The sequence below is a fragment of the Papilio machaon genome, chromosome 6 (genome assembly GCF_912999745.1).
Source record: "Papilio machaon chromosome 6, ilPapMach1.1, whole genome shotgun sequence".
Classification (NCBI taxonomy): domain Eukaryota; kingdom Metazoa; phylum Arthropoda; class Insecta; order Lepidoptera; family Papilionidae; genus Papilio; species Papilio machaon.
Window position 1 is genome coordinate 4,702,908 of NC_059991.1, and position 260,223 is coordinate 4,963,130.

At 33.8% G+C, this 260,223-nt stretch overlaps 9 protein-coding genes across 13 annotated transcripts; 3 read left to right on the forward strand and 6 right to left on the reverse strand.

Annotated features, from left to right (window-relative positions):
* Positions 1-685: 685 nt before the first annotated feature.
* Positions 686-21,298, reverse strand: LOC106714775 (transmembrane protease serine 9). The gene is made up of 13 exons (XM_045678358.1): positions 21,171-21,298; positions 9,248-9,330; positions 8,476-8,584; positions 7,738-7,834; positions 7,435-7,564; positions 6,964-7,063; positions 5,874-5,977; positions 5,498-5,619; positions 4,387-4,604; positions 3,550-3,752; positions 2,500-2,656; positions 1,659-1,817; positions 686-844 (listed from the first exon to the last, which is right to left on the reverse strand). The coding sequence occupies exons 3-13, from the start codon at positions 8,539-8,541 to the stop codon at positions 728-730; spliced, it is 1,473 nt and encodes a 490-aa protein (XP_045534314.1). The 5' UTR covers positions 8,542-8,584; positions 9,248-9,330; positions 21,171-21,298; the 3' UTR covers positions 686-727.
* A 5,240-nt stretch (positions 21,299-26,538) lies between these two features.
* LOC106714773 lies at positions 26,539-45,123 on the reverse strand. Its single transcript, XM_045678253.1, has 4 exons — positions 44,619-45,123; positions 33,004-33,501; positions 31,237-31,375; positions 26,539-27,152 (listed from the first exon to the last, which is right to left on the reverse strand). The coding sequence occupies exons 1-4, from the start codon at positions 44,820-44,822 to the stop codon at positions 26,845-26,847; spliced, it is 1,149 nt and encodes a 382-aa protein (XP_045534209.1). The 5' UTR covers positions 44,823-45,123; the 3' UTR covers positions 26,539-26,844.
* Positions 45,124-45,968: 845 nt separating this feature from the next.
* Positions 45,969-51,353, reverse strand: LOC106714851 (protein odr-4 homolog). Its single transcript, XM_014507970.2, has 7 exons — positions 51,175-51,353; positions 50,904-51,102; positions 47,886-48,235; positions 47,561-47,737; positions 47,017-47,224; positions 46,612-46,788; positions 45,969-46,231 (listed from the first exon to the last, which is right to left on the reverse strand). Exons 1-7 carry the CDS (start codon positions 51,268-51,270, stop codon positions 46,041-46,043), a joined length of 1,398 nt encoding a protein of 465 aa, XP_014363456.2. The 5' UTR covers positions 51,271-51,353; the 3' UTR covers positions 45,969-46,040.
* A 1,565-nt stretch (positions 51,354-52,918) lies between these two features.
* Positions 52,919-94,730, reverse strand: LOC106714772 (nuclear migration protein nudC). Its single transcript, XM_045678460.1, has 8 exons — positions 94,514-94,730; positions 94,049-94,126; positions 93,461-93,680; positions 92,815-92,981; positions 54,606-54,794; positions 54,040-54,112; positions 53,610-53,739; positions 52,919-53,171 (listed from the first exon to the last, which is right to left on the reverse strand). The coding sequence occupies exons 1-8, from the start codon at positions 94,586-94,588 to the stop codon at positions 53,120-53,122; spliced, it is 984 nt and encodes a 327-aa protein (XP_045534416.1). The 5' UTR covers positions 94,589-94,730; the 3' UTR covers positions 52,919-53,119.
* LOC106715040 lies at positions 76,078-91,760 on the forward strand. The gene is made up of 4 exons (XM_014508235.2): positions 76,078-76,323; positions 87,854-87,979; positions 90,414-90,810; positions 90,910-91,760. Exons 1-4 carry the CDS (start codon positions 76,306-76,308, stop codon positions 90,948-90,950), a joined length of 582 nt encoding a protein of 193 aa, XP_014363721.2. The 5' UTR covers positions 76,078-76,305; the 3' UTR covers positions 90,951-91,760.
* Positions 94,731-95,203: 473 nt separating the features above from the next.
* LOC106714809 (protein abrupt) lies at positions 95,204-98,647 on the forward strand. Of its 2 annotated transcripts, none has more exons than XM_014507923.2 (6): positions 95,204-95,268; positions 95,480-95,682; positions 95,802-95,978; positions 96,199-96,540; positions 97,092-97,242; positions 97,353-98,647. In XM_014507923.2, the coding sequence occupies exons 2-6, from the start codon at positions 95,503-95,505 to the stop codon at positions 97,895-97,897; spliced, it is 1,395 nt and encodes a 464-aa protein (XP_014363409.2). In that variant the 5' UTR covers positions 95,204-95,268; positions 95,480-95,502; the 3' UTR covers positions 97,898-98,647. The 2 variants fall into 2 exon arrangements, with proteins under 2 accessions (XP_014363409.2, XP_014363407.2); XM_014507921.2 differs by lacking the exon at positions 95,204-95,268 and adding an exon at positions 95,278-95,386.
* Positions 98,648-107,682: 9,035 nt separating this feature from the next.
* Positions 107,683-115,811, forward strand: LOC106714871. The gene is made up of 5 exons (XM_014507991.2): positions 107,683-108,259; positions 111,195-111,295; positions 114,605-114,679; positions 114,878-115,006; positions 115,190-115,811. Exons 1-5 carry the CDS (start codon positions 108,040-108,042, stop codon positions 115,625-115,627), a joined length of 963 nt encoding a protein of 320 aa, XP_014363477.2. The 5' UTR covers positions 107,683-108,039; the 3' UTR covers positions 115,628-115,811.
* A 7,384-nt stretch (positions 115,812-123,195) lies between these two features.
* On the reverse strand, positions 123,196-200,911 carry LOC106714985 (protein still life, isoforms C/SIF type 2). Of its 4 annotated transcripts, XM_045678464.1 has the most exons (42): positions 200,840-200,911; positions 198,434-198,581; positions 196,965-197,149; positions 194,755-194,873; positions 194,471-194,601; positions 194,310-194,392; positions 194,074-194,235; positions 193,410-193,540; positions 192,854-193,036; positions 192,385-192,490; positions 191,837-192,038; positions 191,174-191,381; positions 190,496-190,679; positions 189,840-189,896; positions 189,211-189,325; positions 188,046-188,123; positions 187,520-187,570; positions 181,224-181,418; positions 177,859-177,991; positions 148,703-148,851; positions 145,504-145,783; positions 145,291-145,422; positions 143,055-143,237; positions 141,040-141,240; positions 139,444-139,668; positions 137,088-137,274; positions 136,549-136,663; positions 134,727-134,881; positions 131,423-131,535; positions 130,541-130,711; positions 129,611-129,805; positions 129,420-129,528; positions 128,885-129,064; positions 128,581-128,718; positions 128,342-128,499; positions 128,069-128,256; positions 127,694-127,847; positions 127,445-127,531; positions 127,232-127,343; positions 126,981-127,149; positions 126,641-126,744; positions 123,196-124,058 (listed from the first exon to the last, which is right to left on the reverse strand). In XM_045678464.1, exons 2-42 carry the CDS (start codon positions 198,541-198,543, stop codon positions 123,901-123,903), a joined length of 6,096 nt encoding a protein of 2,031 aa, XP_045534420.1. In that variant the 5' UTR covers positions 198,544-198,581; positions 200,840-200,911; the 3' UTR covers positions 123,196-123,900. The 4 variants fall into 4 exon arrangements, with proteins under 4 accessions (XP_045534420.1, XP_014363643.2, XP_014363639.2 ...); XM_014508153.2 differs by lacking the exon at positions 123,196-124,058 and having other exon boundaries at positions 125,793-126,744; positions 127,014-127,149; XM_045678463.1 differs by lacking the exon at positions 123,196-124,058 and having other exon boundaries at positions 125,793-126,744.
* An 11,908-nt stretch (positions 200,912-212,819) lies between these two features.
* Positions 212,820-223,701, reverse strand: LOC106715055 (protein lin-28 homolog). The gene is made up of 5 exons (XM_014508260.2): positions 223,097-223,701; positions 216,412-216,530; positions 213,854-214,026; positions 213,505-213,625; positions 212,820-213,093 (listed from the first exon to the last, which is right to left on the reverse strand). The coding sequence occupies exons 1-5, from the start codon at positions 223,134-223,136 to the stop codon at positions 213,010-213,012; spliced, it is 537 nt and encodes a 178-aa protein (XP_014363746.1). The 5' UTR covers positions 223,137-223,701; the 3' UTR covers positions 212,820-213,009.
* Between the last annotated feature and the right edge of the window lie 36,522 nt (positions 223,702-260,223).

Consider the following 260,223-nt stretch of genomic DNA (forward strand, 5'->3'; position numbering starts at 1 on the left):
TGAAGAAGGAATAACTTTGAGTATGACTTAATTAAAAGTTTTTTATGAGTCAACGAATTGCGCGTTATATTTTCCTAACGATTCTATTATCGTTCTTCAAGATAAACGAACATTTTTAAAGAAAAATTATTTGAATTATTTCTCAATTGCATCTAGTTATAACTATGATAATTAATTAACGAATTATAAGGTTAAGAATCGATATATTTTCAACATATCAGATTAATAATTTAAAAATAACTAACAATGAATTACTCAAATCTTTATCGAAACAAAAATAATTAAAAAAAAATCAGAGAAGTGATTGGCTCAAATCCACTGGGAAATAAAAAAGCTGACGTAAATTCAAGGTTCGACGATGTTATTGTCAACGCTCCAAGTAAGCCCCTTGACAATTAAAAATCTTTAATTTCGACAACTTCTCGGCGTAATTATTATCAGCCAATAAGTTCTTTTCATCAATGTATTTGCTCATTGTAATTGTTAACTTGTTGAAATTTTGAAAAATATGATAAAATGGATGGTTCCATCCAACTTAACTTTTTTAGTTGGTTACTTTCCTTTGTCGAAATACATATATATACAAAAAAATATTGTAACCCTTTTTGTTAAGATATTGAAAATGATGACCGTATATTGTATTACGAGTACAATAAAATAAATAATCCAATCCAAATATCTTATATTAATTTTATTTAGTTAAACTTAAGGTGTTCCATTATAAAAATCAGTCGAAGTACTTCTCGTTCATCACACTCCTCATCCACGTAACGTAGCCGGCGGTGCGCGTGTAGATACCGTACTTGCCACGCTTGCCGCAACCGTCGCCGAAACTGGTGATACCCTGTGGAAATTAAAATCAAATAATTTATAAGATAAAACAAACTATTTTGAGGCACGGAACATCGCACGAAACACTGTGACTGCAACGAACACAATATAAGTTTTGCTTTTTTCAGCGGATGTAGTGATGCGGAGGGAGACGCACTGCCAAGTGCGAAGCTGATCATAACTCCCCAAAAAGATTGACGCAGATAATTACGTTGATATAAAAATATTACGTTACTTAAGTTACCAATTGATGACTCCTTATAATCATGCATATGGTCAAACTATAATTTAAGAACATTTACTTTGATTAATAAGATATTCGCATTTACATTATAAAAAAGGCGGTTTATGTTGAAAAATCTTAAAATCATTAAAAAGCAAAAGTTTAAGTAACTTAATCAATTTCAATTCCTTAACTTCAAAAAAAAATGATTTTTTAGAATGCTACTACAAAGCTCTTGGTAATTGGAAGGAAAGAAGAAACTTTACTTTAATTAGCTGCAAGATTTCTCGCGAGAACTTTTTACCAGCAAAAACAAACGCCATAAAACGTTCTTAAAGTCTTAAGATGCTTATTTTGTTAAATTTGTCACTTTTTAACTAATCTTGTAAAAATAGTAGCAGGGCAAAATCGCATTCCGATAGTAGTATATAAAACGCAAAATACTTGCATTTGACGTAAATATTCTAAAGTGAAAGAACAAAGAGCTCAGCTTAAACCTTCCAAAAGACGGATCTAAAAAAGGATACAGTAGCCGAGTAAATTCTAAGCTACGTTCAGTAAAACAGTTTGCTGAAAAGGAGAAGCAATAATACGGAAGTCTTACCTGTAAGTAGTACCTCATGGTCCTATCCCTACAGAGCAGCGGACCGCCGGAGTCACCGGCGCAAGAGTCCCGGCGGCCGCGGCCCGCGCAAACCATGTCGTCGGTGATTGCATACTGCCAGTACGAACGCCGGCACACTCCTTGCTGTACTGTTGATACCTAGCAATATGAAACAGAATTATACAATAGTTAGCTCTGTCAGCCCCAGGGTACTACAGCACTCAATCTTTTTCTGTCTGCTAAGGGATTTAGCGTGTAAATGTTTAAGGTAACGAACCTTTTTGTAGTCGAATAAAAATTTTAAAAACTTTTTTTCATGAAGGCAAAGTGTCAAAACACAATATTGCATCCTGAGTTTCATGGTTTAAAAATAAAAATAATATAATTATGCATAAAAACGAACGAAAAGTCAAAGATAAAAAAGAGTCATGGTAAATATTACGAACCACATCATTTAATATATATAAATAAACTCGTATGTGTAGAAATTTCTTTTCGTTATTACGCTGATAATATTAGGTACTTATATAAAAAAAAACAAATACCACAAACGGCAAACGCAATAAAATTGCTCCGCAAATGACGAGGACGCAGTTATTGAATCGCTCTAACTCTGTTCTTTTGCGACAGGAAATTGTTTCTCCTTTTATTTAGCAACTTTTCTAACATTTTTTAAATTAAATTATAATACGAAAATAACTCTGATACATAACTCCGCATGACAATTAAATAAAAAACAAAAATTATTTTTAGAACATATTGTATTTTTCCGATATAAAAAATACAATATGTTATTGTCCATTATTTTCCATTATTAAAAGTTTAAAATATGTTAACTCACTTGTGCTTCGTGCAATATTCTGGTGCCGTGTGCATCGGTGGCTCTCTTCTTACCCCATCCCAATATAGTGCAAGTTGCGTGCGGCGGCAGCACCTGACCAGGCCGCGGCAGGCAGGCGATGCCGTGGCCTAACTCTGGCCGCGCCGGAGCTGGTAACCTGAGACAAATTAAATCATCGTCAAGTGTCATAGACAGTAATTACGTCACCAACGAGGAGCTAGAGCCTAAGATTCCAATGGTTGACCTCAGAGTTTTGAATTAATACGCAACGAGAACTGAACCCAGAACGTTAATATCACAAGTCCAGTGATTTACCCACTGCACCACTAATATGTATATTCTGACAAAGACATGAAGGCATATATTTCTAGATAGTGGTAAATATAAAGAAAATAAAAAACATATTGTTTACCTATCTCCGCTTTTACGACACGAAGAATCCACTTAAATGTTACTTCGGACACAAAAAATTCAGGCTCTTTTAGCAGTTCTATAATTTTAATGTAAATCATCTGGAAAAACGGGGACTTTCAGAAAGACACAAAGACATTTAAAAATTGGTTTTATGTTATGAACAATGTAAATATATCATTGGCTACAGATAGACGCTCCAATTTTATTAATATGTATAAATTGCTTTTTGAACGTTACATTTTATAACACAAAATTTCATTCATAAAATGAATAACTAGATTCTTGATATATTTGTTTTCAATAAAACAACACAATCGACAGGTTTGAATTATTTTAATGTTTTAAATGAAATATATTCGTCTTTTTATTTCAATAAGAAAACAAAATAAAGGCTTCTTTTTAGTATTATTATTTGATTGTGAGAAATTTGATGAATCCGAAGAAAATCTGTACTACAGAAGTTTTTAACAACAGACCTCTATAGATATCTATAGAAATAAAACAGAAACAAATTATCACGGCTTGAAGCCTGACCTGGATTATAAAAGACACTGGCAATACTTAATTTTTTATTATTGTTTATTAAAACGAGCATAATAGTAGAAACAGTACTGTACTCTGTGAAAACAATCTAACCTTAACATAGCGACATCATTGACGACAGTATCGGGGTCATAGTTGGGGTGTACGACTGCGCCGACCACTCTCATCTCGAGCTCGCTGCGGCCGCGCACGAATAAGTCGTGTTCGCCCAGCCGCACTAGCAGTCGCCGTCGCACGCAATGCGCCGCTGTTACCACCCACCATAGGGACACTAGCGTACCTCCGCAGAATGCCTCCTGGAATCATGCAAAGGGATTTTGGCACGATATAGGGTTTTGCAGTTTTATGGTCATTTAAGCTTTCTCTGTTATTGAACGTTGCACTAGTAACATCCATTGTAACATTGTGGGCATAGAAATAAATGAAAAGTTTCGTTAAAAGTACTGATAAGACTCATCCAAAAAATATTATATATAATTTGTAATCTTCAACTTTTCTATGAAAATAGGTATTAATATCTTTGCAAACATAGTAAAGTGTACAATGAGTAAATACTGGCTCTCTGCCAGAAATTTCTGAGCTGAATAGCCAAGTTTTGAGAGGGTTTTGCAGAAGGTATAATACTTTAGATACAAGACGACATTTATGTTCCTACCTACATTATAAAGTTTAATTTTGCTACAATTTTGATCTTGCATATTTCAGTCTCATGTACGTGAAATTAAGACATTATTTGTTCGAACAATAACTAATGGATATCGTAAGCTATGAACTTTTTTACGACTTTACATTCACATTGAAGAGAAATGGTATAAAAAATACCTGAATTCAAAAAGCAGGAAAATGTTCAAAACATTAACTGTGTGGAAAATCAAATGCTTTAAGACACAGGCTTTAAGTAATTAAACAACTTAAAACCTTAATACTTGCCTTATATCTGTTAAGTACAGCGACCTGCCATGGCCACTTCCCCGGTGGTGCTGGCCGACCTCCGATAATGCGCAACATGTCTCGCATGCGCGTGCGTGTTCGTGCGTGGCCGCGCTGACGGCCAAGTTGCCCGCAAGGTGGCACCTGCGTAGACGCCCGCGTGTCCTCTGGGTGAATCGCCTTCGGTGGGGGCGCCATAGTTTCAGCTATAGTATATTCTAAAATAGTCCGATAATTTGTTAAAAACCTTTATCATACTTTAAAGGAAAAACTATGTAAAACCTTAATGTTATTACTAACTTCAATTGTGACGCTACGAAATAAATATAATTATTAAGCGTGGCATAAAGATATAAATATGAATAAGTTAGAAGAATAGAAATATATTTGTTGGAACATCTTTTTTATTACCCTAATTAACTTGATAACACGCTAAAACAATATACAGGCCTTAAACAAAACCACGAACATGTAGAATTTATAAATTAATCAAAAAACTTCAACAAACCACAGACATGAAAACAGCTTATTAATTTTAATTAATATTATTATTCATAGCCGTATATTCTATAATAAAGTTAAATTAACATTTACTTTGTAAATAACAAAGCTGTGGATAAATTTCGAACATCATAGACTTCAAAGAAAATTGATCCCGGAACGATTACAAATTGGGTTTAAGGAAATTTACGGTACTTTGGAAAATTTACCATTGTTCTGCAATATGACGATAATATTTATTCTATGATATAATATTTTCGAAACAATGGGAAATTATCGGCAAAAACTATTTGTAACTACTTACATTTATGTTAGTAGTATGCTAAATTTATTTTCCATGATTACCCTTTTTCTAAAACCATGTTTCTATTCTTCAAGAGTTCTTAATCTTAGTCTTATTTATTTATCTAATAAATGTTAGTTTAAAAGAAAAAGTTAATAAGGTTGTATACGTTTTGTGCCATAAATAATCCAAACTGTCACACAAAATTAACCGTAGGTTACCACTGTCGAAACTTTTATAGAAAACCGAACTTGACAATACGAAATAAATTAGCTGAGTTAAAAGTTATTATGTAGAATTAGTTAGTTAGATACCTATGCAATTCACCTGGGTCCTTTCGCCGCTGCATTCTCTTTCTGATCCATAGATGGCAGTAGCTACCCTCTAGGTAGCAGTACGCTGACTGCTTTATTATTCTATTCCCACATATCGCTCTGTTCTGACATACTCTACAAACGAAAAAGAAAATAACGCTTTTGGATAAATTTACAGAAAGTTATCAGTAACTACGTATTAAGTACATCCCGAGGCAATTGCCCGTTTGCCACCTTATAATAAAAAAACATAATAGATAAAACATTTTTTAATGCAACGTAAGTTAAAACACTAAATGTAATATTTTGATTAATTCTATTGTTAATTTACATTTAGAAAGTAAAAGCAAATCAACAGCTTAAGTAACAAAATAAAAATATTAGTTCACCTCCGTCTAACAGTGGTACATCTCTGTGAACAAACACTCCAGATGCCCCACGGGGAAAAACCTCTAAACTGTTTTTGTATGTCTTCGTTATGACGCAATTGTGCCTGTAATACAAAAATTAAATATATAAAAATAACAACATATTCTATACTAAGTCTTAATTTGATCACTAGCTGAAGCTCGTGACATCGTCCGCGTAGAAAAACTTAGAATTTATTTCCTATACCTAACGGTTATTGTGTTTATGAGTTATACATATTAATATGTCTTACGAAAACAGCACATTTTACCGAAAAGCCTATCTGATATTCTGCACTGTATTCTATGTTCCAATTTAAATTCAGATTCTTATTTGTTTTGGTATCTACAAGTTTTCAAATAAACGTGAAATGTAACAAGGTATAAAAGTAAGTTAGTGTAGTTTTCAACTGGCTTTAATTCTCAAGTCGTTTAACGGAAGGCTATTTTTAATCTAAATCAACTATATTTCTATAAGGTTCGTAGATATCTCTTGTATGTCACCTAAGAAAGATAAATAACTAGAGCTTAACGAGAAACCCTCGTAAACGAGAGACTTCGCAAGAATACATTCTCGATCGAGTTAATAACAAGAATAAGAGGTTCTAAGACTGGACTAACTTGTACAATAATAATCTTATGAATAACGGAACCAAAGCTAGTGGAATAAAGGAATATAGAACGAGTCTTTCAATAAAAAAAATATATAGAATTGTACGAAGTGTTCCCATTACTAAAATAAATATTAATAAATTCTGCCTAAGCTACGAAATAAAAATATCTCAATTTAAGCACCAAAACGACAATGGTAAAGTCATATTAAAGAAAAGGGTTGGCGGATGATTTATTATGATGTAAACAATTCAGAACAACATCATGGTTTAGTATAAAAGATCTTCAGTATGATTTATTTAGTTTGAAAAAAACATTTTCCTAGTTTGAATTCGAGATAAATTTGGATCTTGGTGTCTAGTTCATTGAAGATAACGATTGCCGTAGTATTGTAATTTCTTTTTGTTGTGCTTCCTAATAAGATACATTAATTATTATAAGCATTGAATAACCAAATTACCATAACAATTTGAACAGTTGGTTTCTTCGTAGCTGTTGTCAAATCTGTCGCATTTTTTAAAACAAAATAACGTTTCCGTACGTCTCTTGAAGCACTGCATCTGAAGATAAACACGCTGTGTTCGATGATTCAAATACATTATCAAATACATTACTCGCATAGAATTTGTTTACTAACATCTACACTGCGTCGACGTGTTATAAACCGAGCTATCTCAATTCAATTGAATATTACAAATCGTACACAAGACATTATAATTGGAAGTACGTTACTTTACTATTCTGCACAATCATCTTCACACAATTTAACGATGTAGTGTGCAATATTATAACAATCTGGTATTAGTCTACATGACATAGTAGTGTTCCTTGAGGTAAACAGGGCAGGACTATTATGATATCAAATCTGCTTTAACACAATAGCTATACAGAACTATCCTACTGATCTGCTTTACTGAGAAACTAGCAATACCTCGCTACTTCAACCCGCAGCGAATCGCTGCAAACTCCCCGTCTCAGACAGTGACGTCGCCTGGTTCTGTGACCACCTTGACATTCGCTCCAGGCCGACCATGACGTGTATGCAGGCAACTTCTTTGTACCTAAAGCAATTATGTACATTAATAACTAAAACTTACGTAGATGTTGACTTAAACTTTCTATTTTACTACTCTTACATTTGAAGAATAATTGTTCGTAAACTTTTTCAACGCAACATCCAATTGATTTGAATTATTTTTACTAATAAAGTTAAACATTGTATTACACAACTTACCTCTATTATTACCAAAGTCTTTTAATTGAAACTTTCCATTCAAATTTTCACCGATTTCATCCAAAATAACAGTTTTTGTCGATTGTTCGAAATCAATCTGAAATTGTAACAATACTTTACAGAAGTTCAAATATAGAAGTACACAATAGTTCACATAGACATTTTCCTAACTGGGTCGAACCTTTACAATGCATTTAACATACAATCGGCCAATTCGGCTTTATTGGTCAATAAAGAAATATTTTAATTTGGCTCTATGCCAAACGGCTATTATATTCTCAAAATGCAACGTTAAATGCAACTCCATACACTTGAGTATTATGAGATTCCCAATAAAGTCAAAGCTTAATAACTGTTGACTCAATGCATTCAATTAAAATGCGACTAATATACAAAGAACTTGCAAAAAATACACAATTCAGTTGAGCACGAAAATCTTTAATGGTTTTTCGTTTAGTTTTAGTTTCCGTTAATTACTATATTTATTTTTCCAAAATATAGATTAAAAATCAAGAGTAACACTGATATATTTTTATAATTTGTTTGTTAAAGATATATATTTACATCATATTATTACATTGTAATCTTATATACAAACTTCAGTATAGCTAAAAATCAATGAAAGTAATTATTATTTCAATTGATTCGATGAACTAATATCAATCAAATTGTAACGACTATAATACCAAATTTCTATAGGGGACAATGTCTGATAAAAAATGAAGCAATGAGACTAACTTTGTACGATTCATTTGTTTTTATAGCTAAGATAAGACAGAGCAGTAACTGATATTGCCACATCATATTCAACGCTCCGGTGTAACATCCAGTTGTCACATTTCGGCATCTGCAACAGAAACACACCGTTAAGGTTACCGATATCCGAACATGAAGTAATAGGTTCAAATCCCGCCATTCTATTATTACAGAGGATGAAAAGCCTAAAGTTTACTTGGAATGGTTTATGGTTTTAGGAGAGGTTTCTTGATTATAAAGTTTATGTCTTTGAAACACTCAGAACAGCCATCGTTTAAGAAACTTTTAACCTGAATTTTGAACAAGCTAAGTTATAACAATTTAATATTCAATCAGAAGCTCTATGCATCTGTTCATACGATAAACACAGTGACCTACTCTAACATGTCTATTCGTGGGTTTCTATGATCAAAATCGCCGTTTAAAACATTTTATAGGAATGACAATATGTTTTATTCAGAGATTTTGATCTCGGAAATTAACGGTAAGACAGTCAAGAACAATACAATTAGTGTTCTCTGACAGAATCTCACTTGGTTAACACCTTACACGTTTAAGGTGACTTGCGTCTTAAATTTTACGCAACTATCATACTCTATTCCGTTGTGGTAAGATTCAAATTCGAAGTTACTATGTGTAATCTAGGTGAGCACACTCCTTGTAAGCAAAGGTAGTAATTGTTGACGAATTACCTTAAGAATATGTTGTGATATAAGGATATATAGGTCAAGTATACAGCTATACTATTACTCACCATAAGAGTCCTGTAAAATATAACATAAATGCTACGATGCCATTAAAGTTACGGATGATTGCTGTGTTTTATTTAATGTTTACCTGTGAACAATGACAATCTATATACATAAAAGAAAGTCGTGTTACACTATTTATAACTCAAGATCGGTCGAACTGATTTAGCTGAAAATTGATGGGGAGGTAGCTTAGAACTAGGAGACGGACATAGGAACTTTTTTATCTTGTGTGCATTTTTATTATTCCGCGCGGACGGAGTCGCGGATAAAAGCTAGTTTTATATATAACACAGAGTTCTAACCAATCATTACCTTTCAAATTCGTTTCCCCAAAAAAGTCATAATTGAAGTTATCACACAGCTGGTGCATTTTGTTTGGTAACTATATGGTCCTTTCTGCCTCTTATTTTGTAGACTTGTTTGCATTTTAAATGGCACAGTACGTAATAAAGTAATGTAGCGAAGTTTTAAATAAGGCCCGGTATAACATGTGATCTACTATATTATACGTATCAGTATAATCATATTTTATTTTATAATATTTTTATTTAATTTTCCTTTATTTGTAATGTTTAATTAAGTACTATTGCCTATTTTATTTCTACAATTTTTTTTTAACAACGGAGTAAATATCTAAAGTTCAATATTTTGTTCAAATCAACAAATTACCAAGTGACAGTTATTTTTTCCGACGTTCTTACGGAAAACATCGTGATGCAACTTGCACATATCTGTAGGCTCCGAGCCCCTCGGTGGGGACGTATAGTGAGGTGATGATGATGATGAGTTAATTTTTTAACCACGCTTCCTTTAACTTTATCAGTAATAACTGACTTTAATCTCATTATGATTTACAAGGCAATCCTTTCACGAGAAAACGGTTCAAAAAGGATAATCTATTTAAAACGATTCAACCGCCGAGGTAATTTACTAAATCCTATTTATTCATTTATTTATATACTACGTTGGACCGAAGAAGTGAAATACGAAACGTAATTGAATTATGTAAATAATTAATTTAAAAACTTGAGTTTTGTCGAATACGGTGTTTCGAAATTAGCGTTTCCACTGTCGAAAATCTTATAAAACATTTTGTCATACTGTTTGAATAAAACGAGATAACAATCTATGGATAATAAAGATAACGCAGCACTTCGAGTCGTATTAACTAGAATGCTAGTAAAAATGCATTACCCCAGAGTTCCACTTACACATATACATGTCCTAGTATTTTGACAACAATATGTCTCGAAACATGTGTAACGTTAATAAAAACGTTTTAAACACTTTTAAATGTCAACCACAATACACAACAGTATACCCAAGAGAATATTTCAATGAAGTTCATGTGCATATCAACATATTAAAGCAAATTAACGTAGCAATAAAGTTGTCGTCAATATTTTCCATATAACATATTGAAACTTTAATATTAATTTATAAAATTATTCATGCATTCAAAATAACAAAGAAATTCTTAGTAGGTATATTATGTTGACGGTACTATGTAACAAAATTTCTTACTATACTGAAACTACGTCACAAAAGGTCACAAGGTCGAAACACACTATAGAATTACATAGTATTATGAATCCCAAAGGGTTCTGAATATCGAATCTTGTACGCAATTTTCTAATAAAACAAGCTGGGTATAAAAGTCAAAGAATGTCTAGATTCGTAGAATAATATAAGCAGATTTATTCTCTTTTTATGTTATGTTATTGGATTTGTCGACTTATTGTATTTGATAGAACTATACAATCTCAGGCACCAACTTTACTAAAGGCTTTCACTAGAAGCTTACATCTGGCAGTTTTGGTTATTTGATCAAAAACAAATCTACGTGAGTTTTATTTAAGGGTATGTTACAGTTGATTCATGAAGAACTAACTGCCGCCAGCGACTCCGTTCGCGCGGTTAAAAAAAAACTTAATTAGTAGCCTATTTCTTCTTCCAGACTATGGCCTCCAACAACCAAATTCTCATGTCAAATTGCAACTATACATACTTGGTCATTCTGGAGACACGTAATAACAAACATCCATCCATCTAAACTTTCGTATTTATAATCTCAAGTTAATGCTCAGATACGGAGAATTTTAAACATAAATGTGAATATTTAGTCGGAATGAGTTGCGAAATAAGCGACACAAAACCTATCCACATGTTATGAAAAGTGGCAAAAATAAGAAAGTAATAAAAACTGAAATTATCAACAAACCGATTTTTAAACAAAAAATTGTTTCTGTAACCGCCATACGCGGTGATAGAACAGTGAAATAAGTTTAATGTCTAAGAACATAATTTGGAACTATCATTTAACATGAAAGTATTTCAGTTGTATTGATGGCAATAGATTTTTTATTCTGTCGATCGTATAACTGATGAAATAGAGTAGACAGTAGAAAATATGTCCTAATTTTAAAGCATTATTAACCAAAGAACACGGATACAAGGACAAAACAATTTTATAATATTCCTTTTTCACTTAAATACAAGTGAAAATGGGATGAATACAAAATACTTGTTCAAAAAGAAAAAAATATAACTTTAGTATATTTTATCGTATTTCTGTTTTATTCGAAAAGAACGAAAGCATGTTAAAGATACAGGTTTTGATAATTTATAATATGTAAACTGTAAAACTAATCGTTTAAATAAAAGGAAAAGCTATAATAACTCAAAAACGGACGCATTAATTTCTCGTTCAATGTTTATATTCATCTAAACAAGGGAGCTGGTTTTTGTTAAGATTACGCCGCTTTTGAATATCTAACATGCTGATGAAAGCCACGCTTTATAGCCGCAGATATAATTTATATCGTTACTTGAAGTAATCAAAAAACTCAGTAGTAAATGTGTAACAACACATTGACTAAAGACATCTACTGTTTTAACCTTTATCATGAATTACGCAACATTAGTGTACTACTACTGTTCATTCTGTTTAGAAATAATGAAATTAATGTGATGAATAAATAGTTTATTTTCAAATATGTAAACGTGTGATCGGAAAGAGAGGTAACAAAGCTTTTTATTTCCACATAGCTATAAAATATCCGTGTTCTAGGATCGTATCGTAATATCAGAAATATAATTTACCGTTAAAATAGAAACATACAAATAAGCGATCTGCAGTTTTTACCAAATAAAAACTATAATTTTTAATTTATATCATTCGTAAAACTTGTCAAAGACTAAGAAAAATAATAATGATGTAAAAATATGTCCTGAAACATTCCCATTAACGGAAAAGTACACCGCTCTCAGTTAACAAAAAGAAAGACACCAAAGAGAAAAATTTAGATTAATCCTTCATCATTTGTAAACATAGAGCCTAATACATATCAGTAAATCACAGGACTATCGAAAATCAGTTGGACGCTTATGTAGTGTTACCATACTTTTCGTATTTCTGAAACATTCTGAACATTTTTTTCAAGACTATTAAAATTTAAAGACAGAAAATATTATTTAAGATTAAAATAAAGCGTTCCTTAAAAACATGTTATAATTATTTGGCATGTTTTCACTTTTTTAAAAGAACGTTCATTACGAAAATACATGCATGTAAGATTTTAATAAAAAGAGTTTCTCCTTATGAGTGTTCTGTTTTTTAACAAAAAAAGTTCTTCAGAGCTTACTTGTTCACAAGAGAATATATATTTGTATGTAAGATGTTCCTACTTTCTCATCTATTTACTTTTATATTTTTATTTATTAAGTTAATGATAAATGTAATCGTCGTAGTATGAGTAAACAATTACATTAAAATAATAATATGACATTTTATGCTAGTTATACTATTTTTATATTATTGACAATGTCAATAAAGACTAATAGGTTATTATCTCCATTGACACTTGTGGCTCACTCACGAGTGAAATGTTTAGCAAAATAACTATTATACATAGGTGGGCACAGTTAATCAAAAAGTTAACTTCGTTAATCGTTAATTCGTTAAATAAAAATTTAACTTCGTTAATCGTTAAAGCGTTCAATTTACGAAAATTTAACGCAAGTTAAAGTTAACAGTTAAAGTTAATTTTTGTTTATATTACGAGTATAAGGCGCAAGCGGAAAACGGCCATACGAATAATCTCCGAATCGTATGAACCGATATTGTCGAGACTTTCAATAGAACTTAGGCTATTTTTTTACTGCGCTTACGAAATCTCGGGCGATCGCTAATTCTATATATAGTTTAGTTATATAATATACTAAAATAAAATTTAGACAATAGGAGCGATGTACTAATGCCTGTACCATAATAATGACATAGCATGCACTAGTTACACACACTTATATACTACACTGACAATGATGGACAATTGACTTTTTCAGTCAATTTTTTTATCGACAATCCGACGTCACGGAATTAGAGAGCTAACTAAATTTAGACAACACAAATTTTCTATTAAACATTAAGACATGTGATAATATTCAAAAGAAAACAATCAAAACTTTTGTGCAGTATTTACATTTATCTGTTACTATTTGCACCTGGATATTCATTTGCTCATACTCCAACAACTGAACATTTAATTTTATGCATAATTTGGTAATATTTTTTATTTTATTTTAGCTAAGGACCCACGAACAGAGTTATCATTTTTTACTTACTTTTTATTTATTAATATAGATTTATTAATAAAACTTCTAACATCAGAGGAAACTTATTATAACATTGATAAATAAACTATATAACCAATCCATTGATACATCTCAACGCATCAAACTATACAACTGAGATGCCTTCGATAACTTCTATCATCTAATGATTTATCGTCCGATCTATTGTTATATGTTAAATCAAGTAAAATTACTCTCAGTGTATAGAGCATAAGTTACACGACATAACGAAAACAACCGATCGCGGGTGATGTCTTCTCTCTTTCTTATCACCTATAAAATCGTTATAGATATTTAGTAAGGATATGTTTTGAATTATTTTCAACGACATTCGATTAATTTTAAAATAAACTTTCGATATACGTAAAAAAATCGATGTCTTTTTGTAAAGGTCACTTGTGGTGACATTTCACATATTAATTTTAGTATAACACAATTTAACATTATTTCACTAACATAATTATTTTATCTTTTTCCTCATTCTTTCTCGTTTTGTCGTATACTTTTTTCTGTAAACAAACAAATTATCTTCGCTATTGTCTTTGCGCAGCGCACGTGCATCCCCGACCATTAGAAGGGTTGGGGCCATAAATCCATCGAGTTCGTTATCGCATTCTCTGTGCGGCTGTCCATTTGATCCTTTGTTCATATTTTTGTTGTTGTTAAAATTATTTTTCGTTGACTATGAAGAAGCCCCAAAAAAACAAACGACGGTAATAAACACCTAAATCCCTTTTGTTTTTGAGGAACGTTTATTGCGTGCACATTTCGTCTTTCGAATTTTTAAATTTATTTTTCATTGTTTGTTTCTTATCTACGCAATGACAAAAAAATCCTATTTGTACGCTTTTTCAAATGAACCATAAACTATATTTTTTTTATATTTTTTGTTGTCTTTAAACTCCAACCAAAATAAACATTTTTGTCTGCAAGAAAGTTTGGTTGTATTTTAGGTACGACGTTGAAGAGTAATGCACACTCGATTATTTTGATTGCAATTCAACGCAGAGTTTATCTTTTTTAATAGATTTTACGTCTCACGTGTAACAATTATTGTATTAAGAGTAAAGTGTTTTCGAACTTTATGTTGATTTTATAACAGTCTTGTTCTAAAAAAAGTAATATTAAATAAATGAAAACCAGTTTTAATGTGAATAAAATGTAATAAAGACTTTTCGAGATATTTGTGTAAATGTGAAATAATTAATAAACTTTGAAGGTGTCTAGCGCCTAAACTTCGCAATACTTGATAGAGGTAATTTTGTTTAAATCGTCATTATTTTCGAACAAGGATACTGTGGTACTCTTTTGATCACGTCTATCCCGGCCGCTCGGTGTATTGTATAACATGCATCATGCTCGCTCGTTCTCGTTCTCTCTCGTTCTCGTTCACCATTCGACTCGCCGACGATCGCCGAACATAGCCGAACTTACGAATGTAGCCTGATGCATAATTTAAATAAAATGACAACACGTCAATAAGTGTCTATTGTAACAATTAACGGACTAAATTAACGGAAGTAGAATTTAACGGAAGTTAACAAGAGCGTTAACACTTTTTGAATTTAACTTAAAAGTTAATCCGTTAAGGAAAATGTTAACTTCGTTAATTAACGATTAACGGATTAACGAGTTAATGCCCACCTTTGCTATTATAGAACTTATTTAATCAATTAACAAATTCCATTTTTAATACACTTTTGTCAAAATAGAACAGATTGATTTATACTAATGATATTTAGTAAATGTTATATAGCACTAAAATTATCTTTTTAACTTCGCACTCTGAGACATTCAATTATTAGTGCAGCATTTCCTTAAATGCAGGTTTCCCAATAAAGATTAACACTAAGAAAAATAGTTTTTAAAGGAGTTTTTTTTACTAGTGACAACTGATCCGACGCCCAAGAACTTCCACACAGTAGTTTAAATCAAGTTCCTATTTTTATCAAATGGTCCTTATTTATTACACCAAAATTATGGTAAGCCTATTTGCATGCGACATGTAATAAAACGAGTCTCGGACGGTTGGGTACAATCGTAAATTTACGCATCACCGCTCGTATACGGAATTTGTGGCCTTGTGTAGAATCGTCGTCCGCTCACTCCTGCAATCTATCACACATAAATCAATTAACAACTACGATTACTAAGTGTAAATTAAATGAAAAAGTGAAAAAATACAATTTACGACATTACAATCAACCAAGCATTTAGCAGCATATTTCTTGACATCTAAAACGAAGATGAGATCACCACAAATGATTCCAAATTAGCTAAATTATTAAATAAAAAACGCGTCAATGTTGCAAAGATGGAGTTAGATCAAATTTCCACCAAGTAATCGGACGCATCGGACCAAGTGAGCGTCGGTGGCTCAGGGGTTAAGCACTTGACTTACAATCTGCAGGTCCTGGGTTCGAATCCCGCCATGTACCAATGTGTTTTTCGATGCTCGATTTACATATGTACATTTATCCGACGTTCTTACGGTGAAGGAAAACATCGTGATGCAACCTGCACATATTTGAGAAGAAATTCAATGATATGTGTGAACTCAACCAACCCGCACTTGTCCAGCGTGGTTGACTATGGCCTAGTCACCCCTAACTTGGGGTAGGCTCCGAGCCCCTCGGTGGGGACGTACAGTGAGCTGATGATGATCGGACGCATGACTTTTTGTATGGAGTCATGTTATATCCTATTTTCACTGGCGCGACCCTTCTGTACGAGATGACAACCACGCGCGACCAGTCATGCGGCTAGCCGTAAATTGGGAAATATGCAATCAGACTGTACCAATCAAACACTCGGATTATGGAGTAAAAATAATACAGCAAAGTAGTGAACCCGATTTACATACATTTTGAAGTGTTTGAAATTAAAATTACTATAAGAAATTTTTAAACAACAAAGTATATAAGACATCTTTTTTTATTTGAAGTCTGTAGTTATTAATAACGTACGTTGTTTCTTCAGAGCCCATACTTTAGACTTTAGCATATAATAAAGCATCAAGAACGAAATTTCTGTTGTATAGCTATTTTTAAATCTGTAATGTTTAGCCATAGTAACAAGATTTATGTTTCCATTGAGATTTTTAAATTTATACTAGCGAAGTGCTAAGACTTCTCATGAGAACCACTATGAAATCATAATCGGGTTAAGATGAACTGAATTAAAAATAAGTCCGAAATGTCATCAAAATAGTTTTAGCATTTTCTGAGACTGTCCCAGAAAGTTTAGTAGATTTACTATGTTTAAAAAAAATGCATAAAATTTATATTGCAGTTGAACTGAGATAATTCTTTAATCATGAGGAATTGCAGCCAGTTCCCAACTGTCTGCTTTGTAAGGCTGTTATTTTTTTAAGCCGCTTGCTCTGCAAAAGAAACAAACAATGCGGGAATTTTATTATGAAAAACCTCTCGTTGAAAAGCACTCGCTGATTTTAATATAAGCCTTGCAAATGGCTGATATCAGTCTTTTGCACCGTCTCTATAGAATTTTTTTGTCAATATCCTTTATATTCTAAGCTAAAGCTATAAATGAAAAATGAAAGTCACTGAAGACACATTATCTCCACGATTAATATTTTTGAAGTCACAAAGGTTTACAAAACCTTTTAACCCTAAATAAAAATAAGGTTAAGAACGTAGGTACAGTACGATTCTTACATTAAAAACAAAATTTAAAATGACGTATTGGTATTGTGAGTTTTGTTAAGTATATGTTAGTTTGTATGAAGCCACTTGTAGAAGATCTAGTTTCATTTTATTTAATTAATTAACCCCGAGCAGTTTTGTTTTTAAAATCATGAAAAGACAAAAAAATAATCATATAGACTTAAAAAAGATCAATTATTATTCAATCAAGTTACGGAATCCGATAATAATTGTTGGAATCACCAACATTTAATGTTAAGCATACTACTATATTATACTCGTAGTATTAAATTATCAGCTATTATACCTATACTTGTACAATTCACTCCCATCCCTTACAGTGATATCACCTATTGGAAGGTATTACACATATAAGGTTATTTTCTATATTATAACAATCAATAATATTATAATAAAAATCAAACATAACGCTATTTTGTAAAATACCACGTGTTCAATTTGTTTTTTTTTATACTTTTACAATCCCGTCCATAAATATAGTATTTTCATATTAAAAATTTCATAATCGACGAAACTGGAATTAGGCCAAATCTTTATGAGTTCAAAGGTATTAATAAGACTATAGAATATTTGTTGACGTGCCTCCACCATTTACTATTTGAAGACTTTTTCTAAATATATATGTGTATAGCACTTGTAGTATAGTAAAGTATAGTATATTTTATTTGATTGGCACTTTTATCCAATATATAGCAAGCTAGGACCTGTAAAAGCTGTCATCAATAATATCACGCAGAGTAGCCTAGTAACTAACGTTAGTGGAATGACTGAACTCTCGATTTCTGCAATCATAAAGGATCGCATGTGTAAGCATATTAAGTTACGTCTTCGCTACAAATTATTGTTGATTGTTCTAAATATGAATTAACCTAGCATTAAGAACATCTAGACCGCACTTAAAACACCAATTCTCGTTTATTATCCAATGTTAGCATTGCACATACGTTTGGTATTTATGTTATGTCTGTGTAGTTTAATTTCTTCAAAAACTCAGAAAATGTTCGTCCTTCTTTTTCATCAAGCATGAAATATATCATCTCCTTAAAATACTGCTAGTTCACACGAGGGTAAAGAAGTGATTCGGTTAATAGACAGTGCCGTACTACAATTGCGTGAACTCTACCTATTACAACAGTACTGTTCTATTATGATTACTACAAAAACAGTACTGAACTATCTACTGCTCTGCGTCACTCTGCCCTCCTGTAAGAATAGCTTTCTTGCGCTTTCATTTTCCATGAAATATTCTACAACGTGACTTGCACAAGAGAAAAGTTTTCTTAAATTAAAAAAGTTTCACGTACCTTCAGATAAAGTGGTATTAGCCAAATACAAAGTTCGCAATCGCAAAGATTAGACGAAATTTAAATTTTATTAATTCCCAGATTACTGCTTCTTCTTAAGACGTTACAAGTTTATTACATCTTGTGCTGTTTTTGGGGTTGCATTTATATCGGCTACTCAGTTTTTTGTTCGGAAAATTTCATTTATATTCATACCCTTACATTTATCATTAAAGAATTTTAATTAAGCTAGAGTGAAATAATTTTAATACTTTACGTTTTCTATGTTATGGCGAGAATATCTAAAAATAATGCAGTATTAGTTTAGCACAGAGAATAAAATGTTTTAGGTTATAATTACAAAGAAAGATAAAGCTTTTTCTGTTTAACATTGGCATGTTTCCGATACTATTCGCTTTTCTTTTTTTTACAAAAATTAGCCACATCTGCGAGTGTAAATTAATGTAATTAGGTCTTGAGAGCAGTTAAAATTCCCGCGATTATCGTGCGGTCAACTATAAAAGAATACGAATAAAATAAAAAATGAAATTGTGATGCACTTATGAGGTATTTGTTATTATAATTTTATTGAACAAAGGATATCAAATAACTTGAGAGTATTGATAAGACATTGGTTAAGTAAGAGAAGAAATAGAGACCGTGTCACCGTGAAATCTGACTGTCAAAAGTATTAAAACATATTATTGTATCTTTATTTCCAAGACACTGAGAGGGATGCAAATATGTTTTTGTAATTGTTTCGACAGTGAAAACCGACAGTTATATATCATAGAAGGGAATTATAAAATATCTCTTACTCGAACGTAGGTCTAGGAATAGTCTCAAGTTCGTGTGAATATCTCTTTGGAGTCAGCAAAATCATGCAACAGATGTCACTGATAATTTATTTTTTATTCACCATAACGGTGCATGCAGCAAATTTTAACCAGTAATGAAACTTACGTTCCTAGATAAGTTCATTGATAGATCCTAAGAAATATTACAATTGATGATTTTTTAATCAGCTATGTGTTGTTAGTTTTGTGAGATGTTCATTTAATTTTGTCCATAAATTGTCATATTCGACTTTACTATGTCTCTATATACTATGTACATAAATCTACGTTTTAGATTTATATTTCACCTTATTTAAGTGCGTAAGCCAAGTACTGGAATATTTCAAATTAACCTTTTAAGTTACGAATAATTCGAATCCTTACAACTTAACTTTCTAAATTATTGCCGCTTGTTAATTAAATCTGTTCTCATGAACTATATACTAGACTAGCTGTCGCCCGCGACTCCGTCCGCGCGAAATTAAAGAAAAAATGTAAAAAGTAGCCTATGTGTTCTTCCAGACTATGTTTTACATCTATGCCATTTCAGTAAGATCTGTTGAGCCGTTCTGGAGATACTTTCTAACAAACATCCATCCATATAAACATTCGCATTTATTATATTAGTAACATATACTAAAAGTCTGCTTCGCTCTCCTTAACTAAATATGATTTTTATAATATTTAATTTAAATAATTTACTTATACTAGATATCAAATATTTGAACCCTTGTTGGTATGTGATGTCGAAAAAACTGTGTAAGATTGTATTATTTTATGATTTTTTTTTTCAAGAACAAAATGACAGATACGATAGAGAAAATATACATATTACAGCAAAATTCGAGCAATCGACCGAACTGGATAATTTCCGCCATTAGCCAGATGTGAATGGACTAGTGAACCTTTTTCCACCTTTCTACTTTCTATTAAGTTTTATAAATTACTGTTTTGGTACTCTGTAACAGTTGGCAACAATCCAATGTTTCGAAGAGCAACGTTCAAGTGCAAGGTGTCTAGCTGTATAATCAATGCATTGTTATTCGCGTTTTCCCTAACTAATCATTGTCTTTATACAAAATTGTCCGTTTTTGAATTCATTTTATACAAATAAATAGCTATGGTTCAAAAATAATCATAATCGTAAATACGCGGAATTTTACGAAAATAAAAAAAAATATTTTTTAAAGAAAATATACGATACGATTGTTTAATTTTTACATATAACTAATAATATCGAATATGTAATCATTACTATTTTAAAATAATAAATAACAGGAAAACCAGTATAAAAGTACATTTGGAGAACTGCATTGTTGTAATTAAATGAGTACAATTAATTAATTAAACAACTACGGCGATATAAAAAAATGCAGTGAAAGGGCGCCATAATACCTTCCGGTTTTGCATCATGAAAGTGCATCAAAATAAGAATAATTTCACTACAAAATTAAAAGCAAAGCATAAATACAAAAATAAAAAACATACCTTTCGGGAATGTCCGTGTTAGATAAATTAATTAAAAAAATACAAATCGATTGATTACTTCGTAGATTCAGTGAGGCAACATGTCTGCTAGTAGAGCGAAACCGGACTAGCTCGCAGTACCGTCGCAAGCGCACGACTAGCTTTCCGTTTATCCCAAATATTCTGTTCTACACGAGACAGCAGCGTAAGAAAAAAAACGCTAGATCATAATCATACGCACAGATATGTAGTTAAATAATAAAATTAAAAACTAGGTTAATGCTAGCGTAAGTGTAAAGATAAATTATATTTTATCTATAGACAATAAAATAGAACGAATCTGCCACTATAAGTACCCTTTCAACACGACATTAGATAAAATAGCTCATACGTGATTATGATATATAAGGCACTTAACAAAATATCTTTTAATGTTTTATTGCACATAAATTTTCATAATTTATTAAAAAAGCATTTATTTAACATTTTTTGATGCATTTTGTTTTTAATAAATGAATAGAAATTATCTATATTATCCAATTAACTTACTTAATCTGAATTAAGAAGCATTTTACACACCTATTTAAGGTTTGTTTATTTTTTATCTCTAGTTCATCCAGATTTAACCCAATGTTACCTTTAAAATTGTTTCAACACGGGAAATGATAAGGAGAAGTTCAATGACCGTTAGTAATTACATATTTACACAGCTTCGGTTCCGAGATACACACAAGGCGACTGGCGATAACTCGAAGACAGTGTGTGGCCTCAGTTCGCGCCCAAATTATTTTTTACCGTACCGTAAATCACCAGAGATTGCCAAAGTGGTCGAGATGGAACCGAAAGACCCGGCGGGGGAGCACAATGAGTCCCTCTTACTACCTCTGAGGAGGCCATAAAGATAAGGATTCAGAAGTGTAGAAAAGGCAAAAGCAGTGAAGAAATGTAGCAAAGTGCAGGGCCGGCGTTAGGGTAGGACACAGTTAGGCTATGGCCTGGGCGCTCTATAGAAAGGGGTGTCACTGGTCTGTGAATTACACAGTATCATGTAACCCTTTTAAACCCCCCCCGCCGCACCCCTAGAGGCATGGTAAAAAAAGGCGCCGTAGTAATCTCGCCCACGGCGTTTGTATAGCGAAAACCGTTATTGGTAGGAGATTCTCTGAATCCATTATAATTTTGTTAAATATCTGGGATAAAAAGAAGTTTGGGAATCTGTGCATTAAACTAACGTACGTGACGAATTGTCGACGAAGTATAGTAAATTTTAATTACGTATCTATTAGTTGGCAATAATGAAAATAAAAATATCTATTTCCCTAACAAATCGTAAGCAATCGGCAATGAACGTGAACCGAGTTCAAGGTCCCGTCTGCTCAGGCTATTACGAATTAACGTTTATATTCGTATTGAAACGGTTTAGATGTTTTACTTATTACTTCACATTGATACGAAACATTTCCCCCATATTTATTTTATCCGTCTACAAGTCAGTGTTTATTTATCTAATTTCTTTGTATATAAAACAAGACTTCTAAATTTGTTAATGATATTTGTTATTCTCAGTTATTCATTAACCGTGAGAAAATCGTAGGCGATAAAAGTATAATTAAGCAATAAACATGAAATATACAAGTTCTTTACTTTTTCTCATAAATCTCTACCAATTAAACAAAATAAAACCGGTTATCAATTATTGAGACATCAAATAAAGCATTTAATGAAACTTCAATTTATTATTGAATCTGTGTTCGTTATGAACATCTTTTAATAGTTAAGAGTTTTGGACATCATACTTATTTCTTAAATCTAAAATTTTTGCACGTTGAATAAAAAAAGGTCTAAAACCTGAGACTCATGAAAATTAAGTGAAATTCAGCAAATTTAATATAATATTGTATAATGCGGCGAAGTGTTTAAATTTCAATAATCTTTAATAAAGTGCTATCAACTGACTTCCATATGATAATAATGAAACATGTTTAACGTAGGAATAGAGGTTAACTAGACATTATTCTTAGGGACTATTTTATACTAAGATGGTTTCAACGCCTTTTAAAATGCAATAGCAATCATTCAAGAAAAAACATTTGAGACCAAAAATATATAGAATAACCAGATAATGTCCACTATCAGGATTATTATTTAATATATGACAAGGTAAATGAAAGTATTGCTTTCATCGTGTACAATTTATCATTTTAATTCCCAAAGTTTAGGCAGATTTACAGCAATGATTCGCTAGTTTTAAATAAAAATTTGTTTACAATTAGCCTTTTAAATGAAAACTCTCTCATTATTTTCTACTAGCTTTTACCCGCGACTCCGTCCGCGCGGAATAAAAAAAATAGAAAACGGGGTAAAAATTATCCTATGTCCGTTTTCTGGTTCTAAGCTATCTGCCCACCAATTTTCAGTCAAATCGATTCAGCCGTTCTTGAGTTATAAATAGTGTAACTAACACGACTTTCTTTTATATATATAGATTAGTAAAATACCAGTCGTTTTAAAATACCTGGGTTTAAAATTACTTTATCCTTCTAAGATTCTAATATTATAAATGCGAAAGTTTAGATGGATGTATATTTGTTAGAAGATATCTCCAGAACGGTTCAACGGATCTCGATGAAATTTGGCTTGGATGTTGAACACAGATTAGAAGAACTTATAAGCTACGAATTAAGTTTTTTGTTATTTCCGTGCGGACGGAGTATAGCTGGTATGGCAAAAATAATTAATAAATTTCGAGCATTTCGAGCGAAATAAACTGTAAATTACGGCATCATGTTGGTTGCCGGCAGTGTACAAGCGTGTTATCTGTGACACATGGCCATTACCCATTACCCATTACAAGACACTATCTTGTTGCACTCCCGGTACAAGTTTGTCAGAGTTCCATATTCACATTTAGAATAAATAATTTGTTTTATTTTTTATTTATTCTTTAAATTGCATGAAATATAACACTAGTAAGGCGGCGATTACACAGACAGACAATATAAGGCTCAGTCGAGGGTATCCTTAAAGTTTTATTCCACTTAAAGACACTTCGTGGGTAATCCGCTGTTGGAGGGTTAACTCTTTCACGCTCAAGGGAAATATTATTACCTTCTACAAAAATCGTTATCGTTCAATTATTATTTAATGGATATTTTTTTTTACTGAAATTCAAAATAAAACGTATGTTCAAAGCAGCAAATGTGTTTCTGAACGAATAAAAAAAGAACTGTGTTAAGCTATTGTAGCTAAAATATTGTTGTGTTGGCATATTTCGTCTTATGGTCCTGTAAGGGTTAAAACTAGTGATGCAACGGATGTCTGTTTCCGTTTCCGCAAGTGCGGAAGTTCCGCACCCTTTTCAACATCCGTTTCTGTTTCTGTTTCCGCAACTTTTATAACGGAGATAAAACGGAACTTTACGACACCCGAGAGATCCAAATGCGCGACGCGAGACGCGCAGTCCGCGCGCGGCCTTTCGGCACTTGTCGCATTTGTTTGTTTACGTACTTTTTCTTGTATGTAAGCGCGTAATATTTTCTGCTGCTGTTTGAGACAATCAGCTTCTCTTGCTGGAGTTGACTGTCTAGTTGTTGTCCATATAAAATTTGACAACTGGCAAAATGTGACTATTTCATACTTACGAGTTATTAAATGTGCTTTTGAATAAGTGATAACCATGCAATATATCATCATCATTATTATCATCAGCTCACTATACATCCCCACTGAGGGGCTCGGAGCCTACCCCAAATTAGGGGTGATTAGGCCATAGTCAACCACACAGGCCCAGAGCGGGTTGACTTCACACATATCATTGAATTTTTTCTCAGATATGTGCAGGCAGCATCACTATGTTTTCCTTCATCGTAAGAACGTCGGATAAATGTACATATCTAAATCGAAAAACACATTGGTACATGGCGGGATTCGAACCCAGGACCTGCAGATTGCAAGTCAAGTGCCACGAGCCACCGACGCCTAATAATTATATCTTTTTCTAATCTAGATTTGGTGTATTTGATACTTAGCACATTCACTGTTTACAAAATAAAAAAAGGTAACAGCTGGGAGCCAAAACTTTTTATGGTGAATTTTTATTTAGTATCTGGGAATGTTTGAACATATAGATAAATGAATAATGTTATTATAATTATTTAAAAAAAACACATTTTTTGCATTTGAACACTAGGGATGGCAATGGTTTAGTTCACTAATATGTAGATATTTGTTCCACTATTGCATTTCTATGTACTAATATGTTACAAGATTTTGACAAAGTCAAGTTTTTCATCAAATTCCAGAATATTGAGTAAAACATGTAAGGATACTAATCAAAACCAGCTTTTATCTTCTCGGTTCAAGATCTTGTAACATTTCATACACACCCACACATACACACATGTGTCATAGCATTGTCACTACATTACTCCCACAACAAGAAGAGCTGGACTACGAAATACCCGCAAACGCCGCCAAAGTCCCTGCAATCACGAACGAGGAAATCGTAGGCGCATACAACGCAATAAAGAATAAGAAGGCGCCGGGTATGGATCGCATCCCTAACGTAGCTCTGAAGGCGGCAATGAAGGGAGAGCAAAATGGGTTTCAGGAGGTATTTAATAGTGGTCAGCAGTGAATATATTAATAAAAAAATATATTTGTTGTTTTTCACGAGTGGTTTGGCGAACATTAATTTTTAAATAGTGTAATTTTGTTTCCTGAAAATAAATTAAAAAAAAACACGTATTTTAACTTATTGAAGCACAGTAAAAATACATACATTGAAGGCTAAAGGACACCGATATCCAATGCCTTATTAAATTAAAAACGAATACAAACTGATTTTCCAAAAAAATTTTTTTTTGTAAATATGTTTTTTTTTTATTATTTACACTTCTGTTTCCGCATCCGTTTCCGTTTCTGCTAAAATTTATTTTTGACATCTGTTTCCGTTTCTGGTTCCGGTAAGACACTTCCGTTGCATCACTAGTTAAAACTGAAGAATTATTACCATTGCAGCAGAAATAAAATGTTTTTCATTTTCGTATTAGATGGGATTTATTAAAAAAAAACAACAATTTTAGTAAAAAAATGTTTAATTTCAGTGCAACAATATAAAATTTGTCATATAGTTTCTTGTAACATATTTTTAATATTTACATATTGCTATTTATCTTACTGAATATACAGTTTTGTGTCGAATAAATAAATTCTAAAATTACGTAAGTCACAACATTAATCACATACATTGTAAATAAGCATTGGTAATAGTCAAAAAATATATTGTCATTTTGTAGATATGTCTAAAAATTCTAGTTTATGCGAAAAATGAATGCGTAATATTCCACCTCCTTTACACCTAAAAGAAAAAAATACTTATCTCTTTTTTTCAAAGGGTTCTTAACACGTTTTATACAATGTTTCGACAGTGAAAACTCACAAAAACACATGTCACATACGGAATTCCAATAGTTTAGTACATTTAACTCGTCGAAACCAGTGACGATTTTTTTCTATTTTCAATAATGGTGTTTAACATTCCCTAACATCCTCCATATTAACTTATAATTAACATTTTTAAAAGGCACTCGAATCAGTATTATTGTTTATTTGTATCCATCACAACTCGTGTGGTACGGAATTTGGTTCCATAAAAATGCGCCGGTGCAAGTTAAATTTAATAAAGTTTTTTAATTTATTCAAAATTAATCCAGAACGCTTTAGGGATACCAGGTTGTCGGAGACATTCTTTCCAGCTGTCAGCATATCTGGACTTTTCGTCGATCGTAGCTTTACCTAAAATTTCCTTTTTCGCCATTTTAGTCTTGCATCCGAGACTTATGTAGATGCTGACTTTGTTCAAATTCGCTTTGAACACGGTCAATTTGACAGTAGCAGATTTGGGGTCCCATCTGGCGGATATGGTGGGAACGAATCTATCGCTCTTCCAATAGCACTCCGCCTTGTTCGCTTCCAATATCGTCGCTTTCAAATACAACGGTGCTGGAAACAGAAAGTTTATATTAACTTAAGTGATTTCATGGCTAGATTTATAGAAAATCACAGCTGTCTTTCATTTAATATGTAAAGGAAAGTGTACGAATAAATTAAAAACAGATGTTTAACTAGGATTTAACACACAATAAACCCATTTATTTTACGAATTTGCACTACGTGGTTTAGAATGTGATCAGTACATATAAATATCATTCAAGGGACCTACACTACAATAAGCGTGGTTGAAAAATTACACTTGAAAAGAACTATGAGCATCAATTTTCATTATCTTCTGACAAAATATATCTTTCATCTCTAATATAACATTCCTAGAATTAGACTATGAATTACATGACTTAAAACATTTATTTAATCAGAAAAAAATATAGGTAAACATGTATTCATTTCAAAAGTCTATTCTATTTATGTCGTCGGCAGGTGGCGCGTGCGGCGGCGGACAGTTAGCTTGGTATTTGTGATTCAGGGCAGAGGGGACCCGCGAGCTCTCTCCTATTTAATAAGCGTTACGTTGCGCAATGTCGCCCACGTCTCAACGTCCCCTCCTCTGGACTATTACCATACTGGTGTTAAACGATAGCCATGGCCGAGTAATTGGGTAATTGACTTCTATATTATAATTGTTTAATAGACCTAACGCTCAATAAATTAGTGAACAAAATCAGAAGAATGCCTAGAACTAAAACAATCGATAAAGATAAATAGAGAGAGCAGTCTCCAAATCTAAATACATTAATCACAGAGATAATTCGAAACATCACAAATAATATAACAATTTAGTTTACATTGTTCTGATTAACGTTTCTGTCACGGGAATACGTATGATTTATCATGTAAACAACGTAATTAACTCCTCACAGTATCACGTTTCGAATCACCGATAATATTGATTAGATGCTAACTAGAAACTTACTGACGTTGAAAACTTTAATTTTAAATGTAAATTCCAAGAAACATATTTGCATTTTTGAGCCATCGAAATAAGCTTCTTATAAGAATACAATTTTAAAAACAAACATCGATATTGGCGACACGAAATAAGTACAGGGCATTGACACACCAATGTGTGTAGAAAGTGCTTGTAAAATATTTGCACGATAGTTTCCAGAAAATAATTTTCACGGGTCATTTTATGCTTATTATACCAACCATTTCCAATGGACCGTGAAACTATTAATTTAATTAAAAAACTAGCTAGTAAAATGTAAACGCAAAAGTTTGCACATAAACAAGCGGACAATAAAATGACAATCTAGCGTCTCGACCGCATACTGTGGAAGGCATTGGGAAAGACATATGCCCACAACGACTACAAACCAATTTCGTGTAATCATCTATATAAATAAATCTTTATTTTTAAAGGGATATTAACTGAAAAAGATCTAGTAGGTTACTACTGCAGTAACCTCAACCGTAAAACAACTATTCATAATAGCGGATAATTGGGATCCATCTTTGTTTATTGAAGTTAGCCTACGTGCATTGGTCGGTTTTAGACCATGAAACAATCATTAACATTCGTATAACATAATCAGAAATTCGCCGCGAGCAAGCGTACAGAGTGGACGTGTGCCAAGTTAATTTAAACAAAAACAAAAACTTTACTTTTAATTTTAAACCATAAGTTCTTTTACCTTAAGTAGTTATTAAGTTATTACAGTTGTGTTAATATAAGCCCTTTTGTGCATAACACGTGCAACAGTGAATTGTATCGTAGCCCCGCGCCCGCTCCTCCGCGTGCGGCCGACGCGAGCGTACTACACAGATATAAAATGAGCCTGTTAAGATCTCCAACTGGAAGTGACTTAGTAACAGTGATGAGTGGGTCACAACCAAACTTAACAAACGTTCGTGATGTACCGCATGTAACTCACAGAAATAAGCGGAAACTACGAGATGACAATGACTGGATAAAGTCCGACATAGCGGATTTAAAAAAGCAAATCGCTGGTGTCATGGAAGTTTTAGTAACATCAAGAAACGAACAGATCGCAAATATAAACAAAATATGCACAGATATGTCTGACATTAAGACCAAACTCAATGAAATGAAGAGCACATTGGACGTAGTTGTCTTGGAACAAAATAACCTCAAATGTAGATTAAATGAAGTGGAATCTACTACTTTGTGCATGGATAAAAGAGTGATAAAATTAGAGGAAGATATTTCAAGTTTAAAGAACAAAACTTTTGAAAATAATCAGTCAGAAAAAATAATTACAGAAATTCGGGAAAGAGCTATAAGAAGTAAAAATATAATAATAGAGGGAATACCAGAACTAAACTCGAAACATTACTCGGATAGATTGAAGCATGATAAAGATAAATGCTTAAATGTTCTCAAAAACTTATTGATTGACTGTCCTGAGCCTGAAAAATTAGTTCGCATTGGAAAATACAATTTCAATCAAAATCGCGCCCTCAAAGTTAGTTTTTCTTCAGAAGAAGTAGCTAAATCAATATTAAGTAAACGAAACAATAATAGCATTGAAAAGATTAAAATATATTCAGATCAAACCAAACAACAAAGGAATGTTATAAAAACACTTAAAGATGAAATAAAAAATAGAACCAAGGAAGGTGAAAAAGACTTGCGTATAAAGTATATTAGAGGTGTACCTAAAATTATATCACTTGAAAAAAACACCACTACCACGCCTCCAAGTGCGCCACCATTGCAAACAAAGGGATCCTAACCTCATCACCAGAAAAGATTGTTTATCAAATTTCGAATACCTATACAGATATTATAACTACCAAAAAAATCAATTAGGTATATGTTTCTATGCAAATGCCCGTAGTATTGTAAAACTAGGCAAACTGGATGAACTACAAACTATGGCAGTAAAACAATTGAATACGAAGGAGTCCAAATCTACAATAAATTACCCGATTACATTAAAAATGCCAAGTCCTTACATAGTTTAAAAAATAGACTAAGATACTATCAGCTAAATAAAAATTATCACTAAACAGTAAATAGTAATTAAAAAAAAAATCAAACAAAGTATATAACAATAACAAAAATAAATAATTTAGTAAACATAAATATAAATTAATGTATGGCATGGAAGCCACATCTAGTTTTCGTATCTGTATAAACTCGTTAATGCTTCAACTTGTTTAAGTTTAAACTTACCTACATTGTATAAAAATAAAAATCACTACGCTTGCAATACAAATGTAAAATAATTCTTTTAGCCTTAAGTAAGTGAATTGTAATTTCGATTCTTATTAAGGTAAATAAAGATTTCTTAAACCATAACATTCGAAGTAGGAAAACATGGGATTACAAACATTGGGATGGAAACATGGGAAACATTGGGATTTTAAAACCATTACAATAACAAAAATTAATTTACAAATGATGTCACCCGAAGGGTCGTTGATAATAAACAACTTACCAGCTACTACCCTAATATTTTACATGGGCTTTAGTTCAATCGCTTTATTAATTTTACTTTACGCATAGCCATCAACTTTATTAATATTCTGGTGTGAATTATGTGGTTTAATTTCACAGGCTAAAGAAGGCACTCTTTATTAAAAAAATACTTTAACAACTTAGTATAAATAACAGAAACAGATTACTATAACACCTAGAATTTCTTTAGTATATGTATAAAAACTTTCAGTATGAAGTAAGAAGCATTAACTATGCTATTCTGAAGGAACTGTGGCTTTACTTTTAATTGCTACATTATTTATTATCAAATAAGTCTGATAGCGTCGGCATCAAAGCACTCAAGTATATTAACACTCCCAGATTAAAAAGGTTGCATGCCTAAATAAAACGGGATTAAATTAAAAGCTATTAGAATTTGCTAGCAAAAATTTCTACAGATCGTTTAATTCGTTTTATTTTTACTTTTAACATTTCGGAGTAATATATTAATAAAAAAAATAATAAAAAAAGTTTTTTTATTTTTTTTTTATTAATATATTATGTGATGTTTCCACTGAACCAATTCGATGGATTGGACTCAAGCCTCGTGGATTTATATGTACTGATCACGACGACCGATAAAAGAATATAAGAGATATCGTGTTACATAACAGTATGTATCCTCACCTTTATACTGCTCGTGCTCCTGCATGGTCTGCACGCTGCAGCGCAGGCGGTTCACGGTGAGCTGCACGGTGTCATTGAGGCCGTCCTCGCTCGCCGCGTACAACAAGGTCACTTCCAACTGACCCTTCTTATTCTCCCTCTGGAAACCAAACTTATGTTCGCAATTTGCTATATAATATTGGTTTAGAACAGCCACTCCGCTGATGTTTTGTTAATTATTTATTAGTTTGTCAGCTTGACTAGAATACAGAACCAAAGAAATCTTAATATGTCTTTGGATCATTATGACTAAACATAATTATATTTTTAAAAGCATAGCATGATAGTTGAACAATTAACGGGTTACTATTGCTGGGCCAGAAAGTTAAATGATTCGGAAGATAGTTTACTTAATAACGTATTCAATTACAGGTCCAAAGAATGGCAATACATCCGAGATATCGTATAAACATTTACTTTGCCGAATGATTCATAACCCATCTGCAAATCTACAGATACGAAGATTATCTTTTAAAAGGTAAAAGCTAAGGTAAATAAGAATTGGTAGTGACCTTGTGACTTTACTCCAGATACCACGATATACACCTAGGTTAAGTAAGACGATAACATATGATTTTTTTCTTTCTGTAACTTAGGTATGAATCAAATATGGAAGACTATCAAATTTTGTTTGTCGGCATATAAATAATTTACGACTCGCCTTATTTATTTTTTATACTTGTTTTGACTCATTGACTTTGACCAAAATTTTAAATTACATAATAAACATATTCAAAACAAATCTTTAGAAGACGAGTCAAGGTAAAGTTGCGTCATCTTAATAATAGGCTACATACTAACCGGGAGCGGTCGAGGTCAAAGCTATTCTATTGTCGGCTCCAATCATTAATAGAATTAAAAAAATTAACCGGCCTCCTCGTGCTTTGATATAAATCATGCATATAACAAAATCTCAACATAGTCTCTGCCTTCATTCCACACTGCGTGATTCCCACAACAGGTTAATTCCAAATCTTAGTATTCAAATGAAAACCAGTGTTTGTAAGTTGTAAATAAATTGTTAGAATTTATAGATTTATTTAGTCTAGCAAAGTTCTGTTTCAAAACATTATTTCACAATTGCATCTAGGTTTCCCAAAAATTATGCAGATTTTATTTTTACCTCATTCTCGATTATACACCGTATTAGATTATCTTATCAATCACATATCAAATGTAAATGAATTCTACATTCCTAAGCTACGAATAAATATGAGTTAAACTATTTCACCTACAAAAAGATTAAGGAAAACTGTTACCCAAAATCCGCGCATATGGCTTCCCACTTGTTTCTTCTGAAGCGAAAAATCAGCAAAATTGAATTGTCGGTTAGCAGATAAACGCTCAAAAAAGGTCTTCCACAAAGGGTTAAAGGATATCCAATTACGTCATACGGATTTCAAAGGGAAAAAGCAAAGTTAACCACATTATAATCTTATACGACACAGACATAAAACGCTGTAATTACAACGTCTTAATTATCGTCGATTAACGATCGAAACGAATTAACTTCCGATTTCGAGGATCTCTCAGTTCGTAAAGTCTAGCTCCAAAAAACTTTTGCGCAACTAAATTTAAATGCCTATAATCACTGTACAATAGGATCATCTACAAAACCAAAAGTCCTGACACTGAAATACTGAAATTTTAAGCTACATATCGCTCTCTTTATAAACTCTTCCTCTTTTTTTAGTATAAAATTAATAAAGAATGTAAAAGATATTTTACCCTCGAGTCAGAAGCAACGAGTCCACTTGCAATAGCATTGATAGGTCTCCAGACATCAGGCGTACCTATCAAGCCATTTTTGAGATCGTTCTGGAATAATTTGGAATCAAAGTTCCACGTCGCCGCGCCAACAGTCCTACGTTTCTCCAATATAAACTTCTGAGCTGCCTCTGCTTTCGTCGACTTAAAACTACTGAAGGTCTTTTCTAGAAAACCAGTCTTAGGTTTATTTTCCTCTTCGTCAGTTAGTTTATTAGTTTTTTTGGTGTCTAAAGTTTTTGCGCTTCTTCTTTCGGATTCTGGTTTCGGTGCCTCTAATATGGCGTATATAGTCAACGACAAAAAATGGCCGGCGAGTTGTGTTTGAAGGTCGACTTTTTCATTCGGTTTCTTTGAAGGCGGCTGCTTTAATTGAAATTTAAAATCTTCGTTCCACACTGGCCAGGAGCTTTCTTGTAACGATGTTTCATATTTACTCTCACCTGGGAACACCTTCACCTGTAACCCAATGATACAAAACATAAAACAGGCGAAAAAACATTATAATTATTTGTATTCAGTAATTAAAACACTATAAGTAATTCTTATGTGAATAAATTTATATTTAGTCTAACTTCCTTAGTACTAGGTTTTTGTATGTCATGGAATAGAAGAAATGTCGGCTCTTTCATCACGATGAATCACCTAGACAATGATAATTTTACAGAGTTTACTAATCACCTACCTACACTTTAATTAGCTGACGTCGACGACTTACCCGATAACATTTAAACCACCTACACTTGATAGCGCTAAAGAGACTTTAATTGGCAGAACTATTTTCATGGGCTTATCAGTTGTTTCAAGTGGCGAGTATTGTGGGCAAATAGCATTTAAAGCCTACTATTTAGGATATGTTATAGACTGTAAAGATAACATGTACTAAAACCATATTTGACACAAAACTATTTCGTCCTTGAGTACAAAACTGTGTTATAATTACATTATAAATAACAAGCTTTCAGTCGCATGATGTTGCATTAAGCGGTTTCTAAGCGTGAAATTTTCATCTAAAATGTCAAATAACTTGTCATACAGTTATATTAACCTTGTTTTAGGAAGTATTTCCAATATTATCTACACATAATATGCATTTGCTAATGATAAGATGTTCTTGAAATATTCAAAATGTTTTGATAAAGAACACGGTAGTGTGATAAGAACATGGAGATAATCGCTTCTAATCTCAAACAAAATGCAGAGAATACAGCTTCTTATATATTATCAATAACGTCTTTGTTTAAGTAATGTTAAATATTGTAACTTATACAAAAATAACTTTGATAGTAGATATTCCGGATTAATTTCTATGATCAATGAGTCGGCGCATCTGATATTTATTCAATATTTTACGTATGATATCGATAATATTATCAATTTCATATTCATTTTGCTTGACGCAATTTCGCAACGTTGGTTTTTAAATTTCAATGTTCGTGGTGATCGAAAATTGCTTATTTAACTTATACCTTACGATGGATCAATCTCAACTTGCCTTTATCTTACGACTACATATAAAACTTAGTATTTGCATTTTTTGTAGAACTTTATAAAGATAACTAACAAATTTACAGTGTAACATTGTTAAGACGAACAAGTTGTATGTAATATCATATGTAATATCAACAGAAGACTTAGTCATATTCTGTATCGCGGTCAGACGATACATGAAGACTAAGATCAGATTTCACGTATCGATATGCTATCAAAGCAATACCTTCCGGTTCTAACAACAGACAACCACTTACATGTACATATACTCCATTATTATCATACATATAAGACAGCTTATAAGTGATATATCGAGTCATTTATAGACATTGACCTCTGGAAAATTTGCACAGGTCTGTACAGTCATCTACATAAATATGTACACATTAAAAAAACTTTACAAACTTCTATAAGCCTTCTTTTTTATAAAACAGGTATTCACATATTCAACAATAACATGGATTCATGGTCAGAATCATATAGACAAATAGATACATACATAATTGAAACGAAAAGCCTGTCCAAGTTTTGCAAATGTGTACATATTTATGCAGCTGACTGTACACCTTGTTAAATTTACCAACACGAAGTCTACAAGCTTTGTTCTTTTTACATTATACACTTCCTTGAGATCAAATTATATGTAGCTAAAAATTATGGCCACGCCAGTTTTTCCTGCTTTGAAATAAAAAAATAAAAAAGATGGAATTATTTACGATGTTGTGTAAAAATGAAGGCTGTTAAAACTAAAATTATTTCTAAGGTTAACTGTTTATCCTAAAACGTAACTTTACTTAAATGTAATTCTACTGCGTCGACTATTATAAGTAGAGTTTGTGATTTCAAAATGGCCAAACCAATTAATCGTCAACGATGTCACTTTTTAAAAATGCTGATAAGATGCCTTATATTATAATGATTAAAGACATTTAATTCGCTAGACATTGTTTAAGTAATCAACTAACCGAGTAAAAATACATAGGTATATATTTATATCTAACTCTTTTATTCGTGTAACAATGGTGGGAACTAATTTATAAAGCATCACATGAACAATGACGCATACATGACACACGAGCGTTATTATTTTCATCAGTTTTTTATACCTTTTGCACCTCCATTTGAGTTATTATGCTATTAAAATGTCAGTGATGCCAAAATATAAAATACTATAAAGCGTAAGCTGTAAATGTGTTGTATAACGTATATGGTATAAGTACCTAAGCTGTATTATAGAAGTGCCAACATATCTATGAAGGCATGTGGTAATACACAATACCTTATTTGTGCCCACTTTGGAAGTGAAAGCTGGTGAAATCAAATCCATTGCCATATGTATATTGTAGAAAAGTCTTAGATAAATAATATAATTCAAACAGTATTCAAAAGAGTCATAAACGAGTCATCAGGAAGATACTATAATTCGTTTCGATATGGACGAGGAAGATGTGATTCGAAATAAAATCTATAAATCTATTAATGTGAGCATAAGTGCTTTACATGCAAACAAATAGTAATACAAAGTAAACCGGCACAGTTTAGTAAGTGTCCATTTTAAAATGTAGATAACGAAATGACGTCAATCAGCAATTAAAATTAACACAAGACACGACGTGCATTATCACACATACCTTAGAACAGACCTACTGCGTAGCTTCCAGATCAATGCCAATACATTTTGCACTAAAAAAAATAATTTAAAAAGAAGAAATAGTTATACTATGTAGTGTAATAATGAATCATATGAGATACCTTCATTAAATCTGCCATCCATCCATACATCTTAACATTCGCATTTATAATATTAGTAAGATTTAAAATATAAATAGTAACAAAGATATAACATAGTATGATAGTAAAAAGTAAAACAAAAGATATTACTTAATGTTAATCTTATCTTTCTATTTTATGCATAATATAGTAACATAAATGTTTTAATAAAGCTAGACGATTATTGAACTCGACTAGGGTTTCTTGAGAAAATTTCGAAGTAACGGAAAATTACGACTTTCAGTGGCACGTGATCGTAATTTATTGCTTACCAAAGTTTGTTCGTTTATTAACAAAATAAGTACCAAGATTTTACCCCGAGTAATATTTTGACAACAACGATTATAAACCAGTAAATAAATATCCTAACACATTGAATTTTTATACTGATGTTTATTACAATAATGTAAATTAAATAACATAAAAAGTCAATTATAACTTTATTAAATGACTTATAAAAGACAATAAGGTAGCAAACAATATCCTTTATCACGAGAATGTAACAGACCAAACAAAGTGTACTTACTATACTATGTTGACACTATAATTTTACGAATACACCCTACTAATTTTGCCAAGGTTGAGCATGACACAGTAAGGTACTGACTGACTCCGTCTAATTAATTACGTAAAGTAATAAACTAATCAGTCAACACTAAACTTGTTAGTGATGCCTCTATATAATGTTAATCTACAAATATAAAGAAAACGTCTCTCTATTCGTAACTACACTATACTAGGACTTCCTCATCCATAATTTACTGTCGTTCAATATGTAGACCCTGATCAATATGGAAATTTTAAAAAATAATCACCAAAGGGTTGCTAAAACATAAAGCTATTATTTTTATCACAACAAATTTAGAAATGGAGATCACACAGTGTCAAGAATGGGTTCTTCTTCGCTGAAATAATTCAAAATGTAATGGAGATGTAGATCTAAATATAGAAAAGTTGAGTTTTAATTTTTAAAACCTTATTTAAAGACCAGACGATCTTGGAGCATGTATCATTATTCAACATTCGGAATAAACCTTTTAATGACCCGCAAACAACGAATATAATTGTAATGAAATCATCAGTTTTCCGCATATAATCTTTAATGTATTTTTCTTACAATAAAAATTGTTTCGGGTAAGAGCATTATAAAATAAATCTCTAAGACTTTAGGCAGATTTTTTTTACGAGGGAGCTATCCGGATTTTTACCAAAGCATCTTCTACATCAATTTATAGCTGTCTCCGTATAAAGCTCGGCAATGTTTCTAATTTTTTACTGCAAAGAAAAAACGTAAATACTGTATAGCTGTGGCAGAGCTATAAAAGTAAATTTATGACGTCATCGCTCGAGTTTCAGCAGCTTCGGGAGCGTGTTTATAATTTAGCACCACGTTAATTGAGCTTGACCGACATTGTTGGAATTTCACAAGTTTAAAATCTCAACTGTTGCTAATTTGAATAAAGATTCGACGCAACTTGGTACTTGTATTTCGATAACATTACTGGTACAAGTACAACATACCCATGTAAAACTGATTCTTTGACTTTCATTTACACTTAAGATAAAAATAAATTAAATTGTTAGAAGTCCACCAGCTCGAAACGCAAACGAAGCGGTAACAGGACAAAAATAATTAACAATTAACAGCGGACACTGTGTTTTTATATAGAGTGATCTACTACTTCTTTAGGTTTCTATCCGTTCGTTTCTGAGACCAAAATGTCTGTATAAAACGTCATCCCTGTCATTATCTTTCACAAAAGAGATAAAAATATGTTTTAAACGGAGATTTTGGTCTCAGAAACCCACAGTATGTAATTTAGTTATTTGGTCTACGTGTATGAAGTCAATTCTTGTTGTTTCGTCGTTCGCCAAAGAATCAAGAGTTTTCTTGTCACTTCTTTTCGCTGTTTATTGAAACTATGCACACCTAGTAGATATGCGAAGTTCAACTAACCTTCAAGGCTATCGTTATGCGAGATATTATACATAAATATATTAAGCCTATATTACATGATATTATGTTTTATTAATAATTAAAATTTAGAAACCTCGAAGAAACTTTGGTTTACAAGACATAAACTGAAATCTATATATATAAAAGAAAGTCGTGTTAGTTACACCATTTATAACTAAAGAACGGCTGAATCGATTTGACTGAAAATTGGTGGGCAGGTAGCTTAGAACCAGGAAACGCACATAGGATAATATTTACCCCGTTTTCTATTTTTTTATTCCGCGCGGACGGAGTCGCGGGTAAAAGCTAGTATTGGAATAAATTGAAGTTATATACGTATATATATTCTGAGAATATTACCACATCTTTCCATACATATGTAACAACAGCTGTTTGGTTTGCATATTTGTTAATGATAATAAAAAATAAAAATTACATTAATAATCTACCTACATTTAACCTTGTCTGTACAATCCTTACTAATATTATAAATGCGAAAGTTACTCTGTCTATCTGCCTATTTGTCCTGCTTTCGCGCTAAAACTACTGAACAAAAATAGTCTAAAGCCTGAGCAATAAACATAGGCTACTTTTTAACACGAAAAAAGAATTGTAACAGTTTGAAAGTGGGGGTGGAAATTTGTATGGAAGTATCGTAATTTTTATAGCTAGAAGCTTAAAACTTATTTTTAGGCTATTAAATTGATATAAATAAATATGACATTCAAAGTTTGTCAAAGTTTTACCCTCAAGGGTGCAAAACAATAATAATGAAATTTTACCTGTTAATAAAATTTGTATTATGTTTCCTGAGATGTCCGAAGTCCTTTATGAGAGAGTACATCGCTTCATTCCTTCCGGTGCGCCCCAACTCACGTCACGTGACAGCTCCGCCAGCGCCACTGCCGACACCAGCGCCTCTAGCGGACCTAACCTGCAACTCCAAAACCCGGGAGCACGCCACCAAGCCACCACCTTGTCATTGTTCGACTCATAACCGAATTATTTTGGTGGAATAACCACCAGAAAGCCCTTGTCTGGACTTCGGACATCTCAGGAAACATAATACAAATTTTATTAACAGGTAAAATTTCATTATTATGTGTTCCGTTCGATGTCCGAAGTCCTTTATGAGAGATCTGTTTGTTATCTTCTGGTGGCTTGTGAAATAAGAACGCAACAATGTGATAAAAACACTTAATTTTTCGTTAAAAAGATCGTTAGAGGTATTTTGATCACTAATCGCAATTTAATCGATTCGGATGATTTGTATTACTAACCCGAAAAAAAGAATATCTTGATACAAGTAATTGAAAAAGCGATTGCTCCAGTTCTGCTCGGCTATGTAGTACACATATGCTTAGCCTTTTCGTGGCATCATCGCCATTCTCGGGCTCGGAGCCCACCGTAAACTAGGGACGACTAGGCCACAGTCAACCGCCCGGCCCAGTTCGGCTTGGTTGACCTCACGCTATCTTTGAAATTCTATGCAGATTTTCGTGGCATCGAATTTCCGTTATGCAGTTGCCAGCACTATTTTCATTACATAAATAAACACAAAACGTCAAAGTACTATCAGATGAAATTTAACTTACACCAAGATAAACATGTGAAGCTGTGAAGCTCTTTCGACATATTTAGCAAGATAAGTGGTCCTGAATCAGTCTTTATAATAATATATTATCTGAGAAAACAATAACTTACTCAAACAGTGATAGAAGTAAAATCGTTATTTTCTAAGCAACACGTAGCCATGCGTAAAGCTAATTCGTGAAATTTTAGTTACGTACGACTTAACATGACAAAAAGAAAAGAGAGAACAAAATAAGATTTTGCAATGTTTAAAAGTCAAATGATTTGACTTATATACCCGTTTTGGTTATCTGTTCAAAGAGTAGAATAAAGTAACTATATTCAAACTGTTTGACGGGGAATAACAAGATTGTCGGTACTTAGCATAATTTGTATTATGAACAAAAAATTAATTTCAAGTTAAGCGATTTAGGACATTCCACTTTCAGTTAGCTTATTTTAGGTAATGAAACGGCTAAAAAGCAATGAAAACATCTTATCAATATAAGAACACCTGTAAATGTATGTTTTCTTATATGTACTGAGATCATATCACAAAATAAAGCGATGTTCAATCTATGAATCTATCAAACGTTACAGCCCTTCTAGGGCCTAGGTTGGCTCATGACAGTGTGTCGGTGAAACTGACCCAGAGGGCAAACCATCGAAAATCTTTTCTTCTTCGGATGCTTGAAAGGTTTCCATCCAGAGGAGTGCCACAACATATAAATTTTTCCGTCACTGTCAAGTGTGTGTTAACGTATGGTATAAATGGCAGCAGGGAAAGCAAAACTTTTCCTGACGACGTCGTATTCCAAAATCTATTGAAAGAGTCGCGACAACATCTATTCGAGTGTAATAAGTCGGCTGTATTAAAATTTGTTAAGTAGCGAACAGTTATTACCGCATCAGCTTTGCTGTTGTTAAGCTTAACATGCCCTGCGGAGCCTTATTGGTCTGGTGAGCGGTGAGGAGCCGTGAAGTACTGTCCAACTTTGAGGGACAAGTACGATGTCTAAAACTTTTTGCTAGAACCGGAAAATACTTTGTCAATCCTGAAGGCTATACAATTGTACTGTCCTGTTTGAGGGAGCAATACGTGCTATCAGGTCGTTCACCAGTGCAATTACACTTGTCAATCTCTGAAGGTATACATAACGTAATACTGTCCCAGTTTGGGGGAGCAGAACAATATCTAAAGCAGTTCACTCGTGCCAGAAGTACGCTTGTCAATCTAAGACACCTTACAGTCATACTGTCCTAGCTTAAGGGAGCAGTAGGAGCTTCGAGGTGCCTGAAGTAAGCTTTTCAATCGCCGAAACGTCGCGAATACTACTGTCTGGGATTGGGTACTGTCCCAGTTTGAGGAAGCAGTATGAGTTTCCATGCTTTCTTTAAGGAAAAACAAGTGTCTGTCACGCTACAGTTATTGGCAGTGCAACTTTCCCCGTGGGGTGATGAAAGTCGCAGAATTGAACATCCTAAGAGGCAGGGCCAGCTCAAGAGGTCAATTGCCAAATGCTAAGCGATCCCATCTCATCTTGTCCTGGGCAAACATTTTGGAAGTCTTGACTTGTTTTACGTGTCTACCGAAACACCGTAATCGTTTTAAATGAGATTGGCTAATGTTCTTCTATAACTGTCAAAGGCGACGAGCTTAGGCTACAGAGATATTAAAGCTACTATCGTGTAAAAGCGCTTGAGCTTGCGCTTAAGCAGCGATACGCGTACGTTACGTAAAACTCTGCGTTTATTCACAATCAAGAAGTCGTTCAGGTATTTTAGTTGACGTAAACCGTGGTTGCGAAACGGACGACCGGCAAAATTAACAGATGTACACAGCATCGGTGCAACTGCAGACACGTCATCCGCTAACATATGTGACGTAATGGATTAGCAGAAACGAAGGTCAAGCTTCAATGACAAACGTATGTCACCCATATACAACCGCAATGCACAGTACAAGTTCATTACAACGTGATCTTAAAATATTCACCTTAAAAGCCGAAGTGTGCAGTCTGCGCGACCTTAGCGCCATGAAAATATTGAGCCATCGATAGGCGATAATAAATTTGTAGATATCGAGCATATCTGTAAGGAACCCGAATACTTAGTACCACAAACTATTTCGTATCAAAATAAAACTAAAGGTTGCAACTCGATTAATTGACAACATAGTATTAAGATAATGTTCGCTTTGTCTGTTGTTCTCTGCTACTGAGTGTACGGGTAATAGCGGGTACTTATAAAATTGGAGCTACAATGGCATGACTATAGTTCCATTTTTTTTTTATTTTTTTTTTATTAAATTCTTACACAAATGTGTTCTAAAACTAGTTGATATGATTGTATCACTTCTAGTACAAAGAAAAATCTATATATATATATAAAGGAAAGTCGTGTTAGTTACACTATCTATAACTCAAGAAAGGTTGAATCGATTTGACTGAAAATTGGTGGACTTAGAACCAGGAAACGGACATAGAATAACTTTTACCCAGTTTTCTATTTTTTATTCCGCGCGGACGGAGTCGCGGGTAAATGCTAGTAAAAAATTTATTAAAGGTGATTAATAAATAAAAGGTAATTAACTATGGTTGTTATTAAAACTCTGGATTTTACATGGTGAGATTGCGCCAGACAGCCACCACAAATAACCTATAGTCACCTTGTTTTATCCTAATCCTATTTATTGCCCCTCCCCCTCTTTCTTTTTCGATAATGTCAATATTCGCGACTGTTTTGAGTTTCACACTTGGTACGATTTAGAACAATAACTTCTGAAAAGGGGGTCCAAGGACAAACATTAAAGGAATTTTCATGCAGCTATTCTTAGCAACACTAAATCGGGTGGCGACTCATTGCATGGCATAGACGTACAAATAACTTATTTACGAAGGTTAATAATTTGACCGCACTTTGCTAAAGTTATTACTATTCCTCTGTATCAGGCGTATGAATCATTAGACAGAAATCTATTTAACAATACGAACAGCACGTACGCGGTACGAGTTTAAACAGTTACAATGACAAGAATGTGTAGCGAACCTAAGAGGGCGTGTCGTGGTGAGCACTGCCAAAAAGGTATCTTGACACACTATTCTATAGCTTCGTATATCATAGCACTTAAGGTTGAGTGTAATCGACGTACTACAATTCGTCCAGTACGGTAAGGATTATCCATTTGAAATAAATGTATTTCAATAAATTAACATCTTGGAAACATATGGCACGTAGAATATATTTAAAAAACAAATGACATGTTAACGATCTTGGTTCATTGCAAATTTCGTTATAGACGATTATTACACATGTACCTTGTAATTTTCTTTTTATTTAACTAACTATTCTACAATATCGAACTATTTGCGAGGTACTTGGCTTCGAATTCGGCAATTCGTACGGAGTTTGACACGTCCCAACGATTTCCTGATTGTTACAATACGCTTCAGTAATCTCATAATGTACAAATTGACACGTATGTACGCAACATAAAAATAATGGAAGTATTATCGAAGTATTTCAAATAGGTCAATACACTAGCGTTCCGTAATGTGTAACGTCAACATAAGTATGTAAAACGACATCGATAACGATATAAAATTTCAAATTTCCTCCGTGATCTTTAGTATGGAGATAGCGAAGCTGAAGCCGCAGCTCACGCAAGGTTCGAGCATCGCTATCGTTAATGCTCGAGCTGCATTTGGGTCTTCGAACCGCACAAACGTCTCGAGGCTCCATCAGAACTTACTCGTTTCGTCCATTTGTTCTGCAGCATTCGGCAACGACGACTTTCCCCGTAGGGTGATGAAAGTCGCCAAGTTGAATACCCTAAGTGGCTGGGCCAGCTAGAGGGTTCAACAGCCGGCTGTTAACGCTGTTATACTCACGACCGTCGAAGTTTTCTTGTAGACTCTTCTAATATCACGTGACGCACTTCTTCAAAATGTTTTAACTTTTAACTTTGTAATAAAGAACTTTTTAAAGAACTATTTGTTTGAAAACCTAGGGACGACCGTTCGGTTTGAAAAACGACGCAACAATGACAAGGTGGTGGCTTGGTGGCGTGCTCCCGGGTTTTGGAGTTGCAGGTTAGGTCCGCTAGAGGCGCTGGTGTCGGCAGTGGCGCTGGCGGAGCTGTCACGTGACGTGAGTTGGGGCGCACCGGAAGGAATGAAGCGATGTACTCTCTCATAAAGGACTTCGGACATCGAACGGAACACATAATAGAGAATAGGGGATGAAAGTTTGTATGGTAACATGTTTATGTGAATGTTTTGTAAGTTTTATATTTATGTTGTAAAATTTTATATGTAATTTTAAGTAAAATAATTAACCTAAATTATTAAATATGCTACCCGAAAAAAAAAACAAATTCACGCGGACAAAGTCGCGGGCACAGCTAGTTTAATATAAAATTATTACCTACCATGTATTTGTACTGTATATGAATGTTTTCTGCGTATTTTTATTTGTCCTTGCAATAAAGTTTCGAAAGTATGGTTTTAAAAAAAGAAAATTATGTAATTTATACAAATTTTGTTTCTCTTTCAATTTAGAAAACACACGTTTTTATAGAAGTTACCTGCCTCCAAATATATTATGCAGAACTTATCTATCGACATATCAAAATTGTAATACAAGAGCAGAATTAAAACTTACTGCGTAACTATCGGCTCAAAATAAGCAGGAAACGACGTATATTAAAAGTTCTCCAAAACACTTTTAATGTAACAACATAAACCAGTACATCATTTTATTCATACAAACAAATAAAAAAACTTACTTTAACAAGGTATCCATGAGCTCTGCTTAACCCAAACAAGGAAGGAAGGTGCCGGGCGCCAATAACCGTCACATACAAATTTTTACTAACTGGATGTAACGCTAATTTGAACCCTATTTCCGGATCCAAGCTTCCACTTCCAGATAACTGATTGTCTCGATTGGAATTTAAAATATTTTTAAGTTTATTAAAAGAAAAGGCCATGATAAACAAATATCGTCTTCACTTTGATATCGTGCATATATTTATTCTTAAACCGGTTTATTGAATAAATGGAGATTCGCACATTTTATTTAAAACTCGTTTGCATTATCTTGCACTTGTTGACATTTCAATTTAGTTTACAACAACTTTACCAAAACACTACAAAAATTACGTCTAAATACACATGTTTCTAATAACACTTGATAAATAGAACTGCATTATCGTTATCCGCGTATACGATTACAAATTACAATCGTGAATTGTATGACAAGTGAATGAATGTCAATTGTGGACATGAACAATTCCCGGCATAATGTTATCATCCAGTACAAAAAATACAACTAATTTTAAGGGTATACGAACAAGGAGCGAGCGTTTATCGAATCTCTCTTTTACTCTTGTGCATACTTCATAAACTATTTGCGCTTGGAAAACTGGTAAAAGTGTACCTTTTAAATTATGGTGGCTTATTACCACTCCGCCATCTATTGAAAACAATTATAGTGCAGAACTTGGTTCATAGATGGCGCTATAAAATCAATTATTCTTTTGCTCACTTTAGATGTCAAGAGTGGAAGTAGAAATAAGTATACCACAAGAATACAAAACACTGTGTACATTTCGTAAAGTAAGATTCATTTGTAGGACTGTACAATTACTAATATTGTATGTAATGAATTAATTTATTAACAGTCATAATATTAAACACTATAATTTACGTACAAAGTCCTCTGTGAAGTGTAGTCATAGCAACGACTCATATAAAATTTTACTCAAAATAAATCAAAAACAAGTAAATTTTTAAGACAATTCATAACTTATTAAATTAAAAAGCATTTTTTTTAAATCGCTAGAAAGACGTAAAAATGTTGACTTAGGAGTTTTCAGTTTTACTCCCCATTCCGATAAACAGTAAACGCCTGTTTCTGTGTGACGATCTGTGTTTAATTTTCGGTGTTACTGTGGGCTTGATTACATACCGAGACAAACTCACAAAATATCTCAGTTTCAAAAAGAGATGATCTTTTAAAAATCGATTGATAACAATAAATAAATAAAAATACGCACAATTGCAAATTGTTTTATTTAATCTTTACTCATCACATATCTGTACAAAACAAGTTATATGTCACTTTATAATATAAAATTGAAAATAAACATTTATTGTGTTATAACATTATAATATGTAGACAGTACAAAGAGATACATGATATTATTTCACGATATAGTTAATAATTTACGCATGAATTCTGCAATACTGTCATAGTAGTGGATAAAAATTGACACAACCAACACTAAGAACGCAAAAGAAATGCCTGTTATGTACATAAACTGGCTAGCTTCTTGCGGAGTCGCTAACAACTCCTCGCTGCTTGTGTCTCTATCAAGTGCATCAAACTCTGATGTATCTGAAAAAATACGACGATAAAACAAAAAGGATAGGCATCTCATAATTTATAATGCTAAATCATTAAAATTCGTTAAATTAGATGTACAAAAATGGTTCATACAATTTCATGGAAAATTAATAGATGTTCCCTTCATTCTTTGACAAAAAGTGTAACTTAAGTAGACATCTTTTAATGTTTTACCCTATGTGTTATTTTCTATATTCTAACCAATAAAGTATATTTTTGTCAAAACTAACTAAAACACCGTCACAATCACGGGACCAGATAGGTTTGTGAGACTATAATAGAGAGGTAAATAAATGATTTACTATAACAGGAAAATTGTGAACGGTTAACTCACAATGGATGCCATTTACTACTACATAAAAAAAACATACCAGCAGGAGTCTCAATGTCACAGATAACATCTGCCTCCGTGATCTGCAAGTCAAGGAGCTCCCTTACTGACAGCAGGGCTTCAGCCGGCGCTTCCCCAGGGAACAAGTAGTCGCAGAGGTACAGAGACCCAACTGGTACTAGCACACGTCTGGGAGGCTCGTTGAAACACACTTTCTCTGTAATATAGATTGAAGTAAAATATACTTGGTTAATTAAAATCAAGACCATTTATAACATTTGCATTAACCTAAGCTTAATTGAAATTCGAAGCGCCAACAAGAAAATATGCTAAATTTGGAAAAAAAATTACATTTGATCTCGGTCTTGGTCAAGGTTATGTTTACTTTGAACCCACCCTGAGTGAAAATTAGAAGAAAGAAAAATAAATAAACATAGTAACAAACCTTCAGGTAGTAAATTATCATCAATTAATGCATCACAATGCATTGTAAAGCGTGAGGCTAGTGACCGTATAATATCTTGTTTGACGGCCGCTATGGCCTCCGCAATTGATGCTTTAGGGTACATGAACACACTGGATGCAACAATACCACTGAAGTGTATACTGCCATCACATTCTAAATACTCTACTGTCTCTGGTAAAGCATTCTCCTAAAAATTATAAAACTATTTTTTTAAACATTATGGACTCAAATTCAATCTATGTAAGCTTTGCAGTCTAGCAATAAGTGAGAAATAGCATGAAATTTACAACTTAAGTCAACTCTTACTGTGAAGGTTAATATTGTGATGTACGCTGCAATATTTAAATATAACTGTATGAAGTCAACCAATCCGCACTAAGGGTGCTTGACTAAATCCTAACTCAGTGTAGCCTCTAGCCCCTCATGGGAGACGTGGTGGTACAACTTAAGTGATTATGTAATTAGACAACTATAATAAAAGGAGAGGTCACAAATTAAGATAACAAAAGTTTTCCATACTTACAAAAGGCACAAATAATGACACATACATAGACTTGGGAACATCTTGTACTGTTTTTGAGCTGTTCTTTGTCTTTTTCTTTTTTATCAGTTGTTCAAGTTGCTCCGAGGGATCTTTCAGCTCTCCGTCAAGGAACATTACACTTGACTCAATAGTTTTATAAGATGATTCCAGTATTTGCTGAAATATTAATGGAATTATTTTGTACTATTATTTAGAAATAAATTACTTGTAGGGGTAAGGACATATATTGTGACCCATCTTTTAATAAAATTATACCTCTTTTCGTTAAATAGGTTGATTTGTTTTGTAATTTTTTTTTTCATACCTGAAATTGTTGTTTAACAGATATACCATTTTTCTTTACAATCACGGGATAAACTTCATCAAACTCATAGTAACAATCCAATCTCTGCCATTGCTGAGGTTTGGATAAAAATTTCCACTCAACGGGTTTAATGGCAACATTCTTACTGGGTCCTACTTCAATACTTTTACATGTCAACACTTTTGTGTTTGTTGACATATGCAAAATTAACCTCTCATTGGAATGTGGGCAGTTAGCGAACATTAAATGATTAGTATTCAGTACTTTATAAGTGTAGTTCAATATTGTTTTCACTTTGCTAAAATAGTTGGGATCTTCAAAAACATCTTCATCACTTGTAATAAATATACCTGAAATTTTAATTTTACAGTTAAATGCATATTTTAATCTTGGATAGATGGGTGGATGGATGGATGAATGTTTGTTTGAAGGTATCTCCGTAATAGCTCAACAGATCTTAATAAAAAATTGGTACAGCTGTAGAACATAGTCTGGAAGAATAAATCGATTACTTATTAAGATGATATCACCGCGCGGACGGAGTCGCGGGCGACAGCTTGTTAGGTATATTGAAGGAAGCAATAAAAATTTTTAAAGGGCAAAAATTTGTACACAAATTAATTTAGTTCACTATTGAACTTTAAGAATAGATTGAATTTCTGTAATTACCATTGTCATTTAATTACACTGGTCTGCAACGAAATCCTCCTTTGAATAAAAGTATGATCCGTTTAAAGAGTATACCATCCTCAATCTATATCTGCTTTTCGTTTTATGCTATCACGTCTAATTTTTTTTTAATGTTGATTTTAGATTTTAGAAATTATGGGATTTTTTGCTATACTAATATTACTATACTATGTTATTCTCGCGTTAAAGCAACTTTAATTGGTTGAGATTGTATTTGCACACAAATAAACGGTGTGCAGTGATAGAAAGAGAGAAAAAAAAATTATCTGACGCTTTTTTAAGCGAATATGAAAGAAAATTATATGGGAATATGATGTTATTACTGCAAGAAATCAAAAATTCACAATAGGCATAGAACATTTGTGTTGATCTAAAAGTTGTAGCAATTTTAACTGGCCTGCATCCTTGCAGGACATCCTCCTGGATGTCCTCATTGCAGTCCAGTTAAAATCACCAAATGGTAAATACCAAATTTTGTGGTTTTTTATGTGAGTGGGACAGTCGCGCAAAAGACAAACACAACATAGTAAAAAGCTGACCACAAAGAACGTTTTTTTTTTTTTTTCAAAATCAAAACCTCTCTGAGTTTGTCTCCTGTATCTAAAAATGTAAAGAAATATCCTTTCCTTCCTAGTGAAAAAAAAAAATTCCACCACTTCATATAAAGCTAGGTCTTATGAAAAACTTTGTGAAAGCCCAGTACTTTCAGTACTAGAAAACAAAGTTTCCCCGGATCAGGCGAAATTAGAAGAAGGAATTTTTGTAGGTCCTCAAATACTCGAGCTTATGAAGGACTCAAGTTTTAAAATAAATTTAAATCAATTCGAAAAAAGGGCGCAGACTGCTTTTGTAGAAAATTTGTGCCAAAATTTTCTTGGAAAAAAATCAGAACTATCAGGAAATCAAACAAGAACTTCTCATTTCCTACAAGGCTCAAAAAAGTAACAAGTTTCTTAAAATTCATTTTTTTGCACTCTCACTTAAAATTTTTCGCACCAAATCTCAGAACAGTATCTGATGAAGACTGTGAGAGGTTTCATCACGATATTTTGCACATAGAGAGGACACAACGGGAAATGGTCCGAAGCAATACTTGCAGATTTTTGTTGGTCGATTTATCAGGAAACTCCATTATAAAATATGAAAAGGAAAAAAAACGACTAAGTAAAATGGGATTAACAACTAGTAATGATATTGTCATATGCGTTTTAAAGGTTGTGTAATAGTGTACATCCAACATTATTTAAGTAATTAAATGAATGATAAAAATTTCATATTAAAAAATTGTTTTTCTTAAAAATTCCGTCCCAAAGAATATAGATGTGCTAGAAAACTTTGAATGATATATTTATGTTCAGTATTGTTGTATCAGACAAGATAACTGCATAACATTTGAAGGAGAGAAAAAAAAAAATTTTTTTGCAGACCAGTGTTATCAATATTAAAAGCAACAACACTAATACAAACTAGTTTAATGAATTTTCAGCAATTTAAATTCCTGACCTTTTAAAAACACACTATGGGTACATTTAAACTCAATTATTTTTGTTTATGTCAAGGAAATTATAAATACACTATTTTGAAGTAGTTTATATGCATAACATGTATGCATGCATAACAAGTTCAGCACCTTTTGTTTTGTGCATAAAATATACTTTATATTAATGGAAAATTAGTTATGACACCAAACAGTCATCATCAACCTGCCCTTATCCCTATGGAGGGTCGGCACAGTATGTACTACTCCTCCATACATCTCTATCAGCCGTCATATCTGAATTTACCCCCTTCTTACGCGTATCCTCTTTCACACAATCCATCCATACTTTCTTTGGTCTTCCTCTACCTTTATAGCCATCCACATTCAATCTCATTACTTTTTTATTTATATGACACCAAACAGTGTCGTCGTGAATGTTAAAGGAAACTAGATTTTAATCAACCATTTATATTTTTTAGCTAGCATAATACTATGTCTTTGCGTGTAGCATTGCCAGGCGTCCGGATAAAGCCAGACATAGGTAGGCTTTTTGATTGTGTGTCCGGCCAAAATAAACGGTGTCTGAGTTGTCTGGCTTTTGTTAGGCTTTTACATTTCCCAAATGAGAGTGTACCTATTAATACTGAGACAAAATCCTAAATAATATAGGCTTCCTACCCAAATGTCCGGCCAAACTAGCTGGTCGGTCCGGCTAGTAGGTTTGGCGACCTGGCAACCCTATTTGCGTGTATAAATGTGTTCAACTTGAATCTTATCTTTGCTTTTAATTTTGTTACAATGCTCTCATTTAATAAAGTTTGTAAAAAGTAATTGTTTTTCATACTAACCCAGAACAAACATTCCACCGGGTAACATTCGTGTAACATGTTTAGCATGATCAGCAACCCACGCTTCTGAAACTCCTAGTAAATTTTTAACAGGATCTAGTTTCTCTGAGGCAAAGCTACCATCGTTTGAAATCGCTTCACCGCTTTTTTCTTCTGGCGTTCGGGCTAAATGTATAACATTCTCTCGGGCATCTGTAATCTTTTCATACGGAAACAATCAATATTTATTTAAATTTCGTTTGATTCAGACCAAAAGTGTGCTTACACATACCTGACCCAGAATTAATCCTGTTACAAAAATTTCTTGAGATGCATATTGTTCTAAATACTGCAGGCAATATTCTGGTGAATATACAGTTCTAACCATTTTTCTCAATCTTATTCTGCATATAAACTGCAAAGGGATGAAATATTACGTTTACGTGTTTATTTTGATGGTTGAGGTTGACTGTTGACGTTGATAGTTAGCAGTGTTGCCGTTAAGATTGCCTTGGGTTCCCTGTTCTTAATACTTGTTTCCTAATACGATGATCTCAACAAACCTAGGAAAAACGCAGAACATTTTCTTTACCTTCTTTTTCTCTTTCCCATCAAATCTTCTGTACCTTGTCCGAGAAAAGGTGAACAGCATCGGCATTGGTACTCGAACAGCATATTCGTAACTCGAAATGCGTAACAATGCTATTTTATTGGCTTTTGTGGCGTACCTACTGTTTTAATATATTATATTATTTTATTTATATTATATTGACATGCGCAATTGCAATCCGTTGCCTATCTTTCATCGATTTAGAAGGGAACACATAGAAAGATATCTCCTTCGTATGCGTCCACTTCCCCTTCACATGTTGTACTTACAGGAAAGAGGACTAAAAGAAAGCCTCTGGCAAACACAGACTAAATGTGGAATTGCTTCCACGCCTATCTTCTGTATAATCGTGATATTTCACCAGTCGAACCGAACGCTGTTACAAAGTCAGAGTACAATAAAAGAGAATAAACGGAAGCCATTACAATCAATTTATTTAAAACATGATAATTGGATTGAGATTACTATATTTTACTATATTATTATATTTATATTATTATATTTTACTATATTATTTTACTATATTTTAAATTTCTTTTCTATGTCCTATTAATCTTATCGCTTGCGGTACTATAGTACACTATGTATTAGCCATAAAATCGCCTCCACCATCATTCATGATGTTGAATGTCTTAAAATTAGTGTAACATAAATTTTAATATTTTTTTTATTTCAAGGGTGCATGGGCACACGAAGAAATTCAAACTAAAGAAAAGAAAATTGCGCTATCCTATCCCTTGTCATGAGAGTTTCGTCGAAGATGCTGCAGTGTTGAGAGGTGGTTCAAAAACAACGGGGTACCCGTTTTTTACCAATAGTTTTTTGTGCATCAGCGGCGTCAACCGCATCAGCACCTGCAGCGGGGACTCCAGCAGTCTTCTCGCGATCGTCAACTCTCGTTAGTATACCATTTATCTCTACTATTGCGTAGGGCAAGTTCTTCAAGATTCAAACCTTACGGCGGTTCGTGGTTAACTGTGGGCATGTCTTCGCAGGTTGGTTTTTACACTGTGTGTTGATTTCCATACTGCAGTTAATTACGTCCTGTTGATACCTAAAAATATCTTACTTTCTCGTACAAAATTGCAAGCCGCTGTAAAGTTTGGATGATACTACGTTTGAGGATGTTGTGTTGCAGATCGGTGTGACTTCATTCGGCTCGAGTCGCGGCTGCCAGCAGAACATGCCCGCCGGCTTCGCCAGGGTCACCTCCTTCAACGCCTGGATCAGATCCCTGATGTAACCTTTCCGTTACTATTGACCAGACCTGTGCTGGTGACTGATACTCCATTCGATTTTAAATAAATGATAATCTACGCGATGTTTTGCTCTCATTTCAGCCCTTATTTTTTTTTCTAAAGTTTCGCATCAATTCAAATAATCAACTTCGTCAAAGTTGTTTAAGGATAAGGAATAAAACGCACAATAATTTTAAATTAACGTTTATTTTATACAGGCACACACGCCTTCAAGGCAGGTACATAATAGTGCTAATAGAAGCATACAGGAAATGCAGTAATCCTACATTATATGCCACATTTAAAATCAAGTGTAAGTAAAAAATATCTGGTCTTCATACGACAATCATTTGAATGAGAATGTTGTCCGCCATACGACATACGCGTAATTAGTTAAATTTACATTTAGAGAAGTCCATTTCAGGATGTTGCTCCATGAATCTGAAACAAATACGTATTTACAATATACGAATTATTTAAAGTTTAAAAAAAACTTAATAGCCTACATCTATGCTAAATTTCATCGAGATCCATGAATCCTTTCTGTAGATACCTTCCAACAAAAATCCAACCATCCATTCATACATTCAAACATTCGCATCTATATATATAAAAGAAAGTCGTGTTAGTTACACTATTTATAACTCAAGATCGGTCGAACTGATTTAGCTGAAAATTGATGGGGAGATAGCCTAGAACTAGGAGACGACATAGGAACTTTTTTTTATCTTGTGTGCATTTTTTTTATTCCGCGCGGACGGAGTCGCGGGTAAAAGTTAGTTTATAATATTAGTAAGTAACATATGAAACATCTTAAGACATGGACGATGTTAGTTATTGTGTACAGATGCTATTCAGAAGCCGTGTTTCTATACTTACTTCTTAAGTACATCTTGCTTCTTCTGTTCGTCGCTGGTGGGCAGGCCCATTTCCTTCTGTCTCTGGTCGTACATCATCTTCTCGACCAATCCGCGAGTCTCACCATCGAGGTCCGATAGCTTTGATGGTTCTGCAGTAAAACAAAGAACTTATCAATTAAATCTTCCTCATTTTCATGTTCTTCAGCCCTTAGGACTTAAATAATGCATCGAGAGAAGAATTTAGTCTGTGTTATTGCGCCATTTTCACTTATGCTACTCCACCTTTAATGTTTTGTTTTCACAAATCCAGTCTAGCGATCGAATCTAGCGCTGCATAACAATCAGATAACACCATACACAGCAATTCAGTGTGAATTATCCAGGTGTAATAGAACGCTAGATTTGACCGCTGGACTGGAATAATATAAACTGGGCATAACTGTACGTACCTGGGTTAATTTTCCGCGTAGATATTTCCGGGTCCGTTGTTACAAGGCGGCCCCACCAGTTCATTTTGTTAACCTAGAATTAATAACAATAATTTATAAATTTCTCTCTAAATATGTAAGGTCAAAAAATAAAACTGAAAAACAAGCAATATAAAATTAAAGCAGATAATTTTACATTCATGAATAAACCTATAGAACATTATAAAACAAGTTCAATTAAAATTCTCAGATAAATGTTAATGCCATAATTTTTATTATTTTGAATAAAATAATTACAAAACAATTTTAATTTAGCAAAATCTGTGTATTATAGACGCATCCTTTGTTGGAAAGAAAAATTTAATTATTTTTTATTACTTAACTTCGCTCAACTTTTTATTGCTATGGTATCGACAATCGAATGCTAAAGCTTTTTTGCTCCGAAAACATGAAACCACGAATAAAAGATACAAGAAAATAAATAACGTAAGTAAAACATATGTGTAGTATTTCATAATGTGGGTTTCCAATGTCTAAAAACCTTTAAAAACATATATTGACTTCAAAACAGAACTGCATGAGAATACCTTCTCCAGGTTGACGAGTAGATTACGTCCGTCTTGCAGCACCCACGTCGACTCCTCCACCTTGACGTCTGCGTCGAGGTCTCCGTCGATGATGGGGGGTTGACCCTTCACACCCACCGTCAGGTGTCGCTTGCTGATTGTCACGTTGAGGTCTCGCGGCCTCAGCACCTGGCGCAACGGCACTCGCAACTGGAACGCAAATAATACGTTAATACTACATTAAAGATAAACTTCTTCAGACCAGTAAGTTGACAAAGGAAAGGGGGTGATCAGAATATGCGTAACCGGTGAACATGTAATTAAGGGAGAGAGATTGGCTTGCGTCAAATATTTTCATCTTCTTTTTATCCGCTTGGCATCGCCTCCTATACAAATATCACAAAACCCTTAATAGTAGTACATATTTCAATGGCGCAGAATTTTTTAAAACTTTGTAAAAACTAATTAACAACCTGAAGATATTACCGACGATGCATAAAATTAACCTTGGTCTGAAACTGTATTGAACATTTTTTTTCGACAATGATTAAGATGTTAAGTAATGCAGCATGATTTTTTTAATTGTACAATTTTTATTAATGCGTATTCTCCATCAATAGTTACTGAGGACTAGATTTGCAATTCATGAATAGCGACATCTCATGTTTTATTAATAAAGCGCAGACATAGATGGGTCAGGTCAGCCGCAAGATCAAGATCATTCGACCGATCTTACGAGACGGAAACAAAGTACCTACATTAAGATAACTAGTTTCAAACACGTAGTTATTTATGGGCAAATACTTTAAATGCATACATATAATAAAATAAACCGCCCACTGAAGATACTAAGACACGAAACATAACATTTTGATTTAACAGAAGAAGCAATTCTATTTTTATCAAATTATAAGTCACGAGTCTTTTATTACGATTGCTTAAGAATTTGAGCATACAATATCCGTAAGTGACTTCTTTAGTTATAAATAGTTATTAAAGCAAAGGCAGATTAATTCTACGGTACGTTGACAGAAATAAATCTAAACAGAACTTCTGTCGAGCTTCACACGATCCATATACTCGCTAAAATTCCTAAATCAAATTAAAATATGATTGTTTAACGTGAGTATTAATTATTTTCACCACACTAATCATTATACTATGTAGAGTAACAGATGTATTTTACCTTCATAATTAATAGTTTATAGATGGCTAGATATCGTCAATAGAGATGTTGCAAAACAGCTATCTTAATGTCGTCAATGCTGACTGAGAGAAATAGTGGTTTGCCCTCGTTAAGATCGATCTACATGCTACAGATAAATAAGAATCATTTACGTAAACGGATATCAGAATACTCATGACAAGGTTCTTTCAACAAAACTACATAAACGTAAGAGAAAATTTAAAGTAAGAGTGCAGAAAGACCTTATAGCCGGGTGAATGTCGTATGTTATTACTAAATATTGTCCATCCCTTCAATATGGTTATAAACAAGAATTTATTATACAGTTAAATATACCAAAGAAGACAGAGTAACAAGCTCTGTAAATGAAAAACATTTTTGAACATTGCAATTTAATAGTAGGTATATTTCGAATCGAACATGTTGGGGATGTGAGATCTTTGTTAGCTGTAACTATCGAAAATCCTAAATTATAAAGCTGATGGATGCATGATAATAAGATGTGCAGTGAACAAATGATTTTGTCAAAATACTTACAGAGATTGCTACTGAATTAACAATAAACTTAAAGCAAAATAACCTCTATATTAGTGTCGCAATCGCAATACAGAGCGGTGGTTGAATATTTTCGATTTTGCGCACTAAAAATGAACTACTAAAGTATTTAATGGCGTGTCTTTCCATTACGTCACGTTCCAAAAGGTATATAGAAGGTACGCTTTCTCAGATATCTTTTGTTGACACCCGTAAAATAGTAGTTCTACTTCCGTAGTAACTTTCAATTTCCTTATTGATTCGAATAATAAAATGTTTATGTTTGACTTTATTAACAACATTGCATTAATCAATTTATTGACCAAAATGTTTAAGTTCAAATTCCCTAAAAATATCTATATAAAATCTATCAATTATTATTGGTAAAGTAAAATAGAGTTTAATCAAAATTTTATGTAAAAGTACATTATGTATACAAGATCCGATAACAACCTATTGGCAAAAGGTGTAAGGTCTTATTAAAAATAAGATTATTAATAATAATTAAATAGTTTCAAGTTAATTCGACTTCTTCATACATTGAACATTTTATTTCAAATGTAAGGCTAGAGGTTGTCTGCGTTCTGTTACATCCCTTGATTGCACTCTATAATGCACACCCTAGCTATCTTCCTGCCCATCCAGCATTCCTATAACCTTTATATACTTCTCATCGCTACCCGGCCCAGTCAGTCTCATCCCAGCATCCTATCTATCCGGACGGTTGTCCAAAAATTAAATATAGTTTTTTTTAAAAAGACTTCATACCCGAGGCTCATAACATTTTGGTGGCAGCGCAAAGGGATTCTATAAAGATTCCCAGGTCCGTCTCCTAATTCAAAACGATCATCCAAACAATTTTCAACGAGTATCCAGTGAATATCCAGTGAATATCCAGTGAATATCCTGTTAATTGACTTAAACAAGTGGCATCCAGACAAGTGCAGTGAATTCATAGTGAACACCCCTGGTGCCAAACGTGTCTAATCACCCAACTAGCCGAGCGACGAAATGATTGCTGTAACGAGATCCATCGTTATCACATTCTGCACACTGCAGTAAGTATTTGTTATATCATATTGGTCATTGCGATTCTCAAACTTTTAATAATCAAACCGTCTTATATCTTAATTGTTAATAATATACTCGATTTATTTTGTTATACACATTACCATGTTATTTTGTATCTAATTGCCCTTTTACTGTATTAACTGCGCTTTATTGTGTAATACTACATTTCATTGTTCTATACTGTACCCATTCACATTTAATTTAATATGATGTCTGAAGCTAGAGTACCAAGCCCTAAACCCGAAATTAATGTGACCGACGCAGAAGACGATGGACAAATGTCCTGTCCCCCTATATCGGGGCCTGTAACTAGGTCCCAACAGAAAAAGAAAATAAACAGTAGCAAAATAGAATTAGATTTATCAACCTTACTCAAATTTATAAAACCTTACGATGGCAGCCGCGAAACCTTAAACTCTTTCCTTGTCAATTGCAACAACGCCTATGAACTAGCTTCAGAAAATCAAAAAGATATATTATTTAAATATATACTATGCCAACTCCAAGGGAAAGCACAAGTAGCGTGCTCCGTTAAAGAATTCGCTAATTGGGCCCAACTTAAAGAGTTTCTGAAAACGCAATTCACAGAACGCAAACATTATGCGCACTTGCTGATGGAGCTGCAAGAATGCAAGCAACGAATTAATGAACCCGTGAGCCAGTACGCTCTTAGGATAGAGGCGTGCCTCTCGCAACTGTTAACCGAAATTTCCATCTCTCATGGGCACAAAGCTCGAGAGATGATAGGACGCACCGCTGCAATGGAGGAACTAGCCCTCCATCATTTCCAGTTAGGCTTAACGCCTCGCATTTCGAACCTAGTTAGATGTAAATCGCCTAAAACACTAAACGAGGCAATAAATGCAGCGATTTCAGAGGAAAAGATACAAATGTTTTACCAACACCACCACCCTAACACACGTAACGATAGACCAAATTCATCACGACCAACAACAACACTAACACCTCGTTATTCGAATCAGCAACCGAGACCCTTCCCCACAACACAATATAATTCAAGGCCGAGCAATTCTTCCAACTTATTCTGTAGATACTGTAAAACTCCAGGACACACCCTGGAACAATGTAGGAAGAGAGAGTACAACAACAACCGATTCAAGGTAGATCAACCGCAAAAAGGCAACAACAACGCGTACATTTTGTAAATGACATAAACGACGAACACATGGACGAACAAGAAGGCTATGATACGGTAGACAGTATCCAAAAAAACTAGATATCGTCTCGTCCCGGTGTCGTACGGGACCTTCCTCCATAAAAAGCGACACCAATCAAGTAGCTAAACCAAAACCAACCCTTTCGCGTGTCAAATCTACTCCTAAATACCCACGACCGACAAACAGGGTAGCCAGCCCCAAACCTACGGTCCAGCCTTTGCAAGAATCGTTACATGATTGCCTTTCAAAGGACTCTATACCCACGCAGCAGCATAGTAATGTTGAACTGCCACACTCTTCGAAATCCACGCTAAAAAGGGAAATCAAAAATCCATCGGATTCATCTAAAATAGACGTTTTCGAAATAACAAACAATCCTGCAAAAATGCTACTACCACACGTCCTTGTTGAAACCTCTATTTCAGAAATCCCATTATCCTTGTTAGTAGACTCCGGTTCTTCGGTAAGCTTATTAAAATATTCTTGTTTAGAACAACTTCCAAAACTTAATAAAGAAATAATCCAACTAAAGGGGATTGATTCTTCCGAAGAAGCTATTAGAACCAGAGGCCATTTTCAATTAAAACTGAAATTACCCAAAGGTAGCATATCTCATAAATTCCACGTGATTGATAAAATACACTTGCCTTATGATGGCATCATCGGTTCTGATCTATTAAACGCACATAGCTGCAACATCGATTATAACGAGAATTCTCTCCATGTGAACAAGACATCTCTCAAATTATTATTCCATGATCCCGCATATTTGATTCCACCTAGAAGCGAAGCTATTATAGAATGTTCTGTTGCAAACCCCAAACTAAAGGAAGGGTTGATCTTGGACCAGAAACATTCGAAAGGGCTGTTGATTGCAAACTGCCTAGTCCGTGTTAAAGGAAATAATAGGGTAAATATTTCAGTCGTAAACACGTCTGACGAAGCCATAACCGTCAAATCAAACCTTAATCTTAAACTTACCCCGGTCGATCCTACAGAGTTTGAGGAAAAGCCAAATAGTCCAGTCAATCACGTAAACGTTTCAGCCGATACCCTAGAACGAACTAGAGAGGTGCTTAAACAATTACGAGTATCACACCTTAATAATGAAGAGAGAGAAGCACTCTTTCAAGTATGTTCCGAATTCTCCGACATTTTTCATCTACCCCATGAAAACCTGACTTACACGAACACTCTACAACACGAAATCAAGACAACTACAGACGTTCCAATCCACACCAAAACATATCGATTTCCAGAAATACACAAAACAGAAGTAAAGCAACAAATAGATAAAATGCTCAAGCAAAATATTATAGAACCCTCCGACTCTCCATGGTCCTCACCCATATGGGTAGTCCCAAAGAAACTTGATGCTTCTAATACACGTAAATGGCGAGTTGTAATTGATTATAGGAAACTCAATGACGTCACGATCGGTGACACTTACCCCATCCCACAAATTAACGAGATTCTAGACCAACTTGGCAATAGTAAATATTTTTCAACTTTAGACTTAGCTTCAGGATTTCACCAAATCAAGTTAAATGAAGCTGACAAAGCTAAAACAGCATTTAATGTTCCTGAAGGTCACTTTCAATTCCTGCGAATGCCCTTTGGCCTCAAAAACGCACCCTCCACATTCCAGAGATTGATGAACTCCGTCCTATCAGGCCTACAAGGCATCCGATGTTTTGTATACTTGGATGACATAGTATGTTACTCGTATGACATCCATTCACATATTGTCAATCTGACCACAATCTTCCAGAAAATCCGAGACCATAATTTAAAGCTACAACCTGATAAGTGCGAGTTCCTACGTCGCGAAGTTTGTTACCTTGGTCATGTCATTACAGAACATGGTGTCAAACCAAACCCGGAGAAAATTCGAGCGGTTAGCGAATTCCCTATTCCGAAATCAGCCAAAGATATAAAATCTTTCCTCGGTCTGGTCTCATACTATCGTCGATTCATTCCAGACTTTTCGAAAATCGCAAAAACTCTTACCAACCTTTTGAAAAAGGATATCACATTTAAGTGGGAAAATCAGCAACAACTCGCTTTCGACACATTAAAACACAAACTGACATCCGCCCCACTTCTTATCTACCCAGACTTCACAAAACCGTTTGTACTTACTTGTGATGCTTCGAATCACGCAGTTGGTGCCGTATTGTCCCAGGGACCAATAGGAAAAGACCAACCCGTAGCTTTTGCTTCAAGAACTCTGAACAAAAGCGAAGTCAACTATAGTACTACCGAAAAAGAGCTTCTTGCCATCCTTTACGGTTGTAAAACATTCCGACCTTATCTTTATGGTCACAAATTTCAAATTGTCACGGACCATAGGCCTTTAAAGTGGCTGTTTAACCATAAGGACCCCAGTAGTAAACTTCAGAGATGGCGTCTCAAACTTGAAGAATATGAATACGATATTGTATATCGCAAAGGAAAATTAAACTCCGCCGCAGATGCGCTTTCCAGATACCCTGTTAACCCCATATATCCGGAAAATCGCGATTCTCTGAACGCCAACCCTGCTACTGACCCAAATCTTCATTCGCTAGACGAAGATTTAATGGACCTTCTTATATCACCCCCATCATTCCGTTCTGACGAGCTAAATCTGGATAACATAGAACCTATGATACTAAGCCCAGAAGAACCTCCTACAAATTGGCAGAATCCCGAAACCCCACCTACTGACACAACGATTCAACCTGAAATACAAGAAACCATACCCGAAAACTCACCTGCACCTGCCGATCCTGATCCAGAGATAGTTCTCCAAAGTCCTGAAACAACACAGTCGTCCGACGATACCTATACTAAATTCTTGAAATCAACACAGAAGTCATATAACACATGTATTGTCGAACACAATGAAGACTTACTCAAAAGCACAAATAACTTAATAATTATACCAACCTCGATAGACATGGATGAGTCCATGCCTTACATTCAAGAAATATTCCATAACTGTCCTAAACCGGAACGAGATGAATTCAATAAGTTAGAAAGATCACTATATTCCCATCTTCCTCTCACATATGACAATAAAACATATTTATTCTTATTTATAAAGGTACATCATTTCGATAACTACTCATATCCTGATATATTTAAATCTTTAAAGTCCGCACGAGATCAAATAATGATGAATTACCCTACAACAAACGAAATTAGCATATCCGATTTCAAAAATCCATTCGATAAACATTGTTTTACAAAAATCCACAACATGCTAAATTATTTGTTCGACGGGACAAATTTGACAATTCACGTCTACCATAATAATATTATTTATCCCTCCTTGAGCGAGATCCCTAAGATCCTAAAAGAAAATCATGATATCCCGATTGCGGGCCACTTAGGCTCCGCAAGAATGATCAGTCGTATCAAGGAGCGTTTCTTTTGGAAGAATATGCGTAGCGATATCGAAACCTATGTAAAAAACTGCTCATCGTGCCAAACCAACAAGGCCTATCGGCAAATTAATAGGGCGCCGATGGTAATCACCTCCACATCAACTTCCCCATTTGAGAGATTATCCATTGACATAGTAGGTCCCCTGCCCGAATCGGGACCGGGCAAACTCAAATTTATCCTTACTATGCAGGATGATCTTACCAAGTTCTCCCTAGCATATCCCATCCGAAGCAATACAGCAGAAGAGTCGTGTGAGTGTCTATTACACTTCATCTCATTATTTGGAATTCCAAAGTACATTCTCACTGATCAAGGCACTAATTTCACAGCCGAATTATTCAAAAGGACGTGCGAATTTTTGAAAATCAAAAATTTATGGTCCAGTCCATACCATCCACAGACCCAAGGAGCCCTAGAAAGGTCACATTCCACCCTAAAAGAATACTTAAGACCGTATGTAAATACGAATCAAGATAATTGGCCACGATATGTTTACACTGCAATGCTAGCCTATAACACTGCAATTCACTCCACAACTCACTTCTCACCATATGAACTCCTATTCGGACACAAACCACATATTCCCAGTTCTATCTACGATGATATCCCTGGAGCTACTTACCCCGAATATATTCGATTATTACAACATCGTATGAAAACACCCGGGACAAAGCTTTAGAATACATTCAGAGATCTAAAATAAATTCAAAAAATTATTATGATACACGTACTCGTTCCGTAGAGTATAAAGTAGGTGATTATGTCCTACTGAAAAACCATCTAAGGCTACGAAAGGCTCTATCACCTGCATGGAAAGGACCATACAAGGTCGTCAAAATACATGGTAATCATACACTATCATTACTCATAAACAGGCGTCATGTGAAACATCATTATGACGAAGTTAAACTTGTAGAATCTACAAACTTAGGTTAATTAGAATATTGTTTTTTATTTTCTTTTTATTTTTCATTTAGTAGTTTTATTTCTATTTTCCCTTTTTATCAATATTAATCCTATAGTAGGTAATAAGATAGTCTATTATATTAAATAACACCGTCGTCTCCTTTTCCTTACAGCGTACTGGCACTGGGTAACCAACAGTATGTCGAAACAATCAACGCCAGCTCCGGCATGTACTTTGACCCAATTGGTGAACTCCAAGTTAACGTTGGATACCTAGACGTAGTAATTCCATTAGATGTATCTCATATTCCACCTCACATTGAAAATTTAGATACTATAATTAAAACGGTTCAATTTATATGTAATCAAGTCGAAATAAAAATTTCAATTAACTTAGAATGTCAATATGTTTTAGAACCACTGACCGTTAGATACAACGATTTAGTGACGGCATTCTCTTCCATATCACATTTAATGACTCATCGAGCCAAGCGAAGTGCATGGATAGGCGGTGTCGGCGCCTTATCTAAAGTCGTCTTTGGTACTCTAGACGAAGATGATGCTATTAAATACGATAATGCAATAAATTCTATTCAAAACAACGAGTTAAAACTGAGTTCATTATTAAAAGAAAATATTTTAATAACAACTTCTATGTTGTCTAAATTCAATATTACCTTACATAAAATAAAAACCAATGAAGCCAGTCTTAACCGAGCTATCGACAAACTCTCCAGTATAATCCAGAATTCCACTTCGATTCAAAATAAACTTGTTATAAAATCAAAAATTAACTCTATTTTAAATAGTTTGGAAGCAGCCATAATAACTTTATCATTTCAAATAGAAGACATTACCAACTCTATTATATTCAGTAGCCAGAATATTATACATCCATCGATTTTACCGCCCACGGAATTATACCGAGAGCTTGTTAATAACTATATACATTTACCTATAGATAGTAAACTACCTATTAAGTTAGAGTTAAACAATATTCATATACTAATGAATATTTCTAGAGTAAGTTGCTATAGTTATAATCATAAGATTGTATTCATTTTGCGTGTACCCCTAATATCCTCTAAAGGATATAATTTATATCATTTAATAGCCTTACCAACCCCACATGTCAGCGAGAAACCTTATTCATTTAGTTTCATTAAACCAAATAACAAATTTATCGCAATGACCAATGATAAGCAATACTACTGCGCCCTCGAATCACTCGAAGACTGCATGAAGTTAAACACATATACTTATATCTGCAACATCAGAACAATATTTTCTACAAATACTAACCCTTCATGCGAGAGTGAGCTGATGACTAAAACTGTGAAGAACCTACCTGTGCAGTGCAATACAAAATTCGTGTACGGACAATTGGATTTATGGAAACCGATAACAAATAATAAATGGATTTTCGTACAAACACAAAGCAATAAACTCTATTTAGAGTGTCCCGACAACGTAATTACAGAAATGAACATCATCGGAACCGGCATCTTGAAAGTACCTAATGGCTGTATCGCGTACTGCAAAAACACCAAATTGACACCTAATTATAACAACATTAGAATAAAATTTCCAACCATCAAGACAGACTTCAATATAATTAATGACAGTTGTTGTTATTTTGATAAGTATAAAAGACAATTGAGTAACGAGTCACCAATAACACTACAAAACATTGACCTTGATAGTTTTACTCATGAGACAATATCTGAACTAAAATCATTATCCATAGAAGCAGAAACATTAATAAATGGAAATCACATTTTAAAATTTGGAACTCATTACTCAATCATAACAATAGTAATTTTAATTTTTATTGTAATCTTTTGTATAACCAAATTGTATCTTTATATTAAAAGTAACAACCGCCCTCCTTGGTTCCTCCCAAAACTTAACCCAACTCCAAAACCAAATCCAAACCCTGATCCTGCTCCGCCTGTTAAATCAAGCAAACATCGCTCCTCTCCCGAAGAGATCCCTTTACCAAAAATCCGTGTCAATACATAACCCTCATCTAAACTTCGTAACTTAAACCCCGAAGTTTAGTCTACTGGGGGGAGATGTTACATCCCTTGATTGCACTCTATAATGCACACCCTAGCTATCTTCCTGCCCATCCAGCATTCCTATAACCTTTATATACTTCTCATCGCTACCCGGCCCAGTCAGTCTCATCCCAGCATCCTATCTATCCGGACGGTTGTCCAAAAATTAAATATAGTTTTTTTTAAAAAGACTTCATACCCGAGGCTCATAACAGTTCGTTTACTGGCCCAAGAGTTGGCTCAGTGGGCGTAGCACGAATATTTGTGACAATCGCCTTCGTATCGTCATCGTCAATTATGTCGGAATTAGTATGAGATTTTTAGTGCACTTTACGCCCAAATGGGGCACAAATTTTAATAAAAATTTTGTTGACGATGTCACAAATTTTCGTGCTGGGATCACTGACTATGATTTACACACATTTATTTAAGAAATAATTGTGATATTATTAATAGTACCTTTATCCTTGACATTGAACTAACTCGACATCAGTGTAGTCAATGACAATATAAACTGACAATCGCTTCAGTCCTACACATGGCTTCATGATTAATGCCATGATTATAGACATGCGTTTACAATCACATATATCATCGATGAGCGGCAACTGCTTAATAAGTTCTATCATAATTATAGACTTGTAATAAATATAATGATGACGGAAAGCGATAAAAAATGAAAGTTTTTTTTTATGATAGATATACCAAGGGCCGGCGACATTGATTTAAAATATGTCACTGGGTTAGTGTTACTAAATCATAACTAGAAAGTTGACAAAGATTGACAAGCTTTTGAACACTCGTTTACTAGGAACTAATCAGAGGAACAGTAGAATACTTCGTCGTGATATTTAGATGTTGCCGATTCTACCAAGCTTTGAAAAAATTAGTATGCGGAACAAAATACCGTAAAATTTTTGCCATCTATCAGAAGTCAATACGACTCAAGACATAATAATGTGCATAAATAAAAGTAAAACAAACCAGATACAGAAAAAAGTAAGGAAGCTGCTACAACGGCAGTTGTACTACACAAGTTTTTTTTATGTCTTGTTTAATTAACATGTTTTGTTGGTATGACCAATAACACTTGAAATATGTTTGTTTTCCTATTTAATACATGTAGTAATACGTTCATGGATATAATTAGAAACACGTACAATATATCAATGTTTTTATAAACCTTTAAAACGGTCAAAAATGTATTTATTACATTTTTTTATTCTCCACTTAAGTTTACGTATTACTATAATTTTATCCAAAAAACATTTTTATTGAATTTAGTTCGTAAGTTAGCTCTAATTGAAATCTTTCTATTACTTTTCTTTACTTTTGTATTATTATTACTTTCTACTTTAAAAAATTTAATTTTGAATTTTTCTTTCTTTCTGTTTTTCCACTTTTTGTCTGTACAGTTTAATGCAAATGTTTGTAACAAATAAGTATCAAAAGAAACTTCAATAAGGAAAACTTAAGTTTTAATAAAGCATTGAAAGCTAGCAATTGAACACTAATGACAAATCGTTTAGGATTACAATGGTAATGTTGAGTAGCGCGAGGCGAGACCAAGGCGCAGAATGTGCGCTGGCATCATAATGACATGCAGGGAATACGGAATGATCAAGTGTAAAACAACAATTATTATGTTTCACAAGAGGATTGGCTACCAAAGAACACGAGTGGCCGCGATCGTCGCGACCTCGCATTCCTCGCAAGGACGATGTAAATCTGCGCCCAACCGGACTCTACATCACGCGGTAGATAAACAAAGTAATCTTTTCACAAACAAAATCTATTAAATTGTTTAAACCTTCATGAGACTTTAAGCATTAAACTTTATAAAGTAATTAAAAACGGATTGACTCACATATAGTGAAGCCGGTGTAGGCGACTAGTTTATAATCCGTCGAGAGTTCTTATTTTTAAAAATAAAATGTGTGATACTTACTCCAGTATAATATTTTACTCTTTGAAAAAACAGATATCAATAAATATGTGTTTGTACGGATGTTTCGGCAGTGGAAACCTACTACTACTACACGTACATGTAGTGAACGTGAATTCAGAGGTCATGACTATCAATTACATATCTCAATTGATAAAATTAAGTGACTTTAAAAAAGTGAAGGAAAAAGGAGAATTAATGAGCTTAATAATAATTTAAGAATAGAGTATGTTAAATTGTGATACAACAAAAACTAATTGCTAAACTGAAAGTGATACACTTATATAAAAATAATACAAATATACTTCAAACATTCTGTGTTAATTTTTAGATTTTGAATTTACTTTCTGAGTAATAACAGAGTTGAGACTATAGACACATTATAGGACAATTAAACAAATTTACAGTTACGTAAAGAAAGGAAACAATGGCAACGCAAATGCATTTAAATCAAAAGTATGCGTTTAACTTTGCCGCACTTTGCGTACAATAACAAATTACTTTGGACGTATGTTGATGTTAAAATGTAAGGCTTTTTGTAAGTTGCTATCAGGGGTGTCAAGGCTTCCAAACATTTCATATTAAAAATCCTAAAAATATTTAGTACAATTAAATTTAAAGAGTATTTTAGAAGTCAGTATTATATAATTATTAAGCGCTGGGCTTCGTATCGGAAATTATTCGAGTCCAAGCTTGACTATAAATTAAATATCGTAACGAAGGTAAGCGGCCACACATTCGCTCCAAAGAATTTTGTGTTGCTCATCCACCTACTCCCTTCACTCCCCTCGCCAATGAACATGTACGAAAACTGATACAAGGCAGGTTGAAATTGGCTATTGGAGGCAAAATGCCGTTTATGTCCAAAACAGGCCTAAACCGATCGACACAAGGGTGTTTTGGTACCAAGACGATAACTTGTGCAATGGGAAGAATCGAACAACCGTTCACACAAAAAGCCGAAGGTATACTGAAATATGCCTTAAATTTGTAAAATGTCTTTAAGGCGTATATTAAAAGTCTTTGTTACTTTCACAGCAGTTTCTATTCTGACGGTATTATTTTTCAAAAACGGCAACCCTAAAGTCAAAGATAATGACTCCCTTTCACGTGCGAAAATTGTTTCAACAATATCGTAAGCAACCTCGCCCTTTTACTATAAGCTACCATTTAAATCGACTCATGACTACTTCAATGAGTTTATTACTTGGACGTACAAACGAGTAAAACCCATGACCCGAAGCTAACGCCTTACGGCGGTTCAAGGTTACACAAATGAAGTTTTTACCAACCTTTCAATCCTTTGAAATGCGTAAATTCGGTTGGGAAACGCTTTTGTCCGGATACCTGGCACACCCGAGAACATTTAATTTGAACCAACCTCAAAATTATAGACTACGAAATAGATCTAGCTATTGGAATTTAATTTTCGATTCGAGTTTTTTCCGTTTCCGGCCTCATAACTGTCAACACGCAATATTTTAGTCCAGCACTAAACATTTAAAAAATATTAGTTATTACGTGTATTTCGTTGCAAACTCTGTTTTAAACAACTTAATAAACATCGCGAAGTGTTAATTGCAAAAAGTCCAAGGTTGAAAACCGAAATTCAAGAAATATTCAACAAAAACAAACTGCAAAATTAAGGTTAGATAGAATTAATCAATCATGGTTAATTGACTTTGACAATTGATAGTGAGTGAGTGACAGCCTGACACAACAACATCAGTGTTGCCATAACAAATAATATATATCTACCAATTTCTGTCAATTACGTTCCTGATCACGCAAAAAGTTAAAATGGAAGCCCAATTTCAAACTTTATTCGAAAAAATGAAAATTGAGATGCACGAGCAAAACACAAAATTGGCGGAATCTATAACAACCACCATAATGGCTAAAATAGAGGAAAAAATAAGTCCTTTAGTCAAAGAAAACATGGAATTGAAACTAAAAATAGAAAATCTGGAAAAAGAAATTGATTATATGAAAACAGAAAAGAGAAATAACAACATAATTATTTTCGGCTTAGAAGAGAAGGAAAATTCAGCTTTAGAACTATTTCAGCAGGTAGAAGAGAAAATCAAAGACGACCTAAATCTCACCATTGAAAAGTTCGAAGTGAACAAAATTCACCGCATTGGAAGCAAAATAAGAGTAGGTGATAAACCAAGACCAGTCCTTTGTTCTTTCGTAAGTAGGTGGAAAAAGGACGAGATATTGCGAAACAAGAAGAGTTTAAAGGACGTTTACATTACGGAAGACTATTCGAAGGAGGTTCTGGAAAAAAGAAAAGCTCTAGAACCAAAGTTATTGGAAGAGAGAAACAAGGGAAATATTGCTTATTTGAAGTATGATAAACTGATAGTAAAAGAAAATAGAACCAATAATGAAAAGAGGAAAAGAGATACACCTTCACCATCAAACTCTGATTTTTCACCTAAGCTCCAACCTAGAAAACAACCAACATTAAACTCTTCCAAAGTCAATAGAGTTAATGCGTTTGACGTAATGAGAGGCAGGTCAAACTCTTGGAGTAAATTTTCAACAGACAAAAAGCAATAGCAACCAGAAATCGGCAAACGGAAAACTAAACTAAATAACAAAACAAAAAACAATGAAACGCAAACACAAAACCCTCCCCCAAGCCGATTGGTCATCGTGGGGGAAAACGACCAGGACCCTCTAAATATGGGAAAAACAATAAATAGTAACAATAGTAACAATACAAGCGAAATTCAAATAGCCACTCTTAATACTAGGTCATTAAGAACCTCTGAAAAACTTATAGAATTAGAAATAGCATTAGAAGAAATAAAGTGGGACATTTTGGGATTGAGCGAACTGAGAAGATTTGGAGATGGAATAGTAGACTGCGGAAAATATATACTTCATTATAAAGGAGAAACGCCTGGCCTTTATGGTGTAGGATTTATGATTAAAAAGAAATACGCAAAAAATATAGTAGAAATAAAAGGAGTTTCAGAAAGAATAGCGTTACTTAATATTAAGTTGCCTTTAAATAAAGGAAAAGATGAAACATGGTCAATCATACAAGCCTACTCACCAACGGAATCTGATAAAAAGGAGGATATAGCAAAGATAGAAAACTTTTATAAAGACTTACAAACCACCATCGATAGTTGCTACAAGAATATTATTGTAATGGGTGATTTCAACGGACAGATAGGGGAATGTCAAACAGGCGAAAATTACACCATAGGAAAATTCGGTTTTGGAAGTAGGAGTAATAATGGATCAAGATTAATATCATTTGCGTTAGAAAACAAGCTGAGTATTTTAAACAGTTTCTACAATAAGAAAAAGGCTAAGAAATGGACCTGGATGTCTCCCAATGGGCTTTATAAAAATGAAATCGATTTCATCTTATCAAATAAACGAAATGTATTCAAAAACGTCACGACATTGAATAACTTTAATTTTAATACAGATCATAAAATGGTTCGTGGAACATTAACTGCAAATTATAGGAAGAGCCGAAAATTTCAAAACAAATACATACCGGTAGCAAATGCTAGCAATAACGATATGCTTTTAAATAACATAACGAACGCTTTAAAGAATATTGATAAAGTTAGTAACTCAGTACAAGAAAAATACAACTATCTATTAAAAACACTAACAACGGAAACAAAAAGGACAAACTTGGAAACAAAAACATCTATTTCCTGTGAAGCCAAAAAACTACTCGAAGAAAGGAAAATACTTTTATCGAAAGGAAAAGATAAAGAAACACAGAAAAGGATATCTGAACTAAGCAAAAAGATAAACGAACAAATAAGAAAGGACAGAAAAACAAAAAGAACAAGAAATCTACAGAAACACATCGAAAAAACAGGAGGTATAAAGAAAGCTATTAAAGAGTTAGATGCTCAAAAGGAATGGATGCCTAGTGCTAAAAGTAAAGAAGGAAAATACTGTACTGGAAGGTCTGAAATCATTAAAATTGCCACTGATTACTACAAAAACTTATACAAATGTCAACATAATACTTTAGAACCTACGAACAATATATTATTAGAAGAAAATGAAATAATACCTAAAATACTCAAAGAAGAAACATTAAGAGCTATTAAAACTCAGAAACTATGTAAAGCCCCCGGAGTAGACAATATAACTAACGAGTTTCTTAAATCTACAGCACCTGTGATTGCGGAAACACTTACAGACATTTTTAACGAAATAATTGAGACGCAAATAATACCTAAGGATTGGACAAAATCGGTGATTATATTACTACATAAAAAAGGAGACAAAGGCAATATTGGAAACTATAGACCGATTAGTTTAATGTCAAACATCTATAAAGTGTTTTCAAAAATATTGCTATCAAGAATAGCCGTAACGCTCGATGAAAATCAGCCTAAAGAACAAGCAGGTTTTCGTAGAAATTTTTCAACTGTAGACCACATCCATGTTCTCAGACAGGTACTGCAAAAATACAAGGAATATAATAAAGTTTACTATTTAGGATTTGTGGATTTCAATAAAGCGTTTGACACCTTGGACCACACATATATATGGAATGCTTTAGAAAGTCAAGGCGTCCAATATAAATATATAAGTATTCTCAAAAACATATACGAAAATAGTACTGCACAAGTCAAGCTAGAAACTATAGGTGAAGAATTTCAAATCGAAAGAGGTGTTCGGCAAGGCGATCCCATCTCGCCCAAACTGTTTTCAGCAGTACTTGAAATGATATTCCGGAACGTAGACTGGTCAAATAATGGTCTCAACATAAACGGCGAGAACCTTAATCACTTGCGTTTTGCAGATGACCTTATTTTATTCTCTGAATGTCCAAAAACTTTAGAACAAATGTTGCAACAACTATCGGATGAAAGTGCAAAAGCCGGACTTACGATGAACACAACCAAAACTAAAATCATGAGTAATACAACAGACAACTATACAATAAAAGTAAATAACGTGATAATAGAAAACGTAACCGAATATATTTATTTAGGTCAAATGGTTTCAACAGAACAAACAATGCAGAAAGAAATAGACCGTAGGGTTGCAAACACGTGGAAAAGATTTTGGTCTCTCAGTGAGGTGATGAAAAACAAAGATATGCCCATGTCTGAAAAAAGGAAAATATTTAACATGTGCATACTACCCTGCCTGACGTACGGTTGTCAGACATGGGCATTAACAGAACAACAACATAAAAAGCTGGAAGTGTGCCAAAATGGTATAGAAAGGAGTGTTGCAGAAGTACGGAGAAGAGATAGAATAAGACAAGTGGAAATAAAACAACGAACTAAGTTCAAGAACGCAACTTCTACGTACAGAAGACTAAAATGGAGATGGACGGGACATATGATAAGAGAGAAGAACGAGAAATGGACCAAATTAATTACAGAATGGTACCCGAGAGATGGTCACAGAAGCAGAGGTAGACAATTTAAGCGTTGGGAGGATGATTTTAAAAAGTTAGTGGGACCATGCTGGATCCGAGTCGCAAAAGACAGAGAAGAGTGGAAAGACTTAGAGGAGGCCTTTGTCGAAAGACAAGCTGTTACAGAAAATCAAACCGTTTCGGATACAGACATAATGTAAATTAAGGATTAAGTTCTATGTTTAATATTTTAGAGATTAAGTATAGTATCTTTGTTAAACAGCAATAAAGGCTTATTTTAATTTAATTTAATTTTTTAGAAGTCAGTATTATATAATTATTAAGCGCTGGGCTTCGTATCGGAAATTATTCGAGTCCAAGCTTGACTATAAATTAAATATCGTAACGAAGGTAAGCGGCCACACATTCGCTCCAAAGAATTTTGTGTTGCTCATCCACCTACTCCCTTCACTCCCCTCGCCAATGAACATGTACGAAAACTGATACAAGGCAGGTTGAAATTGGCTATTGGAGGCAAAATGCCGTTTATGTCCAAAACAGGCCTAAACCGATCGACACAAGGGTGTTTTGGTACCAAGAAGATAACTTGTGCAATGGGAAGAATCGAACAACCGTTCACACAAAAAGCCGAAGGTATACTGAAATATGCCTTAAATTTGTAAAATGTCTTTAAGGCGTATATTAAAAGTCTTTGTTACTTTCACAGCAGTTTCTATTCTGACGGTATTATTTTTCAAAAACGGCAACCCTAAAGTCAAAGATAATGACTCCCTTTCACGTGCGAAAATTGTTTCAACAATATCGTAAGCAACCTCGCCCTTTTACTATAAGCTACCATTTAAATCGACTCATGACTACTTCAATGAGTTTATTACTTGGACGTACAAACGAGTAAAACCCATGACCCGAAGCTAACGCCTTACGGCGGTTCAAGATTACACAAATGAAGTTTTTACCAACCTTTCAATCCTTTGAAATGCGTAAATTCGGTTGGGAAACGCTTTTGTCCGGATACCTGGCACACCCGAGAACATTTAATTTGAACCAACCTCAAAATTATAGACTACGAAATAGATCTAGCTATTGGAATTTAATTTTCGATTTTAGCATTCAATTTCTGTATTATTGCACAAATTGCACCGCAATCCCGGCGAATTTGCGGCCAATAACCCAAAGGTAGGAGCTTACGTGGCTCAGAGGTTGCACTTGACTTGTAAACTACAGGTCCCGGGTTCAAATCCCGCTATGTACCAATGTGTTTTTCGATTTTCAATTTACATATGTACATTTATAGGACGTTCTTACGTTGAAGGAAAGCATTGTGATGCAACCTGCACATATCTGCGAAGAAATTCAAAGATATGTGTAAATTCAACCAACCCGCATTGGGCCAGCGTGATTGGCCTAATCACCCCTAACTTAAGGTGGGTTCCGAACCCTTCAGTGGGGATGTATAGTGAGCTGATGATGATGATGAACCGCTTGGTTCAGGAGGGTTGGGTTGGTTGGGTTTGTTGAGGAGTCGTTATCATATGACTGCGGTGACATCATCGAACCGATGACAAAGATTTGATCTCGTATCGTATTGTAAATTGTAATTCATTGTTGACATACGTGACAACAGAAATGCGATGCTGTGTCGTAGAGTGATAACATCTGAAGTATTGAAAGATATCGTAATAGCCTGAGATTTCCAATTTCAAATAGTTTTGCAACGATTTTGTCCTACATTTCCTACATTTTTAAAGAAAATATTTTCGATTTTTGATTTAATTTCGAGAGAAATAAAATAACTTTACAAACAACAATGGTATCTCTATTAAAGGTCGCGCTCTTAGCAAGTCACAGTACTAATTCCCCAGTTCAAATGGCGTTTGAATAGAGTATCTAATCCTATTTATCATCCAAACACCAGATGAGTTGTCGAAATAAGTAGTTACGAATTTAATGACTTAATTACCTTCCAATTAATTTTTAGTCGAGCGTGGGACTGAGAATTAAGGCAAAGGCACCAATCTTTTGTTGCATTAACGTATTACTTTTTACAGAAACCTTGCAGCAGCGACTGCGCTCAATAGTGTTGTTATAATACTCGTACCTTCACACGATTACGCGCTGATTACGACTACGTTCTAATGGAAGCTGGAACGTTTGGGATTTGAGTGTCATTGTAAACTGGGCAACTTATATTACTTAATTTTTGGGAGACAAAGTAATAAATAAATTAAAACTAGTCTTAATTACAAAGGATTTAAATTTTATTTATTAAAAACTGACACACTTTCTCTTATTAAGTTTAAAGGTCGAGTTGAAAATAATCATACTTGATTTTTTACATTTATTTTACATACATTTGATTTTTTTTTTCAAGTTTATAAGTGCATTGTCATATCATCTTGAAATAAGCAAGCATCAAAGTAATAATTCAAGCTTTTGTCCTAATCCTTTCACAACCAACCATTAATTGCCCCTTTTCACGAGACAAAAAGAAATAAACGGATAAATTAAATACTATAAAGGCAAATTCTGCTTAATTCAACTACCGTGTTAAAGAATTTATTACAAAGTAAGGTCTACAAAATGAACATATTTGTTAAAAAATACACGTTTTCTAGATGCGTCTTTCATATAAATTTTTATCAAGTCCAAGGTCAATAGCCTTGAATTAGCGATGAAGTAAGCTGACCGTCTAACTTCTTTGTCGCCAAGTCAGTTCTACAGTTGAAACTTTAAGTTCATCGAAATAAATGCCAGATTTTTATGCAAAACTTTACGTAAACATTGATATTTCTAACGTATGCGGTACAATACCTAACTTTATTTTATACAAACGATTGACTGAAAATTTATTCCCACAGTTTTTAAATATCTCTAAAGTACTACATCTACCGAATAAATTACCTTTTAAGTACAAAGTTCACGTAAACCTTCGTAACTATTAATTATAGCGTCGATCAAAATTGAACGCTTATTATTGACTATATTATTAAAGACTATGGCCGCGAATGAAATCCTCGAAGATAGAGGGAGAAATATTGCAAGGCAATCTTTAAAGCGATAGCTAACCGCTATTCCTTTAAATATAAGTTACTATTAAGGTCCTGTCAACTTCTTCACCTTTATACATCTATAAACTTATTTATTATTGTGACGAAAATAAGAGTATTATGACTCATTCTTCCTCGAAGCCGGACTTACAAAATCATTGGAATGGGTATGCGCGAGTAATCAAGATGTCGCGTATTGAATCAAGGTGATGCCAGCTATTTTCCGATTTTCAAAGGTTCGCCATATGCTTTATGTTCTGGCCCGAGAGTTGCGCAACCACTGGGGGTTAAAGAAACCGTCGCACGCCAAGCAACGTGACTTTGCTTCTAGATTGCTTCTTTAATTGCCCGACATTTTCCTGTGCGTGCACAAACATTGCCAGACAGGTAAGTAGATACCACAGTCGACACATCTTCGGACACTCGGTTATAGTTTTCTTCATTATATTATGTCAATTTTATATTTCTGATATGGAGAACTTTTTCTACGGTTTCTAAAGTAAATTATAATTAAAGCTTTTAATTTTGAACTAAAAGTAAAATGGAAGGTTAAATTTAAAATATATTTTATAACTTATTTAAAAAGTAACAGACCTTTGTTATATCCGTATCCGAGAAATGTTATCTTTATATCTGACACAAAACACAAGTAATATCCTTATTAATAATAATTTAATTAATGTAATAAATACTTGGTTAACTAAAAAAAGGTGTCCGTAGATCGGCGGCTGCAATATCATATATAAAGGTTGTGGATCGTTGCAACACTCTCAGTACGACTCTAGTCGCTTTGCCGCTTGGATCGGGCGCGTGTGAAGCGCCGACCACACGGAGAGGGCGAGAGAGGTAACTCGAAACAGCTGAGCGGCAACTGCAGCCATCACAGACATGTGGACCGAGTGAAAACAGTGTTTCAGTGACATAATAATTGTGCAGTATAAACGACATAACGTGAATTTTGACAGCGTTTCTAACAATGGATACCAAAACTTCGGTGAGTGATGCACGAGTGTCATAAAAACAATGCATTATTGATAAGTATACGCCGACGCCGGAAAACCTCGGCAGCCGCTTAGAGCCACCAGATAAAGCGTCCGTCACTTACTTGAGTCATATAATAATTCGTTTCGCAATAAATTTTGTGAATATATGGACATTACAACAAACATTTTACTTGTATAAATCATTTTAAATATTGTAACACATATTAAATTAAAAATAAGGCAATTGAGGTCATTCACAAATCTTTACTAATTCCAGCAAATCCAGGCAAAACATTGTAATAAGATTCGTGAAATGCAAATAGAAGTAGGTGAACGGACTTGTCTACAATTTGGTCAGTGACCGCTTCTAAACTTGTGCACACGATTGTAAGGACTATCAAATAAATATTAAACTATTCGTACATGCAGTTAGATTCTTGTTCTAAAAATAAAATACACTCAAACCGGAATTTTGTTTTTAAGTCATAAATTTTCTTGCGATCTCTGTTGTCCAAATTGATTAGATCCGTGATCAACATTGCATTGACGATGGAACTCATCAAAAACAAATAACTTAATCGACACTCAATTTTATAGCATCTTTAAAAATAAATAGCTACAAAATTAAGAGTTATGCATAACTAATTTGATTACACAAATCTGTGAATTTTTGTATGTTAAATCTTATGAGAAACATAAATCAATGTTCTTCCTGTTTATTAAAATTAAATTTAAAATACGCCTACAAGGGCACAGATGGAAGCTACTAACAGTTCTCAGATTTACGAGATATGCATTGTTTGATAGTGTCGAAAACGGATGCTGAACGAATCAAGGCTGCGTGGCCCGGGCCATATAGCCGCTGTTAGGTCCGAATTAAATGGCACAGGGAGTGACGACTAAAGCTGCCATCGACGGGCGGCCTTCACATTTCACAACACCCGGACTTAGGACATCCAGACAGCCGGGGCAGCTACACTGCACTCATTACCACGTAACCGGTGTGGGCCGAAAACACTGCGGCCTTCTTTAATACTACACACCTTCCCTAACTACGCTTATTGTTCTTCTTGGTCAGTTTCTAACGCCAAGGTTCATTCACGATACTACCGAACTTGAGGAAAAGATTCGAAATTAACATTCACATTGGCATTTTATTGGACGAACAATGTCAATGTTTATTAATGAAAAAACAATAAATCGTACCGCTCAGGGTCCGACGCGAATCGAAGTTTGCACATAAATAAAACATTTACATAAATTACGTAATAGTAAACATAAAGAACAATATGAAATTTTATGAAGATGTCTGCGGGATGTAAAATTGATAGATTATAACATGGTTATTTTAAGGTTATCGTCACGATGCGCAGTACGATGTATTTTACAACATATTTATTTTTTTAAGATGCTGATGTCTGTTGCCACATTCTGTTCCTTAAAGCAACTATTTCAGACATCAATTTATTATTTAGAGTGTAGCTCTTAAAAATAAAGTTTATTTTAGATAATATATTCCATTAGAAGTATTTTAGATTCTATTAAAAATTTTGAAATTTTTGTGCGATTCACAAAATTTTGCATTCATGACGATTGCTCACTTTGTCTACTCATTAATTAATCAGTTGGTGAAATGGATATCACTTGCAAACAACCTTAGCTTGTGATCTACCAATATAGTATGTAATGAGACACTCGCTCGATTTTGTGTATAATATATACGTTTTAACCATTGCTCATTTTATTTATTCTGTCCGTGATATTTTTATTTCGAGAGTTCACATGTTTCAATCTGTTACTAGTATGGAAAAAAATATAATTTTGGAATTCGATTTAAATTTACTTATTTATATGTAGGGAGCAAAACAGAGCAAGAAATTATTTTCTTCAAAGAAAATATTTGAAGGAATTAGTACAACCCAGCAAGCACACATATTTAACATTTAATTTTACCATTGCTGACATATCATCATAGCTCTCAAAAATAGACATTAATTAATACTGATTTTAGACAATAACATACAATTTTGCATATGATTTTTGTAATAACAAACTAAAAGTAAGGACTACTAGTACGTACGTAAACTAAAAATTAATCAATTACAATTGCTTTTCGTTTTGCACAGTAAAAATACTTATTTATGTAACATTTATGTATCAAAATTGTACCAAAACTAAATAACAAATTCTTATATAGGTATCCTGTAGGCTGAGTAGAACAGGATTCGACTACACAATACGGATTCGTATTAAAGCATTATTATTGCAGGTATAATTTAAGAGGCAACAATCTTGATAGTACGTCACGTTTCTGTTCTACTTTATAACGTATTTCAACATTACTATAGGTGGTTGTTATTCAGCCGACGCTTTCACAAGCTTTATCCTGACCCCGCATAACAATAATCCAAGTGATTTTCCTTCCTACAGCTTGCTTATTAGATGTTAAAATACGAAGAGTATTATCATTTCGCCTTGACTGCTTTGTCTTCATATTAACGACAACATACCATATTATGACCGGACAAGTTTTTGATTACGAAATAGAGTAAATAAAAATTTCGCGGCGCGATGTTGGCAACATTGATTAAGGTCGTCCCGAATAACCTCATCGGATTACACGTGTGTGACCAAACACCGTATAAATTTTCCCCAAACTCAAATGTCATTATCCTCGTCTTACTTGATAATATGCAATCGTAAGGCCGTTGTAGACACGGACACAATCACATAATAAGTGTTAAAGCACACGAAATAAAGTACTTTTAATGTATTTTTACATAACAAAAATATAATACATAATTATTAATAATGCGTGTCATAAGTTTTTGAAACATCTATTCATACAGATATTGTTAATTTACATATGCACAGTAAACTTTGTTAAAAAGTAGATGAACTGTCTAAAGCATCAAGGTGTAGAGCCTGCTTGTTGGTCAAGTCAGGGAACCTAATTTAAAGAATCTACCAACATCAAACATACGTCTATTACAATATAATTTTTTTATTGAACATACTGTGGACCAAGTATTATGTTACTTACATATTATGTTAATATATTGTAAATATTTCATAATATACCTTAATATGAAAGGTGACGCATAAGCAGAATATAATTCGAGGTTTTCGTGACATTGTTTCGTCAAAAGAAGGGCGGCAGATTATCTCACGTTAATATTTTCGCAAGTAGCGTTAGAGACACCGTTGCCAGATGGAGGATTTGGGTTAACGTTATTTTTATCAGTTTATCGCTTACAGTAATAAAAAGAATTGTAATAAAGTGAAAATATATTTAGTTTTTACGAAAACATTTATCATGCGGTGCACTACACAAACATTTTTATTTTACTGTCGATCGATAAACTTAAAATGTGACTTTAAAATAGAAAAACTTAAGCCTACAAGTATTCCAAACTAATAACTAAACACAGTAAAGAAAATGATATCAGATTTGTAAACTTATCAAACACAAATATGTTACACTTTATTATTTATGAGAATCTGTATAACGACTAGTTGTATAGGATTCAAAGATCGACCTCCTGTAGATTGCGATTAAAATTATTTCTCATTAATTTAAAAAATTATTGAAAATTTTAATTCCATGCATAATTACGTGGTACATCGACACAAATACCTAGTTGTATGTTATTTTTAAAACGACCTCAATCTCAATTGACACATTCACAAAGGACAAGCCGGTATTTATCATTCATTTAACACTAGTCAGGAAGCGGCAATAGTAACGAAGTATCTAGTCCACAAAGGCTTCAAGGTGATGGACATCGTATAAAAAAGCATGTTTACGGATCCTTTTGTAAGGAGTTTGATGTGGCACCGTTACAATCGCTCGGTTTTCCCGAGACATCGGAGAAACCCGGGATTTTCGATTTCGTGATGTCGCGTCGAGTTTTGTACATCAAATGTATTGTATCTGATGAAACGGATATGATATAAACTGAATTAAAAAAAAATTGGCCATTTAACTCTGGTGTAAAAACTGCGAAGTCAACTTGGATAATTAAATTACTTCACAAATACATATTCTAGATTAGGTAGATTCGATATCTAAGTGATTAACGATTATAAGAATAACCTAAACGTGGAATGGCCTTTAATAAACCAATATCTTAAAACTATATTCCATGTATTAACGTCTACAGAAATATATACAAGAGTATCGAAAACGCATAGCTAATTGAGTGATGAAAAAAATTGACTACGAACCAAAATAAAACATGGTGAGATGTTTAGATTTCGCCGTCAAAAACATAGTTGATCCGCAATTGATGATGAGCAAAAAATTTTATTATAACATTACTATATCAAACTTTATACCTGCACTTGTATAAAAAGCTAAGACATCACTAGCTAATAAGGATCAATTATTTGTGGTATAAGTTTTTATTTTATATTAGGAATAAAAAACATAATTATTTAGATGATTAGAGGACCTGTCGTTAAATAACCGTCGACGTATGATATCATCATGGTACGTAGGAATCCGGATGAGTTGTTACCATGGTCACTTTTTCTATCCGGAACATCCCACAAGCTTGATGGGCGCTAATCGAACCTATGACGCAATGAGATTTGATTACGGATACGTCGAACGGTAACACTATAATGACGCTGCCAGCTTAGTCGCCGATCGATCGGTCCAAGTTGAGAATTTATTTATTGAATTCCTAATGCATTAATTTCTATATACAATGTTATTAAGAAATTCCTCTTTCTGTGCGTCCGTACCCTCCTCTGTCGATTAAAGGTTAGCAATGTATCTGCAATTGCTGATGTCTATGGGCAGCGGTCGCTTATGATATAAAAATATTGATCATTTTTGAAATTAAAGCTTATATTTGCTTATATTAGACACGCTTAATATATTACCAATAGATGAAATATCAAACAGATTACATTAATTTCACATATTAGGGGCAAAATAAACATTCGCTAACTTTAGCTTATCAAATTGGGTAGAGTACTGTAAAATGTAAGTACATCAATCGGAATAAACAAGGAAATGATGAAATGTATATCAAGTATGTACTAACTAATGTCTCAAATATCAAATTGTTTAATGCAAGGTTTTTCCGCATGTCTTTGTTTATGTTTATTATAAAACATAGTACTAATTCGAAATGTAAACCAAAAACAATACTTGCTAAATAATAAATTGAACTAAATTTTAAGAACACAAGTAATTTTTTGCAAGAAAAATTGACAAATTCGCGCCTGCGCAAGATGATAATGCCTCCCACGTATAAACAAACTTACACATACATATTTTATGTTATAAAATACAAATCTATCTTGATGAAAGCTTTTTGATATTCTACCGTATTTTATTCCTTTTGTATGTGATAGCGATTCTTCCTTGAAAAGACATACAACTTCAACTAATGTTTTATTCAATGGATTAGCATTTATCAAATAACTAGCTGTTGCTCGCGACTCAGTCCGCGCGGAATTTAAAAAGAAACCTATTTTATCTTCCAGACTATGTTCTACATCTGTGCCTTATTTCATCTATATCCATGGAGCCGTTCCGGAGCTACCTGCTAACAAACATCCATAAACCCATCCATCTAAACTTAAGATGACTTCAATTTTAAGGGTTATATTATTAACTTCAAATATTTCAGTTTTTAAATTGTTGTTTTTGAAGTGGCACAGGCGCGGGAGGATGATCACAAATCATTAGACAGTAACCCAAAGTCGTTGGCATTGTCACGACTCCTGTTAAAGACATAAATACAGGCAATTGAGTTCAAGGACGTCCATAACAGTCATGTCAGTGTCTGTGACCAGCGTGAACAATGACTTATGTTGCGGTGTCCTCATGCAATCGCGTATAAAATATGATAATTGGCCGTTCAAAAGCACGTTTCGCTGTTGTCAAGAACAATAGTTTTTTTTAATTCCCCTATAATTCAAACTGCAGTGTTGAATTAATGTATTAATGGCTGCCGGTGGATTTTTATTTTCCTGTATTTTGGCACAAAAAAGAGTACGTTATTCGTTGTGTACGTATTCCATCTTTCGAATGTCATTTATTTATGTCGTCATTCGGTTTATCAAAGCGACGAGACGAGGGCGTTCACCTGTTGCCAAATGATGTACGCAACCTAGGATTTTGAAATACAAAAAAGTAATTGATGTAGTATGTCAGCAGTAATCGTCTACAGCCTACAACGCGCACTTTAAATCAACTTTATCAATTTGCACATTACAACTCGTTGCAAAATTATCATCAGTTAATACAAATTCTTACAAAGGAATTTAAAAACACCTTCGATACATCTGAGCGGCTATTTGAAACGGCAACTCAAAGGCAGATCAGCTTTTCGAAAATTCATTGCTAAGTAGTATGCCTGAATTTGGATTTTTTAATAAAGTAAAAAATAAAGTTTGCATCATCGGATAATTTATAGATTTTATTTTCGTTTACTAAATAAAAAGGTAACAGTAACATTTCTCAAGAAACGTAGTGAAATATTAACAACCAGTAATGCTTTATGCAATAATTTTAAGTACTTATGTTTAACATGAGTCTAGCATGGCTGATGTGACCGCGAGATAGTCGCGAAGTAATATATGTACTTAGAAACGCTTTCGCTTTGCGGGAGATCATTTATGTGATTTGCATTAAATCCAGTTCATTCGCACCGAGAAACGAAAAGTAATGAAACAGTCGATGGCTATCCGTTAGCCATTGTAACATTTGCACAGCGCCGAAAGTATTCCAAGAAGAGGCATTAGGCACGCTTTCACTGCCAAAGGGGAACAGACTAGGTGTTCTGTAGTCTGGTGTCTGTTCTAGGTGTGTTTGTAGCCCATTTTGTTCTTATTGTTTTCAAATCTAGACATACTTGTTTTTACATCAGTAAACATCAAAAGCAGTTATTTTTTTCATTTACGTCACATGTACACTTAGTACACTATAAGTATATAATATACATCATCATGCACGTCCCCACGGAGGGGCTTGGAGACTACCCTTAGTTAGGAGTGACTAGGCCATAGTAAATCACGCCGGCCCTGCGGGTTGGTACATTATATACATAGAATCTCTAAAAACAGAATTCGTTGTTTCAGATTTAGATGACCATGATAATGTAATATGCAGAACAATTATATTAGATAATGTTCAAAACAAAATACATTTTTTTACATAAAATTAAAATGATCCGACGTTAAAATAATTAACGAAAAAAACATTAGTAGTGTATGAAAACTTGTCGTCTATACGTCAATGCCGAGGATATCGCGCTTGTCCTAAATTAAGTGTGATTAGTCCTTAATCAACCACGTAATGCCAGTGTGAATCGGTTGAATTCAGATTCCAATTCATAGGTTATTACTTCATTCGTTCAATATTTCTAAATTACATAAGATCATCGGGCGTAAGTAAAATTGCATAAAATACGCAAAATGTAAGCACGCTACATCGATAACGGTGTGAGTGCGGTTGCTGCGGACAAGTCAGCGGTTTAACGTGTTCCGCGATCACACCGTTATTGACACGCAGCAATAAACATTCAATTATATCCGTCAAGATTACCCAGTGGTATTACATAACCTAGCTACGTTGTATCGGCCCAATCGAACTAGCTATTGCAACTATAACCGGATCGTTGCCGTTAATTCAATTCGTAATAGATACAATAACATGTCACACGATATCTCGAATGTCGGCTTGTACTTTGGAAATCAGATAGAGATCATATTTATATTATCCACTTCTCGCCTCTTGTAAATTGAGACAAGAGTTATTTAAATATGTGTATTTGGACCAAGAACTTCAGGGTCGTTTTCAAGAATTACCTACATTAAAGATTTATATTATAAAATATCTACATTGTAGGTGTTTTTGTGTTTTCAATACGTTTGATATCCGCAAAATCATTACAACATTGTATTAGAGAAATATTATAGCTTCAATTTGTACAGTTGAATTAAAGATTGTTTCTTAATTACCCGGTTGACCTAAGATTCAAATAACGGAACAAGATACAAACAATTTGACAATGAAGCTATGAAAATGAACGTTTGAATGTTAATAAAGTTGTTTACGATTTATGATTTAATACAATGCCAGAACCATCGAACTGCCCAGAACTTTGTTCATCATATTTTGATTCCATTTTTATAAAAGTAAAAATCACCTTCACCTTAGTTTATATTTCTGATATAGAGAAACTATTAAATACTACTACTACTATACTATTAGTTAAAGAATTTATGCCCAGCAAGATAAGAGAAATTATTTGTGGCATAAAACATTATAACAAGCCATTTAAGCTAAATGAGGTAAATATTAGGCACTCTAACTACAATTCACTTTTCATAAATCACAAATTCTTTAATGATAGACGAAATAACAAGGTGGCCTATGGCAAACTTTTAGAATATAATGTTATTCGAGCTGATACTATATTCAGCGTTTCAGTAATGGTCTAGCACAACTTCCAGACATTTCTACACCACGACTGTGTCGTTGAGGCACGAGAATCGTGCACCAAGATGACACGCTTACGTTTTACTACAACTTTAATTGAATCTAGAAAACATTGTTACATTTTACATTGTAATTATGGACTAAGATTGTATATTTATTGAAAACAAATAATCATTCTCCTAAGGAATTTTTATTGACACTTAAGACTTAAAACATAAGTTTCGTGTGCAGTAGTGTTGTCTTACTTTAAAATTAAAAAAAAGAACAAAATAGTCTTCTGAATGACGTAACAATTTAATATTCTAATTTATGCTAAATAGTGCTTCAAGATAAGTAATTATGCACTTTAATTATAAATTTAGATAAGTAAGTAACGTAATAACCACGTGTGTAGTTATAGGTACTTAAGATTTATAGATACCTAAACATTTTACTCAGGGTTGTCACTTCGTATAAGATGAAATTCGTTCTGAAATGTAAATTGATAACCTTTTTACGACAACATACCTATTTTTGTATTTCCATCTTTATGAGAACGAGGTGGTGATTTTAATTATTCTGCGAAGCCTTTTAAATAAACAAATAATTTTATAATATTACAAATGCGAGCTGCAACAAACATTGTGTTATGTACTTAGAATTTGATATAGGACGCCACTTTAGCAAAGTCTCAATATTCTACAGACTGGTTAATATATATTTGTATTACTTAAGTCAAACTATCGTTATTATACTCAAGCTAGTCGGTAGTGTCAACCCTAAACGGTGCAGTTTGTACATAAATCAAGAAGTTTCCGGACGTGTTACTTCCACGTGCTGATAGCAGTTAATACGTCAAATGATGTAGTGCACATCCTTGTTCACTCACGTTTTTCTCATATTAAACTACCCTCACGTTTTAATTAAATGATTATTATGCACGTTAACACGAAACAGACGTTTTTTTAAGATTTTTAAACCGTTTCGTTGTGTAGCTTATTAAATGTCCTCTTTTATTATATTATGAATCATTGTTAATAAAATCGAGATCGTACGGAATTGCTGAATATATTATAAAAAATAATCGTCTGGAAATAACTAAACCGATTTAGATTTTTATTGGTTAGAAGCTAGGTTAAACGCCTATCCTCTGCGGCGTTTTTACATATTTGTATAAAACATATAAAATTACGTAAGTCTCTGATAACCCTAGTAAATAAAAGTTCAAACGTCCAATTGTCGTTAGGCGTTAGGTAAGGATCATAAATTTGACTACAGACTATTAATGTTGAAAACTATTGTCTTAGAGATTTTCATCCCGTGTAAATGAATAGTATGTGACTATTATATAACCACAATAAAAGCAGATATTATAAAATTAGTTAAACCTACTAGGATCTATAATTACCAAACAAACAGAACAAAACAATGAATTTGTTATCTGTACTGTGGAATTATTCCCACAAGTTCTTACATTGTTAAACGATGTAAATTTTGTCACTGCTGCTGCAATACGTGATAATACAAGAAAAAAACATTAGCCTAGTGTCGTTGCTTAGTAAATAGTTAGCAATAGTTATGCTAAACGGTGCTGACATTTCGACATTTGCACTAAGTCAAACAATAACTCGGCATATTTACACCGCGGCTTTATCCATGGTCTACTTTAAACGGCGGGTATTATCTCAGTGGTACGGTCGATATTCACAATGAGCGAAAGTGGTTATACATAGAATGTACATGTAAAGTCAGGCCTTTGTGTTGTTGCCTTAGCAACGCTGACATCGGGACCGGTTGGCACGTTTGCGAAACATTTTGCAAGGTTCGCCCACCATGACTGTATTAGTACAAACAATATTTTAATGTTATAAAGCATCGTTACATCTCGCTAAAAACAAAATGCCGAAACAATCTCGAAAATAAAATAAGCTGACCTTAGACGCCGTAGAAGAAAAGTATTATTGTTACCGACTACCGAATACGCCTATCGATCATCTTATCAATGTAACAAAGAGAACTACGGGGCCGAGAGCAAAACTAAGATTTATTGCGCCAGAGGCCGACGAAACGAGACCGCAAATAAAGAGAAGGCAGACCTTGAGCACCGTATCTGACAAAATCAATCGGACTTCGGACAAAACTTGACCTAAAATATTATTGATGAAACTACGAATCACACCCCTAAATTATTGTTTCATCCAAAAACAAAAATCGAGAATGATCCTTCGTATCCTCCCTCTCCCCCCTCTGGGCCTTGCAACCACAGCAACGTTTATTTTTGCCAATGAAGAGTTATGTGCAAACGCTTGACCCTGAAAGCTAATGTTTTTTTAGTAACTTGATCATTGAGTCGGACCTTTTCGTATTTTGTTTCTAAGAGACAAGCGCAAACGTGATATGCGATACGTGCTTTTTCGTATCAATACAGTGTGCGTTAACAATTTTGAATTTCATCGTCATTCGTGGCTAATTATTATTATCTTATGTTATTAAAGATTATCATTAACTTATATGATCGATTTGGATCTAGCATAGTTTACAAAAATTCTCACACAATATGAATTTACCGCATTATACATTACATTTAAATTTGCAAGAATTTCATGCTTAAAAGGTTTTTAGCGACGGTATCTTGAATACGGCATCAAATAAACAACCTTACGACATCGCAATCTTCAACTACTTCCGTACTCATACTCCCAGCGTGTTTTTGTACAATACTGTTGTGTAATAGCAACATTTATTCAACGCTTTTTTAAACGGTTACTTAACAGATGAGCTTATTCTCTTACGACATATTGATGAATCTAAAAATATATAAATTATCTCTGGTGTTATTATGAATCCAAATATGTTATTTCATGCATGTTCAAAATCGAATAGAATATTTAAATACACCATTCACTATAACATGCTACCCCACAAAACAAGAGAAGAAAAATTAGAGAACATAATGACAGGAATTGGAGATTACAATAGAAATGAGAAATATGGACTGTGGTACCTCAGTTAACGCACGACAAGCGACGAAACGCTCAAGTTTGAACAAATCACGCAAAACTACTTCACCTACGTGTTTAGAACTTTATTTTAAATTCCAGATTCCTGGTCAGGAGTGGCACATCCCGCGGCCGTCATTGTCCACCTGCAGCACAGGCAGTGTGGACGCAAGGTCGCGAGGCGGCTCCGCGTCCAGTCAGGGCTCGTCCAGTAATCATAGCACGCATGTAAGATATACATGTACATATTACATACCGTATACACGTACTTTAACATTAATTAACAAAAAAATTCAAAAGCCCTAGGTCTGGTCTAGGTTTGATTTTAGTTTTAGCAAACTTGTTAGTTTTCGGCGTAAAATAGAAAATACCTGTTATATAATTAGATAAAACACACATATTAACTGAATCGAAGAATGATTGCAACTGACTTTACTTGCACTTAAATGACATCATATACTACATGAAATTACCCATAAAAACATCAAAGCAAAAATAGATAAGATTTATTAATTAAACGGATATGTGGATACAAAAAATAGACTTATCCACCACAGGTTTTTTTTATCTACAAGCCATCGAAACCTGCACGCCCACAGACAAAAAAAAACATTTTTCATGTCAAAACGTCTGAATGTTGGAACAAAAAGTTCCATTTTCAAATATAAAGTAAGTTTTTGTCAAGCTTTGCTTATTGTTATTTTGTTGTTGGGTGTTAAAAGCCTTATTCATATTACCAGATCCGGTACACAACTGCGAAATAAATTTTATGGCAACATTCTAAAGCTATGATGAATAAATTTAATTAAGCGGCGCCCCGAACGATTACATAGTCGGCAAATGTTACTGATTTCATATAGATACTTAAATTAAGTTAATCATCATTCAAGTCTTAAAATAGACATCAAATAAATTAAATATATGTTATTTTCACAGGTGGGCACAGTTAATCGAAAAGTTAACTTCGTTAATCGTTAATTCGTTAATTAAAAGATTAACTTCGTTAATCGTTAAAGCGTTAAATTCTCGAAAATTTAACGTAAGTTAAAGTTAATCGTTAACAGTTAACCATACCAAAATTATACATACTAATTTCACACTTATGTGGCGACACTTGTTTAAAGTAGTAATTTGACTCTACATTTATAGAATGTACACATTAGTATTAGAGACAAGTATGAATGCATTATAGTATATTTCATTACGAGTGCGAAAAGCCTGTCATTGCAAAGAGTTCCAACAAATGTCTATCCGGGCCGAAGCGCAGCCGAAGGTGTGGGTTGACAGTTGGAACAAGTTGTAATGACATTTTCGCACGTGTACTAAACAACTATTTTTGATACAGTTGCGAAAAATGAAGCAATTTAATAGAATAATAAAAACACAATAAACTCAAATAACTATAATGTTTGGAAAATGGCGCCAACCGTAAAAGAATACAAACAGAGATTTTTCTGTTTTCTTCACCCATTCTGGGTAGGCAAAGGGAACTATGCCCAAACAACCAAGTCTTCAGTAGATTATTTTTATTGATATGAAATGAAAATTAAATTTAATGAGATGAAATAAAATAAAACCTAACCTAATTCATTGAATCAAATCATTAATCTGATATTGTAACAAATTAGGAACTTCTTTTTAAAAATATTTGCATGAATCATAAAAACTTCAATAATTTTTTTTTTTTGTAAAAATTTCGTGGTTGGTTTTTCTTTTTAACAGACATTATTTTGACAGTTGGGCAAGAGAACGCACGAGTTTAGAAAAGCTAAAGAAAAAGCAAAAGTAAAAAAGTGTTTTAATACTTTTGCTCAAAAAGTGGCGTATTGCAGGGACGAAGAGCGTTCGGAATGTGGGCTATTACATACTCGTGCTTTTATATACTCGTAATAAAATATACTATTTCGAACCTTCTTTTGAATTTGTCCTGTTGGTCACGTCTTTCCCGCACGCTCTGATGCATCACACTTGCACGCGAACTTCACATATATCAATTATCAACTCGTTCGTTCACCATTCGAGTCGCCGACAGTCGCCCAACATAGATGAATTTAAACAAAATGACAGCACGTCTCCAAGTTTCTAATTTAACGATTAACGGACTTTTATTAACGGAAGTTGAGTTTAACGGAAGTTAACAAAAGCGTTAAGACTTTTTGAAGTTAACTTAAAAGTTAATCCGTTAAGCAAAATGTTAACTTCGTTAATTAACGATTAACGGATTAACGAGTTAATGCCCAGCTCTGGTTATTTTAATAAAGTTTTTACAAGATTAAACGATGTTATAACATTCTTTCTACGTATGCAAGTTTTATAAGGATAAAAAAAGCAATTTAATTTAAAATAGACAACGACAATTTTAAATTGAAATATTGATATTCATAAGAAGCAGGAAATATGTTTTATCTCTAGGCTATTCTTTATCCTACTCGTTATTACAAAAAGTAGAAATTGCTGGTTAAGATTCCATAAAGATATTACGACCAAAATATAATGGAATGTGACTCGCCTGAAAAATCATTTACAAATCACAAGTTTTATAATTAACTTTTTTTTAGGTAAAATATCAATGCTACAAGCTAGCTTCATACTCCAAAGCTATTGTATAATATTACATACTGCATGAATCAATCATAATTTTGTTAATTATTTATTATTTCAGAGTGCATCATCGGGCTCACTATTACTAAGCGCTGCAAACTTGGCACGTATGAACAACAAAGGCACTGTTGAAACCGAATACACTGCGTATCCAAAACCGATGGGATACGGTCGTAAGCCAACCATGACGAGCACTGTAATGTCAATTCCAGAAGAATCTCGAGAGGTTGCTGACAAATTCTGGAATGATGTCAAGCGTGGTTCCGTTTCGAGTCACGACGCCACCTCGGTGGCCAGCTCCACCCATTTCACGGTGGTGAATGGGTTCACGAAGCATCGCACCGAGAAAGAACCTAAGACTTGTTGCTGCAGTCACTCCCACCAGATAACTGTACTGGTCATATCCATGACCATACTGCTCTCAGCTTGCATACTAGCGGCCATTTGCTTCGTTGAAAGTAAGTATGAATATTATCGAAACTAACAAATAGACTAACACTTCCCATGTCTCAATTTTGTTCCTGACGTTTCTTACATATATATATATTTTGTTTCAGTGAGAATGCGCAAGGAGACGGGCATATATAAGTATTCTTAATTTTTTTAAGGATGTCTCAGGGCTACGGAAAATTTTTCTATAACAGCAAACAATTATAAATTAAAAATTGCTAATTTAAATAAACAGGACCCAGTAAATTCTTATATTTATAAACATAAATGTTGCTATAACAGTTCTTTAATAATATAAAACTCCATCCGATGACGTCACAGCGACGTGCTTCTATGGTGTGCAAAAAGAATTTACGTCACGAAGCAAGCTCGTGGACAAGTTCGACGTTTTCCATCCGAATATATTACTGTGCCCGCTTAGTAAAATTTCACCATATATTATTTGTAAAAACGATGAGCCAATTGTTTCATAGATATGACTAAGTGCAATAATTATCCAGTTTGATTTAGAATAATTTAGCATATTATGTAATTTAAAACTATTTATTTCTGTGCTCAAAATTGCAAAACATTTATAATTAAAAATTATTATTCATCACTTCACGTGTGGAGAAAATAATGTCACTTAAGATAGTAATGTCTAAGTACTAGCTAATTTGTTCTGGTGATCACTGACAAGAGGAAAAGCCATATATGATGTGTAGCTTATAAACGGATAGTTTGTCTTTAACTGACACTAGAATTCAATTCATTCAATTTTGAAAGCATTTGTGTTGCGGTATTTTCACGCCTCATATGATCATCACCGTACCCGCGGCATCTTCCTAATCATATCAAGTACAGAAACAATGTAAAATAATCAATAATATTCTCTAATATAAATTGAGAAATTTAATCAAATTGACTAAATATAAGAAATTTGTATACAGAGTGTCTAATATGAGTTTTTACCAATGGGTTACCAACTTGATTAAAAGTTAAAATAAAAAATAATAAATTGCAAAAGGCACTCTGATATGTGAAAAAATATAATACATCTGTGATGTTTGATATTTCTATTATGGTTGTAAAAATATTTGGCTATAATTCACACTGATGTGAAAAATATTAGTTTTAAGGCTTTTTATTTATTATTTAATAGAGTACAAGTATTAATAACCACATTTGGTTGCTCATTGGAGTAAATTATAATAAATAATTAAAATTGTTTTAATGTTCAATGACAAACATATAGACCTATAAGCATATCATCATTACACTTTATTAAAACATTGTTGAATATTGATGTTTGCTTTTCAAAATATGTGAAGAATAAATCTTCAAAATATTAAAAACAATAGTTATAAATATTGTCAAGGTGATGTTTGCTTTATTCAACTGTGTTTTATTCCATCTGAATAACAGAAGATTAACTTTGATTTCTGTTTAGGTAAAGTTTTCTTCATTTACAGCTGTCAAATTGTAAATATTAGGTAGTCTAATTTTGGAAGGACTGTGATAACTGAACTCAAATTGACCTGTGTATTGTCTTTCAAATGCAATACTAATAAAATATGTAAACTTTTCTGGTTTTCTTTTCATTACCCATACATATCATTGTTAGAAAATTATAAGTAACTAGCTGTCGCCCGCGACTCCGCCAGCACGGAATTAAAATAAAAAGTAATAAGTAGCCTATGTGTTCTTCCAGACAATATTCTTTGTCTGTGTCAAATTTCATCAAGATTCGTTCAGCCGTTCCGGAGATACCTTTAAACAAACATCCATCCATCCATCTAAACATCCGCATTTCAAATTTTAGTTAGATTATTTGAGTAAACATTACAGACAGAAACTTGTACCATAAAAAAATATGTGATCAGAATCTAAATTTTCCCTAATTAAGTCTCATGATGCTCATGATGAATTATGATTGCTCAGTATATCTGAATAAACAATTAGGTAAATATTAAACCTTATGTCAGTTAAAGAAACAAATATTTTTTTATTAAAAAAAAAACATTATTACTTACCTCTACCTCCTCTAATGTCTGTGTCCATCTGTAATTCTCAAGGTCACACCCATTTCCAGCATTCGGCTTGAGTTTCCCTTTTTCTTTAGGATCGTCTTCCTCTTCTGATGCATTGTCAGCCTGCGCTTGATCATTGCTTGATCCTTCCCCATCTCCAGAGTCAGTCTCTAGAATTAAAATTAAATATTTTTCCGTAAACATTGATTAATAACATAATGGCTTCACTTATTTACTTACTAATTAATATCAGGTTCATCAAGGAGAATTTCTCTGGGCGAGTACAATTGAAAGTCCCATAAAACAACTTTCAAGAAAATAAAGATCTATTTTCAAAGGCCACTTTTTTACCAACTGTACAATTATACAACACTACCAGTTACCTGCTGCTTTGTCCGCACGGAATAAAATATAGCCTTGTAATGCCGCCCGTGGATAGTGTACCTTCCCAACAATGAAACAATTTTTGAAATTGGTTCACTAGTTATAGAGCCTATTCAATGTTAATAAACAATCGATTCTTTCCTCTTTAGAATATTAGTACAGAGAAACACGAAAACACATAACCTAATTTAACTTATAAGTAAACTAATTTTTATTACAGCTGTACTTAGGAGCAATAAATTATTTACAATGTATTATAACTTACTGCTCTTTTTATCTTTTTCAATATCCTCTTGCATTTGTTCGGCCTCCTGGTCAGTGATTTCAGTAACAGTAGCAGGTTCAAAATCTCGAGCCAGTCTTTCTTGTTCTTTCCTCTGTTGTATATCCTTCAACCTTTTTTCAGCATCCTCTCTTTCTTTCTTGGCCTTATCTGCCTCATCTTGTGCTTTTTTTGCTTGTTCATAGAACACATCTTTTACCACCTGGAAATGTTTAATAAATCATAAAGAAAAATATTACACACAATTTGTTGAATTTTCATACTATCCTTTGGACAAAAGCCAAATTATAAATAATCAATGGAATGTTGTTCTTTCCGAGATATGGATGTGAGCAATATTTACATAACAAATTCAATGCCACCACTTGGCTGATGTATTTACACTTCACTAAAAATCAAGACATGAATGGAGTGTGTTTAATATTAATATAGTATAATGGTCATTCTTATAGTTCTATTCTTTTTAAATCTTGCTTTTCACCCTATACAATTTTGTATTGAAACTAAGCTTTTGACATAACATTGTGAATAATTAAAATTAAATAATTTTCTATGGAAAAATAATAGTACCTTTTCCCATTCACCTTGTTTTCCACCAGTAAAGAAGTCTGTTTTTCTTGCTAAAAATCCAACAATTGTGGCTAACAGCTGAAAATCAAATATTTAAGGGCGAATTAGTAAAATACTTCAGTTTATAGATTGATGCTAGTATAACATTTTAATTCAAGACCTATTTGACATTAAACATTTAAGGACTTCTAAAATGAGTAATTATAACAATAGTTATGACAACAAGTAATTTTAACAATAGTTATGACAACCTTAGAAACTTAACTGCAACGCTAGTTATTTTTGTATTGAATAAGTTTTGTTCGAAACCTGCACACTAAGGAAATTGCTAGAAAGTTCGGTACTATGGTAACGACATGCCCGCTAGGCTAAGTGTAAAATGGTGGAATATAAAAATAATCTAAATAATTATAGTTATACCTCGTTAAAGAACGTGAAATAAATACCAGTAACTTAAAAACTTACGTCTTTCACTCCACCTTCATGTTGCTGTGCCATTGCAAGCAGCATCGAATCAAACCTTTCAGGATCGTTCGCCATTCTAAAGCTTAATAATAAAAATTTAACACTAGTTGCTTATGATTACTGCAATTCTGTTAAAAGTTATTGAGATTTAAGGTTTTATCATTTATCTAAAAGATTAACCGGCACATATACAATTCTTGACAATGCTGAAATGCAAAACGAGTAGATAACAGATAATGAATTAATGACAGATCTTAGAAATAATACGATAGACTAAAAACAACACTAAATGTTTTAAAAAAATATGCGCATCTCTTTGCCATCTATAAACTAAAGTGCGTACTTTAACTTCATCTAACCTAATAAGAAAATGAAAGGAAACAAAATTTACTCGGTGGAGATGTTTAAAACACCTGAGTCATAAAATTTTGTTAAGAAAATATCTCAATAATACTTTATATTGGGTGTTCAAATAAAATATAGCTAACAACCCTTTAATTGTTTACATAGGTTTTAATATTTAAATTTCATCATGATGATGATAGGTTTTAATATTTAAAACTATTCAAACTCATGTAAACAATTAAAAAATAATCTTTTTCTTTGCTTCACATTTTTAATATAGACTTTAAATGTGTATCCGATCATATCCTTGCAATTTTGCAAAGTGCATTCATCTCTTTACAAACCTGTGTATTCTGTTCTGTTATTATCTATGGAGTAAAGAAAAGTGAAAGAAGACTGTGTCATTGGAGGTCATGCACTTTATTTTTGTTCGCACGGATTCTGTTATTAATTGTAATTCTTTTTATTCAATACATGGTTAAATTATCATGTTCAGTAATATGTATAGTTATGTGTTGTAATAAACCGGTATGTGCTGTGACTAAACCATTATTATAGAAAAACTAAATTTAATTTAAAACTTGTGTCAAATAATAAACAGCAAACGTAATTTTGTTTCAGACAATCCAAGGAAAAACGTAGTGATGGCAGATCAATTCTGTTTACGTTGGAATAACTTTCAAACAAATATAGTGAGTGCCTTAGATTCTTTAAAGTGTTCTGAAGACTTGGTCGATGTCACTCTTACATGTGAAGGTAGAAATATCAAGGCCCACAAAGTGATACTCTCCGCGTGCAGCCCGTACTTTAGGAATGTGTTCAAGGTGAATGACTCGGGACATTTATAACCTTCGTATTCTAACAATTTATATTAAAAGTCAATTATTATGTGGTTATTTACAAACAACCGAGATAATACCATAACTTTACTGTTATTTTTCAGGAAAATCCCTGTCAACATCCTGTGATTATTTTGAAAGATGTTTCAGCTGATGATATTGTCAGCTTACTTTCTTATATGTATCAAGGAGAGGTGTTTATTGAAGAGAGTAAGCTGTCATCATTTTTGCATACTGCAGCATTGTTACAAGTTAAGGGGTTAACAGGTGTTACACACCAGGTAACTAGAATTTGAATTATGATGTTCAAATGAAGATATTTGTGAATAATGTGCAGACTAAAACACAATTGTTCATGATAGAACACAAGAACAATTTTATTACATGTTTATATTCCCAAATCATATGAATAATTTAAAGTAATGAAAAATAACCATTTCTTAATAATGATCAATTAGCTAGCAGTTTTTAAGTAATTTTTCATTTTCTCATTATTTTTAGAATGAAAACTTTATATCACCAAGGACCACAACAAAACTATATACACAATTAACTATATCTTCTAAGTCCAACCTTGGTGCTAATACTACTTCCAAGGAATCTAAAGTGCCTGCTCTTAAGAAAAGGCGTTGTAGTACATCTGATAAACCAAATGATATAGTAAATGTTGAGACAAACAAAAAGAGTAAGATACGGGAACCATGTGACGTTTGTAATAATCTTAATGATTCACAAACAATCAAAGTTGACAGTCCAGTATTTGCGGCAGAAAATAATGTGGATAAAAAAAATGAAAGTAAAGAAAATGTTACTGCTAATGGGAAAAGCTCAACTGCAACACAGGTATTCAATATCATTATATGGAATTTGAAATGATCTGTTTTTTTTTTTATAATAATTAAATCAGTGCAAGATCACAATCACACCTGATGTTAAGTGTCATATAGCCGAAAGATGGTATGCACTACTCTACTTATAAGAAAGCAGTGAGTCACTTTTTGCTATCAATGACAGAATTAATAACTTTAGTTTTACATTGTAATTTTGAATCTTAAGAACTTTGATTCCACACTAAAAAATATAATTAATTAATTCAATTACTAATAGTTCATATCTTACTATTATTATAAATGCGGATGTTTAGATGGATGGATGTTTGTTTGAACGTATCTCCAGAAAGGCTCAACAGAATCTTGTTGAAATTTGGCACAGATGTAGAACATAGTCTGGAAGAACACATGGGCTACTTATTACATTTTTTTAATCGCGCTTGGACGGAGTCGCAGGCGACAGCTAGTATTGCTTTATTTGGAACTATTAAATAGTTTAATAGAAGTTACCGTGCAAGTTGTCAAGCAGTGTACCTTTATGGATACTTTTTATTTTCACTTTAGGGAAATGCTCAAGACGATATGCCAGTATCTGTCAAAACAGAATGGATTGATGACAACACCTCCACTTCCGGTGCTCCACTAATAAACTCAGAAAATGATGATAGTCTCCCCGATTATGAGAACAGCATGCTGGCCAGATCATTACTCTCAGGTAATGTTATAAAACCAATTGGTTATTGAAATAAAAATAATTTTTATTTTATTAACCAATATTGTAACTGGGTTTATTCACAATGTTTCCTCAATTCTATATTATTACAGGTATAAACCCATCAAAGAGTGACGCCACACCCAACAATCCACCAGCCAAAAAGATTTCATCTGCAATTGACATGCATTGTATTAGGCCAAAAGAAATTAATACGGAATCTAGTGCCTTTGTTAATACCATATCAAAAAGTCCAATGAAAAGTTCAACAGATGATACTGTAGTAAAAACAGAAAAACATTCACCACACTCCGATATGGAATATGAACCTGAAGTGCTATTGTCTGAACATCAAGTTGGTACGGACACGGATAACACATATACTCAAGAACAGTCACAAGCATTACTCATATTAGCAGGTATGTCAAGTGGGCCAGTTTTAGGTGCGGTTGCATCAACATCCAATCATGCAGCCATCTGCGGGGACTGTCCACACTGCGGTATGAAGTATTCCAATCAATCAGCTCTAAAATATCATGTACGATTGATGCACTCAGATCTGACTAATAGGTTATGTTGCTATCTTTGCCCGAGATCATTTACAATGAGAGAAACTTTTAAAGAACATATGTGGACAAGCCACGGACAAAGGAATTAAGTATGAAGATTTGTGCCTTAAAATCCTTTGGTATTTTTTATAAAATTTATTGATAATACGTATGAACTGTTTGTGCCTTTCCCAATCTTGAAATGATATGTTCTTATATAGTGCTAGTGAAATCTCACATTAGTGAGTTAAGTGGTTTGCATTTGAATATGAATACTTCGGATCAAATCATGGATTTTGTAATCTACATTGGATTATGTATGATATAAATGAGATCAAGGCCATAATTCCACTTTAAACCTTCGAGATACATATTGGAAAGGTTATTAAATTTTAAGCGGAGTGGCCAAGATGTCTTTATTGTCATAGTATTAAAAAGTTCTATTTATTCTACGCAGGATAAAAATTGTTGAAAATTTACAATTGGCTCAGTACCTGTAGGTGCTTATTTATTGTGGTATGGTGCTATTCAAAAAATGAAAGCACTATTTTAAATAAACCATGGGACATTGTAATGATATTTAATTACAGATTAAAAAAGAGATCTTGTACCCACTAGGTGGGTCGACATGAATATACAAAAATTTATTACATTTATAAAGCTTAATGATGTATATTTATAATATTATCTAAGAACAATTCATGATGTCTGACATATAAAAACTATAACATAGTTCATAGTTTATTTGATGTAAAGAAGGTACATAAATACCCCAGGAGAAGAAGTAAAAGGGTATTGTTCTATAGAAGTTATTCATGTCCTGTGCCTTGAGAATATAATTGAGATCTGTATTGATTATTGATATTTATAAAGAAGAAAGATTTCATTGTTAAAAAAAACAAAGTTGGGAAGCTACACTATCCCTGGGTGACATAGGTTATATTTATTACTATTTATTTTATTCTGCGCGGACGATGTCGCGGGCAATTGCTAGTATTGTAAAGTCCCACAAACTCATCTGGCTCAGTGTCAGTGGCATCATTATTCAGAAAATGTCTTAGATATCGAAAATGAAACAAAAGTCTAGACATAATTTAGGGCCAGATCTGTTTTTCGCACTTGTTTTTTTAATAAGTTCGAATTTTATTTATTGTGAAAAGTATAGATTTTCTGTTAATATGTTAAGATAACAATTTGTTATGTTGAGATAATTATTATGTGTCCAAATAACATTTTATTTTATGTTATTTTGTTACCATACTGTTACCTAGAATTCAACTATTTCTTCAGACTTTTTACAAATTATAATTCTTATTATGGTTTATTTATTTATTATTAAGTTACCAAAACGTATTTTGCTGAAATAATTAGTACAGATTTATTTCAGCCTACTGTTACATATTTTATGTCAGTTTTTAAACACTATATTGGATGTCGATAATTGTTAAAAAATACACGTAACACTAAAGCAAAATAAGAAAAAGATTTTGGAGTTTATGTATTATTAATGACGGACAGAAGCGTTCAAAAACATAGCATTTGCAATATTGCAAGTTATGTAGGTTTAGAATTTCATTTGTAAAGTTGCATCAATTTAAATGGCTGAATGGACATTTTTCCTATTTATTTAGGTCACAACAGTTTGTTGCATCTTATTAACTATTGTATTATTGAAATGACCAATTTTTAAATAATCGGCTGGCAATATTTACAATGTTTCATCTTTCGCCCTGATTTTACATTATGTTTTGATTTTAATAGCTCATCAGCTTAATCTTAATTAATTTTGATACTATGTCGAATCTGACTACATAAACTAAGTTTTTGAAGTTTGATTAACAGCTGATGTATGGATCAATACATACTGTGACGTTTGCCAAACCTACGTAGCGGGAAAAGGGATGATAAAATGTAGTTAAATTAATATTAGTTGCACTAGTGGAAATGTGACAGGATTACTTTGGCTTTTGCAAAATTACAACCAGTATTTTCGAATAGACAATAAAAATGTGTGGGGTTTTTATCCCATAAATGTGATTCGCCTATAGATAAACGATGTTAATTACGTATTTATGCTTCCAAATCCTTTTGGTAATTTGTGCCAAAAAGATTTTAAAACAATTGTTATTATAATGTTAAAATTTGTTTAATTCTACTGTAATTTAATTTTTCTTTTATAGTTTATTACTAGTTGTTAATTTATTCACGTCTTTCGTTTATATTTTAATTTTCGTTACTGCTTAGATTTATTGGAAGTCGATTTTATCGGATTAATTTTTATATACACTTACCGAGTTGGTAATGCCATTAGTGAAATCTTAAATTATTATATAGTTAAGAAGTAAGCAAAATAATTTTATTTACAGCGTATACAAATAGAGATAATTATATTTTAAGTAGAATAGAATTTATGTATTGTTGAATAGTTTATTCAAGATTTTACAAAATTTATATTTTAATGTTACGAATAAAATATGCTTCTACAAAACAGTTTTTTCTTTTCCATATACTATTACAAAAAAGTAGAACTAGAGTAAAAAAAACTATGCTATGGAGAGAATGGGGTGAATGTGCAGAGTAACATCAAGAATAGATTATATACCTATATAGCATACTTTGGATATCGAAACCAATACAATATCTTCAAATTGTTATTGCGAGGTTTTCTTGAGAATTGACTGTAAATCTGTTTGATCTGGAATCCGAATTCCTGACATTCATTGATAAAAGTAACTAGTAATTATGGTGAACTTCCAATCTTGCTGTGTATTTATCTAACTTATCCAAACGATGTGCCATCAAATAAAAAATCTTTCGTTGAAATTATATAAATACCACTGTAACGAAAACAATACGTGCTTTTTGTTAGCCACTGCAGTAAATTAACAATATATAATGTCAATAGTAATATTTGCGACTTTGAGAAGGCAACACTCAACACGGCATAAATTAAAAATTATCTGTGCAAAATGAAAATGGCCGATTGCTGACTGATGATGTTGTTTGTTGTTTTTTGGTCAGTTAACGAGTGTTTCTTTATTTGTATTCAGTTTCAGTGAACTTAAGTTAGAGGTATTATTGTAATGTTGTGTATTATAATTTGTCCGACTTAACTATTTTAAAGCTTGTGTGATGTTTAACTTTGAATTGTTATATTATTAAAATAAATACAACACTTAAACTTAAATAGTGTTTGAGTGGTACCTTTTATGAATTACTAGCTGTCGACTCCGTCCGCATTGGAAAAAAAAGTAATAAGTAGCCTATGTGTTCTTCCAGGCTATGTTATACATCTGTACCAAATTTCATCAAGATCCGTTGATCCGCTCCGGAGATACATAAGTTCATCCATCTAAATTTCACATTTATAATATTAGTAAATATCTTGATTGAAATGATAGTTTCAAAGATAAGTAAACATCGTAATGTACATAGTACAAAGTACATGAAAATGCATTTTCAATCTTGTCATCAACCCGAAAAGCAGAAATATTTTTTGATCCCACAATAAGTAAAAAAATTACATGCCTAACATAATACGTTAAACTACGTATTTGAAGCTATGTAGATAAATAAAAATATTACACGTTGAATAATATTTAAAATTTCCCGCTATATGTGTAACCTTTCATGAAGCGGTTGTCAATGTCTAGCGACAGCTCCTTATTTGCGGTTGCATTATTCACATGTTTTATATTCGAGGGTCAAATTATTCATTGAAATGAAAAGTCCCCCGCTTATTTAATGGCCGTAAAAGATAGGGTAACGCTTTTGCTTTGTTTTAATACAACTAGAGACTGCGTTGTAAATCTGATAATTAATGACACATATCTTTAAATCCTCGAGCTTTAGAACATCAAAAGAAGTAGCAAGTAGTCGTTGGAAGTTTAAGCTTACTTAACAAAAAAAAATGGAATTCAATGTCCTTCTTGTTTTGAAAAATTCTGCAAGACACCCTCGTGACCTTGAGATTATGTACCCAAATATTAGAGTAATAATTTTACATCTTAACACGGCAACTTTACTTCAATCTATGGATCAAGGGATATTCCAGGTCTTTAAGCTGTATAAAATTAGAAGATTCTTTAAAACATACTAGAAGCTGAATATGCTCCTGATTTAACTGTTATGCAATACTGGAAAAATATGGACATCGCTCAGTGCATTCTATGGTCAGGTTAGACCGACGAAAATGACGAGGAATCGATAGAAATTCAAACTTTGATTGTAAACATTGTTGAAGCTGCTAACAGAATAGGACGAGACGGCTATGAACAGATAGAATCAAGTGACATTCAAGAGTTGATTGAATTTCTAGACGGAGATATGACCGAAAACGACTCAGAGGAAATGTTAAATTTTCATTCCATTGAAGAAGACCCTTTAATAACTACTGAAAACTTATCATTTAAATCGCATAGCTTGGTCAAAGGTTTACGTATGGCAAACGAACTTTGTAATCTATCTATTCTATATATATAAAAATGAATTGCTGTTCGTTAGTCTCACTAAAACTCGAGAACGGCTGAATGGATTTATCTTATCTTAGTCTTGAAATGTTCGTGGAGGTCTAGGGAAGGTTTAAAAGGCGAGAAAAAATTCATACCGCTATTAAGTTTTTTTTAACTGCGCGCGGACGGAGTCGCGGGCGACAGCTAGTTTCTTAATAAAAATGATCCATTTATGGGAAGAAGTCTCGCATTCAAAAGAAAAATTGATAACGCCACAGCTGACTATTGCTCCGAATTGCAAGACTTTGAAAGCTGCAAAATTGTGAACACGTGAAGAATTCTAAAGCTAAATAATGTTAAAAATTTGCCTAAGTCTAATAATAACGTTTTATACATTTTAAGGATATACATATTATACGTTATTGTTAAAACATATAATTAAATTAATTTAAAAACGATTTTTTAATCAAGGTACGCTTACTAATAAATTATTACATTATATCATAGGTATTACTTTTTGCGGTTTCTGTATTCGCGGAATATAATGTTTCTGTAATGTATTCTAGGACATGCACATGTCATAGTAATAGATAAGAAAAAGTGAATTAATAAAGTCATGTTTTATTGTCGGTTCGAACTTAAAAGCAGACAAATGTTAATGTACCGTACCACGTTTAAAGCGTTAGTTTGCTAAAAGTTTGAAGTTTGCTAAATTTACTTGAAAATAGTTTTAATAAGAATAATTAATGTAAAAGATAATATAGTTAACACTCTCTAATTAACACGCAACAAACTACTGAAAAACTTACTAATATTATAATTGCTAAAGTTTGCACCTATTCACGGATGTTTGTGGGAACGACTCAACAGATCTCTCTGACGTTTGGCATAGATGTACAACATAGTCTGGAAGAAGAGACTACTGATTATATTTATTAATTCCGCGTGAACGGAGTCGCGGGCAAAAGTTATTTATAATATCTAAACTATGTAGTATAATATCACTTAAGGCTTTTGTTTTGTGATATTGTTATTAAAATTTATGTTGCCTGAAAGGGTATTTGTTATGCATTTCGCGAGGGAAATTAAAAGAACAGCTGAAATGTCTATAACGCCCTTGTCATACATAAGGTCATTTTAAATTACAAGCAAAACGTTGAAATTATAGTGAATACCTACATACTGTGTGCCGTTATTCAAATAAAATTCTGATTCTTGTGGAATGTTTAGGTGAAAAATGAACAGGACAAAGGACAAGGAGTTGTAATCTTTATTAGTAACAGATCACTGATATTTCTTTATCTCTGTAGTTTTTAAATATTTTTGTTTTCTTTCCTAACATTTTAAATGTTTTAGTATTAACAAAGGTTAGTTATGCTAGTTAGAAAAAAGAGTGCAGTACCGGTAAGTGTAATGCATAGTGACACATAGGGTAGTCTAGTGACGTGAGCCGTGTCGAGTGTAGACAGTGTGTGGATGTGTAAAGGCGTTCGAGGAAGCCCCTCAATGCGGAGACAGGCCGCTGGGACGCTATTGATCGTCATCCGCCGTCAGCGGCGGGCGCCCTATTGATTCGCCGCAATCTGCATGATAACCCGCGCTTGGCTTCTCTCTTCACTGTTCGCACTATACATTGAAACACTGCTTAGCGGAAAATTTGCTACTCTACAACTGTTTTTTTTTACTTATTATTCTATAGTGAAAAAAATCAAAATTATAATTTTAATGAAACTTCTAATATGAGAGCGTCGGTGGCTCAGAGGTTAAGCACTTGACTTGAAATCTGCAGGTCCTGGGTTCGAATCCCACCATGTACCAATGTGTTTTTCGATTATCATATGTACTTTTATCCAAAGTACTTACGATGAAAGAAAACATCGAGATGCAACCTGCACATATCTGAGAAGCAATTAAAATATATGTGTTAAGTAAACCAACCCGCACTCGGTCAGCCTAAGTTAGGGATGACTCTCTAACTTAGGGTACGCTCCGAGCCCCTCAGTGCTGACGTATAGTGAGCTGATGAGTGTTTTCATATGTTGTAAAAAATGTATTTTATACTATGATCACTATTTGCACTAATCTAGAAAAAAATTATGTAAATACGTATTAAACAAACAATAAAATCATTTCCTTTACTTTGATACTTGATGGTATCGTTTTGCAAAAAGACTTGATAGTTTAGGTATTTCTCGCCATGCTCTCTTTCACTTTGTCTTTCTAAAACTTGATACGGTTACAAATATAATTCGTGGTCAGCCTAACATCATGCAGACTAAGTATTAATTATGAATAGCATTATATCTGTTAACATACTTGTATAATATCAAATTACACTAGAGAATTCTACCTGAATTGCAGTGTTCAATTTCAATTGCGCGGGCAAAAGAAAGAGGGAGACCGATGTCGTTCCGTCTTTTTCGTCTACCGATAGAAAAGTTTGGCGCCAATCCGAATTCACAGTCAATTTTAAATTTGACTATGAAGGAGAGAAGTAATTTGTTAATACTTTTAAATTTTAAATTAAAAATGTATTTAAACTCAAATAACTTAACTGTAAGCAAAGGTTGTTTTATAAATGTATTTATTATAGGGCGAAGTAATCACTAAAGGGGTAATATTGTTTAAAACTTCTTTACTAAAAACGTTGTGGACTAGACTCTTGTAACTAGAGACTTGGCGAATCGTGGAACAAAAAGGGATCAATAGCAATGTTCGTTATTGATTAACGGTTAGTTTGAACATGTAGCACGTTGTAAGAACTAATCTTTTCATGATGTAATGCATTTCCAGATACAACTAGTTATTCTTGAATTCTATACTACGATTTTAATATTTTTTACACAATGAAGTAAAGCTTACTCTACAATTGAGTTCTTCTGAATTCGATCTTGTATTTTAACTTGCATATAAGCAACATATATTGTTTTTAATATAAAGCTTAGTCTTCAATAGTTTTACTTTAATTATAATGTAAATTATACACGGCGTTGTAATCATTAAGGGTGCCATGGTTCAAATCGTCCTCGGAGTTTAGCAAGTCAGTCTGTCAATGAATATTCATACTAGTGACAGTCTGAAAGTAATTTCAACAGCCTTCGAATGAAAATATTTACATAAAGCTTAGTAATTATTATTCTCATTTTTACAGTCAATTAAACAAAGTTTTTGTCGCGTAAAATGACTTTTTAGAACAAGGACGTTACACTCAGTGTTAAAGCTATATTGTTTTATTTATATCCATTTATATATTAATAGCTGCTGCCCGCGACTCTGTCTGCGGGGAACTAAAAAAACTTAGTAACCTACGTGTTCTTCCAAACTATGGTTAACATTTGTAACAAACTGGCCGTCGTCCGCGACTCCGTGCACGCATAATTTAAAAAACTTAATAAGTACCCTATGTGTTCTTCCAGACTGTATTCTACAGCTGTACCAAATTTCATCAAGATCCGTTCAGCCGTTCTGATACCTTCAAACAAACATCCATCCATCCATCTAAACATTCGCATTTATAATATTAGTAAGATATACTTATGGTTTTTCTGCTTTTTAGTTGATGCAAAACTAACCGAGGATTTCTGAGATGAAAATCTCTAAAACATACTGTTACCCCTTTCATTATCTATGACGCAGCAAAGATAATAATATGTCTTAAACGGAGATTTTGGTCTCAGAAACTCACGGTAAGTCATAACTAAAAGAGTCTATCTCACTAATATTATAAATGCTCATTTTTAGATGGATGGATGTTTCTTAAAAGATATCTTCAGAACGCCTCAACGGATCTCGATGAAATTTAGCATAGATTTAGAACATAGTCTGGAAGAACACGTAGGCTACAAATTAAGTTTTTTTTAATTAATTCCGCGCGGACGGAGTCGCGGGCGACACCTAATGTTTGTAAGCAAAAAATAACTTAGCCAGCGAAATAGTAAATTGTCGACTTAAGTTATCTTTGGAATTTGGTAAAATATACTTACTATTTTACTTACTTACTTTAACAAGCAATGTACATTACATTGAAGTACTTTGAATTTAAAATGTATTTTTATGTCTCGTCAATAAAACTTTAAATTTCTCCAAGCAAGAATAAAGAGCACTCGTAAGCAATAAAAATGCATGCCTCGATATAGTAATGTGTAGTTAGAAGTATGCGAGGATCGCACCAATTGGTACCTTGTAATCTCTGCTTACTCCTTTGGTTTACGGACGTATTATTTTATATCGAAGGGGCCCATAGATGGCTACAGACGGGCGTACTCTAGGCTCTAGGTATACTTATTTATATCAACCGTATGACTATAAATATATTAAAAGCGAAAGTAACTCTATTTGTTTTGTATTGACCAGGCTTTAACGACTATTTTAATGATTTTTTTCTACAATTTGTTGCAAAAAACTTGATACCAGGAAAGCAACTTTGTCAAGATTTTCAAGTTTCTATATTGGAAAATAGGAAAGTATTTTTGGATATATTTTGAAGACAACTGAAAACAAGTTCCCTTTTTTTTCTTTTCGGCCAATTTCAAATATTACAACGTGAGCATTTGCTTGTACCTATTACCATCAACGTTTTCAATAAATAAAATTCGTTTTAGCCTCCATTGAAGGATAAGTCAGTGATAGGATTGTTTATTTCACCTTGATAAGATTGCAATAAAGTGTCTGTAAAGTGTCGAGTCAAAGTATTTATGTGGTGAAATAAAAGTGCGGTTACGGAGGTCTATCGCGGTGCGGCGGCGGCGAAGGGCGGGGGGCACGCGGGGCGGTGCGCCGCAACACTATCACCGATATGGGTCACTGACGCCTACGCGCGATTCGATTAAACTTTACAAGTTTTCGCCAACTGGATACGAGATGTGCGAAAAGCAACAAGTATTTTAAAAACTTCTCATTGTATGTAAGGACTAGAAAGGACATAATTAACAGTTGGCAAAAAATGATACATTTTAAGGATCCTGTTATACAACGCGAACGACTCGAAATTGCTGTTACGAATAAAAATATATGTTCCAGTTGCACATTATAAAGTTATTTTCTATTAATCAGACAAAACATTAAAAAATAGTGCGAAGCAGCCGTTATTTGAACTTTTCAGAAGTTTAAAACCTGTTTGCTTACTAATTAGAATATTTTTGCGCTCATCCAGCGAAAGTGTGTACTAATTAATAGTGCAAAGTATCGATCAATTGTTTCACCATGGTTCTAAATATAAAATTCCGTGGAGGAAGACAAAGTTCGCGCGCAACACGGGCGCGGGCAGGCGTGCGGGCGCGGGCACGCGGCGGCGTATCGATTGCGCGCCTTCAGTCGCCGCCGAGCGCCCAGCGCCGCGCTGCGCTGTGCGGCGAGCGCCGGCAGCGCTTGCCCCGCTCCCTCGCCCCGTCTGCGCCCTGCGCCCGACGCACTCCCCGCTTGCCGCCGCGCCCCGCCGCAACCCGCCGCACCCCGCATCACCACGCCGCACGGCTCTCTCGCCGTCGCCGGCAAACTCGAACGACCTCTTTTCGCTAACCAACGTCGCAGCCGCGCCGTTTCCCGCCGCGTAACTCCGTACGAACTCATGATACTTTACAATTGTTGTTAAGTACTGTAAACTACCCATTTCGAGTGTTATTATTTTTTTATAATGCATTGAGAGCAAAAATTATGTTTTTAATTTTAACAATAGATCAGAAGTAGGGCGAAGGGTAGTTGAGTGATGCTGGTGATTCGGGTGATGGTAGTCTTCGGGGCATGGGGCGGGGCGACGAGAGGTGCGCGGGCGGCGAGTGCGCCGCCGGCTGCGTAGGCGCACCATGGACTGCTGTAAGTACGGCGAGCTGCGGCGCCACGGGCAGTACGCGGCCTGGGAGGGCTACGGCTACGCGCCGCCCTACGCACCCTACGCGCCCTACGCGCACGCCTACTGCCCGCCGCACGCGCACGACCCCTACGCCCGCTACTACCGCTACGACTACCCCGCCGCTGCCGCCGCCTCCGCGCACCCGCACCACAATGAACATGCTATGCCTATGGGTCAGTATTATATTTTAGTGTATCTTAACATTAAACAATTACTTAATTTTCAACACTGACAAGAAGATAATCAATAAGAATTTTTAAAAACGTAAGAGGTACAAGAGCTCTACTGAGGGACTCAAGGTGAGTAAAGTTTGTCTTTGTTAGTTTTCGCAATTATAAAAGTTATTAACTTTCTTCATAAGGTTGGGGTTGGAGAGTTGAGAAATATTTGCTTAACAATAACGCTTGTGCAAAGTTTTAAAAAGTTTATATGGTTTCAGTTCGGTTCTTAGAAAATTTCTTCCAGGTAGACGTGTTTTGTGCCCTAAAATTATCACGTAACCTGGCTTATTGTAGTTAAAAGACTAACGTTAATAACTTATTATTTTCTCTACTAACTACTATATGATAATTTTACTGCAATCAATTGATAAAAGTAATCAGTAATAATTACTTGGATAGTAACCTAGTATATTTTAGAATAAATGTGGTGGTCTATATAAAACATAAATATAAACGTTCTATGAAATCTATTAAGCGTAATTAGTCTCATCGTAATTGAATTATAAACATGTTCCCGATCTCCGTTACATTGCAATTCGGCTTTATTGGTACAATAAGCGTGCGGCTCAGAGATTTGTTTACCAATACAACAGAGATCGGAATCTGCACGCGCGCCGCGCGGCGACATTCTGAACAATGAAGAATGAACTAAGAATTTATGTTTACGTTTGGGCGGATTTCTCCGCGTCTACGTCACGTGTCGATAGAGGACGAGCAAGGGGAGTCGCGGAGCGAAGCGGAGCGCGGGGGAGGTACGGCGGGGGGCGAGGTCGGCTCTACAGGTGGTTCCCCTCGCCACTGCCCTCACCCCTGGTGCGATTGATTGCCCGCACGGCGCACAGTCAGCGCCACCGTACATATCGAGCGGCTGACGTCCGCGCCTCGCCTGCGACTCGCCCGCGGCTCGCACAAGCCGCTACTGAAGCAGACGTCGTTCCTACTTACACTATGCAGATGTGCGCTCGCTTTGAACTTTCGAGGTTGAATTTTTATGCACCCAGCATATTTACATATGCCACTGCGCCTCGACTGCATCTTACTTATCTTAGATTTCTTCTTTTCCTTAATACAAAATAATGATTGCTAATATTGCAACTACGAAACTTTAATTAAACTCCTGAATGTAACTAAAACATTACTAGTATGAAAACTGAAAAAAACTTTTAGAATAAAAAAATTGCTCAGATTTTTCCATTGATGTAGCAAAACATGAAGCCTTAGGTTGAAATACCAATTCACCATTCGTCATTCTAAATATCATGAAAATTCTAATAACAATGTAATTAACAGTAGGTACCTAATAAGTCATAATTAGTCATTTTCAATAACCTTCTTTATAAACTGTAATAAAAAGTTAAATAAAATTTTGCATTTTTCACCCGGCTTTTAGCGACATCAGAGATATTAAAAAAAATGCGTATTTAAAAATTAGACACCAATAAAATTATATCTTAAATAAAATCAGAGCAGGCGGTGCGAAATAAAAATTGTAGCAAATGAATATGGAGATAAGATGTTTTAACACGCAATTTAATTTTACGCGATTTGTATTACAATTGAATACATTATTTTGTTACCTTCTTTGTAACCTTATATATTATACCATTTACTAACATATTTAATTAATACGTTGTAAACTATTTGAGTTAGTTTCTAACTAACTCTAATTATTTTTAAAGCACACCTATTGGCGGCAGTTAATTTTAAATATATAAAAGGAATTAGGTACAGCGTGAAGGAAAATTAAATAATTTCGCTGTAAAAAAATATGAAGTTATGACATAAAGACAAAAATATACAAATAAAGTTATAAAATAAAATACATTCTTATGTTGTCGTGCTACCCAGAGACAGGGATTTTAATTAGGTACATATAATTGATTAGGCTCATATAATTGAGCATACAAGCTAGCCGATTATGGGTATTACATAAGCTTGATAAAATTATTTTATACATGAGTACTAATATACTTAACACATTTAAAGAAATTACAATAGCAATCTTAATAATTGCCGAGCTCTCACTTAAATATAGTAAGCTCCAACTTAAACACATAAGAAGTATCATCCTTGTTGTAAACTAACAAAAGATCTTAATGCTAGAAACAACTAAGAGGAAGAATATAGTTTACTTCTAGAAGTATTTGTTCTATGTAGAAATCGCGGATAACTTACATTGGTACCGGGTCGCATAGCAACAACCGTGGCCAGACGACGCGCTTGCCCGCGGCTTCTCTTGCTAATTAGCAGATAAGAACCCTACGACAGTCTGCGAGTATTACTGTTCGACTTTTAGACAGATAATTGGCGCACTCGGCGACGATGATTGGTCACTAAGGGAGACATTATTAGAATGGATTTCTCATACTTATTTTACACTAAGCTGGGCCCCTCTAGTGACAGTGAGGCAGTTAAAACTATTTATGTCAAATCATAATTTCCAGCAATATCATTGCAAGAAAATTGAATTAGTGGTTGAGTTATAGCATAACTTTATAATGAGAGGAAATGACCATAGTTTTATATACATCTACGAATAATTATCTTACAAGGAATGAAGAAATATACAGAGATAGAACAATGTTACTTATTTATTATGATAATAAAAATATTGTATCACTAAACGCTAAAGAAAATGAGATGCAACATATTTTTTTCGCATAACACTAGTGCTAAATCCGCATTGCATCGCGATCGTTTACAAAGTTTCTATTTAAATAACGTTTTTTTTCTCATATATAATATTATCTTTGGAGCATGTCTCTATTCAACGGTTTAGATGTTCATTGACTGAGGATAATATAGATTGCGGATGGTGTGAAGAAATGAAAATGTGAAGGAATTTATTTACCAACATGTAAAGTAATGTGTAGTAAATTTGTGTCAGATTATGGAGCGTACGTCAGCAAGGAGTCGCGCGCGCGCAGGACGTTGTCGCGCAGGGACCAGCGCGCTCACACCGCTCATCACCTGCCACTCCCGCACACGGTAACATATTTTTATTATTGAATCTACACTAAGAGTTTTCAATGCTGACCAATTAAAGACTATAAGAGTGTCGGGAAGACTACAATAGAGCGAGCAGTCCTCTTTGGACGAATCAATGATGTAGACGACAAACCTCACAGAGTACTGACGTGAAGTTAATTTTTCTTATCTATTTAAGTAAGTCTCATCCTTCTCCTATCATTTCCTCTATTGTGACTAATACCCTCATATAAGTCACAATTATTTATTCGCACCCATTCACAATTTACATATTCCACACACACATACCCATTCAAATATTTTTTACCTGTACGTACATAAATGTAAATTTATAAATGTTTAACGATTACTTTCTCAGATAATTGAAATATTTCTAACTAGCTTTTACCCGCGACTCCGTCCGCGCGGAATAAAAAATAGAAAACGGGGTAAAAATTATCCTATGTCTGTTTCCTGGTTCTAAGCTACCTGCCTACCAATTTTCAGTCAAATCGATTCAGCCGTTCTTGAGTGTAAATAGTGTAACTAACACGACTTTCTTTTATATATATAGATAACGAATTAATCCACCATTTACATAGTTTATTACATTAAAAACATAAAATTGTAAATATTATCAATATTGACCTTGAGCGCGTTTATGTCTTATCCTTTCCGTTTTATATTTACAGAACGTACGGAGGCGGCGTGTGCTTTAATAAAGTTATAAACAGATCTGTGAAAATATGTAGGTCAGTGTCAGGGGACAGTTGATAATGTGGTATACAGGAAAATGTTAGTATTCCATTTATCAATCGTAAGCGTTGAGAATAAAGTCCAAATTATCTCGAAGCTTCCGCTTTTCACAGAACTTTACTGTTCCAATTGTTTTCCCACATTTTAAGTGGCGGGTCACGCGTAGTCAAATATGAATAAAACTTTTACGTGCGGATGCAGTACGTATTTTCTGATTTAATTTTGTAATCAACGTTTTAAATATATTCTTGTAAATATAAAAAGTATATTAAAAGTACCTTTGACTTTGTCTTTATAATAAGTTTTTGCATTTTCAATTGACTATAACATCAAACAATATGTTAATTGATAAATATAAATCAGATCAAAAATCAAAAGATAAACACACATAAATAGTACTCCATAGCGTAGTCGCGGCGGCGCGTTTGATAGAATTGTAGATTATTACCAAAATTAGATAGTCAACTAGACGGAAGTGCGATACGGTTGCAAGTGGTATCATTACGGCGTCGTGTTACGAGACAAGTAAGCGGCACAAAGGCGCTAATGAGGGCGGCTAGGGCGGGCGGCGGCAGACGCGGGGTGTGCTGGGCGTCCGCGGGGGGCGCGGGGGCGGTCTGAAGGCTGTCAGCGGTTGATTTTTCCGAGTGTCGTGGGCGCCGCGCTGATCGATAAGTCACGTGGCCCGCACCGCGCTCTGGCCGCTCGATAGTTAGAGCCTCCGCAAATCTCCCGCCACTACTCTAATGTACACGTATGACTTCATTCCACACGCTTTACAACAACCCACTAATTATTACGCCACGTTATTGTTAATGTAGCGCCTTTCTATAATGTCTTGGTACATTTTCAACATTTGATGAACTTTGCTATTATTTAAAAACTTATATACGTTTATCGAAAAGTCGTCTCATTGCATAGCAATCCAATAAAAAAAAATACCTTTAAATCGGGCATAATGTTAATTGATAGACACAATATAAATACGAGTAATCAAGCACCAAATATTTAAAATCTGTTAATTGTAGAGCGTACTTTATTTTCGTAGCTCCGTAGCACATCGCGTAGTCAGATCAACGAATTTGAATAAATACATGTAAAATAACAAGATTATTTTTTCTAAAATTAATCGTTTAGCAATATTCGTACTGTCCATTTTTGGATAAACTCTACATTCGTCTGTCACAATAAAATTTGCATAATATATTGATATAATACTTGATCATTTTAATGATTTATTAATGTTGCCGTACTGTATCGTACATAATTGACTATTGTTTCTAAGAGATAAATTATTTTACTTATGGAATAAATTATCTTTAAAATTCGTTCAAAGTTTTAACCGTCGCAGTACAGCACCTGCTCTACGTCGTAGGGTATTATACCTAAATGGTATATTAGTTCGCAAAGTTTATGACGTAGGTGCATTTTCGGTTAAGATGCGAGGGATGCAGTTGCAGCGTGGCGGTGCAGGCGGTGACGGACATCGATCGGCGACGCGACCGAGCGCGCTGTCGCTTTACCCCCGCCTGCCCCGTACTGCCTCTCACACTCCCCTTCCCTTGCCCCCCACCCGCACGACAACACTTAAGGTTATCTCACACACGGCGTACGCACATCGCGTCCTACCCAACTCCCGAATAAAAGTACCAAGTTGCATTTATGATTTTGCGATTAATCCAAACTTTAATTTTTATTCGTACAAACTAAGTAAACTAAGTATGAAAAAAGTAGCGACATGTGTAGGTAATTTGGCGGCGAATATTAAATTCGAACCTACTACCTAGCGTTTCACACTCCATACGAATACTCTAATCTGTTAGATTGTCGATGTTTGAATAACAATGGTGTAGAATAATGAATATCTCGAAGCTTTAAGTGACAGAATTTTTGTAGTAGTAGCTAAAATGTTATAAGAGTACATTTTTGATCAATATGAGTGTAAATGCAGCGAAATTGGTATTTACCTTATTAATACAAGGCGAAGAACTAACAATGCATGCCACTTTGTTAATTACATTCCGCTTCGCGCTTTTAATCGATATGCTAGTGAACGTAAGTTCACTGACGTTTCTCATTGGATGTTTATGTAACTTTGATAAATGAAGGTATACTATTACAAATTATATTTTTATCTTTACTTTGACTAAAATATGCTAACGTCATTCTATTTATTATTTTATTACATACAAGATATGCCTCGATTTTTCTCCCGTTAAATAGTTCTAGTAATGAGTCTTCATTTTAGCTTGATGTCATAAAGTTTCTCAAATGTAAAAAAGATTGGATTTCTGAAATTAGTGCGTTTAAAAATAAACTCTTTTGCTTTGAAATACAGTCAAGCCTTACATCGTCTAATAAAACAGTTTCTGATTTTTGTTACAATTTCTATTGATTTTATTTAAAGCGTACCGGATTCAAGTGTATTTAAACAAATTTATTCAGAGTTAGATACGCTACTGCGTGACAGGTATCTGGAAATTGTTTCCTTTTATTAGAAAACTTTACGGGAATCACTTTATAAGTAAGGAAGATCTTATTTAAGAACTCACTAAGTATAAATATATTTTTCAGCCGCCTTCGGAATGCGGCGGGCTGAGCGCCCGCGGCGGTGGCTACTGCGAGCCGCAGATGTGGCCGCACTACCAGGTAACAGCGATATTGTTGAATACGTTTATTTATTGTTCTTTACGAAGAATCACCATTTATCATACTTAATTAATTATGACTGCCATAATTTTCAATCATAATCTTCAGATAATATAAGAGATGTCTACATTTTCACGAACTTTTTTTTGTACTTATTAATAAAGTATCTATTTGTAAATTAAAATTTTATTGTTGTAGATGGGCATGATGGGCGGTGGTGGCGGGGGCGGAGGCTGGGGCGGCGCTCACGCCGGCGCATGGGCCTCGCGCGGCATGTGCTCCAGGGACCAGATGCGATACATTCCCAACGACGCTCGCATGATCAAGGTAATTTTTATACATTGTCCCAGAAAGCTTATTAGCTTCAGTATTTTGTAGTTAATTAAAAAATTGACAAAATAAGACGATGCGCATGCGCAATCACAACACTAACTGCTAGTGCTTAAACGTAAAAATAAAAAATTTATACTTCTAACTCGTGTAAGTGACACGAAATCATTTTAATTCCAGGGTCCGTATTTAAGTCATTCGAGTCAGCTGTGCCCTCCTGAAGGAAGGTCTACACCGTACCCCATGTACGAAGATATGTCGCACGGGGGCGACAGTGGGAAGCATAACGGCGTACTCGAGTACCCAGCGAGGACCGTGCCGCAGGCTGAGGCGCCGCGGACGATGCGAGAGTGCGTCGTCAGTTCACCGCGCCGCTCTCCTCCCGAGGAAAAGCGGCCTCCTGTAGTGCCGCTGCCCGCCTTCCAGCAGGCCTTTGGCTCTACCGAGATCGGCAAGTTTGCGGAGGCCTTCAGTCGCGCCGAGGCGGTGCATGAGGTCGACGACATCTCCAACGAGAATTTCGTGTACGATGCCTTCCAGGACTGGGAGGGGCCGCCCGAGTCGCAGTGGGCTGCACCACCCTCCGCACGGGAAATAAAATGCGAGGATAACTATTGAGAAAGGTCGCGTCTCGTGACGCGTTCGGCGTTACGCCTCTTAGCTAAATTTAGACAATTTTTAGTTCCACCACCATGTTGCCAAAGAGTAAGTAGTTCGACTTCGATCAAAATAATCGACGTCGTAGAACTAGGATGTGATAACAATTTTTTAACATGTACGAGATTAGTTCGACGGATAAATAGTGGTGTGACGTTGAATTCATATACATATTATATTATAATATTTAGTAGAATATTAATTAGTTATTCCTTTTAACTAGTTTTAGTATAAAATTAAAGTGGATGATCCCTGTTATGTGGGAGGTGGGAAATAGTAGGTAGGTACTGCAAAAAAATCATATGAATCATAATTCAATGTGCCTTTATTCGGATAGGCCGGCTGCCGCCCCCGCCCGCCCGCTGCGCGACGTCAAACGATCACAATAGCAATCATAGGGACCAACGTTTAGACAAATATACACCCCGCCCGATCGCGTGGACGTTCTGTACGCAATAAGCTCAACGAAATATATTGTCTCCAGGGAGTTGAACGAAATTTATTTAAATCTAGCTAAATTACATTTAAATATATAATTTGATTCATAAATGAGTAATAAAAGTAACATAAACATATACGAGTTAAACAGACAAATGTTACGATTATAAGATGTCGAAAATTGAGATAGAAATTCAACGACATTTTCTATACAACCGTATAATAAGTGTTTTCAATTATTCCTGAATGTTATAGTTTGAAATTAAATGGCGTCGTGAACCGTCGCATTAGAGAGTGGAATGCAATACATCAATCGTCACTGTCCTATTGTCCAAACAATATAATAAGATGTGAACAATATTTTTCCAACTTGCGGCATTTATGAATAAATTATAAAATTCTTCTTCCCTCGAAATATCTTCTATGATTATAATTAACAAGTCAAACTGCGAGCTAAATACAAATATCTTTTATTACCTTCATCTATCTTGATCTATTTTGACGATAATTAATGGGGGAGGCTACAAATGACGTCGCGCCAAATGAAACATATTAAAATTCGACACAACTGAATTAAATCGTTTCTTCGTATTTAGATAGTCAAATTTCATACATTTTAAAACAGGTTACTTATGAGTGTAATGGCTTTTTAATTAAATAATTAGGGGCCAACAACGTCGATATAAAGTGTCTGTTCGTATTTCGTTTTTGCATTTGAACTTTCTCATATTTTAAAACAATTTATCGAATTTATTTATCATTAGAATTTTCTTCACACACTTCTTTTTTGTCGTTACTTTTCATAATAGAATTTTTGCAAGTATCTACATTTATCTATTTTCTTGGGTCTGTGATAAATTTGTTACATCTGTGGTTTTATTCGTATTGTTTGATTGCTTAATTGACTATTATTTTTCTGTGGGAATGTTCTCGAAATTATATTTCAAGTTATATTATTTGTTACAATTACTGTTATAATGTCGTTTTATATTATATTGCCGAATTCACAGCGATTCTAATAAGTTAATAATATTTTAAAATCACATAAACTTACCTCCTTACCATAAACTTCCGATCGTCTTCTTTTCATAGGAAAAATCCGTAATTGATAGAATGCAACCCCTTTGGACAAAACAGCAAAATTATTGGAGTGCCTTATGTAATTAATATAATGAAACTAGGAAAATGAATTTTATTCTAGCATAATTTGATGAAACACCATATAGATAATAGCATGGTTTAACTTCTTTTGAGCCGAGTAATTCAATAAGTAGATAAGATAATATTCTTACTAATTAAATTACGATAAATATATAATTCGAGAAATATATTATATTGAATGAAGTTAGCGAAGCACTAATATTTCATTCTTACATTAGTTATATAATAGTTCTTTGTTATAATATCAAAAGTTTGATTTGAGTGAATATTTATAGAGATTTAAAAATTAAGATAGTAAAGATAATGATGCTTTGATAAATTATTTGAGTGATTTAGTTTCCATAGCATTTAATATTAAATTTATTTGTTGCAGAATTTTACCAACTAGGTATAGATTAGACAAATTTTATAATTTTAGTGCAGTTTCACGAAATTATAATATAATAATTTTAAAATGTATCTTCGATTTATCACATAGATATCTTCCAAACTGGTAAATGTAGTATTGTGTGAGGGTACATTTACTTATTCCATATTTTAAGGGAGTTAGGTAACCAACAGACTTCGAAACACTTTTGATTATTATAACTAAAATTTTAAAAAAAGTTATTATTTTAAGGTCGTGAATAATTGTTATATTTTGTTGTGTTTTATGTCTAACTAGCTTTTACCCGCGACTCCGTCCGCGCGGAATAAAAAAATAGTAAATGGGGTAAAAATTATCCTATGTCCGTTTCCTGGTTCTAAGCTACCTGCCCACCAATTTTCAGTCAAATCGATTCAGCCGTTCTTGAGTTATAAATAGTGTAACTAACACGACTTTCTTTTATATATATAGATTTTCGGATATTGTGAATTTGCTTCAAGTACACAGTTGTCTAATTTTCGTTTACCCAGGGTAACTGTAGCGTTGGTAAACGTTGATAAGTCTTGTAGATTTCAGTCAGAAAAAAATTGGTGGTATGGTGAGAAACGACATGGTAGAGAATTTATACCCTTTGAGAAGAAATAGATCACCATGTACCAGCCCTTAAACTATGTATTTTATGTTTTCATTGATAATTTTGTGAAAACCATGAGACATTGTGATGTGAAATTATTAAATATCGATGTTATGAGAAACTGATGAATGAAATTAAATAATGTTGGAATGTTATAAGAAAACTATATACTATACTCAATATTTTGCTATTTATTGAGTTTACTGTAAAAGACGACCATTTTATCCACAATGTTTAAATATCATTGTGGTTCTTGTAGACTTTTTTTTTAAGTTATGATGTTTCTTTATTTAGGACTATCTTATTTCCTAGTTACGGGAAATTAGTAGGTTTATTATCACGTGAATGTTTATTGTTTTCTATTTAATGTTGCACTAAGTCTATGGCTAGAGTAACAGCACTTTATGAAGTCTGTTGGTTAGCGAATATTTTAGCTATATTCTTTGTCTTTGGTATTGTATTGAAAGTATAGTCTGTGCCACATGTATAAATTATATTTGATATAAATTTCCGTAGATAGACATATTGTTATTTGTTTTAGTATTAGAATTTATAATTTTCTGAATAGAGATATGTACAGAAAACTTAATTTATATTTATAAAGTAAGTATTTCACATTATTATAGAGCTTCCTGTTTAACGAACCTTGTCTTATCGTCTACCATTTATGAACCTTGTGTTGACCTTGAACTTCCACTGTCGTCACACCTATATTGGCACAATATTGCGATACCTTAAGTTATCTTAAGAAAAACTGAGATAGCAATTGTTTTCTGATTGTAGTGTAACGACATTTGGTATTCACGGTTACTAATATTCCATTTTTTGTAGTGTTTCGACTTTAAGTATAAAATACTATAGTATAAATTTGTCTTTTCGCGTCATTTTCTATGAATCACAGTACAAAGTGAAATCATGAAGTATTTTCATATTGTAGAGAAAATATTATTAATGCTTATGGCATTCGAATTTCAATTTGAATAACCTTATTTTCATTCGTACACAGGTTCGTATTGTTTTAGCAGGCCATTTATAATAAATTTTATTGAAACAAAAAAAATGAATTAAAAACCAAATATAACTAAAGTACCTAGTTATAATTACTACCAATGTAAATAGTTATTTATGTTTTTAATGTTTCATTCATATCAATCTAGAGGAAATTGATTTGATTAGAAAATTGTAAGATTTTTAAAAATCGAAATCACAGAAACGTTTGATTTAAGAGTCGATGTACGGATTAAAATAAACACCTTTTACTTATGACATTCAATTGTTTTTTTTTTTTACTACCAAAGATTATTTAAAAATAGCGACAGCAAATGCTACATTTAGGGAACAACAGGATAAGGTAAACACCCCAAAGCTAGTGAACTGACATAGATGTGTATGGAGGATGAAAGAATTTTTTTTTGTAATCAGAATGGAGTGAAGTAAGATCCTATAATGCATATATTCACCTTTATCCTACCTTACCAGTATTAAAAAGATACAAATTTCTTTGGTCGTAATATAATCGTCACATTGTGTTAAGGTATTGGCTGCTTACTTGCATCAGGATTCCTTTCATTTGATAAACCCAAGAAAGATTATTATACTCACGTATTGAGATATACCATTAAAAAATATATGAAGTACTCTCATAATGCCAATAGAAGAAAAGCGTATTTCAATACTCAACAAAAAATTTATCAAAAATATATAATTTAAGAATTTCGTTACAAGCACAATGTTCGTAGACAACAGGATTCTTGCCTCAGCCCGTGGGGATTGCGCACAAAACTACCGTACCGGAAAGTGGGGAGATTAAACTGTTTTTTTATTTTATTAAAACTATGTTGTATTGACACTAAAAATAGATAAATGAATTCATAGCCTTAAAGGAATTTAATATTGAAGACTTATAAAATAAAGTTACATTAAAAAAAGAAAAATATACTGGGAATTAGTTTTTAATACACAAAAAGTCCACAGTTACATTTTATATTTATTCATAAGCAATAAAAATTAATTTCCATATGTGTCACAAAATTGAACCAATTTAACATTTAGGAAACCCATTGATATATTACATATACAAATTATACATACATACATAGATACATACACATGTTATTTTATAAACAAAACAAGTATTAGTGGAAGCGACATTAAATTGCTAAAACAAATACTTTTAATGACATCGTTTCATCGACCGAAATACTTTACTGAATATTGAAATCAACTGAAACATACGCGTTTTATCACGTAAAGGCACTTTTTAATATAGGCAATAACAACAACAAAATGCCAAAAACATCAGATCAAAAATAATAAGTAAGTATTGACCAACACAACAAACTAATGTGACAATTTAATGTTTGGATAAAAAAAATACCTGGCATTTCATTTGACACGTCGGGAATAACAATACTCCTCCGCCCGAAGTGCAAAGTCAAACACGTACTTAGATGTTAGAAACCAGGGACGTGCAACTGTTACAAGTGCCGGCTGCTGTACTTAGATTAAATAATGCCAGTATTATTGTTTCCTTTGTCAATCGTCAATGAAGTATTCGGTCAACTGGAGATTTCCATCAGTGTTGTAGTGATTTGAAGATTAGAAACATTGTCATTCAACACAACCGAATTCCTCGCAATCTAACAAGGAGAAACCATAAAAAGTACAATACTTATTACAACATTAGTTACTTTCGTATTTTACTTCAATAAGTCTTTCTATAATATTCATCCATTGTCCTACATTACGTGTCAATTGTCATTGAAGTATGAAATACAATCGCAATTAATGTGGTTAATCTTCATTTAATTTTTCACTCATATTTGTTTATTTATTTTATTAATTATATTTTCTTAGTATAACAATATCTATAAATTGATTGTATAAGTTCGTAATTATTAAATTCGAATATTTTAACATATGTATATTAATAAACATGTTTTAATTCAATAAATCACAAAAACAATTTAAAACAATACATAATATTCGAAATGTAAATGCAATATTTGTGGCCTCAATAATAAATAATTACAATATCTAACTGTTATTATATACCTTCAAGTCACTGTAAATTATTAAAACTAACGGCGCCATATTTGAAAACATGAAAAATCTGGGAAATTGGATTTTTTGTCAATGATATGTTCGCTTAAAATGATCTTTATTTATGTTTAATTAACATCAGGTTGTGGGAATCTGTAGGTATTATAATTAACATAGTATTATATACGTTTCGATCTTTAAAAGCTTACTGCATTTTGAAGTTTGAACAATAAGTACTCTCGTCATATAATTTATCATCGACCTATTACCGTTTCTTTTTGGGGCTTTATTTAATTAGTTATATAATCTATTTGTTTTTTGTTTATTATTTTAGCTATTAAATAAATGATGTGAATTGTATACTTAATAAATAATGCAATTTTAATATATTAATAACGTAATAATTAAGCATATATTACTGTTATAAAATATCTCTAATGTGTAATTTTCAAGAACAAATTAAGTACTCTGTTTTAAAATTATAATTTGTAATTTGATTACTTTATATATAAATTATTTATTTGGTTAGTTTTTTTAAACTGGTAACTATTTAAATCTTTGAAAATATTTAACAGTGCATTAAACCCATCGCTTAAAAATAAACTTTAATCTTATTAAGATATAATTGTGCTTAAATCTAAAAAAAAAATTAGAAAATTAATAATAACATCCAATTCACAGATCAATTCACGTTTTCAAACATCGGCATTAATTAATTTCCTACAACAACTAAACATAAATTGTATAAATATCTTTCGGAGAAGTTTCAAACATAATCTAGGATATATGTTATATCATTCGCCTAACCTATGATAGAATTTCGAATTTGATCACGAAGAGAAATTATTATCAAAACTACCTAGTGTACTTTTCCATAAGGTAAGTGCATTTTGAACTATAGGTTAGTGAGTCGCGACGACCATGTGAAATGAAACGCACCTTGATTATAGCTAACTACACTGACGATATATTTATTTATGTTTAATGTTAACAAGCACAGGTATAAAGGATACCTAATTTGGCACAGGATACCGTAGAGTACGTACTTTAATGTACGAGTGAACAAACAGACGAACTAAAAATATATAGAGAATACTTACAGTTTGAAATCTAACATTGATAATTTCTATACATATTTTAAGTTAGAACAATGATAACTTTCTGCGACTTTTCTTCCATATAATATATATTTGTATGATTTTAAGTACGTTATAAGAAGAAGAAAAACAAACAAAACCATTAAAAGAACGGTGGAAAACTATTTGATTAAATAAACAGAATATTTTGGATTTCAATTACCAACTACTTCAGAAGTAACTAATGTAACGCAACGATTGTTGCCAATTTGGGTTTTCTATTGATATTGTCATTATTTGTAATTATAAGTTCCGACTTACATAAGAAGATTCATTGTAGATCTAATATAAATAAAACTTAGCGTCTATGACAATTACTTTAATATGCGATTGATTATCTTAGAGCAGAGATGAAACTACGTCGCGTGTCATGCAATGTGTGTATTTAATTTATATAGCCTCCACTTATCAACTGTCAATATTACTTTCCACTCCGATTGACCATATCTTTATAGTAAATTTCCGAGACTATATTTGTAAATCTCTGTCCTTTAAAATAATGTCTGTCAAACAAGATTTTCATGCAGTCTTTTTTAACTTTGGTTAAATGTAATATATCAAAGTGGATATAAAAATAAACTTTGAGCTTTGTTTTACGGGATTGAAAATGTTTAATAAAGATACATACAAGTAAATTATTGCAAATGCTCAGGATATTTAATTTGGAGATAATGAAGAATGTTGTTAAGTACCTAGATCATTATGTATCAATAAGTATATAGACTATACTAAATAAACATTCGTTCGAAGCGAGAAAATAAATTAAATTTTTAAGTTCTGTTGGTATATTATCCGTTTTTGCTATAAAACAAAACACCATTCATCATGTTATTGAAAAATTTATGTTACAGTAAAAACGCCAAGCCTTCTTTGGTATGATAGTAGCGTGTATAACAAACAATTCCTATTGACATTCAAAACCATCAGTCGTTTTTCCGAACAAAAAGATATCGCCCCACGTTTCAAAACTTATTAAATAGTATTATTTAAAGTCAACGATATTTAACTTTAGGAATAGATACCGATTTATAGCCCAGACTTTAGGTTTACACTGAAAGTAGGATTCAATAATACTTTAAACAAGCAAATAAACTGGAAAGAGTAACAATTTGTAATTTTGAAACTTACTATACGATATCTAAAATTTAATCACGAAAATTTAGGACAGTGACGGTGGGACTGGGTGGGGAGAAAATATCGGAAAGCGTTGTCTTCAGAGTTGCCACCTAGTTTTGTGCGAATGAAATACACTGTCAAATCGGCATCTAAAATCAGATCAGAAAATTTAATCATGCGAAATTAAGTGTACTTTATTGTTCTCGAGAAGAGTGATATGAAATATTATCTGATGATAAATATTTTCTAATGACGTACTGGTGGCAACCCTAGGTATGTGAGGGCGAGGGTGGGCGTTTAGTAATGGGTTTTGGCGGGTAGTAGTGGCGGCTAGTGGCGGCTAGTGGCGGTGATCGGGCGCCAACGACTTGCGGCTGGCGGAGAGGTGGTGCGCACGTGGCGCGGGGCGCTGCGAGCGCGGCAGCGTGGTGGGCGCGACGGCCGCGGCCGCGGGGCTCGCCTCGCCCGCCACCTCGCGCGGTTTCCACACGGGCGACCCTACAACACACCAAACACCAAACTCTTTCACAAACAACTTTGACGTCAGCTCTAGTTCGAAATTTGAATTTTGCAAATGATCGCACCGATCGCCAGGATAACGCGATAAGAGTTGAATGTTTGATGAATGTTGTCGTAGGTTCGGCGCCCCGTTTGAAAACGTGCAAGCGTACGACCGATTTAGAGTTTGACGCGCGGACACGATAGAATACCGGGTGGCGGTGGCGTTGCTTAGATTTTGTTACCGGCGGTCAACATTGTCATCGAACATTCAAATGAAATGGTAAGTAGTATCGACGGAACAGTTTGTAATGATGTGGAGCATTTTTTTTATAAGTTTTTTCTTAAATATCAACTACTAGTACATTATAATTTTAAATCTAAAGTGCACCGACTGTCTCGTTTTCTCTTCGGGCTTCGGCCGACCTCAGTGCATTGTCTATGTATGATAAATTATTTAGTATATTCGACAGAAATATTGTGCACAGCTAAGAAAGCACTATGTGTATAGAGATTTTGTCTTTTTTCTACTTTTAATTTTATTAGGTTATGAAGAAAAGAGTACATATTGTGTATATTTAGGTGTGCTAGTCTATTTTTATTAATTAATATTACATTTATGATTTGCTACAATTGAGTAATATCTTCCTTTTAGCAGTTAGGCGCCTTTTTGGAAACTAGCTACTACTATGTATTATTATGTTTTGATTATAACATGCATATATATGTATATATATAGACAATAATAAATATTGTTTATTATAATTTCCATAAGTTATACATTTGATGTGTAATAATTATAAATTAAATGTAATAAAATAGTGTCGAAATAAAAATACAATCTGTTAATATGAATCAAGAATAAAACAATGTCGGTCTATTTTAAAGTGTTTTAACTTAGTCTTAGATTAAGCAGGTACCGAAGAAAAGGGTAAAATAAATAAAAAAATATAGCTTTAATTAATATACGAGTAGACATTTCGAAATGGAAGACTTAATTAATGGTACAAATCCATGGCGACCTATGTAACAATGTTAAACCTAATACAGTCAATGTTGAAATAACAAGAGAGACAAATTGGACAAAAAATAATTAAGGATTAAGTATCAGTACGATTCCACAGCCATTATACTCGTAATGTAACACTTGGAGTTTCTATAATTATAATTGCGATAAAATTTAATTAATACTAATTTTATTATTTGTATCTACCTACGATTTAGGATTCTAATCTACATATATTATGAAGAAATTTTCATCAAAGATATTTTATTGTTTATTTACGAGTCGGTATATAACTTTTTCAAATAGTTTACGTATACGACATTTGAACGTTCCGTTGCTTGTCCGGCCCCATTTCAGCCAACACTATCTTTGTAGTTGGTCTTAAGGTCTCTTAATGTTTGTGTAGTTGATTGGAAATTTAGTTTGAGTCAATTTAGTTTGTCAGTCTTAGACCATTATTACTTATTAAAATAATAAAAAAACTAATGTAAAATAAAATTGAAAATTTGTGCACGATATCGAGGGTCTGACTGTTGTCTCGTCTCATTTTTGTATCAAAGCATAAAATTGAAGAAACCATTCGTTATCGTAATTAGCTAAAGTTGAAAAGTTAAGTGTCAGTTCCGTTTATCAATAATTTTACGTTTTAATAAAACAAAAATAATTTATTATAAAGAGTAAAGAATAGAAGAAAAAAATCAATTAAGGCATATTAATTAAACGTGTATTTGATCGAATTCGCTTCTATCCGGAGTATGCTTGAAGGAAGGGCAAGTCCCGCGCTCGTGGCCCGTGCCGTCTAGAGTTTCGACGCTGCTGCGGTCGGATGTTACGAGAATAGATTGAGACGTCAGGGATTTTCTACGGGATTTTGGGACCTTGCCCTTCCCCTTATGCTAGGAACTTTTGCTCTGCCTTTTTCCCGAGAGGTAGCACTGTACGCAAGTAGGGTGTTCGATGGTTTTAGCAATCGATTCCGTCGATTTAGATACAACGATGCCCATTTTCATAGCTTTGTCTTCTGCTTTGGCCAACTGAGAATAATGCGTTACCCTATCCAGTGAATTGGTACCGATTCTGGCTAGCTTATCGCCACTAGATCTCGACGATCGCCGGCTGACGTTGGGCGATTTGCACGGAGATCTGTCAAAACTGGCCTGCGGAGTCCGCATAATGCCCTTCTTGGGACCGGGTTTGGGCGATTTGGCTCTATCTATGCTGTTTTCGCGCGACTTCATGATGCTCCCGCGAGGCGAGCGCGCGCCGTCGAAGCTCTGCTGCGGCGACCGCGACTTGTCCATCGAGTCGCGCGGGGATTTGCTCTGATCGAAACTACCTCTCGGGGATTTTTGAAGAGATTTGGTCTGTTTGAGACTAGATTTGTTTGGGGATTTGCAAATAATAACTTTGGTGACGCGGTCTCTGTCGGGGGACTGATCCATAGACCTGTTCGGAGATCTATCTCTGTTTATGCTACTCCCGCTGCCAGAGCGGATCACTTTAATCTTTTTGTCCGCCGAACATGAAGAACTTTTGCGCTCCGGGGACGACTTCAGCGAATGCGACTCCCGCTTACCTAGTTCTTTGACCATAGTTGGCTGATACTGAGTGGGCTGGTGGGAAGACTGGATAAGGCGCGCTTGGCTGCCGGTGCTGCCAGCGCTTAAAGTCGAAGTCGTGCTGCAATGTAATCGTAACATTATAATTTAAGACCTAGATAGAAACATGAATAATGACATGAAAGTAAAAAGTAATGACATATGTATGAGTAGGAACATGTAAACCTACGTAAATTTAGAAAAGAGAATATTACAAATAACGTATGAAGTGAAAGTGTGGAGAGTCGTCCCAATTGACATCGGTGTAGGTGCAGTGTGTTTGTCATCCGTGATGCTAACCCATACATATGTTGATACCTTAGGGTGAGGTGGTTGGGAGTTCTGCCTAACCCTCGCTTGGCGGGCGGCGGCGGCGGCTCGTCCTCGCCCTCCGACTTGGAGCCCGCCTCCGTGGAGCCCTGCTCCGTTGACCTGTCCGTGTCCGTCGTAGGAGGCGGCGGCGGCAGCGTGCGCTTGCTGCTGCCGTCTGTTGCCATTAACACAAGAATACCGTTAATATTGATGTATTTATTTGTTCATATAAGAATTTGTAATGGCATTCTTCTTACCGGAAGAATCGTTAACAGTCTTGCTTCGGGTCCTGAATGTGGGCTCATCTGAGGAAACATCTTGCGGGGGCTCATCAGCGTCTTGAGAGTTCTCCCGCGACAAGTCCCCGACCTAGAGTAATAATATGTAAATTGTTTACATTCATAGCGTTTATTATTTGGATTACGAAAATTATTAAAATAAATATTAGTTATTGATCATTTCGTACTAACCTCAATATTGCCAGCTGATAAACGTTGTCCAGAAGTTTTAGGTTTCTTTGTTTTTCCAAGAGTCTGCGAACCTTGCATTACATGCACCTGAAACACAAATGTTTAAAGTATGTTAGTTATTGTAATGCCATAACTTCCTCGTAACGTCTGACGATTTACTGAACCTCGTTCTTCTTTAAAAAATTAATTCTGTATTGTGGTAGCTATCACACGGCATCTGTAGTTTCAAAATGATGGTATAACGTTCACCTGGTGCTTGGAGCGATCGCGGTCGCGCTCGATGGTGTGCGGGGCGCGTGGGGGAGTGGGCGCGGGCCGCGAGCTCGGCAGCGACATGTTGCGGACCGACTCGCGGATTATCTGACGGATCGTCTTCAGGAACGCGTTGCGGAAGTCTGCCGTGCTGTTGATTGATGGAACAGAAGTATAATGATCACTTGCCTTACCAATTTTTCTAAGACCCACAGACATAATAGACCATAAAAAGGTACAATGATTAAGAATTTTTAACACATATGTACATTTAATAAACTTTAGTAAGTATAAATAATATAGACTGAAGCAAAGGATTAACCGCAGTTTTATTTTAACTATTGCTGCAAAACGAAGATCGATATTATTTACCTATTAGAGAGTACATAGACTTTCTCTGAGCGGCGCTGCAGCTGGCTGCGGAGATGTATGAGCTCCCAGAGGAAGTGGCTGTCCATGTCCTTTGCAGAAGACGCGCGGACCTGCACCTCAGTTACCGGTATCAACACCTGGTACCTTATTATCTCTACCTCATTAGAATTATTCTTAGACGAAACACCCTGCAATACATAGTTATAAATTTGTTATATATAGATATATATTCCTAATAACTTGTTTAAAATTATATGAAAGTAAAAATTTTACCATCAACTTTTTCTTCTGTCTCAGTCTTTCTTTACAGAGGAAAACAACGGCGGATTTGAATACGAAACACATGGCATGCAGTTCCAAACCTTTCTTAATTTTGCCCAAGAAATCGGATATATTCAACCATTCTACACCGCCATAGTATAACAAATCACCTGTAAATATAAATAAATAAATTAATAAAAGTAAACAAATTGTAATATAAGTATAATGTGTATGTAACATTGTTTACTAACCAGGGCTGAGATCTATAGGTTGTTTGCAAGACTTCTGATGTTGCCTAAACAAATGATCAAATATAGCACCATATTCTTCGTGAATTCGTTGCATTTCGTTAATGTGCTCAGCCACTTTTTCCATTCCTTTCAATGCCTCTGTAATAAGATAGTAAAAGTTATTTGTTTTATCGTTAAAATCGATAATTTGATAAACCCAACTCAATTTCTAAACTACGACATAGTCGAATTCCGATTAGGATAATCGAAACTAATAACTAATTAGTGATAAGTTTCATGATGTTTTATATCATGTTAAACTTACCTACTAAATGGAGATGTTCCTCAGAATTAACGTCAGTCAAATTTCTAAGTTGTTGCAGTAATAATGGATATTTGAGTATCCGCTGAATCGGTTTAATTAAGTAAGACTCTAAAGTCGAGGAGTGTTGTTGCTTGGGGTTGCGCGCCGCTAAGAACTCTTGTAAAGCTTGATTACCCTCATCTGGGAGAGAAAAGGTTAAGTAAATAAGATTCCAAACAAAATCCACTTCTTTTCGATCTTGACAAAAACATTTTAACTGAATATCTTACTAATATTTTGGTACTAATATTATAAATGCGAAAGTTTAGATGAATGGATGATGGATTTGTATAAAGGTATCTCCGGAACGGCTGAACGAATCTTGATGAAATTTGGCACGTATATAGAACATAATCTGAAAAAACACAGGCTTCTTATTATGTTTTTTTTTTAATCCCAGGCGAACGGAGTCGCGGGCGACAGTAAGTACAGTAAATAATTTATATCTGGGTGTTTAAGTTTGATTTATTTTTAAAAAACTTTTTATTGAACTTACTCGGATGCAAAACTTTCTGGGCCTTGCTGTGACTTGCGCAGAACGAGCTGTATAGTTTGAAATGATTAACGTAATATAGGAATGCATTTCCTACGGCAAAGAGGACATTCTGCAAGATGAAATAAAAATGTTATTGGAACCAGTTAAATTTCAGTTTCACAGTTCTTTTCCTAGGTATTAAATAATCTTACCTTAAATTGATTTGAAAATTCGAAATGATGGAAGTTAGGCTCAGCCTCGAGAGCTTCTTCTAAATTTTGTAAGAATTGTCGTTGGAAAGTCACAATTTCCTGAATATTTCCGAAAAGAGCGTTGATTTCGGCGTTCGATAAAAAAGTTTCCTTCTTCAACGGTTCCAAGTAATTTTCCAATAAATTGTTTAGGTGCTGCAAGCAACGGTAAACAAAGTCCCAATTACAATAGAGAATTAATATCCGGGATCGAGTTTAATTTGAAGTAAACATTTCAAGCGGAGTGTCAGTTGTCACGACGCAGGTGCGCAGCTTGAGCGGATCCAGAATACGTTTAAACTTATCGGCTTAATTTAATTTATACGGATTCAATGAATTATCAAATTACTTACTTTGGATTTGTTTTTACCAATTTTGATGGCATTATAATTTACGGGTATTCAATTAAAACTGTTTATGTCTATTGTATTTCGAAAATGTATTTTCAAGGAATTTTTAAACATGCTTATTTTTGCTCGAGTTTTTTCGACACGAATATCTGATAGAAGAAATCGTAGTGCGATAAACTTACATATCAAGATCGATGACATACTAAAGAAAGCGTTTACAAGAAGCGAAACATTTTAATATTATAAATGCGAAAGTTTAAATGGATGGATGGATGGCTGTTTGTCAGAATGTATAATATCTGGAACGGCTCAACGAATCTTGATGAAATTTGGTACAGATGAGAATAGAACATAGTCTGGAAGAACACACAAGCTACTTATTAAGTTTTTATTTTAATTCCGCGCGGACGGATTCCTGGGCAATAGCTTGTTTATATATATGGTGAAAGAGGTTTCTCAAGGTATAATTTAGAAAACGTGCATCATGATTTATCTCTTGATATCTTTATATTACGTTTATGAGCTTTCATTTCTTGTCTACCTTGACATAAGCACGCTCGGTGTCAACCAGCTCGAGCAACACCTTGCGCAGCTTGTCGGCGTCAGAGAGGTGTCGCGAGGGTGTGGCGGCCGCGCTGGCCAAGCTGCCAGTGGGGCTGCCACGTCGCGTGTCTGCAGGCGACCGGCACCAACCAGTCACTTGTTCCGCACTCTGATAGTTACATTATACTCAGTAAGAGGGGACTACACATGTTACGCGGTGGTACATAGATTACAGCTTACCCACACACAACTAACGCCTGTAAACGGTTGTAACCGCCTTAAAAATTCACTTTTTTCCATTACCCAATTCCCAAAAATATCAAGCAATCTTTGTCTTAAAAGCAATCAAGCTTTGACTCTTTGTAACCGTTTTCCCAATAACAGTTATCCGCTTTATTGTTATTTAAGTTTAAGTATTATTTAGATAAGGCTTCTTGGAAATAATTGAGTTATGAATTTTAATTTGAAGTACGATTAAAGTGTGATTAATAATAATAAAATGAAATGAAATATTGTTAATTTAATAATCTTTTAACTTTAATTATATTTGACTCTTTGAACTCTGAGGAACTTCAAAGAAGATTAGTTATGAAATTTGCAATCTAAGCTATTGTTTAGTTAAAAGCAAGGCAAGGCAAAGTTCGACTGGATCAAGTATTGAGATTGTGGTCGCTTCAGCGTTCAGACTCGAGCGACTTTAATACTTTACGTTGTACGATTATACGCGGGCTCTACATTGTTTTGTTAATTGATAACTAATTTACCTGTCATACGACAAACGTTCTACTTAGTTTTATTATGTGTTTGTTTTTTAAATCCTATGATAAAACATAGAAAATTATATTTAAGGTTGTGAAAAGGAATATTAAAAATAAAGTACCTTAAGAAGATTCTCTATTTCGAATGAGTTAGTTCTAGAGCTGACTTTTGGAGGTCCAATACTCGCAGAATCCCCGCCATGTGCATCTGTTTCAGGGCTGTATAGTTCTTTACCTGTAAATAAATACCCGGAATCAGTATGTAGAGAAAAAATTGAGAATAATGTTTTCCCATTCAGCTCAAATATCTTGTAATTGTGCCATAATATATCGTTTAAAATACTTGTGAACGAAACTTACTTATTACCCAAAACGGAAAGAAAATAAATTAATAGTTGCTAGCAATAGAAAGACGCCACAAAACGCTTAAGCTCATCACACTTAGTTTCAACTGCAAAGTAGTTCGAGTGTTCAGAATATTATCTATGCTATCCCATTTTGCAAAAACATCATACAGAACGTAGGATTTTGCGTCTTGTTTCTGTATATTAAAATTGTTACAATTATTTAATTGCAGTAATATTTTGTGTAAAGAAATAAAGCGCTTCTAAATATAAAGAATCAGGTCTAAACGTTTATTAAAAGCTTAAAGTGGGGGCACAGAAAATTACATGTCTGATGTGGAGCAATCTTTATGACACAGAGTGACACAATGTGCTTTTTTGGTCGAGGTGAGTCAACAGCAGCGGCAAATAGCCTACGGAAAGGGTCACGGCCTTCATTTGAGGCCGCGTCGAGTGTATACTTGTTTCTAACTTAGTATGAAATTCTACTTGCCTACATGAGTGTTTTTCATTTATTTTTGTTCAGTTTAGGGACAAAAGCTCGAGCCCTTTCTTTCATTTTACGTTTTATTTGAGTACATACTTTGATTTTTATTTTACTTTCACATTAATTAAAATTGTTTAGGCGCAATTTAATGAACGTTATTTAAATATAACTTAAAATTAATATTTCCTGCGAATTGAAAAAAACATTAAGAATTATTGGATTCTTAGGTAAATGGTCGTTCCTAAAAACAGGAAACATCATAAATGATTTGTTAAATTATTCGGAGAGTTGAACTGAAATAATTCCACTTTCAGCCCACACAGTAAATATGCGCCCAATCGTAAGTTTCCGAAAACCAGTAAATGTACTACTCTATTTCACATTTACACAATAAGAATAATTTTATGCTAAGAAGACTACCATAGAATTGATAAATTAAGTCAATGTTATTATAGTGCACAACAAATTACAGTTCTCGTTGTTATTTAATAAATTTTCATAAACATATGTTCCTGTGTACAGTTTGTAAAATCGAAATATCGCATGAACGTTATGAAAGAAATGATAAATGACGCGTTTATAATCGAACAGGGTAACACAGCGAGAGCTTTTCAATTTAAATAACGAACATCCTGTGAAAAAAGGGCCGTGTAAATAATCTTTACACGGTACGTGCCGTAACTCATTCGGTAACAAATATTATCAGACAGGTCAGATAGGTATTGTTTGCAGCAGCGCGGTGTCGTGTGGCCGCATCAAATTGTGTCCTCAATACGGACAACGTTAAACAAACGAGTATGCATCTCGTGTGCACACCGCTCTCATAATAATTAGCTCTTGTTACTTACACAACCAGTCGAATTCAACAGCGCAGCATAATTCGGCTGGGCGAGTTTAAATAATGACCACCGAGAAAATACCTGGGAACTTGTAAAAAGAAATACGGCGAAAAGGATGAAGAGTTTAAATAAAATTTATTTATGTTTACAGGTTAAATCCTCCCGTCGCCTTTCACTAAAATTTATTGCTCGGTAATTCTTTACTGAGCCGTTATTCATAAGAAGGTAAGTAACAGCGTCTTATGTAGTAATATTTTACGATTAAATGTGAGACATTTTTTATTTCATAGCGAACCTTATAATGTGTATAAAACTGCAGCTTCTTTTAAAAGCAATTCCAGAGTTTATTTTTTACAAATATATGAATTTAAACCTAAACCTAAATATTTCTTTCTCTCCTATCAGCATATTCAAGTTATTTTCTCTATTTCAGATTACATTATTGGAAAAAAGCCACAATATTGTAAGTCTGGATTGGAAACGATGCCAAGTAATACATAGAAAGTGATTGAAGAGTTGCTTGTTAGCGTCGGGGGTGAAATGGAAATGTTAATTCAATCTATATTGCTCAGTAAAGTATAAACAGAATAACTATGCAAAACAATACAATTCCATTTGCTGATTCCGATTAAAATTTAATTGGATAGTAGCGCGGTATGCATCGACATATTTATTGAATGGTCTATATACATAATGATCTATATTAATTGTTTACCTATAATTGTGTCAATCGATGTCACCGCACATACTTGCACAAATTGCACATGTACAGTGTACATAGAGAATAGAGGTATGTTTCTTAGAACTCATAAAAATGCAAGTGTTTAGTGCAATTCATACGAGCTGCACAACACCATCCACGTGCACGTGTGTTATTATTGGTTTCTGGGACCAAAATCCCCAAAATATTTCGTCATCCCTATCATTATCTTTGACATAATGGAGATAACAATATCAATACATACATAGTATAAAACAAAGTCGCTTTCGCTGTATGTCCGTATGTATGCTTAGATCTTTAAAACTACGCAACGGATTTTGACGCGGTTTTTTTTAATAGATAGAGTGATTCTTAAGGAAGGTTTGTATGTATAATAAATGCATAATATAGTAGAGAAACACTGCTAAATTTAAAGTTTTCTAATGTGATGTCGTAAATAAGCACGTTTTTTTGCGCTTATATTGCAAACGCTGGCTGAACCCTACGAGATAGACCAAAATAATGTACTACAGTATTGTTCACCTTAAAAAGTTCAACAAAAAAGTCCGCGATGGTATATGTCTATCTCTTAGGGATAACCCAGCATAACCATTTTTATTCTTTTACGAAGTGATTTTAAACAATACAGCATTAATCCTTATCCATTTAAGTACCTTAAATAAATTGTGCATTTATTCTGTAGTAGGTATATTTTGCATTGCACCCGTGCGAAGCCGGGGCGGGTCGCTAGTAATTAATATAGAGATTTTGGTCTGAGAAACCAACGATTAGTGTATCTATAATATATGTGACTCGTGAAATGTGTACATACGAAGAGATATTGTTACTAAAAGTTCTCTTTGTAACTTGCAGCTCATAAAAGTCTCAGTAACTGGACCTACAAACTTTATGTAGAACTAGATGCTACTTGTAAATTTTTTATCACAAATATGTAAGTGTACCATACAAAGACCGCCGCTCAGATAGACAGGTCTTGTATCTCAAAAGTCAAAGAGTGTAAGTGACGTATGTCCTGGGTGTATTGTGTCAACTTACTCCAAGCGGGTGCGGGCACGATGAGCCCGGATATCATGTCATCGGAGATGACGGGTGGCTCGCTGGGCGGCGGCGGGCACACCAGAGAGTCTATTATGTCGTCCGTTGCGGCACGCATCACACCGCTCAGTTCCGGCGGCTCAGTACGTGACGACCTGTTCATAATTTACATTCAATTTACGTTACCGTAGAATTCCACTGCCACACAATTGTATTAGTACATATTGCCATCTCATTCTCTTTAACAAAACAGTGATTCCCATATGTATTAATACAAGTGTCACTTCATTGAATGAATTGAATTGAATTTTACTGTAAATCAAGCCTTATTTGTTATGATAGATAAGTATAAAATATATAGACTAGGTTCATTGCCTATGGAGAAGCTTTTATGTTATTCAGTAACTAGAATAACTAAACTTTTCCTTAGAATATTATCTACAAATTGTTACCTAAATATTGTGTAAATCAAGTTAGCGAATGGCTACAAATAAGCTTAATGATCCCGAGTGCCTGCGTTTGCCTAGAAAATGATAAGTTCTTCACAGTGAGCTTTGTGAAAACATAAACGTTTGAGTACTGCTATCCTTTCCTTTTTATAGACAACTGACAAAGAATATTATGTCTTAGTACCACGGAATTAAAATAAAAATGGCTTGTTTTCGTACGAAGGATGTTTATTTACTGACAACTTGTTCTCGAGGTTAAGTGAGGTTACATAATTGTGTGTTTGTGCTAATTCAATGAACCATCTTCTAACATAAGAAAACGTTATATGAAATACAGGTAACGACACACGTAATAAGGTAAATTGCTTTATTGATTTGATTTCTAAAGGACAGAATGTTATATTTGTGAGTGGATAACATGTCTATGGGTAATGAAAATGTAGAGATAATATTGATTTTCCTTTTATTAATATTCCATGTATACGAGTAGTAGCGCCCTTTTTATAGTTCATGGTAGGTTTTTCTATATATTTAAAATTCACGTAAATATGGGTGGTTTTCAGTAACACGGTTTAATTAAAAGCTTGCGAGGTACAAGCCTTTTAAATGTATTGACTTTAGTTTAATTACGTTTGCGTAAAATGATATCTCAGTTAGCAGGACGTACATAAAAGAGATAATTAAAAAAAGGATGGGACGTAACTTTTATTTCAAGAAACATTAAAAGGATCAAACGAATTATACCTGTGAACAGTTACCACTGACTTACCACATTGGTTACAAAGGTATCGTGTTGCCAGCGGCTTTAGCGGGCTTGTTTTATCGTGAAAGTAGACAAAACGGTTCAGAACAATGGCATGGTGTCGAGAGTGAATATATCGAGGTGTGTATTTTGTCAGGTAACATTAATTGTCGCGGCGCGTAGACGTCAGGAGGCTCGGTGGCGGCTCCCACAATGTGCGGTGTGACGCGCGGTATGGTGCGCTGCGGTGCGAGGCCGCAGGGCGAGGGAGTATGTAGGTCGCACCGAGCGCTTCAGTAAACTCGTCGCGGCCGCAAAAGGTCAGGTGTATGAGGGCGGGAAATGCCTATGAAGGCCTCCTCGCCGCTGCCGTGCGCCGAGCACCGCGTTGACTTCCGTTCTATTAGGCCCCAGCCGCTCGGTTTCCTGTTCCACCATCACTTTAGCGAAGCAAAAGTTAAGTTGTTTTTTCCTTTACCCATATTCCCAGCTGCCCTGAATTATTTATTTCTAAACGACACTTCTGAACTCGGCTACCGTGAGTGATTAATGACAAAGATAAACTTAGATGACGGTGGAAGATTCGGAAGGTAATAATGCGGAAAGTTGGCAGGAAGTTGCGGAGACTTACCGCATCATCATGACGAGCGAAAGTTCTTCCTGCAGGACGCTCTCCAAGTACATCATATCTAGGTCGGAAACGATCGCTCCGTTGATCACCATTATCTCGTCGCCTTTGATTATTCCTGACAAAGGAGACAATAATTGCAACTCGAACGTTGATTTTTTTGTTTGCAAAATACCAGAGAAGTAGCGTAATTTATTTGAAAATTTTATATTCAAAGGAAATGTAAATGGTGGTCGAGATTCTACGAATATTAAAGTTTATTCAGTCAATACTAATAATCAATTCAGTCAATACGAAATAAATCCAATTCAGTCTTGTTATTGTATCATAAAGGACTTTAAGGAAAATGATTGTCTTACTCTGAATTCAGATAATTTTCTAATCGTTTTTAATAGTGTTAAAATGGCCCACCACTGCCAATATCTACGACAAAATTGTTTTAGAGGATACCAAGTTAACCGTAACATAAATAAATCTTAGTGGCTGGATTATGTAGGACCAATTTTAGGATAATTTTGTGAAGTATTATAATTGGTAATTACCGTTCTGCATGGCAACGCTCTTGTCTTCAACGCGGCTGACGTAGCAACAGAGCTCGTCCTGTCTCTCCGCGTTCTCTATCAGCTCGGCCTCCACGCTGAAGCCCCACATCTGTTCCAGCGTGTTGCGTTGCAGCTCCACTTGGTACAGGATCTTTGCACATACCTCTACCACTTCGTGAGTATGCAACTGTATGTAAAAATAAGGCAATTATTCATTTGTATTTTTTAACCCACATAAAAGGAGTACGTTCGTAATTCGACTGTTTACGTTTGTAAGATATATCGCGTGGTACAATTAAAAATAGAAAGCTCATTTGTCCTGTTTATGTCTGAAAGAATAAGGTAAAGGTCTTAGTAATAGATCGTGAGAAATTTATTATATCATACATATTTTATACGTTTTTAATGGTGTACATACTATAAAGGCAAAAATATGTAAATTTTAATATTCAAGCATTTTATATGTAAACATAAGGTAAGTAGATATGGTTGATGTCATCATAGTGTAATCGAATTCATTGGGTCCGGGTAATTGGTCCCCGGGGTCCGCAATGATTACAGGCGGGTATCATTAAGTGAATTGCCTGCCTGTTGCGGCCACAAACAACTATTTAAATTACCAATTTGAATCATTACTTTTTATTTAGAAGCCGTTGATAGAAATTGAAGAGTTCTATGGACAAATAGATAATTTAATGAAGTACACAAAAAATCACGAAATGAACCTAATAATTGGTGATCTAAACGCCAAAGTTGGGTCAACCGCTGTACCAGGAGTAACAGGATCATATGGTCTCGGAATAAGAAATGACAGAGGAGATATGTTAGTTGAGTTTTGCCAGGATAAAGGACTTACTATAGCAAATACACTTTTTAAGATGCATCCGCGCCGCTTGTACTTGTGAAGCCTGGACGCTCAAAGCCAATACCCAGAAATTTCTGGAAGCTTTTGAAATGTGGTGCTACCGCAGAATGCTACGCATTAGTTGGACGCAGAAGGTTTCCAATTTACGGGTACTCCAGCGCGTCGGTATGTGCCGCGAACTATTGCAGACTATCAAAAAGAGAAAGGTCGCCTACCTAGGACATGTTTTGCGGCACAAGGACTACGACCTTCTCCAACTTATAATGATGGGCAAAATTGCAGGCAAAAGACGCACTGGACGAAGAAAGAAATCGTGGCTGCGTAATATCAAGGAGTGGACGAATATTGCCAGCGTTGAACATTTATTTCGCTTGGCACAAGACCGGCAAAAGTTTACTGAGCTGACGGCCAACCTCCATTAATGGAGAGGCACCTAGAGAGAGAGAGAGACTTTTTATTTTAAATGTATTGTTGTCTCTGGTATTACGTTACGTACATTACGACTGGTCTGCAAAAACACGTTCAGACAAATACAAAATGCGATGTCTATATATTTTTAATGAAGTCATTAGTACATAAAATATATAGGTATAAGTTTATCGAATATATTTAAAATAATTCAACATTGATATTAGAAGTATGTATTAAAAATAAGTCGGAAAGAGGATTTCTACGAATAAATGATTAATTCGTTGGATTTATCTTTCGAATACGCGCTATGAAATACTTGTTTCCGTTTTAAACTAATTTTAAAGTTTTACCTATTGATTTAAAATTCGATCTGGTACTATTTTCAAATTAATTTATTTTATATATCTACTTTCATGATCTGGAAAACTTTAACTCAATATCTAAATGAAATTTATTTTGCAAAGTAAACTAAAAACGTTTTAGTTAGTGTATAACATGTAAAACTTTTACCTTGTTGAACTTTAAATTACATTTTATATTAATGTTTCTCACCGCTATAAAATGTAATACGAAGATTACATTCAATTAACTTTTACGATCAACATTATAAGTACATTTAATATCACTTTAATTAAAAATAAACGATAGAGTAAATTGTTAAACTTTAACCCTTTTACTGTGAAACACTTATATATTGATTGTTATCTCTCTTTTTCAATGAGATTGTTGTAATACTGGTGTTACGATAGTGGAGACTTATTATTAGAAAGTGTTGCCACAAACTATTATAGAGGGTTGTAGGTGAAAAGCGAAAAAATGTATTGCAGCGACTTTGTGAGGTGTATGTAAGGTTTTATCGATTTGTTATCTTTTGTTTCATAAAACTTCTTCACATAGTTGGCGAACGTAGATGTTACAACTAAAAAGCCACCTAGTCATTAAGGGTATGGACATCCGACCGTATCCAGATTGTGGCTTTAGCACAAACCTAGAGCTTATTTGAAATGGTAACAAAAAAGTATTAGGCAATTTCAAAAGAATCTGTAAATATTGTAAACAAAAAACTATCACAATACTAACGTAAGTTTCAATGAGATCACTGCGGTGTGGCACGAAGTAGTTGTGGTCCTCCATGTCCCGTCGCTTCTTGACGCGCACGAAGTGTTCCAATGCATTGAGGGAGCGGCGGGCGCAGGCGGCCACGAGGAACTCCTCCACTGACATCCCTTCCCTCACCCCCACCGTGGCAGTGGTGCCCTCTGGGAGGGACACCCGCACCGCAGCCTCGCTCTCCTCACGTGACATCTGGGGCAAACCACAACCGTGACGGGGTACACGTGACAGAGGCTATATGAATGTACTGCTGTGTAACATTATATGTACGGATGAACTTTGTAAAGTGCCCTATTGTTTAGAAATAAGTTGAGGTAAGTTTATGCAGTGTGTGTAATTGAAGGTATAAGTAAATATTTATAATGTTTCGGAGAAAGTGCTTAAATAGCGTTACAACTTAGACACAACAAGGTAAAAAAAACTATAGTTGTGCCTAAGTGTCGAGTACTTGTTTCTTATTCGACCGTATTTTAAGGATAACTTGCATATAAAGTTTGCTGCAAGTTTCCAGATTAAGTAACTATCTAGTGTAAACTGCCTGTGTTTTCTTTAATAATATAAGATATTAACTTTGCTCACAAACTTACCATGTTTATACGAAGCATTAGTTGGTACTGTTATTGCTACCTTTTGTGTAATTTGTTGCGAAAACGGCTGCGCTCAGGCAAGGCGGCGTTTAATGAAAGATAGTCCAGGAAAATGGAGGACGTAGAAGTATACTAATAGGCTCTTTTCCTACTTGTATTAGGGGCAGGGTACTAACGCAAGAATATTGCAGAATATATCCGTATTTCAGCTTTAAGCCTCAGCACTATGTTTCCGATTTTAATTTTCTCGTACGATCCACGATTTAGGTTAGTACAAGAAAAATACATTTGAAAGTTTTATGGCGTCTGTCCATTCTAAGCAACGATATATTGCTTCTTTAAAAGCTTAGTACGGAAGTAGAAAAAAATGTTGCTTTGTTTTTCTAGTGTTATCCTTAGATAGAAAAAGCTTTTAGATAGAAACATTGGCTTTTAAGTAATGAAAATGTTATTGGTTTTGTCTTATGGGTTGTGGAGATGTTGTATTGTGTGATGTTGTTCTTTTATTTTAATAAGTTCTATGAAAAACACAAAATTAAGAAACAAAGTAATATGACTTCGTAGGGAACGAACGCCATACAAAATATAACAGTCAATTAGAGGCCCCTATATAATTAAATTGTAGAACTAGAAATCTGTTAAGTTGAATGTCGAATTATTTGAAAAAAAATAATCATAAAAGGTTTCTTAAAAATTCACATCAGCAGGTTTTATTAATTAAATTCTTAGCTTAAAAAATTCAGAGGATCATTTCATCCCGTCATTTGTTACATTAAAAAAAAGCGAGAAAAGAGTCGTGCTGAAAGCGAAAAAACAATTTTTACCGTCTCTTCATACTGGACATTAAGTTCACATCATTTTCGCAAACAACAGAGTACAGCGTACAAAAAATATAAAATGTATTTATGATGCATTTTCATAGAGGTGTACAAAAGAGCATGAGCGTTTTAATTAAAAAGAGTGTAATCGAGTGTACCTGCATGGAGCGTCGACTGGAGCCGGAGTTGGAGCGGGAGAGGTTGGGAGCCCGTCGCTTGGTGGCGCCGCGACCGGCGAGCAAGTTGTTGAGCAACGAAGGCGAGCGAGCGCAGATGAACGCATGGAACGACGACACCGTGAACACGCCCAGCTTGTTCAGCGTGCTCTTTGTGCCTCGTGACACGTGCGTCAGCAGCGACTGGAACAAACAAGGATTTAATCTCTGTTACCTTTCTATTCTACTTCGTTCTATTACGATGATAACTTCTACTACTAAATACAAATGTCTGTGACGGCTTAAAATTTTACCTTTTAAGTTTCAATTACAAACGAATATTCTACTAGTATTACAACACTTTGTACTATATCAGAATTTCGTAAATTGTTAGCGGTGGTCACAAAACCGGAAATGTGTTAGCCTGTTTCTCTTTATATAATTAAAGTAATGAATTGGTAGAACATTTTCGATGATTAAAGGTGACCAAATTATATAATGCAAAAATATAATTATTTAATATTTATTTAATACACTAGATTACTAGATAAGCGTTGAACAACTATACAGTCTGTATATTTATAAAGTTAGTTGGAGTTTAATTTTCAAAGTTCGACTTAAAGGCAGCTTTGAACATGACGAGTGTCTGCATTACAATAGAGATAGTAGCGCTCGGGAAATTTTATATAAGCAATATACTACCCGCGAGAAACATGTTTCTGTGAATTCAAAATGAAAACAACGTTTGATGTATCACATTTAGTTTTTTGAAAACTCAAGAACAGTGATGAAATATATCCTTAGGATTTACGTAATGCGATATTATGTTTCATGATGCGTGAATCGGTCTGAATAAAGATACTTTTAAGGCTTTTTCAGGCCTCTTCAACCCTTAAATATGCATAAAACCAAGTGTGTATTTGTAATAAAGGGTATTATAATAATGTTGCTGCTTCGCTGGTTCCCCTTATGGTTTACTTTTATTCATGATTAAGATCCGTCAGACGTACGAAGCTGGTGAATTGTGGCGCGTCTATTGTAATTTTTCTAGTTAACTATTTATATTGTATGACATGGGTCCAGTATAATAGCTATTCGACCCTCTGCGGCCTCGCGTCGACTGCGAGCTGTCAATTTGGCAATGTAGCTAACAAATATCCCTTTTCTGTCACTACGATGAAATCATTTGGCAGTGAAATATTTTAATGTGTACGAACATGGATTTTCCTTTTGTTATTGTTTCTCGATTCATTATTACTAGACATTATTCTTTCTACCATTACGATCGGTAGCTAAAATGCTTTGCTTGTATTTCCTTTGATGATGTTTATTCGTCGACGTCTTTGTTTTTTACCCTTGGTTTTGGCAAACTGTAGTACGGCATTAGACGTCATTTGGCTCGGTATTTATTTTTATTCAGACCTCGATAATGGCTTTAAGTATATTTTTTCCGTCTGTATAAAAAGCCAATTTACGATTTTTGTTGACTTTATATTCTTAAGTATCATGAGACGCTTATTTTATTACATGACCAAGTCTTCCTAAATAATTACTAAGTTGTAAAAATAAGACGAAGAATATAAGATTTACTAGAAATTAATAAATACCAGTAAAGATTGACTTTGTTAAAAATTACAAGAAAATTAGTAAATTAATATATAACTTAGATAATTTTAGTCCCATCGTAATATATTTACAATCATTGTTTCGGTTTTGAAATGTTTTTTGTTCAAAAATTAATTCTCATTGGTTAATTCAAAGGTTAAGTACATCCGGCGTTCGATTTGGTACGCTCGGCAGATGAGTACTCTTGTTCCCGACGTTCCAAATCAAATGCCAGGTATCGAGGTTGTCAAATATCTTAGCGGCTCGGAATATAGTACGAGTCGCTTCGCAAGATACAAATTTAGGTGTAGCGGGGCGTAAAGGGATGCGGAGGAGGACTCTGCGCAACGAGCAGATTACCTTGAGCTGAAAAAATATTTGAAAAGACATAGACTATATTTATTGTAGTTTACCTTAGGGTTGGGCAACTCGCCGCTCTGCAGGCTGGCCATGTAGCAGCGCAGGCGGAACTGCTCGCAGTGCAAGCGCTCCAGGTTCTCCTCCCACTGCAACATCTGTACCGCCAGCTGCGCGCGCGTCTCCGGGTCTGACACCACTGATTGCTGCAGGTCTGCCATTTGCTTCAGTTTGTGATCCTACCATACACAACACTTTTTATTTCAAGTTCAAAAATAAATTTATATTTGAAAATACATTTTCTGCTAGTTTAAATACAAGGCAACCGTTACCTATAATAAAAATAAAGGAATTAAGTAATATTTATTCACTAGGCAGTCAATATCGAATTAAATAATCTATTGGTTTTAAAGACTATTATATATGTAGAAAATCTAAACTTATTCCTTTGTATTGAATGCTCTATGTAAGGTACAAAACATTTGTTAAAAAACCGTTCCCAACAAACTTTTCGTAAAAAAACAAAAACCGTTTCACGTGAAATTCCATAGTTGTACATTTTACTGGACATATCTATCGTATGATTGTCACAAAAACGATCCTCTCGTACCTTTTAATAACTAGTGCGACATACAGAAATAAAATGTATACATTTTTGTTTGTAAAATCCTTTTGTGTTCATTGTGACGAAATGAGTTAAATTTGTCAAGGTAAAGCAACAAAGGCTTAAAAATTCGATTATGTATTACATTTTACACGGCAGCCGGAGATCCCGAAGTTGGCACAGAGCAAGCTGCGTTATGAATATTAATGAACTGACAACGCCTGCCCCTGATCGCAACACAAGATACACCTTACAGTATCTTTATTAAAACCATGAATTTAAAGCTGGCGTGCTCGATTTAAAACGCAAAAATGTCATTAAAGCCCGCTGCACAACTTTAGTATTAAGTATACAATCGGATTGCACAGTTAAATTATACGTGTGTAGGTAAACTTTGAACTGTCAGTTAAACCGTTCTCAGTTTTGCTTACATACCTTCAGTTTTAACTTTACAGTTCGACGTATTGTTACAACTTTACAAACTAAAGGTGTGTAACGTTCTTTAAGGAAAGAAAGCAAGAATGTTTATTCCTGTACTATAACTTGGCATTAATCTGTGCAAACAATTAAATCTAAATTCACGAAAGCTTTAAAATCCTTTGTTCTAATATGATATTATAAAAAGAGTAATAAGCTTGACCTTTAAAAGAGCAGCATAAACATCCGACTTAATAAATTCCTAAAGTATGTTATTTCGAAACCATTTTGCTCTTTATTTCGTGCAAATAGCTATACCTAGAGTAGATAACAAAAGAGATTGCGATGGAAACGCCGACGTATTCAGCGGGCTGCATTGTGTTGCCGGTATTTGATTTAGATGCTCAGAATGCACAGAGTTCATAGCGCCGTTTGAAATTAAAGCTATATTCGCATGTTATGTTCCTGCAGTGATCAGAGCCGGCCGCAAAGGCTTTGATGCGTGTTGCGGTCGTCACGTGCGGGCCAGAAATTGCCACCATTTCCGCTAGCAGCGTTACAGACCGCATGTAAACCGCCTACGCCCTACCCGACTATAATGTACAAATGAATAGGTTCTGCTGATATTTGCTTAACATATGTACATCCGAAACATTACACTATTCACAAATTAATGTTCATATGAAAATCGCTAAATGATTTCGTTCGGTACAAAGACTTGAATTTTCACTGTACACTATTTTAATGGATACGGATCTAATTCATACAAAAAATAAATTTGAATATATACTTTAACTCAATTTTACTTTTGTAGAAGAAAACAATCGTGAGAACTCCGGTAAAAGCAATAAATTTATCTGCATAAATGATGAATGCTTTTTGCTTCGCTACATTGTACACACTTGAAAGCTTTACCCAACTCGGGGAGTTGCGGCGAGGTTGGAAATTGACTCTTATTGTGGCACATTTTAAAGCTGAAATCGGGACGTTCAAATTTTAGTTTACGAAGGTAGTTAGTGATTCGTGTCAGTCAAACAATACTTCTGTTGGTTCAGGCCGACACGGTTTACACCGTTGAGCTGTGCATAATATCGGAGAAACTGTATTGTGTTCCTTCACCTTTTCAATGCGCTGCAGATTTTTTAGAGATTATTTTTATTCAAAAAACTTTGTATTACTAAAATGTGTTACTCCTCACGGTTTTTCAATGGATACTTTTAAACGTGGTCGTCTCCAATCTTATGATTAAACTGCGAGCTGTGTATACTTACGGACTCTATAGCTTTCTCGAGACGATATATTTCCTCCTGCAGCAAATGGAGCGTGCCGGTTTTGCCGCGGTGGCGGGCAAACGCCGCGGCGCATGCACTGTGTATGCTATTCACCCAGTTCTCGAGCTCGACCTGGACGGTTACATAATACGTGTACAAATGGAGTGTGACAAGTGCTTTATGCGGTATTTTTAGAATTTCTAAACAACTCACTTGGCACGGAGCTTGAAATAGGTAAGCGTCGCCGAACGCTGTGCTCAGGCAAAATATGTAATCGCGTTTCGGATGTTCGGGTATAGGCTGCATTATGGCGCCATCGACTATAATAAGGTGCTTCGGAGCGGCCTCCACGGACCGACCCTCTCGGGAATCGCAGGGATAAAATAGAAGAGTCGTGCCCTTCAGACAGACCCAATATCCCTTCCAGCCTCGTTTCCGTGCCAATTCGATCTGATGTTTTTTACGTAGCAACCACTTCTTCACGCTCAGGAATCTGTACAAATAAATAAAATTAAATGTATTCATGAAATAAAGTGCAGTTATTCGTTTTAATATTTTTTTAAACTTACTCCTAAATTGTAAACTTCTATGTTCAAATTACGACGAAATTACAAAAAACGATGGTTTCAAAAGTTTTTAACAGTATTCCAGGTATTTCACGATGTTAAGCGTTTTGACCCAATTAAACACGACCGCTTGGTCTTGGATGGGCCCGTGGCCGTGTTATGATTTCAATTGCTCATTTAACTTGAAGAACTTTTAGAATGACTTCAAGTGACTTTAGCGAACGAGAGTCTCTTCAGAACATGCCGGTCGTATAACGACATTGTCAACATTTTAGGATTGGAACATTGGAAGGAAAATGGATTGTAATCAAGTTCCAACACATTCACTTAATCTGCAGTTACATTTAGAATTGTAACTTTGTATTTCATAAGTTGTTACAGCTTTGCATTCACCGCATTTCTACTGTTAACTCGAGGCTTAAACATTCCGAGCGGAAATCAGTTTTCATCGCGAGATTTAATTTGAGTTAAACTATGTGTAAATTGCGGGCATAAATTGAAATGATATACCCAACAATTTACATGAATTAATTAAAAAATCTTAACATATTTATATCGTAACTTATTTTAAATATTTGAAGGTAATCATATTTTCTTTGTTTATTTTCTACTAGCTAGCGCGGAATTAAAAAAAAAAACTTTATTAGTAGCCTATGTGTTCTACCAGACTATGCTCTACATTTATGTTAAATTTCATCAAAATCCGTTCCGGAGATACCTTTAAACAAACATCCATCCATCCATCCATCCATTCATCTAAACATTCGCATTTATAATATTAGTAAGATTTATTTATTGACATAATTTGATATCATGTTTTTTTGGAAGGTAGAATTTGGTTTAGAATAATTATTCATATATTTTTGATGTTTATCCAATACATACAAAAACTTTAAATATTAATCTAGAAATCGAAAAGCTAAATGTTAATAATAGCCACCTGCTATTCGTAAATAAAACATTGCCAAATTATACAAAAAAGTAACTACGCTAATGGATAATACTTTGAAAAAAAAAGACCGCAGCTTTTGAGTAGGTTTTTAATTCGAGATGCTTTTACGTATTCAGTTCATCTGAGTTTATCTTTTCTCCATTTGCTTTTTTACTTCCACATTTCTAGAAAACTTCAGATAAAACATGGTTTAAAAATGTACATCATTTTTTTGCCATATGTGATTTATTTTCAAAAAGTCAAAATTTAAGTATCACCAATTTATTATTTATTTTAACATACTTTCATTAAGTCTTTTATACTTGTTATTTTTTTGTCTATTCTGTGTAATTTTATAATTGTAAAAAACCACGCCTACAAATTTGTTGGCGTTTTTATTGTTATTATCTTTTATCTCTTGCTAAATTACAAGTTAGCAAAGTTAAAAAGTGAAAAAAGCACCTACAACTTCTATGAAGTTCTAAATATTCATGTATAATTAACATCAGCTAACATCAACACGACCCGTTAGTAATTTATCCTTGTACTACACAAAAAGATTTTCTTACAAAGCATAGTTTTTTAAGGTTCATTAAAACCAAATTTGAATTTTAACTAAGGTATATCTACTAATTATAGCAGGATTAACATGGTCTAACGAAAATTACGATACCCCTTTGTAGAATAATACGTTAACTTTTAATTAGTCGGAATTTTATTCATTCGTCGAACACTGTCTATACTTTTAGAATTCCCAGCGAGAGAGAAAAATTTAAAAATGCTCTTATTTTTTCCCCAAGTAACAAAGTAGTAAATGATTTAGTACCCGTAAAAAAAATAGCTGAGTAACTATGTATTTCATGATAACCTTTTAAGTCCTCTTTACCGTAAAGTTTTTGTATCGCACTCGTTGATAAGCCTTAAAGGAAAAACCCTCATCGAAGCCAAACATTCTGTCTCGGGCTGGCTGTTCCATGTACATTTTATAGCCTGAATGGGTCACGGCTAAGATTTCCCTCCGGTCATTTGGGATTCATGGAACAGAAATTGTAGCCTCGAGACACATAAAGGACGCCATAGGCTTAAGAAAACTCGTCAACTTCTAGCGACGTCACTTTTCTTTGCAACTCTCCTTACAATTATCTTAAGGCTAAGGAAGACAGGTGCTTTTACCGAGTCACTGATTTCAAAGGATCGTCTTTGTGAAGGTAAAAAATGGAATACTGGCGGAAAGTAAGACATCTTTTCGACTACAACATTCCTTACTAAAACGGTCAGTAATATCATGTCGCTTGAAACCTTTTTTTTCTCTCCTTACATGGTTCGTGATTATTTTTTAACATTAATTGCTACTTATTTGTTGCCTTTTTTACATTGAACAAAGAAATTTTATCATGTTTTAATTATAATTGGCATTTGTTTAAATTATAAGAACTGTTACGAAAAGCAAATAATTATATAAAGTAATGTTTAAGTTCTATAAATTTGTGCCTAACTTGATTATTGTTTTCAAACAAAGCGTTTGTTATTTTGGCTAGAATTTGAGTTATATTAGTTAAATTTTCATTGTTTTCTCCTAAGGGTGAAATAAATTAACACACTCGTTGAGACAAGGAAATAATAGATGAGATAAATATTATATTCCACTAATTATCTTAAAACTGTTTTAGCATTCGGAGAAGCTATTAATTTATTCTAGTATAGTTTCTAGGATTCATATAATGCTTTGTACAAAGACAGTGTAATTGTATGTATTTGTGTATGTAATTAATTTAAAAAATATTTCGATAATGTAACAGTTGACATCATGTTAATTTCATATCTTATTTGGCCGCTGTCTTGTAGATTTTATTTAAAAGCAACATATTAATTGAAACTTAGATTGTGACATCAATAAATGCGTATGCATAGTTACCCCGCTTTTCTCACGGCGCCGGTGCAGTTGAAGGATGCCGCAGCGGCGCCAGTCTGCTTGCCCTTGTAAGGAGAGTTCATCGCGCTCTCCCCTGCCTCTTCTTCGTCTGATACCGCAGTCGTCAGCGACATGCGATCATCGTCCGATATCTACACAAGTTTCAACACATTAATTTGTTAAAGAAATGAAAATTGTCCAAAACTAATTAAAAACTCTGCAAATCCTCAATATTAGTATATGATGGCATTTCATTTGGATGGATTACCACAACATTAAATCTATTCAATATAAACTTATACTCGTATGTTATAAAGATGGATTAATATTGGATATTAGTCATCATACTTGTACATTTATTCATTACCCTTGCTATTTTTAACATATTTATTAAATGTAAAATTGTCAGGAGATTCTTATATAACATGAAGTTACTCGTTAGTATAATACAAACTCATAGTTTTACGAAATTACGACTTCATTACGCTTTGCGAACCTACACAATTTTCCGTACTAAATGTGGTCATAATATAACCTATTTTAAGCATTTAAGGCAATCGTCATGTTCGCGGTTTCATTTAACTCATGAAAATCATTGCGATCACTATAATTCAAACATAAACAAAGGCTGAAATCGTACAAATATTGAGACATTTTACCTGTAATTTAAGTAAATTACTTATGTATTAAGCTTGTGGTACAAATAACATTTTATTTGTTTAGTTGAAATAATCTGTGAGTGAATATAATAGCAGGTCACGTAATCCATACATGCATATATAAATAAACTCTTAGAATTTAATTCAAAGAGAGCTCGAAAGTTGCCACATACTAATATAAAGTTCTCTCGCCGCTCTTTAGAAGTTTCTTGACATGAGGAATTTTTTATGAAGCAAAATAAAAATAAAAATATAGAGTGAAAATCGTCGTAGTTTCAAATAAGATGCCCCTCTGATACATTTATAAATATAACAAGCAAGTCGTTTTTTATCGCTGACAAATGTTTTGATATTAAGAAATTATTGTGACTTTATTAAAATAGAGAAAGAGAAAACAAGTTTTAATTTCATTTCTGAATAACTGTCACCCATAACTCCGTCCGCGCGGAATTAAAAAAAAACGTAATATGTAGCCTATGTGTTCTTCCAGACTATGTTTTGCATCTGTGCCAAATTTCATCATGATCCGTTCAACCGTTCCGGAGATACCTTTAAACAAACAGCCATCCATCTAAACATTCGCAATAATATTAATAAGATTAGACGAATATGACGCGTATTCTTGTAATTTTTAACAAATATCTTTTTTTATTATGAACTATATCCAGGTACGATTGTAGGTATCCAGGTGTAAATTAATCATAATTACTTCAGCCATTTATTTTCATGTCAAAAGTTTTTGTTTCTGTTTTTTTCTATTTAAATCATAGAAGTTATTGGTGGCTAATTGTTTTATCGGTTACTTGATAATCATGTAACATCAATTGTTATTCATTATTGGCTTCGAAGCGAATGTTTAGGTCCTTGAACGTCTATTGAATAGCTCTTGGTTAGGAGAATCCTTTTAGAAATTCTTAAGAGTAAATTTTAGTCATTTACAAAGAGTTATTTGTTATGCTAGAATATTACAACTATGATCGGAGGTGGTATTGCGTTTACATTCAATCATGTTGAATTGTCGATGGTACGAAAATGTTACGTGTACTATTTACATTTTTTATATGTAAAACAATTAATTCACTGACCTTAATCTAAGCACGTTTTGGTAGAGAAAATGTAATTACAAGTTATCATACAACAGCAGCACCGCAATATATCACCTGAGCCTTTTTTATTTGACTTTATTATTACTATTATTACACGTTTCCTTAACTGGCGTACTTAATTTATTACTTTTGTACCTTTGTATATACTGATAAAGGTAAGAAGTAAAAAGTATTGTGAATTTAATATATTCGCTTGCTCTTTTTATTTCTGGTTTCGAGTATAAAGAAAATAAAAGTTATAAAAGAAAATTTTCTAAGATCGATCGTAACACGAGCAGTCCAAACTGCGTCCTTCCGAGTATTGACGTCATTACCTTTGTAACTCTAGAGTGCTTCGTTTTTTGCAATATTGTCTAAGTTCTATCTTTCACTGAGAGTAATATCTATAGAAAAATATTAACAGCTAACGTTTTACGTGGAAATGAAAGAATTTTATAACAAGGAAAAGTATTTCCTGTATTTGATTTCGCTCATATTACGTCTATAAACATTTTAACTACAAAAAACTACTAAGGGTACAAAATTGGAAGTAATTGACATTGATGGTGACCAATGGCATTTTAAGAATCAAGGAAAAAAATAAAAGAATATAAACGCTTAAAAACGTGGTTGAAATTGAGTTACATCTTATAATTGCCTGGATTAGGTTTATTGCTCTGAAATATTCCACAAGTTGGTATTCAGTCGTATATTCTATAGGATGAACGTCGTTAGACGGCGGCAAAAAATAATCCCTGCAATCCATAAAACTTCTTCGGAAATATTATTTTCTTCGTACTTTTAATCCTTCTTATTCTCGAAGCGGCTTCCTCATTTCCATACGAGTATGTTTCGTGAATTTGATAAAGATTAACGGTGCCGTTTTTCGGAATCCATTTTTTACGTTTGACGATTTAAGAAAAGTTCATTTTAAGATAATAATTTCGATGCAAAGAGGACTACTTACATTTTATCCTTTAATTTTCGTGACAATGTATCAAAGTGATATACGATATTTGTATAAGAATCAAGCATCTTAACTTAGAATAATTAAAATTAAATCAAAATTCTTTAAAAATGATTTTTTTTTGTATTCTTGTAAATTAAAATATTTAAAAATTAAAAATAGACATACTGTTCGTCAACATGATTCAAACGAACCCAAATTAATTGAGGCTGTGCCGTTTCATTAGGTAGTTTCTATATCGACCTCCCAGCTCCATCATCCAATCAGCACCATGTCATCATGATATTGCATTGCCACGCCATTTACACATGCATGCAAAATTTCAGGTTAATCAGTAACCGGGAGGTGGTTCAAATTTAGTTTGAAAAATGACAAACATCGGGACAGGTGAAGAAACTAAATAAAAACTTGCAAAAAATTACAGCAACGACATTTACCATTCATACATATATTAATCCTTCTTTTTAATTTCGTTTTCGTCTAATAAAAAGCATGTTGCTTTTTACGAACAATAACGCTGGTATCAGTAATGATGGTTGTATTATCGAAAGAGTATTTGAGACATTTCAAAACAGTGTTTATTCACGCAAGGGCCACGGAACAAGACGAAGTAGTGACCCGAGCACGCCGCCGTTGCCCGGATTACGGGCCCTTAGTGAAAAGTTCAACCAAACGTGCCTTCATTGAATTCGTTCAGTTCCCGCCAGCATTCCCTTTGATCTCGTCGTAGTAAAGCTTTAAATATTTGTTGGCAGGCCGTGTCGTATTAACGTAAACGTGTTAGACTTCGTTTGTGTTGTTCGTTTGTTAAACGACGACAAAATAATTTGAAGTAAAAGGAATTTTAATAATAAATATATAGGGATTTGTTTTGTAGGAACTATATAGCCCAATGTATCTAATAAGATCCCATATACACATAATCCTATTCACTTCAAAGGACGCTTCAAAGGAAGCAGATTCACATGACTAACTACATATTATATTTAACTTGCCTTATGTATTTTAAAATAACCTAAACTAAATTTTTATTCAAAATTTTCTTTTAGTGATTTTTGTCTTTTGATACATACACAAGTGAAATAACTTGTAAAAATGCTTCCAAACATGTACTTAGTTCAAAACACAAAAATTTTTGAACAAAAAATTAAATTAATTTTTCAAACATTTTTTACACTCCCATGGATTGGTATACCATTTACGATTTCTCCCAACTAAGGAAAAGAGTGTAATCAAGATTTGATTGAAATAAATGAAGCATCCAGGTAAATGAAAATGCTACAAAACATTAAGTTACACTTCAAATATCGAGTTCCGTTCGCAGTTTCGATGACAACAGTGTTGCAGAGTTTATTTTAGGTGCGACATTACGTATAATGTAATTTACTGGCAGCCGCGCCCTCGTTTTCACTGAAAATTGTCGCCAGCGCTAGCCCCGGGAAGTGGAAACTGGCGTGTGCGCGCACCAACATTAAACGCTGCCCGACACTATGGAAAAATGTTCTATGCTTTTCTCCATTTTTTGGTAAATGGTTTTCTAAAGAATTATATGCATAGGATAATTTCCTCGTGATGTTTAACGTTTTTATATGTGCAAAAGGTGACAAACGAACAAAAGGCGACCTGAAATCCGTACATCCGAAATATTGCAGAGTTGTAGATCAGTATTATTCTTCGCTTATCGGCTACTGCATATAGCAATTGTTGATAAGCGCAGAATTTACACCTTATTTTTGGGTTTAAAATTTCAGATAGATTACATTTCAACATACAAAAAATAAACGTACGACATCGTTTTAGGACGTAAGCTTTAAAGACAAAGAAATGAGTCAAATCTGAAGATAAATTCAATACAAGTTGGTTCAAAATATTAAGTTAATTTTATGTATAAAGAATGATGGTTCTTTAATTACTCAAGTATAATATTTAAGTAGATATGTGGGAGCGCTGTTTTTTGCGCTTTTGACCGCGACACAATAAGACCGCGGCGGACGATGACGCGGTGAGCGCATGCGGGTCGCGTTGGCGCACTCTTGGCTCGATGGCCCTCAGCACCGCGCCGTGGCCCTTACCTGTGCCTTTCACTATAAAAAAAGAAATTCATCTCATAGAATTTTTATTATATAATATAGCCGAGGTGCATAAGACGAGAGTACGGCGAGGCACAAAAACCTTCCGCTTATTCACGGAGATCCGCAGAAATTTGCACAATACGTCTCAATTTTAGTGGCAATTAAGATCAAGAGATGAATCGTAGCGTCCGAACACTTAACGCTCATTGAATCTAAGATGTACCGTATTTTGCGTTCTGAGTAGAAATAGTCTATTTATTAAATAGATATTCCTAAACGGCAACTCTTGGCAAAATTACATAAATGGGTTATCAGTATTAGCAAGAAATGATTATTTACTTCATAACTACGGCCATATCCGTCGAAATAGCATGGTAATAATGGTTAAATGCTCTATAATTTTAGTGTTAAAAAAAATAATTATTGATTTTTAAAGTAAAAATCAGATCTGAAAGTAAAGTAAAAGTAGAATCGGATTTAGGACTGGATTAATTATTCTTTAGGAGCCATTAATTAGGAATCCAATACTTGGAATCCATTAATTAGTCCTGCCACATAGAGATATACTTGGCTGCTTCGCATTTTAGACACTCTACACGCTACACTCAGTGCATCGAAGTGTTTCCGTATGAACACAAGTGTCTCTTGATTCATCTGTACAATTGTAAATAGTACGGACATCAATGTTGCAATTTCTGTAGTAGGCTATTTGTACCTTAAGGCAATGTCGTTGTCAGGCAACTCGAAGTGCAGAGTTACAACTGAGATGTGTAATCATATACAAAATCTTTTTTTGTTGCTGTACAAAAGTCGTTGCGTAGGGTTATATTATATATTAAAAAGGAAAATTAATGTTCACGTCTAAATATTCATATAAATAATTTTCATTTATTGTCTCTAAGTGTAAGGTAAAAATAACTTACCTTTTTGTAAGAATATTATCACAACGATTATATTTTTATATAAAATTGTAGAAAGCATTTATTACTCTGACGATCTACATTAACACAGACTTAGTAACTCCAGGTCAGTGGTGTCGGAGTTTAATAGCAGGGAGTAAAATAGTCGTTTATATCAGACGTAGTTTAGTGGGAAGTCATAGTCGTAGTTGTGAAACAAACTTTCCCTTTGCCGTATCGTTTAGTGTAGAACATAATTACCTACCTAGCCGTAGTTAATGTTTCACGCGAAGCTGGTTATATGCAGTTTCGAGTATACAATGCCACTTTACAACTAGCAATACTATCGAATGACATCGATTTTAATCCTCATAGTTCTATCTTAGATTAATTTTTATCTTACTTTCCTACTGTGGATGGATGGATGTTTGTTAAAAAGTTCAAAATGACTAAACGGATCTCGATGAAATTTAAGATAAATGTAGAACATAGTCTGGAAGAACAGATAGGCCACTAATTAAGTTTTTTTTTTAATTCCGCGCGTACGGAGTTGCGGGCGACAGCTAGTATGTGTAATATTATAGACTCCAAACTCGTAAATTATTCACTTTACATGTAATTGTGATCATGATGCTTTTTTAATAATTGTTTTTATTTATAAAAGAGTTATTCTTCTATATTAGTTATGACATGACGGTGATATTTGGAAAAATGTAAATAAAGCGCCACAATTGGACGGTCGGGAAATAAAGGTTCTATGTGTAACGTACATATATCAATTCAAGCGGAATATAAATTCTAGCATTTCAATATATTCATAAATATTCGATTCGAGCGTATTTATCATACTCTTATTTCTTTGTAGTGAAATCGTTTTTGCAATTTATTTCACTATACATATATATTGAAGTACACGAATTAGTCGTAATTATTGTTTAACGTTTTAACTTCATTAATATTGCAGTGAACACTAATATCGAACATTAAAATTGTTAAATGTAAAAATTGTTTAAAAATTAACCTTGTAAGTGGAGTTTCCTGGAAATTTGAACTAATATTTTACGTTTCTTGTGTGTAGGTAAATTAATATTATTTCGAATGATCAAAAACCAATTAAAACTAATTAAAATTTTAATGGTGGATCTAAAAATGAAAACTTTAATTCAAAGCAATTGAGTTGAAAATAAAAGGCCTCGTTAGCTGAAAAGGAAATTGCAGCTTCCCGTGGAGGAAACTAAAATAAGGTCAAAATGTTAGCTATATTCTACCGGCTTTTTTTTTACCTCGACGTTATCTATTGTATAAGGTTATTGTGAGGCCTATTGAAAGCTGGCCTCTTGAGGTTTATGTATGTATGCACATATAAAAGCGAAACTCGGCGGATACACTCCTAGCATACCGTATTCAAATTGATTGGAATTTTTCGTTGCTGAATCAACGATCAGAAACAAAAATAATTTATAAAGAACCGCGCAAAACGTTGCCATTCACGAATCTCTAAACTGATTTATAAAAATGAAAGTATGAATTTGTAAAATTTACAGAGTGCGTTTGGACAAGCTATTAGAATTCAAGATAGGCCGATAAAGTTTCCTAAACACGTTTTTTGCTATAAATTAATTATTTATAACAAAATTAAAGCAGTAATCATAAATATTTTATATATTTATTTGGTTTAGTATATAAAATCAAGCTTTTGTGATAAATCCCGTCGCAAAAATTAATCAATAACTTAACATTAATATTGTAGAATAAATTACCTTCCTCAGGAAAGCTTCGTTACAAGTTTGTGACGTGCCCTTCCAGTGATAATGTCGAAATCTAACATTTCCTAGCAGTTTCGCTCCATGCAGGATCGACACTTCGTATACAATGCGCCTTATGTTAAGGACATCTGTGCGTTTTTTATATTTGTTTAGTTTTCGTCTACGTACTATGCGCTCGTCCGGTTCCGAGTACTCGCCCGTGCTGGTGAGCCCTTCCTCTGCAGCCCAGGCGCTGAGCACACTCTCTATAAAACTGAACAGCTGCTGCACGTTGGGCTCCAGCTTGCTCGGTATGTACAGGTAAGGCGACACAGTTTTTTTCGATACGATCGGCTTCTCTTCCGGCTCCTCTTCAGGCGGGGGCACAATGTCGTGGTAGGGACAGTTGTGAACCTTGTGATGGTGGTGATGATGGTGGTGGTGATGATGCCGTGTCTTGCGTTTATTGTCGCTGGCTGCGGCGCCGCTCACACTGTCTCCTCTCTCCGTGGTCTCGCCGCCGCTAGAGTGGGAGTCGCCGCTGCGTTCTCTCCGCGGTTTGGGTCTAGCTATGGGGCCGGTAGAGGCGGTGGAGGCGAGGGTGGCTAGTGCGCCGGCGGCTAAGCAGCAGTGGTGCGCGACGCAGCAAAATCGGGCGTCGCCCTTGCGGAGGCCGGTGTGGGCCTTGTGGCAAAAAGAGATGTCGGGGATACGTGCGCCGAGCGTGGCAAGGTGGGCGCGGTCGGCGCACACCTGCATAAGCAGGTTTTCACCAAAATGCACGGTCTTGTGGCGGCGGCGGCGCAGGTGCAGCAGCGTGCCGCTGCCGGCGAGCGAGGGCGGCGCGGAGGCCGGAGCGGGCTTGCCGCGTGGCTCGGGCGCGCGCGCGCATCGTGGCGCTGGCGCGCGGTGCGTTTCCACCATCATTGGCGAGGCGAGGAGCGGCGTCAGCGGCCGGCGGCGACCGTCACCTCATTCCGGGCGCGCCTCCGCCGTCGCCCGCCGTCGCCCGCTCCCGCTCCCGCCCTAGCACTGCTCTACAAGGCGCTATCGTGTCATGTGAAGCATTTCACTCGTCTTAATTGTCTCACGACTAAGTCATTGTGAATGGTTTGATATATCACTTTACTAGTGTTTTTAATTTTTATTTATACACTATTTTTAATTTTGAAACACTGAAGCGATAATGTTTTTCTAAACCTGTAGACTCACACGTAAGTATATCAAGATAAAGGTTGTGTTATTAAGACATTCTATGGAAGTTGTGAACAGTAATGTGTGTACGTGTATCCTCAATAAACTTGGAACAATTTGACTTAGTTACGAAGGGAAGAATTGAAAAAGTGGTTATATTTTTGTAAATTAGAAGCAGTTTGTAAGAAAAAGTCAGAAAAGACTTCATTACTCAATTTTAACAATTTTCTTTCCCTAAGAACCAAAGGGTTGTTTGTCATTAATATCTCAAGACAGAGGAAAGGTTTGCAAGCGGGGCCTTTACTAAATCAATTTAAATTTTTCAAGCGTGCCTAATTAAGTAGAAAGTGCGCAGGTGCACAAAGCGATTCATCGACTAATGTACAAAGGAATCTTCAAGAGCGTAGACAAGTTATTTCGACTTATAACGAGGAACGAGCGAGTAAGCGTTCTGCATTTGAAGCTCGTTCACTGCAACGGACGTTAACAACCTGTCACCGGCGACTGTTACACGGAAAATAAATTCACACCATGTTGTGTGTTTCTACTACACGTTTCTATTTTCTAATGAATGGTTTCATTAAAAATCTACTTTATCGATTTACTCTGACAATACAATTTCTTGAATTAAAAGACTGTCTTTGAAAGGTTAGTTTCACAAGTTAATGAAATTGTTATAATCATAGATTTCGAGCAAGTATAACTTCAAATGTTCTGTTATTAAAAATGTTCAGATTTACCTAAATTGAAATATGAACGTTATTAGCTTTAGACAATAATGTAAATAATTTGGAGTTGGGACAAAAGTTCCATTGAGACAAAAAGTCATGAAATTATTTATGAGCAAAAAAATTCTCGTAGGAATAAAAAAAATCTTTTGTACTTTCTGATGCTTTTTCTTATATGTAAGTTGCTGCTAAAACTTTGAGATAGTGAAAAGTAAGATAAAGAACTACTATATGAATAATTACGAGACGGTACGGGAGCGCGGAGGGGGGAGTGAGAAAAACGTATAAAAGTAGCAAAATTTTATGCGAGGATGCCCGCGGACAATGGCAAGATGTCAGCCATGAAAATAAACACAGCCAACTTTCTGACTCAAAGTATTCCCCGCTCGTTGGCGTTTTTACGAAATAAGATTGACGCATTGCTTCCGTTTCACTTGAGACGACGATGCGAACATTGAATACACAGTGTATTAGCGAATGATAAATTACTTGTACATAGTTTGGGCACGTTTTAATTATGCTAACAGCGAGCTTTCACAAGGGAAGTAGGGCGTGATGGATGCAAAGCGACGTCGCGTTTGGACTCCCGTGACGTCACTATCCCCCCTCACCCGCTCCCCCTCCGGCCAAATGACATAATATGCACGTAAAATGATTACGGCCAGGTGTGACCCGGTGACACGTGTAGGCAAATTGGTTTATCCCTTGTGCTGTAGCGAATCCATCGGACGAGATTGATTATTGATTTTATTATTTGTACCTACATTCCCTTTACATTTCGTTTTTAAATTGGAATGTCGAGAAAAATAAATCTTTCATGGCCAAAGTTTTGTTAACGCTTTAAATTCAGTTTAATATTAATAAATACAATAATAATACTTCGGAAGTAACATGACAGTGATGGGGAATGTATCGATACATAGATAAAATCCTCTTTAATGTTTAAGTAAACATTGACAACTCTTCATTTTGACATTCTAATTGTGTGTTGTCACATCGTTGACAATAATTAAGTCAACTAATCATTTTATATTGTGTAATGCAGAGAATTGCGATAAAGGCCATTTATACGCATTGACCTACATCTGTCCCTGGTATCTGAATTATAAAATAATCATAAATACTATTAACACGTTCAGTGCTACTGTCTAGATTGCGAGTTCACGTTGTGGTAAATCATTGTGACATTTAAGCTGTTAGACAACCGAAAGATAATAAGATTACAAAACCACTACCGATTATGTTAAAATAATATTTTAATTTTGTTAAGACGTCTTTATGTATATAAGTTAAGTATCTAATAAATCGTAGAAGTTAGATATTAAATGAAGACAATGTCTCTACAACTGTGCGACTAAAGATATTCCACAAGTTTATTATTATTGGTAACCACGACTCCAGTGAACTAACAAGTTCGCTACAAATTAGCATATTATTAAACCGGCGTCGGATGTTACATCGCAAACATTAGAAAGCGCTTAATGCTGTTATAAATTTTGTGTATATTTTCATTAAATCTCGCGAACAACAACAACCCAACGATAGGTACATTACCAGTCGTGTTAGTTACGATAGATTAGATTTGTTATGTTGAGCTTCATCAAATCATTGTTTGAACAATTTGAATATCAATTTAAAAATGAAAATTGATTCATGACCCGTATACAAATTCAATTATGGATAGATTTGACAATCATGTGACATAAATTATATTGTACTTGTTTTACTTGTTGTTTTACTTTTTAAAAAATATAGTATGTTACGTCATTTGATTAGACTAGAAAATGAAGTATTTTCTATCAGCCACGTCTGTAATTAAAGACAACAATCGTAACAGATATCGTTGAATTGATGATATTGCATTAATAAAAATTTCTTAAGCATATACGAGTACGAGTATATTTTTATTGAATAACATTGAGAACATAAATAAAAAAAATATTTGATGATAATCTACTGGCATTAGTAATCACTGATGTCTATAAGTGGACTGGCTATAAGACGTAGTATTTTGTGTCTATTTGATTTTGGCTATTTCAGCGCTGATGGTAGCAGTTTGTAGCGGTGGTGTGGATTCGAATTAATAATATTATAGATAGAATAAACTGTCACGTAACATCAACAGACGCGTTTGAATCGGAACGAAGCAAAAGTTGTCATTTCCAAGCAACCGCATTATCCAGTTATAGAGATCAGTGTTAGTAATATTTTAGAATTAAGATATCGAATGAACTTAGTCAAATTTATGTTAGAAAAAATGTTATTTACACACGTTTGTTTAAACATTGAAAGACTGTAGTCGGTGTAAATTTCAAATAGACCGTACTTTTTAGATTTGGTAATCTGAAAGAATACGGGCTTCATTAATTTATCAATACTTGGAAATATAGATTTTTCAATCAACGAGGAATTTCAATCAGAAAGACGTTTTATTAAAATAAAATTTAATTTATTAGGCGAAAATATTAAAAATGAGTATTGCAAGGTTTTTCTTGAAATTTAGATTTAAAAAAAACGGAACAATAAGAACGTACGAAATGTACAACTAAATACCGACTTGTAAGTTAATTGCTAACACAAAGCATAGTTTTAACAATGCCGAACAATTATTTACATAATTGTCTTACATGACATAAAATACTTTAAAGATGTGAAACTTGAAGAGAAAGTTCTTGAAAATGTGAAACAAAACGATATATTTAATCTATACTTTGGTGTATACGAGTGCTAAATTTAATTTCAATCCCGTTCATTATATTTACAAAGCTTTAATATTTAATGAAACTATTATCGAATAAAAATTAAAGTTTCATGAACAACTCAGTCAATCAGAAAATTGGGACCAGTTGAAATTTAACTTATCATAAATTTCACCTTTTACTGCTGTTAATAACTATCCTATTGTAATAATTTCGACGGTAAATCGTTTATAAACGGACCCATTATCTCCGCATTAACTTAAAAAGACCTAATTAATTTAACGAAGATAATTTCATTTAACAGTTCCTTAATAACTTTAATTAAAGAAATTCAAATAATGCCTTCTTTGAGCTGCAGTTAATTCGTTGCTGTTGTTTAATGCCGTTATTTTTAATTAAATGATACAATTACAAATACTTGAAATTAAAACACCTGTATATTTCTTCAAGGTACTGTTGATTAAGAGCAAAATACAAGTGATTTCGTGAAAAAGAAGAAACAACAAAAATGCTTTTTACGCCTGGTGCAAGTAATTAGCAACGAATTGTGCAATGTATTTTTAGCCACCGCGCTTACCGGCTGCTATTAAAAAAAGTTTACTTTTATACTGGGTTTATGTTATCCGTATATTTTCCTACACTTGTTCTTGTTCGCAACGCTATTAACGGACCAAAGTAAATTTTTCCTCCTTCATGTGTACACCGGTAAGTTTAATAATGCTTGGACGAAAACAAGTCTGGCAAAGAATTGTTTATGATTGCTGGTGGCTTATAGGTCAAGAGTCGTCGTCGCGGCTCGTTGCTGTAGAACAATTGTTCGGTGTAACCACAGCGTTGGTAAAATGTTTCATGTCGCGGCGAATGCTTGAAGTACTTTATTAATGCATCGATGTTATAGAGCAGAAGTAAGTTTGTACAATTGTCTTTTAAGAATAGCTGGATACCGCGCTTAAAACACCCCAGAAGATTACAAAATGGCACAGATTTGATACAACAATTTTCATTATAAAATAGGATAAGCATAATATCTTTTCGTGATGCATTTGCTATGTTTTAGGTACATTCAGGAATTACAGTATGCAGAAATAATGATAGGTATATTTGTATATGTTATAATAATTCATTTCTATATTAGTGCATGAAAAATGTAAGACATATATTCTGCAATGCGTTTTTATGTCAGTGTTGATTTATTTAACTAACAGAAAATCAAAAGCTATTTGAGGAATATTGCACATGAAATTCAATTCCAATAGAACTGGCATCCGATGCATTTGTAAACCAAATGGATTTTATTTCGATGCGATGTTCGATTGGAAACGAAAAAATGCCTTAATAACACACGACCTTAACATTAATTTGGTTCAAATTACTAACGAAATTTTAAAATCGATGTAGTACTATGTAATTGTATTACAAATAAAATTTGTCGAACGAAACGATGAACTTGTTCCGATGTCTATTGGGCCGAGGATAGGCGTAGGTACACATCACTGTTACACATGTACTGCGATCGCCGGTACCGGTATGATATGCGCAAAATGTATAATGCTGTGAGTCCGTGAAGATCGAACGCGATCGAGCCCCGACTTATATGTTAAGTTTATAAATAAATAAGTTTTTTTGAGTTACATAACCGAGCACTCGGACACACGGAACTAGTCCAACGCCCTGGCGGCTCTCACTGCGACTGGCTCGGGCGACGGCGACTGCCACGGAGGGCGCCGTGCTCGTCGCTTGTCGGACTCCGCCGTCGTTCGGCGCCCAACGATCGTGCGTGCTCGGTAGCGCTCGGAGCACGCGCGCCTGCGGGAGGGCGGCGCCCGGCCGCCCCCTTCCGCCCGTAGCGCCCGTAGCGCCCCGCATCACCCGACTACTACTACACCAATTCAGCCTTTAATTTATTTCTTCTAAAATAAACGAATGTTGTACTTATGACATTTTTTTTTCAAGAAATTTTTAGACTTTGTTCACAGTATTAGTTAAAATAAGACTTTTTATTTCGGATTTCACTAAGTGTTTGTTCGAATGCGCATTTAGACAACGTCATTTCCATAATGTTTTTTTTGAATTGTTGTAAAAAAAGTTACATCTACACATTATATAAAAGCTACTATAAAACGGTTCTGGCACGCTACGCCGTCCTCGGTAAGAGTCGGATCCGTTTGAGTTTTCTTTTTGCCTATAAAGCGTATGTTTATTTTAAAGGCGGTTCATTGTCATGCAAAATATGAGAGCATTTGCAAATCCTTTTAAATCTGAAAGCTTGTTATTTTTACGGAGACGTTTCATGTTGTATATCGTTTAACATAAAGCCCACTTTTCACAGTACGATTGAAACCTAGTTTCGGGTCAAATCGATTGTATGTTTGGACAATAACGGTCTTACGATTAAACGCTGCAACTAAGAGATATACGATGTTAGATTATGCTCTTTGATATAAGTGTAACATTCATAGTTTTCACAATTTAAATGAATCAAGAACATTGTTTTAAATTTAATGGTTCGTGTAAACAAGGCTCCGCATAATTATTGAGTTAATGGTTGTCGTGCGACTGTCACGTCGCTCTTGTGAGCCAGTCCACGCGGAAGATCCCTTCGCTCCCTTTACAAGGTGACTTAGTAGAAAATCATAAAATGTACTCATTTATTTATTTGTAGGCGGGCGTAGGGTTGAATGCACCCAGACGGCTATTTGCTCGGCGTGAGATTAGTAGGACACGGGAAGGGGTCTTATTGATTGATGTAATTTTTCCTCTTTGATTCGTTCGAGCATTTTCATAAGTATAAAAATAATCTTATATCTTTTTTATCGCTATCGTTGAACATTTCGCTGGTACTTACGTGATTGCAAGATTTGCTCTTCTCGTAAATAAAAGGTCATCACGTAATGTTTTTTCTGTATTAGATACATTTTATATCTCAAGAGAAACTAGGGGTGTAATACTTTAGTGGTTCTTTTCGAGACATATTTTCAACAAGGTTTATGAACAGTTGTTAGGACATATCAACTCAGAATTTTTTGTGGTAACTTTTAATCAAAGCCTAAATTTCATAACAAAGCACAAATCAATACTTAAATTTCAATATAGCAATGTAACTTGCGAAACCTTAATGGTAAAATATTTTTTGTTTGAAATATGTTCAACGAAGTATACGATATTAGATCACAGATCTGTATGATCTAAAAATAATCAGGAACAAGTGTACAATTATCCAATTGAGCCATTTATACTTTTCAACGAATCAAATGTACACAATTTACAAAAAATCACAACAAAAAGGTGGTTCATAAATTTCATATTCTCATATCTTTCGACGTAATTTAATGCAGGGAAGTGAGAAACTTTTACATACACCCTCCATTACATTCGTGTTGGCTGTCGGGTAATGGTCGTTAAAGAGAAATATTTCAAGAAAAAACATATCACAAAGATAAATTAACTACTTACTTTAACTAGTTGGATAGAGAGAAAGTACCAATCATTCATTTAGCAGTTTTATATCACTGTATAATAAAAGTTTACATACATTTTAGAGAAGATTGGTAAAAAGTATTTACCGTCTCCGAAGTCTACAGATTACAATTGACGTTTGTAACACAAAAATGTATTGACAACGTGGTTTAAAGTCACAAGAAATTAACCGAGTTAAATCCTTTGTACATCTTTATGAACAGTAAAAATTATTATTTATCATATCTTTCAGTGAGTGGCGATACATCGATTGGATGCGGTAGGCTGAGGACACCATATGAAGGCCTATGTCCAGCAGTGAGCAGACAAAGACTGCTGATGATGAAACATTGGTATTCTATGAGAGAGATGATAGTTTGTTTTTGCATACCTCTATATCAGTACAGGTAAGAGTCGATATACCAACTTTAGTTGGAAATAAAATCATTCTGAAATGGCACAACATAAATATTTTTGAAATATATCGTGTGGTGTTCGCCAGAGCTGATAAAATACGTCTGGGAAGGGGTTCGAATTGTGTAGCAGACGGTGTTGGCAAAACTTGCTTTGAAAATTTTCACCTCAAACGTTCAGAAGATTATTTCAAATTGAATTTATGTTATACACGATAACGAGTTTAGAAATATTCCAAAAGGTAGCTATAGTGAGCGACGAATTCATGAATAATATTTGTTTTTTTTTGTATGCTACGTAAATTTCTATATTGATCAAAAATCATTTGTTATTTTAGTGGTACACTTACTACTTGTAGTGTTAAAAAATATTCTAGGTAAAAGTTTGTAGCAGTTAATTAATTTTATTCTGATAATATTATCAAATCCGTTATGAAAACAATAACGTTTAAAAGAACCTTTGTTATTTTAGTCTCTAAGCGATGATTTATGATGTTTCGGCTAAAAAGGTACCTTTGCTAACACGTGTAAACGCGCTGATGTGAAATATTTTGGCTTATACAAAAGCTTCGGATTAATAAACGATATTAATGTACTTTGGTAATAGGCTATTAATATTAGAGTAGATAAAGATCGGCTATTTGTAATAATGTCACAGCTGACAAATCGAATCTTTAACATAACGATAAACATTTTTAGCTTTAATAGTTGTAGTTTTAATAGTTGTTTTATAGTTGAATGAGAGAAGACAACAAGTACCTAAGTTACTATGCATTGTGTCTATATACATGCATAATAATAAGTAAACTTGTATTTCCAGACCTTGAAAAAAGGTTTTAAATTTTGTGTGGTATACTTCTTTTACTACTCTTTGGTTCTTTATTACTTACTAGCTTTTGCCCGCGACTCCGTTCCCGGGTAATTTAAAAAAAGGAAACGGGATAAAAAGTATCCTACGTCCGTATCCTGGTTCTCAACTACATATCCATGAATTTACAGCCGAATCGGTTCAGCCGTTCTTGAGTTATAAATAGTGTAACTAACACGACTTTCTTATATATATATATATATATATATAGAAATGATAAGAAATATTGTTATAATACAGTTATGATGTCTGTATATCAAAAATGTGTACCGATCATGTCACGATCATGTCATGATCCAGACTATGTTAGATATGGTCATATCCAGATCCAGAGATTTAAGAGTTTGTTGTAGTTAGCAAGCAATTTGAACGTTTTTAACTGTTTGCGTTTTGAATCATTTTTCAACAACCAAAAGTGTAAGGTGACTCTTTTCAGACTTTTAATCTTGCAGTAAAAGCAATTTCACTTTACAAATATTAAATGAAAATTATATATTGAATTTCAGTAAAGCAGTAAACCTGTACGTTAGCAATCAGCCTTGGCTGTGCGCCGATGTTTTCATTTTGCGAAAAAAACAACATCTTTAGGTTGCAGAATTTTTGAAACTAATGAAAAGTGCGGAACGGGGAGAGGGAAGAATGTACTCTGTAATGAAAGCGGGATTTCGCCTTTAAGTATTTCAAATTTATTTTTTTAAATATCCGAGGATGTAAATTTATATTTTCAATTCACAGAAAGTGTTTTAGTAATTGCATTTTTTTGTTTTAAACGTATTTCTTTTGTTCAAATTTTCAAGCAAAACCCGAACAAACCTTGTGCAGTGTCATGTATATGAATCGAAAATTGATTGAGTATTTAAGATATAATAAATAATTTTCAACTTAAAGTATTAAATATTGAGAAAAAGTCAAGACCTTAGTCCATGTAGAAAATCAACTCCGTGTGGGTCGAATGTAACAAGGATTAATTAATTATTGAAGCGAGTAAAGATCACTCGCTTTTATGCTGAATTAATGGAACAAAATCGCTTAATTAGATTGGGATTAATCCATTATACATGAAAATTATTTAGATTTATAATAATAATGTAAATAATGGCCCCTGTGGAATGATTAATCTGTGCAAGCGGCCAAGCGTTTAGTTAAAATGATCAAGACGAATGGCTCTTTTCGCAAGATGAAAATCTATGAGCTTTTATCGCTATTGAAAGTGTAACACATCCTATTATGCTTTTGTTATTTTTATAGATTAATAGTGTTCCGATTTTTTATCATCTATTTCTGAGACGAATGACCAGATACGAAGGTATGTACACGTAAATACTACTCAGTATCAACTGTATATGACATAATATAAAATTGATACATAATAGGTATTATGTTAAAGGTATTAAGTTCCAGTTTCCTTAAGTAATATAAACTTCAATACACAAAGTACACTTTCTTTGAGCTCATTTTCTTCGAATCGTCGATATCAGGTGTAAAGGATAGGAACATAAACTTGTGATATTACAGGATGAAAATTATATCACGTTACGTCACGTCAACGTGTTAAACATAATTGGGCGAGCAAACGAAGCGAGTACACGTTACAGAGGACTGAGTTATGAAGGCTTCTCGCGCAGGCGTGACCCGCCTTTCACACCGATGTTGAATTGCGACTGCCAACTTCGTCAGTCCAGTGCAATCAGCTCAACAACGGAAGCGACATCTACGTGACCCATCTAAAATTTAATATCAAAGAAATCAAGAAATCCTGTCAAATGTAATGCCGTACTTTCACGGCGCTTCTGCGACTCAAATCTTTTGATGTGTTTTTATTTCAATTTATTTCTGAATAGCCTACAACTACTAGAAATAAATTGAATTAAAATTAAAATAAGTTTTGATGAGTCGTTAAGTATTTTAAATTATCAGTTGCCACATGTAATAAGTAATTCGTATCGTAGGTATTGTATATGTACTTGTAGGTCTTCCAAGTTTCGTAGAGCGTAATTTAAAAATTCCGAATGTCAAGCTTTTGAGTGAAGGTTGTTTAATAATAGGTTTTAAAGAGTCGCATACATTAATTAATACATAATAACATGTAAGTTATCTCTGAAATTTAAAGAAAAATACATTTGAAAATACTTTTAGAAGCACACGAAGCAATTTGAACAAAAAGACATTGAAATTCATTGACAGTATCTGAAACGAATAATACTGTTTGTGGAAACGAAACTAAACAATCATTCGGGCCTTGATTTTTCGATCTTTCAATATACATAAATTTAAAAGCCCCTCTTCGCTTTTGTTTGCGAACTTTACAATTCATGAAATCAGCAATCACATTGTGGTTCTTTGATAGAGTGGAGACAAAGTTAGTACAAAGGTTACGCCTTATGTAAGTTTTAACTGACACAAATTTAATTTGAAAAACATAATGGTATACCGAAGATCTCTACCATTTTTTTATAATATGATGTGGCAAATGAGCAAGCGGGCAACTGGATTCGCCGAAATTGAGAAGCGACCGCAATTGCACATGCGTTACCTACCTTGAACCTCGGCGGAGGAGGGGACGCACAGACACAAAAAACTAATATGTTTTTTTACCAGTGGTAATGAATTACAAAGTTGTGGATTAAAATATACTGATATCCGGTATTCTGGACTATAATTTGTGTCTCCTAAATTTTATCCAGATGCATTCAACCGTCCTAGAATTACGTGGTAACAAACTATACATCTATTCAGACTTTAGTATTCATTATATTAGGTATTAACTAGAAAGTTTTATTTAAATTAAATAAAACATTAGAAACTGGAGATGTAATAAATTAAATATGTGATAAAAAATAAAGTTAAGCGTTGTAGCCGTGGGAAACTCTTTGTCTTGTTTTTATAATGGGTTTAAAGCCATTTTGCACCTAAGACGTGCCCCGCATATCGGAGCTACCGCAAGCCTTAAGGCTTACACGAGATAAGGATAACGTTTTCTTTCTCTGCCATATTCCCAGCTTCTGTGTCTAGTATAAAGTAAGGGAATTTAAAAGTTAAGCTAAATTGGTATTAATACGCTGGAATTTTATTCCAACGGTCGTAATTAATATGTTGTAACTTCTTTAGATGTGCCATTTAAAATGTATTAAATATGTAGTAGTTAAATTGAACTAGAGCGTGGTAGGATCGTGTTATTTAAACATTTATATTTTATTATAAGGATATGTCAGCGTTAGTTTTGATTTCACCATAGCCATAAGGTCCCTAAGATATAGGGGCCAGTTAATCGTCATTTTAGCGCTTGCTGATATTTGTTTATGATGCGAAAAGGTTAACGCCGACTCGCGGGGATTGCGAGGCGAGGTGTGCTATCAAGTAGGCGAGAAGTTGACTAGACAGCGTTAACTCTTTTGTTCATGTTTATTTCAAAATTATATATGCGAGATTGCAGAATCATTGAATATCAACATCACCAGTGTTGAGTTCGAACAGTGACATTAAAATTTATCTACGTTACATTACGTAAAGTACAAATGGGTTCCATAACTCCCAATAGACTTACCTCTGTATCTTTTTACAAGCGAATAATGTTCCTATATTTATATGTAAATTGTTTTAGGCATATTTAAATTGTACTTATTATTTTACACCTGAAAAACAATTATCTGTAACTACATACTTACCTTTACTTTATCGTGTTTTGTACGTTGGTTTACTTACCTGTAATAAAAAAAAGAAAAACATTAGAAGGCGGTTAACATTAAAATAAAAGGAACAAACGATATCCATGTAAACGTATTTGAGATTTTTAATGAATTAATATTCAAAATTTCTGGCTATTTTATATTTTGACATATAAATATTAATTTTAATGTTGCCTCTGTGTTGTAATATTTAGATGTAAAATAAAAAGCAATGTTTAGAGCTAAATAAAAACAGAAAAATATTCTGTGTACAACATAAATGTAAAACAAAGGCCTTGTCCGACTGTATACGTATTTCCGCTACAAATACGTCACGTAGCGGCACGTTCGTCCTTCCATTTATTCGGCCGTTGTGAAAAATTACAGGTATTTGTTTAGAAAATACGTTCTTACATTTTCTTCAATTTATGGTCATATTTTATGTAATAAGTTTAATATAATATCGAAAAAAATTATATAACATTTTTTAAATTACACGAAACGAGATTAAATTTATTGATGCAAGATATCACGACAATTCCTTTCATTATTTTCTTTATCTAAAAATATTTCGACGGGAAAAACCTGTTCATTTCCTTGAACGTAGCCAAATGAAACATAATTTTTAATATTTAAAAATCAGGGAGAGGAAAAATTTAATGGAAGAAATATGGTTTTAATGGGCTATCGCGAAAAGAAATTATGTTTCTTTGTCGCAAATTATTGTAAGAAGTTGGCTGTTAAGAGCTACGAAAAAATCTTTATTGAAGAAACAAAACCGTAATTACATTTGTTTAGGAGAGGTTTCTTTCGGCGAAATTTTAAGTACACCCTAACTTAGAATTACGTTATAAATGGTAGTTTGAATTTTTTATAATAACGTAAAGCACGGCAAATGTACGATTGATGAAGTGATGCCGTAAAAGAACCGAAATCAATAGGAGGACGACCCTGACACAATTTACAATGACCGTGTCTTAAATGACGCAGTCGCGTTCAAAAATAAACATCGGGCTCGAGTCCCAACGGAGAGCAACGGGGTAAATGTCAAATAAAATAAATTCATTAAAGCCTTAAGATAGATGAAGGTTTAGCTTTGCTTTTGAATCGTAGATCTGAAAATGACGTGTGATTACAACACATGATACTATAAATATAAAACACATTTAATGATGTATTTCATATTCTTGTGTGTTATTCATTAAATGCTCTCGCAGAGTCATTTAGATATACCTAATAGATTACCCAAAAAAATATAGTTAGACACTGTTTATTTAATTGACGGCCACTGTTTGATGTTATGGACATTAACGTCTCTATATATTTCACCATAAATATGTATCGCCTTACTGTTTTCCGTATAAGTACTTCATTATTTATTGGTCAAGATCACATTTCGCAAGCCTATACATAATAATGTTTCAATAGACATGATTTGTCAAAAATCCGCACCGGGCGCTAGAGTCGCTGTATAAAAAGGTATGTGTTTAAGCTGAAATGTATTTGAGACACTGTCAAAGTTTTTGTTATGGTAATTCTCTGTTTTTAAATATAAATTTCTTACTACTTAAATACTATAAAAAGGAACAGAAACGATATAAATATAGCAAAGCGAAAACTTTCAAAATTAAGCAATAGGGAGCAGCCTTATTTCTGGTGAATCGAATTTGCTAAGTCGTAAAAACTTTTCTTATTTTTAACACGAATCATAAACCTTACGCACAATTATTTTGGGACATTGTTACTTAGTCTTATAATTTTTGTTCCATAGAACTTTGCTTTCATGAATGTCAACGAATTTAGTAACTACTTTTCGTCCCTTTTCTACATTTAGCGGTATAAGATTGTTTTAAATTTTTTAATATAAACTGAAAATTTTACTTTTATTTTTATTTTCTCGTTGACTTGCGATGTTGATGTTGACTTGTTCATAATAGCGAGTTTTGGACGAAATTAAAGTAGTGTTAAAAACGAGATATACTAGAAGCTATTGAGAACTAATAACAAACACCAAAAGAGGAGGCCTTTAAAAGTAGAGTGAATGGGCCAATTACTAAACTAGCGTGTACCATTTTTAGAAAAAATCAACTAACATCAAGTCGGATCGCTAGTTTAATCATTATAAAAAATATGGTTAGTCTGCGACTATGAATGTACGTATAATTATGTAGAGCGGTTGTGAATACGAGGTGCAGCGGACCGACACGTCAAGAAGTAATTAAAAGATACGTGTCCTGTTCACTGAGCCTAAGCAACATGAAGGATTGTCGCCGACCGCAGTAAGCCTCCTTCATTACCTCAGGGAAAGTTTGTATTGCACAAAGAGAGAGCAGCATTATGAACTACATGCTCTTTTTAAATCTTACTAATATTATAAATGCGAAACTTTAGATGGATGGATATTTGTTTGAAGGTATCTCCAGAACGACTCAACGGATCTTGATGAAATTTGGCACAGATGTAGAACATAGTGTGGAACATAGGCTATACTTATTACGTTTTTTTTAACTCCGCGCGGACGACAGCTAGTACGAATAATACATAAATAATATTAAGTGATACAGAAGTATACAGTTTTTTACATCATATAGACATAAATAATGTGTGTGTTTGATATAAATAATGAATTAAAATAAATCATTGCTGCGCTGTTCTGGCTTAGGTATTTATTTAATAAAATAGAACCGACACACATTAAGAGTTTAGGAGGAATAAAAATAAAATTTTATTATTATGTCAATTCTGGTATATTATAAGCAAGTAAATTTTTTTTACAAAAAAAGAGATGTCTAACTCAATTTTAATGTGAAAAATCCCACACAGAGGACTAAATATAAATTAGGAAGAAAATCTGATTAATGTTTAATAGGCAAAGTGTATTAAATTTATTTCACTAATTCTTAAAGTCAACAACTAAAAGTTTTATCTAATATGTGAAGTAGAAGGAAGTAGTAAATATAAGTAGTATACATACAAACTACAGATATTCTAAATTGAGGAGAATGGTGAAGAAGTAAATTTATAGGGCGTAACCTCAATAAAATATTTACCTTTATAAATTCAGCACTCTTTGATTTGGTGGCCCCCATACAGTTACCATGTAACGATCATATTTATAGCACCTAGTATACAAGTCTAATAAAAACAAATCCTTAGCGCGGAGCTACTAACAACAACAATAGATAAATTTGTACGCAAAAGTTATTTTTTTAATTTAAATATTTCAATTCCTAACAATACTAAGCTATAACGATGAACAATCTAATAGTCAAAACAACTTTGCCAGTTTGGAAGATACGATAATATTAACAAAGGTTAGGTACATTTGCTTAGCAGATGATTTAATATCACAGGTGTATGAAGCAGTACATTCAGCAGGAACTCTACTAACATTTATACAATAGTCACTTTACGTTATCTTTACTTTTCAAGCTTGGGACACTACAAAAATGTCTTATTTATGACGACTAGGCCTTAATTGACTTCACTTTAATAGCTGGATATGTTTAAAACACTAACTTTATAATAGTCCAGACTATTCTAAATAACTTGAATGAAAATAGTGTTGAATGATTTCTAGTAACGACCGAAAGGCTTCCTGGACGATGAGATCTCCTTTGTCCGTGCACTTGACAGTAAAAGCTTTGTATTTACACAAACAAAACGTCTGAGTTTCCGATTTAGCGTTCTCTTTCGCGACATTCAACACTTCTCTTGAAACGTATTCCTCCGCTTCTATTGGAGTCTCACGATTAGTTTTGATTTATATTATTGTAACTAAAAAAGTTAACCTCAAAAATAATATTTTTAATGCTACATTCAGAATACGATTGTGAAGGAAGGCTGCAGCGCATCGGCGCGCGTTGCCCGACGCGCAGGTCCCGCCGATCGAGCCCGACAACCCTCGACGGCCCCCGACCGCCCAGGCCTCGCTCAACCTAAACCTATATATGACTTTTTGATATCAAATGTAGCTCTTAATCCTATAATTATATTTGTAAGCCAAATAGACCGAGTAACAAATGATGTGTGCACTATTTTCACATGACTAACCCTAAGTCTTCCATTGCACCATTTCAGATTAAAGTCTTCGTAGAACGATATTGATTTATACCGCAAATTGAATGAATGGTCTTTAAACTTTGTCCTATAAAGACGCCTTTAATGAATAGTAACATGAAAAGATTGGGTATATAAATAGATTTAGGCGGGTCCGTAACGAGGTTAAAGTTAGGTGGAGATGATTTGATGAGAAATTACGTTAGATATTTATGTTAAGGTATCGGTGTAAATAACTGTTACATTGTCTTTTAGGAGAAACCACAGACGTGCTCGGAATATAAGTATCATAAATAAAGTTAAGTGTTATTTAGGACCGTCGATAATTTGACCTATATTTTTACGATACTACGGCAAAACATAAAGACTCATACAAGTTTAGTGGTTAAAAGTAAGAGAATTGTGATTTGTTTTTATCACTTAGTCTATTTTAATGTCATTGTAAAAAGTGTTTTTGATTTTTGAAACTCCAAAGTGACTATACAAATGCGAATGTGCGAATAATAATGCAAAACCGCGATTGCGCGATAATAGAATTGGTAATATTTGTAAACACTGTCTATTATTATTTAGTTATTATATTTATTATTTTGTATAGATATAAAAACATTATTGTGAATTAGTTGTTTTAAGGTCTTTGTAAACGTCCACATGGACGTACTTTACAGTCTCACGTTTGCTATAAAGTCTGTGATTTATTGGTATTTACTTTCACGTCTTTATAGTTCTAAGATAAAGTAAGTAATCCAAGTTGTATAGTGATGTAAGGGTAAGAGTAGGGTATGGTTCCATTAAAGTTTTATTTTTTATATGATCTCATTTCATAAAAATAAAATTGTTCTTAGAATAATTTTTCGACGAAAAAAACATAAAGTATGTCATTGAAGTGCAAAACAAGCGTGCTGTGACAATTATTTTTTTAATTAAATGGTTTTAATTTTCAAAATAAAATACTATGATTAACCAAAATGACAATGTAACATACTAATATATGGATTAAAAACACGATACAATATTTTAAAACACAACTGAATGATCTTTTACTCTCTTTTCTATCTTTTTCTTTCTGTTTCTTAGACTATTTTATTTCTGTATCTTTGTGTTAATATATTCGCTTCCTAAGTTTCATGGTTCCCGATGAATGAATTCCCATTTAAGGGATTTCCTCGCTCATCAATCCGCGAACAAATGAATATCGACCAAATGCAAATCGATTCGAGGAGGGGATGGATTAACAGCACTTAGTCAAATTGCTTCATTAGTGAGCAGTTTGGATAAACTCCCCAGTTCTTTGTTTGAGATGGACAATTTTATTATATAGTTTTTCTTAATTCTAATTTATTTACGTACCATTCAAGATATAAAAATAAAAAACTGAGTAAAACATAGTTCGAACGGCAATTCCAAAGCATTTCAAAAGTCTGTTTTCCATTTTTTATTTGTCACAAGCCTTTTCGACGTCCATCTGTTTACATGCATGAGAAAATCCCACTTTTACATTGAAATGTCTATGCACGACTTTGTTCGAATGAAATTTTACATTGTTTTTTTTAAATAAAAAAACATAGTATGTTAGTAGAAGAACACTTCTTTTATTTTTTTATAAAACTTTTATTTTATAAAAGGTTAAATTCGTTTCTCATCAGGCTTGTCCCTATACCAAGAAATTATTTTCTTCATATTGAAATGATTAATCTGCTTTTCAACTAAATTATTTCTTTTGAGAATTTAATTAGGACCCAAGGAAAAGAAAATATATAAATAAATCTCGATGTTACTTAAATAAACGTAATTACATACCTTTTTGTTATTAATAACTTTTCAGATTTTTTTTCCACTTTTTATTTTCAGAAACAAGCATTTATAGATTCCTTTGTGCTAATAGAATAAGGATAATTGAAACAGAGTGAAGAGAGTGGCGTATCTTCATTGTTTGTGAAGCAATTTAGCCTCAGTTCAGCGAATGGTTCTGATAAGTCAAGCATTATCGAGAGCAGCTTGGAGTCCCAATTAGCTCTGTGATTAGATCGCTGCACCTCGTTGCCGCTCACCTGCATCTGTAGTGCTTACCGCTACTTATACCTTCGTAGAGATAAATTGAACGTATAACTGAGAACAGTTATAGGAATTATTGAATTTTAGGGATTTTTAGATGATAAAATTGACTGTAACCGTCTTTTTAAATATGGGCTTTTTATATCTGTTTAAAGTATAAATGATATCAACAATTTTGTTGATAATTTTATTAAGTTGATTACCTCTCGTAATTCATACAAGCAAATCTTTCGTTTTTTTAATAATATTGTTAAATTAGTTTGAGAAAGAAATTCAAAAGAATTTTTAATAGTACTTCCGATTATAATAAAGGCGTTACCGTAATTTTTATTAATAAGTCTAAACCACAATGAACGGCGCTTTTTCCGTAAAATGTATTTTCATGAAAAGTGCTGAAGATAATCGTAAAAGTCATCATTATCATGTGAAATACTCAAATGTAATATCCAGCTGACCGGATTTAATCAATTACTATTTAAAAATCTTTAGTTTAATTAAAATATTGAGATATTAAAAACTAATTGCTGTTTCTCTAGATCTTTAGAACGTAAATACAATAAGAAGGTAGTCTATGTTATACTTCGGAACTGAAGGCTTACAATGACCCATACTGATATTGTGAAATTTCACCACTTGACTAAATATGTTTCGCTTTCAACTGTAAATTGTAAGACTTTTGGAAGAATAATTTATGTATTATGATTGAATAATCTTGTTATTTAAAAAAAAGGTTTTTTTTTGCTTTTTAATTCTAACGTAAAGACGAATCACAAAATATTTGTAAAATCCATTAAAAATATTCAGCATCTTATTCCCTAGGCTATAAGATTCTTTAGCTTGTAGCAGTGAGATTTTTTTTCTGTTTATTTTAAAAATACAACTGTATATGCCCATGGGATACTTCTTTTCAGTTTTTATGCTAGGTAATGTCAATGTTTTTTATTAATAAAATACAAGAGTGATGATGACAACAACAATATAACTGTAAGCTATCATTTTATTATTATTAAAGTTTAACAAATTTCCTAAAATATTTGAATATATGTATGGATAAATGTCTATTTAATTAAATAAACTAAAAAGTTAATGTGTCAACATTCTATAAGTGAGTTCAAATACTACCCTTGTCAAATTTCCTGACATTAAGCCCGAAATGAACTGGCCCAAAACTTAAGGTCGTAATAATTGTTAACTGAAGACAGTAATTTGTTGAACAGTTCTGTTTGGGCCTATTTAATATCGTATTTTCGGCACAAGATAAAGACACAAGATAAACACCGATTTTACTATTGATATTTAAAGCCGTTAGTTGTGTAAGTGCTAACGTAAATAACAGGAGACAAAAGCTTACGCTAGTCACTTGTTTCTATCCTATGTCATACGAGCTTCATTATACAACAAAATTTATGTCGCAATTGTACAATCCCATAGAAATTTATTTTTACCCCTTATATACCATTATCAGTTATTGCTTTCCAGACAGACAGATTCCTCATTAGACAAATTCATCGAGTAATGATAAACTGTAGTTTATATTACTACTAGCTGTCGCCTGCGAATCCGTCCGCGCGGAATTAAAAAAAGTAGCTTATGTGTTCTTCCAGACTATGCTCTTCTTGCGTAAATTTAGCTTAAATTTTAGCGAGATCCGTTGAGCAGTTACGGATCTACCTTCAAACAAATATCCATACATCCATCCAAACATTCACATTTATAATATTGGTAAGATGTACACATGGCAGTTTACTGGTGTTTAAACGCTTTAGTGACCTAGAATTGTCCATAGTTACATAGTTCAATGCGTAATCACTTGTCTTATTTACACGTATAAACAATTCTGTTAAGTGCAATAGCGTTTTTGCTGCGATTAAAATAGTGGTTGAAAATAATGCATTGCAATTGCTACTTATACATGAGAATAATATTATACACAACCCACTTCGCAATCCGCAGAGATTTAGCGCGGTACTGGTATAACTCTTTCCCGTCTTCCACATTGATCCATCCATGCATGTTAGATTATTAATTGAATAATACTGTTAAATATAAAAGGTCTATAGTTCCCTTATATTTTATTAGCTAATACAAATAAATTTCGCACAAATAAGCAGCTCACAATTTGTAACCGGGTTATAGCTGATCCGCATTAAGCGTAATCGGCTCCGGCTCAACGCGTCCGATGCATAATAATCCGATTCTGACTTAATAACTGGTGACGTACTATCAAACTATACGCATCACAATAGCAAATGTAAGCCAAACTATGAATTCAATTAGAAATGCATTTAAATACTACGCATATGGAAATTGGATTTACTTTTGTTATTGTTAGTACATAAAACATGTGAAATAGAGGATATTAAAATTGAAATGATTTAATCTTGTCTGTCGCCTGTCATTGCTGTTTATATAGCTTGCAAAAAATTACATTTACTATTCCAACAAAAATGTAGAGTGAGGTGCCGCTTTCCCTTGTCCGTCAACTCACATACAACTCACTAACTTGTTTTAGTTACCTGGATACCTATAGTTCACTCTTTTGCGTGTAAAAATCATAACGTGTCATTATCTTGGTATATTTGTATATGTGCTTACCTCGCTGGAAGTGAGATAGCATATCCTGGAGTCGGTGCTGTCGACGGAGGCCTGCTGCACGATGCCGTAGCGCGTTGACTCGCGATCGCTTGCGTACTCTGAGCGCACGCTATCTTGACGGTCGAATACGCCCCTGGAACATAAGTTCTCTATCATCTAAGGTTATCAATACCCGTGCGCGTAATCAGGTAGATGAATGTGTAGAATACTCGAATCGAAATGTTAATCACGCTCTAAACCAACCTAAGCCATGACTCTTCATGGAAGATCAGATCAAAAGAACTCGTCTAACTAAATTTTGAGCAATGTTAGGATAAAGTTTTATTTTTTACCAATAATTAATAATAAACGTTTCTACCTCTTATTTTCTGAAAATGACGCATCAAAATGGCTGAAATGTATTCCAACTGAATTTCGACAAATAAAGAGTGGAAAGCTACGCCCGGGCTTGTGTTTAACGATAAAAGGGTTGCCCAGCGATACAAAAATTCATAATAATAGTCATTATTTTAAAACTGTAATCGGAGTAAAAAAAAAGGTCGGAAAATGAGTCATTAATGTCAAATTGTTTTTAGTACACATGAAATGTCTTCTTGTTTTCAATATATTTTTCTATAATGTACATATGAAACACAATATCATGGTTATACAATGGAAAATAAATTTCTGATATGTCAGTTTCTATAATAACAATAGCGTGAATGTACCCAATAATAATGTCGATAAAGTTCCTGATAACTTATTAATACCACAGATAAAACAGATTGTCTTTTGATACATAAAAAAATAATTTCGACGTTTTGTTACTTCTTCTTTTAGTTATCAAGGTTATTTTGAATCATTTTATAAAAGTCAATCGAAAACCTAATCTTCTTTTGTTTTCTATAAAAGACTTTTTGTAATATTATACAGGCTCCATAAAACTCATTAATATTACGAAGGAGGTGAACTATACTCATTATAGAAGCGCTATTGGAAGAAGTAAATAATGCATATATTTAATGAAGACTCATACATGAAATCTGAAACTGTAATGAGTAGAATAATTTACATGAAACTGTTACACGAAGTACCGCGTGTTATTTGACCTTTACACTTCTTCTTCTCTTTACACTTCACTATAAAACTTTAGCGTAACATCAGCATAAGTTTACGACACGTGTCTAAATCAACCGAATATATTATCTATGCTATATTTTTTTTCACAGATATGTATTTTTATTTCCATTTAAAGGTTTTATTTAGTTCGATACTAATTATACAAAAGTCTTAAATTTTCATATTAATGTACACACATCTTATTATCATTTTCAGAGGAATTAAAGTAAAAAAGCTAACTTTACAAACTGTGCTATGTTCGCGTTCGAACGTTTACTTATGAAGGAATATATCGACCTCGTACTTCCAATAATGAATATCTCGCGTATTATGCTTTCGCTTTTATTAGAATTCCGGGCCTCGAAAGGAAAAAACCTTTATAAGATCACTTTATTATCCGTCTGTCTGTCTGTCTTGCAAGACCCTTTTTCTCAAAAACGCGTCTAAGTATCGAACTGGAATTTATATCAAATACTCAGGTTTGCTGTACCTAGAAGCTGTGAAAAAATCCTATTTCTAAGCCAACGCAGCAACGCAAAAGATACAGCCGTTTTTGGCGCAAAATTCCGCAAATTTTCGACGCTCTTTAGGGAATCAAAACCAACAGGGTACTTCCCGTGAACTCAGATTCTTGATATTTAGTACGAAGCAACATCTTATACCACAGATACAGGAAACATTGCGAAAACTTATATACCTACAGGTTTGTTAGGAAAACTTGGTGCTCAACCGATTCTCACTTGGCCGATTTTTTTTTAATTACGCAAGTAATTACTAAAGGATTTTAATGTTTTGTTGGATGTTCGACGAATACATTCTATTAAGTTTGCTAAACATTTTGAAACACCATTCAATTTAAAATCTAGCCAAGTCCTACCGTACAGAGTTAGCATTTTAAGACTTCATTTGCATTAAAATAACGAGACTGAATTTACATTGTGTACCATGATACGAGCTTGAGTTTAAGTTTCGTTTGAAATGCCAATTAATGCAAGGCTGATGAGTGTTAAATTCCACAAAATGCTTTACACAAGCAAACGTTAGTAAACTTTTGGAGATGAGGGCCAAGCACGGATATTTGTTGAGAAGGTCTTCGTAACGTCATCGAAATTTACCTATAATAAAATTTGCGCAGCTCCCCCTAGTGGGTGTAAAGTTCACCGACAAATCTAATACGAATTTTGACATTTTTCGACGTAGTTACGAAAGCGCGTGTTTCAAATATTTCTCGTATTAGACTATTTTAAATGAAAAAACGGCGATTGTAAACAGAACACAATTCAGGTTTAAATATATCGTTAATTTCCGTTGGTTTATTTGATACTAGCTTTTGCCTGCGACTCCGCTCGCGCGGAATTAAAAAAAAAACTTAATAGGAATAATACTTCCAGACTATGTTCTACACATGTGTATAATTTCATCAAGATCAGTTAAGCCGTTAAGGAGATACATCCATCCATCTAAACTTCCGCATTTATAATATTAGTAAGACGGACTTAAAGACATGAATAGATTTGAAGAATAAATCTTAAAAAAAAACTAGTATGTTAACACATTATTTTCTAAAACAGAATTTCATATTGTCGTCTTCATAAATTACATACACAAAGTTACCCTCCCAAGTTTCTTGTAACGTTTGATACGATTGTTCCAAACTTTACGATAAGAAATTACATAAGTATGAATTGTATTCATAATTTGAAGAAATTATAAATGATTTAGAGTTGTTACTGTTAAATTTTGTTTATTATCTAAATTTGTAATTAGCTTTTGAATTAAATTACTGTTCTAAAACAAGGTTATTTATAGCCCAAGTAACGCGATTTTGTTTCGCGTATAATAAGTTGACAAAAATTATTCGAGGTTAGTGAAATTAAAAGAAATTAAATAAAAAGTTTTGTGACTGCAACGACGCCTATGTATACTCGTAGTTCATCATACGAGTACGAAAGTTAACATAAACATATCATTATTAATATTGTCTTTTTTACAGTATAAGGTAGCTAACGAGCAAGCAGCCACCTGACTTCGCAAAAATAGCGTAGTGACGCTATCCATACCCATCTGCATAAAGTTTCAGACGCGCTGCCTAGTTAAATTACTTAACTTTAAAATAGAGAAGAACACGCACAGAAATTAGACATTTTGCATCTCTTGTCAAAACTATCAGATTTTTATCAATGCTTAGAATAAAATATAGAGAACTGACTCCCAAACTTCGCTCGTTGGAGAGACAACTGAAGAAGAATTACTTCTTAATAACATACCTTTGTTCAAAGCTATCGGCTCTATTGCTTCTGTAGCCGGAGTCGTTGAGACTCCCCTCGTGTCGCAGGCTGGGCAGGGAGTCCCATGGCGAGCGACGTGGCGGCGGCTGTCCACGCCACCCATCCGAGTGCCGGTACCACGCGGAACGCGCCGACTCGCCAATACACGACGCGCAACGTGACGCACTGACGAAGCTAAGGAACATCCAATGTGTTTTATTTGTTATGTTCGTAATATTTTGTTATGTTGTTTATTATTTAGTTGTGTTGGTAATACTATGTTATACTCGTATTTGTTCAAAAGAAAACATGACACATTAGTATCGGAGAAGAGTGTTGGAATTATCTCGTGAAATGTTTAAATCTCAAACAGCACTTGATGACTAAGGTACTACACTTTTTTAAAATTATTAATACCGTAAATATCATTACAGTTATCATTTATATACATCCATACCTATTTATTATCTAGTCAGTATTTGGTATCATGATGTGATTATTTTGTTAATTAAGGCTAATAATAAGACAAATTTATTGCTGTGAAGCTTTCATTGAATAATGGACTGTAGTAATTACACAAATTGCTCCTAATTATATGACTACGAATAATATTTCATTGCTACGCCGTAGTGTTTGGATGTACTACGTATAACTTATACTCCGAATATTATCTACACGGTAATAGAATCTCATGACAAGATTTATTAGCAATTAATAAAATAAATATCCAACTTAATATTAAGCATTTATTTAAGTACTTTACTTTGAACTGAGATAAATATATGTTTGCTCACATATAATATACTAATGAATATTTTTGAAGCAACAATTCAGAATTTAAACTCACGAAAAAACAAAATTTCATATACGTTACATTGGTATAGGACCGATATTGTAATTTTATCAAATCAAGGGAAAATCGTCAAGGGACTAGCACTTAAATCGAAACAATTTGCGACCATCGGAAAAGTTTGCTATAAAAAAGTAGTACGGGTTCAAAGTTGTAATACCGTACAATAAAGTAATTTAAAATGGCCGCCTGCTCTCTCCCTCGAGACGATAGCTCTACGTTGGATACGAAACCCGTCTAGAATCTATTACTAGTTTAACAGTATGAGTGGAGTTGACATTTCTGTGCAGACGATACTATTATGTGACCGATCAAGTCGACGTTTCAAAGCTATAACGCTAAGAATCCTTTTGTTTCTAACACATTGAGTTAATATAGTTTGCTAATAACAAAAGATGAAACTGATTACGTCACTGATACACGAATCCACACCCCAGTGATATTTTTAATACTTTTCAAAAGAAGTAATTAGGCACTAATTTCGGTAAAGTGGCGGGTATACGTTTTGAAAATACCGGATAATGATTAAGAATATTGTATTAATGCATTTACACTAGACGTTACACTTAAGAAGAAAATGTTCCCGTCTATCAGAGGTGGTCCAGTTGCCACATAACTATCGCCAATTTCATCAAATTATTTCAATGTAGGCATACAAACTCACCATCAATAATTCCATGTTCGGTAATTAAACATAATTAATCGAACGACCTGGTTGAACATTTAATAATCAATTAATCATAATAAAATCGATCAACTATAATTATGGCTGGTGTTATTTTAATGAATTATAAAATTAAAATGATTTTCATTAATGCTCCTAACAATTTTATACATATAATGCTTTATATGTGCGTAGTAAAATTGTATGTATGAAGGTATTAAAGTTTTTATTATTAGTTATTTATTAGCTAAGCTAAACATTTGCGTAATATGTAACAAAAACTAACATATTGTTGTGGCAGTAGCAAACTTTACCAAAAGTTATCCTATATTTATGAAATTTGTTTTGGTATAAGTTAAACAATATATAAATTCTTATTAGTACTTTTTATATTCAAACGTGGCAAACGAGTAAACGCCCAGCTAGATTTGCCGAAATATCGACGCGACCGTTGCCTATAGATATCCGTAAATGCTGATGCGTTGCCTACTATATGGATATTGCCCCTTCCTATACGTCTCCTCTTTCAAGCTCTTATTCATATTAATGTATATTATATGTTCTCCCTCGTATGTACATATTCTGTAATAAAAACATTCTGTTATAATAATAAATTTTTATTGCACCCCTTCTATAAAGAGAAGAGATAAGAATATGGAACAAAGAACAGCATATGTTCGGAAAAAAATCTCCACAAAAAATACAAGATAACCCGTTGTCTGATAAAACGACGCGTCGTATAGCACGTACTCTGTAACACTAATAGAATTTCAAATGACACACAAAGCTCTATCTCATTCCATTGGATTAAATAGCTTTTCAGAACGATTTTCCCGAGACGTCTAATTAAATGCTAAATCTGGCGTAGTTTCACTTTGTTGCTGTTTGCTGTACAATATACGAGCCATATTAAAATGACCCGCTATTCGCTCTTGATATAGTAAAAATAAAACTAAAATATTTAACTACAATAACGTGAAAGTTTCTATTTTAGTTTCTAAAACAGTAATTATTACGCTTCCAATTTGTCAAAAACGATCGGTAAGATAAAATTGTCAAAATCAACAAAAAACGTTTCACTATTGGATAGGTCACCTATAAGCATTGGAGACTGTGGCATTGTTCTATACTTATATACCAGTAGAACGTTTCTTTTGACGATCATACCGAATGTAATGTAAAGTAAGTCATTTATCCCAACACCATTACGAACTAGTAGACTTATTTTTGAAAGTATTTTCTCTTTAGTTTAATCTTCCACTATTTATGAAAGTTTACCAACTAAAGTTTAATTTAACATCGAATAATTTCTCCATCACAAGAATAGTTTAAACTCAGCTCTTGCATAGTTATACTTGAGGTCGGAGATAATAAAAAAGTCAGTGAGCTATAAACTACTGGATGTATTTCTAAACTTGCGCCGCCATCCGTAATTCCATCGTTAGGAATGTAAGCAGCCGCATACATACGAGCGCATAAAATTAGGTCAGACTCAACAGAAATGCCGTACTGACATTTTAAGCTTTTTATTCATTTTACTTTACTCCGCACAAACGAACTTATGGTTATTAAACTTAGATCATGAGTATTCTCTACTTTATACTGCGCTAAGATTTAAAAGACTATTATTATCTACTTTTATATAAGTATAAAACATTTTAAAATAGTAGAAATCAAACCTGCATCCAAATACAAAATTCAATAATGACATAAACTAGAGCTCACAAAATAAACAAAAACAATGGATAACAAGATTCAAAATCTTATTGATGCAAAACAATTCTGTTATTTACGAAAGAGTAAAAAAATGAGACGGCACGGAAGAGTACGTTATAAATGATTTATCGAAAGAATGTTTATGGAAATAGGTAACCCAATAAATATAGTTTTGGTCTACTGGAAATAGGGCAGCAGTTTTATGTAAAATATGTTAGTTAAATTTTTTTTCATTTAAGCCATTCCATAACTTAGGTGAAGAAGAACGTTAAGAGCTCTGGGGTAAAAATATTCAATCGATGAAGTGTTCGGTCACGGACATGAATTTTTGCATACAAATCAATGAACACTCAGCGTAGGCTCTCCATTCTGATTGCTACGCTCAGCTACGCCGTAGCGTTTGGCAGTGCTACGTACAACTTTAATAAATTCAACGTCGCAATAAACGGATGATAAAGTGAGATAATATATCGTAGCCATATTTCAAATAGCGCTTGCTTATTAATTTTCACGAGATTTACAGGGATAGATACGTTACACTTAAATTCAAGTTGAAAATTTTCATCATCATCAGCTCATTATACGTCACCATCGAAGAGCTCCGAGCCTATCCAAGTTAGGGGAGACTAAGCCATAGTCAACCACGCTGGCCTAGTGCGGGTTGGTTGACTTCACACATATCATTGAATTTCCTTCACCCTAAGAACGTCGGATAAATGTACATATGTAAATCGAAAAACACATTGGTACATGGCGGAATTCGAACCCGGGACCAGCAGATTACAAGTCAAGTGCTTAATCCCTGAGCCAGCGACGCTCAAAAGTTAAAAAATTTAATTGATTAATTTCCCTTAGTTTCACAAATATGATTTTTTTGTATTGAGATTAATTGAATTCATTATTATAATAAAAAAATGTAGGAACAGTATCAAACCTCATCAAAATGATTTTGTGAAAGTACAGTTTTAAGAGCGATCACTTTTAATAACACTGAGTAATCAGTATTACGTGACATATACAATTTGACCAGCTAAATATTTAAGTTAGAGGTTTAATACTCGTTTAACAAGGGCTGAATTATATTTATTCGAGTGAGTTATTCCAATTAATTAATAAATCTACAAACACTCGACGACGTTCCTATTACGGGTACGAAATTAGAAATAAAAAATAAATAGATCTTTATTTTTCGAATTGGACATCTCATTAAGATAATGGATTTTGAAGCAAAACATTCAATTTATTCGAAAAACAAAGCCATGGATTAAAGATACTTATAAATAAATCTTTCTATTTTTCTGGAGAAAATGTCACGAAGAGTTTGAATAATTAAATTATTTACGTCAACTAATTGAAGCTTTATTAATATTATGATTCCATTAAAATTTTATGTACTATTCCAAAAATACAATTAGACACGGTACAGTTCTACACGTCTTTTAACCGTTTGACCGCAGCTGATTTATAGGATCTTAGTGTTCTCCTGTAGATTGTCTCTTTATTTTGTTAAGAATGTTGCCCTTTTCCATCTCAATGTTCGGGAGTACCTGAAGGAAAATGTCTTGTGGAAACATAAACAAAGAACGCGCACAGTCGCGCCGCCGGAAAGCTGACAATGAAGTTTTGTCAGCCTCAGCTCGCGTCATGCGTCAAAAACTTTATTCGAAATGGCATTAAAGACGTGACGGTAACATACCAGCTTAGCACGTATACGTCTCTCACGTGACACACGAACTACGAGTAAACTGATATCGAAAGGGCATTTATTGTGAATTAAGATTCAGTACAGATAATATTAAAATGTAAATTATTCTATTAACTACTTTATCAATAATACTAACCGTAAAATTTTCATTTTAAAACACTATTTATGGTCAAATATTTACGCAATGTCCCATTCTAATCTGTAATTTGTCTTGAAAGAATTGGACTAGCTAAATTAATCTAGACTAACCGCAAAATACGTTACACGCCAATGTAATCAATTCGTATATATATAGTTGTGAATATAATTGGATGACGTTAATATTAATAATAAAATTATATAAACAAAATACTCATCGTAGTAAATTCGTCTGAGATTTATGAAGTCGAAATATATCAAATGTAAGACAATACCGAAGTTTATGGAGCCCAAAATTTATTACTTTCCTGTACAACAAGACAAAGCGATGTTTTGTTATAATCTTCCTGAGATCTATTATTATAATTATCTATATGTATTTTCTATATTTGGCACATGTAAAGGAGTGTAGTACATTGTAACAAACATCCATCCATACATCCCGACATTCGCATTTATAATGCTAGTAAGATACCTTTATTGCACACCACAATAATCAATATATAAGTAATTTTCTAAACATTAGGGATGAAGGATGGTTTTTGATAATGCGAATTTGTTAATGGCGATAGTTTTATTAATAATAATTTTTGTTCAAATTATATAAAAATACTGTTCTAAGTTAAAAAATTTACATTCACTATCTTGCATTAAGAATTGGGATAATCGTAGCTTAACTTAAACATGAAAAATGATAAGACATCTGTAAATATTAATTAAATCATTTTGTGATTCATCATCATCATCATCATCAGCTCACTATACGTCCCCACTGAGTTGCTCGGAGCCTACCCTAAGTTAGGGGTGCTTAGACCGTAGTCAACTACGCTCGCCTATTGATTATAGCAATAGTTTGGCCCAGTATTTGTGATTTCTATAATTTTTTTTCTATTTCTGATAAATCAAGTACATCACACGTGGTAATCGGGGGAGAACTACGGTGTTTGACATCCCAGTGTCATTGATAAGTACAATCTTTTTCATTAAATTTTTTGAACAAAATGTCATTACATTTTTCAATTCATGAATGCAAGAATGCGAAAATCAAATTATAATTAGTACTGTTACTATCGATATTTAAATATTAGTTTTGAATATGTTTTGTTGAAATCTGAGTTCCTAGATCTTAAATATTTTAATTATTTAGTAAAGTTCTTGCGAGATTTTAAATAATTAAATATCTTATTAAAATATACATAGATTTAAATATTGTTTAAACTTACCTTGATTGGTGATCGCTCAAGTATCCCTGATCACGGTCCCGATTGCGATCCCTGTCAAAAAATATCCTCATTTCAACCCTTCATAAATTAACAGCATGTTTATTTAGGGCTTCGCTGTATTCCAGGTAAAGATAAGTAAAATAATTTCATCTTGTAATTTTTTTTAATTTTGTCCAAATTTATTAAAAAAAGACATTCTACTTAATTAAAGCTATAAATTATCATCGTTTTTAAAATAATGTTATAAATTGCGTTACGATAGAATTTGATATTAGACTTAACTATAGTTAATCATTATACCCTTTTAGGATATTAAATACCACGGCATAATGTAAGCTTAACTGAATTAAACTTTTTAAAAATATAGGCTATAGATATTTACACAGGTATGTTTCACTTATTTTTAATATTGTAACTGCAAACAATACAAGAAAAAACCTTATCCGACATATCAATCAGATGTCTGTTACAATTATGTTCATTGTTACAAAAATCATTTTCAATTAAAAGCTACGCGTCAACAAACCTTGTGTTATGATCGCTGAGGTACCCGCGCTCCCTCTCCCTCTCCCTTTCCCTCTCGCGCATTAGCTCGTTACGGTCGCTGCGACAACAATACAACACCTCAATCAATAAACAACAAAAAGAGGATACAAACGAAATAGAGCTTCGCATTTAACAAACCGGCGAACAACGACTGGCCTATTTTCTTTGCCAATTCAAATTTGTAAAAGCTACACTGCTTTGTTTATGGAATAATGAAACATTTTTATTTCGATTTTTAATTGAACTGAATTTGAATAAGTTTTGTTTCTGATTTCAACATTTTTAAAAATTGTTAACTACCTTCTCACATTGCTTTATAAAAGAAAGAAATGTGATAAGGTAGTTTTGGGCATTACTGTTGGGCCTTCGCAACAGAGAGTGAACTACTAGACTAAATGAACAGTCTAAATAAAAAAAACAGAAGAAGAAAAGTAACGAAAGGAAATTGGTTTTTAATTCCTTACAATACAAAACAAGTGTATTCTCACAGAACTAGTAGTGATTAATAAGTTATCGGAAACAGAATGGTAAATTATCTTCGTGCGTCAAATTAAATGGTTTTTCTAGGAGACTGTAAGAGTTAATTAGAATTTTATACATGGGTTTCAGTAGTAAGAAGACACGGTTAAATTCTGACGGTTTAATACTGAACCTCAGTAATTTCGTTGAATATTCTGTGGCACGTTTTAATTTCTAGGACACTAGTCCTTTAGTTACAACGTAACAAGAAAGTTCCTACCTAAATATAGTACAGTTATTTCTAATTTCGTGAGTTTTCAACAAAAAATATCTTAAAAATGTAAATCATAAATTAAGGAAAAGTGATCAAAAGTGGAAACAAGTTTTGGGCCCACTACATAACTAAACTAGCTATGAAAACGTGCGAAGTCATTTCTGAGTATTGTTTTCCATGTAGAGACTTGAAAGAGTTTGAGAGAAATTTTGATTTTTAACTTTAATGGTAACCGTAGAACTCAACTGCAACGACACTTTTTAGTCTCTTTGACAAATAGAAAGTATGATATGTATTAATATGATACGTATCACCGCTTAAAGATATATAACGTTGTGTTGTACTAAACCTACTGTATTGCTGTTAAATGTAAGAAATGAGACATTAAAGTACGAATAAAATAAAACTTTACCTATAATATCCGTCTCGATCAGATCTGGCGCTGTGCTGCCTTTCGACACCGAGGCGATGCGGAAGCGGCAGAGTGGAGGATCGACTGCCACCGCCCGAACATTGCGAAGCGGGGCCTGTGTTCATAATAACATTCCTATATTTCTTTCACTATTCTTTCCATTCTCAAGTAGGGTTGGTGACAGGCAGGCCGTAAAAAATGAAGCCAAATCTTTAAGGTTTAAAAAACCTTGTGCGCCGACCCTACGTGAGTGGGATAAGGCCAGGGAGATGATGATGAATAGTCGAATGGCGGATTCCACTCATTCACAACTCATCATAAGGATATTGGCAGTTTGTAACGTAAATCATTTTACTAATATCATAAATGAGAAAGGAACTCTGTTTGTCTATCACGCTTTTATGATAAAACATGTAAAAGTTCTCCATACATGATTTTTTTACCTTTGGTTTTATCAAAAGTACGCTCCTGTACGACTCAATTTGACGCGATTTTGATGATACTTTTCTACTTGAAAGTGAATACTTATCATGTGGTGAATCAATTTAATTTATTTTTTGCTTAATGACAATTAATAATAGAATAAAAGACAATTGTTTTCCTGGATTAATGTTGTTATAAAAACTTACGTCTACGCGGTGGATATGGGCTGCGCTGATTTGAAGGCGGCATGTTGTCGTTGTATTCTGTGCAGAAAAATATTATTATTTTAATTAATGCCGTCATTCATAAATTATATTTTTGAATGAGGGAATTCACTACAAAAATTGGAAAGTATATAAAATTAGCAAAAGAGAACATACCTAATTGCACCCCAGAAAAAAAAATATCACTCGCAAATTTTGATGTATTTTTTTTAAATATAGCTTTGTCGAGATAAAGCTTTTATGTCATATATTTTATGAAGTAAACTACTACTTTACACACTTTTTAAATTCCAAAAAGACTCTAAAATCTTTTACAGGATAAAGATACATTTTAAAAATAAGTCAACTTTTGCTAGTGATTGCTAATTTTTTTTTTAATGTGTGCATGTATAATGAATTACACAATTTTAGTTGTAACACTGAGGCGAAACCCAAATTGATAAAAGAGATTAAATTAATTAACCCCAAAATTAATTCTGAAATGCCAAATTTATTCTATGCAAGGTCTTGTTTTTAATGGCAACACCGATTTCCTCCCAATTGTTTACAATTTGTCCGCAATCGATGGATAACCAAAATAATTAACATCTTCACGGCTTATTAACGTAAAAACTTTTGTACTATAATAAAACACTTACCCAGATCTTCCATACTCTGACTGAGCAGAGCTTCAAATGTGTGCAGGCTGTAACTCTCAGCGTCCATTCCCTTGGCGAGCGTGTTGCGCAAGTGCATCTCGTACTCGAGCAGAAGTCGCGAGGTGGGCGAGCCAGGCGCAGGTGTCGCGCTCGACTGCGACGCTTGCCGTGACAGACACGGCTTCTGCAGCTCAACATATATTAGAATCCATGCATGCAAAACGCCGTATTAAAATCCCGACCCAACCTTCCTTTAGCAACACTTATGATTCCTTAGGCCGGTTACCTTTAAAACTAAATTCGGATCTGCCAGCCATTTCCAATCACACTATTAGATGTAGCAAGGTTCCCCGTTGAAGGACACATAGTGGACATCATCATTATTATCAAATTAGAATTCATACAGTTATCAATTACCGCCCAGCCGAGTTATGGATAAGTCACACGTATTTGATATCTTCTTCTTTCAAAAATTCATAATCAAAAAATCCTTTTTCCGAGAACAAAAACACAGTATTACGAAGCTACTAATACAATGCCCATCGTTTGAGTACATGGTCAAGTAGTTATTTAACTTTCGTATGCATTCGGTTAAGTCGTTGAGTTAGTATGGTATACTCCCCTCGTTATTTATGTTAGTGTTTTTAAAAAAAGTGATTATTTAAAAATATACAATACCGGATGATGATGCATGCGAGGATCTCTGCGCTGGCACGGCTCTTGGTCCGAGTTGCCATTTGACGAGGATGGCGTGGTGGCGTAGCATTGGTTGTCGAACATCACGTTGTCTGAGGGCGGCGACAGGTCGCGCTCGCCCCCGCCCAGCTCCAGGTACAGGCCGCGACCCGGATACCCGCTGGGAGCTGCGCCCACTCCCACGCCACGGCTTATAGAATAATGGATTATTTCGATATAAAGTCGATGTACATTTTGATTCAAAGGTACTGGCAAAAGAATGAATAATATAAGCTGTAGTGTCCTCCTTAAAGAGGGCGTTATCATTAATGTTAGAATATCTTTTGCTAATTAGTGGCAACGCAACATAATTTTTGTCGTCACATGTGACTTCTAATGTATATGATACGTATTATACAATCCCGTACATTATAAGCGTGAGTTTTCACTGCCAAAACACAATGTCATCCGTCAAATTCTTATTAACAGAACAGAGATAATGATATGATAGATATATTAGATAGTGCTAATTGGAGAATGAAAACGAGGAAGGCCGACCCCAAGTAAATGGGACAAGGTCAAGGACTGAAGAAGAGATAATGAAATGCTTTAACAGGTTTTTAACAGATGGCAATTGCAGTTATTTTAAGTTATTCTGATAGTTACCGTTGCGAGCTTTGCCGACTGTTGTTATTGACATGCGAGTAGTGCGGGTGCGCATGTGGGTGCGGGTGCGGGCGGTGTGCGTGCGCGTGCGCGCAGGTCGGCGGGCAAGCCGCACCATACCGCCGTCGGCCCATCTCCGGCGACGTCACGGGACTCTCGGTTGAAGGCATCGGCTTCAGCATTCGTTTCAGGGTGCTCGAATCTATAAAAAAATCTTTTTACCTCTTTCTTCTTCTGGGTTCCATTGGGTACCTTATACCTATCATTTCCTATGTTGTCCGAGATCATGTCATGTTAAATAAGATAATTTTAAAAGGTTTATATAAAACAGAAGTTGTTTTAACAATTCATTTGTATACCAAACTCTGCATATTTTCAATCTTACGATATAACGCAACGTGACCAAGTCTGCCTTGTTTTATACTCCTTTAGTCAATCACCAGGTGAACGAGTCTAGCCCAGTTAAAATGATTTTTGGAGAGGACCTGTCTACTAAAAAGAATATCTTTTGATAGATGATATACATGTATATAAAGTGTGCTACATACCCATATTCATGTCTTCAGTGCTCTTAGATTTAGTGCGACGCGAACCCGAAGTATTGTTGTTGATAACGTTATGATGATGCATCGCGTGCTTTTCCGATTCACGTGACTGAAAATATAGCAACAATATAACAATTTTTACACTAATATTTATAACTTTTATATCTAAACCAATGTTTTTGTGTATCTCTTTATCGATTACTTTCTTGCACAGAATATTTAGTTCTAATATGTTGAAGTACATTAATGATTTTCAATTATATATTTATTCAATTATAATATTTTTCAATTTTAATCTTTGTGTTTAATGCGTCAATTTTTCTTATTGTACTTTTGTAACTTTTTCATGTCTTGCTATTTTAATAAATATTGTTTGACATAGGTAGTTTACTATTCATTGCAGCTTTACTAGCTCTGCTGAAATGACATAGCTGTGTCGACGTTGCTAATTTAATGTACATTTAACACTTACGGATTCGTTGCCGTCTCCGTAGTCAACGCTCTTGGGCATGTGCTGCAAGTGTTCCTTGTTAGAGCGTGTCGAAGTCGAGGAGGACTTCGAGGTGGTAAGTGTGCCTCCGGCCTGCACTCCCTCCGATTTCAGATCTTGATTGTGCTGACTTGAGCCAGTAGCTCCTTGTGACTCCTCAGATGTCTGTAATATTATAATTACATGTATTTTTTTGTATACAAATACATTTTTTTCTAATTGTGTTACCGTGTTTTTTTTTTAATAAAACACTAACGTCATATATATTTTTCGGTAATCCTATCTGGTATTAAACGTAACAAAATTATCCTTTGTCCCAAATAAAATTTCAAAGTTATTATGTAAGCTAACTTGAATACATGAAATATCTTCATTCATTTAGTTCATGAAGTAACTTCAGCTAATTAATATAAATTATAAGTTTCATTGAAATCATTAGCTAAAGTTTGCGATATGACGATAACATCTGAATAATTCAAAAGATATAGCTATGTATGTATATTGTATATATTTATAAAAATTATTATATAAAACTTACATTAGTGCCATGTGTGCCGACAGAAGCCGTGACAGTTTTGGGTGCTGTGGAGGTGTTGGTGGTCATGGTCGACGTCTCCTGCGACTTAGGAGGACGCTGCGGTGGCTGAGTCTCAGCTTGACGAGCAGCCGCTACACAGAACATAATCATTGTCAAAATAAACTATATATATACGAGTACAAATCGTTGTTAAGTGAACTGTACTTTTCAACAAAAGAAGAAGTATTACACTTTTAAAATATAAATTTCTCCTAAATTATAAATTCGTTAGATGGGTTTCCTCTCTCATATTCATTGTGTGAACGAACTGAGATTTATTAAAACTGGTTCTAAAATACGTACAGCGTCATTAAAAACGTCGTAAACCTATTTCCATTCTATTGAGATTCAGTTGAAACCGAATACTCTGATGCTTTTACTGTAGCTATAAATGATGTTCTTTAATCTTTATTATGACGTGTAATTAAATACCAGTCCAACATCAAGATTGTTTTTTTCTCTGTAGAGCAATATTTTCTTCAGAAGAAAAGCCATTATGTCAAACTAGAAAGAGCACAACTCTGTTATAATTTTACTCATGTTTATAAAATATATATTTTTTTCCTTTTGTTTTATGCTATCTTCTAAGATCCAAGTCTTTGAAGAAAGCATTAATGAAACTTACGTTTAGGCGGTGGCTGATTTGTCGGTTGTGAATTAGCGACATTATCGTACAGCGATGTAGAAGAGGTGGCAGCGGCGACCTTGTCGGCTCTGTTGGCGGTGCCCGCAGCAGCAGCATCTGTTTCTATAGCGCGAGTCGTTGTACGCGGTAGAGTTGATGAACCTAGGCCATTGGAAGAATTAGTACTTAGGGGCAAAGCTTTGTTTATTGATAGTAATTATTATACTAGTACTTACGATATCGTGGATCTTGGGCTCTTAATCTGGCGTATTGTTCTTGGGACATACAGGTGCATTGCGGCTCACGGCCGTAGGTCAAGCTAGGAAATTAAGAAGATAATGTTATCGTAATGTTTTTTTTTTATTGTGAAGTATTTTGAATTCGTATCTACAAGTACCTTGATCGATTGGGACTGGCTGGTGTGGAGACTGGTTTCCTCTTAGTTTTAAACTTCTGTTTGCTCCCCGGGGGTTCTAATTTTAAACTGTAACTCGACGACGCTTTGCGCGAAAATTTGAACGATGGTGACTGGAATCAAAAAATACTTTTATGAAATAATACTTCGTACCTAATTTTTTCATAATTATAACAAAATAATTTAAATAAACCCAATGAAAAATATGTGCTTAGGTTTAATTAGATATTTTTGTCGTGTAGAATTAAAAATTAAAGGAAACTTACACAACATTCTCTAAATTGTTTGGCATCAATGGGAGAAGTAAAGTTTAATCCCCAAGTGTCGTTAGTCATGGGGTCCTTCCAGTACACGAAGCATTCCGACGCCTGCCCGATACGGGTACCTGGAATATAAATAGACAAAATTGTTGTCACTCAATAAAATTCTTCGATGAATTCAGAGAAGATTTGAAGATTTAAGTAATGTATTAAAATAGTACAAGTTTTAAAATATCCAGAATTGATGTTCAATGTTCAAATTGTATTTCAAGATTGGTGTTAATTAAAATCAAAATAGAAGCTTTGTAAAGTCAAGTATGTACCTAACAATAGCTTCTGCGTGTTGGTACAGATTTCGGTCGATTACCCGTGTTACTATCTAGTGTAATTTTAAAACTGGGTTACAGTGGCGGGCGGCGCATTTTTCGATTTGCTTCTGTAAAACGACCCCGTATGGAGCCACACTTGGGATAAACTTTTAAATTTTATGTCAGAGGACTTTGCGTTACGGACAGCTATTTAAAATTCTAAATGCTCTTTTTGCAGAGTTTTCAAACTTGTGGTTAAAATGAACTATTATTTTAGTAATGTGTATTTTATGTAGAAGAATATGGCACATTTTTTAATACAATGTGGAAGAAGGAAATTCGAACACTTATTTTATCAGTAAAATATGTATTATGTGAATTTAGAAGGATCACTAATTGTTTTACCGTTGGTTTTTGAGACCAAAACCTCTGTATAAAACGTATCGTTCTCATCTTTGACAAAACAGAGATAACAATATGTTTTAAACCGAGATTTTGATCTCAGAAACCCACCATTAGTCGTGAAACAAAAAAACTAAAATGAAATTTGAGACAATATTTATACCTAAATTAAATTAATTTATATATAACAAGCAAATTATAGATAGAGTAATTTAAATTCTAACTCGCATCTGAATCTTTTGTGACGGCAAATGTAAACACATCTCTATGGAAAATGACATGTGGAATGCAGAATTTTAGGTGGAGTATAAATAGCTGATCGGGATTCCACCGTCTATTTTGTCCGAGAGATTAGTTAACCCTATTATTAGGATACTGAGGCAAATTATTAATGAGAAGTTGTCATGATTCTGTATTTGATTAGATTATTTTGCCTCGAACGGTCAGAGAATGTTAGTAAACATTACGGGTTTAGAGAATATTTTTATTTTATAATAAAGTTTTGCGACGTTGATATTTTACAATTTATCGCTATTCAGTGCTTATTTATTTTATTAAAAAAGGCTTCTCAGTTACTAACAAGCATTTGTATCGTTAAAATGCGAGCTTATTATAAAAGCGTTTAATTAAAAAAGTGTTTTGCGTTAACTGTGGCTTTATTAGAATTAACCAGGTTTAAACGTCTACATTAAACACGTTATTAGATACAATAAATTATAATATCTGATAATCTGATAATACGGAATATGTTTCTTGAAAATTGTATACGGCCAAACATCGTTGACTTGAAACCGTAATAATTAATGAAAAACCAGTAAATTTGGTAAGCAGTAACCAGATCGATCTGTTATTCAATTGCAAGAGATAGGTCACGTCGATGCCCCTTCCTCTTCCCATACTTTTCTAAAAAGTAAATGGAAAGAAGAAGTGGTTTCTTTTCATTCTTTAAATCCACTGTTTTAGCGCAGATGTTTAGGAAAGACAAATATTCCCTTCTGTACTTTTTAACAGTGGTAGACGCCGGCAACAACAACATCTGTTGGACGAATTGGCCGGATCGCCCGGTGAAATACCAAGACACAGAAGACATGCGTGAAATGGAAGAAATTCTAACCCTTTTTCCCTTTCCACCCTTTTCTTATAAGGAAGGGATTGGAAGTGGAAGCGGATTTGTCGGAGTAGGTGATGCATAGGAAATTTTCTAATTTTGTGCGTCCCTTCCTTCGTCGATTAGAGGTAGGCAACGCGTCTATGGGCCGCGGTCGCTTCGCTAATAAAGCAAATTCAGGCGGTCGCTCACTCGTGTGCCACCTTATGATAAAAAAGTACATCGTCTCTTTTGTCCATTAGGCAACACGTTTTAATTTTTGGTTGCTGATGACTAAGAACAGCGATCACAAGAAGAAGATGACAGCTTGTTCAATTGCTACCGTCTACTATAAAAAGGTAGGTAATAATTAGGTCTGTACCGTAATTAATACTCATGTATACATTTATTTGGCTTACCTGGCTGCAGTAGTCTAACGTCGAGGATCTTGTCGACCTGTGAGTTGTAGGCGGTGATGTGGAAAACACACTCGGGCGAGTCCTGTATGCAGGTGATGTTGACAGGCACCAGGTCCTCCGATACCTGCTGCCACTTCACAGTGCCCGCGCCGCTCGCGGACACGTGGAACACCTCCGCCCAAAGTCTGTAAGTGACAAGTTCTCATATTACTGCAATGCGCCGAATATTTCAAACAACTGAATAGTTATTAAATTAAGTGAAGATTAAATCAAAATCAAAATAGCGTATAATTTGATTACAGTAAGATGATGTATAAAATCTTTTCTTAAAATGTTACGAAATCCTTTTCTTTATCTTGTCCATAGCACATCTTAATAGAATATATCTTTTTATAGGGTGTTGCCTTTATGTATAATCAACGTTTATTACTAATAATCCCTCGAGTTGCTTTCATAAAGCAAGTATAACGACAATAGAATTTACCGCATCGAGTTGATTATTCGACAAAACAATTATTATTTGAACGGAGTTCGTTTAACTTTATAACTTGTGCATATAAGTTGCAGCGAGACTTTAATTAGTATTATTTCCCACATCTGCTAAAAGTAAAGTTATAATATAAACAATTTGCACTAGGCCCGGCTTGTTTGATGCTGCTAATTACGTTGCTGGCACATGAGAGTTCTCACATTCAAATATTTAATTTGTTGCCGGCCTCATTATGAAGTACGTTTTAAAACTTAACCTTTATGTATTTACTATGGACTTTGACAAGTTTTCATAATAATTAAGTTATGTATGTTTTTCTGTATTTGAATTTAAAATACATTCATTTGTCTACGGTAAATGACAGACATTTTTAGTGAAATTTGCAAAAGTAAAATGATACTGTGCTCTATTTATTTACCATAACACTTATTTATAAATTTACCCTCAGAGATTGTTATGGAAATCTGTTAAGAAACTTCGATGGTATTGAGTTAAGATAACGTCATGACAATCGAACTACAAATGATGTTTGAACAGTTTTGATCATTTGCATTTTCCAAACGGTTTTCCTTCTAATAAGTTTGGGAATCTAAGTATTACCAGTTCCTAGATGGGTTTCGACACAAAATTTGCAAATAACTCAAATTTGTTCCAATTATCTTACGCAAGCGATATCTGTGATTAAGTCAGATTAAATTGTTACCTAATCAATATTATAAAAGTATAAGATTGTTACCGCGCTCAACGACACACACGATCATGTGTAAGCATGTTAATAGGATTACATGAAAACCAGGCTACAAAGTTACCCTAGAACGGTCACGAAAAAAATAGCTAGAAATTCCGGTTTAAGACTGTTGAGAACTCAGAAATTAAGTAGTCGAATAATCCCATTTTTTGTGTTCTTTGAAAACATAAATAGGAATAGTCTCTGTTTGTTTCCATTGATGCCTTCGATAGCACATAAAATCTTAAGTACCTTAATAAGTGTCCGTCACGTCGTCGGGAGTTCTGCCACGGGCTGTCCTCATAGCGGTACGCCTTGCGGAGTATGGGCGCGCAGGAGCACGACGACAACTTATTGCCCATCGTGCGCGTGCCGCACTCGGCGCACTGCACTATGCTGCCTGCATTACAAAGTACCATTAGTGTTATTCATTAGTAGTGTCATTAGTTGATCCGGAAGAGGAGGGCCTTTGTCTAGACTTTCTTTCTAGTTTTGGCACAATGCTGCTTAACATGCAACGTACGAGTACCATTAGCATTATCGTTAGTTGATCTCGGAGAGTGAGGGCCTAATCTAGTTCTTCTTAGGCTTAGCTTAACTCTTTATAAATAGCAATACACTTATACCAACTATTTCGGTTTCGAAAACATATGCAAAGGAGATCCTTACTTTATGTATGGGATTTAGGCCCGCACAAAATTATGTTGTTTGTTGATGTCAGTTGTGCTTGTCAAGTAAGAATTTCTATCATAATGGGAAGACTTATGTGGCAAGATATGTATAAATAGAATTTGTGGATATTAAGAACATAAGCGTGTAAGTATTTACCGCCTCCCACCATCTTTTTGTCGGCATTGATATTACATAAGAGGATTTTCTGCAAAGGTTACCGCGACTGACAATTAGATGTTATTTCATTCTTAAGTTACCGGTAATGAGATGTACAACGGAACATGTATTAGCTAAAAGGCGGCGGTAGGTGAGGCTATAAAAATATATTCAGTCATAGTTAACTATAGCAGACAGGCGCAAACGCGAGGTTAAAAACCTATAGAAGACACATTGGATAATTTAAAAAAAAAATAATTTAAGGATATTTATGAAAACAAAAATAAATAACCGAATCTGGAAACGTATTTGTTAATTTATGAGGTAAAGAGACCGCTCGCCTTCGCTTGTACAAATGTCAATTGCTAGAAAACATGCGTTACATAAAGTTTTGATGTCAAGTGTTAATTAACATGAAGACGGCAAGTCAAGAATGTCTCAGCTTGTCACTGCATGTTTTCCTCACTTTAATCATTTTTGAATGTCAAATATATTTGAGTGTTTACTTTTTTTGATTGAAGGATTTAAGACATTATTATTAGCCATAATCTAAATTTTAAATCACATCACAGTTATTGTTTTATGTTATATACGAAAAAAAATTAAAAAAGCTTACTAAGGTCACTTTTTTGTTAAAAGTGAAATACTGATTTTATACTCGTAAAATGCAATTGAAGAAATTCATGTTGGTGGGAAAAGTAAATTAAGAATTTTATTTCTTTCAAGAACTAACTAATATGTAACTCAATACTTGGAAGTTTATCGTCTGTCGATTATTTATGCGAAATATGATTATTAGTAAAAATTTTTCATAAAAAATTTACATACGTCTATGTTTTTTTTTATATCATAAGGTAGCAAACGAGCGAGTGGCCAACTGAATTCGCAACTTCAGATGCGTCGTCAACCTCTAATCGACGAAGGAGGGGATGCACGGAATTAGAATATTTCCCTTCCTATCCATTACCTCCTCCGTCAAATTCACTCCCTATTCCTTTTCCTTATTGGAAAAGAATGGGAAGGGAAAGAAGCCTAAAATTAGGCCTGCGGCGCCACACTCATGAGACGAAACGCGAAATTACTTCCACTTCCCGTTTGTCTTCTGTGTGGTCGTAGTATTTCACCGGGCGAGCCAGGCCATTTGTGCAAGAGATTTTGTTGCTGGCGTCTACCACTGTAAAAACGATTCTATGTCTAAGTCGTTTGGACCTGTAATTGAAGATATTTGCCGATAAATGTCAAGGAAATTTGCTCATAGAATTATCGTAATGTGATTTTTTGATTGCATGAACGCTCAATAGAAATAGCATAGCATGATACTTGCATTAATGATAACACACTATTAATATGTTTTACATGTATACTGCTGTTTGTTCATAATTCTTGTCATTTGTTTATGCACGCATGTAGCTTCACATACTAACAACCTTCCATGTACATCTAATTTTAATTGTGACTTTTTAATATAACTCGATTCTTTTATTGATCCAGACTAAACGCCTTGTCTTTATCTTATCAAGATGAGTATTCTCGCAGGAATCGATATATATCCATCTTCCTTTTGTCATTTTTGGTCAAAGATAAGTGATTGAATAACAACTCAAAAAGTTGTTTGCCTTTGTATATGCATTTATACATCGATCTATGTGCTTTATAACAAGGTTCATAGCCATTTTAAGGAAAATAGCGGATGAAAAAATAAAAAAAAAACAATATTCCCGTAATGTCACCAGGTGCCATCAGTTCGTAGCAGCGAGTGGGCGCGGTTGGGGTTCGGCGAAATCTTAATGCCGTGTCAATAGTGAAGATGGTGTTGTGCACATGACTTACCCGCGGTCCCGTGATGTCACCAGGTGCCATCAGTGCGCGACAGCGAGTGGCCGCGGTTAAGGCTCTGCGAGCGCTGGGTTCCGTGCCTATAGTGATGTTTCACAACGCCATGCTGCAATTTACGCATCAAGTTATAATTTTCTATAATACGACTAAAATATAAAAATAGTTTTACATTAGTGCACTTATGAATTACAATGGTAGGGTTAAAGGTGAAAATGTACAAAAAACAATTTGAATTTCATACTAATTGTTTTAACTTGGATCATTGTTTCATTATATTCGAATTTAATATTTATTTTGGATAACTTTAAAGGAAATATTTTGATGTCATTTAGGCTAAGCGAACATGCATGACTTAGAATTATCTGTCACTTTTAAGCCATGTGAGAACAACAATTATTTGATCCCTTTAAATATTTGTAATTTTAAAAACATTTGCCGTCACAATTTTTTACGTTGCGATATTTTTTTTTGTGACAGGTAAATCTACGTCCATAATAATTTATAGTATAGAGTTACAATAATATTCAAGCTATTTAGGATGAAAATATATATGGTATGAAATGAGCATGCATGAAAGCAAATTTGAAACAACATATTCAGTACTTGAGTGGGATTAAATATAATTTCTTTAGAGTTCAAAATCTATCATTGGTAAATTTATATTTTTATTTAACTAACAATTTTATTTATATTGCAACTTATTTGTAATTTTACTGCCCTTGAATAATCTGCAAGTTAATGGTGCATAAAGTGCATTTTTATACTTGAACAAAGTTAATAATAAATAATCTTGTTTCATAATAACTAAAAAGTTTATCGTTATATCTTCATATCGAATGTTCGTGCTTAAATATTTCATAAACCTTTCATTGCCTATTTGTATTCATGTCTTGAATAATAAATATTGATGACACTATAAAGTTGTTTATCTCTCCTCCTATGCATAACACCTAGTGTTGGAGTATCCAGAGCTAACACGAGATGGGGGCATTATAAGTATATCTATCTATACCTATATAGGACCTGACGCTTGTAGAGGCGTTATACCACACACCTCCGACTTTAATAAAATGTACCCTGTAATATCGTTCGACATATTTTCTTCACGGATAAAGCTAATAAAGCCAAACTATCGATAGAATTGTTAGGAGGATATCATGAAAAGTTTACTGTCATTTATTATTGGATTTGAACGGAACGACTCGGTGCTGTCAAATAATAATTAAAATTCAAGAGCCGCATTTCTATGTCGATCGTGATTCGTCTATATCCGATAGAGATTGTACATAGGTGTATGTGGGTCAACCTAGTTCTCAAGCTAAATATGTCTAAACTAAACTGTAATCGTGTCAATCATAGCTTATAATCCAGTGTGTGCTAATCGAAGAAGCTTATCCACACAAATTGATACGCCTCCCAACGTATTGTGATATAACAAACACGAAAACACACACACACACACATACACATGCAAACTTATTAAAATATTGTATTTGTATCATAGGCGTATATTAATAATTTATTACATTATAAAAATTACATTTTAAAAGTATAATGTAAAAAAGGAAATGCGGTATTCCGTTCCAGATACTGACAGCCTCAATTTTAAGTATACATTTGAGAATAACTGGATTTCTAGAAATAAAAACTATTCATATTTAATAGATTATTAAATATTAATATTTGTAAACATATAAGTAGGTGAAAAAGCGCTTATGTTTTAGTTTTATTTGTTAAATTACCGGATTAGGAGTTTAGATATTTTAAGAATTAATTTATAACAGAAGTGCACATGCATAAGTAGATCATTACTTAACGGTGCTAAACGTTCATATTAATCGAAGTTTTATTTTAAAATACGACAAAAATACCTATATTATAGACATACACGAGGTGGGAGGGGATACAAACACTCCATGTGCAAATGAATTGTAAGGTATTACGAACCTCGAAATTGTTCCAATTTTGCGCAGAAAATTTAGCAGCCTCCACGCTCTCTTTAGCGCCCATAGCTATAGAGTTGTGAAATCGCTCGAATGGGCTATGAGAAGTCGGTATCGATGCGTATGCTCTGAGCGGTACGTGACACTAGTTAATGTAGTACGACTGTGCTCTCCGCGGAGACTCGAATCTGATAAGCATTTAAATACCTCTGTAGTTTGTCGGTGGTAAAGTTAAAAATTCACAGCGACGAATACGATATGAGGGGTGTATGCAGCGAACGAGCGCACGGGGCGGCGCGGTGCAGGCGCGGCGTGTAAACACCGCCGGCGGCCAGCAGAGAGGCTCGCCGTCGCCGTCACTGTTGCCGCAGCGAGGTGCCACCGCTCGCTCGCTTCAACGGTCACCGCTAACTGACCAACGACCACCGAACGGTGGACGGCAATCTACCTAGTCCGCAACTTTAGGCCCTCGTTAACGTCAAAGTGCGCAGAAATAGAATATGCGGCGACACGGCAAAGCGAGATGCGCGACAGGGCGACGGGGCTACACCGGCGACTCGGCTAAACGTCAGCGCGGACTGGGTCGCGCGGCGAGCCGCGAGCGTGCGTGGCGGCGCCGAGTGCGCACACCGCCGCCCGCCCTCGCCCGCCTGCGCCGCCAGCGCCCTCCACCCGCCGCCCGCCGCCGCTGCCAGCCGAGACGCAGCGACGCCCAAGCGAGCGCAGCGCGGACAGCGCCCACCGTACTTCGCTTATACACAACCCTCAGGATATGCGAAACCTAAATACATAACCTCAGGAGTCCTACGTATATCGAGCCGAATGACATCAATAGCTTTAAGAATAATTATAATACGACATAACAATAACAAACGGTGTTTTTACGAATGTATATTGAGATTGAAAAGATCATCAATGGAAGTACGGAGAGGTGCGGAGGAGGGCGGTGCGCGCGCATCGTCACAAGACATTCGATTTTGGTCCATGACCGTTGGATGCTCGCTCGCTGTGGCCCTCCGACTGATTTAATAGTTCGTTCTAGATTACGACACGGCACGTGAGCCCTTATCAATATTTTTAATTAACTATTAAGCGGGCATCTGATCACTGCTACACTTTGTTTCTTAATCGATTAAAAAAATACTAGGCAGTAGATACTATTCAATTTCGTACCACCGAAATAATTAATGAAATACAATCCTGTACTACTAGAAATTCTAAATATTTATATATACAGTCAAAAATAAAAGACCTCTACGCTTTACACAAATCTAGGCATAGTAACTGTATTGAACCATTTATCAACTAGAACCACGTTCAATGCAAGTCATATTGTCGAAAATTAGTATTAAATATAAATTAAGTAAAAAAAACTTAAGAGGTGTCAAGGGACACCCGGATGGAACGAAGTTCCTTTCGATTAATTAATGAAGGAACCGATGTTTATTCTATGAATAAAAAACTTAAGTCTTCGCAAGAAGTACATTTTATTTCTATGAATGTTCGTTATATATTGTCACGTCGTTGCCATGGTTACTATAGCAAAAAGTGTCGTGACAACTTTTCGTAAGAATTTTTTCCGTCTAGCCCCCTTTCACAACGCGCGATAAGGAACTTCGTTCCAAAAAAAAATTAATTACTTGTGTATCTATTTTTATTAATCAGTAACAACCCCTCACTAATTCTGATGCTGACCACGATTCTTAACCATGAGGGACCGACTCTAGAGAGAGAGAGCAACCACGTACCAGGTCTACGACTATAACGTCTGTATCCTTAATCTAGATTTCGCACTACGCGAGTATAAAAAGTGCCATGATCTATATTTTTTTCTAAAAATTAATCAATAAAACGTTATAAATAAAGACGTAAGTTTTTTTTGAAAACTAAGAGTTTCCTTACAAAGAACACCTATTAACTATGCTGTTTGTTCTAATTTTAAAATACGTTTTCAGTTCCGAAACATCTGTACCAGACATATCATTGTCATTTTACAAAAACAACTCTACATTTTCAAAGACAATGAGAGGGTTAATAATATTTTGTTGTGTAGATTAAGACAGTGGAAAATCCGTGCAAAAAAAGTTGTTGATTCATCTTGCGGTCAATCTAAAGAAACTCGTCCGGTAAAAGCTAAAAAAATTACATAAGAGCTTAGTAGTTTTGTATAGAACTAATACCACCTTAAGTTCTTATCATACCACCGTAATTCTGAAAAATTAACTGATGGCGAAAAATATCTCTATTCATAAATTAAGTTTAAGGAGTTGTTATTAATAGTTAAGTGTAAAAAGAAAACTCAAGTTATTCTTATTTGCTCACCCATATCTCTTCGTAATACGTAAAACTACAGTCAAATTCCAATTTCGCCTAAACTCGATGTATTTTGCTATCTAATGTAACAGAGCAGTTAGCCTATTGTTCTGGGCGTGTTCGTCAGATTTCACTACTGTATGTTCGACTATACACGAGAGTGGGTCAAACGTGAAATATGATAAGAGTTAACTTAATTTTGCTACGTAGAATGTTATAATACTTTATAGTTGAAGTGAAATTCACTTAGCCTGAATATGAACCTTTTTATAATTCTATCTGAAACAAAATTAGAATGGACATGTATTACACGGTAAATTTTATATTAATACTGTATTTCAATTAAGCGAAGAAATATTTTAGGAAAATTACATGGAAATTTAAAGATCAGTAATAGTTTTTTTATTAAAATTTATTTAATTATGTCAGTACATTATTCATTTCCTTTTACCACAACATTAAGCTTCATTATAACCAGAGCTGGTTAAAATAATACAATTTAAATTCGAATACAAATTAATCAATGAAGTGCAAAAACAATTTAATAATATAAACCGATTACGATTTAATCGTTTCAATCGAGGATTGATCCCCGTATTCGAAACGTAAAAATTGTTTTTTTTAAATAATAAGAATATATAAACAACCTCTTTTTATTGTATTAATTCATAGGTACAGTGTATTAAAATATTGTTAAAATCTCTTATTTATTTCACCAATTTTGACTGAACGTGCATGTGCATTTTGTTTCTTTAGAAATTTCAATAACGTCTTTTATGTAATGTGTCTGAAGTAAATTCCTTTTTCCTGATGCAGTCACATAACATTTGTAACGCTCTGATTGACAAATAAAAAAAAGCATTTTCACACCGATTCAATACTTTGTTAATGAAACAACACAGCAATCATCATACCTTGAACGTAGTTATAACTATTGTTTAATTTCTTCGGTCATCGAATAACACCATTTGAAAATTCAATATACATTTTCTTTTGTATTTGGGTACGAAACATATTACATAATTTCCACCATATTAACTTCAACCTAAGTGATAATGACTTTTTTATGACGCTGATTATTTAGTAAATACACACAAATAAAAGATAACTATCACACCAGTAACCAGCAACGCAAATTGGGCATAGAACCTGGACCCATCACTCGATTCCTGCATACCATACTTGTATCGGGTCATCTTTAATTAATACTTGTATCTAGTGATCTTATTATCAACTTTATACTTGACCACGATCCTACTAGAAATTACTATTTCCTGTTAATATCTTAAATTTAAAATTCTCGTGTCACAGTGTTAGTTACCGTACTCCTCTGAAACGGTTGACCGATTTTTATGAAATTTTATATACATATTCAGTAGGTCTGAGAATCAGCTACTATCTATTCATATCCTTATTAAGTTTTTTTTAAAACGCGCGGACGGAGTCGCGGGCGACAGCTAGTAGAAATCAATTTAATAAATATACACACACGTATTCAATGCAATTAATAGAACTAGAGACCTTTCGATCAGGTAAAGCTCTAAATCTAACGGACGCGGGTGCTTAATAGAGATAAAAGTAAATATCCTGGTACTTTTCCCCTCACGGAGGATTGAGATATTTACGAGTCTTTCAAACATCTTCTGCGAGGTATGAATGTGTGCATTAGGCAGCGACCATCCGTATTGATTTTTACACCCCTAAAACACAGTTACTTTTTCAACATACACAAACTTGCGTTTTTAAAACCACACTATTATCGCTCATAATTAATTAACTCTTTTAACATTATTAACTGTTGCCAGTGTTATTCTAAGATATCGATAAAAATGTTGACTTAAACATCATGAAATTCTAATATCTCCATTGTGAGTATTCATTCAGGAATTATGATTTTCTGTTTTTTAACTGCTGATGAATTTTTATTTAACAGGTTCAAACTGTTTTTCTGCTGCCAAAAGTGCCAGACCTAGTATTTGGTACGATCTGATGTGTGCAAGTAAACATCTTTAACCATGCATTGCAACATAATATTTCTTTTGTTATAAAAAATATTTAACCTCTGATAAATATTGGACAGAAATTCACGGAGATTTATGTCTATGATTGGAATCTTAAGATACTAGATTGATGTTAGTTAGTCTAATATGTTTTTCTTTAATCTTTTAAAGAGAATTTAACTTAGTTATTATAGTAAGCCATCTTAAGTAATTTACATTTACTGTTTGAGTTAAACTTAAACAGTCGTTATAAAAGCGAAATAGGCCAGCGAGTGTGTTAACAAATAGGCTTGCCTGAGCCCTATATGCGTTGCTAAAAAGTTTTGAAGTTGTCGACATCGTGAAAGAGCGTTTGATTTAAAAAGAAATGAGCCTTTGATCGAGCGTGTTAGTTACGAATTATTAAATTTTTTGTGCCCTTTCTTTATAAACAATTTATGTTAAGACTTTTCTTTAACACATACCTTTGATAATAAGCAAAAATCAAACATATACATATATCCATGTTATGTAAATTTTTTCGCATTTATTTCATACAATTTTATGGCTTTTACCAAATGCCGTTAAATCAGTAAAAAAATTACTAATATATTATATTTAATGAAATATTAGTACGATAATTTATACTTTTGTATAATTTTACGTATGTTTTGGAACAATTAATATCAAATATTTGCTGCAATTTTTTTTTTGGACGTATATTTAGAATATATATTTAGAATAATATATTTATAATATAGTATATTTGGAAGTATATTTTGCTGACTTGATTTAATTAATTTTTTTTTTTTGTAAACTTTGTAGATAAATTTAGCAAGTACTTTTAAAAGAATTGGCAGTTATTCAAACTGTCAAAATGAATAGTAGTAGAAATAAAATGTTTTGAATAAAATATAGTTACCAAAGTCTTTTAAGTTTAAAAAAATTCTTTACTCTTATGCAGTATTGTCGTGTATTGTACTTTATGAGTTGACAGGTATCTTGACGTGGCCTTAAGGGAAACTGAGATATTTATAGCATTCTAATATTAGATTTATTTATTTTCTTTACTGTCGTTAAGAAGTTTTATAAAATGTTTTAGTAAAAATAGCTTCGTTTTTTTTTTTCAATGAAATAATGTAATATTTTTCTATTCATTTCTTAAGCATGAGAACCCAGAATACGTGGGTTTGTTTAGACAGATACAGTTATAAACCATATAAACATATACAATTATGTCATAAATCTTATTCTACAAGTAAATATAACCTCATTTCATTAGCATGTGTAGCTTACCTATATACAATTTAATACATAAGTTTTTAATAAAAATGAAAACTACTACGTGAGATAAGCGTACAAAGCATCTACCGAACGTTACACATCTTTTATTAAGAAAAAAATAATAAATTATTATAGTATATCAGAATTCGTTACAAATCAAAATCATATAGTACATTATGTACAAAATTATTTTAAGTTCCATGGTACCTAATGGGTTCTTACTAACGCTTCCAACGCAGTAATGTAAAAATTTCAGTTATGTAGACAGTTTTAAGGTCGTAATTGTATTGCGGTTTCAGAGGTTGATGCCATGAATAATGCTTCTATATTAATGAAGTTCTACCTACATACATGACGATGAATGACAGTCATTAATAGTCAGCTACCGAATGATACGCCTCAGCGAGCACGGTACCATATATAACGTGATACAGAATGCAGTATGATGCACTACTGTCTAAAAGCCATCGTCAACACTACCTACGATGTACAACCAGTAACTAACTTACCATAAGCACATGTATCGAACTATCAGCAAAATTATATGCTAATAGAACAAAACGTAAATATATTCTCACATTTCAAAGATCACGAACGATTAAGATATATCTGTGACAAATGTTTGATAATTTTATGAACGTAAATATAACTCGCCGATAGTCACCTAGTCGTACGCTGTGTTCGCTTCTTGTTTTCCGTATTACATAAACTTTATAAATGAACTAGGGCCGCTGCAGTGTTGCACGTCTCGGTTTTTAATAGCTTTTAAAGTAAAACAGCTGGAAACCTTCAACACATCTAGGCCATAAGTTTATTATTGCTAGATTCTAGGTATTTTTATAAACATAATATTCTTAATTAAATTCTTAAGAGATACACAAGAAATTGTATTGACAGATATATCCTAAACATCACATGTACCGTCGAGCAACGTTCCAATAATCAGATTAGCGGTTCAATACTCTAGTAGTTTAGAAGTAGCGACCGATTTGGCCGATATTGAACACGATAGCGCCGTGAAAGAAGATTTTGAAACGCTGTTAACGACAAGTTATTGAAGAATGACATCGATGCATCCGATCCGGCCTGCGGGCTGCGGGGGCGGGGTCGAACTACGTCTAGTACGATACTAATATAAGATGAGCGTATGAACTGCGGTAAGAACCACCTTTTGCTAACGAACTTAATACCGAATCAGAAAGCCAAGATGGGAAACGTCAAGTGATAAGCACTGGTGTGGCAAAGGGCGCGCCAGTGGCGTGCTCGCTCGGGCGGTCGGAGCGCGGCGCGACATACACTAGGGCGGGCGGACACGGCAGCGTTACGTCAGCGCGGGGACGGCGAGGCGGGGGCGTGAGGGGGGAGCCATGCCCCTCACTGCTGCATCCTCCGTGCGCGTCTTCGCCCGGCCACGATGAAAAACGTGACGTTTCCTTGGTGCGCCCTCGCGGCCCTCCGAGGACCGCTCGCCTCGCGCTCATTTGCTGTACAATTCATCCCGCTGATGCGATTATAAACTTGCTCGTAGATAACTTGCAAGAATAATTTGTACCGCTGTCTAGAACTTATAAGTAGAAGTAAAATCTAATTAGTTTTTATATCGCATCAACACATGGTTGTAGTAATTTACAGTTCCGTTTACGTTAGTTTATAGGTTACTTATTAAACACGGCATATTTGAGGCTATATACGATTTTCATATTTTATTTATAAAAATCATGTGAAGTAACCATGTACCTTGCACATATGTAAATGGCGGAGGCTAAATTCATAAAACCGCGTAACGACACACTTGGACGCTAGATGGCAGTATTCAGTTAAAAGTATGTACCACATATATACTCTGATAAAATAAAAAACCTTTAGATTATCCTTTCTTTCTCGCTTTTTGTAATAAGTTAAATATAACTCATCAAGGCTCAGGCTGCAAGCTTTAACAGATATCGCATTCACTTAATATTGATAAGGCCTTTACAATTTTAAATAATTCTTAAATTAAAGATTCGAAAAATTCAAAACATTTGTTTAAGCATCGAATGCAGCAGTTTCTACTTATGTGCACTAAAGGAAGTGATTAACTGACAAATAAGTTTTTAAGGACACTGTTTAGTGTATTCTGGATCTGTGTAGTCTTTATATCAACAAATTGATAAAAGTTTAGATTTTAATCTGGTTGATATGAAATAAAACACTATTTATATTTTATCATTTATTTTTCTTTGAAAAATAAAAAAAGAAAAACAAATTGTAAACTTTAAACATAGAAAATACGAAAACTATTCTTATTGGGCATTCTGAAAATCAAAGATAATAAAAGCTAAACTTTGTATATGTTTAAAATATTAACCTAGCAAATAAACTCTATTCAATATTTTTTTTTAAATTATGAGGTAGATGATTTCAAATTAGTCTTAATAAACTTATATTTAAACTAAACTATTTTTAATTAAAAATGCAAGAAACCCGTATTCATAATACCTTAGACATTTTTCATTTGCAAATGTAAATGCGTTTTTACGATACATTTATATTATTAGTAGAGGTAGTTTATACGTTAGTCTTCTTATCTTAGTAAAATAGAAGCTAAGGTACAGTCGGGGTAGAAAATTTCCCACAGTTTTCAAATCCACTTCTTTATCTTGTCGTGTACACTTAATAGGTACCAATCTATTCCAACTAATCAGAAAACTGCATAAGAAACTTACTTAATTTGTCAACAAAGACAATTTATTTTAAACTTAACATCGTTTTCTAAAATGTTTTATTAACGGTCTTTAATTTTCGGTCGTGTCGGTAACGGTCGTGTCTTTAGTGCAATTAAATATCTTCTTTAAGATTTTTTACTCCGACTGTACATAGCTAATATGATTGAAATATATATTTTTTTCAATTAACAAATTGCTGTTACTGTAATAGTAGTCATAATCAGGATTCGTTTGATTTTTTTTTGTTGTCAAACTTTACTTTCGATATCAAATACAAAACTGAAAAACTTTTACACTTGCGTTAATAGTTTTTAAAGAATAACTTTGTTGTACTATTTCTATGTTAGTTTTTCCACCTAATCTTATGCTACGGTTATTATATTTTGACTTATGACTATGAATCGATGGGTTATTAAAAGCTATAATAATTGGCTTTAATATTAGAAAATTAATGATGTTTTAACAACTTTTGTAGCGTTCCGTTGTAGATCTTTGTTTTTTATATGAATATAATTTTAAGTAGCGTGATGTAATGTGAATAATATTGTAAACAGTAAAGGTAAAAACATTTGGTTGCTTTTTACATTAAAATTTCAGTAAAAGAAAGGTTATGTTAAAATTTTCGTAAGTTGCAAATGGAATTGTAATTTCAATTTCAACAATTTCAGATTGGATTAATATAGTATTTCTATTATAATAACACTGTTTGAATCAATATTAAAGTATTTATAATTATTACAACGACTTCAACGAACATAAATTATATAAAAGATAAGCTGTGTAATGGATTTGACAACCTAAAATGTGTGATTTCAAATATTATGAGCAACTTTACTTTGGCACATACATTTTATTGTAAAATATATTTTTTAACTTAAACATGTATTTGGTTGTTTTTTTTTACAAATGATTGACATAGATAAATTGCTTTATCAACTACTTATAAACGTTTTTAACATATTTTTTGACATAACGACGAACTATATGATATTTGATTCATTTATTTGAACTTTCCAAGATTTTCAGATTAAAAAAGTTACAAATTTAGATTGAAAATAGCGCCATCTAGTAAAAGATTGCAAACATTAGTGTCCTTAACTCGAGCTTTGCTTATTGTTTTGTAGCATATTAACTTTTTAATAATATTAAATTAAATTCAAAATTTGTAAACTGAATAAAGTGTTTTTAGTTGATTAAAGTTACATATAAGTTGTATATAAGTATCTATGTAATGTGTCAGATGTATCTCAAAATAAATTTGCAAATATTATGTGGAAAAATAACTGTTATAAAACCCATATACCTATACGATAAACAATGCTATAAATACATACTTATTAAAACTTGTGGATATTTTTTTTAGGTTCTGATCATTTCATAAAACATCGAAGTAAATAAATGTGTTTACCTTTCACGACTAAAAAGCATTTTCTTCATTCAATATTGGCATGTAAATTTTTTGACTGAATCTTGTTCAGGTCTTGCTTAATTATTCTAAAATGATATTAAATGAATCTAATTATTATATTTCTTTCATAGCCAATCATAATAAATCTAATTATACTCTAAAATTACATAAAGTCGATCATAATAGAATATAACAAAATAATAATAATAAAGATATAAACACACACTTTGGGTATATGAAATACGTAAAATGGTATCGTCACTCGAACACAAATATTTGTACTTAGGTTACCTTTAAAACTTAGGTTATAAAGATTAAGAAGTTAAAATAGTTTTGTACTAATTAATTGATTTGTACTCATCAGTCTTGTACTTATTTAGTTAAAAATTATTTTTTAAAAATGAGGTAGTTCTGTTCCATTTTCCTTTGATATAACTCAAACTTTAAATTATACGTTTGTCAAATATAGTTGTTCTAAAAATGTAGATTTTTTTACGATTTTTTTACCGTATATATGTAAGACAAACGTTATTTACGACTGCTGGGGACTGCTTTGTTGGCTGCCGTAAGAACTGCCCGAACTCTTCGACTGGCTCTCGTCCTTCTTCTTCTCCACCTACAATGATTTTATAATTACAATTAGTAGTGTACGAAACATTCCAAGGCAAAAGAAGTAAGACGAGAAATTAGATAAATTAGATAAATTAGTGGAAAGAAAGATAGATGTCAATGGTTCCGGCCTAAAATATGAAGGGAAGATTAATAAAAAAGCATAGTTTCTTCCATAGAAACGACATGTCTTACAACCTGGTAAAGTAATGCTGAATTGTAGTCCTCAATCCCTTCCCACCCTTTTCTTATAAGGAAAGGGCGGGAAGGGGAAGTGGATTTGATGGAGGAGGGGATGCATAGCAAGAAGATATATCCTCTTTCTATCCGTCCTACTTATGATAAAAAAAAAATTACCCATGCTTTATGTTTTGCAATTTTTTAATTATAGTGATTTTAATAGATCTATGATAACTACCTTAGCGGGGCAATCTGCAATGAGATGGTCCTCGCTCTTGCAGTTGTGACATCTCTTTGGTTGTGGTCCGATGGCGCATTTGGCCGCTATGTGGTTGGCAAACTCTCCGCAGTTGTAGCAACTGGAAATAACAAAAATAACAATAGATACGTAGACAATAACTTCGGTATCCAAATTAAAAATATTGTCGTCCAAAATCGAAACACGTTATTAAGTAAAAGACTCCCGGGTTAACTCGTCAATATTGTCTCGGTTGTCGTTATCGGAACGCCAGGAATTTAATTTATTTAAAATTAAATGTAACATTTTGAAATTAAAACAATAAAGTAAAAAAAATGAAAAGAATAACCGTATTTTCCTGAAACGTTTTTTGGACAGCGGGCGGCGATGGGATCCCTGGCAGTCGACTGAAGAGGGGCCCGAAACGCGAGTAGCCTCCAGGCCCTTCTCCGACTCCTTGCACTCAAACTCCACCTCCTCTTCGTCCCCCAGTGATCTAAAGCCTGGCATTTGAATGACGCTCTGGAATTGATAAATCATTGTGCCTATGTTAAACCCATTCCCTAGTATTGCGTGAATTCTGTAAAATATACTACACTTAACAACTGTCTAATTGACCAATTAAAGAACGCAAGTTCGACAGTCACCTAAATCTGTTTACTATCGATGAAAAGATTAACCCAAAAGCAACAATGCAATAGAAATAAACAAGAACACATCGCCACTTATAACCTCAGAGTACGCGCATAATACCGTAAAATTAAATGTATTCATTTCTTATTCAATGTTTATTGTAACACGACAAGAACGAGTGGAGCGCAAGAAAAAAGAAACCTCATATCAATTTCCAATAACGTAGTCTTGACCTAATATAAATTTTTACCGCTAGCGTTGCTGCAGTCAAACGAATCACAAATTTGGTGGCGTAAATATATAGAAAAAAAAACATCCGGCCTTGATAAGCCGAACAAACAAATAAGCACACTATCGAGTCAAACGCTAGATACGGCAGCGCGAGCTCAAACCATTTGTTTTTTCCCAAGAACTTAGAAGTAAACCATATCTATCATTACTTGGTACTTCTTACATTCGGATTATTTTGATAGTTTAAATTTTTGTATGATATTAGACATCGGCATAATATGGTTGGCTAAGGTTTATTATGTATAGTTAACAACTACTTTGAAAATTACGATACATTAAGAGTTTTGCCGAATAACCATTAAAACGTATCCTAACTCGTTCCTAATTTCCGAGGTTTCTTTTCAAAGTGCACTGTTTTGTCATAGTGTTATTAGGACTAATATTAAAATTTACATTTACTATTACAAATCAGCCGGCAGAGACAGTATATTCGCTGAAGAGTTAAAAAATCTCGGGGTCACAAGGGTAAAGATCTTAGAAAACCTCTGTAATCAGATCTGGAGATCGGGAAAATGGCCCAAAGATTGGACGGAGTCTCTTTTAATACCACTGCACAATAAAGGGTCCACAAAGAGCTGCGAAAATTAGCTAACAGTGGCCCTCGTATCTCACGGTAGTAATATTATGCTCCACGTAATTAACGGACGTTTACAACCTTATCTTCAGTGGCAAATACCACATGAGCAGGCAGGCTTTGTCAAAGTCGGGGGACCCGAGAGCAAATCGTAAACATCAGACAGCTCATCGAGAAGACCCGTGAATTCAATGTCCCAATGATTATGTGCTTCATTGATTACTCCAAGGCGTTTGACTGCGTAAGATGGTACTGTCTATCGCGAATCCTCCCAGAGATGGGTGTCCCTGAGCACTTAACAGCATTGATTGCAGCTCTTTATGAGAATGGGGAGTCAATGGTCAGGGTCAATGACGTGGTGTCCAAACCTTTTAAACCACGGAAAAGTGTCCAACAAGTATGTATCCTATCCCCTCTTCTTTGCAACATCTACGGCGAATATATCATGAGGACTGCGCTGGAAGAGTGGAATGGAGGTATTTCTGTTGTGGAGAAATGGAGGTAATAAGATCAGTAACCTAAGATACGCAGATGACACCACACTATTTGCCTCTTCAGAACGGGAAATGGCTGAACTGATATATAAAGTTGAGCACGCAAGCGAAATGGTTGGTCTTTCCATAAATAGGTCCAAGAGGAAAATTGTGGTGGTTGATAGAGCTGGTCTGGTTGTACGAACAAGAGAACTCTCAGGTCTGGAGTTCGTAGGGTCTTTGATAAGTAACAAGGACGGATGCGATGGGGAAATTCGAAGACGTACACAGATGGCTAAAGCAGCATTGCTTGAGAGCTACAAGCTGAGAACAGAAAAATGTCAAATGCCACTAAAACCAGGCTAGTGCGTGCTTTAGTCTTCTCGATATTTTTATACGGATCAGAATTATGGTCAATTCGAGCAGCCGACCGAAAGAAAATTGAGGCTTTTGAAATGTGGTGTTGCGCATATCATGGACAGCAAAAAGAACCAACAATTCCATTCTCCGTCAACTAAAGAATAGCACGCGCCTATCCACTACGTGCTACCGGCGAGTCCTCGGTTACTTTGGCCATATTGCCCGGAGACAACCAGACCATCTGGACAAACTGGTTGTAGTAGGGAAAGGTGAGGGTAAAAGAGCAAGGAGACGATCGCCTATCCGCTGGTCTGACCAAGTCCAGTCAATATTGGGACTCAACATTCCGCCATGAGACAAGGTGTGGAAGCGGCTCGTCGATACATCAGTGAAAGCACTTCAAGATGAGCACGACCTTCAGTAATGAAGAGCACAAAGAAGAAGAAGATTTATATTTTATATTAGATACTAATTACGAAACATCTTTGAAGCGACCTGAAATAAAACTTCTTGCAGCCGTGACAGTTTATCATTTACAATATCTGAGCTCCTTAATGGACACATGAATAGAATAACCTGATGTACGAAGACATCTTGTCCGCCGTCGTCCGGTGTGATGAAGCCCCAGCCTTTGGCAACGTTGAACCATTTGCAGCGGCCGCGCCGCGTCACGCCTGTGACGCCTCCGCCCGCACCTGACAAACGTTATTATTATTACAATTAATAATACAATATTAAAACAACTGATAGTACTTTCCTAAGACATTATTAACGTAAAATAGAAAAACGATTAGGACTCACGTAGCTGTATAAAACTCGACTGCATTCGAGCCTTGTAGAGGTTCTTTATCTATATGTTATTGTGAATTATTTAATTTAATAAATGACTATACAACGCAAGTTTTGCCGTTTAAATATTTTATATAAACCACACAAAACCACAACTTAGCAGGCTTTTCATTTTCTTCACTGAAAGTCTTCTAAGGAATAAGGAAAACTTTCACTTCCAATCCTTTAATTTTTAATGATATTAAAATGTATCTATATCATCTTAAAAATACGTCTTAAAATAGTAATGCAAAGATAACCATGATCATAAAACTACATATTTCTTCAACAAAGGTATAGTCCGTTTAGTCTCGACTTACCTATACATAAATACAACTGAATACATACTAACTAATGTACTTGCACAGTCTACAGTTAAATAGGTCGAACTAATAATTCGTGTTATTGTAGAATAAAAGGACGACGGGACTATAATGATGAATTAATGAAAAAGGGACTATGTGAAACCGTTTGAACTGCATTCTTATGATGCTACGGGTAGGTATAAGGAGCTTAGACAATACTCTCCGTATTGTCTAAGTTCTACATGAATATTAATTTTTATTTTCACAATCATTTATTAACATTTTGTCATACTTTTACCAGAGGACCTAAGTTAATAATGTGTCAATACCTATATTTTTCATTGATTTGTAATTTAAGTCATAGGTTAGAATTTCAATCGACTATTATCGTGAAGACTGTCCTAGCAAGAACTTATTTGAAATGGAAATTACTTTTAAAAATCTACTTAAATTTAAGCACAGTATGTTTTAGCTAAAAACCTCTGCTTCACTAATTAGACGATGAGGTCATATTTGGTGAAAAGTGGGTTTAAATGACTCAACCAATGATTAACTTTATTAACGATTTATTCTCTGACGTCATTACTACGCCAGTACAGTCTTAAAAGCTAAGTGGAAAAGCTTAATTTCCGTTTTCCATACAGAGAGTTATAAAAGGCACAACATTTTTATTTAAGTCTAAATATCAAGGTTTAAATTTTTGTAATAAAAAAAATAATGCTTATTTAAAGTTTTTGATAAATAAAAAGAGTAAATTGTCATAACTTTCTATTTAAATTTGTTGTACGTTATAGTATGTTTTTACTTGCTTCGAGAAAGATGTAAAGCAATGAATTGTCGTACATTGTCATATTTATGAACACTTAAAAATAAAATAGTTAAAACCTTTTTTAAAAAATAGATTTCATAAATGTAATTAAATTTAATCGAGTATTTGTGAGATTGCATTAAGTGGCCGGGCCCCTTATTTTAGATGCACACATACTTAGATACTTTACCGTTCGGAAATCTATTAGCAATAAATAAGGGCCCACGATCGCTTACAGTACTAAGAAAGGGTATACTATTCCCCTTATCGGACTCTTTTATAAAAAATAACGTGGGAACCGAACGAAAGAATGAACTCTTTTTATGTATAGATATCGCCGTCCGTGGTGGTTGGTGGGTTGAAGACCTCGTTTTGAAGTAGTTAATTAATACTACGTACGTGTTTATATCAAATTCGAATTTATATATCCGAATAACTTTAACCTTCATTAATAGGCAAAGGTGAGTTTTGTAGTCGCCGAACTTCAATGACTAATCGACATGATATTTCCTGTTAAATAAAAAACTTAGGTATGTAAGTTGAATAGACAATGACTAAGTTCCGGAGGAGAGAATACCGATGAAAAGAATATGACCATCGGTGATTAATAAACGAACTACCGGGTACAGGTAAATTATTCCATCAGACTGTATGCTGAGAGACATACTCGTATCTAGTTTACATTGATGTACTTCGTACGGTATATTTAAAATATTATATTAACTTTTTGTATATTAAAAGTTTTTTTTTGTTGAGCTTAATATATATTATATTGGATTTAAACTAAGAAAACACTGTAGACTTTCATTACCTTAAATTTTTAAAATATGTAATGAAAGCTTCAAAAAGCTCTATATATTATTGTATCCAAAAAAAAATTGTTGTTACTGTCGATAGTATTACGATACTACGGTAGAAGGTGGCTTTGTAAGTGTTGTGACGTCGTATTGTGGTGGTATGTTAGGCAAGCATATTATTTCGGGCGGCGGTAGAGTCGGCAGCGCAGGCACACGTGGCGGGCCGGGCGGCGCGGCGCGGCGGCGGTGGCGGCGGGGACCCGAGAATGCGCGGTATTTAGGTTGCGTTGCTGGTCGCTGGTACCTCTTCATTCATCGCAGCACTGCACCTTGCCGCGGCCCGACACAACTTTACCGCCGCATATACTCAATATTTATTATTCCCTATACTGAATTAATGAGAAAGCGTAAACATCCATTTCGAGTTTTACGCGGGTATCGTTTCATCATATGCATATTCGGCATACCTCTGTGTTGGTGAAGCGATAATCGTTCTAAGATAAACTTTATTCGACAGTAAGTTCAAGAATGTTTTTGATTAATTCCTCTGAGACCTGCTCACATCAGACACTACGTTTCTCTTAGTAAATGTAAGACTCTGTATAAAGTTTACCAATTAATATCCTAACAATCGTATCAATTCAAGTGCAACTGTGGTGAATTAACCGAAAAATAAGTAGTGTTTTGACATTATCCGAATATTGAACGTTTCTTTTCTGCAGTGTTTATAAACCTAGCGACCTATATGCGGGGATGCGGAGATCCTCCTACACCTAAAGACTCCAATAATTTCGGCGCCTTAGTTTTATTTCCTTGTTTACTAAGTACTCTTATGATTTTTTTTCAATCGTTTGGTTCTATCGTAAGTTATGTATAATATTACATGGTAAGGAGGTCGCGTCGTAAAAAAAGTTGAAAAACATTTCTCTACTGAATGAGATGTTTACGCAAACAAAAGCTCTCACTGGACGAGTTAACGTAATGAACTGAAGGGAATTGGTAATATTTGTACAGGGCATTCCGGTAAGCGACGTGTTGACTTCACGTAAATGAGGACGAGTGCATTCACATATGCTCTATAAAATTTACACTACGTTTTATAAATTTTTCTGTTTTTGTATGTTAGATAGATATAAATCCATTTAAATTTGAAATAGTTTTACATAAGAATGTATCAATATTTTGTTATTACTTATTTCTTGAGAATGTAAATAACTGGTAATTTTGTACATGTCAGTTTTTGTTTAAATAATAATTTAAATGTTTCTTACATTTACTCTTACATTGTTTCATTAATAAAGATTTGAGAAAATTGTATGTTTCAATTTTTTGTTTCAGCTAAATGTCACAAAAACTTTTTTATAAATTCATAACTACAACCAATAAAAGGCAGTCGGATCAAAAGAAAAATAGTGTGTAAAAATAAAATATCATAAATTCTAATTTCTATTTATTGTAGTCGGTGTATCATGATTATATTTTACGAGCTTGTCTGTTCCGTTACAAGGCGTTGTTATTTCAGAGGAATGTGGTGCAAGTTTGTTTTCAGGGCGCCGTGTCACATCGAGTCGTGCAAGGCAAAGGCGAAGTGCATCGGCCGCAGTAGCAGCGCGGCGCATCGGAGCCGCGGCCGCGTGTCTGTTCTGTTTACTGAGCGAGCTGCGCATGAGTCGCGCTCCCCCCTGCCCCGATACCCCACAGCCCGCATCCATGCCCATACCAAGCCAGACGTCAACATACACATTGGAATTTCAAACTTTATACGCATGTTTAACTTTTGATTGCATTCCATAGGCCTGAACCCCATGAATGTGTGTTAATAAAGTATTTCGCCCGGCTCTCGTATTTAAGTATACTCTTTTAGTAGTTTTTCTATCGAATGCACTTAACACAAACCTATTTTAATCCTTCCGCAACAGTCATTACTGCTCGAATGCTTTTGTTTCGGCTTCCTAAATATAATTCTATGTCGCCGTATATAACGAGCTTAAGACAGAAATCCTGACATTCCCGCTTTATTGGTGAGTTCTCAACAACATGGTATATTGGCTGTTTGGAATCAGGCAGCTAATTCTGTATCGGCTTATTTTGGAAGCAGGAAGGGGAAATACTGTGCTCTGCTTTGTTGGTGTGTCGAACTAGTTATTAGCAAAACATCTCAAAATCTAACTAAATATTGAAAACATTTGCTTAATTTCGTATCTTGAAGCAATTTTCTTATATTTGTTAATCAAAAATCATTTTTGAGTAAATTTCAAACTGTAACAAGCTTAATTCATGTTTTTGTTAAGTTACAAGTGTTTATGAAAGCTGCTATAAATATGTATTTCTAAAAAAAAAGCTAAGCTTGGAGTTTTCTCTCAAATAAACTCAACATTTATAGTTAAACACAAACAACAAGTACAAGGAAAGTAGGGTAGGGATCGTTGACTGCATTACGACGTGGCTTCACGGATAAATAATGCACAAAGCGACTACTCGCATCGCCGGGAACTATCGAATTTTAATTATTGATAACATTAAATAGAACACGATGTCGTCATGTTGAGGGAATTACTAAATCATTATTGGGAACATGTATTGTTATCTTAATTATGTTTTTACGACTTCCTCTCTGTATGTATATCGAACATGATAAAATACTTTATAAACAACACGACAAAAAAACAAAGGGCCGCGACACTTACGACACACAGAAGTACCTCACATCACGTGAATAACAAAACGGGTTTGGTACTTTGGCCCACAATTTTAGCATTTCTTAAAGATGTTTATAATCCACAATCATCATGTTTCGCGGAAAGAAATAATAAAAGAATTATTCAAACTAACTCGTAGTATGATTTGGCATAAAAAATATCTGCGTTGTTGCTATATTTGTTTTGATTCTGTTTCCGTATATTTCCATATACATAACTTAAACAATCACTAACATAATAAAATTGATGAATATAAAGTTATAGAAAACATAAATGTAGCATGTAAACAAAAAATACTATTAAATTCGTTTAAAAATCTTATAAAACGAAGTAAAACATTCCTTCATTGAGTAGTCTAGAGTGTTATCAATCGCAGGTACGGAATTTGTTCATGAATCATCGTCAAGTGGCGCTTGTGTCCCGGGGAGCGGTGGCTTGGAGCGAAAGAGACAGGCCAATGTACCACCATTCAGATTTAATTGACTGGTTACGAACTCGAACCCTGTCGTAGGGACGAGCGTTACTTAACATCGACTTTCTAAAAATTCCAAATAGGCAGTTCTTCTGTAACTCTCAATGAATAGTAATTCCATTCGGAAACACGTATGTCCACATTATTCTACGGCAATGTTGCTTCATTCAAGCGTTATAATATTATTGTATATTGAATATGTAAATTGTATTCAATCCAAGCGTTTACATGTAAACGATTTTATTCAATTTTTGAGCTGTCCAAATAGCTTTAGCAAGCTATTTTAATATTATTAATTATTGACTACATTGTCAATAAAAAAATATTCCGTTGATCAAATTTTGTCGATAACAAGATGCCTCACTATCACGTCGGTATTTCAAAGACAAAAACACGTAGTAAAATAGTGGAGGGGGAAACAAGATTAAAGTCCTTCTAAAATGCAGTCAACTAAATAACGCACACTAATATCTGTAACCTAAACTTGCTCGTATTAAATGACAAACAAATACTTAGCATTTTATACCTTATTCCATACATTATAAACTTGACTTCGGAATACTTTAGCTATGCATGCGGGTTGCATGGGAGCGTATAACACAAACGTAGTCGGATGGTTAGCATAGTAAACAATTACTGCACGGTGCGTACTTTGTTCGATAAATCGTTTACAAACTCCTTTCTAAAGTTATTTGAAAGTGTTAACTCGTCATACACATTTTAACACGTATCGAGGACCGTACAATGATGCACCAAAATATTTAATTAGACGTCCGTTAAATACTGGCCTCTTAATAAATAATGTAATTTGTTAAATCCTTATTTAACAAATTATATTATTCTAATTACAATTTTTTATCAATCGTAAACAAGACCAAATGAAATGAATTGCGCAATGCGTAGTACGCACTACGTTTTTTTAACTATGAACTAATCATCTAATTTAATACACGTTGTTGTTGATAGTGATAATACGAGAACATCAACACGACACAAAAATTACGAAGACGACACCAGGCGGGCATGGCACACATATGTGTGACATCAATGGAACGAGACTATTAACCTCAATTTAATTAATTTAAATTCAGTTGTAAACAATTTCTATAATTGCCTTCCCAGGCGCTGCGAGAACATCCGCTCGATAAGGGCGACGAGTCCTGGCGCAGCGCATGCAACAGCTTTTAACATAAGTTGATTATAGGAACGTTCACCCCTCACCACGTGCGCCGATAACTACAACAAACGCCCGCAGCCCGCAGCCCGCGACCCGACCCGGTCGAGCGCGAGGCGCGCAAGAGGGATACAACAGCGCCCAAGAATTTAAAAAAAAAATCGGAATCGGTACTTACTCGAAGACGGAACTGCATTTCCGCCTTCCCTCCCGCTCATGTTAATCAAAATAAAACGTAACTTGCACCACTGATATCACCTCTGCGTGACATACATCATCCGCAGCACGAGAAGGCACTCGGTGTACTATAAGTTCATTAAACGTTTGATTAGTTTCAAAAATAACAAGTCTCAAAATGTTTCGGGTGCATGGGAGGGAACGCGCGAACGCGCGGAGCGGCCAGCGACGCGTACGCAGCTCGACTGCGACTGCATAGAAAACGATCGGTGGTGCGGTAGTGTACTAGTGTAGTGGTGCGGTGCGGTGTGGCGCGTAGTGAGCTACGCTACGCTAGCGTATACCGGGCACAGCGCGCCGATGCGGTCGCGGTCGGCGGTCGTCCCTTCCCGGATATCGCTATCACCGAACAAGTAGTTTTTAAAATAGAGAAGCTAACGGAACGTGTGTGCCGCCCGAAAGCGTCGGCAGCTTTACCTCAACCCGAAATATGTCACTTGGCGACGCCGTGTCGTCGATAACTTTACGACTCATTCCTTGGCGCGCCTGTGATACAGGAACGACTGATCTAGCCTCGCTGCCGCTGTTGAACCCTCCTGCACTCCTAATGAAATTGCCGTGGAAATCAGAATTGTTGTATTTCTTTATAAAGATGAAACGAAAACATAGAAACTTTATTTCTACTATCCGGGTATGCTTTATACAGCAGCAGCATTATAGCAAAAAAATCTTTAAGAGTTTTAAAAGTTCGTTTAAAAATCAAGCTAAGAGATTATTGGAAGGTGTAGATGAGTTTTCTAAAAATTTACAAAAATGAATGGTTATTTTAAGTAAAACGTGTTTAACTCATTTTTGTTACTTTACTTTTACACAATAAATTTCTAATAGATTAAATCCTTATATATGTTCGATTAGACATAAATTGGGTTGAGGGAGAGATTGTCTATTTGTTTTTAACAAATTCTATTGGCTTGGGCGACGCGGGGAAATGAAATTAGAATATCCACAGAGAGCTCAAATCGAAACGGTGACTTTAATAATCTTTAAATTACCAAAAGGACTGGGTTTATTATACCACACCTATGTAAGATTTTTCTATACAAGCAATCAAATTGGAAAGTAGATTAATAGGCTTCCAATATTAAGTTATTGTGCGCAGTTTACATATCATTAGTAAGAAATAATGTGACAAGGGCCGTTTGATACGCATCATGCGGACCCGTTTCCCTTCTGTGAAAGCTTAACTTTCTTGTCCCGGTGTCACCTGCAGCCAGTCACCTCGCCCCCACCTGCCCGGCGCACGCTGCACCGCACAACCCATACCTCTTACAAAATCTTTAACAACCACACTAAAAGTTAATTACTTTAACACCTGTTAGAATAATTAATGTATCATTTCAAATAAGTATTTAAAATCAGACTACTAGCATTTGAATATATAGAAAACTCTAAACTACTTAATAAGTATAATAGTAAAGTAATTTCTGCGACACATCAAAAGTTCAATAGTTACCCACCACTGTTATTTAATATGGCAATTCATCATAAGACAAACTACGAGTACCTACATCCATTGCTATACACAGGACACACCGATTGCTCCCGCGACTCCCCGTACCTCGCTTCCTAGTCCCACCTAGTGAACTCTTTAAAAATGGACTAGTCAAGTAAGTTTTCCGAAAACTTACTTGACTAGTCCATTTTTAAAGAGTCTTATAAAACAGACTGAAAATTGTACGCTCTTCTACGTTGGTAGTACGCTGAAATGTGTTTCACAAATAACATTTATCATAACGTTTGTAAAAAAGCAATTACTAAACTACCTACAAATATCTAAAGAACATAGTCTGGCGACTATGTCCTTTTTCATTTGTTTAGATGCGGTGACTGTGAAATAACTCTTCTAACAAATCTTTTCTGACTCTGTAGTGTTTAAAAATTGCACTTTGAATAACACGAGTAGTTGAAGACTTTTTTTGTAATTAAGTTATTATATTCCAATTTATCATAAACATCCGATGAAATTAGATTTGTGCAGGAAATTCACTTCAACCCTTAACATTCCGTGAAAGGTCCCCTTCATCAAAACGTCACAAACTGACGAACTCGCCCGTCTGGCTTATTGTCAACCATCTAATCCATGAATGATTATGCACGAATAGCGCCTCACAATGGACGGCGCGCAAGAAAGACAAGTTTTGAAAATAATGGAACTCGACTGATTGTCACATTTACTTTCTCCAATCTGTTCACCCTATAATACGGGCTAGTTTGCGAACTACATATTTTTTCAGCGTATAAATATAAAACGAATTAGATCTACTTAAAATGTTGATTGTCGCTCTACTTCCCCCTTCTTTATCACCGACAAACAATTACCTGAATAGAAATTGTTATCTTAGAAAAAGTCCCAAGCATAAGAAAATAAAATAAATAAATTCAGGCTAAGTGTAAAGAAAAGTTTGATATAAAAAGCATAGTTATAACATAAAGTCTGTTCGAAATTTGATTCGCATTCCAAGTTAAAGCTTAGGCAAATACAAAGGAACAAAAAAAATGTCGGCAATCAAGAGACTTTGGTAAAAAGCATTAGTTGTGTAAAAGTGTACGCATAACCTTCCACAAATTTACAGTTACACGCTTGTCTTGCATTTTTATGACAATGGTAGTTAATATGCTACTTACTAACATGTTCACATCATAATTAATCAAAATAGTTTGAATTAACCATATCAATATATGTAGTTCCACTACAAATGTTGAAACAATTCGTTGTTTACAATTTTTAGAACAATTGTTTTTCCTTAACAGGATTTAGAAGCACTCATCAAAATCCTGTGATGTCGCCACACTAATGCACAAAAGTAATTAAAAAATCTAACAATGGAGACTTCTTAATTACATTTTTACAATCTCAAAAATGATATTTAAGTACCATAAAAAATTTACAAATTCAGATTTATAAACTCTTTCGAAAATTATTTACCTTCGTGATATTTTCGGTAGTGCTTATTCCACGTTTTGATTTCATCCTTTTTGATTTTTTTTCTCATTATAAAAACTTTTAATATTACAATTGTTAATGACGTAATAAAAAATAGACAGCACAGAAACTACTTAATAAACCACTTAAGTTAGAATTAAGTTATGAAAAGTTCGTGTACACCTGCCTGTACCGCAATGCACCTGCAACTTCTCATTAGAAGGGATAATGTTAAGTTAACTGTTCCTTCGTTTCATGGCTTGAGTGTGAAAACTAACTACAAATTCTTTTTTTCTTATACACTTAATTTATGCAAGCATTTACTTGATGTAAAACAATTTCATAATTAAACTATCTACTGTGTTATTTCCGTTTTAATTTTTTAACATTCCTCTTTCGATTAATTATTTTGTTAACCCTTATCATGCGTCAATGTGTTAACGACTCTGTTTATATTTCTTAGAAATGGATTAGTAATAAACATGAATCAGAGCTAATATTTAGAAGTTAACAAAATAATGACTGTATAATAATTTAAAAGTTATGACTAATAAATAAAATGGGACTATTTTGAGATACTTATTCATCCAACTCACCGTAAGGGAAGTTTCGATGTTAAAAGATAAGTTCAAGCGAGAGCCATCTACATGCAAGCATAGAACAACGAATGTGCTTTTGAATATTGTGGGTGACTGCATCCTCTATTTTATTCCAGATAGATGGCATCACTATCGCGAAAGCTACTACTGCCATCTATCGCATAATGTGTGATAACGCGACAAAGGGCGTCCCGAATAAGCTTCGAAACCGACCCCTTGATAGCAACGTCGGCATTCGAAATATAGGCGTTCCTGTTGTAAAATTGGGGTGGTGCCTACGGAATAATATGAAAAAATTAAATAGTAGGTATATATCTCAAATTTTATTTTATGTTTATTGAAACTTACGTTTGATTTATTATGGTTGTGATAATATTAATAGTATTAATCAAAAAGTTTGTGGTATTATTTTTTATAAAATTATTAAAAAACCTGTAGAGTTCATGTTCATAAAATATTAGCTAGTTGAAATCAGTCGCTCGCTGTCAGTGAGTCATTACAGACGTTGTCGTTGCGCGTAAAATTGTTTATAAGTACCCGCGGAAGTGAAATATTTTTGAAGTAATTATGGCGAAGTGTGCAAAATGCAATAAATTGTTAAACAAGAAGTGCCCAGGATTGCAGTGCGCTAAATGTACGAAATGGATTCACGGGGCATGCGCCGATTTGTCCCCCGAGCAGCTCAACATGCTGTTTGACACCGATGACGCAGAGTGGAAATGCAGCTCGTGCAGCGACGGTGCCAGGCCCAGACGCGTCTCCTTTATTATGCCAGACCCCGAGGAAGAACTCACCGATACCGAAAATACACTCGAGACTTCGGATGTTATCCAAAAAATTACTCAAAAAATCACTAAAAATATAATGTATGAAATACGTAAGGATATAAGAGAAACTGTACAAAAAGAACTACAAAGCATATTACAATTTTATTCCGATAAAATAGACGAATACGAAACAAAAATGAAATATTACGAAAATCAAGTAAACGAATATAAAAATACATGTAAAAATTTAAACCTAAAAAACGAAGTGTTAGAACAAAAAATAAATGCTATATCTCAAAATATATTAAGTAATCGCCTCGAGATCCACGGTTTACAAGAACAGAAGGACGAAAATATTATGTCTGTAACGAAATTAATATGCTCAAAATTAAACCAACGGCAAGATGCTATCTTAGAGGTCTACCGAAAAAAGATTAACAAACGGAACTCAAATATTACTAACCCCACCCCAATCGTGGTTGTCCTGTCTCACGGCGAAGAAAATAAATGGCTGAGCTCGGCAAGGAACACCATCATAAATTGCAAAGACATAGGACGCAGCGATGATTCAAGAATACGAATACGCGAATCGCTAACACCAAATAATTCATTTTTACTATGGAAAGCTAAGGATACTCTCCTGCGAAACGGGTTGTGCAAGTTCGTTTGGTACAAGAAAGGATCAATCTTCGCTAGACGTACAGAGACTGACAAACCTCATATTATTAGATCTACTGAGGACATTGAAAGACTGGAGTCAACGCTAAAAAGTCAAAACAATACCCAATGAACCGCTACTATAGAAGAAACTAACTTGGACAACTGGAATGATTTTATTAACAACACATCTCACAGTAAACCAAACGCGTTAATTATCTTCCATGTAAACATCAGATCAATTATCAAAAACTTTCCTCAACTTGAGTATATTATAACGAATAGCACGAAAATTATAAGTATTATTGCTATAACGGAAGCGAATATTTCAGCGGACTGCACTAATTTATTTAAACTCGAAAACTACGAAATGTACTATGAATTGCGTGACAAGAGAAGAGGTGGCGGAGTTATTCTATATGTGCACAATAGTTTAAAATTTAACAGAAGACCTACAAATACTCTTTCGTTCGAGTGTATCACAGGTACGATAACTACAAGTTATGACTACAAGACGGACATCTGTGTGGTGTACAGGCCGCCGAACTTAAGTAAGCCACTTTTTGTTTACGAATTGTCGCGACTAATCAAGTTATCCCCATCGAAGACCAATTATGTGCTTATAGGTGATATGAACATTGATATATCACACTGTAACACCCTCACCTTACAATATTTAAATGTATTGAGCGAGTTAGGATTAGAATCGGGAATCAGTCAATATACGCGAGTGGAATTAAAAAATGATCGCATTACCAAAACATGTATAGATCATATTTTTATCCGTGCGTCGTTACTACAAAATAACACTGAACGATTCATAAAAACTGCAGTTGTAAACAATGCGATCGCCGACCACTTCATTACCGGATTAGTCATTGTCGATAACTGTAGTATAGTGCGGAATAGGCAAAACGTACTTAAACTCGATAAAAATAAAGTCCAATCTCTATTGCGCGATATTGACTGGAGCCCGGCGCTTGCATACGAAGACCCTAATGACGTATTGAATTTTATTCTAGAGAAGTTTAACATTGTTTATGATAAATGCAGATATATTTGTAATGTAAAATTAAATAAACGTGGACTTTGTAATTGGGTAAATCACAGAATGCTTTATATGTGTGCTAAAAGAAAGGAGTTGCTAAAAATTTGGTTAAAAGATATGAGTAATAAAGAGAACAAATTATTATACAATAAATATAGAAATAAAACAAATAAATACATTAACAACTTAAGAAACAGAGTAATTAAAAAAGATGTACAGAGTAATTTCCATAACCCAATAAGATTATGGCAAATTATAAATAAATTATGTGGAAAAATAACTAAATCGTTAGATGACACAATTACAAAGTCCTTTTCAAACTGTAAGTTACAAGACCTAGTAAATAACTTTGCTCGAGAATTTAGAAATAATGTTAAAAATATTAGCTACTCTTGTAATAATCCATTATTAGATGAACAAAAATATATAAATCGTCCGGAAACTACAATGAGATTAAAAAAGGCAAAAATTGAGGTTGTTGAGACTATAATAAAAAATCTGAATATTAATAAAAGTCCAGGTTATGACGGCATACGTGCCTCGGACATTAGATATGTATGTGAACAATTAACTCCTGTAATAACACATCTTATAAATGTATGCATAGCGAAAAGTACTTACCCAGATAAGTTAAAAATTGGTGTTATAAGACCAATACACAAAAAGGGTGCTTTCAATGTTTTTAATAACTATAGGCCAATCACAATTCTCTCTTGTATAGATAAAATTATAGAAAAGTATATCGGCAATGAATTGTGCAAGTATCTAATTAATAACAACATAATAGACGAACGTCAATATGGTTTTCAAAAAAATAAAAACACAACGCAACTATTATGTAAATTCACGAATGATGTTAACAGTTACCTGAATGAAAAGAAGCATGTACTTGCAATGTTTATAGATTTTAGTAAGGCATTTGAAACTTTAAAATTCTCAACTTTATATGAGAAACTCGCACAAAATGGCATACAGGGACCTCTTTTAGATTTATTTAAAAATTACCACAACAACCGATTAACGACATTAAAGATAAATAACGTTTTTAGTGATTTTATTCCAACTGAAGAAGGCACCGCTCAAGGTTCAGTACTGGGCCCGACGGAATACCTACTATATTGTAACGACTTGTGTAACGTACTAACTGAGGGCTCTGTATACCAATTTGCTGACGATACTTGCATTGTTGTAGCAGATCAATGCCTAACGAACGCAATAGACAAAATGCAGTTAAATTTTGATTTGTTATGCAAATGGGCTCACGATGTAGGCTTGGTCATAAATCACGAAAAAACTAAGCTCATGCACATACATTCCTCTCATATTAAATCATTAATCAAACCTTCCATAACAGCACATTCCCACCAATGCCTACACCGACAAACACCCGTTTGCAACAAAGGTTGTACCTCAATTGAAATTGTCAAGGAACATAAATACTTAGGACTTATTGTAGATAGTAAGCTTAACTGGAAGCCACATATAGATTACGTTTGTAAAAAGCTAAGATCAGTTCTTTCTAGGCTGTCCCTACTCAGACAGAAATTACCGTGTAAGATTTTGAGAATGTTGTACAACGCTCTGGCCGACGCTGTCATTGGCTATGGGTTGAGCAGTTACGGCAGAACATACAGTAGCTATATAAATAACGTATATTTGTTGCAACTAAAAATACTTAAAATAATCATACCAAAGCATTTAAAAAAATCATGCAATAAGCAGAATATTTTCCGTTACTGTAACATTTTAGATATCCATAAAAAAATTAAATTGTATACTATTTGTGATGAAATAGATAACTTACCCCAATTAAAACTAAATCAAAGGCCTAACCAGTTACGAAATTTATCTAATGTACCCAAATATAAATTACCTACTTACAATAATGTATATGGTATGCGCAATTGGCAATATCTCTTGCCGCAGCTGCTCAACGAATTAGAAAGCGATGTGCTTGACCAAATCGTTAAAAAGCCAACAAAATGTAAAAGTACCTTGAAATCGGCACTTCTAACTCAATAATTTATATTTATCATACAATTGTCAATCAAACGGTTTTTATGATCTGAAAACAGTTTAATCTTTCTCAGTAAAATTATTGAAATGAAGTAAAGGACGTCTGTAATATTGTTAATTTGTTGATTGTAATAAACTAAGCGACCGGTGAGTACACTTAAACCCTGTGGGTTTTCGTACTGCTGCCTATTATAAATTGTATTGATTCTAAATTGTTTTGTACAATAAATAAAAAAAAAAAAAAAAAAAAAAAAATAAAACTGTACTGTTTTTACAGCCATTCTCTGAATTGAGATTTTTTAGTTCGTTACATCGTAATATTCTTTATATTTTCTAATATTAGAAACATACACTAAATGAATAAATAAATAACTGTAGAATTCGTAATCATAGCGTTTATGTCTTTTATAAGGAATTTTATTCAAATGAACCGTCTAATTATTATCTTTAAAAATATTGAATGAATCAATTTTTAAAATTAAAATCGAATCAAATTAACTGCAGTGTTTGGTTAGATTTTAAATGAATAAAAAACATACACTTTTCAACAAACACTTGTATTTCCAATAAGTTCTGAAACACTTATAGGAATTACAATATCGTATCTATTGTATAAGAATGGGAAGAAAAAGAAGAGGATTGTTAGGTATTGGAAAAACGGTGAGATAGTTAATATCAAATAACTCACTGGGTTTGCAGTAAAGGGTGGTATCTCCATTAAGCCCGTTTTGGAGGTGCGGCAGGCCGTGCAGCTTGCCGGGCTGCAGATCACAACAGGCCCAGCTTGCCGCGGCCACTGCAGCAGCCGCCGCCGCCGCGGCCGCCGCTGCTGCCGCAGCGCATACGCTGCACTCTGCGATAATATATACTTTATTATTATACACTAGCATTTGCTCACTGCTAAATGTTCTTCCAGACAGTGTTCTACATCTATACCAAATGTCATCTAGCTATGCAGCTCTGGAAACGCCTTTTAACAAACATCTATTCATCCATACATCTAAACTTTCGTATTAACAATATTACTGGGTACATAATATTTTTCCGTAACCTTTATAGTATTTACGGTTAAAACACGAAATTCTGACTTCGCATTGTTCTGAATATTTTAACTGTAATTTTGCAGTAATTTTTAATAAATTCTGGGATTAAACGAGAGCATTGCAAAAATATTATTGCTTAGGTTTATTAAGAACTTCACCATATCTTCATGACTTCATTGCAAGAAAGATAATTGAAACTAATTAAAGATAATACAAAGTATATAATTATCACATGATTATTAAACTATAACTACTAAGAAATTGATACTTTAAAATATGTATGTTAAAAAATTTAATGTAATTGGAAAGTCTTATATGAATATAGGTACATAAGTTCATAGAGTTTACCTTTATTAGAATTAGTATCATAGTATAAAATCTCTATAAATTATAAACGGTACATAAAATAAACGGTCAGTAATAAATAAGTAAAGGTTTACTTAAGTTTGATCTAAAACAAAGATTTTTAATTTTGGTATTTAAAAATAATTAATAATTCAATTAACATTTTAATTTTATATTCTTTTAAATAACATGTTGTATTTATACATTGTATATAGTACATATATAAACAAGTTTTAATTAAAAAATATATAGTTTCTTTTCAGGCTTAAAATAATACAGCAATAACATATAAAACACAACAAATAGGGATTAAAATAATTGTGCAATATCTGTGATTTTTAAATGTTTGTTTTTATAATTCAGAAGATTTAACTTCAAAGATAACTGGGATAAGATTATTTGCCATTTACAGTTTTAATATTTCAACATTATTCTTTCATAACAGAAATTATTGTTATTTGTGACCTATTTAACGTATTTAGATAATTAATTAACTTATGCCGTGTCTATCATATTTTTCAATAAATAATCAATATTTTCGACAATGTGACGTACTAATATACTCTTGTTCCGATAAGAACATTGCAAGGCAATTTTTATCATCTTGTTTTTGACTTGCATTACGAAAAAAACTGTTTAATTTTAGAAATAATTTTCTATTTAACAATTGCGTAGTAAGGAATGCTATATAATATACTCACCCTTCATGTATATACGCTACCCCTCACTTAACGAGTCACCACATAATAGTGTATCATGAACAGTCATATATAATTTTTTACACAAATAAAAAACAAACACACTTTTAAAAATAGTCCACTTGATTCAGTTTCTTGTTTTTAGATTTATTTGTTAAACTCATTGATATTATGACGTAAATTATAAATAATATTATCCATTGTAGAGAAGTATAGCGGTGCGCGATTTGCGAAAGACTGGTACAATTCGCGTGGTCTGGGGTCTAGGGCGAGGTAACGCCGAGGGTCGCTGGCTACTGGTCAATGTAAATAGAAGTCATTATCTGAATCCAAAATAATACATTTAAATCATTTTAACAAGAAGAAACGACACTATTTCTATTATTTTTTTCATACATGAATACTGAAAGATCTGTTAAAATGTAAAATTTATTGTATTGGCTTGGATATTTAGAACAATCGCACGATTATTGATTAAAGCTTTGTTTCTTTATAGAAAGCTTATGAAGCAGTTTATCAAATTGTTTCAGTACAACATAGTTCACACAATCTTACTAATATTATAAATGCGAATATCTGGATGGATTGATGTTTGTTTGAACGTATCTTCAGAACGGATCAACGGATCTCGATGAAATTTGGCATGGACGTAGAACATAATCTGGAAGAACACATAAGCTAATTCTTACGTTTTTTTTTTCATTCCGCACGGACGTAGTCATGGGCGACAGCTACTAAGTATTAATTAGCATTATCAGCTAATGTTAAATCAAATATGCATGTGTTAAATATCAAAATGATACAATTTGTTCTATTTTTATATTGTATAGGTTAATCTCAATTCACATCTATATATACAAACAAAAATATTCCGATTAAATATCTTAACAATAACATCTACATCCACTCTATGAATCATCCACTGAAATCATTGCCTTTCTTTAATTTTTGATTGATTAATAATTCTTACTTGTTTGTTTTGGGTTTATAAAATTTTAATATTTATCAAAAGTTTTAAGTAATTTGTATTATATTTTCAATTGCAATTTGTGCAAAATTGTGAAAGCTGATATGAATGGGATTTGAATCGAATCACTTTATTGTAAAAAGTAACATTTAAAATTCAGAAAAATACTTGTTGACAAAGATAAAACCTTTCTTAATCTTACTTTTCGAGTTTTTTGTCATAGCTACCTCGGGTTACAAATAACAACTTAAGTAATTTTTAATAGCGTCATATGTATATGGACAATGGAAATATTATGGACACAATTTATGTTTTAAGATTATTTTGTACTATTATAAGTATACGAATCACATTTTAGATGTCGGCCATTTTAGATGTAGCGCGGGCGATGGGCGACGCATGCGCAGTGCTAGTGAATGCAAACAGCCGGCCGCGCGCACATCTGCTGGTCAGCTCGTGGACACAATACACAACAAGGGACACCATAATTTTAATTGAAACAAAGACAACTAAATAGTATTAACTTTATTTGCTACAACTACACCTTTTCACGATATTTACTTAAGCCACGAGTAACTAGTAAGATTTGTTTTATTTAGGAAAATATCCTCATTATTTGCACATTAAATAAATTGATTTCTGTTATTAAATATCTGTTATTTTTAAATTTAGAATACGATATTAACAACTGTAATCTTAATTTTATGCTTTACAAGGTTTTTTATATTAGTCGAAATTTATAGTCACTCTACCTGACCCACCCCAGGCTCAAATAGGACCGCACATTAATGGTCCACTTTTTTTTTAGATTTTGTCAAACACTTTCCTTTTCTCACTTGGGATTAGGAATCGATTTAAATAAAATGCAAATTTATATTAATAATCGCAATAAAATTAAGCCACGAAATGCCATGAATAAAAAAAATCGTTTTGGATTTTTTTATGTAGTAATTACTAGCAATGTTATTTATGTAAATTATATAAAAAACTCTAATTATTTGATTTCATAGAATACATTTAATGTTATTATAAATATTGATTAGTGCTCGTATTCGTTTGCATCTTTTCTTTTAATATTATAGTGTATAGTTTCGAGCAATTTTACTGATTGAAGACTATTCGTTAAGTTACTCTTTGGAACTGCTTAATACGTATCTTATATCTCAACTAGACATTGTTGTTGTATATTAAGTTTCAACGTAATTGATATTGTGGGAAAAGCATTCACTATAAAAAATGCCATCGATAATGTTTCATGAATTATTTACTTTTAATAAGCTAGAAGATCAAAGGTCCCGGCTAGTTTGTAAATAGGGGAGATTTTTTCGTGATAAACAAAAAATAAAGCATAAAAATTGTGGCAACAAAAAACATAATCGGGCGTGCGTCAGGGAGTGAGGTGTGGAGATTGTCCTTACAGTCGTTAATAAGACACGAGGGTTGTATCAACGTTCAAGAATTAAAATACATATGAAAAAAAGAACATTACACTTTTTCAAGTTCTGATATTTGCTATCTTATCTAGAAGACCTCTGTTATAGCATCTTATAAATACATAAGAAGGTTTTATGCTTTGAAAACCAGCCAAACAATTAACTTTCTCGATATGAGAAAATTGTTAATTACATTTTTTAATATTTTCATCTTTTTACGCGGCATAATTCAGTCCGAATTATATAAAAAATGTTGATAACAGCAGATGTCAGATTGGGAATGACCGTTGCCTGTCACTCAATCACGATCCCTATCGATCTAAAAAACTGACCCTCGTTGACCAAAAATTGAAAAAAAATCTTACAATAGAGCAAAAAACGGACCCGAGGATTGCGTATAAAAGCCATATTAATGGAAATGCCATTCATAAAGATTGCACTCGCGTGCCACCCTCGGAGCGCGCGCTAGACTTTACCTTAAAATTGGCAAATTATTGGCGGCTCATGATGATTTATATTACCAATAAAATATTGTATGGATTTAAAACATGCTGATTCTACAAAAAAGCTTCACGAACTATGAAAACAAAATAAGAAAACTCTTGCTGCTGTTTCGAAGTTTACTTAATAATTTCATTGTTCCATGAACTTTTTCCATACACTGAACACAATCCGACATCAACCTTATCCAAACATTCATCCATGAAATTTCGCTGCCGAAACAATTGGAGGAAAACATGTTTTCAATGTTTTTTTACAGAAAATGGGAAGGAAGATAGTATGTTTTTAAATACAATTTTGACATTGGAAATTCATTATAAATAGTCATATTGCATAAAATTTCTAAAAGTAAGTCCAAAGAAATTATTCCAAAAAAAAGACTTTTTTGATCTTGACGTCCTTCTAATTTAAGTGGAGTGGCGTCCTCGAGTGCGCTGAATTTCTTATTAGTGCGTACGTAGGTACCTACTGTGTTGTACATAACTTGAATAGTAAATAGAATTGTTCGTCAAAATTTCCATTTATTATTATTATAATTATAACTAGTCAATTGTATCACAATGTTATGTCAAATAACCTGCCATCACAATACGTAAACTTACAAAAATCTTTTAATAATAACTATTTACTTACTTTAATATAGATATTGAAATTTAAAGCATGTCATCGAAAGCTGTTAGTTTTGCGCATGCGCACAAAGGGGCTTCGTGAAAGTTATAATGCATCGAGGGGGCGTTTGCACCCACGACACATGACAAGTTTTTGCCTATTTGACAAAGCTCTTCAATCGTAGTCACGTCAAAAACGAGCCCTCGTGTGAATATCACTAATAAAGTTTGAATAAAACGTTGGCAAAACTGAATGACAAGCTTAAATGGGACAAGGTTTATTTATTGCCCGATTTATACACAACATTTACAGATTAAATATGACTTTTGGATTTTAACAAACCGTTTCAAGACGATAAAGATTTTAATTGTTTACAAAAAAGAGGAAGAAAAAGGATTATACAAAATAGTCTATTTACGAATATATACGAGTGGAATTTACTTTTTATTGAATTTGTGTAGTGAATTAGAATTGCTTATTATGAAAGGAATTTCTCAACTAAAAACAAAATTGTTGATGTTTACTAACCGTGGATTATTCTTTGCTTTTAAGTTCATCTTTATTACATCTGCTTTTTTTATATCTTATAATTTCTTATTCCCCTGTATATTTAAAGGTCTGTCTTTACTATACAACAATGAATATGAAAAAAATTATGATCTATACTTGTTTTACTTTTATGTTAAAGCTGGAATATGTAACAATTTGTTAATTCTTTGCTGCCAACATGAATTTTCCCTTGAATGCGAAAAGGGCGAGGACCCTTGCGGCATGTGAAGCACCGCTATTGGCTGTTTCTGTGAGGGCCGCCGTGCGCAAACCCGAGGGTCGGTCGTGACCCGCGCAGCCAATCAATTCGCTTATTTTTTAAATAAACTGATAAAAATAATAAAAAACCACCACCTTTTTTTACTTTACGTTATATACTGAATATACAGGGGGTATAATTTGTTATGATGTATGTATGCATGGCACTTTTTTATTGCATCTAAATTGTTGGAGTTTTACTTTTTATGTTAGTTATGTTGACTTGTTTTTATTGTACTATACTATAGGTATTTATTGTATAATCTACGTTCATGCTTTTTACAAAAGTAAGGATCTTTGTGCCTCACTCACCATTAAAATAATACTCTACTATTTCATTGATAACTTTAAAACTATTCGCCCATTTCTCACAACTACTTATGGAAATATTAAGGTACGCGAAGTTCTCTAATACTCGTATTTATCAATCAATCGAAAAAATCAACATAAACCTATTAAGATTTGTTTTTATTAGGTGCATTCTTATCTTTGAAATGAAACAAATTTTCTGGTCTCCGCCAATAATAAGATAGAGGTAAATTTTTTTATATACATATAGTGTTATCAAATATAAGGAAATGTTTTTAAGAAGTTAATATATTACTTGAGACTATCACTTGCCAGCGACATCGTCCGCACGGAATTAAAAAAAAATTAGCCTATGTCATATGGATAGTGTAGCTTCCCAACAGGGAAAAAATTTTTGAAATCGGTTCAGTAATTTCGGAGCCTATTCACAAACAATCAAATCTTTTCTCTCTTTATTATCATACTACAGATATAATTTTGAAATTATGTCAAAATTTTAATCTGCACCAAAAACTAAAATTCAGATTTTGAAACTACAGATTTACCACCGTTTAAATACTTTACTAGTTAAATTACCAAACCAATGACATCGCTAATTAAAATTACGACCAAAACCCAAAGAGCTAAATGCAAAGAACATATTAGACGATACAATAAACAAACAAAAAATGGTTCTGAATGTAATACTCGTATATAAGAACTGCTCTATTTCATTAAATATTTTATAGTGACATCTCGCGTTGTAAAAAAAAACTTTAGTCATAAGGAGAGAACTTGAAAGCTTTTTGGCAGTAAGCTTCTGGTAATGATCCGAATAAGTTTCTGATACAAAATTAAGATGTCACTAAATTTAAAAATACTATTACACACTAGAAATAATAAACATCAAAATAAATACATAGAGCGACTTCTTAGCTATACAACTGCTCAAATATTTATCAAGAAATATAGTTTATGTTTTGTGTAACGGATGTTCTCGAACGTCGATGATCACCTCGGTGTCCCACTCCTCCTTTGTCTCTCATTCTCTTATTAAAAAAATCAAGAAATTAATATATAAAAAATACATAATCATATACAGTATCATTGTATTGTCACACATTATTTTACATTTGTGTGTTTATTAATCAGAGCCCTCTGTATGTGTTTATATCAACTAGTTAGAACATCCGTAACTAGCGTTGCCCACAAAACTTTTAAATATTTTCTTTTCTATTCGGTAGATGGCAGTTTTACTTTTGAGTTAGTTTTAAGTTTTTGTTAAGACTAATAAAAATAGAGAACCTATTGGTTTATCCGAATCAAAAATTTTTGTTATTTTATAATAACAAAAATTTTTAAATTTTCAATAGTCAATAAATTTTTTTTTCGTGTTTATATAATTGGATGATATATCATTTTTTTTTTAAAAGAAAAGTAAAATATTGCGAGACTACTACTTTTATCATAACATACTGTCGCCCGCAACTCTGTCCGATCGGAATTAAGAAAACTTAGTTGCCTATGTAATCTTCCCGGCTTGTTCTACATCTATACCGAATTCCAGCCACATCAATACAGACGTTGCCTACTAGCAAACATCCATCCATCCATCGATCCATCCACCAAAGCATAAGCATAACTATTGATAATATTACTAAGAAATAAATTTATCTATATATTTCTTAATATACAAGAATTTCGTAAATAACATGAAAAAAATATTAAAGATGAAATTATATGAAACTACAAGTAGACATCAATGACAATGAAAGATTTTTTTTTTCATTAAAATGTCTAAGTTTTAAAATTCTTAGAGTGACCCATATGTTGTGTTAATTAGAACTTATAAACCAACAGGAATATCCGTTGCTTATTAGAACTGGTTAGGTAGTGGTGTCTTGTGGTGTGGTGGCATACCGCGCCCGCGTGCATCCCAGCGGCTTAGGGCGAGGGCCGGCTAACGGTACCGCGTGTTTCGATTTCGTAGAGCATTTCTCCGTTCGATCCCGTTACTCGCCCGAAAGTACTTTTCTTGCTTGCTCGTGTTCGCCGCTGCGCTCGCGGCCCGCGGCGAACGCTGCGCCGCTCGTATGACCGAGCTCGGGTTCACCGTATTGAGAACGGCCGCTCGCTCGCCATTATATCTATTCAAAACAAAGACAACCATTTCAAAATTCTTAGTCGAAGTGAATGTAGAAGTTCAGCTAAGCACGGTGACCCCGCACCGATTTATATTGTTGCCATCTTTGCATACATTTAAAATCGGACGTTGGCCTTTATTATACAATACATATATTCTTATTTGTTTTAAACGATTCGCAAAAACTACGTGGGAGAAATTGGAGATATATCAACGAAATTTTTAGTATCGAGTTGTGTAAGCGAGTGGCCTTGTGGCCGGTGGGGGTCGATGACTGCGGCATTAACCACGGATGATGTTTATTTTATCGAGTGAGTGGACGTAACCGGTGTGCTGACAAAACTCGATGTCTCCAAAATATTGTCAGCGTTACATTTTTTGTTTTCACTGTCACCCGAAAACTTCGTTTACAATATACGTAAATAGTTCACTACATTTTTTACGAACATGGTTATACAAGTATCTAGGAAGCAAATATAAATATTTTTATAAACCTTTATTCGTACTTAGATCAGGTGAAGTTCGAGCATAGAAAACAAAAAACACTTTCAGGCCTCTTTTTAAATTTCCCTTTTGTAACGAATTTCTTTTTTCTTATTTAATAAGACTAAAAATTAAAATTAAAAACATTATTTAAAATACCCCTTGATAATGGCTCTTAGTCCCTAAGGTCCGGTCCTCAAGTACCCTTCTAGTATAGACGGTAAACATGCTTAAACTCATTTAACTTGTTTACCTTGCTTGATGAAACTGTGCTTGATTTAATCACATCATATTATTATGTTCGTTTCTGAATATTCTGATAACGTCGAGTGAAATAGGATTTAAATCCATTATTATTATTACATGATATTTTTTATTATGATGTATAATAGGAATCTTCCACAGAAGCAGGCAAGCTGTAGGCGCGTATAGTATGGCGCGGAGGCTTGCGCGGGTGACGTAACCCATGCGGTTCGATACTCTCGAAAGGCTGCGGGGTCGACGGCCGCTAGACGCGGAACCGCAGCCTACGCGACCGCTCAATTAAACATTCCGCACTTGCTTCATACACTCTATGTTTTTTTATTTTTACATCTGGCTAACTATAATTAAAAAACTTAAATACTTGTTGTCCTACTATTTTAAATAATTTAAGAAGACCCTATGTGATTTGCTTTTTCATATTAGCTATCTGTTAAAGTTTAAAAAATGTATCTCCTACTATAGGTTAAACTATTAGGTTAACTAAAGATATTTTTTTAGTCGTACAAGATTAAGAACTAGATTATTCTTTTATTCCGGACTATAATCTTGATACATCTATTTCTGCATTTGGTATTATAAATATAATCTAACTAGATATAACTAATGATTACTAATTGATTTAATAAAAAAATGAAACATTAATAAAGTGTTCAAAAATATAAACAAGAAAGTGTAACGTTGAATTTTGTCCGCAAAAAGCATTGATATTGAGTACAAGTGAGAGGCGCGAGCGAAGGGCCGCGGAGAGCAAATTACACAAGAAGGGTTACAAAACTATGGCAATGAACCGATTTGAACCTGAACCTTGCGAACCGCTAGCCCGCCGACAGTTGCACCCGCGACGCCACGCCATCCCAAGCCCCGGTACATAAAACATGTCTACTCTTATTGTATTCTCTTAACAAATGCTAATATTCACTTTAATAATTTCTTTGTTAATGTGTTGGCCAACGTGTAATGTTACCGTTAATCCGTAATCAAATATACTCCTAAATTCCAAAGTATTATTTGAACATAATATGACATGAAATAATGACGTTAAAAAACTAGTGTAAAAGAAGTATTTATTAAATAGCAGTACATAATAAATGCATGTCTGGCACTTTTTTATTATTTTTACTATCACCATTATACTCAGTGGGTTGATAACTACTGCATTAAACGGCCATCACAGTAAAAGCCAATGCGGAAATACTTTTTACGTCTACCGCAGTGTAATGCACCGCTCGTGTTCTATTGAAACTTAAGTGCAACTACCACAAAAAGTGTAAATCAAGTGTTTGGATGAAACAATTACATCGTAAGGAACTTTTACCACCAACTCTTTGTAGATGGACCAATTGCGTCGATTTTTAATAAGTCTGTTTATTCGCCTGTTAACATCAGCATAATAGTAATGATGATTAGGAACTTATCTATAGATTTTACGTCCTATTTATAAGATAAATTTAACTTATCTATAATCTCAGTTATACAAACTGATAGCATAAGCAATACATATCATATTTAAAATGTGAATTATAATCGATTAAAACTTACTATAAAACAAACAACAGTGCTACACAAGTTTCGTGTAATCCTTAACTTTTTTAATGAATTAAGTGACATTTTTTGTTTTACTGATTCATACAAACGACATCAACGGGCGACGACTCATTTGCTTTGTGTTTATTCGATGAAAAACATTATCTTTAGAATTAATTACATTCAAATAATGTTTTTCTTTTAAATTAACCATTGTTTGAATAATCAATGTATGTCTCAGGATATATATATTTTTTCGTTATCGTAAAAAGGTTTTTTTCTCCCACATTATCCTGCTTTTTTCATTTGTTTAATATGTAAATGAATAACTGTACTAAATGATTATACACTTTACATTGTATAAATACAAAAATGTATGTGTTTTTGTATTTTTTTTTTATAAATAAAGAAAAGCTCTCGTTAATTTTAAGCTTACAATCTCTGGACCATAATAAGCTCGAGTTAATAGTGCGGCGTTATCTTCATTCGCAATCCAACTTAACCGAACATTTTAATATTGTAATTAAATAACTTTTGTTGCAAAATAAAAATATGATCTTAATTTAAATGTTTCATATTTTTATCAATGACAATTAAAGGTAAAATGTATTAGATAAAAGCTCTTATTGCAATTAAAATTTCCTTATCTACAAGACATCTAAACACTTAACCCTAGTGCAAACACAAGTTAATATACGACTATGAATATTTTCTGGGTTTATTTCATCATAAATCTGTTGAGTTCCTCTTGCTTGAACATAATTGTGATCCAAATAGGAAATCCTTAAAAAGAATGAGTTAACTCTGGTGTGTCAATTGACTTACGTCAAAGTACAAAAACACATGTGTTATCTCATTCGAAAAATACTAATAAAGCAAATATTGAGCATGATAACACTTCATACCGGCAAACATTGACAACGTGGCAGATTGCGTCCGCAAAATTCCCGCCAAAGCCGTGTTGCGAGGTCGACGACCCCCGCTCAGCGCATGTGCTCGATAAAAGTAAAACCTCGTGCTTTCCGCGTTACCGCTCACATTACAAAATATTATCTTTCATTGGACAACAAATGTTTAAACAAAAATTTGGAATATACATTAATAAAAGCATCGGCGTGTTAAGATATTAAGGTGATTAATGTTTTCATAAATCAGATACCCTTTCACAATTTGCATGAATACATTTTTGATGAATTTGTTTACATTAAAATACGTCACTAATTCCAATATTTCATTGCAATAACAGTTCATTTACACTGACTAAATATATATTCAAAAATGGATCAATTAAATGTGAGGTTAAGTGAACAGATCGCTGTTTTTAACTACAACAGTTAAAAAATTAAAATTTATATTATATACATTAGAAGAATCTAATGCTTTTTATAACATAGCTGGCTAGAAACCAACTAATTGGAATAAGACAATCCTTACTCAGGCCCTGTAATGGATTCTGCCTTAATGCCTTCTTTCAGGAGAACTGTATCCATTTGAAGTCTGTTATAGATTTGCCACTTCAGATTTCTGAGTGGCTCACTTAAAAAGTGAACGCATCAAGGTACAGTAAGACGTATGCATATAGGTTTTACTGTAAACACATAACAGTGAATATTTTATGAACAACGAATGTTAAAAGTTCAATGAACTTTTCAGGGTTACGTATGTTATGATTATTTCAAAATATAAATATAGGTATATTCACTTTCCAATAAACTAGTTTAAATTTTTCTTTTTAAATATAAATGAAGCTATGCGAAGTGGGTGTAGATGAAAAGTGAATCAACCTGACGTTTGGTTGCGCGGCCACTCACGTTCGTTGACCTCACAAATTTTCGTTTCGTTGGTTACTGCGTACGACACCCCTCCCCCGACACAGCCCCGCAGCCCGGGCCTTCAACCGTTCCGCAACTCTAATAATTGACGAATCACGACTAGTCAAACGACTGAATTCATTAAAACTGTCTTCGTACTCCTATTATTTCACTTTATATCCCGTCATGTTTTGGAAGTGAACTCTATTATTTTCTTGATATTTAAGCTCTATTATGACATAAGATATGATTTTCATAAAAACAAGCAAAAACCCTTTACAACTTTCAATTGCTTAGTCGTAAAAAATAAGGAACTATTAGATCTTGAGGCGCCCGCGCCGGATGCGCGAACGCAAAAACATGAAACCGAACTCGTTTTATGTAATTTTATAATTCGTATCGTATCGGGGGTATTTCTTTTATGTCACGATTATAAAATATCGTTGTATGTTTCCCGGATGTGAAACCTCTAGTATTCAATTGAAGTAAGTTAATGAGCAAAAAGTGCGCTAGATTTAAAATGGATTGATGTTAGTGCAAGCTAGGTCTTGTCATTGACCCCTATTTCGCCACCGGGCGTTACAAAAGAGTCGATTGAACGGCGCATCGTCACGTCACGCCGCGCGACCAAAATTATACAGCCCACACAAACACCGGCACAGCGTCAAATACTGTCTGATAAATTGTAATGATAAAAAGCAATAATTATTATTAAAATGAGGCCTGACGCAGAGCTGCTTGATTTTTTGTATTTACTTGTTTGTAAACAAGAAAATATTTTTGTTTAAAAATTATTTTAAATTAACCGTTTTAAAGTATTTTAAAATCCTTAATAATAATACTGATTGATACTTGAAAGATGAACGCTTTTAGGAATTTCTTGAATAAACAATAGAATTAGCTAAATCCAGTGTGACATGTCTATAGTCAAATACAAAGTTTAAAAACAGTTTACATTTTATCTCTGACGAATTGAGCTGAGCGGTCTGTCACTTCGTTTACAATAGAGAAAAAGCGGACAACGGTATGGCGACGATGTAATTTTTAAACGGTGCGAGTGGCCGTCAGATGGTAATGATAAAATCATGGTGAGGGATTGATAGAATGACAATTTAGTGAGTAGGCCAGCCACCGCGGAAGACTGCGGTCGGTTCACCATGGTTCAACGTGACACTTACCGACGTCATAAGCAACTTTCCTACTAGCAATGCGCTTTGCGGCGACAGTGGCGCCGCGCATCGCGAACGAACGCAGTTGGCACTAAAATGCGCCACTTTTCTTGCGGTGATTTAATTCATAGAACTATTGTGACTGCGACGTTTCTTTGAACGAGTGAAAATTTAAAATGAAATTTACCCCTTAAGTTTAATGATGTACATATATATTTAAATAAAAATATGTAATATAAATACATATTTATATATTAACGATATATGTAGGTACAAACTAGTTATGGTTTTGTCTAGTTTTAAAATAACTTTTTGTAATCAAAATTGGATTTGATATTTATTATCTAAAAAAGTATAACAAATATTATTAAGAAATGTTCACGAGTCTCCTTAAGAATTTTTCATCCTTCATTATGATAGACACCTAAACTATATTATAATAGACTAGATTAGACTTCACAACATTAATCTTTTTAAAAAAGTTTGTAGCGTAAACAAACATTAGTTTTATGCAATAGTAGACTCTTGTCTACGAGTAAGAGTCCAATGTACCCAGGAAGCAAATGCGTTAAGCATCCCACATAAAGAGGTCGTTGCCTCAACCGTTCAATACTTCTCGATGAATAAGAAGAGGCTACGTAGGCAATATCTATGTTTATTTTAAAACTTTACACAAAGATGAATCGAAGCATTCTTTGAAAACATTAATATAAAACTAAAAGACTACTAGAATTATGACTAAAGCCGTTACATGTTAATTAACAAGTTCGTAGACTTATGCAAAGTTTTAAAACTACTGAGATGAATCTGAACTCGCATATTGAGTGTGAATGAGTCATAAAAAATTTACATTTTAATATGACTTTTTAGTTAAAAATTAAGACATTATAAAAGACGTAACGATACAAAAACGTCACGTTTTGTGTGGATTCTAGGAAGAGATCTGTATTTCCTACATGAAAGATACACGATGTTTATCTAAACGTATATCTTTGGAAATATGTATATAGGCTTATTAAAGATTTTTTTATGCGCTATCATACATAAACCATTGAATGTTTCCCATAAAGCTGGAGTAATGAGCACAATGCATGTACGATTTTTGTTCAGCTTTAAACATTAAAACAATAGGACAACATGGGTTTTGCTTTAGGAAGCCGTTCATCAACCTTTTGTGCTACAGACTTGGCCACAATTGACTACTGTATTTCTCTGCATTCAATTTCTTTTCAATAAAAAAAATAAGAAAGCAGTAAAAAAATTACTTGAACACACTAAAAAATCTACATATTTTACATTGTATAATAATTTTTTACAAAACAGATTAGCTAAAAAATAAATTCTCTATACATTTTTTTCTTATCACGTAGGTTTCGTGCGTAAGCACTTAATTAAAAAAAATATATAACACATAACGTTATTTAAATATCTCCTTTAAAGGATTCATGATTTCCGTTATAACTTAAATCTTACATTGTAATATGCTTTATCGTAGGTGTATTTACACACTACGTAGGTAGAAGTCTAATAATTTTACTTACAAGTGAGTTGTAAATAATGAAATATTTTCATCGTGTCTGACTTCCAATCAAATAAGTAAAAATAGTCTTTAAAATACCTTAGAATTATTGAAGTTATTTGAACGTTTTTTTTAGATTGCTCTCCCATTCCCAGTCCCTTTGTACCATAAATCCGTGTCCAACGTTACGCAGCAAGATACCGGAATTGTAACGGGACTTGTCCCTTTCTTTTACTTTTTTACATCGACCAAGACAAGCATTCACTTTTAATAGCGTTGCTGCTGCCTCATCGAACCAGGTTTAATGTAGGGACCGAAAAAGTCCGTAATAAACTTAATGAAGCAAACCAACCTTTTATTATTGATTATTTCATAAAAAATCCGTCTCATAAAAATAACTTTTTTTAAAATAAAATAACCGAAAGTTTGTAAACAATTTTAAATCTTATGTTCGGAGATAATGGAATACTTTTGGCGTTAAAAATTCATAAGTGTCATGTTTCAGTATTTGAATAAATAAATACGAATACGAAATAAAATTGTTATTGTTTACTTTCCAATTGATTTATGGTTGTTGTGAACAAAAGGCTCGCAGGAGCTGTTTTGTGGTCGTGCTGATAGGCTATTGTTTACTAGCCCTTTGTACGAGTAACGGGAGCGAGCGTGGTATGAGGCTTTGTGACGTCACTGCAGTTTTTAACAAAAGTGCACTTTTCCCGTCGAGCAAGACCCGTTAAGAAGTAACAGTTTCTAGTGTAAACCGGGACCGATAGTGTCCGCTCTCTTCTAAGAAATAACCACCCTCAGGACAATAAGTTGACGTGATATATGACTAGCGACTTTCTTAGGTGCGTGACCAATTTGAGGTTTAGAATAACATTAGATTTTCTTGCTGTATTGTTACTAAGTAACGGTCAGGTAGCACTTGTGGTTGGTGGACACCTATTTATAATCTTGTAACGTGACTTAAGAAATAAAAACAAACATCATATAAAACTGCAATAGATGTGCATGTGCCAATTATTTGATTGCATTTTGTATGTACTATGAAAGTTAAGTTTAGTTTTGTATGTGTTATAGAAGTTCAGTAAAGTGAAGTATCCGATTTTTAAGGACTTCAAATAAATAACATAGCTCTTACTAAATCCAAGCATACAAATGTTAAAATCTACTTAACATCTGCTTCGTAAAATCTTTTCATTCCATTGATGTTCTGACAAACTAATTTAATATAACTATCGCCAGAATCGCACAGTTTGAGCCAAGTCAAGTTGAAGGCTTTAATATATACATATTATATATAGTAACCATATGTTTCTACGGCCGATACATTCACACTAAAACTTACTGTCGTTTTTCTCTAAGGGTCAGTTCAGACAGACGTTTCACGTTTTTAACGCTTGCTTTCTATAAAAAAGACGTGCAAAGTAAAATTAAACCATGTTTTAATCGTTTAACAGTCAACTTTTTTGCGTCTCTGTGAACATACCCTTATACTACTAATTTATTCTATTAGTAACAACAAAACCATCTTGGTACCATTGTATTGTACAAATTTCCTTGCTACTTCCTAATTATCAACCTTCTTGTAAAATCAGTAACTGGTAACGGAAATTTCAAACAACACCTCAAACTTGTTAACCAATTATTAATATATTTTAGGGAAACAATCATCAATCAACAATTTATTAAAAAACATTAATTTTAACAGACCTGTTTAGTCTTGCCTTTTCGACTCTTCCGCGTACCCAGAAAGACATCCTACAAGTACAGACTATTTTCATTTACCATTCCATTTGCTATGTAAATATGAATAGCTCGAACCGGTGCTCGTATCAAAGGATTTAATTAATGTCAAAAAAACCTGACGCCGACGAATGACGGGCGCCAAAAATGCCGAGTGGCAAAAAATATGACACAAGCGACCGCTGGCAATTCGGTGATGGAATCGATTGTCGGCAATTCAATTAACATACCGCCCATCCTCGCAAATGTCGACTTTTTTATATAATCAAATGTACTGTTACCGACTGTTACAGGGTTAATAGAGAGGATGCATAAAAAGGCTGTGATTACTTAACCCATATCCGGTATTTGGGCCACTCGCGGCATATGGTTGTGCCCGCTTAACCCTTTGGCCCCGTTATACGTAATTATCAAAGAACAGTTGCTCTGTATGAATAATAGATTTTTTTACTATCCCCGAATATATTGCTTAACTGTGCCTGCCAGGTGAAGTTTTTTGTGTTATCGTCAACGTTTAGTTAAATCAGAACATTTCTTTAAATCAAAATATATTCGAAAGCAGTTGTTGAGCTTCAGAGAACTGTAATCAAGAGATTAAGAATTCATCTCAATTTGTGAAATCGAATGAAATATTCTACACTCATAATTTTCATGAAATAGTAAAGCAAAGTACGATCGTTACTGTCTTACCTAATATATCGGTTAATTTTAAGAAATAAAAAGATAAATTGGAATTTTAAATTAAATAAAACTTATCTTCAAGTGTGAAAAATAATGAATGACGATGAACGTTTTGATACAGAAAAGTATGTGACGAGTTGTTTAGAAATTATCTCAAGGTGCTAAATATAAAAGTGATGAAATGGGATGAAAATAAATTATCTGATTCGTTTTCACTTTTGTCCATATGCAGTGTAGCGAGAGAGCAGTAGTGTTAGGCGAGGTATCGGCGATTCCTGGAACGTACGCTTTCCACGGCCTCGCCGCCGCCGCCGCGTGCCGAGCACGCTGCTGTGCCGAGGTGCCGGTGCACTTCATCTTCCCGAGGAAATACACGCGGGTTCGTTGCACTTACAAACTCATAACCCCCTTTCTAAAGCACCGATCCAATTATGTGCACTTTCGCAAGCCACTACTGTCACTCGCCTAGATACGGATAGGAAACTCGCCGTGATGCGCTTGCACCTGCCGATATGTCACTACACTGTGCCTATTGCTAACCACGCTCGATAACGCAATTTATTGTAATTATTACCAATGACAACTGATTTATACTTAAATATTTTGAAAACCCTAAAGTAGTTTTAAAACCCCTCTATCTTACTATTATTATAAATGCGAATTTTTGGATGGATGTTCGTTACTGGGTTTCTCCAGAACGGCGAAACGTATCTCGATGAAATTTTGGTACAGATGTAGAGCACAGTGTGTAAGAACACATAAGCTACTTAACATCCCAGAAATGTATATACAGTTCTGTAGGATACGTTTGATTAACATATTCTAGATAATTCTCCAGTGGTTCGACCTATCCTGTTTTTTTAATTCAACGCGGACGAAGTCGTTTGCAAAAGCTAGTACCTTATAAAATGAAAAAGTATTGCAGTAATTTCAGTATACAACAGTAAGGTCTTTTTATTTTTTTTATTTAAAAAACTTAAAAGGCTCATTACATATTTCCAATAACCTTGCTTTTGTGTTCAGCAAAAAATTAAAAGAAACATTAACTTTTGCTACACAAATGATCACTTTCGGCTTTATGAGGGACAAGGGCAAAGGTACGCGGTAAAGCAACTTACCAGTTTTTGTAACGTCATAAACTTGCGTCAGTTACTGTAATATATTTTATTGCACCTTTTGTCAAACACTAAAATACTAAAAGTATTTAAAATTTAGCGCAGGGGTGCAACCAACTATTTGTTATTGTTTTTGAAGGTCGTCAAATTGGCATTCAATTACTACACATAATAAAGTCGAACCTAGTAAGTACTGGTTTATTTATTTATGAAACTTAATATTTAACTAGCTGTCGCCCGCGACTCCGTCCGCGCGGAATTAAAAAAAACGTAATAAGTAGCCTATGTGTTCTTCCAGACTATGTTCTACATCTGTGCCAAATTTGATCAAGATCCGTCAAACATCCATACATCCATCTATTCATCCAAACATTCGCATTTATAATATTAGTAAGATTATTACTCTGTCAACAGCCTTTTACTTCATTATTTGAAACATGTTTTTAATTTAAAATTCCTATTACGTCAATTATTGTCAAATATTACCATTAATTTTGTGTTTCTTAAAACATGTCGTCGTCTATTCTCTTCGGAAAACCTGAGACAACAATATGTTTTTGTATTATGTTTCGGCAGTGTAAAGTCATAGTCAAACAATCAACAACATTTGCAGAATATAAAGTCAACGCTTCATTAATATGTCGTTCTATCAAAAAGTTGCCAGAATGACCGAAAGTAACATTTGTACGCGGTGCTGTCTTTATTTTTCACGTTTCAAGTGAGATGCACTAGAGTTTTTCAGCCGGAATTAACAAGCGTGACACGCGCCATTGAAATCGAGAGAGGCTAACGAACCCGGTTGCTATGCAAGTTATAATTACTTAACCTCGCCTATTTACAAGTCTAGTTGCAAATTCTATGCATAAGATTCTTTTCCAAACATTATATTTGTGAAATCATTTTAATTTGATGTTAAAATATTACATCTCTGATATTAGACCTTTTATGTAACTTGTACGTTTCAGTTGTTTTCGTTGTAGATGAGAACCGCTAAAATTGTTTATGATTTAATTTTTCTTTAATACGTTCTTTGACTTCTGTAATGCCAATAATCTTTAAATTAAAATTAGTTTTATAGAAAATATAATTTGTCTTTATCTAATTAGATACGAAGATACTTTGGTCTACTTAAGAAGAATGTTTGTATTAATGCACATATAAATTTAACCTTCAAATATATACCTATTACTTTTCATACTCAGTAATTATAAATAACCATTTACATGTTATATGAAAGTCGTATAAACATCTGCGTTCATTTGTTACAACCAAGACTGGTAGCGTATTTACAATAAATTACACCTTTCAACTAATTTTATGGGGTTGTAACACATAGAAGCTAGACTAGGCAAGGCAGGTTTGTCATGACTGATTGCAGAGAAAGAAACTGGGGGGATAAGAGTGCATCGACACACTTACCTACTGCGTGCAGCGAAACTGCAGCGAGCGTCCGCAGCTTCCGACACCACCAGTTTACGTAGACCCACCGCGCCCCGCGCGCTCTAATCTAACAACTAGGCCTAAGAGGAAAGTAGTTACATTACGAAGACCCAGTTGCGATGGTAACGTTACAAACCACTGACGCTTTGGAAAAGTGGAATGACGTCCGCGCGGCGATGAGGTTTTCACTCATTGACACGCAAAAACATAAATTAGTAATAAAGTACCTCCGTCTGCCCGTTCCCGACTACTTTAAGATAAGAGATTCTAGACTCAATCTTTTATATTGAAATATTAGTTGATAATCATTAAATGGGGAATAGTAATTAAACATCCAAACGTTATTTAAACCTTATATTTATGCTTCGATATATTTTACAAGTTTCAAATAACATTTCAAAACTCTGCAACTCTTCCTAGTTAAGTAGAAAATAACAAAATGCCACTCAGTTTAGTGGTCACTAAAGGAGCCCTTCAATGTCAACAAGTAAGTGGAATCTGCATTTATCCTCTTCTATCTATTACAAATTGAAAAATTCTAAAAGAAGAAAATCTTAAGACAAAACAATATATATATTTATATATATATATATATATATATATATATATATATATATACATATATACATATATACATATATATATATAACAATATATATATATATATATATATATATATATATATATATATATATATATCGCTATTATAAGCTGAAATGCAATTAATACGGTCGCGAGGTCAATGGCAGCGTCGTAGCGCTGTAGCAACATTCGCTCCATTGTGACCAACTCTTTCAATTTTTCGTAGCTGACCTGCGACCAACACTGTCTACGAAAACCTCTACGGTTTAGTACAGTACAAGGAAAATCGCGATATATGAATAGCAGCTGAAGTGACTTTAATTTTAATATATAATTATATCAAGATTTGAACTCTTATCTCTCTTTAAGAATAAAGAGTAAAATTATTAAGATAAGTCATAGGCTGAAATACAACGTTCTATACAAGCCGTTGCTATAAAAATATAGCGAAGTTTGAATTCTGCATAATATATAACATCATAAATGTATTCATTAAAGTAGAGATATTTTATTATTTGATTTAATTGGAACATTAAAAGGAGACACAAATGTTATTTGTAATTGTAACATTGAAGTGTTGTGTGCTTAGCCTGGATTCAATTGACGATGTGTGGTCAGCACTAGATGGAGTCACTGGGCGAGTGGCGAGTGGCCAGTGGCTGTAGTGAGTGCATATCGTAAGGTGACAATGAAAGTATACATCGCGTTTCTCGCTTGGTGCCGGAATAAGGCCAGTCGCGTTCAACGGCCTCGCGCGCCGTTAGCGCCGACCGAGCTGACAGACTCACTATTAACTTGGACACTTTTATCTGCCCACGATTATAATAATAAGCAAAAATTGTCAAGCAAAAATATTATTCCGATTAAGGAAACTGTTTTAAATGTTTCACACTCAAAAGATGGTTTAGCTAAAACTCAAGTTACGACAAAAAATTTAAATTGAAGTCATCACAAATTTTTAACCTCTAATGTTATTGAGTAAATACGTCTTTTTATTACTCGGATGATTAGACTCCAATATGATACTTGAAACTATAACGGAAGGAAATGATGTTTAGCCTAGTTTTGTAAAAATAATTTATCATCGTACCTCGTAAAACAAATTAATAGCATATTTTTTTTAAATACTTTAGTAATCTTTTTATTTACTTGAGCAAGATGTTTGCTTTAAATAACGGATAGATTGCTAACTGGATATTAACGCGGAGTAGACAGATTTGATATATAAAAATTAGCTGAACAACTTCCTGACAAAAGTAAAAGTAACCTTAAATTAGGCAACTATATATTAATAAATTGTATTTAATTAGGATTAATTAACATTTAAATAATTACAATCAATTAACAGTGTATATACATACATTTTATGTTAATACGATATTCCATTGCAATATTTATTATGTAAAGTGGAGTGAAAAATTCAAGTGACATTGGGAAAAAAAATGTAACCTTGAGTGCAGTTTCGCTTATTTCATTAGACAAATGAGGTCCATTGCGCATTCGTTTTCGAACAAAATTTCCTGTAATCGTAGCAGGTTGTAGGAAAATCCAAAAACCCACAATCGCCGTAGAAAGTAATAACGGTGTAAGGCAATACGTGTGCGCAGACGCAGCGGCGTGATTCACGAAACTTCGACGCCACGGTGACATAATAAACTCAATTAACATTACTCTGCCGTGACCACTCAAACCTCTTTCTTAACTCTTACTCACTGTTTACTAGACGACTCATCGGTATCTCAAAACTAAGGTGATCTATTAAGTATCAACCTAACTAATAAAAAAAAGTAATTACTGATTAAATTCATTGCATTTTGCCAGATACTTGAAACTACGAGTATATTTCCAAGTATTTTATTTTATTATTAGGTAAATATATTGCATGAGGACTAAACAAACGTTATCAAATTCTGATTACATATATTTAGTATCATATAAAAGATCGTAACACTTATTGTAAGTCCTCTGATATGCATTATATTTGACATTCAATTTTCGCCAAATCCTTTCATACCATGATGACGATGTTAGTAGGCACAAGCATGTCGATTGCAGCAGCTTTCCGGTAATGTAACAGTGTCGTGGCTGTAAGAATTCTGCCAGAGGTTCGATGAACTTTCGCGAGTGGCGGGCGGCGGCGGGTGGGGGGTGCGGCGCGCGGGTAGTGGGGTGGCGGGGCGGGGGCTGCACTGGGTCACACGCGGCCGTCGGCACACTTACCTTGACTCGGCGCGCTCTAACACCGCCCCATAGAAAACTAGGCGACACCCTGCTTCACGTTTTCTCGCCATTATTTTTATGTAAGCATCATTATGCCAATATGTTTGAGGCCATCATCAATCTAAAGATTAAATAACATATACGTACATACAACAAGTCATTAAATGAACCATGAGCTAGAACTTGTAAAGTTACATACACTGGAAATAAAGAGAGAATCAACTGTTCCGTTCAATAACTTCAGCATCTTATGATGTTTATTTTGCAAAACACTTCAAGAAGTTCCTTGACAGTTTTGTTATTAGTTAATTCAGAATTAAGTACAAAGTCAGTTACGGTACTATTACTATGACCTAAAAAAAGCGGAGCAGTTAGTCTAAAATATAAAAAGTACCTACTTATGGCCTAGATAGAACATCAGTTAGGAACTACCAAGATTGAAAGACATCCTTTGGTTCTTCTCTGCGATTGCTGTTATTCTTAAGCCTAACCTTCTTATTCTAATAATTAAGCCTTGATTTCTACTTAGATGTGAAGCATGTAAGTCTTTTGGGCTCACTATTTCATCTCCTTCTATTATAATAATCAGTCTAATCTTTATACCATTTTCAATTCCTTTATACCGCCTATTCCAAGTAGAGTGTTATTTACGATAGTAGGAAAAATTCTTTGGGTAATTTAAAATGCTACAATAAATTTGTTAAAGATTTCTGAAAAAAAAGTTTTGTCACCCAGGTGAGGAAGCAACAGCTTTTACCATCCTACGCAACTTTTAAAGGTCCAAATGTAATGCACTTTTAACAATAAGAAGATAATTTTGTAAGGAATACTCATATCGCAATCAATCTGAAGGTTTCCATATCGATGAAAGAACACATCAGAACTGAAATTAAGTAAAAAATATCCAACTATAATTCAGAGAGAGAAAGGGATTTTCAGATCAAGTTTTAATTTGATCTTAATATGAAAATTGACAAGTGTCAACGACTAATTATCACATTTAAAGTTCCGTACTTATCAATGACCCTAAAATCATCAATGCATATCAAGGATTGAATAACATTGTAAATTTAAACATCATTTTTATTCAACATGCCCATTTAACTATTCGGATATTCTATTAAAAAGCAGCGTGTAAAAAAGGAGTAGTATCGACATTATAACCTTTTAAAACAAAAACGATAGTTCTTTTACGAATAAACATTTTGTTACAATGCTTTGTTATTAGTAAAAGCTCAAGTCAAGTCATCTACTAATCAAACAAGGTTTTTCTATTGGCTTTGGGGGTGATTGAACTCCACTCTCAGTTCACATTCAGTCATGTTTGGCAATGAACGATGTAAAATAATTTTAGCAAATGAATTTTTATATTTTCAAGGCTTACAAAATGCTATGATGATGATTATAAATTTATTTCAACATGTTTTTTGTTAAGTTGCATTTAGTTTCATTGATTATAAACTACTGATCAAATTGCTAATGCTTTTATTTTTTGCTCGGAATTACAAAAGACAAAGTCAAGTAAATCAATTTTTACGAGTGTAAAGGTGTAATACCTAAAGTTTGATTAACAGTTTCAATCATTAAAAAAGGTTTAATAAAGATATTAAAATAGTACATTAAGAAGCCCATTAGCGCGGTGGTAAGATAGTTGCTGCACAAAATTGTCAAAGTCGCCAACGTTCACTATAGCAAGGGTCTTATCGTGTGACAACCCTTAGTAGCATATGTTTGCTTCAAGAATTGTATATTATAAATAAGGCTTATTGAATGATAGGTCTATAATATCGTGTCTATCTATAACTAATTTTAAATTTTGCACTTTACCAAACTCGATATTTGCACGTAATATCGTTAAAGTCAAAAACCCCTGTTCATGCGGGTCGAGGGTAAATTATCAACATTAAAGATAAGCAAAACAACAGATACAGAACAGCAAAACAGCAGAACAACAGCAGGAATATTCACGGTATGAACAAGCTCTTTTTGTAAATTTTAAAATTGTTCCATGAGTTTCCATTGCTGTGAAACAAGTACAACAGCATATTATTTTCCCAGCCTTTTCAAGGAGAATGAGGGGGATGCCATGTTTTATATATGTATTTCTGCAGTGGAAACGGGTTTGAAATTTGTAAAATTTTTTAATCGTTTTTAAAGATAAATTGTTAAAAACTGTATTATTTTACGTAAAGTTGTTTTTTTTTGTCTCTGTATGTATTATTATTACGGTTGCAAAGAACCTTTACGCGTTTAAATAAATCTGTATGTGGTTAAGGCACCATATAATTGGGCAACAACAAGCTTTGCTCGACTCTACAGTCGACAGTACACACCCAAAAGAGTTCAACGCTCGTCCACTCAGCGAACTAGTCTCACGATTCTTTACACAATAGCTTTTTTGTGCAGTCTTGCTTTTGGTTATGACATCACCTTGACGATAACTTGATGCTAACGAGCTTAAATCAATACAGGTAATAACACTTACAATTTATATCATTATATAAAATAACTATTCAGTTTAAGTACAACAGTTTGAACAAATGTTTTGCTGCTTTATCACAATGTGTGATGAAATTAAAAAATAATTTAAAAAGATTAAGCGAGTGAAACGAACTTAAAGTACTCGACAATGTTTTTAATTGAAGAAATGTAATAAGTGGCCACTACTTTTGACTGCATCAGAATTAAGAAAAATAGTGATTATTTTCTTAATAATGAAATAAGTTTGAAATTTTTTAAATATTATCGTATTTTGCGAGCAAATGATAAAAGCAAATGGAAAAGCAAAGAACAAAAACAATGTTGTAATAGATGAATCTATTTAAATCTATTAGAACGTGGAGTAAATGAATAACGAACGATATAACCTTGAGCATATTAAAGTTGATATTCCTTAAACATAACGAGTATATGCTTTTTTGTTATAGCCTGCTGATATAATCACTTGGGAAGTGCAAAAAGTTTAGGAGTAATTTCGGTGGAGGGGCTCCTTGCCCTCGGGCGGCGGTTACGTAAGTTCATCTAGTCTCAAGGTCGAGGACGTTGCTCCCACATCGCCGATCGCGTCCTGCCTGCCCGTCGTGGTGTGCTGTGGTGGGGAGCCAACTGGCTAGTTTGGACGTTCGACTTTTTATTTCCTTTTACTTATACAAATTATTTATGGACACCATCTTTATCTTTTTAGAGATTGAGGAAGTCGAATACTCCTTAAGGCTAGACCGGTTTACATCCAGGATTACATGTACGAGTTTTATGTAGGTGTAGATAATAATTTAGATTTGTATTTTTTTAACAAAATTATTTTAAAAAATCATTGTAGCTTTTTTAGTCAGTGTAGCCCAGTTTGTATATAAGTAATAACTAATTAAGTTTTTAGTGAAATGTGCACAAATAAGCATGAAATCATTTCTAAAAGTTAACTACAATAAAACGTCGTTGTTTCGACCACTGGAAATGCGTGACTAATTTCTCAACACCTGTCAGGTGACTTCGAAAAATCTTTCGTAACGATTTGATTTAAACAACTCAAATTGCCTTTACCTTTGATAACTCCAACTATAAATACACCTATCACAATATTATAAATTGAATCAAAATAGTTAGAACATTTTATTAAGATTTCTACTGTCTGGTGTCCGAGCTGTTCCCGTCGAAGTATGTGCCTAAAACCATGATATAAAATGAAATGTATCCTGTTTGAAGTTCTTTCTTAATATAATATTATAAACAAATGAACCACGTACGTCGAAAATCTGCCTTTACTTTTAATTTTAAGGGTGTGCGAATATCGTTCGAATGGAACTAAATGATAAATATAATTATTATATTAATATAATTTATCTCCAAATCCATTTTGAAATTTGACGAACAATACAAAGATTTTTGAATAATTCTCGAATGTAACGTTGGCCTAAAGTGATGAATCCAAAAGCCATTAGGTGTTAGGGTGGTTATGTTATTATTTGAATCGAATTATGCGTGATTTTTTAAATGATAGAGCTTTCAAATAAGTGGATTTTTTTAATTAATGGAAACTCGAATCAAATGTTTATACTCGGAACAAGTTTCGATTCGGAACAAATAATTCGTAAGTTCGAATTATTCGCACATGTTTAATTTATCAATTATTTCAGACAAAACTGAACATTTACAATACGAGTACATGCACCTCATAAATTTTACATTAATATAAAAACTTCTTCAACCTAGGTTTCATAGTAGAAATACAAGACAAATAATTAACATATCGTTCGCACAAATCAATTATAATGTATGCAAAAGCTACCTTTAAGTTTCAAAAGCAGACAATGAAAAGGCTACTTTCTTTTACAACTTTGGCTACTGCATAGTAAATTTCTTTTATAACCCTTCCTTTGAAAGTAAACGGCCTAATAAATTATGGTATCCTGCGGGTTGACTCAATACCGTTTGGAGACTTTTAAAATACACTGTGAAGATTAATTTTGTAACAAAGTACAAATTATTCACAATTTTTAATACAATTTTGTTACCTGTGATTACATAAATCTTCGGATTTAAGAATATGACTAAAGAATTTCTCTTAATAGTAAGACCATAAACAGCCCGCCAGTTAATCTGATTATTTTGGTTTAAGGATTTAGTTTCTAGGCTTATCCTAAGAGCGTTGTAGGCAAATACTTTAATTACTTAAGATGATTTTATCGGTATAGGATTTGATGTTTAAAGTAAGTCGAAATTATGATTTAAAAAAAACTATGAATTAAAAAATGATACACGTGTTGACAAAGAAGAATTTAACCGTGATACGGATTTTTTTTTGTTAAATTTGAGCCATATTTTTTTCTTCTTAAGGTTGATTGAGGCTTACGAGTAAACCAAAAAAATACTTCTATGTACGAGTATATAGCTTGTATAGCCTATTCTATGTATAGCCTGATCAGGAATTTTAAAAAATCACCGTATTGCGTTATATTTTAAATTTGTGAACATATACATAAAAAGTGATGTAACAAACCGATTGAAGCGCCGGGCAAGGTTTTTTTATATTCTTGGTTAGTATATATGCACAAGATTGATAAAAATACATATCTCAATATTTATTTGAATTAAAGATCATATTAATGTTATATTGAAATTAACCGTGTAGTTCCCACTACGGAAACACTTATACAAAAACTCATTAATTTCATTTTATGTGTTTTTTACAATTGTTTCGGCAGAGGAAATTCACGGCGATATCATGTTTTCAAACTGAGCTCAATGATTTATGTTGTGTAAGTCGGTGTCCTTGACACTGCATCCGATCTTCTTGCGCATACATTAGATTAGATAACGCGAGAAATATTCGCTGACGTAAGTATACATACTTCATTATAATACTCAGTATTTTATGCGTAGTAGATTTTATAGAATTTAGTGATAATTGAAATCATTACTGATAAGTAATTTTTTTAATGTTAAAAAAAGTTCAATCTAATCTAACTTTTTCATTGACAACATTGGATTTGTGAATTAAAGAATAAACAGTTGAATTGTTTAGTCACAACCCGTTCATTCTATTATAGTACTGAAAAAATATTGCACAAACTCCTTTGTAAGGATAAAATGTAATAATCTATTGCCGTTATCGTCTCTCCAAAACACGCACATTTCTTCACAGGAAATGCAATAGTTACTGTGTCATTGTGT

Excerpts from the sequence above, each read along its gene's own strand:
- LOC106714775 (XM_045678358.1), bottom strand. The coding sequence starts at position 8,541 with ATGATGTGGCAATATCAGTTACTGCTCTGTCTTATCTTAGCTATAAAA. Across the intron at positions 7,565-7,737 it reads AGACTTTGGTAATAATAGAG|GTACAAAGAAGTTGCCTGCA; the intron begins GTAAGTTGTGTA and ends TAATTGCTTTAG. Across the intron at positions 4,605-5,497 it reads GCAGCGGCGAAAGGACCCAG|AATATACTATAGCTGAAACT; the intron begins GTGAATTGCATA and ends GGACTATTTTAG.
- LOC106714773 (XM_045678253.1), bottom strand. The coding sequence starts at position 44,822 with ATGGCCTTTTCTTTTAATAAACTTAAAAATATTTTAAATTCCAATCGA. Across the intron at positions 31,376-33,003 it reads TCGTTGCTTCTGACTCGAGG|AGGGAGAATAAGAAGGGTCA; the intron begins GTAAAATATCTT and ends TTTGGTTTCCAG. Across the intron at positions 27,153-31,236 it reads GGAGCACGAGCAGTATAAAG|CACCGTTGTATTTGAAAGCG; the intron begins GTGAGGATACAT and ends TTCTGTTTCCAG.
- LOC106714851 (XM_014507970.2), bottom strand. The coding sequence starts at position 51,270 with ATGGTTAGAACTGTATATTCACCAGAATATTGCCTGCAGTATTTAGAA. Across the intron at positions 48,236-50,903 it reads CGGTGGAATGTTTGTTCTGG|GTATATTTATTACAAGTGAT; the intron begins GTTAGTATGAAA and ends TTAAAATTTCAG. Across the intron at positions 47,738-47,885 it reads CTGTTAAACAACAATTTCAG|CAAATACTGGAATCATCTTA; the intron begins GTATGAAAAAAA and ends TTAATATTTCAG.
- LOC106715040 (XM_014508235.2), top strand. Across the intron at positions 87,980-90,413 it reads CCAGTAATCATAGCACGCAT|AGTGCATCATCGGGCTCACT; the intron begins GTAAGATATACA and ends TTATTATTTCAG. Across the intron at positions 90,811-90,909 it reads GGCCATTTGCTTCGTTGAAA|TGAGAATGCGCAAGGAGACG; the intron begins GTAAGTATGAAT and ends ATTTTGTTTCAG.
- LOC106714772 (XM_045678460.1), bottom strand. The coding sequence starts at position 94,588 with ATGGCGAACGATCCTGAAAGGTTTGATTCGATGCTGCTTGCAATGGCA. Across the intron at positions 54,795-92,814 it reads AGACATTAGAGGAGGTAGAG|TTGCGAGTGCCGTTGCGCCA; the intron begins GTAAGTAATAAT and ends TTTGCGTTCCAG. Across the intron at positions 53,740-54,039 it reads TACGCGGAAAATTAACCCAG|AACCATCAAAGCTATCGGAC; the intron begins GTACGTACAGTT and ends GTTTTACTGCAG.
- LOC106714809 (XM_014507923.2), top strand. The coding sequence starts at position 95,503 with ATGGCAGATCAATTCTGTTTACGTTGGAATAACTTTCAAACAAATATA. Across the intron at positions 95,979-96,198 it reads TAACAGGTGTTACACACCAG|AATGAAAACTTTATATCACC; the intron begins GTAACTAGAATT and ends CATTATTTTTAG. Across the intron at positions 97,243-97,352 it reads GGCCAGATCATTACTCTCAG|GTATAAACCCATCAAAGAGT; the intron begins GTAATGTTATAA and ends ATATTATTACAG.
- LOC106714871 (XM_014507991.2), top strand. The coding sequence starts at position 108,040 with ATGGACTGCTGTAAGTACGGCGAGCTGCGGCGCCACGGGCAGTACGCG. Across the intron at positions 108,260-111,194 it reads TGAACATGCTATGCCTATGG|ATTATGGAGCGTACGTCAGC; the intron begins GTCAGTATTATA and ends AATTTGTGTCAG. Across the intron at positions 114,680-114,877 it reads AGATGTGGCCGCACTACCAG|ATGGGCATGATGGGCGGTGG; the intron begins GTAACAGCGATA and ends TTATTGTTGTAG.
- LOC106714985 (XM_045678463.1), bottom strand. The coding sequence starts at position 198,543 with ATGGGCAATAAGTTGTCGTCGTGCTCCTGCGCGCCCATACTCCGCAAG. Across the intron at positions 136,664-137,087 it reads GAGCGTTGCCATGCAGAACG|GAATAATCAAAGGCGACGAG; the intron begins GTAATTACCAAT and ends CTCCTTTGTCAG. Across the intron at positions 129,806-130,540 it reads CCGAGCGTGCTTATGTCAAG|CACCTAAACAATTTATTGGA; the intron begins GTAGACAAGAAA and ends CGTTGCTTGCAG.
- LOC106715055 (XM_014508260.2), bottom strand. The coding sequence starts at position 223,136 with ATGAGCGGGAGGGAAGGCGGAAATGCAGTTCCGTCTTCGA. Across the intron at positions 216,531-223,096 it reads AAATGCAGTTCCGTCTTCGA|GTGCGGGCGGAGGCGTCACA; the intron begins GTAAGTACCGAT and ends AACGTTTGTCAG. Across the intron at positions 213,626-213,853 it reads AAACGTTTCAGGAAAATACG|TTGCTACAACTGCGGAGAGT; the intron begins GTTATTCTTTTC and ends TGTTATTTCCAG.